Source organism: Mytilus galloprovincialis, chromosome 3 (genome assembly GCF_965363235.1).
Source record: "Mytilus galloprovincialis chromosome 3, xbMytGall1.hap1.1, whole genome shotgun sequence".
In the NCBI taxonomy this organism is placed as follows: Eukaryota; Metazoa; Mollusca; class Bivalvia; order Mytilida; family Mytilidae; genus Mytilus; species Mytilus galloprovincialis.
This window is the reverse complement of record NC_134840.1, coordinates 5,895,817-6,172,249: the sequence shown is the minus strand read 5'-3', so window position 1 is coordinate 6,172,249 and position 276,433 is coordinate 5,895,817. Positions and strand designations below refer to the sequence as shown.

The window sequence follows — 276,433 nt, the reverse complement described above, 5'->3', positions numbered from 1 at the left end:
ATTTTCAGTGTTTCATTTCGAAAAATGTTAACTTTTAGTTGAAATAGAAAAAGCTGTTATATATATATTTATTAACCAACTAAGTACATTATTGCCAAAAATGCAGGGCCGTAACTACATTGAGGCAAATGAGGCAAATGCCTCATGTAAAAAATTTCAAAAAAAAAATGAAACAAAAGGTTGTTTTCATACTCAAATTGTTTTCACGGAAAGTGTCTTGCAAGAAGCAAATTCTCTTCACTCCCTGGTGTATCCTCTGGATGTTTTTCGTTATCCATGTTTCTATTTTCCTTTTAGTTTTCAGAGTTGATGGTCTATTGTTTGTACTTCTGTGTTCCGGGTTTGTCTTTTGTTCATTTATTTTCCTCCTTTAAAATATGACTATAGTCTGAGCGATGATATTCATTTGTAAACGTGGTTTTGCAATGTTACATGTCCACCGATGTCCAGAATTGTTCGATAAATATATTTTAAGAACATGCGATGCTACTCAGTGGACACAAAAAAAATGTCCTTTCTGCATGAATAATTGAAATTGATATCAAAGAATACAAAACAGTTTGTTTTATTGTAAAAAAAAAAAAATAGATAGCTGACATGGTTTGAATTAAAGTAAGGTCACATATTTCCCGGTATCAAATAATAATTGAAGAAAAAAAACAAGGTATTGCCATATATGACCTTTTGCATTGAAAGTTTAAACTTGCATTAAGTCGTGATGAGACCCTTTAACAGATAATAAAGGAGTATGGGGACATAATCGCACATAAAGTCAATGCATAGAAAAAATACAAATGCTCAATGGTCAAAGTTTGTGTTCCTGCTCTTCATCTTGATAGTTGCCGGATGGTCTTCAACAATACTTTTATAGAATCATTAATACCGTAAAAGATCGTAAAACAAGGTGAAGATGGTCCCTAGTGTGGACTTGAGCAGTACTAGTACTTAAAGTATAATACTGCAATGTCACTATATTCAAATCTAGTCATAGAAAAAATCACCAAAGTCTAATCACAATACAAGACAAGAACAGACAGACAGATACGGTATTAATAATTATGAGAATTACAATTTTCGCTTTATCCTACATATTAGTCTTTTATAATGTTGTCTCTAATACCTAAAAGTCTTAAATTACAACAAATGGAAGTTCTAAAATTACAATTAATATTTGTTTTTGCTTTGGGACCTGATTGTCGAAAAAAATATCTAAAAACTAATTAAGCCGTTTCAGTGCAAGAAAAAGTCTGAGAAACGCTCAGAATTCACGATTTTGCGTTATTTTTCTCAGAGCTAATCGGGGCCTTGAGTGGCCCCCAGACCGTCCCTCGCCCAAATTTTTTCGTCATTTTTTTTCTCTCTGTCTGTTAGGATTTTAAAAATGTGGCTGCTCATTAAATGCCGTGTTTTAAAGCCGAAGTTTACCGATTGTCATCTTATAGTAAACACATAACAAAAAGCATGGATATTGAGCGCGTGTTTTACCTGTACAATCAGATAATTGTTTATTTTAATGACAGACCCATACGTATTGCGATCACCGGATTTTTACGAGGAGAGTTACGCTCAGGTCACTATGCATACGGAAAATATGTTGGCGAATTGCTTCCTGGAAGCAAGCAATTAATAAAAGTAAACTTATTTATTAAATGATTTTTTTTTAATTTGAGGTTTCTTGTGACTTTAAGTTGACCGTAATGGAATATCAATCAGTTTCACAGATGAAAGCGGAAAGGTACTCATGTCGTAACTATTTAAAACCAGTCCCCTTTTCTCGAATGTAATCTACCGAATTAGACTTATTACGGGGTTTGTACTAACATGACGGGTGCCACATGTGGTTTGCTTACCTTCAGTAGCATCTGAGATCACCCCAGATTTTGTTGGGGCCGGTCCATGTTGCTTAGTCTTGAAATATAAAAAATATTGTTCAAACAATATAAAATGGGAGGGAGGATGGGATTTTTTTTCTCGATCTGATTACGCTAAAGAATTCAAATGTAATGACTAGGAAAAGGAATACACTTCAAAACTAAAAGAGGGACGAAAGATACGAAAGGGACAGTCAAACTCATAAATCTAAAACAAACTGACAACGCCATGGCTAAAAATGAAAAAGACAAACAAACAACAGCACACACGACACAACATAGAAAACTAAAGAATAAACAACACGAACCCCACCAAAAAACAAGGGGTGATCTCAGGTGCTCCGGAAGGTGGAGTGAACACAAATCAAAATCAGAGAATATCCAAACGATCGGCCAAAGGGGAGTAACTAGAACATATTTCGCATCGTAATTACTATTTTTTTTAGAAAAAACAACCGAAAAGAACATATCGCCATGTTCTTCAATTTCTGAAAATTTCAGATGGTAATTAAGCTGTTGTTAATTCAGAAATAAATGCCTCCGCTCGCAAAATTTTAAACTGCATTATCTCTAAAACGACAATAGATATCTCACATCTGTTAAATGATGGTCTGCAGGTAACGAATAACATTGTAAAACAAGAGGCTCTCAAAATGGTTCTTCGATTCTGTCATATCTTCTTCAAAAGCAAAAACAAGTGTGGACACACTGAAATGTCTCGTTTTTCTCGTGTTCATAATATAATTTATGATGAAAGTATAAAAAAAAACAGTGTATACCCCAAGCATTACATTATTGCTGTTTACAGTTTATCTACATGCATCTATAATAATATTCAAGATAATAACCAAAAACAGCAAAATTTCCTTAAAATTACCAATTCAGGGACGGCAACCCAACAATGGGTTGTCCGATTCATCTGAAAATTTCAGGGTAGATAGATCTTCATCTGATAAACAATTTACTCCGTGTCAGATTTGCTCTAAATGCTTTTGTTTTTGAGTTATAAGCTAAAAACTGCATTTTACCCCATTTGTTCTATTTTTAGATATGGCGGCCATCTTGGTTGGTTAGCCGGGTCACCAGACACAATTTTTAAACTAGATACCCTAATAATGATTTTGACCATGTTTGGTTAAATTTGGCCCAGTAGTTTTAGAGGAGAAGATTCTTGTAAAAGATAACTAAGATTTACGGAAAATGGTTAAAAAAATGACTATAAAGGGCCTTAACTCCTAAAGGGGTCAACTGACCATTTCGGTCATGTTGACTTATTTGTAAATCTTACTTTGCTGAACATTTTTGCTGTTTACATTTTATCTCTATCTATAATAATATTCATGATAATAACCAAAAACTGCAAAATTTCCTTAAAATAACCAATTCAGAGGCAGCAACCTAACAATCGGTTGTCTGATTCATCTGAAAATTTCGGGGCAGATAGATCATGACCTGATAAACCAATTAACCTCATGTCAGATTTGCTCTAAATGCTTTGGTTTTTGAGTTATAAGCCAAAAACTGATTTTACCCCTATGTTCTATTTTTAGCCATGGTGGCCATCTTGGTTGATTGGCCGGGTCACCGGACATAATTTTTAAACTAGTTATCCCAAAGATGATGATTGTTGCTAAGTTTGGTTCAATTTGGCCCAGTAGTTTCAGAGGAGAAGATTTTTGTAAAAGATAACTAAGGGCCATAACTCCTAAAGGGGTCAACTGACCATTTCGGTCATGTTTACTTATTTGTAAATCTTACTTTGCTGAACATTTTTTGCTGTTTACAGTTTATCTCTTTCTATAATAATATTCATGATAATAACCAAAAACAGCAAAATTTCCTTAAAATTACCAATTCAGGGGGAGTAACCTAACAACGGGTTGTCCGATTCATCTGAAAATTTCCGGGCAGATAGATCTTGACCTGATAAACAATTTTACCCCATGTCAGATTTGCTCTAAATGTTTTGGTTTTTGAGTTATAAGCTAAAAACTGCATTTTACTCCTATGTTCTATTTTTAGCCATGGCGGCCATGTTTTTTGATGAAATGGGAATTAAAACACAAACTTTATTCTAAATACCCTAGGAATCAATCAGATGAAGTTTGGTTTGAATTGGTTCAGAGGAGAAGATCTTTGAAATAGTTTACGACGGACGGACGACGACGACGGACGGACGACGACGGACGCCAAGTGATGGCAAAAGCTCACATTTCCTTTTGGAAAGGTGAGCTTAAAAGATTTGGGACAATACTCTAGTTCAGGGAAAGCTTGTTCGCGACCTAGAATTCTGAGTGGGTCAAGTGTTAAATTAAAATTCATGCGAGAATTAATATGCGAGATTTGGATGGACTTAGGGCAAAGTCATATATGGTACACGTTTACATGTAATAGGCGTTTATTACGACGCCTGCCGCTTTCCCGTTTACCTGTGAAGTCGTTGAGTGTCATCTGTTTTTTGTTTGTTTATGTTTATGTGTAATAAAGTAAAATAAATAATATTTTGAAAAATTTCGGGACATAGTGTTTAAAAATTACGGGAGAAAATTGGAAAAGAAGTTTGAAATTACTGCTTGCAAAAAGCCAAAACGAAATGTTTGATAAAGAAGGAACGAGGTCCTTCAAGTCCCTGGAAGCTGTTAAGAACTTTGAAGAAGTTTATGTGCAGAAATATAATTTTTTGTCGTTTGAGAATAATTTTTGAAATAAAAAATAAACATCATGGCTTCATAAATGTTATGTTTTCAATATTGTATACAAATAATCTGACCGTTAAACCTTGGTACAGTATATATACGTTCCTTGTTCAAACAATAATAAAATAAGTTCCCATAAAATCAAACAGCTACAGATCGTCATATGGAATTAAAATCTTAGCAAAAAAGCCGCACTTACTTATAAGATATATACAATGTCTTTAATCTGACTGTTGCATTTTGAACAAACGAGTGAAAGTCCAGCGCAATGTAGAACAAAATAGTTTCAACATTCATATATCAGTATTATGATCTTAACCTGCATGGATATGCATTTATACTGCAATCAGCTATTTTACTATACAGATAAAGCTATACGTATAAACGTTAGCTTTATACGTCAATGACCTCAACTCACCTATAAGCCCCGCCTACTTATCAACGTCACGTCACAACCATGACAACGTGTAGTAACAATGGTCAAACTTTTATGAATTTAAACCTGTTATGTCTTCAAATTGGTAATTTATATACCATGTTTATCAAATGCTATTAATTAAATTCATTTTCCCTTTCTAATTCCTTAAATTGTCAATGCTTACCGCCTAGACTACGCTCATAGGGAAATACCCCAAAATGGTACCCCAAGGGGAAATTCCAAACACTTTTTTTTTAATAATATTTGTTTCATATTTTTATTATTTTTTTATTATTTTATCGATTTCAGTATAAAAACAATATACGTATAGTGTCTTGAAATATGAAATTTATTTGTGTTCGGCACGAAACGGGAAAATGCTCGGTAGAACCTCGCATTTTCCCGTTTCTAAGCCTCATACAAATAAATTTCATATTTCAAGACACTATACGTATATTGTCTAATTAACTTGCAACTGGACGATTAAACAAAACGGTTATTGATGACTGCACGAAAATCTTTAACCTCAGACAAAACATGAAATTAACTGTTCAGGAAAAACGAAGTCCGTCTAGTAGTAAAATACGGAAAAATGAAAATAAATATTTGCAAAATGTTGCCCTGGATACTGTATTTTGGACATAAAGAACTCCCAATTTCCCGAAATTCCATTATGTTTGAAAACTTTAACCACAGACTGAACCTATAAATGCTGAATTAGTCGGCGTGAATGCTGACGACGGAACCTAGCATCGCTAAGTATCGCTTTCGCGAATCTTGTCAAAAAGAAGGATGTATGTCAAAAGATCCAAGTAGGCAGCTATTTCACTCATAAATCTTAAAGACCTCCTTGCTTTCGACAAGACGACAATAATTGTTTTCTTTTTGTCAGGGGGGGGGGGGGGTCTTTTATCTATAGTAATTGTAGTATAACAAAAAAAAAACAAATGCCAAACTATATATATATATATCAATTGTTTTATTTATATACAAGTCACATTACCTGAAGATCTGCGGAAGCAGTGAAAGTACTAGTAAAAAAAGTGATGCATTGAAACCGTTATTATCTTTTAATAATTTTCTTATATATATATATGTGTGTGTGTGTGTGTGTGTGTGTGTGTGTGAAAATTTACTTTCTGAAGATACAACAAAAAAATATAAAGAATTTTTTTTCTGTTTAAGATCTTAATAAATCTCATTGAAATTAACTAGATATGCTGTATACAATATTATGTATGCTTCACACTATATCAAAATAAAATGCTAAACGACCTAGATCCCCCTCCTTTCAAAAATTGTCAATATTATATCCGATGCATTTGAATTAAGCACAAAAAAAATATGTAAATACACGCATGCAATCAGGGCTAGCATTTTGAACATATATTTTAATGGTACCTAACTGTCAAAACATGATTACGATTATTAAGGGTATATGAATTGTCTCTAACTGTCGCCTGGTGAGATTAATATATATAGTTTAAGGTAAAACTTTATGATAACATATGGCCTAGGTGTTGATTGACTTTTATTTTTATGACCTAAGATCAGTTCCTCAGATATGGTAATGAAATAGCACCCGTACCTTCTTGAATATACAGACGATCTGCTAAGTGAACATCACAGCATGAATCTGTCCATTTTTGCGTGAAGGTAACACTCAAAGTCAGGTGACATATATCAAACCGTTCCTTTTGTAATTAAGATTACTTAACATAACGGTCAAAATAGTCTGTTATAATATGTCAGTGGAATCTTCCGCTTTAGAAGATTGTAACAAACTTTGTATTTGTAAACGATATAAATTAGTATTTGGTTTTGAAAGATACTTAGATAAATTGTCATTGTAATGTATCTATATTAACAAAATTGCGTAGCGGCACACTTGGTCGTTATCTGAATACTCAAAGAGAACAAAGAATTTGTATATGTTAATTGCAATATGAATGTTTTGGAAGACGAATATCATTTTGTTTTATCATGTCCAACGTATAGATCTGTGTGTATAGAATTTTTTATTTATTCTACTATTCTTGGCCAAATCGGCACACACAGTTATAAAGTTCACTACAGTATTTTGTAATAAGCTCCAATCAATAATAGATTTTGGAAAAACAAAATGTTTATAAATGTAAGTATTTGCCGATAAAAGTTTAAGTTGTTTTCCTTTTAAATTTCTCGATTATCTTGTATTAAATTCGATGTGGTGTTCAGAGGGTATGTCTACCAGGTCTTTCACTATTTTGTACAGTCTTCTCTCCACAAGAGGTTTCAATCTAAGATCCTTCATCATGGAGGTGACGCTACTTATATATTCGCCAGCCTATATAGTCTTTAAAAACGAATCTAGCTGCTCTTCGTTGTATGCTCTCTATGCGGTCAAAGTCTTTCTGTAGATATGGGTCCCATGACTCCCATACATGTGTAGTGCCTGAGTAATCTAAGTCAGAACGAACAAGAGAGTAGATATGGGTCCCATACATGTGTAGTGCCTGAGTAATCTAAGACAGAACGAACAAGAGAGTAGATATGGGTCCCATACATGTGTAGTGCCTGAGTAATCCAAGACAGAACTAACAAGAGAGTAGATATGGGTCCCATACATGTGTAGTGCCTGAGTAATCCAAGACGGAACGAACAAGAGAGTAGATATGGGTCCCATACATGTGTAGTGCCTGAGTTATCCAAGACAGAACGAACAAGAGAGTAGATATGGGTCCCATACATGTGTAGTGCCTGAGTAATCCAAGACAGAACGAACAAGAGAGTAGATATGGGTCCCATACATGTGTAGTGCCTGAGTAATCCAAGACAGAACGAACAAGAGGCGGTTTCCTTAAAATGTTTGTTGCAGTGTTAATGTGCAGTCAATTTCAGTACTATAGAGCACATAAAATGCGTAAGGGTTCCGAGTGTCTCGCCTACTTTTGCTGCACAGTGTCTGTTTTTCAATGTAATAACGTTGGTTCATCGACGACGACAGAACTTAGGATTACGATATGTCTCGCTTTTGCGACAAAATAGACCCTAAACTTAGGCCGCATTTCTTTCTAACCCAAATTTTGTAAACGTTGTGTTGCGTTTGTTGTTGTTTTATAAACGCTTCAAGAGAAGAAACAAATACATCGTTTAATAAGTCTTTACTGACCCTCTAAGAACTTTTAATAATGCAGGCACATGTTCTTGGTAAACAGACTTTTTACAAACGTAGAAACAAGTACTTCGTTTAATCAGGTTGAAGTAAGAAACAAATGTAGCGTTTGTACTAACAAACGACAGACGACAAACTGCAGACGCATTTTCATCGTTTGCATAGTTTGTCAAAGTTTATGCAATCTTTGCAAACGTATGTTTGAAAGAAATGATCAAAACATGTGCGCGCATAGCCGTTTGCATCGTTTGTGTTAGAAAGAAATGCACTCTTAACTTAAGTAATTGCAACAGAAGTTTTAATCTTTAGCATTATATTCCAAATTTACACAGAAAAAAATCTCATAAAATCTAACTTGAAGAAAACTAAAAAATCATGATTTAAAATTGCTATGGAAATTTGCATTGATAACGGGAGAAAACTCTGCAAAAAAGGCAGAAATATCAATGAAAATTGATACAAAATATAACTTTACCGCTGCTATTCAACAGAATGTATTGATTCTTGATATTTTATTCCTTTAAAGAGTATAACAAACAACTCTAAAGGTGTGTTCATATCTTTTATCAAGGCTAAAATCTATATTTCATAATTCATCAGTTGACCATAATGCATTTATTAGATTTTTAAGCATGTCAAGGTAAAGAATCTCAAATTGAATAAAACTAAAACAAGGTTAATGCTGAACAAATATAATTCACAGATATAAACAATACCAAATAATCACATTATTTTTTTCAAAATGGTCACAAAGCCATAAACTGATTTGCAATTTCTTTAATGAAAAATGTGCAAAAAAAAATAAAAAACCCATATTTAAGGGACGACATCATAATTTCAATGTAGGATACAAAACTTAATTCACATAGTTTTTGCACTGACCCCCCCCCCCTAACTTAATTTGGTGAAAATTGATTTACCAATAGGGATATATGTAAAAATCGATTTTAGATATACAAAACTTGCAGAATTTTAACGCCCACCCCCAAACTAATTTAGTTAAGATGTTTATCCTACATCGATCTTTTGATGTCGTCCCTAACACTTCGGTTTTTAAAATTTCACGAGCAGAAGAGTATACAACATAGTCAAATTCACACTTTATTCCCATCAAAGTATCATATTTTACATGAGTTTTAAAAAATCAACAAAAAACTGACCAAAAAAAAAATCCCCTCATTTCTTGCGGAGTTATCTCCCTTTTCAATATTAATTTCCATAAGAAATTGAAAAATTAAAAAATGTGAGTTTTCCTTCGGTAAGATTTGATGGGATTTTTTTCTGTGTATATTTGGGGATTTATGCTATAGATAAGAACTAAAACATTTTCTGTTGCAATTAGTTTGAGGTTCAAACTTTATAGTTTGGCTGGACTAAAAAGTCACAGTAAATATAACGGGAAAACAGGAAATAAATGCTTACAACATTTTCTTCTAGATACCAGCTTTTAATCAGTGGTCATAAAAAGCTTCTGTCCAAGTTTGGTACAAATCCAAGACAGTTTTTAAGAAAGTTATTATAATTTAAAAAAATTTAAGTCCATCATTATAAGTAAAATACAGATACACAGCATTTTTTATTACAAAATTTAGGTCTGAATATTATTTTATAACGGCTTAAAGCTTCTGTCCAAGTTTGGTAGAACTGAATCCAGGATAGTTTAAGCAGGGTGGTAAAGGGTTATTTTCGTGCAACGTGATCGCCGTTTTTTTATTTCACGACGCGTTCAACGTGTTTTTACTTTTTATTTGACGTTCAGTCGTGCAAGACGGGTGCCTCGTTCAACGTGTACGTTCTGCTTATTTAATTTTACGTGCATCATCGTGATTTTCAAAGTCTTATTTTGTGTGCTCGGTATTTTTCAAATAAAATTCAAACACTTGGCAGGGATCTTCAAGAAATACTTTTTTAAACGCCGTAAACCAATTATAACATTAATGTGTATACTAAATCGGGAAAATCAAGAGTAATACAAAGAGTTAATATATACAAGAAGACAGTGATTCAGTCATAAAAGGTTCACATAAAAGTATTTATTTTTCGTGCAACGTTCATTACAGAAATTATTTCACGTTCAACGTGAAATTATGTCTTATTTCACGTTTTTTCGTGCAAGCAAACCCCCTTTACCACCCTCTTTAAGAATTATAGAAAATTTAAAAAAACTGTAACCACAGAGTGAATATTTGTAGACGCTGTCGACGACGGAATGAAGGATCGCTATCAAAATCGCAGGCTCGACAAAAAACAATCTTTCAACAGAATACAATATAAAATCTTATAAAAACGGCAAGCTTTTCTAAAAGCTATTACTTCGCGTTCTTCTCGACGACGAGCCGACAGAGGGCGCGTAAAGGAATATTTCGCAATGAATAAGTTTACGTCAAATGTCACGTGGGTAATGTACAAATGTTACATCCGGGGCTTCAGTAGTATTTTGGCATCTTGAGCAGCAAGGACACCATGGCGGATAAAGGAAAAGAGTCTATTGGCGACAAAGCCAGGGCCTGTGGAAAGTTCTTTTGTAACACAGAAGATGGAACTGTCATGGGTCGCGGTGCAAAAAGCTGGGGTATGTTGTCTGATTATTGGATTACCTTGCAGATCTATGCGAAACCTCTTGGCACCTTTCGGCTTTCGGCATTTTGCATTGAAAATGCCGGTTTCGTTGTTTTTCTTAAACATTCAATAATGTTACGTCTTCTCATGTAAAAATTATAAATATTTAAACCCCTGAATGATAAAATTTTAATATTTACTACAACCAAAATATAACTTTGGTTCTGACCTTTATAAAATCGTCCTTGCTTTGGGGCACAATTGGGGTAAAAACAAAATGATTGATTATCATATGCATGCCCATGCATTTCTTTGATGAACTCAAAAAAATATCAGTTTAAATATATGTTCATATCACAGATATTTTTTTGTGATCATACAGACAATTGTTAATTATGCCCTTATTGGACAAAATGTTTGATAGGACATCTTCAAATAGGTCACCTTGAACAGTTAATTTTACCTAGAGTGAACCACAAAAGGTCAAAGAAAGGTAAAAATTGTATGTCAAAAGAAACTTTCATGTGATTAATACATGAGATGTGTACACAATATCAATGAACATAAAAGTTGATACATTTCGAAATACATGTTTAGTTGTTCATGACATTTTGTAAATTTGTTATTCACAATATCACTAATGAGGAATTCTTTCAGTTTTATGCAACATGTATTTGTCCCCTTCATTGTTTTCTTATTCGTATAAAACAACATGTACATGTTTGAAACAAATTTTGTGGAGTTCGTTTGCGATTGGCTTTAATTGTCTTAGGCACAAACAATTTTGAAGCTTAATTAATTGTCACTAATGTCTAGCTAATTTTCGTATTTTCTTGCAAATTTGAAAGCATTCTGCTATTCTGATGAAAAAGAACAAAAATTTTAATCTACATATTTCAATCCAATTTATTTAAATAATGAATACAAACAATTATTTGTTATTTAACCTATATGGGGTTTGTTAAACTGAAACCTGAAATTTTAATACATACCAATTTTCTTTTTTAAATGTTTTAATATGAAATATGTACATAGCAGATAATGAATGTTACAAAAATTTGAAATGCATATTATAAAACATGATGCTTCAAAAATTATGAATCTTAATTTATTAAATACGAAAATTGCTTGGATGTACATGTATAAGGTCCAAATAATTTCCTTAAATCTACAGTTTTGTCTTTTTTGTATATCAGCTTAGGACTTCAAACTTTTGGTGCATGTTCTCTGAACATTTGCCATTTACCAAAAACAAGGTAAACTCTGAAAATGTCACTTCATCTCTTTTATGGAACTATCCCCCATTTGATGGGTTGACATACTTAACCTGACAAGTTGATCAGCAGTGAGGTTATAATATTGTAAAAAAAGTGTTGTCCACCAGTGCATGACTAGTTAAGTTTGTGAGGCAATTTTTTTTTATAGGAATTGAAACAATTTTGTAGGTAATAAGACATCTATTGACAACTTCCAGAACAGATAAATTTAAATTACAAGTACCAGAAGCTTTTGTTAGCAATCAAGAAAGCCAATATACTTATTTGGCTGGTTATGCTTGTGGAGTTGATTTAATATCCAACATAATTTGAGTAGTAATTTGAAATTTAAAATATATATACTTCAACTACATGAACTAGAACTAGAAATAATCCATCAAGCCTCAACACTATTTGAATGAAGAAAAATACTGTTCAGATGGAGTAGGTTTAGTTTCCAAAATATCTGTATGGCTCTTTTTATTCAAACATATATAGTAGTTATTAATTATTATTTTGAGTAGAAAAAACTCAAGTTCCTCAACATTTAATACATGATATGGGTGCTGCCTTTATGAGAGTACATGTATGATACTTGTGCATGTTATAAAATGTTATCAGTTTGTTTCTAATCTTTGAACAATCATAGTCGTAACTTTCTGGCCAAGTTTTAATGACTTCTTGTATTTTTATTTAAAAATAAAAAAAATATATTGTAAGATCACAATGACATAACAATAGTATATTGAAATGGACCATGCAAGGCCCCCATACCATGATGGGTAGTCAGTGTGGTTCGTCACCCGTTAGATTATTTAACTTCAATTTTGACATCAAAGTGCTAAAATAACTATTCAAAGTGAAAAATTCCAAAATATTTCACAGAAAAATCATTATATTTGTAGTTAAAATTTTAGACTGATGCAAAGACTAATTGGATATAATAAGTAAAAAAAAATGGATTTTTTTTTTATCATATTGCAGATGATATTTCACAAAATAAAAATTGGTGAAAAATCATCTGATTTTATTTAAAGAGCTTAAAAACATGATGTAACATTATCAAATTTTGATATTTTATCACATTATTACATAGATATGGTAATAATAAATTGTTTGTGTGAGAACAAAAGGTTTGAATGTTGGCATTTGAGATAAATTTTAGGTTTGAACTGCAGGGCATGTGATGTAATTGTTGTACTGACCAGGTAATTCATTATCTCAGTGTTAATGTAAAGTTACATAACTTCATTGTACAGAATTGACAGGAGGGGCTAATATACTGTATAAATTATAATGTATGTCTAGGAGGAATTAATTGCATTGTTTGAAAAATGTAATGTTTATTTACTGAACTGTTTATTACACTGGAGCTTGCTTGTTAGTAGTATTAAATTGTATCCTAGTAAAATAAATGTCAATTTGTTTGGCTGTCATATAAACAAATTGTTTGTTTTTTTTTATTCATTTTTCAACTTTCTCTATATATATTTTATACGTGGATAGTAATTGATATTTGAAGAAAAAACTGGTTTATAAAGTTATCACGAAAATCTAGGATTTTTGATGAAGGAATGCTCATTACCTCAAAAAATAGATCAGGATTGAATTTTGGTGGTGTTACATTAAAAGTTGTACGATTATGCCCCTTTACAAATATAAAAATTGCGGAATATTTTGTTTCTGATTTTATCTGTAGTTTGCCTCAACCAAATATTATAAAACTTAAACACAATGCTTATTACCACTAAATACAGATCAAGTTTGACTTTTGGTGATGTTGCTTTAAGCAGTGCTAGTGTTGTGCGCTTTAACAAATGAAAAAATGTTGAATTTTCCTGTTTTTGTTTTCTAACTTACTTTGCCTAAACCAAATGTTATGTAACTTTAATATACACAATACTTATTTATAACCACAAAACTCTGAGCACATACAAATTTTGGTAGTGTCACTTTTGCCGTTCCTAACTGTATATGATTTTCAAGCAGGGGCACCATCTCTGTTCCATTGACACTCTCCCTATTTATTTCTTGAAATTATTCCCACCTAATTCTGATTTTTATATGACTGCAAAAAAAAATTTGCGAAAATTTGCGTCATATAATGCTATCATGTCGTCCGAAGACACATTTAGTTTAGTTGGCTCAAAATGTTTTGGAATTAAGGGGAAAAATAGTTTTACCTGATCAATGGACAATTTAAAAGCAGTGTAAGGGAGGTAACTCAAAAAGATTTAACATACAATGTTGGGTATGTTTGGGTTAACATCTCTTGCACTACTTGTTAATTATGTATAAAGAAATGTCTGGTTTTGGACTAATTGCAAAAAAAGGGGGGTAGTAGTAGTTTTCATTTCTTTCTCAAAATTTCTCAAATTCCAAATTTTTGAAAAGTTTGAAGAAAAAATCTTTAATTTCACAATAGATTTGTAAGACATCTTGACATCTGTTTTGTGTCAGAAACCTATGTTATGTCAAAAATTTGATCACAATCCAAATTCTGAGCTGTATCAAGCTTGAATGTTGTGTCATTACTTGCCCCAATTGTTCAGGGTTCGACCTCTGCTTGAATGTTGTGTCATTACTTGCCTCAATTGTTCAGGGTTCGACCTCTGCGGTAGTATAAAGCTGAGCCCTGTGGAGCACCTGGTTAGTTATGGTTGTTTCTATCTATATTAGTGTTTTTTTTTCCAATTTACAAACTGAAACCATTAAATTAACATGATAATAGATATTTAAGTACAAAAATGTAGATATAAGAAGATGTGGTATGAGTGCTAATGAGACATCTGTTTCCATCCAAGTCATACTTGGTTATAAGTAAACCATTATAAGGTTAAAGTATGACCTTCAACACAGAGCCTTGGCTCACACCAAACAGCAAACTACACAGCCCCCCCCCCTTTCCCACAAAAAATACTTGGAAGTAAAATAATTGACAATATTGTGTAGTTCACACTAAAATTGTAAAAGTTAGAAAATATGACTGAGGCATGCTGTTTTCCAAGTCTTGTTACAGCATTTAATGTTATACAACAATACCATGTAACTATATTACTGAGTTTAGGCAAATCTGAACTGTTAGATTGATTTTATGATATAGTGGAGCCAACTTCTACTTTCTTATACAAGTAAGACAAATTAAACAATCCTGAGTTATGAATTAGGGTCCCACATGGAAGACAACATATACATTACCATAAGGTTGATTATTTCATTATAGATAGAACAATATCAAATAATAGAAAAAAACAAACTAATATTTCAACTTGGAATTATTTTTAATTTATATGGAATTTGCATAATTTCTTGTACTTGAAATTTCTGATAAATTCTATGTTTCTTCTGTATCACAATGTTTTAGCTGTGCACAACACTTTCCATACAATGTTTTTTGTATAGATAGTGTTGTGTGCAACACAGTACATTCTATTGAAAATGGGCTACTTTCTTTGTAATAGAAGGTGTTGTGCATAGCACAGAACATTAAAATACAGAATAAACATGGAAATGTAATGTTAGCCATGTAGATGTGAGGAAATATAAATAACTGGAGAAGGCCAATGGCCGAAACATCTCAAAAACTTGTTTTTTGATACAAGTATATAAAGTATGTTCCCTATTGGAATTTTGAAAACAAGGAAAAATTTCAAGCTCAAGAAATTATGCATATTCCATAATTAAAAAAAATCGTAAGTTTAAATAATAGCCTGTTAGATTATGAATGTGTCTGGAATATTGTATTTTAGCAAATCAAATGGAAAAAGATGTTGACCATTTGAATAACCACTTTTAAATGAATATATTGATTGTCAGTTTTAAATTCTCTTTTCAGCTGGAATTGGAATCTTTTATGTTATCTACTACATATGTCTTTCTGGTTTCTTTGCTGCTGCATTGGCTATCTTCTACCAACTGGTTGATGATAAAGAACCACGACTAACAGGAGCAGACAGTCTTCTTAAAGCTAATCCAGGTAAACAATAATGATTTAAAGTTAATGTATTACAGAGTCCAATCTTTAAAATTTTCATTATTAAATAGAAAGTCGCACATAAAAGACATTTTCATTATTAAATAGAAAGTCGCACATAAGACAAACAACAAACTGCTAAAAAATAGTACCAGTGATAAATGCATTTTAAGTAGCTGGTTACCACAAACTTGTTTTTTCATTACAACTATTCATACACAGGTTTAATTTGTCTTTTGTAAGAACATGATATGGCATTTAGTTTGATGCATTTCTTAAAATAATACATATATACGACTACAGTGTGTGTCCATCATTTAAAGACAACTTATAAATAAAAAAATTATAAATTATGATATTAGTAGAGCATGAAATAAACAAAGCAAAATTCAAAGCAAAAAATGTAAATTATTTCATAATTCTGTTAAATAGTATCACTTGAGAATGTATCTAGAATGTTCCTTACAACAATTTCAAATAAAAGATAAAAACATGTGTATTTGTCACTTGTACTTGGCAAGTTTTGTATTAACACAAGTTTAAATTCATTTTAGCTTTGGGTTATAGACCAATGCCAGGGTTAAAAACAACATTAGTAAGATTTACTGATGACCCTAAGTCATACCAGGAATACATTGACCATTTGGATACCTTTTTCAAACGTAAGTACATATGTGAACATATATTTGTTCCGCATAATACTTGTTCCCCCTGAAACAAACTATGGATAACAAAAGTTCTTTGGAACAAAAATTACATAATATCAATTCCACCTTAATAAGATATTTTCTATGAACTATTGTCTCATAATATTTGTTATAATAATATAATATAAAAGAAAGAGTGTCATTTGATTTTTTTACACCTGATTACATCTTAATTAATGTTCACCTCACATGACATTTATCTGTACATGTGGTACATACAAAGAATGGAGTCTGAGGAATACATTTTTTTTTACATATTTAAACGATGGCTCTTATTCTAGACAAGGTATGAAAATGCCTGTACTTGATTATTGGAATTTGTCTTCCATACATTTGTAGCTAGAAATAATTTTGGATATTGTAGTATATATTCCTAGAACTTTGATCATATAATAAATATTTCTAGAACTTTCATTATCTAATAACCATGATAACTATTCCTAGAACATTTATAATATAGCCAATATTCCAATATGCCTGGAACTTTTTTAATATAAGAAATATTCCTAGAACTTTTTTAATATAACAAATATTCCTAGAACTTTTTTAATATAACAAATATTCCTAGAACTTTTATAATACATATATATATAACAAATATTCCTAGAACTTTTATAATACATATATATATAACAAATATTCCTAGAACTTTTATAATACATATATATATAACAAATATTCCTAGAACTTTTATAATACATATATATATAACAAATATTCCTAGAACTTTTATAATACATATATATATAACAAATATTCCTAGAACTTTTATAATACATATATATATAACAAATATTCCTAGAACTTTTATAATACATATATATATAACAAATATTCCTAGAACTTTTATAATACATATATATAGCAAACATTCCTGGTACTTTTATAATATAAAACGTCCATACTAATCATGCTAATATTCCAAAGAACTTTAAACATATGAATAAAGTTCCATTGGGAACTTTCCTTATGTAATATTTTATCCTTTGAGAAGGAAATTTTCTTATAGCAATGGATAAAATATTATATCAGGAAAGTTCCAAATGGAACTTTTGTTATATGCTAAAAGTTCTTTAGAACAAATATTATGGGGGAACTTATATTCTGTCACACATAAAGTCAGCATTGTGGCATACTTGCCCATTCATATTTAAAGATTTTTTTGTGTTAGATTTTAGAGGAGTATGTACTAGAACCACCAAATCATTATTAACTACTTTTTTTGCAATATTAGATGGCATGTTTTCATACACTGGTGCATAAGTATAATAACTGGTACCTCATCCCTGTATTGGAGTGTTTTAACCAAGTTATTTTACAACATACTCAGATATAAAGACACTATAGAATCCTTTCCGTAAACTTGAATTAATATGAGAAAGCTACTACAAAATGTACATATGATGGTAATATGAGAAAGCTACTACAATCGACATAGATGACTTTTCTACAAGTTTGATACGGTTATGTTAAATTATGTGATTGTGTTCTACACTGGAATATTCTCAAATTAGTTAGTGAAGTAGACATCAAAACAATGTCAGGGTTTCCCCTGGGTCAATTATTTTTTTCGCCACCTCTTTCGCCAAAACAATATATTTTTCGTCACTTTGTTAATTTTTTTCGCCAAGTTACATTTTTCGTTTAATCCCCCCCCTAAATAAGATGAGTTTGTCCTATCGTTGTCTATGATTATTCTCTCAAACTTATCTTAGAGTCTACATTGTTACAGGTAAATTGTAATGAAAAAACTTTTAACATTTACTATTAAAAAAACGGAACTTTTTTTAAAAGGGTGAAATTTCTTTTTATATGTATTTTGAACAACATTTCTAATAGAGGGGGCCACTTACTTTTGATAATAATGAAGATATCAGTCCCATAATATAACAAAATTCTTGGACATGTTTTGACCATAAAATACAAGAAAGATGTACAGTTCTAAAGGTGTGTGTATACATTGAAGGTGACTCCCTTTCAAGGGGTTGTTCCCAATCTTTTGCAAAGATATCTTCATAACGACAGTTTTCTTTCAGTCTAGACCATCGTAAATGAAAAAGTTGAGACGTAAAACTATGCTTGAAACATGTCGTAACGCACAAACGACTTTAAAGTACTCTTTAAAATCAATTATCGATATCAAAGTCAAAGGATAAAGTTTTAAATCGGAGATATTTCTTGATTTTAATAAATTTTCGTCATAACAACAGTTTTCTTTTCTGGACTATAAGAGGAGACGTCAAAACTTTACTTCGAACACGTGCGTCGCAAAGTAGTTAATAAAAGATCCTTTTGTGAAAAATGACGGACGCCATTTAACCATATCATAATGTCAACAATACAATTAACACCTTTATTAATTAGTCCTTTGATGTCGATATCACACAATGCAATCAGTTGATTATTGATTTCCTGTCAAAATCTAAACGAGTTCAAGGTGAATTCCGAGTATATCGTCTGATCAGGTAAAATCTGAGAAACCCGAAAAAATGTAAATAAACAAGATGGCTGAAAATAAATCGTATATATATTTCTTTCGCCAATGACGAATTTTAATCGCCACAATTATTATTTTTTCGCAAATTGCGAAAATGGCGACCGCCAGCGGAAACCCTGAATGTAGAGTAAGATAATATTTTTGATGAGATATTTTCTTTAATGATTGCATTCGACCATTTGTTTGACTTAATTATAGCATACACTGGAACCCAGGAAGGTGCCATTGATTGCCCAGGTGATAATTCTCCAAGAAATCCTTCAGCACATGATAAGGCTTGTAAAGTCAATTGGAGTGACTTGAAAGATTGTGCACCCACAAGTGGAACAAAGTATGGATATGATGAAGGAAGACCATGTATGCTTATCAAACTGAACAAGGTAAGATTTCAAAAAGATTGAAAATTGTATAGAATTCAATTATCAAATAAATTTATAATATATTTGTCTTAGAAAAAATCTAAACCCCCAAATATAATCATTCGAGAGGTTCATAACTAGAGATAGGCACATGCTCTTGTGGCAGAGTTATGTTATCATCACTCGAGAGGGTTATTAAATAGTGATAGGCACATGTACTTGTGGCAGTGTTATGTTATCATCACTCAGGAGGTTTCTAACTAGTGATAGGCACATGTACTTGTGGCAGAGTTATGTTATCATCACTCGGGAGGTTTCTAACTAGTGATAGGCACATGTACTTGTGGCAGTGTTATGTTATCATCACTCGGGAGGTTTCTAACTAGTGATAGGCACATGTACTTGTGGCAGTGTTATGTTATCATCACTCGAGAGGCTTCTTACTAGTGATGGGCACATGTACTTGTGGCAGTGTTATGTTATCATCACTTGAGAGGCTTCTAACTAGTGATGGGCACATGTACTTGTGGCAGTGTTATGTTATCATCACTCGAGAGGCTTCTAACTAGTGATAGGCACATGTACTTGTGGCAGTGTTATGTTATCATCACTCGGGAGGTTTCTAACTAGTGATAGGCACATGTACTTGTGGCAGTGTTATGTTATCATCACTCGGGAGGTTTCTAACTAGTGATAGGCACATGTACTTGTGGCAGTGTTATGTTATCATCACTCGAGAGGCTTCTTACTAGTAATGGGCACATGTACTTGTGGCAGTGTTATGTTATCATCACTTGAGAGGCTTCTAACTAGTGATGGGCACATGTACTTGTGGCAGTGTTATGTTATCATCACTCGAGAGGCTTCTAACTAGTGATGGGCACATGTACTTGTGGCAGAGTTATGTTATCATCACTGGAGATTTTTATGAACTAGTGATACACATGTGTACTTGTGGCAGAGTTGTTATCATCACTCGGGAGGTTTCTAACTGGTGATAGGCACATGTACTTGTGGCAGAGTTATGTTATCATCACTCGGGAGGTTTTTTACTAGAGAAAGGCACATGTACTTGTGGCAGAGTTATGTTATCATCACTCGGGAGGTTTCTTACTAGTGATAGCTAGGCACATGTACTTGAGGCAGTTATGTTATCATCACTCGTGAGGTTTCTTACTAGTGATAGGCACATGTACTTGTGGCAGAGTTATGTTATAATCACTGGAGATTTTTCTAACTAGTGATAGGCATGTGTACTTGTGGCAGAGTTATGTTATCATCACTCGAGAGGCTTCTAACTAGTGATGGGCACATGTACTTGAGGCAGTTATGTTATCATCACTCATGAGGTTTCTTACTAGAGAAAGGCACATGTACTTGTGGCAGAGTTATGTTATCATCACTGGGGAGGTTTCTAACTAGTGATAGGCACATGTACTTGTGGCAGATTTGTGTTATCACTTTATTTGAAAAAATGTCCAAATATAATGTACATGTTGAATTTCATAATACAAAAACAGTATAACTAGAACCTTAGTCAAAAAGTCTAACAACCCAAACACAAATTTATAAAAACATTTGTAAACATGTTTTCTTTATTAAAAAATTTATAAAGCATGCTGTGGAGAATGTCCACAGATCAACTTGGTTGTACAAGTGTTCAACATGAAATGAGCTGTTCAATATATATATGCCAAATGAGGGCTTTGAATCAGCTTAGACTAAAATATATTATAAAAAGGATGCTACATGTGTTATTGCTATGTTTTCAACAAGTGAGGCATTTGAGTTTATGGAATCACTCTATTCTTAAGTTTCTTGTATTGTTTTGCCTAAACTGAAATCTTTTTATACCCCCACATTAAAAAAGGGGGGGTATACTGTTTTACCTCTGTCTGTCCGTCCGTCAGTCCGTCTGTCAGTCAGTCCGTCCCATGAAACTTTCGTCACATTTTTCTCAGGAACTACACATCCACCCTTTCTGTAATTTGGTATCAACATTTATATATGTCAGCCATACCGTGTGATGCGTTTTCAGATTCATCACTTGACAACTTCCTGTTTACCGAACACTTGTCTGATTTTACACATGATAGCCAAGTTGAAAATTTTCGTCACATTTTTCTCAGGAACTACAATACAAGGATTTCTGAAATTTGGTTTCAGGATTTATATAAGTCAGCTATACCGTGTGATGCGTTTTCAGATTCATCACTCGACAACTTCCTGTTTACCGAACACTTGTATGATTTTACACATGATAACCAAGTTAAAAATTTTCGTCACATTTTTCTCAGGAACTACAATACAAGGATTTCTGAAATTTGGTTTCAGGATTTATATAAGTCAGCTATACCGTGTGATGCGTTTTCAGATTCATCACTCGACAACTTCCTGTTTACCGAACACTTGCATATTTTTACACTATTAATATTATCCACTTGCGGGGGGGGGTATCATCAGTGAGCAGTAGCTTGCAGTTTCACTTGTTAACATTAATTTGAAATATTATTCTTTTTTCTGAAGGTTTACGGATGGCAGCCTGAGGCCTACTCTGACAAACTGAATGATACTGCTGCCCTTCCAGAAGCAATTAAAGGCTTGTACAAAGATTATATGGTCACAGTAAAATGTGCAGGACAGGTTGGTCAAGTTAGATATTCATAGTGTGGAAATAATCAGTTTGCTCTCTGTCTTTAATTTACATAAATTAAGTATCTTTTTTGTCTGAATTATAGAGATAGATATACAGGTTCATTACACTATGACTTATTTTGATCATTAAACAACTTAAATGTTTTAGATAGTAATTGTTGTAAACAAATAATTCACTGATTGACCCAAAAATGCACATCATGTAGAAAATTGTCATTTTGATCTACTTGGTGGAAAAACTTTTAAAAAAAATTACCATTATATGTATTTAAAACAAGGTAATAAATAGTCTGTTGCTTTTAAAAAAAATCTAATATTAAACAGTAGCATATTTGGTATCAAAGTTAACAAACATCAATGCTAGTGTGCTTGCTACTGAAGTAAAAAAGTCTTCTGCATCAGTTACCAACGATGAACAAGGAAACCTTTGGTGCAATATTTAATGTCTCAATTTTATTAAAACTATGTATGAATTAACTTCATATCAAGCATATTAAATATGATAAAGGACAGAAAAGATAGTGATTATATGTTTCAAACTTGAAATTTTCAACTATCATGAAGGCACAGGCCTTTTAAATTAGTCATCAACCTTTTCAGTGATGGTAAGCCCTATCTGCAGAATAGAAAGAAGTGGGGTCATATTGTGTTCCTATTTGTTATCTGACTTTATTTTTTGTTTTACAGAATCCAGCTGATGTTGATAACATTGGACCAGTCCAGTATTTTCCAGACGGTGGACTAGCATACAAGTATTTTCCATACCTTAACCAGGATGGATATCTCGCTCCAGTAGTCATGGTTAAATTTAAGGCACCTAAAGTCCAGACTCTACTTATGATTGAATGTAGAGCATATGCCAGAAATATTAAATATGACAAGTTGGAATTAGATGGGGCTGTTCACTTTGAAATGATGGTAGATATTGGAGCAAGGAATGTGACTGGCAGTGCAGGAAAATAATTATAAACAATCTTAGGTACAAATTGGGGGAGTCATTATTATCAAATTTAAGTCATTTATATCGAAGATATTTTAAAGAACTAATTTATACAAACAATAGTTGTAGACTTTTAAAACAAAAACAAAAAGTAAAGGCTTTTACATTACGAGCAATATAACAATATAATATAAAAAGTAATAAAAACAAATTAAAACTAGCCTTAACATAAGCTTTGAATGATTTGAACGGGAGAAACAGTTGTTTTCTCACCATTGTGTTGGTCTTTCTTGTTACATATTTAATCAGAACCTTAAATCATTAGAGTATTTGTAAACTTTATAAGATGAAATATGAAGCAATGAATTGTAAGAACCTTGAATGCAGTTTTTGTTTTTGTATATTTTGGTATCTAATGGGTGCAGTAGTAAATCATTAAAACATATATATTGTTTTCTCTGGTGTTAATGAGTAACTAAGTTTATTTTGTTTTACTTCAGACAGTCATGCAATCGAGAGTTTACAAGCAAATGAAATAAACAAGTTAATATGAAATCTTAGAAAAATAAAAAAATCTCCATGCAAATGTCCATTATCTGCATTTAGAATTTGTTGTAGTTATATTTTATAATGGGAAGTATTTATTTAAACTACTGTAATTGATGCTCAGCAATGTAATATTCACACACACACATATATGTACATGTTATGATAATGATTCTATACATTCCATGCGAGTGGAATAGTTTTTGTATGCAATAGAAATGTTGTATGTGTTTTGTAGAATCTAGATAGTGTGAGGATTGAATCTAAACCAGACTTACAGGTGTTTTCCTAAGCATAATCCATTTGAAAAATGAAAGAGCACTGATATTTTTAGCAATTTAAAAGCATTTAATACTCAATATGAAAAATGTATTAAATGATAGGTTTAAGTCAGAATCTCAATTAGATTTCAGAATTCTGTATATTTCATAGGATGCAAGAGATTGTGTTATACAAATAAATATGTTAACAGTACATTAACTGGTAAATTTTTTGATATGAAGTGAAACCCTGACCACTCAGGAAATAAGCTTTGAACAAAACCAATTCCATAAGTGGAGAAGCTTACAAGTTTAATCAGTGCATTGAATGAGACAACGATTAAAATGTATTTATAGTAAACTGTTAAGTAATTTTTAAACCGAAGATTTGGCAGTAACAGCTGGTTTATAATGTGTAGGAAATGAGATGTTTTTATAATATTGTTAACTGTTTTATTTTTTTATTTTTTTTGCCTTCGATATAGTTTTTATTATAAATGTAAATAGTTAGCATGTACAGAAAGAGGTTTGGATTCAGATTATTGTGTTAAACTGGTTTCAGCATGTTTAGCACAATACATCTGATTTTAAAACCTTTTGTGTCAATTAGATTTTTATATAGTCGGCCTCCTAACAGATTTCAGAATTTTGTTTAGAGTGGAATTTTTTATGTTTATGAAGTATCTAGTCCTGTTATTTATTAATGGTTTTAAGAAATGATTATTTTTATGTATAGTTCATGAGATTTGCATAATTTTGTGTTTGAATGTGTGAAGATGTATGTCTGTAATGTGAAACAGTCAATGAAGTACCCCCCCCCCCCCAAAAAAAAAAGTTTTAAAAAAATAAAAAAAAGGTTATTCAAAAAAAAGAAGACAATGGTCAAAATAGCTACATGTAATGAATATGTAAATATATAATATATCAAAGATTACCAACTCCTTTGAAAAAGTAACACCATAAATATAAAAATAAAATATGTTAAGCACTTGGTTCCTGACATATTCATTACCTTCTATCTAATTTGACTGTTGTTTGAAAAAAAATATGTCCATAATAATCTAAATTAAAATTTTCATGAACTATACATTTACTTAAATATCAAACTCTGTTGACCAGTTTATGTTATTTATATTTCTTGAAATCATTAATGTAATAATAGGACTTGAGTGCAATAGTACAAAGTTCGTCCAATTTTAAAAAGGACTTATTTTTCATATCATTTATGAATTGAATGTTGATCTGAATATAGCACTTACGTTGATGATCATCTGTCATGATTCATTCAGTTCACCATTGTTTTTACTAAACTTCACTCAATTGTCATTGGTTGTGTTAGAAAGGAATAAATTTTAATGTTTAATTAGCACATTTTTTTTATTTGTCAAATCTCATTTTTAAAAAATTCCAAATTAATGTGTTTCTAGTCTTATTTTAATTTTTGAAAAGTAGGATTCAAGTTGTATTTTCTCAGGTGTTCACACAAATGAGGCCAACATTTTTTTATTAATGGGTTAAAACAAAGAAGTTGGAGGATTTTAATGAAATCTCTCTCATATAAGTTTTTCAAATATATTTTCAATTCTTATTTTCCTGTTCAGACGAAACAAAATTACATACATTGTATAAAGCCTATTATTCCTTCCAGAATATTTTTATTTGATAATTTATTAAAAGATTAATATATATATACTTGCAAATTATTTTTAAGGATTGTTTATTACATATCTAAAAATGAAAGAATGTTGGCCTAAATTATAGTATCATACCTGTTAACCTTCCAATACCTGATAGATCATTCCAATTCAAGCTCTTCTTTAGCGTAGAATGTGCATTTTTCATGACAGCTTCTTTTACACAAAAGAATTGTATTTCTTAAGTTAAATAAATAGAAAATAGATTTCAACTGATAAGAGCCATAGATTTTCATGTATTAAAGAGAATTTGAATTTAGAAAGCACATTTAACAATTATTTCATGGTTGAAAAGAAACACATTTCTGGTCACAATATTATCAAATACCTTACATTATGTTATTTCTTTCACCTGTTAAGAATGAAAGGTCATATAGAAGAAATTGCTTAAAATTATCAAAGAACCTTTTAGAGAGTTAAAGGAAAGAGAATGGTTTTTGTGAGGGAGATACATCATTCAATGAGATAAGGTTCCAGTTTGAAGTCTCCTTCAACATTTGGGATGGATAACAGGTATGCAGTATGTCTGCTACACAAAATGCTTGTGAATATATATTGTCAGATGTGGTATGTTTAAATCACTTTTTTATTACATGAAGTTTATCAAATTAGAAATACAATAAAAACATTAAAAATGAACTTATTTGTGTATATTAAGAGTTTATAGTGTCCAAGTTTTTTTAATTTTCCTTGTTGGTACTGATAACCCTCTCAGCACTGTAAATTGATAATTACTTACCTGGACATATGTTTTTATGCACCTGCTTTAGCAGAGGGGGCATAAATGTTTATCCTTGTACTTCTGTGTGTCCATTCACAAGTCCATACGTCCTAAAGTTTGTTTCTGTTCTCTAACTTAAGTTTGCTTCCTCAAAATGGTTTGAAACTTCTACAAAACACTGGGTTTGAATTTTGGTGGTGTCACTTAAACTGTTTTAGAGTTATGCCCCTTTAAAAGGGTTAAATTGCTATGAAATGAGTTCTAGGTTAAATAACTCAAAGTCTGCTTTAAAAAGCCAAAATGTCAAATGTTAATGATTCAAATGATAAATGTACAGAAAAATCAACTAAAAACAAAAATGAAACTCAGCAACAAATGATAATCACTTAATTACAGGCACCTGACTTTGGGACAGGCTAATACATACAGAATATGGAGGGGTTAAACATGTTTGTGGGATTCCAATCCTCACCCTAACCTTGGTCTGATGTAACGGTATAAGATGGGTACTTGTACACCTGACAACATAAAGACACAGATCTGAGAGTGCTCGCTGTTATTGACAGCATGTTTAAAGCCAATAACATCTTATAATAAAAATCCTGCATCGAACAGCAAGCTTTATAAAAAAGCCCAAAAAAAGACAAATTTAAAACCATTCATACAGGAAAATTAACGGTCTAATCTATATAAAAAAACGAGATCCTAGAAACATTTATGAAACGCATCAACAAACAACAACCACTGAACATCAGGAGTTTGTTAAACAAAAAATCTTACGATTTAGATTGCTCATCAGTCATGAACAATTCAGTATACTATTAATAAATCTTGGTTGTAAGTTTTTTTGTGAAACAGATTCCAGGTTTCTAAGTTTATTTAAAGGATCGATAAATTGACAAGGATTGTTGGATATTGAAAGAGTTGTGATATATAAATACCTAAATATGGTGCTCAAGGAACATTGTGAAAGAAAGGAAAATTTCCTGTGTAAAACTGATATATCTCTGGTAATTGACTTTATCTTACCCTAAGGATGAAATTTGACAAGAAGGCAGGATGATCAACTCAGCAAAATAAAAAGTTTAGATCAACTAAAAAATGGGCAAGAGTGAAAAATAAACAGACAAGATAACAACTAAAAAAGATATAGGACAAAATTCTTCATCCTATACTGTTATTTTAAATTTTAGTACATACAAAAACATCTAAATTGTCCAGTTATTATTTTGGTCAATTATTAATATATACGATAAAAAATCAATATTACACAAATCCTGCTGAATTGAATTCTAACATGGAAATTTGGTGCACATAAGAATAAACTACTAAAGTCAGTTGACTCAACAGAGCAATACACAGTGGAGACGCTTAAATACTGATTACTGAAGACTAGTTCTATGCATTGTTTCAATTAAAACACGATCCATGTCCTCAATAATAAAAAAAAGTATAAATTGTAAGATTCCATTACCTCTTATATCGTAACATACATCAACATGGACATATCAAGCAAATGTGATTAGCAAATATGCTCGATGATTAACCCTTGTTTATACCATGGAAGACACAACTTTTAGGAAGATACTTCAATGACAACTGTAATTGAACTGGTTTATTTTTGCCCAGTGGTCTAGTTTTAGTATGGTTTGGGTAACTATATAAATTATTATAACTGAAGAATTTAGATTCCAAAGTTTTAAACTACATATGTACAGTTATGCAACAAATCTGCAAGTGTGTAAGTGTATGGATCTCTCTGACATTGTACTACAAGGTTCCATACTACAAATGAAAGACTGGTAGTGAGTGTTGGGATTATTGCTCCAAGGGGGGTTTCAGAGGGTTCCTATTTAATTATGGGGTTCCAATTTTTCTTCTTCAAATTTTCTAAAAGTTTCAAGAAGAAATCTTTAATTGCACAGTTTTGCACAATAGATTTGTAAGATCTGGACATTTGTTTTTGTCAGAAACCTATACTATGTCAAAAATTTTATCACAATCCATTTTTTTTCTCATTTCAGATTTCAGAAATTAAACAGAAAATTTCTTCAATTTTTTTTTAATTAATTGCAAAAAACACAACAGCATAGTGTATTGCACAAAAGCAGAAAAAATGAATATAAATTAAAATCTAAGTTCTTTGACTAATTATTCTGTGTCAGAAACCTATTATGTGTCAAAAATTTAATTACGATACAAATTAAAATGTGTGAATATTGTGTCCAATTTTGCCCTAACTGTTCAGAGTTGGACCTCTGTGTTAGTTTCCAGCTGCCCACAGCGAAGTAATTTATTTGTAAATTTTAGTAATCTTTTACAAAAATTTTCTCTGAACTACTGAGACAAATTTAAGCAAACTTGGTCATAATAATTATTATGGTATCTAGTATAAAACTAGAGACTCTCAAGAGCCTGTGTCGCTCACCTGTATTTACTGTTGTTTTTAAATTCATGTAAAATATTTTTAAAATCACAATTAATAGTATAAGATTACCCTTATAATGATTTCCTTAAATTTACATATTCAGCGGCAGCAACCCAATAATGGGTTGTTTGATAAGCCTGAAATTTCAGGGCAGATAGTATAAATAAGCCTGATGAATAATTTTTATCTCATGTCAGATTTGCTCTAAATGCTTTAGTTTCAAAAATGTAAGCCAAAAACTGCATTTTACCACTATGTTTTTTATTTAGCCATGTTGGGCATCTTAGTTGGGATCATCAGACATATTTTTGTCGAGCCTGTGACTTTTGTTGCAGAAAGCTCAGCAAAGGGATAGTCATCCTGTGACACCAGCAGTGTTAGCTTACTTCTTAAATCTTTATATTTTAGAGGGTGGAAGACCTGGATGCTTCATACTTTGTAAATTTTTAAAAGTTTCTGTCTGTCACATGTCCATTGTACTTGACCGCATTTTCATTGTATGGTGACTTATTGATTTTTTAATTTTATTTTGTAATGTTGATTTCTCTCTTATTATGAGTAATAGGATAACTATATTTGTTATGTGCTTACCTTGCAAGGTCCTCATACCCATTATACAGTTTTCACTTAACCTAGAACTCATTTCATAGATCAGTGAACAAGATCAAGTTTTGGTGGTTAAGTTCATATCTCAGATACTATAAGCAATAGGTCTAGTATATTTGGTGTATGGAAGGATTGTAAGTTGTACATGTCCAACTGGCAGGTGTCATCTGACCTTGATCTCATTTTCATGGTTCAGTGGTCAAAGTTAAGTTTTTGAGTTATGGTCTCTTTTTTCTAATACTAGGTAAAGTATATTTAGTGTATAGCAATATTTAATGATGTACATGTCAGTCTTGCAGGTTTTATTTGACCTTGATCTCATTTTCACGGTTCATTGCTTAGTATTAAGTTTATGTGTTTTGGTCTGTTTTTCTTAAACTATAAGCAATAGGTTAACTATATTTGTTGTATGGAAGGATTGTAAGCTGTACATGTCTGCCTGGCATGGTTCATCTGACCTTGACTTCATTTTTATGCAGTTAAGCTGCATTATGCGAGCACCCTAGATTTGTGTTCTACCCAATAAATCCTGAAATACTTGCCATTGTTATTATCTAGCTTGCTACTATGTTATATATAACTAATTGAACACTTTTTTAATACTTTTTATTCTGGATTACAAAAAAAATGACCAGAAAAACCTTAAATGATCGTCGATTTATCCAAAAGTTTTAAAGTTACACATAGGAAGTAGTGCTTATTAAGAATCCTTGTGTAGTTCATTATGACTTGTGCTTTTAGCTAAGATGTCAAAGAACAATTGTATGAAATATTTAATCGCCGAAAATCTCTTAAGACAAGTAGTTTAGATTTCCCAAATGACAAAAGTCGTAGGAATATTGTTTGTCATCAATACGTAGTACAACTACGTCAGTAGTCTATTATATAATAATTTCAACTGTTCATGCTGTTGGCGGCAATTTCAAATTAATAGAAAAAGAAATTTTCGTAGCTTTTCAATTTGGAGGCAGGTGTGCAAATTAGCGGTGGTCCGAGGTCCGCGACCTTCCACTTTTGCAAGCGGAATTTGGACTAGGATAGTTGGTTTCTAGCTACGCCCGACGTTGTCACCTTACATTTGAAAGAAAATAAGAAATTACTTTGCAAACCTTTTCACCATGTTCACCAAAGTCTCCAATTAAACGAGCTAAAAACTTATTTTTATCATTACTATTCATGACGGCGATGTTCATTTTGTTCAACCGCTAGCTTTATACAGAAAATCGCCGACAAATATTGTATAAATTCGAGTAAAATCGTATCTGATTGACAAAAACAACATTGTAAACACATAACAATGGCGGCCGTGAAGACAAAATTTTACAAAATCGGATCCGATTCCGGAAGCGGATAAGGGTAATTCCGGGTTTGGCGATCATTTACAAAATAAATCCAAGCATGTGAAAAAATACATCTATGCATGGTAAATGAATATAAACACTAGTATTGTAAACCAAAAGATATATGTAAAAGAAAGAAAAAGCAGAAAAATATTTTATTCAGAAACTCAGAATTACTTTTTGACAAATTTTAATTTAAAAATCCAATACAACGTGACAGCTGGGAACAGTATATCTAACAATATACATGTTCATGGTCACAGTCTAAATTTTCCTTATAAATGATAAATGATGATAATGCATGTGAGATGCTTTTAAAGTGTAAAGTTTACTGCAATTTCGAGGGGTTATTTGTTCTTTCTCAATTTTGAAGGGTCAATTAAAGTAGCTGAAAGTTTCATTCTTTATTTTCACTAATAATGCAACTATATTATATATACCTTAATGTAAGTAAATCATATGATATATAGGTGGCATACTTTGGGCCACTCTACCCCCTCCTGTTTGGTAACTTAGAAACGGTCGAGCTCCCCACCCCTAAACCATATGAGGGGGCAGATCCAGGATTTTAGGTTAGGAGGGGCGCAAACTTAAATTTTCGCTGAGCAGAGCGAGGCTAAAAAAAAATTGAGGTAAAATTCTCGGAATATTCTTTATTAAGCTGAGAACAACCCATGCTTTGCAAATTTAAGGGGGGTGCAAGCCCGCAACCCTCCCCCGTCTGAATCCGCCCCTGCATATATTCAAGTATAGGACAATATAATAAATAAAAAATGAAATATAGGGGGAGTCCCTGGAGTTACCCCACCCCCTCCTGTTTGAGAACTTGGAAACGGTCGAGATCCACACCCCTTAACCATATATATTCATGTTTGTGACAATATGAAAAATCAAATGAAATATAGGAAGAGTTGCTAGGGGTCACCCCACCCCTCCTGTTTTAGAATTTAAAAATGGTCGAGATCCCCATCCCTAAACCATATATATTCATGTATGGGACAATATAACAAATCAGATGAAAGATAGGGGAGTCCCTGAGGTCACTGTTCACCCTCCTGTTTGAGAACTTGGAAATGGTCAAGATCCTTACCCCTAAACCATATATACTCATGTATGGGACAATATAACAAATCAAATGAAATATAGGGGAAGTCCCTGTGGTCATCCCAACCCTCCTGTTTGAGAACTTGGAAACGGTCGAGATCCCCACACCAAAACAATATATATTCATGTATGGATCAATATAACTAATTAGATGAAATATAGGGGGAGTCCCTTGGGTCACCCTACCCCTTCTGTTTGAGAACTTGGAAACCAATGAGATCCCCACCCCTAAACCATATATATTCATGTATGGGACAATATAACAAATAAAATGAAATGTAGGGGAAGTCCCTAGGGTCACCCTACCCCCAGTGGCGGATCCAGAAATTTTTATAAGTGGGGCCCACTAACTGACCTAAGAGGGGCCCGCTCCAGTCACGCTTCAGTGATTCCCTATATAAGCAACCAAATTTTGTCCAAAAAAGGGGGGGCTGGCCCCCTGCCCCCCTAAATCCTCTGCCTACCCCTACCTGTTTGAGAACTTGAAAACCGTTGAGATCCCCCACCCCTAAATTATATATATTCATATGTATGGGACAAAATAACAAATCATTTACATTTACTATGGGCAGGTCAGTCAGACCTCACCTTTGATCCCTGTTGTAGTGAACATTTGTCTGATTCGTGTCTCATAACTTTTGTACTATAGAACACAAACTCAGTTTTCTTTCCAGGGAAACCAGTCCATTCATACTATTACATGTTCATACTAAGTCAAATTGAACTTCTAGCAGTCAAATAAAACCAAGGTTAACTACCAAGTAGAACAACTGCAATCATTGGGAACTTGTACCACTGCAGACTCACCATAAAAAATATACATTGATACCGTATATGCATTGCTTTTGAAACCTTGATAACATATAAATTATTTGCCTTAATAAATAAATCATTAGATAAACATGAATGTACTATATATGAATGTTTACTGTTGAGGCAACATTGCCACAGTTTTCATAATTACGGTTGCCTTGGTTTTTGGTTAACTGCCTTCAGCGCTTACAGCGCTTTGATTATGGTTCATTGGTCAATGTCTATTTTTCTTTGTTAAGTCTGTTTCTTATGAACTAAAAGCAATAGGTCAACTATATTTAGTGTATTGAATGATTGGAAGATGTACACATATTTCTCGTTTAGTTGTTATGACCTCATTTTCTTGGATCATGTTAAGTTGTAGTAAAGCATTCTATTGAGTACTATCAACACAATATCACTGGTTAATAAGGTTAATAAAAAAGGCAAGACATTTCAGCATGAGCACTTTGGTTTAAACTAAGATACATTCAAGATGATTGTGGCCAAGTTTTGTAGGCCCAGTAGTTTAAGAGAAGATTGTTTTCTTAAAGACCAGGTGAGCTAAAAATGTGTCTGATGACCCCTCCTTCTAAACAACAAGGCAGACAAGGATAAATATAGAACATTGGGGTAAAATGCCAATTTTGTCTAAATATTTTTGAACCATAATAAATAGAGAAAATCTGAAAACAACAAAAATGTTAAGAATAGTGAGCTCTATAAATTGTCCATATTCATCAAAACTGTTAATAGACAAACTCTTATAGGAGTTATTGCTGATAAATGATAAATTTGGTATTATGCTACCGTTCTACAGCAATTTTTTGGAGAGTTGTTGAAATATTTTGTCCACATCACATTCAGGAAAGATTTATGTCAGAGCACACATTTGTTATCAATTTTGCCATGGTATTATAATACCTTTCTACAGCAATTTTTTTGGGGTTGTTAAAATATTTTGGCCACATCACATACCGGAAAGATTTAATGGAAGTGACTTAAAGTTTTTGTCATAAATTCTTGGAACTACTAAATGTGAAAGATCACACTTCTGCTGTTATAAATATGTTGCCACTGTACTGTGCTACACAGCGATATAAATAATTTAGATGTGGCTCAAATATTTTGTTTAAAGAGTCTGTCAGTCTAAGGTTTGCTGCTTATATGAACTTTGCTGTTATTAATTTGTTGCCAATGTACCATGCTAACGTTCTACAGCAATTTATTGGGGGTTGGTTTAATGTCTTGTCCACATCATTATTTTCGGTTTATTGGAAGTGACCAAAAGTTTTTGTCATAGATTCTTGAGACTGCTAGATGTGAAAGTTGTTACGGCAGAGCACACTAATCTACTGTTATAAATATGTTGCCATGGTATTGAGCTACACAGTGATATCAATTTTTAAGCGGTGGCTCAAATATTTTGGTCACAGAGTCCGTCAATCTAATGTATGCCATTTATATGAAGACGTTTTTGTAGTACCTGAGAATAATGCCACGAAAATTTTCAACTAGACTATTCATGTTAGAAAGGATTTAAGTGTTTGGTAAACAGGAAATTGCTGAGTGATGCATCACACAGTATAAGTGACTGATATAAACACTGAAACCAAATTTCAGAAATCCTTGTACTGTAGTTCCCGAGAAAGATGCAACAAAAAATATTCATAAAAATGGATCAACAGACAGATGGACTGATGGATGAGGGACAGACTGAGGGATGGACAGACATACAGACAGAGGTAAAACATTATACCCCCACTTTTTTAAAGCAAGGGGTATAATTATCAAGTGAATACTGAAAACCAACTTATTTATGCATTCTTTTTATTTGTGTTTAGCACTTTCTATCAGATTAACTTTGGCAAAATTTTTATTTAATAGTTGTAAATAAAATCAAGGTTTGTGATCTAATTGCAAATGTTTCCAAATAATCTGCTTGGTTTTACAGATTTACAGAAATAAAATATTACGGCAGGTTTGACAACAAACTCTTCAAACTCTCAGATGCTTTAATAGATTTTATGTAAATAATAACAAGATAGTTAGCCAGTAAAAAATAAATTAATAAAATATATTCTGTGCATTTCAAAATTTCTATGTATACTGTAGTTGAAATGAGATAATTCTCTAGTACAGATAGCCCGCCTACACACAATTTGATTGTCATTGAAGCGTTTTATAAGTGCACCGTAATCATTTTGCAGGAACAAATTATAAAACTTTCATCTTCCTTTCTTAAATTCATTTCCATTTTAGTTCCGTCATTTTCACCTAAAACAAAAAGATATTTTGTTCCAGAAGTTGCCAGCATAACAAAGGTGCAATATAAAACATTATTTGGAAAAATATAAAACATCAAATGGAAAATATAACAGTTATACACATTCACTGTTAAACTGTTCAGACAATTAAATATAGCTGAAACAGACATATGTATTATAATAACCTAGTGCAAGTTTTTAACCCTTAATTTGAGCAAAAAGGTTTTTTTCAATAACAAATGTAAAATATCATATATATATTTATCTCAAATATTCAAAAAAAAAGTGATCAAAAACATACATAAACCTCGCTGACAATTATTGGGAAAGTTTAATCAAAGCTCTTTTTTTTTCAAAACACTTTAAAATCATTCCATTTCTGATCATTTCTTAAAAATCTGTATATACCTTTAAATCTAATCTCTTATTTGCTGGAAAAATACAAAGCACTTATGTTATATACAAAAAGAAATATTGAAAGCAAATAAAAAATTCATTTAAACTCTCCAAAACAACAACTTATTCCTTAATCTAAATTTGTGTTTTATATACAAATAGCATTAAGACAACATTGGCACACTTTGATATTATCTTAGAACAAATCTGAACAAAAAGTTATATTTCTCACAATGTAAATAAGGAACAATAATTGTGATTTGTTCACTAGAGGTTTATGAATGAAGTTTTTATAGGTGGCTGGGTATAGAACATGATATAGAAGGTAAAGAGTTATAAAGGCAGAGGCGAGTCTACAAGTGTCAAAACACAAGTTTTCTTCTGGAAAAACCCCAAACCAGATACACTGTTTTCAAGATTGAAGAATTAACTATTCTATAGTTTACCAAAGCCTTCAAAATCCATATAGAAGACATATCAATACCTCATTTAGAAATACAGAAACAAGTAAATTAAAAAGATTACTATTTAACAAGATAAAAATGTAATGGTTGTTTTATATAAATTGCATGTAAGGGAGACAATTTAAAAAGTATAAAGATAAGTGAAGTATTTTCGTTGCCTAAATAGTTGATTTATAATCCTAATCCATTGAAAAGTGTTTAACTGCACATCTTTTCTGTATCTGTTTTAGTATAATTATAATTTTATAAATTAATTATTAGTTTATAAGCTTTTCTTCAAACAAAGTCATACTCTTTTATTAATGAATTGCCCCATATTCTACTAGTTGCACAACTGTAAAAATTTCTACTTACATTACATAATAAAGAAAAGACTTCTGATTTAAAGTAGGTTCTGCTTATAGTCTATTTCCCAAAATATGTGTCGGGGAAAACATATTTAAGAAAAAGATTGTTTGTGAAGAGAACCTGGTCATTAGGTATTATAGATTGTTAACTGAACCAATAATTATTCAAAAGAATAATACAAAGAAAGATATAACTATAGAATACTAATACATATTGATGAAAAATCTCTCAAATAAATTCTACATAATACATCAAGGTGGACGGAAAGACGTGTAAAAATAAAAACACAATTAAATATCACAGATTAAAATGTAAAAATAAAACTAATTTTTTAAACAATAAGTTATATCACACAATTAACACTTGAAAGATAAAATCATAAATTAAACAAGCACATTTACATTGGACAGAAATGAGTCAATTAAACTGTTGTATCAAGAAAGCTATCATATCCAATAGAATTCATTTAAACACATACATTCTACATCACTATAACAAAGAAAGGTTAGTCCGAATAATTCTAAACAATACCACTAAAAATATCAAAAATTTAACCAGATACAAAAGAATACTGTTTCAAGGAAAAGAGTCCTGCAAATGTTCATATTTAACAATCTTGTCAAAAAATTAAATACTAGTAAGCATGGTGATATCTTATAAATAAAATAATGAAACTGGTATCTTGTCATGATCTTTACACTGGTATTATGTAGTGTAAATCCAACTAGAAAAGTTACACAGTTACAAAAATATTTAAAAAACTAAAGGGTAAAAAGCTATTTAAAATACATAAATATCATCTTGTACAAAATTTAATGTAAAAATAAAGAATTATAACTACAGTTCAAAGGTAAAAAATCATTCTTCTAGACAATGAATAGTAACTGATACATTATCTTTGTAATATATTTTTTTCAGTATTTTATGGAAAGCCTGAATTTTGAATAGTGTTGATGAGTTTATATTCACTTTCTACGATGTATGTTCCTGTCTGATTTTTAGATAAATACAACTACCAAAAAAAAAGATCAAAATATATAAAACAAAATCAGTGTTTTTTTTCCAATACATATATCAAATCGATAATTCATTTTCAATGATTGATGACAAATATTTGTTAATAAATTGTAATGAGGATTATAAAAGGTGGATTGGTGCTCCAATGAGAAAAGTTAACACTTATCAATGTAACACACTCAAATACAAGCAGAGGAAATTAAATACATCTAGGCTTTGTGAAAATTTCTTTGTATTTGACTAAAAAGGTATATTAAAACCATGATAAATTTTATCGGATTTTGTAACATTTCTTTGTATTTGACTAAAAAGGTATATTAAAACCATGATAAATTTTATCGGATTTTGTAACACAAAAAAAGAAATACATTTCAACATTTCAGAGTTTAAAATCTCATTTCAAATAGTTCATTGAGATAAATACTCATATCAATGGATTTATAGTTAAGTTATTGTTTATTTTGCCTTCCGATGTTGAATTTCCCATTCTAACTGTTTCTGTCTTTCCCTGTCTCTTTCTTTAGATGCTTCCTATAATACAAGAAAAAGAAAACTTTAGTTTTACACAAATCTATTTAAAAATATTTTAAACTTATTAAATGTTTCTGTTGGCAAGAAACTTGATTCAACAATTTCTTTCTATTTGTAAAGGGACACAAATCTAGATCGGTTAAAGTGACCCCACCAAAATTCAAAATTGATCTGTGTTTTGTGGTAATTAGCATTTAGTTTAAGCTATGGTCGGGGCATGAAAATAAAAAAATGTCATAAAAATCATATCTTACATCTTTGAACAGAAGTTTGCAGTATTTACAATTTTTCACTATAATTTTTGATAAACAATTATTGATTCAACAATCATATTTAAATTTGAAATATGGCAATTAATTGCATATTCTATTCTCTTATATTAAAAGAATCAATGTGGTTGTGACCACTGATGGTTGTCTGATTGTTTGTTGCTTAAAGTTCAGTGGCAAATGTTTCAAGTATGTTCAGGACAAGACCAAATTGATAATAAATACAATAGGTATGTCTTGTAAAAGAGGCCATCCTAAATGGACAGGTTCTAAAGCATGTTCACCTACACAATCGTATGTACTGCGAAGATGCCGTCTGTAATAGTGTTTAATATAACTGTTAAGACAGTGAACATAAGATTTTGATTGCAAACTTAACTGCCAAACAAAATTGTACTGTACCTCTTCTTTCATTTTATTGACCATATAATCAACGTTTTTCCCCAGTTCCTGTAGTTTGACTTCTTGTGAATCCTCCTCGTTCAGCAAACTTAAAGCTTGGTTTAGTGGGAAGAAGTCAAAATTAGCTTCTTGAAGCTGAAAATAGGAGAAAGATTTTTAGTAACTTATTTAAAAAAAAAACATGAATTTTGGAGAGAGAAAATATTATATTGTTGTTGGTCAAATTCTACACATGCACAAGTAAGTCTTGCTTTATAAGTAAATAATTTAAATCAGTAGTTCTCTGGCAATGATCATTTTATATTTTTCAAGTGGTGGAAATTCTGACAGAAAATATGCAATCTACTTTTGTCTTTCATTCAATACTTTGTCTTACATTGAAATGAAGGCAGAATAGAAATGTAAATTTATTCTAAAGTTCATTCAATTTATTGTCTACTTACTAATTTATACACATATAATTCTAAGGCTGAGTAGTCGTTGACTCTGGTATTGTCTACTTACTAATTTATACACATATAATTCTAAGGATGAGTAGTCATTGACTCTGGTATTGTCTACTTACTAATTTATACACATATAATTCTAAGGCTGAGTAGTCGTTGACTCTGGTATTGTCTACTTACTAATTTATACACATATAATTCTAAGGCTGAGTAATTATTGACTCTGGTATTGTCTACTTACTAATTTATACACATATAATTCTAAGGCTGAGTAGTCGTTGACTCTGGTATTGTCTACTTACTAATTTATACACATATAATTCTAAGGCTGAGTAGTCGTTGACTCTGGTATTGTCTATTTACTAATTTATACACATATAATTCTAAGGCTGAGTAGTCGTTGACTCTGGTATTGTCTACTTACTAATTTATACACATATAATTCTAAGGATGAGTAGTCATTAACTCTGGTATTGTCTACTAATTTATACACATATAATTCTAAGGCTGAGTAGTCGTTGACTCTGGTATTGTCTACTTACTAATTTATACACATATAATTCTAAGGCTGAGTAATCATTGACTCTGGTATTGTCTACTTACTAATTTATACACATATAATTCTAAGGCTGAGTAATCGTTGACTCTGGTTTTGTCTACTTACTAATTTATACACATATAATTCTAAGGCTGAGTAATCATTGACTCTGGTATTGTCTACTTACTAATTTATACACATATAATTCTAAGGATGAGTAGTCGTTGACTCTGGTATTGTCTACTTACTAATTTATACACATATAATTCTAAGGCTGAGTAATCATTGACTCTGGTATTGTCTACTTACTAATTTATACACATATAATTCTAAGGCTGAGTAATCGTTCACTCTGGTATTGTCTACTTACTAATTTATACACATATAATTCTAAGGCTGAGTAATCGTTGACTCTGGTTTTGTCTACTTACTAATTTATACACATATAATTCTAAGGCTGAGTAATCATTGACTCTGGTATTGTCTACTTACTAATTTATACACATATAATTCTAAGGATGAGTAGTCGTTGACTCTGGTATTGTCTACTTACTAATTTATACACATATAATTCTAAGGCTGAGTAATCATTGACTCTGGTATTGTCTACTTACTAATTTATACACATATAATTCTAAGGCTGAGTAATCGTCGACTCTGGTATTGTCTACTTACTAATTTATACACATATAATTCTAAGGCTGAGTAATCATTGACTCTGGTATATGTCTACTTACTAATTTATACACATATAATTCTAAGGCTGAGTAGTCGTTGACTCTGGTATTGTCTACTTACTAATTTATACACATATAATTCTAAGGCTGAGTAGTCGTTGACTCTGGTATTGTGTACTTACTAATTTATACACATATAATTCTAAGGATGAGTAGTCATTGACTCTGGTATTGTGTACTTACTAATTTATACACATATAATTCTAAGGCTGAGTAATCGTTGACTCTGGTATTGTCTACTTACTAATTTATACACATATAATTCTAAGGCTGAGTAGTCGTTGACTCTGGTATTGTCTACTTACTAATTTATACACATATAATTCATTGACTCTGGTATTGTCTACTTACTAATTTATACACATATAATTCATTGACTCTGGTATTGTCTACTTACTAATTTATACACATATAATTCTAAGGCTGAGTAGTCATTGACTCTGGTATTGTCCAAATGAAGGAAGAAAAAGAGATAGGCCCACTGATTATGTTCTTCTTTCACATGTTTCTCAAAACCCTGGAATTGTATACACTTTACAATATTAATTCTGAAAATATTCTTTAGAATATGCTCGTATAACAAGAGGCTCACAGAAACCTGAATAGCTCATCTGTCAAGTAAAATTGTGACATTGTTTGATATGGATAATGAGGCCTTATTTTCCAAAAAATAATATTTCCAAGGGTCATAACTCTTTAAAAAAAGTTGATTGACCACCATTATAGAACTTGTCTGAGTTATGCCTAATATTAAGCTATAGTATAAGTTTTATAAAAATCTAGCAAGAATTGTACCGTGAGAGCGGTAACAAGACCAAATGGACACACAGACAGACACCTGCCCATTATTTCCATATTACACGGGGGATAAAAATAGATTTTATTTTGGTTTTTTTGGTTATTTGTTTGCTGTCATGTTGACCTATACCCCATATTCTCCTTTTATTCAGTGGAATCCTCTAGCTATCAACATTATATTTAAAATACTTGCCCCACTGAGTTGTCTCTCAAAATCATAACTCTCTCTACTACAGATAAAACAGTTGTTCATCATATCTTTGTCAATTTCCCACTGTAAAACAACAGACATAATGCATCAAATTAAATTTGTATAAATAGATATGCAGTACTAATATTTTCATAAGTAACATTACTATTTCATTATCTATGAAATTAATATTATAAAGTACAAAGTCTGTATGTTTCCTCAAACATACTAACCATTCATTTAAAGTCAAATTCTTATCTTAGAAAACACTACTTATGATTAAAAAAAAAGCTTTATTTTGGTTATTCAAGGATTTAACAAAACATTTAATCTTAAATAATTTTATGAGTCAAAAATTGATATATTTGACACTCTTGTACAGTATGCAATTTGAATTTCTTTGGCAAAATTAGGCAAAACAGATAGAAAACACAGTGGCTTACATAAGGTTTGAAAGATTTATTTTCATAACTTGGAATCTCTGAGCTGGGAGAAAGTATTAACAATGATACCAAAGATCAGGTTTGAAACCCAGATCTATTTTCGTACCTTGGAATCTCTGAGCTGGGAGAAAGTATCAACAATGATACCAAAGATGATGTTCAATCCAATGGTGGTCACTATGATGAAGAATGAAAGATCCACTGCCATCAATATCAGATGTTCCTTAAAGTTAGTGTTCCAATCACCCATGTTACCTTCAAATGACTGAAAAATAAATCAGTATGAATCAATTGATATCAGACGTTTTTGAAAGTTTGTGATCCAAGTTTCCAACCCTCCATAATACCTTAAAAAATATAACAAAAACTAAATGATAGCAATAACTGTTTAATTGGCCCAATGTTTTTATTACTGCAATAAATGAAAGCCAGTGCATCTTCATGTGGTAGTATTCAAAACTTATATTCTTTGTAATCATGCTTGTTCCAATGAAAATTTGTATATTAACTTACAGTTGAGTTGAGCATTTCAATTGATATTTTACTGTTATGTCTTTCTATGTTGTGATGTTACACTATTGTTTCAGATAAGGGTGAAGGTTGGTACCTACTAAAACGTTTCAACCTGCTGCATTTGTTTGCACCTGTCCTGAGTAAGGAATCTGATGTTCAGTAGTTGTTGTTTGTTGATGTGGTTCATAAGTGTTTCTCGTTTCTTGTTTTTTGTATAGATTAGACAGCTGCATTTGAATGGTTTGACACTAGTAATTTTTGGGGCCATTTATAGCTTGCTGTTCGGTGTTAGCCAAGGCTCCGCATTGAAGACTGTAATTTGACCTCAAACAATTTTCTTTTACAAATTGTGACTGGGATGGAGAGTTGTCTGATTGGCACTCATACCACATCTTCTTATATCTATTTACAGTGTACAGTGAGTTATTAAATTTGTTTATTTACTTACAGTGTACAGTGAGTCGACAAAACCATGATGTAACACAGTAATAAAACATTCATACACAGTGGTACAATCTCTGCCTTTAGAGGCCTCTAGGAACCTTTCTCTCAGCACAGCAAATGACAGCAGGGCATAAATAAAGATTATCACCATTCCAAGCATACCCACCAACAATAACGATGTACCTATTTAAAATACCATCAAATAACATATTCATTGTAGATTGTTCTGTTTAACATTTTTACTAAAAAATAAATCCTTGTTTCAATACTTCCAATAGGGAACATATTATACATTATTGTAGTAATAAACCAATTTTTCAAGAGGTTTCAGCTGAAATGTCTTGAAAAATTGGTTTATTACTACACTGATAAAAATTAAATGATAGGTATAAAATGTCATAGAAATCTAACCAAAGCCTACCAAAAAAAAAAAAAAAAAAAAAAATCCAAGTCTTTCATTTACAATAAAAGTCCATCCTATTTTTCTGCATTTGTTTATCATGCTTTAGAGTTAAACATATTACAGTGTACAGTGAGTCAACAAAGCCATGATTTAACACAATAATTCATCTACCTGTCTCAAGTAAGGAAACAAGTTAAATATTAATTATTTTCAAGTTTTTTGTCCTTTAGAAAATATTATGTTGATGGAAGATACATACCATTTGTTGTAACTGCTTGAATGACTCGTTTCAGCAGCTGATTTAATACAGCTATGTGCAACAGATGGAAAGCAAAGAAATAGCCATAAAATGCAGTTCCTAAAACTGAGAATGCTAGAAATACCTACAATATAATAAATCATAACATTGGTTACAATGAAATACTGTGATCTGCATCTCAAACAAGAATTACTGAGTTATGTTGCTAACCACCCCCCCCCCCCCCCATTTGTTTTTCATAACTTTGTTAAAACATGTAGTAGATGTTTGACATGTCAGAACAGCACTCATACGTTACAACACATCATTATCCCGCTGCTGAACAGATATGAAGGCAATCTTTAAACCAATACTAGACCCAATGGTGGCCTTTGACTGTTATCTGCTCTTTGGTCAGGTTGTTGTCTCTTTCACATGTTTCCCATTTCCATTCTCAATTTTATAAAGTACATGTTACATATATACACATGAAATTGTCATTGCTTTGTTAATAAGGCCAAGGTCAGAAGAACTCTTTTGACAGACCTGCTCACCTTGATATCTTTCCATACATCATATATAGTCAGCAGTATACAGTTGTCCTATTGCTTGTAGCATCTGAGAACCATGCAAACAAAAATGTCGTCACATTAACCCCAACAGAAAAATATGTGCACCTAACCAACAAGTATTGCTTAAAGCATCTGAGGAACTGACAAAACCATGAAAACTGAACCAACTCATATCCCTTATGTATAATCAATTTATAGCATACAATTTTTTATTTCAGTATTATAAAAACTTACGACATAGTAGATAGAATTGACACCATAGGCTTTGACCTCCAAGTAAGTGTAATCTTTTTTCTTTTCTAACCATGACATATCATCAGTATCATCATCGTCATCATACTTTATTATCAATCTGATAGAGAAAATGAAGATTTGTACATATAATATCTTATGGAATAAATAACAAACATTTCATCTTTAAAGACCAAGTAATAACAAGAGTGAACACACTGAAATGTCTCGCCTTCTTTACTAATCATTGATAGTATGTTGATACTCCTAAATATAAAGCTTTATAAGGACTGTCACATAAACTTAACATTAACCAAAAAAACTAAACATTGATCAATGAACCATGAAAATGAGGTCAAGGTCAGATGAACCATGCCAGGCAGACATGTACAGCTAACAATGCTTCCATACAACAAATATAGTTGACCTATTGCTTATAGTTTAAGAAAATAGACCAAAACACAAAAACTTAACACTCAGCAATGAACCGTGAAAACGAGGTCAAAGTCAAATATAACCTGCACGACTTACATATAGATCATAAAATATTTCCATACACCAAATATAGTTGACCTATGGCATATAGTATTAGATAAAACCAGATGCTCCGCAGGGCGTAGCTTTATACGACCGCAGAGGTTGAACCCTGAACGGTTAGGGCAAGTATGGACACAACATTCAAGCTGGATTCAGCTCTAAATTTGGATTGTGATTAAATAGTTGACACAGCATAGGTTTCTGACACAGAATGAATGTGTTCTAATGAACTTAAAATTTTTGTTTCTCTTAGAGCAATTCACTATGCTGTTGAATATTAATCCTCTCAAAAAAATGTTTGAAGAAATTTTCTTTTTTATTTATGAAATTTCAAATGAGAAAAATTGAACCCAATTTTTTTAATCACATCCCCCTTTCCCTTATTCCAAAACTAATCTCAATTAAAATTTCTAATGGAGTTTGCAACAATAACTACTCATTTAAATACATCATAAAATATTAAGATGTAAAAAAACTGCTTGTTATCACTGAATGGTAAAGTTTATTTTAATTTATCAGTTGGTAGTAAAAAGTGAATATACATTGTATATTGTATATAACAAAGATTTAAGTTGATTCTGGACAAAGAAAGATAACTCCAATTAAAAAAAAATCTTGCTATTGCACAATATTTTGCAATTAGATATTTCTTGCTTACTATTCTGGACAAAGAAAGATAACTCTAATTAAAAAAAAATTTGATATTTCACAATATTGTGCAATTAGATATTTCTTGCCATTGCGCAATACTGTGCAATTGAAAAGACTTGCTATTGCACAATACTTAATATAATAATTTTAGATCCTGATTTGGACCAACTTGAAAACTGGGCCCATAATAAAAAATCTAAGTACATTTTTGGATTCAGCATATCAAAGAACTTCAAGATTTCAATTTTTGTTAAAATCAGACTAAGTTTAATTTTGGACCCTTTGGACTTTAGTGTAGACCAATTTGAAAACAGGACCAAAAATGAAGAATCTACATACACAGTTAGATTTGGTATATCAAAGAACCCCATTTATTCAATTTTTGATGAAATCAAACAAAGTTTAATTTTGGACCCCGATTTGGACCAACTTAAAAATTGGGCCAATAATCAAGAATCTAAGTACATTTTTTGATTCAGCATATCAAAGAACCTAACTGATTCATTTTTTGTCAAAATCAAACTGAGTTTAATTTTGGACCCTTTGGACCTTAATGTAGACCAATTTGAAAACGGGACCAAAAGTTAAGAATCTACATACACAGTCATGACAGTTAGATTCAGCATATCAAAGAACCCCAATTATTCAATTTTGATGAAATCAAACAAAAGTTTAATTTTGGACCCTTTGGGCCCCTTATTATGTTGGGACCAAAACTCCCAAAATCAAACCCAACCTTTCTTTTATGGTCATAAACCTTGTGTTTAAATTTCATAGATTTCTATTTACTTATACTAACGTTATGGTGCGAAAACCAAGAAAAATGCTTATTTGGGTCCCTTTTTGGCCCCTAATTCCTAAACTGTTGGGACCTAAACTCCCAAAATCAATACCAACCTTCCTTTTGTAGTCATTAACATTGTGTTTAAATTTCATTGATTTCTATTTACTTAAACTAATGTTATTGTGCGAAAACCAAGAAAATGCTTATTTGGGCCCTTTTTGGCCCCTAATTCCTAAAATGTTGGGACCAAAACTCCCAAAATCAATACCAACCTTCCTTTTGTGGTCATAAACCTTGTGTTAAAATTTCATAGATTTCCATTCACTTTTACTAAAGTTAGAGTGCGAAAACTAAAAGTATTCGGACGACGGACGACGACGACTACGCAGACGCCAACGTGATAGCAATATACGACGAAAATTTTTTCAAAATTTGCGGTCGTATAAAAACCAAAACTCAAAAACTGAACTTTGACCACTGAACCATGAAAATGAGTTCAAGGTCAGATGACATCTGCCCGCTAGACATGTACACCTTACAATCATTCCATACAACAAATATAGTAGATCTATTACATAAAGTATGAGAAAAACAGACCAAAACACAAAAACTTAACTATAACCATTGAACCATGAAAATGAGGTCAAGGTCAGATGACACCTGCCATATGAACATGTACACTTTACAGTCCTTCCATACAACGAATGTACTAGACCTATTGCTTATAGTATCTGAGATAAGGACTTGACCACCAAAACTTAATCTTGTTCACTGATCAATGAAATGAGGGAGAGGTCAAGTGAAAACTGTCTGACGGGCATGAGGACATTGCAGGGTACGCACATACCATATATAGTTATCCTATTACTTATGGTAAGAGAGAATTCAACATTACAAAAAATCTGAACTTTGTTTTCAAGTGGTCACTGAACCATGAAAATGAGGTCAAGGACATTGGACATGTGACTGACGGACACTTTGTAACATGAGGCATCTATATACAAAGTATGAAGCATCCAAGTCTTCCACCTTCTAAAATAGAAAGCTTTTTAAGAAGTTAGCTAACACCGAAGCCGCCGCCGGATCACTATCCCTATGTCGAGCTTTCTGCAACAAAAGTTGCAGGTTTGACAAAAATCAAATCTATGTGTGTAAGCAAGAAGAATAATGTTTTTGAAGATACAAAATTACAGCAAATTTTCTTCCCTTATAATTTGCTTTTGGATCGTCATTTTTTGTCTTTAGCTGTACCCTTCACGGATGGCTCTAGTATATAACATCCAAACAAATATGTATTAATCATGTGATAAAATATGTCTAATACTGGTCTTTGAAATGATGTGTTTAGTATAACTGCATTTAACCAATGGTGAACTGTTTAGACTATTTATCCAATGAGTGCTTGATGGTGATAAGAATAACTCATAAGTGCTGGATGGTTCATTTGACTGGACTAAAAAACCAGATGCTGCAAGTCACTGCAAATATGCATTGAGACTTACCCTTTAATAGCTTTTATCACAGGGAACGTCGGATGATTAGAAAGATAAAATGTTATTAATATACATAAACTTAAGAAGTTATGTATTCCTCCTAATACATATATAACAATCCTCACTTCGTCATTGGTGTATCTTGGAATAGCACTGAAATTGAAAATATACTTATGTCAACCAAAGCTTATTTCTAATAAAAGGATTTAAGTTTTAACCCTATATTTGATTACATATTGCTATTCATTTAAATTCGTTAAATACTATTAATCAAAATTACTTTTCAATGTTAGAGGTTCAGCACCACTTTTATAAAGTTGAACATTGAAGTCTAATTCATTTTATTGTATAATAAAGTTGCTGTCTTATTGACATATACTACAAATCTATCATCTATATACATGTATTCATTTACATATTCTATTCAAGGCAATCCAATCAAATGGTGAAAACTAAACCACTATAACCACCATATTGAGTGTACCCAGTTCTTTTTTTTTACTAGTGTACTAGGAGAAACTTTAACATGTAAAAGAGAGGTGAAAGTCTGTTCATCTATACATTCAATGTCAATCTGCAATCTTAAGCATTTGGCAACCAAAGTAACATCTGTTAAACATGTATTATCATCATTGTATGTTATCACTATCCTCTGGACAATGATCTTATATTGAGAGGTGAACTTAAAGTAAGATCTTTTTAAGGTCCATATTGTTTCTGTTTACAGGGTTCTTGGGTTGATCTTTTTAAGGTCCATATTGATTCTGTTTACAGGGTTCTTGGGTTGATCTTTTTAAGGTCCATATTGTTTCTGTTTACAGGGTTCTTGGGTTGATGTTGATGAGTATTTTCTTACTTTTAAATAGCTTTTAATGACCTTAGAAGGTGATTTGTGTATGGTCTAGTTTCCTCTTTAGCTTTTAATCCACTTACAGCAAAAAACCATTTATCTGTAGGTCAACTTTATTGAAAGTGTTCAATAGTATTTAAATACTTCAAGTAAAGAAAAATGCTAAGAGATCTGGTTAATATAAAGTAAAGTCACTTGTATCAGGCTGTGTCAATATCCCATTTTAATTTCCAACTGTGACAGCAAACTATTTTTTTTAAGAGCCTGTTTCTCTTTTACTCACATTGGAGATGTACACTTTTAAAATAATATGAATCTGACAGTCCAGCTGTAGTGAGAGGGTCTCTCCAATAACTTACCTATATGAATCTGAAAGTCCAGCTGTAGTGAGAGGGTCTCTCCAATAACTTACCTATATGAATCTGAAAGTCCAGCTGTAGTGAGAGGGTCTCTCCAAAAAATCATCACCAATACTGCTATTACAAAACTGAGAAACACTGTCATGTAGTTCATAGGTATCCTACAATAAACATGAGAAACACTGTCATGTAGTTCATAGGTACCCTACAATAAACGTGTCATACTGAGAAACACTGTCATGTAGTTCACAGGTACCCTACAATAAACATGTCATACTGAGAAACACTGTCATGTAGTTCATAGGTACCCTACAATAAACATGTCATACTGAGAAACACTGTCATGTAGTTCATAGGTTCCCTACAATAAACATGTCATACTTCAGTACCAAAGGTATAAGCTTTAATTTTGTTTTACTAAAAGTTGTCAAATAACCCTGTAAGAAAAGGGTTGAATGAGCATACCTACAACACTCTATCTACTTATTATTTGAAAAGCTGTAAAAAAACCTTTTTCATAAAAATAAGTTCAAAATGGTAAACTTATTGTGTAAACTTACAGTATTTCTAAAAACAATAATGATAAACTGACTTCAAAACAGTTGGTATAAAATATTTGTGTTTATTCCTGTTTTTCTTATTTCAAAAGGACAACAAGACTTTAACTCTGAGTGAAAGCTCACACCTTATAATTAGTTCAAGATGGATTAAGTTTAAGCAAAAGACATTAATGCTACCTCTGTTAATTTTGACTACTTGAACCAATACATTGATTGACTGTCGGTTGCTTAACATCCAGTGGCAAATATTTCATGCATGTTCAGGACAAAGCAAATATGATAAAAATGATATTGAAAATTGTTATAGAATAGCAGCATAATAAGCCTGTTAAGGGCATACAATACAGTTAAAGGGAAGGTAATGACGTTGCTAACGTAAAATGTTATTTTCGCGACGTCAAACTATGACATATCGGGAAAAGATGCATTTTTCGACTGATTTTTATCATTCAAACTGATTTAATTTGAAAACGAATGCATGGACCACTATTTTTTAAAACAGCATTTTGTTTCATTGTGCAAGGAGATTATGTGACCCAAATTTTATAAAACTGTAAATAGCGCAATTTTTTTAATTTTGATAAACATGCAGCAAAAAAATGACGTTTTTTCCTCTATTCATGAACATTTGATAAATATAGAGTTATTTCGGATAAAAATTGAATACTTTTTAATGATACTTATAAAATACAGAAAATACCGATTATTTAACAAAAAACAATTTGTGTTTATCTTTTAAATCAAAAAAGTTATGTCTTTCTTTCGAAAAAGAAAATACGGACACAAATTTGAATTTTGAGCAAATATACAAAATTTCGACCTCATTTTACTCAAAAAGTAGCACATGAAGGTTTATTTTTTATTACATATTTGATTTGATCAGGTAAAAAATAGCCTATATGCAAATTTTCATCAACTTGTAAATACAGGTTCAAAACTGTATTGTATGCCCTTAAAAGAACAAAATGTTGAAAGAAATTAATCATATTCTATCTCAACTTCATTTTCATTTTATACATGAAAAAGCAAAAAAAAATTTGATCATAAATATGACAATTTGTTTTACCATAATTTGATCAGGAGTCTGGCCAATGGATAAGAATGAATTTTCCTTTGATATTGAATGTCATGAATAATATCACTAGCCCAGTCCATAAAATCTCGAATCTTATTACTTGGTGAAGATCGATCAACTTCATACTTAAACTTGTCTTTTATTTCATCTCTCAGCACATTCTGAAATATACAATTAATTATTGAAAATACTGTTAAAGCACAGTAACACACAACTCTTGAACAACTTTACTGAAAATTGTCAAAATCAATAGGGAGCTCATTTGTATATGTTGTTTTGTTAAAGATTAGCAAATTCAAATGAAGGTCTTTTGAATAAAAGAAGAGAGTGAAGCAAAGCAGTTACAAGACCTACTTCACTGTCGATGATGCAGGTTACAACTGTATTATACAAATAACAAATAATTCAATTGATAAAAAACAAGAAATTTGGTATGATTGCTAATGAGACAACTAATCAGAAACCATAGGACGATGCAAACTTTAAACAAATTATTTATCCATTTAAATCTCTGTAAGAAAATGCAAGAAAAATATATAATTTATATCTACATCAAAATGATTAATCCAGGACACATTATAATTGTTGTATTACCTTATCCTGAACTGGGAAATAAATTTTCTGTAGTACATCATCTTTGAGTATTTCTATTGAGAGAGTATTTTCACTGAAACTTTCCCATGCCATATCTTGTTCTGTGTCAGGTTTAATTAAAGCTGAAAATACAAAATTGGAAAATTAGAAATTTATAGTTATTAATAGACAGGACTTTGATTTTTGAAAGCTTTAACTTGCTTAAATCTATAGCAATGATTAACTGTTACACAAAATAGTTTAAAGTAATAAAGTATTTCCATGAAATAAATCATTCAATGTTTGTAAGATACATAAACTTACAATCAAAATAAATTAGCAAAAAATGTATAGAAAAATATTGTCCTATTTCCTAAACATTGATCTTACTGTCTTTGTTGACTGCATCATCCAAATCACTCATCCGACTCAGAATATGGTAGTACGCAAATCCAACTTCACTTATCAGCTCTTTTAATTCCTCAAAATCACAATCACCTTTCTACAAAATATTTTATGTAGAGATGAGAATATGCTATGATAATGTAAGAACTGTTCTAAGACTTGAATGAAAATGTCAAATTATATCAATATAAGTAAGCATATCACATAAATCAGCATCATGTTCATTAAGGATTAATATTAAAACCTTGACAAATGTTGTTATCAAAAGAAAATGTTCTGAAAAATGAAATGATAAAAGAACACATGAAAAGTTAGTTAGATGTTTTTTATTAGATAGAAAATCAGTTAGCAGCTTTTGTCACATTTTCACCTATATTGAATGTTTTAATCACAATTATTGTTATTGATAATATTTCATGTACAACAAGAATTACCACTTTACAAGACCCACAGCTTTAAAATGATAATAAATATGTCCATGGACAGGGATATCCACCAAAAAGTAGGTTAACTTGATGCAGTTTAAAGAGCCATTTGTAAAATATGGAATAATCATAACGTGACGGTACCCAAATTGCACCTATTTTGACAGTTTTTTCAACTACGTTTTTTTATGATCAAGACAAAAATTCCCATTTTGTGTTTATTTTGTAGCCGTATCCTTCTTTATTATATAGGTACACCAATTTGATTTTCAATTCATATGGAATCATAGAAAAAATTGGTCTGAACTAACCTCCAAACCATCAATGATTCTGTAATGAGGAGTACCTAAATTGCATCCATGCTTAAATTTGCATCGTCAAAAGTCGAATAACAGAGCTTTTGTTTATTTTTTTCAAATATTTTGAACAATTGGATATTTGTCCATGCTTACTCTTCTTTTTTTAAGAAATGGATACTTGAAACATATTGTATTTGCTAATTTTAAAAAGATGACGTTTTGGTGACGTCGCATGGGGACGTTTCAGTACATTTTGTTTTTTCAGTAAACACTTCATCTGTTGATAAATACTGTTAACGTTTTGTGTATATCTAAATATATTTACCTATGTTGAAAGACGTGCATACTATCGGATCATAAAATTACAACGTGTTTAGTCTCTAGGAAATCTTGTAAGATTTCCACTGCTATTTTTGCTAAATAGGTGCAATTTGGGTACTCGTTGCAATTTGGGTACTGTTACGTTAGACATAACTCAGGCATCTGTCATGTTCATCATGTGTTTATAGTCACTAATATAATGTTGAAAATACTTGGCATTACCATAGTCAACATTCAATTGAAACCCTAAATTCAGCCTTTTTAAATTATAGTAGTATACCTCAAAAGTTGCTCACATAAAAAGCAAATTACAGAAAAAACATTCTTTTGAGTAAAATTCAAAATGGAAAATTTGTAGTCAATGGCAAAATCAAAAGCTCAAAAACATCATACGAATGGATAACAACTGTGACATATTCCTGACTAGGTACAGACATATTCTTACGTAGAAAACTGTGGATTAAACCTGGTTTTATAGCTAGCTTAACCTCTCACTTGTATGACAGTAGCAAAAAGTTGAATATATATTGACAACAATGTGTGAATTAACAAAAATGCCAAAAGTGGACACAAGTCACATGACCATAACAGGATTTTTTTTTAAATAGGTTGTAGTGACTCCATTATACTTAGCAAAAATAGATTAATTGGATGGTTAATGCATTTGTAAAGGTCAATCAGATATAAAATATATCTGCTTTTGTAGTCAAAGAATCAGTAAGAATCAAGCAGTTAATAGTTAATATCCCCCCCTTTTTTGCATACAATAGAAAGAAAGAAGAAACAAAGTACTGTTACAAGGCAAACTTTAGAGCTAGAAAGGACTGACTTAATGTAGTTCAGTAAAATTTTAAGCTATTTCTATTCACTATATTTAGTGATTACAGTCTATTAAATTGTAAATGCAATAAACTGTACTGCATCACCTTTTGTTGGTGGTCACATTGTAATCAATCAAATTGTACAATGTTTTATATTAATAAAATAAGCCTTTCAGTAGTTTACCGTAATTACATGAGACAAGCATCTTCAATAAGACAACAAAAACCATATTTTGCATATCTCAAGAGTTGGAAAAATGCATCTTCTTAATTCTTATAAATGTATTCAAAATGTTTAGTTGAACTACTTGTTTAAAATCACATCTAATATTGAAAATTATTCCCCCTATAAAATACTAAATTCACTCAGAAAGAACATTGCTTTAGGTTAGTTTGTCATTAGTAGAGTTGTTATCTAGAATTCTGGGAAAATTATAGCCACATTCCAATCATCTCAAAGATAATATTACTCCTAACAAACAACCTTCTTAACTATCAATACAATTCACACTAAAAGATTCCCGCAAAGTGGAAAGGGATTAATATAAGTTGCAAAACTTGTTTCCCAATCCACTATAAATAAATATGTTTAAACTAATACAATTCACACTAAAATGTGATTGAAATAGGAAATTTATGTGAAAATTATAAGTTTTTTCATCATTTTGACATAAAAATATCTGTAAGAAAGTTGTTTGTTACTCAACTGTCTATAAAACATGAGAACATGAGAAATCAATTCAGTTTTGTACAAAAAGTTCTGGTCCATTAAAACAAGCTGTTTTTAAGTAATATAGAAAGAAAAAAATTCTGAATGAAAATGCCTTTTTGTACAAATATTTTTTTCTTTTGTTCACTGATTTGTAAAACAGTTGTTGAGAGACCATTACCTGAAGGATAGGATCATCGTCCACACGCTAAAGTGAAGATTAAAGTAACCCAAAATCAGCATGATTAACAAAGATCACAGACACCATCAAATACAAAGTGACAAATAATGAATGCATACAAATTATGAAATAATAATCAATATAAATACAGGCTTTCATAAGAGAATAAAATCATTCAGGAGCATCAGATCTTGCAAACCAAACAATAGCCATATATAAATTATGCCAAAAAAAAACTGCTTAAGAGGTATATCAGGTATGCAAAATAAATTTGCAAACACACACATTTTTCTGTATATATTGAAAAAACCATTAAAATGGCCTAAAACTTTCAACCGACAGGCTGAAGAAATTTATTTCCTTTTTTTCTGTTGCCATAAATCTTTTATGTCATTTATAGGGGAAGCATGTAATATATATACTAGCAGTTTCACACATTAGATGAATGCTAATACATATATACATGTAGATGAAGCTTTAATTGTCAAATATTTTCATGAATGATAGGATCATCTGTGAGAGCAGTTTATACATAAGTGTACACAAGATTATTGTGTTTTTATGCTTATATAGGTAAAGCCAAAAAAAGTAAATATCAGTTCAGTGCAAACATTGCCACTTTTACAGTATTCTGTCAGATAACATCATGATAGTAAACAGTAATTGACAATAAGTGAAAAATCATTAGAACCTGTAATAATAAATTATTCCTTTGTATTTCAAAGCTTGAATGTTTATTTATTTGTACTAGTTCAATGGGAAAACTGATGAAGTGAGAATAATAGAAAAGTCACTCTTCTTATGAAAAAGGATATTTAAAAGTTATTTCTAAACCAAAAAATTATACATTTTAAAGAAATTATTTGTTAAACTGTTATACATGCAATGTTTTATGTTCATTAACTGGAATTTAAAAAAATGTTAATTTTGCTGCTTCATGATAAAAAAAAATCATGTACATACAAAACTAGAGATCTTCCAGGTCACAAGGTTTGAAAGTGTTCCACATTATCAGATTATGACTTTTTTTTTTAACAATTTTAAGGAAAGGTCGTCTCAATTTCTGTGCATATAATTGTGCTTTTCTCCATCTATTCACATTAAATGTTTACATCAGGATAGGTCTGTTTGAATTTGCTTAGTAACTTAATTTCAAAAGTATTTATCTTTGCTGCATATTAATTGATCCATTCTTTGGGATTTTTTCCCAGAACTTCTCTGCTGCATACAAAAAGCTGCCATAGACTGATGTACTTGCTATTTTAGAACTGAAATTTCACTTTGATATAATGCATTTACCAGAAGCATAAACTGAGTGTCGTAAAATACAAACTTTGTGTATTATACAATATATGCTGAAGCAAAGAATCTCCCAACAGAGACATATCCTGTATACTGTATACAGAACTCAATCATCAAGTGCCAACGAAATATCAATTTTTTTTGATCAATTATTTAAATATGAATTGTTAGAATAAAAACAAAATTTTGAAGAAGATCTGAACCAAAATGCACCTTTCACATCTGTAAGACTTTTAATTTCTGAATTTGATTCACTTTAGTAGCTTTTATTACTGTATCTCAGAATTTTTCTAACTCTCATCCCTGCTTCATCATATTTTGATTAAAAAGGTGAGGTAAATTAAAATAACAAAACAACAATTTTAATATCAATAAACTCACCCCTTTCAATTTCATTTCTATTTGCTATTTAATATAGTATGTGGAATGGAATATACTGACAAAAATCATTATTGCTTATGTATGTATTGACTAATTGTGCTTGAATATGTTAAGATATATAAAAGGAAAACCTTTATAAAGAGAGATTTATCTGACGGTTTTTACGTATTGGTAAATGATATGTACTTCTTCATAAATATAGTTTACTAATAAAAGAATTACAATTTATTCTATAACTTGACAAGATCAAAACATAATCAAATAAAAATAAAGCATTCTAACTATAAGTCCTAACTATACAGATATAGTATCATTTGTTTAATTGAATAAAAATATACCTGCATATCTTGGTAAGCTTCTGTCATGGTACTGATAAAAAGTGGAGTATCTAGGTATTCCATCACTTCCTAAATACAAAACACAAATTACTCAATAGGCAAAACATATCAAAGTTTAACAATATGGTACATATCAAATATAAAAAAAAAATTGAAAACAAATACATTTTTTTTTATTTTTCAGTTGTTGTGATAAATATATAATTGTCTTACAAAACACTGATGCTATTTAAACCACTTTTTTGGTTAATATATAGAATTTTCAGGGGAAAATAAAGACATGCCCAGAAACAGCTAAGGATGGAAATGTTCATGGAATTTCTTTATATAACTTTCAATATCCATTTAACAAGGAAAAAATGTCCTTAAAACCCTCAGTATAAACATTTTACACATTATTCTAAAAGAGTCTAGAGACCAGCTTTCATTATCTAAGTTGATTTTTTTTTGTGTGTTTTGCTTACTGTTTTTCTTACAAAGAATGGAGCTTTCTATCCTAGGAGAAACTTAGTGAGTTATAGTGGTCTTCAAAAAAATGAAATCTCTTCATTCATATAAAAAGTTTATATCAATAAGTTTTGCGTAACTAAAGTTTATATCAATAAGTTTTGAAACAGTTAACATTTTTATCTTATGGAGAAAAAGAGTTTTATTAATAAATCATCCATAATATTATTAATCAAGGATTGACTTATAATTACATGTTGGTAATATATAAAACTATGTTAGAGAATATGTGATTATAAAATATTATAAATTATGAATTTAAATCAAAAATTTTTTTTCTAATAAAATTGAGAAAGGAAATGGGGAATGTGTCAAAGCGAGAACAACCCGACTATAGAGCAGACAACAGCCGAAGGCCACCAATGGGTCTTCAATGTAACGAGAAACTCCCGCACCCGTAGGTGTCCTTCAGCTGGCCCCTTAAAAAATATGTATACTAGTACAGTGATAATGGACATCATACTAAACTCTGAATTATGCACAAGAAACTAAAATTAAAAATCATACAAGACTAACAAAGGCCAGAGGCTCCTGACTTGCGAAAGGCGCAAAATTGCGGCTGGGTAAAACATGTTTATGAGATCTCAACCCTCCCACTATACCTCTAGCCAATGTAGAAAAGTAAACGCATAACAGTATGTTATCATTTTCATGAAAATGTTTGTAGTTTATAATATAATAAGATGTTGATAAGTCATGAATATGTTGAAGCATGACATTATTGGATCAGTGTTAAGGGTATAGTTACATATCAGTTCACCTACAAGCTGTTTTACTATATGAGAAGGCAAGCTATAATTTGCTCTGCAAGGTATATGATACAGCCTAGAGAATTACAAGCCAAAGTAGTAGTTTCTTCCACTAAAAGATGAATATACTTATTTCTTGTAAAAAAACCCAATATATTTCAAATATTTACCATTCTACATGCATGTCTATTAGTAATTACATATATTTTCAATATAATTTTTGTTAGTTATTTTTAGGACTAAGAGATGAGTGGTCCCAAATTGAACTGTTCATTCCAAATCTTTCAGATTAAATAATGAAGTGCTTACTTAGCTAACTGATGCTTTTCAGTATTCAATTTTAACATTAACCCCTTAAGTTTAGCTGATATGATAGATAATTGATAACCTCTTTAGCTATCTTCATGATAAATACCTTCAATGCTTATACTCTAAGCTAGCTCACGTGATTAAAAACTTGCTAATCCCCTAAGCTAGCTCACATGACCAAAAAAACTTGATAATCCCTTACGCTAGCTCACATGATAAATGACTTGGTAATCCATTAAGCTAGTTCACAGATAAATAACTTGCTTATCCCCAATGCTAGCTGATGTGATTTATAACTTAATATGCAGTTGGCAATCATTGGAAATTATATCACATCATCTTATCTTTATATAAAATGCAAGTTCTGTCATAGGTAAGTATACAATTTTTTATTTTTGGTTTCACCACTGTGGTGCCTTTATAAAATTATACTAAAACTGTTCACAAACTGTAATATGAACATTTAATGGGTTTCCTAGATCATTTGTAAATCTTATTCAAAAGTATAAAGCTTTTGTTCCCTTAACATAACTATCAAGCAAAAGTAAAGATAAGCAGTGCAGTAGATAAAGTGAGTGAAATAATTGACATTCTTGGGATGCTTAAAGAGCACTTGCAGCTTGTCATGTATGTTAATACAAATATGATTTCTTAATTTCTTTCAAATTTCAAAAGCCATCGATTAATCTTGTAGTGGACTACAATATTGCTTATAAAAGAAATGACCCCAGTTGAAGGAGTCACTCCATATAGAATTTCTCATCAATTGTTTTAATTGTAATGACAAACCCACTAGTTTTAAGGACTTTTTAATATGAAATTCAGTGAAAAATATAAGTCACCAACACATATGATATGAACATTAAATTTGTTTTACAAGAAAGTCTAGAAAAAAAATTCAAGTTGCATCACGTCAATTGTAGGAACATCTTAAATAAATAAATTATTTCTGAAAAAAGCTGCAAATCCTCTTCTGAGATGTTAATGTTAACAGGAAGTAGTAGAAGGGGATTAACTTACCTTTTTGGACCTAACTTTTATTTGACCATGCTATACAACAATTAACAAAACTTACAATACATATGAACATAAATCAAACATTCTACATTAAAACATAGTAATAGAAAACAATACATAAAAAAACAAACACAAATAAAAATTGTTTGCAACAGATAAATGCTGTGTTTTTAGAAGAAAAAAACATGCAACAACTTTGTGACATTGAAGAGGTAATTAATACTCATAAAATAGATTTACAACGATGATACTTAAAGAATTAACAAACCGCTGATCCTCGTTTTAGAAACTAGAAAATTATACATGTAAATTTTTATACATGTCTATATGTCTATACAGTATTAAATGAAAGACAGCACAAATGTTTTGTCATTAAACAATCCATACAAACAAAATATGATTCCCTAAATGACAATAACATAAATGTGTGCTGTAAGACAGTTTGAACAAATTTTGAGACCAAAACAAATGGAAGTTTTTAACGACCTTCACTGGCTATACAGCCCTCGCACAGTCGGTATTTTTTTTTTTTTTTTTGAGACCATATTAATTTCCTATATTTTTCAATGGCTAGGCCAATATTAACAAGAGTGCACACGCTGAAATGTCTCGCCTTCTATACTAATCATTGATATCATATTGATAGTCCTAAGTATAAAGCTAAGCTTTAATACAACTGTCACATAAACTTAACATTAACCAAGATAACTTAACAAAGACCAAGGAACCTTGAAAATGAGGTCAAGGTCAGATGAACCATGCCAGGCAGACATGTACAGCTAACAATGCTTCTATACAACATATATAGTTGACTTATTACTTATAGTTTAAGAAAAATAGACCAAAACACAAAAACTTAACACTGTGCAATGAACCGTGAAAATGAGGTCACGGTCAAATAAAACTTGCGTGACTGACCTAAAGATCATAAAATATTTCCATACACCAAATATAGATGACCTATGGCATATAGTATTAGATAAAAAGACCAAAACTCAAAAACTTAACTTTGACCACTGAACCATGAAAATGAGGTCAAGGTCACATGACATCTGCCCGCTAGATAGGTACACCTTACAATCATTCCATACAACAAATATAGTAGACCTATTGCATATAGTATGAGAAAAACAGACCAAAACACAAAAATTTAACTATAACCACTGAACCATAAAAATGAGGTCAAGGTCAGATGACACTTGCCAGTTGGACATGTACACCTTACAGTCCCTCCATACACCGAATATACTAGCCCTATTGCTTGTAGTATCTGAGATATGGACTTGACCACCAAAACTTAACCTTGTTCACTGATCCATGAAATGAGGTCGAGGTAAAGTGAAAACTGTCTGACAGACATGAGGACCTTTCAAGGTACGCACATATCAAATATAGTTATCCTATTACTTATAATAAGAGAGAATTCAACATTACAAAAAATCTGAACTTTTTTTTCAAGTGGTCACTGAACCATGAAAATGAGGTCAAGGACATTGGACATGTGACTGACGGAAACTTCGTAACATGAGGCATCTATATACAAAGTATGAAGCATCCAGGTCTTCCACCTTCTAAAATATAAAGCTTTTAAGAAGTTAGCTAACACCGCCGCCGCCGCCGCCGCCGGATCACTATCCCTATGTCGAGCTTTCTGCAACAAAAGTTGCAGGCTCGACAAAAAATACAAAATTATTTTCCCCATCCTGTATTATTTTAATGTTTGGTCTGAAATAAAGATTCTTAAATTGTTAGCTTTGAGGATGTGCACAAATCCAGTGTAAGAGTGTACAATCATGTGCTGAATGATTTTCGTCCAGACACTCATATTTTACCATAGCTGTTGTTTCTTTCAATTTCCTCCAAGCATAATCTATGTCATGTACATTCACCTAATAATAGTGTAAACCAATCATCATGTGCTCTTAAACATCAATCTGACAAACAATCCTGACCCATTTTCAGACTATTACCAATGCTCGCCTAGCCATGGTGTAAATCAACAATCATACCCTAGTCTAGCCACATTGAAAATCAACCAAATTTATCAGCCCTAGCCTAGCCATGGTGTATATAAACAATCATAGGTGCATTTAGAAAAATATTTTTTTTACCCAAGCTGTAGTCTCTCGTACTTTTTTCCAGAGATATTCATCAACTCCTCCCTAATAATACATCATTCTCAAACAATAAAACTATATTTGTTTTGAGCTGTTACCATAATGGAAAGATGATGTTGCTTTATCTTACAAATTACTTGGAAACTCAAAACATTCTAATATTTTGGGACATACATATTCATAAAATGCTTCATAAGAAATCAGAAATCTCAATAAATAACAAAATGAAAAGAAGACCACATTAGAACTATTTCAAGTGTACCATTAGACACAGATCACTGGAGAACTTTTTCTTTCATACAAAATAACCATGAAATCAGAAGCTTTTGCTACCATAGATCAGACAAAAATACAGAAATTCAAAAAAGGTAAACAAAACAAAACTCTAGTTTAAATGCTTGAAATACCAACCATGTAGCATTATTCACCATAATTAAAACATCACATTACTTGAGGTCTTTATAGCCTATTTTGGTACAACAGCATTTAATACATCATTTGGTTTATTGATAACATCCACAGACATGCAACTTTTGATTCTTGATGCATGAAAATAATACATGAAAATAATACATGAAAATAATACATGAAAATAATACATGCAAAAACTTATATTAAGAAAAGTTTAATTCAAAGATTTACCTTAGACAAAGTTGCAATTTGTACCCCCTGTGCAGGAGCATTGTCCTCATCTGAATCTTTAGGATTCTCCTCTGTTAAAGATCTAACAAGAGTAGCTATTGATTTCTTTAAAACATATACCTGGAAGAATAAAACAGGTGGATATCTAGTGGAAATTAATTCAACAAAAGTGATGAAAATTTCTGTAATAGAAGGTAAACAAAAATGTGTTCCTAGTACACTGATGCCCCATTCGCATCTTCATTTTCTATGTTCAGTGGACGCTGAAAATGGGGTAAAAACTTTAATTTTGCATTAAAATTAGAAAGATCATATCATAATCACTGTGCTTAAACGGCTGTGGGTAACTTAAGTTACCCACAGCCCAAGATGGAGCCGCCGTGCGTCGGTTAGGGACTTCTCTCCTATAGAATAACAATACCACGGATGCATCAATTAAACCACTGAATTAAAAAGTTGTATTAATAGTTTAGGGAGACCCCTAAACTTAACAGGTGATTAAATTCTACAAAATAAACGATCACTGCACGATTTGAAAAAATTCTTAGGCTGTCCGTAACTTTAAACGGAGGGTGGTTTCCTACCATTGCAGATAATCTGTTGAAACATCATTGTTGATTTTTATTTTTGAACAAGTACACTTAACACAAGTATTTTTTCACACATGCATGTAGTATTTTTTCACACATGCATGTGGCATGTATGCACTAACTGATTTTCTACCAGCAATGACAAGAATAGATCATGCGTAAATCCGTGATTTTTTTTTTTGGGGGCGGGGAACAGGGGAATAATGGCAATTATCAAAGGTTCAGCCAAAAACGATTATTATCAAAAGACATTCATTTCCATTGATTTAAAAAAAAAAACTCACTTAATTTTAAGTCTAATGACAATTACGATTCGATGAGAATTTATAGTGGCCTGTTGCATTCGATGCTAGAACTTTATAGATTTGCAGTAAATGAGAAAACTTGAAGAAAGGACATTTTTTAAAAATGTATAAAACCTAGTTTTACAGCTGCATATTTCACTTGTATGCAAGTTGCATTAAAATCATTAAATTGAACTAAACTGAAAGACACAATAGTTAAAATTCAGTGACATAAAAGGAATAGAGCAATTAACATAGTGTAACAATTAGAAAAAGTATATGAAAATATAAATAACTAAGACAACAGGGTAATTTAATAGTTGAACAATCCTTGATAACATACAAAGAGAAATAAAAAAAAAAAAACATACACGGAAACGTATTCAAGAAAACATAACACTATAACTGACTGGTGGGATGTATAAATACCGAGCCGCATCAAAGAGTATTCATCAAAATACACATAAAAAGAAACAGAGATGAAAATAAACCACAAACAGATAATTAAACTAAAAAAATTAAAGAGTATGACGAAGCCATGGTGCGAATCGAAAACGTTGATAAGACGCACATCTAACCAGGATCGAGTAACAAACCCCACATAAAACCTCTGTGGTGTAAGTATGACGCGTTAATAAAATCACATTTGGTGTTGAATGAGTAGTATAAACGGCTGTGAAGGTTACAAATATGTTGTTAATTGTCTTCTAATTGTTGAAATTTTAAATCAAAAGTTACCCACATCTGAAAATAAAGTTACAGACAGTCTGCTTAGTTTCAATTAAAAAGTTATGGACGTCTAGTGCATTTTTTAAAGTTGGCCTTGCGCTTTACTGAACTCTATATTAACAAATTTAAGCACAGTGATAATGAACATGTGTACTAAGTTTCAAGTTGATTGGACTTCAACTTCATAAAAAAACTACCTCGACCTAAAACCTGAAACGGGACAGACGAACAAAAAGACCAATGAAAAGACAAATGAACGGACTGACGAATGAACAAACGAACAGACAAACGGACGCACAGACCAGAAAACATAATGCCCAAAAATGGGGCATTATAACAACCAAAATGGAATGTGGATTCATTTATTATTTGTTGGATACCAATTATCTTGGGTTTTGTGGGTACAGGTTAACCACGAATTTAAACAAAATAAAAATTTCTATAATCAGAACCATGAAATCCTATATCCATGAAAATGCAATCCACAAAAATTGGTTCCCAGGAATATAAATGAATCGTTTATGTCTATTTCTTAAGCCGTTAAAAGTATTTTGAAGCTTACAAAATTTAAGATTTATCTATAACTATCTTTTTTATTATTAAAAAAAAACTGCTTAAAGGCAGACAATTTGTGCAAGGTACAAATTTGCCTAAAAAAAATTCAGAACTTTGACCTGACATCAGATATTTTAAACTACACAGGTTGGCATTGATCATAATATCTAACAAAAATGTGTCCATAGTTCCAGATGCCCCACTGCACTAAAATTTTCTATGTTTAGTGGACTGTGAAATTGGGTAAAAATTCTGATTTGGCATTAAATTAGAGAGATGATACCATAGGGAACATGTTTACTAAGTTTCTGATGCACAGACTGAAAAAAAATAATGCCCCTAGGTGGCGCATAAAAATTCTAATGTGGATACTTCTCGTTATTTTTACTTGACATGAGTCAAGATGAACTGATGTGACATGTATATCTGGGCAAATGAAGTGTGTGTTTTTTCTGTTTGTCTTTTTTTATTTTCATATAAATCATCATTACATATATACATATATCTTAAGCTATTTATATGCTGCTATGATTTATCATTACCTCTTTCTTTCCACAACCTTTGAACTGACCAACACGAAGAATGTGGTTGATATAGTCACAAATCTTATGGTCAAATATCACAGCCTGATTCTGTTGATTTCCCTGAAAAATCAAAATAAATTTACTGCAAATTCTTTTTCCTTCATTTAAATACAAGGCCTATGGCTACACACCCTCTTTCAAGATCTATAATACATATTCAGACAATTGCATGTTTTCATAAGCCATATTTTGTTAGGATGTACATATTTTTCTTAAAATTTAATAATTACTAAAACATATGACCCCCAATTAATAAGACGTAACAAGTATTTACATATAGAGAAAATTGTTATTTTTTTATTAGCTATATATAATTTACTGTGTGTGATGAAAAAAATACTAGCACAAGTCCCATGGGTACACATATAATATGTAAATATTTATTTTTGCAGTAGATATAAAAAAGATGTTGTATGGTTGCCAATGAGACAACTGTCCACAAGAGACCAAAATGACACAGACATTAACAACTATAGGTCACCGCACGGCCTTCAACAATGAACAAAGCCCATACCGCATAGTCAGCTATAAAAGGCCCCGATAAGACAATGTAAAACAATTCAAACGAGAAAACTAATGGCCTTATCTATATAAAAAAGTAGAGTTATTTTCACTATAAAAGTTCATTGAAATCATTTTCTTGTAACAATAAACCAGTTTTGAGACGCTTCGGCCATTGGCCTTCTTCAGTTCTTTATTACATTTGTATTTTCTTTTTAATCAGTTAACAGATATCATTTTGAAAATACCAACAGGCTTTATAGCCAGTCCACGTTGTTTAACACACTTATCGTCATTACAAAATAAAATTTTATGAGCAAACAGCTGGTGAAAAATGAAAAAAAAACTCAACCCCTTCCCTATATAATACTGAACAAACCCTGTTTGGAATGAAATCTGTAACCATGAAAATAAAACAACAATGACATTCTGTATGCTGATTAAAGTTTTAACTTACTGATGTAAATTCCACTAAAGTATCAAACAGCTGAACCACCAGAGGGAGTGATTTGTCATTGATGTTAGAGTAAACAATCTGTAGAAACTTGGTCGTTTCTGCCACAAGGTTAACTGACTTTATATTGTCTGGTTGTTCTCTTAAATAGTTCTACAAATAGCAATGCAAAGCTTTTAAGAATAGAACAGTCTTTGCAAATATTATATTCCATAAATATTAACACAAAACAATAATATCAAAGATATAAGATATTTAATATTGTATCTCTAATTTTGACTATGGTTATATTAGGGAAAATTGTACCATGTTACAAACATTATATTTCTAACTAAGTTCTTTGGTTATGTTTGGGAACACTATGCTCCACTTACATTTCTGCAATGAGTTTTGCATTGGTCATGCTCAAGTCTAACATATAATATTGAGTCCTTTAAAAAAAACATTGGTAACATCAGTACCCAACAACCAATGATTCTTTTCTACCTCCGTCTCGGCAGACTATTCTTAGGGAGATTTCAAAGTGAAAAACATATAGGAGGCTGCATGTAATTTATATCTGATGTGTTGAAATTCATAGAGTCATCTCATAAATTTCACTATAGCAAATATTTAATAAATAGAATACGAAATAATTCAAACCTGTATGTACTCATTAGAAAATTTTACAAAGTGTTGACAAAATAATCATAAAAAAAAGTTTTAAAAAAATACCTGTAAATCATGATGTTTTTCATAGTACATGTATTGTCAAAATAATCATACAAGAATTCAAAATATTACCTGTAAATCATTATGCTGATTATCACACATCAATCCCAAAATTCTTAGAACCAATTCTATATACCCGTCATCTCTGAAATCAAACTCTGACGACATCTCCAAAGCATGCTGCATTAGCTCCTGTAACTCTTCCTCGTCTATATTCTACACAACAAATATAAGTAATGTATGCATTAAATGGTCTATACAACAAATATAAGTATTGTATGTATTTAAGACAAGCTTGTTACGGTCAGCCATCCAACAATTATATATAATAAGTTAAATTGTCTGAGCATCTTATATCTATAAATTTACTTTAATGTTTACCAGTACCTAATTCAATCTACTGTGCCATATTTATTGCTGTCATATAAAAATGTGCCCATTGATATCTTCCCCATTTCAATTGAATGTACTACCAAGTTTCATACCTCTATTTGGACCTCAAGTACATCAGTAACAGGGGCTACTTGATTGAATGTACTACCAAGTTTCATACCTCTATTTGGACCTCTGGTACATCAGTAACAGGGGCTACTTGATTGAATGTACTACCAAGTTTCATACCTCTATTTGGACCTCTGGTACATCAGTAACAGGGGCTACTTGATTGAATGTACTACCAAGTTTCATACCTCTATTTGGACCTCTGGTACATCAGTAACAGGGGCTACTTGATTGAATGTACTACCCAGTTTCATACCTCTATTTGGACCTCTGGTACATCAGTAACAGGGGCTACTTGATTGAATGTACTACCAAGTTTCATACCTCTATTTGGACCTCTGGTACATCAGTAACAGGGGCTACTTGATTGACTGTACTGCCAAGTTTTTTCCCTGCTTGTCCATTCTGTGAAAGTTTTGAAGGTTTCAAAAGACGACTGCTACCGAAATTCTGTTTCTTTCCCATACTAGTTTTTGATCCTCCTATTCCTAATCTTGAAGCTGGTCTCTACAAACATTCATTTTAGGAATATTAAAAAAATTGAGAAAATGCATAGCATAAATCAGTAAGGATTTATGAAGGCTTAAAAAACATTTTTTACAATATATACATTTTGTATTCTAATTATTTAACACACAATTAAGACAGTCTTCCATATCAAGTGAGAAAAGCACCTGCTTTCGGTCTATACTCATAGACAGAACATACATGCGAATTATTCAAACATTATAATACAAAGGCATTTTGGTATGTACTATCGACCTGTAACAAAGCAGGACCATTACATCTGAAGCAGATCATTCAAGTTATAACTAATACATGTATGCATAATCCAAAAAGAAAGTTTTCTTATACTTTGCCAGAATGTAGTTTTTCTTGCATTTTTCAAAACTAATAATTAAATGTATGTGTCAACATGCTTCATTTCAAGCTTCAAGTCATGCAAAATTGCCCACATTTGCATAGATTATTCTTGAATAAACACTTTTTTTGTGTTAATAAAAAGAAATTTATGAAATAGATTTTTGAAATAAAATATGAGAAGATAAGCTGTAAAATATGCTTTGAAAAAATAAAAACAAAAATTGGAGTCACCAACCATGTTTTCTTCCTACAAGTAAAAATTGATAATTTCTCTATCATGCCTTTATAATAATTTTACTATTGAGCTATCTCTTCTAAATGACCAAGTTGACAATTTGGATCAAGCAAACACAAACATTTGGTATTAAATAAATCAGTTTAAATAATGCAATAAATCACTATTTTTTTTCTTAATTTCAATAAACAGTCTAACCCATTTTTTGTCTATCTGTCTCATAATTTGCAGATTTAAGTAAAGAACTAGACCTATTATGAACTGGAATTTTACTATTCCAGATTGCAGTATACAGTTAATACTCTGTAATTTAAAAATTCAAATAAAAGTTGGTAAAAAAGAAAGACTGTAATACTTACCAAGAAACCTGATTGTCTAAGATTAGCCATCGATTTCTTTGCCATAGATAACATAGAACCAATTTTGTTAGCCTTCATAATTTCCTGCATGCAAAGAAATATTATGACATTGTTTTTACAGATAAAATGCAAAGAATAAAATGTAAATCATGCTTTAAAATGTGTAATGACATAAAACAGTAGCAAAAACAGGATTGTTTAAAAAATAATGAAATAAATGAATGACCTTTCATATACTGTGAATTCATTTATTTTCATGGGTATCAATTTTCGTGGATTGAGGAAAGCTTGCATTTTGTGGATATTTGATTTGGTAGTTTTGCCAATCTCTGAACATTTGAATTCCAGGTTCAACTGTGTCCACGAAAAAAACATGAAAATTGGTATCCAAAGAATAATAATTAATACACAGTAAGTAGTTCATGTACGTTATACAACAAGTTCAACTATTTCTTATTCTTCTTACTAAGATAGATATTTTATAACAGTATGAATAAAACATTACAATTTACACAACCATGTGCAATTTATAATGCCCTACCAGGGTATGATTAACAATTGCTTCCCCATTCAAAAAAAAATACAAAAATAAGGAAAAGCAACATGCATCTATAAATTACCATGATCAACAAAATTTTTAAATTAGATCACTTATGGTAAAAATAAAATATAGGTGAAATGAAGAACAGCTTTGGATACGTTTCTGGCTTGTGTGCAGCTACAGAAGCATTTCAAGACAAGACATATGTCATATAAAAGTGTCATTCAAGGTTTTCATTTCATTTAAAGAGTAAAATATGACAAAATAACAACCAGATATAAACTAGGCAAAAAACCACGAACAAAATATATTTATTCAAAGAAAAATAAACAACAAAAGCTTAAACACATTTTTAAGCAAGTAATTTTAAATGACAACACTGAACATTTTTGCCAAATCTTACCCATTCAGGCTAGCATAAAATGAAAACATAAATATTACACAATACACAAGAAACTTGAAAAACCTAAAACAACCTGGAATTGGTCAAAAGAATTTAAAAAGTTGAAGACAATGATTTTGAGTTAAAAAAAAATTGTTTATACCTCATAATTTGTTTATTTAAACAAGAATGTGTCCATAGTACATGGATGTCCAATAGGTCCTTCAAGATAACAAGAAAATTCAGCCCTTGAGGCAGGCTTCACTTAGAGAAGTTTATTTATCAACGCAATAGTGACAAGAATACAAGAACTGGGATAACAATAGACATATAGTATTGCCTCAACAGTGTTTGTGAGATAACATTCCTTAAGCTTCTGACATTCCATACAGAAACAAATCCTGCTAGTATTAACATTCCTTCAGCAGAAATAAATCATAGTACTAACATTCCTTTAGATTCTGACATTCCATACAGAAATAAATCATACTAGTACTAACATTCCTTTAGATTCTGACATTCCATACAGAAATAAATCATGCTAGTACTAACATTCCTTTAGATTCTGACATTCCATACAGAAAAAAATCATACTAGTACTAACATTCCTTTAGCTTCTGACATTCCATACAGAAATAAATCATGCTAGTACTTACTGCTCTACGATTTCTTCTCTGAGAAAACATTTTAAAAAAAATATTGAAAAAAAAAATTGCTGGTTTCTTCAGCCATTTAATCAAAGAACCCCAAAAGAAAAAAAAACTCTTCTCAAACATTATGATTCCTTTTATGAAAGAGTAAACTCAAGATTAACATTTGATATATACAAGTTAAAATAAGAGTTCATTGTTTAGTTTGGTACTTACAATTGTAGCCATCTGTCCTGTCTGCATGGCTTTCTGCAATGCTTTGGCTTGTTGCATAGCTTCCTCCATCTTAGCTTGGTGCATGGCATGCAGCAGACGTCTGAAAACACCAAAAACAATTAAGATTCCAATGTATAGAGTATTTGGTCTGTACAAAATTACTTCTATTGTCATAAGGACATCATGTTTCCAATGTTAAAATAACTCCATGAAGTATGTGAAATGCGAACCTCTAAAATTAAACGATTGATTGATGGTGTTTAATCTACAATAAGCACTCTTGATAATATTGTTGCAGCTGGGTTTTATGGAGGAAGCCATAGTGCTTGGAGAAATTCTAAACTTTTGGCATGAAAAACCAAGTTAATCAAGATGGGCATCGAACCAGCCATAATCAAGGATGGAACTCACAACCTTGTGTTGACAGGCTAGTGATTGCTGTAGATGAACTTCTAAGACCACTCTGCCACCTAAAATAATGGGCAAAGGGTTTACTAAATAATTACCCTTCACAATGACTTACTTTTCTCTGGTTGCTATGGCTGACAATTGCATCCTGCTTTTGATGGAAAAGAAGAATGTTTCCTCTCGGGTACCAGTAAAATAACTAATAAGATTATCCTACAATTACAATTAAATCATGCCATATTAAGAAATAAAAGTGGTCAACTTAAAAAAAATCCTTTATATATAAAGTGGCACTGATGTTAAGAGACCAATAAATTATAAGAGGAATTAGTATCCCACAACATTATTTGGGAAGAACAACTATGCCACAGCAACAAAACAAATTAATTACTTTGACCTTACAGTCACATGAAGGCTAATACTAACAAATTATATACTTTGACCTTACAGTCACATGAAGGCTAATACTACTTTAGAGTTTATAGTCTTAAACAGTAGTCAACTCTTTGAAGAATTTCTATTTGCCACTTTCTGATGAGTTAAGCCTTTTTAACTGATTTTATAGTTCATTCTTATGTTGTACTGTAACACCACTGTCCTGGGTTAGGGGGAGGATTGGGATCCTGCTAACATGTTTAACCCCGCAACATTCTGTATATATGTCCCTGTCCCAAATCAGGAGCCTGTAATTCAGTAGTTGTTGTTTGTTGATGTATTTGTTTTTCTTTCATTTTTTGTGCATAAATAAGGCCGTTTGTTTTCTTTCTTGTTTTACATTTGTCATTTGGGCCTTTAATAGCTGACAATGCGGTATGGGCTTTGCTCATTGTTGAAGGCAATACAGTGACCTATAGTTGTTAATTTCTGTGTCATTTGGTCTCTTGTGGATAATTGTTTCATTGGCAATCATACCACATCTTCTTTTTTATAATTAATACTTATGGCATTCATTGATTGTTAAGTGTCTAGACAATATGTCAAGCTCATATTCACCATGTCTAAAAACTTTTGTTGCAGGGAATTATATTGGATTGAATCTAAGTGTTGAACCTTAACAACAAATATTACTTAAAGTACATAGGTTCTTTACATGAAAAGACTTTATAATTGATTTCTATTTATGTCCAATCAGTCATCACTTACCTGAACACAATCATTACCATTGAAGAGAAGTGTAGCCATGAAGGCCAGAACCTCTCTCACCACATTGTCCTGAGGTCTGGAAAGATGGTCTAGGACACTGGTCACAACGTCATAAGAATTCAATGCATCCTGGACATCACTTATAGCATGAAGTTGTCTGTAAATATAAAAAGATAATTCTATAATATATATCTATAATGTGCAAATACTCCATGATTATTCTGTTTGCCTTAATTTACAAAAAAGTATATAGCTGTTACTTGTCTTAGAACAGTTTGAGGACTTTTAAATTTTAGTATGAAATCACGAGCAGCGTCATATTTCCAATCCTCAGGTAACTTGACAATCTCATTATATATTAAACCTCTCAGTAACTGTACTTACAAGTTACAATCTATGTCTATCAGCGTCAGATTCCCAATCCTTGGGTAACTTGACAATCTCATTATGTATTAAATCTCTCAGTAACTGTACTTACAACCTATGTCTAGCAGCGTCAGATTCCTAATCCTTGGGTAACTTGACAATCTCATTATATATTAAACCTCTCAGTAACTGTACTTACAATCTATGTCTAGCAGCCTCAGATTCCCAATCCTCAGGTAATTTGACAATCTCATTATATATTAAAGCTCTCAGTAACTGCAAACATTTTACATCCAATTCTATCTGATCCAGTTTTTCCTTCTCATTTAGATGTGTCCTCTTAGCAGAAATTCTATCAGAAAAAGAAAATGTTAGCATTAAGTAAATATATATCTATGTATTGTGCTTCTTTAGCTCGTGTAGTTTATATGTATCACCAAAACAAACTCAATAATAATGTAGTAAAACATTTTATCTCTGGTTTACTTGAAATGTGACTTACAAACATTAGCCTCTAGATAGTCTTAGTTCTTCATCTAAACATAATTTGCGTACACAAATTTCAATTTATTGATTTTCAAAAAAAATTGCTTTTAGTAAAAAGTATACAGCATTACAGGTGTTCCCATTGACCAATCAAATTCTGTTGTTTATTTATCAATGTGTTCCTGGACCACAATGTGTTCATTTATAAGTAGGACAAAGCATGCAATGTATCATAAGAATCCTTCAATGCATTCATTTATTTATTAGTTTTGATGACATGTTTAAAATTAATCTGAACCATGCAAAATAAATAAAAATATAAATAACAGGTTTCAAACTTCATAGGAGTAACAAGTACTGATTTATTTTTTACATTTTTTATGATATGATATTGATGTTACAAGAAAATATTAACCAATGTCAATCGAGGATGTTTTATAGTAAAGACTAAAGTAGGTTGGATTCTTGCAATGTCTTGCTACATTGATGTAAAAATATCTTCCAGTTTCCAATCCTTCTTGCTAATTAAATCCTTGGTCAAATACTGACAACTAATTTATATTTGTTTACGATTTATTAGCAAGTGATGTTATCAGTATCAGAAAATTTTCAATAACACTTTAATTTTAAAGTTATATTCATTATAAGATTATTATAACATGCAGAATTCTCACTTCTAAGAAAAGAATAATCATATACAATATTTTGGATAGAACTCTTCAAAGGTGAAAAGCATGCCCATTTAAAACAAAAATTTGTAGACATTCAAAATGTATGTAGCATTCAAAATTCTGTGAAATGATCAAGTCTATATAAATGTGATCATGAAAATCACAACATTTACAAACTGGGGGAACTTGCAACTGTTTACCTTACAGAATAGCTGAAAATGAAGAAAGAAAGGAAAATATAAAATCTCTGTATTCAATGGCAATTCATTAATGTATCACTTAAGTACAACATACATTTAAAAAGAAAAAAATTTGAGCAGAGAACACGAAATCATTTCTTGTAACATTTTCCCCCACCCTCCTTAATATCCAATTTTCAGACTTGGAAATATATATGGTTTGCTACAGAAAACCCACAAAAATCAACGGCCAGGCTTTTAAAAATGCTTTGGAAGGGCCATGGAAACATGCAAGACATAATAAAAATAAATAATGAAGTAAAAGACAGGTTTTTCTATAATCCTTGATAAGAGAAAAACCTGTCATAAAAATAGTTTCAGCTACAAAAGTGCTACAACACAACAATAAACGACAAAAAGAATAAATCTTTTATATTCAAACTGTGTCACATCTAGCTAAACATGCTGAGGGAATGCAAATGGAAGTTCTAAGCATTTTACAAAAAAAGATTTATCAATATATATTTGTTGTTAATTTTATATTCTATTGCAAGACAATAAAACACTGTCACTACATTGTACTGTTATTAATTGAAAAAAAAATGTCAAATTAAACTACTGGGTAAATTTACTTTTGATGCCCGCTTCTCTTTTTTCCAGAACTACAAAAACATTAGAGACTTTAAAGGTATACATTCCTACAACCTTAGAAAGTTACAGCTAATACACATCTTATACACAGTTCAAGTTTAAGAAAACTATGGGTTGGCAATGAACACTTAGAGCAAAGATCAAAGAAAAAATACATTTAAATAGAAGTGTAACAGTAATTTTCCAAAGAATTTTCTTAAACTTGAAAAGTCAGTTTCAAATTTCAAGTGTAATAATTTTACACTATGAACCTCACCTATCTATATTGTGAAAACTATTACAGAAAAGTAAAAAACAGTAAGACAAATGTTCAATCTATCAACATGAAAAATCTGTAATTTAAAGAGCAATATATCTCAACTTTTGTTTATTCTGTATTGACAGGGAATCTTATTTTACATTGAGACAATAGAAAACTCAGTTTTCAAAGAATCTCACTTACTTTGTTCATAAAATATAATGTTGCCAAATTAGATCTATTGTGTGTTCACTGCATATCAAATATACTGTGAAGCCAATTCCTTGTTATCAATTTTAGTGAGTACTGCCCTTACTTTTATTTATTTATTCTTGCAGTCACAAAGAACGTACTTAGGTGAGGTTTTGGAATTTGTGTCAAATGTTCGGACTCCTTTGAGTTTTTCCATACAATACAATGTAATATATTTTGCCCCATAACACCCATTTATTTTTTCATATAAGATTTAATTAGTCATGAAAAGTCATTTACCAAAATTTTTACAAGATTCTTGATTTTCTTTCTTTTGTTTTGAGACCCAAATAATACCAATGCAAGTATAAGGTAAAAGTCAGAGTCAGCCTTTTCCCGCCATATTTTAAATCTCAAATATCTTGAAAAGGAGGTCCATGACCTATCAATATTTTTAGCTTATCTTTATCCTTAATTGATGCTCTACCAGCTAAAAGTATCAATTTTAATCACTTAATTTCTTAAATTTTACCTTACATCACCTAAGTACATCCTTAATCAAATACTGAATTTGTTGTTTCAAACACAAATTTTGTAATGTGATTATCAACTTTTTGTCATTTTAAGAATCATATGACACACTTTATTTTGTTGTTTGTAAACATCAAAAGTGACTTCAGTGATGTTATATTTATCAAAATGAAAGTTGAAAGATACATGTAATCAATATACATCTTAGTTTGATTTGCCAAGATGTGTTGTCATGCTCGTCATACATGAAAAAATGTACCAAAATTACATAACAAAAACAGAAATGAACAGATCTATCATAATTCACATTTCTCTATTTAAAATTAAATGCTACTTTCAATAGGTTTTAATATTGTTGAACAATGGTTTTCTCAAAACTTGTATCAAACACACTCGAAAAGCCCAGTAAATCATCAATTAGGGAACTGTTAAATGTTCATGGTTCTTTTTTATTACTAAAACTTGAGTGTTGCGATTATTCTTTGTTGAATTCTTGAAATTGTGTGTTGCCGCGACCCACCAAAAATGTTCAAACTTGACTATATATACACTTTAACAAAAAAATTATCCATTGGATTTTATACCTGTAAAAATCGGTTATTTCTGAAAATCATTATATTTATTGACATGATGCTTCAAAAGCTTTGGCTACTGATCAAACCAATATAAATTCAATCAATCAGTCAATGATGCATTTCTTTCCAAAGATTTGATAAGCCAGATTAATTTACTATCGACCATATCAGTAAAAACTACTTACGATAACTGTTTGACTAATTTTTCTGCTTGAGCATATCTACTTCTTGCATCTTTATGTCCAGTGTCAATAAAAAATGTGATGTGATCTTGGAACTCTTGTCCTAATGGTAATTCTTCATCTCCATCAATCTCAGAATAATCTGTAATGTAACAACCAAACATGCTTATAATCTCAGGAGATGGACGAAAGCTTAATATTCTTATATGTATCAATTAATCTGATTGGGTACCCAGTAATGACAATGTAAAATTCTTAAATTTGCCTTACTCTAACCTAGAGGTGATCCTATATGGAATTCCAAAAAATTTTAATGCACAATTTCTTAAACAACAGACTTAAAAGATCCATTTTTTCTCATTTAAACTTTCTCTAAGTATAATTGTATTGCATTGTTTAAAATCTGCCTTTTTTATGCGTACATCTTACAGACTAACCTGCATCTGAATTATACCCAATCTGAGCATGAACTGTATTTAAACCTCCATAAGCTGTTTTCATATTGACTGCAAAAACATTCAGTTGTCTGTTTATTTCCTCTTCATATTGATAATATTCTTCATAGGACTAAAATAAAACAACTTCAAATTCGTAAACATGGCAGATAATATAAGGTTTATGTATAGGTAGATATGCACAGGAAGCGATATGAAATTCTTCAAACTTACTTTATACTTAACCTTGAGCATGAAATACTACTATACTCATACCCGTAGCCAGGGGGGTTTGGGGGGTTCGGACGAACCCCCCCTTGAAAACAAATAATGACTGTTAAAGTCAACGTTCTGTTCGAGTTGTGACTGTTAAAGTCGAGTTTTTGAGGCCAACGAACCCCCCTTTGGAAATTCCTGGCTACGGGCCTGATACTGTCATATAACTATAAATTGTAAAAAGAAATTAAAAAAAATCCTACACTGTCTCTTAATAAATTTGTTTAGATTTGACAAAGTTCTATTAATAAATTATTAAAATTTATAAATAAATCAAACAAGCTAAGCACAATACCATTAATTACTGAAGTTTCTGTCAATCCATTGATTGATTGTTGCTCGTTAAACATTCAGAGAAAAATTTCAATGAAAAGAAATCCACTGAGAGATATAATTTTAGATCTGACATATCACATCATTTTACACATGCAACTTTCCATTTTAATTTCTTCTTTTGTCAATCGATCATGTAACCGTGCAAGACTCTCATGGGTAGTCAAGGTTGTTAAAAACACCCCAACTGTCTAATATATGAATAAATTCTGGCAACCAATATCAAAGTTAATATAAGTTGTCTCTGATTGCAGAAAATTATGTATAATCCAGTTACATACCCTTCTAGCATCACTCTTCACTTCCTGTCCTTGGACACCTTTAGCATATTTATCTTCAAATTCTCTCATTTCCTGTCAATAAAATAGTTAAAAGAATGTAGATGTTGTTTTATATGGAGTTATAGTTCAGTCATAATGAAGTAATTCAAATATTAAGAAATCCTCATTGTAGAAAGTATTACGAAGGGACAGAGTGATGGACAACACTATACCATAATATGTTCTGTAAATTGGTGTTTAAAAATCCAAGATGAGTGTCACTGTGGAACAGTTTGATATATGGCTCTATGAGAGAAACATAGAAATAGATCAGAAAAATTCTGTCAAAAATACAAACAATAAAGCAATTACTACCCACACTGATCTGTGTCCACACTTCTAGGTTTTAAAAAATATCTTTGTATGAATTTTTCTTGCAAATTGTTTCAAATATTAATCTTTGTCTGAAGTGAAAGATTTATAAGTAAGTATACTCACATTAACTGGTAATGTAGAGGCTGACAACAGACTCATTGTACAGGCTACAATAGACTTCATCTGTCTCTCTATACTGACTAATGGAGCTATTTCTTCCATAAAATCCTGTAAAAAAATTAACTCAAATGCTACTAAGATTATTATGTACCACATATCTTTAGCAAAGGCCACACAATAAATTGATATAGATCCTTTGATGATCTGATACCAAATTACTTTGGGTATGAAGCAACTCCCCCCAACTTTTCCAAATCCAGCTATTTCAATAAAAATCAACAAAAGTAAAGATTGAAGTCCTCAAAGGGAAATTATATATGGTCTTTTCCTATTTTAATAAAACTGTTAATTCAAATCTTAGAGAATTATTTCACATTTGTATTTCAATTATCCTATCCTATAATAATAACTTATGGTAAACTTTTCTATAATTTGATTTTTCCTTGTCGATGAACAAATTACCTTGAAATTCCTAGTAAGGTCATCAAGATGCTGTGGTTCATCTGGGAATACTGAAGGGTCTGGCTGATAGTAGTTTCGACAAAATATCTGTGAAACAAATTTATAAAGAAAAATAAATTAAACCTCAATGGAAAATCCAAAATGTCAATAAGAGAATAGAATATTGTACTAAATAAAAATAATGGATAAATATAACAGCATTAATGAGGCTTCACATACTTTCTAATAAACTGTTGACACATAACTTTGTCTTGCTTATATGTAATATAATGCAAATGTTGAAAATAATATGGCATAACTTCAACTTTAAAGCTGTGCCTACAATTCAGTCAAAAAATCATGACTGATTATGTGCAGGGGAAAATAATCACCATGGAAATGAGAAAGGCCAACACTCAATTCAACTGCATTGACTTATCATAAGTTTATCCCCATAAACTTACCTAAACACAAACTTGAACAAGTTTTACTCTCCATATGTTTCAAAGTCAATGCACCATGACTGAGGGATGGGCAATTAAAATTTCTATGGAAAAGAGACGTGCAAATGATAAAACAAACACATATCAAATATCACTGGCCAACCATTAGTGGTTCATTGTTAATTCACATAATCCCAAACTTCTTTCAAAGTTTCAAAGCCATGACTGAGGGTGAGGTGCTAAATAATCTCCATGAAAATGAGAAGTGCCAATACAACGAATCCTAATATCCTTGACCTACCACTAGTGTTTTCTGCCACCATCTGCAACAGCAAGCTTAAAAGTCTTGCCTAAGGGATGTTACTGAGCCAGGACAAAATGAGTCAGAGGTGGAACAGACGGGCATGGTCTCATATTTTGCTTGAAGTGTTTTTGCAGTACTGGTTGTTATTGTATATTCTTTAATGTAACTTTTAAATAATCTAATGATTAAAAATAACAGGGGGAGACTATAGATAAAAAAACGCCAACAGTTTAATCCCACCACATGTAATTTAAATATTGCCTGTTTTTATGTTTTACCTGTAAGAATGGCATGACACTGTCAAACAGATAATGGATGGATCCATTGATAGCTTCATTGCCACTTGTTCCTGTGTCACTATAAAAGAATATAAGTTATTCATTTGGTGCAGTAATCAACTTTAGATTATAGTTATAGGTTGGAAAATATCACCAAGTCCGGATTTTTCTTTTCACCAAAAACTTACGATTAAAATTGATAAGTTATACTGAAATGTGTATGACTTGCATGTTTTTTTTCACTCTTATGATTATTTACTGTGAAAAGAGCCACAGTGAATCACTATATATACCAGGTGCTCCGCAGGGCGCAGCTTTATACGACCGCAGAGGTCAAACCCTGAACAGTTGGGGCAAGTATGGACAAAACATTCAAGCGTGATACAGCTCTGAATTTGGATTGTGATCAAATTTTTGACATTACATGGGTTTTTTTACACAAAACAAATGTCAAGATTTTACAAATCAATTAAAGATTTCTTCTTATTTAAATCTAAAATTAAATAGTTGACACAGCATAGGTTTCTGACACAGAATGAATGTGGTCTAATGAACTTAAAAGTTTTTTTTTGCCTTTGAGCAATTCACTATGCTGTTGAATATTAATCCTCTCAAAAAAATGTTTGAAGAAATTTTCTTTTTATTTATGAAATCTGAAATGAGAAAAATTTAACCCCCCCCCCTTTTTTCACATCCCCGTTTCCCTTTTTCCAAAACTGATATCAATTCAAATTTCTAATGGAGTTTGCAACAATAACTACTCTTTTAAATACATCATAAAATATTAAAATGTAAAATAAAGTGCTTGTTATCACTGAATGGTAAAGATTGGTTGGTAGTAAAAGTGAATATACATTGTTTATTGTATAAAACAATAAAAAAAACTTCATCAGCAACATTTTATATAGGCAAATTTCCAATGAAGTTATTTACATAAAGTTATTGGCAAATAAAAATAGAAAATGACATCATAGTCATGTCTGGCAAATTTCCAACATACATTATCTAAAACATTTTAGATAAGATAAGGAAAAAAAGCTTCATCAGCAACATTTTATATTGGCAAATTTCCAATGAAGTTATTTACATAAAGTTATTGGCAAATAAAAATAGAAAATGACATCATAGTCATGTCTGGCAAATTTCCAACATATATTATCAACTACTATTCTATACAAAGAAAGATAACTCCAATTGAAAATTAATTGCTATTGCACAATATTGTGCAATTAGATATTTCTTGCTATTGTGCAATACTGTGCAATTGAAAATTTCTTGCTATTGCACAATACTTGATATGGAATCCTGATTTGGACCAACTTGAAAACTGGGCCCATAATCAAAAATCAAAGTACATATTTAGATAAAGCATATCAAATAAGCCCAAGAATTTAATTTTTGTTAAAATCAAACTTAGTTTAATTTTGGACCCTTTGGACCTTAATGTAGACCAATTTGAAAACTGGACCAAAAATTAAGAATCTACATACACAGTTAGATTTGGCATATCAAAGAACCCATTTATTCAATTTTTGAAGAAATCAAACAAAGTTTAATTTTGGATCCCCATTTGGACCAACTTGAAAACTAGGCCAATAATTAAAAATCTAAGTACATTTTTAAATTCAGCATATCAAAGAACCCCAAGGATTCAATTTTTGTTAAAATCAAACTAAGTTTAATTTTGGACCCTTTGGACCTTAATGTAGACCAATTTGAAAACGGGACCAAAAATTAAGAATCTACATACATAGTTAGATTCGGCATATCAAAGAACCCCAATTATTCAATTTTTGATGAAATCACACAAAGTTCAATTTTGGACCCTTTGGGCCCCTTATTCCTAAACTGTTAGGACCAAAACTCCCAAAATCAAACCCAACCTTCCTTTTATGGTCATAAACCTTGTGTTTAAATTTCATAGATTTCTATATACTTATACTAAAGTTATGGTGCAAAAACCAAAAATAATGCTTAATAGGGCCCCTTTTTGGCCCCTAATTCATAAACTGTTGTGACCTCAACTCCAAAAATCAATCCCAACCTTCCTTTTGTGGTCATAAACCTTGTGCTAAAATTTCATTGATTTCTATTTACTTATACTAAAGTTATTGTGCGAAAACCAAGAATAACGCTTATTTGGGCCCTTTTTTGGCCCTTAATTCCTAAACTGTTGGAACCAAAACCCCCAAAATCAATCCCAACCTTCCTTTTGTGGTCATAAACCTTGTGTCAAAATTTCATAGATTTCTATTCACTTAAACTAAAGTTATAGTGCGAAAACCAAGAAAATGCTTATTTGGGCCCTTTTTGGCCCCTTATTCCTAAAATGTTGGGACCAAAACTCCCAAAATCAGTACCAACCTTCCTTTTGTGGTCATAAACCTTGTGTTAAAATTTCATAGATTTCCATTCACTTTTATTAAAGTTAGAGTGCGAAAACTAAAAGTATTCGGACGCCGGACGAAGACGACGACGACGACGACGACGCCGACGCCAACGTGATAGCAATATACGACGAAAAATTTTTCAAATTTTGCGGTCGTATAAAAATCTTAATTGAGATTGATTTTATATTACTGCTGAGGTAAATGTTATAATGGATCATTTATATATGTAGGTAGGGTAGAATGATACACACAACAATACACAATTATGTTTAAAAAGTATCAAGGAAGCTCAAGGGTGTTTAGATCTAGTTTGACTTTAAATATTTGTATAAGGGTTGGTACAAATGTACTGGAATTGATATAAATTAATGTAAAGATCTCTGCAATATTTTTACAAAATCTTTCCATAAAGTTTATTTTATTTTTAAATCTCTTATGTTTTAGTTTATTTTAAATAAAAATACTCGAATATTATGTTTAATAAAACAATTATATTATCTTAATACAATATCTGAGTCAAAAATACATGTCTGCAGATATATTGCATAATTTAATCTTTTCAATAATACTGTAACCTTTAATAAACTATCACAAAAAAATTCTATAAGACAGATTAGATTCTATACAAAAGCTTGTCATGTTTGCATATATATATATAAATATCATACTAGTCTATAACAAATTAATTTCTACCCAGTTTAATAGCAATGTTTTATGTTGTATTTTTTTCAGACAAAATAATAATCAGATATCAGGTTTTACAACAACCAGGGAATTTTCAATAATGGTGAACTGATCGGGATTACCAAACAATTTAAATAAGATTTCTCCATGTTATAAAGCATCCAGTATTCACTTACACTCAGACAAGGAATAATCATGCAAGGTTCATTTTGGATGAATAAAGGAAGATTCAAGTTCAAAAGTCTTTCAAAGATGACATCAACAAACTTCATAGAATATGCATTACATATCTGTTGCACCAAAAAAACAATTCTATTACAACAAAACTTGTAAAGATTATCCATTTTTCTCTTCCATCTCCATACATTGAAAATCAATATTCTACCCATTGCACCCATTCCATTTATTTCTTGGGTAGCATATAAGTTTCAACAAATTAAAGCAAAGTGGAAAATACTGAATTTTTCTGATAATTTTGTGAAAATGAGTTTTTCGGCAATAAATGTGTGGCTTTTCCTTTCATCAGACATATTCTATAAACCAAAAGTTCAAACTTTAGAAACCAACTGTTCCATTGTATATCTACTATAGCCTATGTGACAAAAACTGGAGACCTTAAGGGCCAGCTCGGTTCTTAAGCATTTTACAGCAATTATGCTAGATTGTGTTGCCTCAGCCTAAAGCATAAGCCATTATATTGGGCAATTCTGAAAACTGTTCTCCAATTATATTTTCATACACTCAAGTAGGTACATTCTTTAGTATTTCCATTCAATGTGTCTCAGTGAATATTGAGTTCTGTTAGTGTAAGCAAGCAAATTCTTGTATCTGTATTTATATTTTACCATTTAGATACTTTTTCCCTATCACTGTAACAAAATAAAGTATATTTCAAGCATACTAAATCCCTGATTTTTCTCGAATTAAAAAACCTGAATCAGTGAAGAAATTTAAATCACAATTAGATGATTTCTGTAAGTCAAGAACCTTCCATAAACCCCGAAACATGAATGACATGAACACATACCAAGAAAAATTGGTGAATTAACGTGAGTTTACAATAAATTAAAACCACTGTGACACCATCACCATTAAACATAAGCCTAAAAGCAATCATATCTAAGTCTTTATGTTCTCTTTAATTATTCCTATCTGTCAGTTTTATTAGAAAGAACTTAATTTAGTTTTTGCATAATTTTACAAGATAAAAAATTACAGCACTTGGGGAAGTTCAAAAGGGACTTGTAGCTTGATTTTGTATTTGATGGTAAACTATGTCACATATCATTTGATCCAAATATTTAAGAGGGTACACTATGTTAACATATAATCTGACCAAGGCATTTACTAGTATGACTAATAAGCCATATATAATATTCTATTCATTTCTTTATAAATAGTTATTCATAAGTTGAGAAAATTTCAAGTTTTTTTTTACAGATTCTGCAAACATTAAATGACCAATTAGGAAACATATGACACACATGTGTGTGTACAGAACTATACTACATGCAGCCAAGTATATAGCAAAGCAATCTACAAACCTGATATCTCTGTAAAATAAAAGTCAATTATTATATAGATGGGGAAGCAGTCAAATCTAATCGGGGAATAAAAGTCAATCATTATATAGATGGGGAAGCAGACAATTCTAATCGGGGAATAAAAGTCAATCATTATATAGATGGGGAAGCAGACAAATCTAATCGGGGAATAAAAGTCAATCATTATATAGATGGGGAAGCAGACAATTCTAATCGGGGAATAAAAGTCAATCATTATATAGATGGGGAAGCAGACAATTCTAATTGGGGAATAAAAGTCAATCATTATATAGATGGGGAAGCAGACAATTCTAATTGGGGAATAAAAGTCAATCATTATATAGATGGGGAAGCAGACAAATCTAATCGGGAAATAAAAGTCAATCATTATGTAGATGGGGAAGCAGACAAATCTAATTGGGGAAAGCAGCTTTAAATACACTACACATTTCAAACATGCAATATTCAAGGTCATCAGTATATCAATATTATCTTTAAAATCTTATGAAGAAGATTTAAGGTTGCATAAGAAATAAACTTAAGTTCTAATTTTTTTTTTTAAATATTTTGAAAATGTCTTGTAAAATTAGTCTTTATCTGATTCATTAACATTGATAACTCCTGACTACTTTTGTTCTCCCTTTAGACGATTGTCTTACTTTAAATTATTTCTAAAAGTTAAAAACAGATGATACTTTATTCTTAAGGACATAACAAAGTTACTTTTATGACTGGATACTAAACAAGACATTAAATTAAACCACTTTAACAAACAAGTATAAAGTTGGTAATTTAAAAAAACAATGTTCATTTTAAATAGATTTATAATATATTCTGACACATAAAAATAAATTATTTTACATTTTGTTATTCCAAAGATTTAACCTTTGCTGAAGGTTAACAATAAATATCAGCACTGAAAAATAAGAAACTTATTTGGAAAAAACACAGCTACGACTATCTATTAAATTGTAAAAAATTACAATGGAAAAGAGGTTAAAGAAGTTAAAAAAAAAGCCTTAGACATTAATCTCATCATCTATTCAATACTAAAATGTGATATATAATTTGTTAATCTTATCTATAAAATTCTTGGTTTCTTAAAACAAGTATCATAATTATAAAAAATTACTATGATATTTTCTTTCAGCTAATTTACGTTATTTTTTCTTTCTCAAAGACACAATATCTAAGACTTCCTTCTTGAAAGCAATGTGCAATTTAATGAATTATGTCCCCTTGGACCCATAATCATTATACATACCCTTTAGCAGGCGGCCTTTTCAAGAATGTTTTTGTAGTCTTTGGATCCTTCCTAGCAAAATCAGCAATCTCTTTAAGCAATGGATTCATTCCATTTATGTACACCCACATAGATCTGTAAACAAATAAATGTTCCTTTTAGGATAGGATGTTGACAAATAATTGTAATGCAAATTTTATATAGCCATTTTTCATTTTATTGGCTCCGCTACATGTTGCCACTATAACTGCATTTGTGACCGGCAAATCCCCAATTGACAGCATTAACTCTTTAACTTCAGTGTTTTTTCTTACTCAAGTGTTAGAAATGATGGAATGTAAACATTTAAATGTTACCTTCATGATGGAAGTATTACATGTATCATTTCTTACCAAAAAGCTTTATTGTTGACAGGAATAAGCAACAGAATACATAAGTAATCTACTATTCAGAAGGTTTTGCCTCCAAAACCCTTGCAATTTGTATTTAACTATAAATGTATGTTTATAACTTGCAGCCTGGCTTTAAGAAAGAAAAATTTATCAATATAATCCTTTTAATTTAAACCATTATACTCTATTTCCTATTATAATGTTTTTCAATAGAACCCAGCTTACTTTTCATGTGGAAGATCACCAGCACCACTTTCTATCATCCCACCAGCTGTATTCAGGTACACCCAAAGGAAAAATCTCAGGAATGGCTTCTTCAAGTTGTTATTTATAGATGGAGAACTTAAAATTTTCAGAAGTTCTGGTATTTTGAAAATTGTTTGACATATAGATTCTATAAATCTGTTTTCTCCCTGTAATTGAAAAAAACCACCATACAAATATTTTCAATAAAAAATGGTACTGCTATTTAAAATTACTGACATGCATAGCATAAATTTACAACTAAAGACAATAACTTTTATCATAAAAAAACAATTTTAACAAAAACAATTTGTAAGGGTTCAGCAGAACCCAGTGTCTCGCCTACTTTTGCTGAAAATCACAGGCTCAAAATAAATGAGGAAAAAAATCAATAAAAATATTCCTCTTGATAATATCTTTTGATTGTAAGAAGCTTCTGTCCAAGTTTAGTAAAAATCCAGGATAGTTTATGAATCTAATAAATGTTTAAAAACTTTAACTGCAGACTGTATGTAATGTTAACTGGAAGAAAAACTAAGTCCATTTATAAGTAAAATACAGATACACAGGTACAAAATATTAACAAAATTTCCTTCTAAATACTAGCTTTTGATCATAAACAAGCTTCTGTCTAAGTTTGGTACAAATTAAAAGTAGTATAAGAAAGTTATTAAATTTAAAAAAATTTAACCACAGAGTGAATGTGTTGTTTTGTGGCAAAAAATCTAAGTCCATTTAAAAGTAAAATACGGAAAAAATGGATTTATTTTTTTACAAAATTTACTTCTGTATATTATCTTTTGATCATAAACAAGCTTCTGTCCATGTTTGGTACAAACCCAGGATAGATTAAGAAAGTTATCAAAATTTTAAAAACTTTAACCACAGAGTGAATGTAATGTTTCCCTGCAGAAAAAGTCCATTTATAAGTAAAATATGGAAAAATGGAATTTTATTTTTACAAAATTTACTTCTGGATACTATCTTATGATCATAAACAAGCTTCTGTCCAAGTTTGGAAGTAATCCAGTATAGTTTAAGAAAGTTATTAAAATTTCAAAAACTTTTAACCACAGAGTCAATATTTGTGGACGCCGCCGCCGATGGATTGTAGGATCGCTTAGTCTCGCTTTTTCGACAAAAACCACAAAATTCTTTTTTAAAGAAGTTATAATTTCTTACTTCAGCACAAGTGGCCAGCATATCTACCATAGCTATCAGATATTGTAAATGTTTGTGACGTGGATCTGTCAGGATCTGAAACCTACAAAATAATGAAACTTATTAATAAACTATCATATAGAATCATTAAAAGTTACCAATTGCCTCCCAAATTTGTAGTGTATTGTTTATTATACACATTTTCATATTTAAAACTACTATGTGTCCATAGGACACCATGCCTCACTCCCAAAAAGACTTTCTGGTATTGATAGAAAACTTCATCAACCAAATAATTGATGCAGTCAATTCCATTATATCCTATTTTAACCTAGCTTGCAGCTTCATCCTGGTCAATAACAAAAGCTACTTCAGCTCAATTATATCCTATTTTAACCTACCTTGCAGCTTCATCCTGGTCAATAACAAAAGCTACTTCAGCTCAATTATATCCTATTTTAACCTACCTTGCAGCTTCATCCTGGTCAATAACAAAAGCTACTTCAGCTCAATTATATCCTATTTTAACCTACCTTGCAGCTTCATCCTGGTCAATAACAAAAGCTACTTCAGCTCAATTATATCCTATTTTAACCTACCTTGCAGCTTCATCCTGGTCAATAACAAAAGCTACTTCAGCTCAATTATATCCTATTTTAACCTACCTTGCAGCTTCATCCTGGTCAATAACAAAAGCTACTTCAGCTCAATTATATCCTATTTTAACCTACCTTGCAGCTTCATCCTGGTCAATAACAAAAGCTACTTCAGCTCAATTATATCCTATTTTAACCTACCTTGCAGCTTCATCCTGGTCAATAACAAAAGCTACTTAAGCTCAATTATATCCTATTTTAACCTACCTTGCAGCTTCATCCTGGTCAATTACAAAAGCTACTTCAGCTCTATACTGCATAAAATAGTTCATCACAAAACCTTGATTTCTTTTCAGTGGTAAGTCTAACTCTTCCACTTTCACTATGGCATTTAATAAGTCCAAAAACTGTGGCACTGATTCACGATTTTTAGAAACAAGTTCCATAATTTTCTGAATCTGGTTACCAGTCACTTTCATACATGTATTTGAATTTCCTGTAAAAACCTAAAAAAAAAAAATAAACCAAAATTAATTAAAATCAAATTTAAACTTACATGAGGGAAATTATCAAGAGTTTCATTTACAGAAATATACATTATGTGATCAGTGGAGGAGAGAGCCATCAACCTTTGACAGGAAAACTGGCAATCCTTTGCAATTCAGTTTGGAGTAGAACACACCTACCAAATGCTGGGTTTGAACTCATAACCGCAAGTGTTTACAGGTACTTGAAAAAGTTGACAAAAAATATGGAAGAACAAAGGATAAATTCCTGTTCATACAAAGAAGTTTGGAAGAATTGACTAAAGGTTCTACTATTAAGTTGTTTGGTGTTACATAATTATGTCCTCACTACATATATATAGGAACTTTCCATTGATTTAGAATACCTGTTATAAAATATTTTGATTATCATTTTTTTCTCCCCTTTTGATGTTGATAGTTGTAGTCTCAAAGGCAATCAGAATACATACTATACCAATTGTGACTTGGATGAGTGAGTTTTCTTGTTGGCAATCATACCACATCTTCTTATATCTATATACACACATACAAAATTATTCCTCTAAAGAATATTTTAGGCTCACTGTTATGATTAGCAATCTCATCTTAAATTATAAAAAGGTGCACCTTTTTACACAAATATAATCAATAGTTACCTCTGTCAAACACTCTGCTAACTCTGTCCCAGCCCCTTCTTTAGACAATAACATGTCTAAACGGTCAAACAAACGACCTTGAACTGTTTTGTTTTGTCTAGCCATCATCTTTAATAAGGTGAAGGTCAATTGATATACCCTTCGTTGACCTGTATATTGGTCCTGAAAAATAAATATACACTATTGCATAGAAAACCTGTAATTTAGCAGTAAGATTTAAACTATTAATTTCACATGTAAAATAAATCCAATAATTTTACTCCTCTGACATCCCAAAATATAGTAGATAATTGTGAAGAACATTTCACCATAATTATGCTATAGTTGTTAAAGAATATTTGTCTTATCTTAATCTATGCTGTACCATTTATTGTCAATCATTAGACAAAACTGTGCTTTAGTTGAATTCTGTCTAGCCACAAGTTCAGCATTAACAATCTATGACAGGTACAACAAAGATGACAAGACATAAGAAGAGTCTTATTTATCTCAATAACCGTGTTCTTATTCTGCAGTTTGAAAGTTATGCAAACATTGATCATATATAGCTGCCAACCTCTGAAACCTTTGAAGAGAGAGATCTCCCCCTCAGCTATGACAGCTGAGAGGGAGATTTTGCGTGAACGACATTTTCAAGTGAAATATATGACCTGTTTATTTATTCATCTACAAAACACATATAAGAGTTAATAGATATACTTTATTTCTTTAAAGCCGATTTCAATGAGTATGTAGCTAAAGGTAATATCTTTGGTAAGCTTTTTTGCTAGCTGAACTGTGAAGTCATTGTTAGGTAAGGTATACTACCCTCCTTTCGAAGTAGCCTTGTCCTACAGACAGATAGATTTGAGTGGGAGATCCCCCGCTCAAAACGGGAGGGTTGGCAGGTATGATTGATTTTCATTTTTTTTTATGAAATCCACATTATTTTAAACTCAGACCACGGAGAGAACCCCAAACTTTGACATATAAAACTAGAGGCTCTCAAGAGCCTTGTCGCTCACCTGTTACTGTTTTTACTGATGTCGGCCATCTTGGTTGGTAGGCGGGATCATTAGATACTTTTTTTTAAAAAAGGTACCCTAGTAATGATTGTGGTCAAGTTTGGTTAAATTTGGCCCATAGTTTTAGAAAAGAAGATTTTTGTACAAGTTACAAAAATGACGAAAAGTTGTTCAATATTGACTATAAAGGACAATAACTCCTTAAGGGGTTCTCTGACAATTTTGGTCATGTTGACTTATTTGTAGATCTTACTTTGCTGAACATTATTGCTGTTTACAGTTTATCTCTATCTATAAGTATTCAAGATAATAACCAAAAACTGCAAAATTTCCTTAAAATTACCAATTTTAGGACAGTAACCCAACAACAGGTTGTAGGATTAATCTGCAAATTTGTGAGGGGATAGATATTATTCTGATGGACATTTAAATCTTGAAAGATTTGTCCTAAATGTCTTAGTTTCAAAGATATAAAGCAAAAACTGCATTTTACCACTATGTTCTAATTTTAGCCATGTCGGCCATTTTGTTTGGTAGGTGGGGTCATCGGACACAACTATATACCACAATTATGATTGTGGCCAAGTTAGTTTAAATATGGCCAAGTAGTTTCAGAGAAAAGATTTTTGTACAAGTTACAAAAAATGACGAAAAAATTGTTAAAATTGACTATAAAGGGCAATAACTCCTTAAGGGGTTGACTGACAATTTTGGTCATGTTGACTTATTTGTAGGTCTTATTTTGCTGAACATTATTGCTGTTTACAGTTTATCTCTATCTATAATAGTATTCAAGATAATAACCAACAAGAATGTGTCCCCAGTACACGAATGCCCCACTCGCACTATCATTTTCCATGTTCAGTGGACCGTGACATTGGGGTAAAAACTCTAATTTGGCATTAAAATTAGAAAGATCATATCATAGGGAGCATGTGTACCAAGTTTGAAGTCGATTGGACTTCAACTTCATCAAAAACTACCTTGACCAAAAACTTTAACCTGAAGCGGGACAGACGGACGGACGGACGAACGGACAAACGGACGCACAGACCAGAAAACATAATGCCCCCCTACTACCGTAGGTGGGGCATAAAAACTACAAAATTTCCTTAAAATTACCAACTCAGGGGCAGCAACCCAACAACAGGTTGTCCGATTCGTCTGACAATTTCAGGGCAGATAGATCTTGACCTGATCAACAATTTTACCCCATGTCAGATTTGCTCTAAATGCTTTGGTTTTTACATTTTACCCCTGTGTTATATTTTTAGCCATGGCGGCCATCTTGGTTTGATGGCCAGGTCATCGGACACATTTTTTAAACTAGATACCCCAAGGATGATTGTGGCCAAGTTTGGTTAAATTCGGCCCAGTAGTTTCAGAGGAGAAGATTTTTGTAAAAGTTTACTGACGACGGACGCCAAGTGATGAGAAAAGCTCACTTGACCATTCAGGTCAGGTGAGCTAATAATTTGAATGAATCGGTTCACAATAGCAGGATACCAGGAGAATATATTAGTATACTATATGTTTATCTCTAGGTTTTTTTGAATGCATAGTAAAATTGTTGATTGCAGAAAAATTTAATTCTTGTTGTGTGTGTAAAATCATCAAAATGTGTTAATATTACTAACATTCTTGAAATGAAATAAGAGGTGATAATTCACACACTTTCCCAACAGATGTGCTATCTATAAATAGATGTGCATAATGCAGAAAAAATCTAAAAAACATTTTTTTTTAAATTATTTTGACGTTCAAACAATTGATGGATGTTGCTACTGTGTGTTAACAAATATCACACAGTGCTCAAATCTTTCAATTATACTTACTTGTGACTAACAGCAGTAAAATAAATTAAGTCACAGATATAAACACGAAATAATGCATTTTGGTTTTATGTAAATTGGAATACAGAATTTTGATTATATTAAGCATAAATGCAAACTTTCAATTTCAATGGCAAGACTTTCACAAACAAAAATATGCTTACAGCTTTTCTATAAAAGCATGCAAAATAAAACTTTGCATACATAGAGACATATCAGCTATCAGAATTTTACTCATTTTCTCCAGAATTTTTTTTATACTTTTGAAATTTGGATAGTGAGCTAAATTATGTAAGGAGTTATTGCAAAGGAAATAAAACCTTTCCCTAGAATTAGCACTTGTTTACTCGTCTAAATTTTTGCAGCTTGAATTGTCATTGAATAAATACAATAGATATTGTTCTCTGAATAAATACAATAGCTACTTTTCTCTCAAGAAATACAATAGCTACTTTTCTCTCAATAAATACAATAGTAATTGTTCTCTTAATAAATACAATATCTTAGATATTGTTCTCTGAATAAATACAATGGCAATTGTTCTCTGAAAAAAATACAATAGCTATAGTTTTCTGAATAAATACAATACACTATTGTTTTTAGTGAGGTAAATTCAATGGGAAATTTAAATTTCTACTTGAAAAACTATTATTATCTCTTCCTCTTACAATGTGTGTCATTTTCAGTATTGTTACATGTATTTTCATTACTTATCATTTTTTAGTGCAGCCAAATTATCCAAATAAACAATCATATTTTTCATGGAAAAAGGACAAGGTACAATAAGGCCCGTTTTCGGCCCCCCTATTTTCTCATTTTCTAAATTTTGCTTTGGAAAACTGATTATCATGTTAAAATATTACCATAGGTTTGAAGTTTGTTTTGATGAACTTCAATACTATTAATTATAGAAAATGGGTGAGGTTAGCGGGTAAAAGGGCATCAAAAACGCCCAATGAAGTTAAAAAAACGTTTTTTGGTCATTGTTTCGTAAAAATTTAATAGCGTGCGCCTACGTGACCCGGAAAAAATTAGACAGCAAAAACAGTTCTCATGACATTGGAATAAAAAAAATCCTGGGTCACGTTGGCGCAGGCACTAAAAAAATAACAATTTGTTGTAAAATCACCTGCAAAATGAATAATAATTACAATTTTTCACATTTTATTTCTTTAAAGTTCTAGTTTTAGTTTTGGTATTAGACATTATTGACAATATTTGCGATTGAAAACCTCAATTATTCAAGAGGAGTACAATATAAATAATTTCTTCATTGTTTCATAACACATGCTCCTTTGCAGAATTTCCTAGTTCTTACTTTTTTGTTTATTTTTTATCCAGTTCTAGTAGAAATGCTTTATGGGGAATTAGTTATATTATAAAAATTTACATTTTTGCATCATTTGTAAAGTTGGGTGGCAAATGTAATTATTCACAGTTTTCAAATTATCATGTTTTAAGTATAATTACACCTTATGTAAGAATCCTGGGTTTTGATCGGTTGATAGCCAGTGTCTTTTTCACCAATTTACTGTTATCAAATGAATATCAATAATTTTTTAACCCAGCCGGGGTATATGCAAAAAGGATATGCCTTTTTACCTTCTCTGCCATGGTATTTTCCAAAAAATACTCTATCCGACTGGACGCTTGTAATGTCACGATCATCAATGTGTTTTGTACGTTAACATTCAGTGTAATTAAACAGATATAGAATGTTCTTGAGGGGTATGTGCGAAAAATACCAGTCTTGAGAATTTAACATTCTCTCGATTGGTATTTTTCGCAAATACCCCTCCTTAACATGATATATCTGTTTAAAACTCTCAACAATAAAATTGCCCAGTTCATTTCCATGTTGTTGAAGTTCATTGTAAAAATATTGAAAAACTATGGATGAGGGTAACCAATAGAAGTTGGTTTAATAAGTTGATATACTTCAATCTTTAGATTTACCCAGTGAAAATAAAACCTAATGAAATCAGATGTCTCTGAAATCTCCCATTAGTGGACAGAAATGTACAGTAAAACCCAGTTCACCATAGTTATTGTCAACATACTGGACATGAGTACCTACCAGAAGTTTAACATCTATCTCCTGTGACAGAATAGTGAAGCAATCCTCCAGTATACCATGGTTATATAAGATACTCTGGTTCATTCCATGCTGTTCTTCAATCTCACCTTCCAAATGACACATCCTGTAATACAATATAATAAAACACATTATAGAGAGTTCTATTGTCGTGTAAAATCTCATTTAATCTTTGAAATTCTTTTATTTATTTGCTGTTTTCTACAAACATTGATGGTAAATATTGGTTAGAGGTTTCTTGAAAAAAAACAAGAATGTGTCCAAAGTACACGGATGCCCCACTTGCACTATCCTTTTCCATGTTCCATGGACTGTAAAAATTGGGTAATAATCTAATTTGGCATTAAAATTAGAAAGATTATACTATAGGGAACATCTGTACTAAGTTTCAAGTTGATTGGACTTCAATTTCATCAAAAACTACCTTGACCAAAAACTTTAACCTGAAACTCCCACTTTCATTTTCTATGTTTAGTGAACCGTGAAATTTGGGGCAAAAGTGTAATTTGGCTTTAAAATTAGAAAGATCATATCATAAGCAACAAGTGTACTAAGTTTCAAGTTGATTGGACTTCAGCTTCATCAAAAACTACCTTGACCAAAAACTTTAACCTGAAACTCCCCCTTTCATTTTCTATGTTAAGTGAACCGTGAAATTGGGGTCAAAAGTCTAATTTGGCTTTAAAATTAGAAAGATCATATCATAAGCAACAAGTGTACTAAGTTTCAAGTTGATTGGACTTCAGCTTCATCAAAAACTACCTTGACCAAAAACTTTAACCTGAAACTCCCCCTTTCATTTTCTATGTTCAGTGGACCGTGAAATTGGGGTCAAAAGTCTAATTTGGCTTTAAAATTAGAAAGATCATATCATAAGCAACAAGTGTACTAAGTTTCAAGTTGATTGGACTTCAGCTTCATCAAAAACTACCTTGACCAAAAACTTTAACCTGAAACTCCCACTTTCATTTTCTATGTTCAGTGGACCGTGAAATTGGGGTCAAAAGTCTAATTTGGCTTTAAAATTAGAAAGATCATATCATAAGCAACAAGTGTACTAAGTTTCAAGTTGATTGGACTTCAGCTTCATCAAAAACTACCTTGACCAAAAACTTTAACCTGAAACTCCCACTTTCATTTTCTATGTTCAGTGGACGGTGAAATTGGGGTCAAAAGTCTAATTTGGCTTTAAAATTAGAAAGATCATATCATAAGCAACAAGTGTACTAAGTTTCAAGTTGATTGGACTTCAGCTTCATCAAAAACTACCTTGACCAAAAACTTTAACCTGAAACTCCCACTTTCATTTTCTATGTTCAGTGGACGGTGAAATTGGGGTCAAAAGTCTAATTTGGCTTTAAAATTAGAAAGATCATATCATAAGCAACAAGTGTACTAAGTTTCAAGTTGATTGGACTTCAGCTTCATCAAAAACTACCTTGACCAAAAACTTTAACCTGAAACTCCCACTTTCATTTTCTATGTTCAGTGGACGGTGAAATTGGGGTCAAAAGTCTAATTTGGCTTTAAAATTAGAAAGATCATATCATAAGCAACAAGTGTACTAAGTTTCAAGTTGATTGGACTTCAGCTTCATCAAAAACTACCTTGACCAAAAACTTTAACCTGAAACTCCCACTTTCATTTTCTATGTTCAGTGGACGGTGAAATTGGGGTCAAAAGTCTAATTTGGCTTTAAAATTAGAAAGATCATATCATAAGCAACAAGTGTACTAAGTTTCAAGTTGATTGGACTTCAGATTCATCAAAAACTACCTTGACCAAAAACTTTAACCTGAACGGACGAACGGATGCACGGACGCATGGACGCACGGACGGACGGAGGCACAGACCAGAAAACATAATGCCCCTCTACTATAGTAGGTGGGCATAAAAAAGAAGCCCTCCACGAAGAAACAATTACACTACTGGAATTACTTGCAACTTATCATATAGAAGGAAACCTCATTATGCAAATCATATGAAGTAATATACAACAAAATTTACTCCAACATTGTGGTTATTGGTTGTTTATCTGAATAATCATTATGTAACTGTTAAATGACATTTTTCAGTTATTTGCTCTATGCATAACAATTCAGGTATATATTGTTGTAAGTTTTTTTTTTTAAAGTGTATAATTTTACGAGATTATTTATAGTTTCATGTTTTATACATTGATATCATTACACCACTTCTTCCAAGATATAATATGTATTGTTTATTGTGGCTGTTGACACAATATGTAGTGAGTATAAAAATGTTTGAAGCTACATTGCTTACTCAATCAATTTAGTCAGTATATCACATAATTCTTTTGTTTGTGTCTCATTTAGTTTAGCAGTGGCAAATCTTCTTAGTTTTGGTAATATCTTCTCTAGAGTTTCAAACACTTCTGTGGATTTGTCTGTGATTAAAACCTGAAATATAAGTATTGACATAGTAAGTATTGACTTAAAAACAGTGATGAATGACAGAATAAACTGGGACTATTGTGGTATTATTGTGGTATTTACACAACCTATGTCAAAAAATGTAAATCAAAGCGCTGTAAGCGCTGAAGGCAGTTAATCAAAGACCAGGCAAACGTTATTATGTGCAGTTGCGGATCCAGAAATTTTCATAAGTGGGGGCCCACTGCCTGCCTAACAGGGGACCTGCTCCAGTCATGCTTCAGTGATTCCCTTTATAATCAACCAATTTTTTTTTCTCAAAAAAGGAAGGGGGGGGCACTGAAAATTCCTCTAAATCTGCCATTGATGTAGCATTAAACATTCATATATTGTACATTTATGTTTATCTAATGAATTAATTATTAAGGCAAATAATTTATATGTTATCAAGGTTTCAATAGCAATGAATATATAAATGTATATTTTTATGGTGAGTCTGCAGTGTTACAAGTTTGCAATGATTGTAGTTGTTCTAGTTGGTAGTTAACGTTGGTTTTAGTTGACTGTTAGTAGTACGTGTTGACTTAGTACGAACATGTAATAGTATGAATGGACTAGTTTCCCTGTAAAGAAAACTGAGTATGTGTTCTATAGTACAATAGTTATGCGACACAAATCAGACAAATGTTCACTACTACAAGGATCAAAGGTGAGGTCTGACTGACCTGCCCATAGTAAATGTAAATGCTTTGTTATATTGTCCCATACATGAATATATATGGTTTAGGGGTGGGGATCTCAAGGGTTTTCAAGTTCTCAAACAGGAAGGGATAGGATGACCCCAGGGACTTCCCCTATATTTCATTTGATTTGTTATATTGTCCCATACATGAATATATATGGTTTAGGGGTGGGGATCTCATCGGTTTCCAAGTTCTCAAACAGAAGGGGGTAGGGGGACTCCCCTATATTTCATTTAATTAGTTATATTGACCCATACATGAATATTTATTGTTTAGGGGTGGGGATCTCGACCGTTTCGTAAAATCCCAAACAGGAGGGGGTGGGTCACCCATGGACTCCCCTTATATTTCATTTGATTAGTTATATATATAGTCCCATACATGAATGTATATGGTTGAGAGGTGAGGATCTCATCCGTTTCAAAGTTATCAAACAGGAGGGGGTAGAATGGCCCAAAGGACGCCACCTATATATCATATGATTTGCCTACATTCAGGTAGTTATTTGTGAAAATAAAGTAAGAATCTTTCAGCTACTTTAACTGACCCTTCAAAATTGAGAAAAAAAAATACCCCTTCAAAATTGCAGTAATATGTTTACACTTTAAAAGCCTCTTACATGCATTATCAACATTTATCACTGATAAAGAAAATGTATACTGTGACCAGAAACATATATATTGTTAGATATACTGTTCCCAGCTGTCACATTGTATTGGATTTTGACATTAAAATTTGTCAAAAGTAATTTTGAGTTTCTGTTTAAAATATTTTCTGCTTTTTCTTTCTTTTACATATATCTTTTGGTTTTCAATTCTAGTGTTTATATTCATTTACCATGCATAGATGTATTTTGTCACCTGCCTGGATTCGCCAAAAACACGGAATTACCCTTATCCGCTTCTGGAATCGGATCCGAAATTGTAATTGTCTTTTCACGGCAGCCATTGTCATTGTGTTCCAATGTTGTTTTTGTCAGTCAGATACGATTTTACTCGTCTTTACACAATTTTTGTCGGCGATTTTCTGTATATAGCTAGCGATTGAACAAAATTGACATCGTTGTCATGAATAATAATGATTAAAATAAGTTTTGAGATCGTTTATTTGGAGACTTTGGCGAAAAGGTTTGCAAAGCTATTTTTTTATTTTCTTTCAAGTGGAACTGTACTATAACTGTGATATAGTTGTCTCAGAGTGGAAGGCCCGTCGGGCGTGGTTAGTAACCAAGTCGAAAGTGGAAGGTCGCGGACCTCGGACCACCGCTAATTTTAACCCCTGCCTCCAAATTGAAAAGATACGAATTTCGACTTCTAATTTGAAATTGCCGCCAACAGCATGAACAGTTGAACTTATTATATAATAGACTACTGACGTAGTTGTACTACGTATTGACGACAAACAATATTCCTACGACTTTTGCCATTTAAGAAATCTAAACTACTTGTCTTAAAAAATTTTCGGCGATTAAATATTTCGTACAATTGTTTTTTGACATCTTAGCCAAAAGCACAGGCGATAATAAACTACATAAGAATTCCTAATGAGCACTACTTCCTATGTGCAACTTCAAAAGTTTTGGGTGATTCGACGATCATTTAAGGTTTTTCTAGTTATATTTTTTGTAATCCAGAATTAAAAGTATTAAAAAAGTGTTCAATTAGTTATATATAACATAGTAGCCTGCTAGATAATAACAATGGCAAGTATTTCAGCATTTATTGGGTAGACCACAAAACTAGGGTGCTCGCATAATGCAGATTAACTGCATAAAAATAATCAAAGCACCAAAGGCGCTGTAGGCAGTTAAGTAAAAAAAAAGCAGAGGCAAACTTGGCAGAAGTTTATATAATAAAACAAATATTGTTGCTTCAATTTGTTTTTTAAAGATTTTTTAGAAAGAACAAACATTAAAGAATCATATATTGTACATTTATGTTCCTTTAATGAATTAATCATTGAGGCAAATAATACATATTTTGTCAAAGTTTTTAAAAGCAACACATATATCAAGTATATTTTTTCATGGTCATGAGTCTGCAGTGGTACAAGTTTGCAATGATTGCAGTTCGTTAACGTTAGTATTGGTTGACTGTTAAAAGTTCAAATTGACTTTAGTACGAGCTTGTAAAAGTATGAATAGACTTGCTTCCCTGGAAAGAAATCTGAGTTTGTGTTCAACAGTACACTAAGTTATCAAACAGGAGTGGGTATGGTGACCCTAAGGACTCTCCCTATATTTCATTTGATCAGTTCTCATACATGATTATATATGGTTTAATTTAAAGGTGGGGTGACTGCAGGGACTCTCCCTATATTTCATTTTATATAGAGGTGGGGATCCCAACTGTTTCCAAGTTCTTAAACAGGAGGGGTATGGTGACCACAGGGACTCTCCCTATATTTCATGTTATTTAGAGGTGGGGATCCCAACTGTTTCCAAGTTCTTAAACAGGAGGGGTATGGTGACCACATGGACTTCCCCTATATTTCATTTGATTTGTTATATAGTCCCATACATGAGTATATATGATTAAGGGGTGAGGATCTCGAATTTTTCCAAGTTCTCAAACAGGAGGGTGTACAGTGACCATAGGGACCCCCTTGTAATTTATTTGATTTGTAATATTATCCCATACATAAATATATATGGTTTAAGATTGTGGATTTCAACCATTATAAATTCTCAAACAGGAAGGGGTAGAGTGGCCCCACAAACTCCATCTATATTTCATATGATTTGTTATATTGTCCCATACATGAATATATATGGTTTAGGGGTGGGGATTTTGACAGTTATCCAAGTTCTCAAACATGAGGGGTGGGGTGACCCCCAGGGAACCCCCTATATATTTTATTTGAATAGTTATATTGTCCCATACATGAATAAATATGGTTTAGGGTTGAGGATCTCGAATGTTTCCAAGTTCTCAAACAGGAGGATGAACAGTGACCCTAGGGACCCCCACATTATTCCTTTGATTTGTAATATTGTCCCATACAAGAATATATATGGTTTAAGATTGGTGATCTCAACTGTTTCCAAATTCTCTAACCGGAAGGGGGAGAGTGGCCCCACGAACTCCAACTATATTTCATATGAGTTGTTATATTGTCCCATACATAAATATATATGGTTTAGGGGTGAGGATCTCGACCGTTTCCAAGTTCTCAAATAGGAGGGGTGGGGTGATCCCCAAGGGACTCCCTCTACATATTTCATTTGATTTGTTATATTGTCCCATACATAAATATATATATGGTTTAGGGGTGGGGATCTCGACCGTTTCCAAGTTCTCAAATAGGAGGGGTGGGGTGATCCCCAGGGACTCCCTCTACATATTTCATTTGATTTGTTATATTGTCCCATACATAAATATATATGGTTTAGGGGTGGGGATCTCAACCGTTTCCAAGTTCTCAAATAGGAGGGGTGGGGTGATCCCCAGGGACTCCCTCTACATATTTCATTTGATTTGTTATATTGTCCCATACATAAATATATATGGTTTAGGGGTGGGGATCTCGACCGTTTCCAAGTTCTCAAATAGGAGGGGTGGGGTGATCCCCAGGGACTCCCTCTACATATTTCATTTGATTTGTTATATTGTCCCATACATAAATATATATGGTTTAGGGGTGGGGATCTCGACCGTTTCCAAGTTCTCAAATAGGAGGGGTGGGATGATCCCCAGGGACTCCCTCTACATATTTCATTTGATTTGTTATATTGTCCCATACATAAATATATATGGTTTAGGGGTGGGGATCTCGACCGTTTCCAAGTTCTCAAATAGGAGGGGTGGGGTGATCCCCAGGGACTCCCTCTACATATTTCATTTGATTTGTTATATGTCCCATACATAAATATATATGGTTTAGGGGTGGGGATCTCGACCGTTTCCAAGTTCTCAAATAGGAGGGGTGGGGTGATCCCCAGGGACTCCCTCTACATATTTCATTTGATTTGTTATATTGTCCACTACATGAAGATATATGGTTTAGGGATAGGGATCTCGACAGTTACCAAGTTATCAAACAGGAGGGATGGGGTGATCCCCAGGGACTCCCCCTATATTTCATTTGATTAATTATATGTTGTCCCATACATGAATAAATATGGTTTAGGGGTAGGGATCTCGACTGTTTCCAAGTTCTAAAACATGAGGGGGTGGGATGACCCTGGGGACTTCCATTATATTTCATTTGATTATTGATTTAGTCTCATACATGAATGTATACGGTCCAGGGGTGTGGATCTCATCCGTTTCAAAGTTATCAAACAGGAGGAGGTAGAGTGGCCCAATGGACTCCACCTATATATAATAAGATTTGCTTACATTCAGTTATCATATATATAGTTGCACTATTTGTGCCTGTCCCAAGTCAGGAGCCTGTAATTCAGTGGTTGTCGTTTGTTTATGTGTAACATATTTGTTTCATAGTTATTTTTTTTATATAAATAAGGCTATTAGTTTTCTTGTTTGAATTGTTTCACATTGTCTTATTGGGGCCTTTTATAGCTGACTATGTGGTAATGGTATGGGCTTTGCTCATTGTTGAAGGCAGTACAATGACCTATAGTTGTTAATGTCTGTGTCATTTTGGTCTTTTGTGGACAGTTGTCTCATTGGCAATCACATCACATCTTTTTTTTTATATAAGAAACTTCCAGCTATTTAACTGACCCATCAAAATTGAGAAGAAGAAAATACCCCTTGAAATTGCAGATCATTGCAGTAATATGTTTAACTTTAAAAGCATCTAACATGCATTACCAACATTTATCACTGATAAAGAAAATTTATACTGTTACCAGAAACATATATATATATTGTTAGATAAACTGTTCCCAGCTGTCACATTGTATTGGATTTTGACATTAAAATTTGTGTACAAAATGTTTTCTGCTTTTTCTTTCTTTTACATATATCTTTTGGTTTTCAATTCTAGTGTTTATATTTATTTACCATGCATAGATGTATTTTGTCACCTGTCTGGATTTTTTTTAAATGATAGCCAAACCCGGGATTACCATTATCCGCTTCCGGAATCGGATCCGATATTGTAATTGTCTTCCCCGGCAGCCATTTTATTTTCAATGTTGTTTTTGACAGATGAAGTGAGATACGATTTTACTCGGATTTACATATTATTTGTCGGCGATTTTCTGTATAAATCTAGCGGTTGAACAAATTGAACATCGCTGTCATGGATAGTAATGATGAAAATAAGTTTGAGATCGTTTATTAGAAAACTTTGGTAAAAATGTTTGGAAAGTTATTTTTTTATTTTCTTTCAAGGTCCGTCGGCGTAGATATATATATAGCTAGTAACCAAGTAGAAAGTCCGACTGCGAAAATGGAAGGTCGCAGACCTCGGACCACCGCTAATTTGAACCCCTGCGTCCAAATTGAAAAGATACGAAATTTCGTATTCTAATTCAAAATTGCCGCCAACAGCGTGACCAGTCGAACTTATTTTAATAGACTACTGACGTAGTTGACTACGTATTGATGACAAACAATATTCCTACGACTTTTGCAATTTGGGAAATCTAAACTACTTGTCTTTAGAGATTTTCGGCGATTAAATATTTCATACATTTGTTCTTTGACATCTTAGCCAAAAGCTCAGGGGATAATAAAATACATAAGGATTCCTAATGTGCTCTACTTCCAATGTGCAACTTCAAAACTTTTGGGAAAATCGACGATCATTTAAGGTTTTTTTGGTCATATTTTTTGTAATCCAGAATGAAAAGTATGAAAAAAATGTCCAATAAGTTATAAATAACATAATATCCAGCTAGATAATAACAATGGCACGTATTTCAGCATTTATTGGGTAGCACACAAATCCAGGGTGCTCGCATAAGGCAGCTTAACTGCCTAAAAATCATATGAACAAAGGGCACATAACAATAAAGGAGATAGTTTATCTTTCTATTGTGCACTGTTGTATGCTTCAGATGTCATTATTACATACATATATCCTGCAGCTTCACGTGTAATAATAATATTCAAATATTCTGTTTTGCATGTTATAACTAAATACTCATATCTTACTCCACATGTAATAATTACATTTGATTTTGATTATTTTTGTGTTTTTTATTTAAAAGGATACTCTTAAGCACTTTTTGGCTATTTCTTGGCAGCCAGTGTTTATTGGTGGAGGAAGCTGGAGTGCCCAGAGAAAACCACAGACCTTTGATAGGAAAACTGATAATCCTAGTCAATTGAGATTAGAGTCAAGTTCACCCTCACGAGCAGGGTTCAAACTCACAACCTCAGTGTTGACGGCTAGTGATTACAGTAGTAACTACTTAGACCACTAGGCCACCGAGGCCCCTTTGTAATAATTACATACACATACTCTGCTTCACATGTAATATTTACCTGTGCTTGTACTGCTCTAGTAAACAGATGGTTGTAGGATGAGTAATATCTGTTTAATAATGCCATAGACATTCTTACCATCTCATCATACTGGTAAAATGACAAATCCTGTAAAACAAACAATACTCTATATATATACTCAATGTTTTGGAGTATTTGAAGAACAATTCATCTTGCTGTTTCTTTATAACAAAATATAATTTCTAAAGCTTTTACAACATTAAAATTAAACCATATACTAGTATAGCAACTAAAATCAATTAAACATATTGTTTGCATGATAAAAAAATATAAAACACCACTGTTTTGAAAATTTATATTTCCAAAACTGTTCTCATGGGTTAATCATATAAAATGTCCAAAAGATGTAAGCAAAGTATACTCTTGGTACAGTAAGAAAAAGAAATTATTTCACTATCATACAACTAGTGTTTCATTATATATATTTACCCTCAATATTGACACCAGATCATAAGTTTTGATGTAATCTGTCTGATAAAATATGTCTTTTGTTTTCTTTACTGCAGCTTTGGACACTCTGCAAAATATAGACAGTTTTTAGATACTATGACCCCATACACACTACAATCCCCATTCTATATCAGTCTGAGTTTGTGCCAAGCAATTTCATATGGATTAGTAAACTATAAGTTGGGCAGTCAGACCGATAAAACTTTAACCAGATTGCTGTCTTCCATCTAAACTGACCCTCGGCAATGAATATTTGCTATAAAGACTGCAGCAGGTCAACAATTTAAGTAAGCAAGAGTAAAATGAATAAACCAGAATCTGCAGACATTGTAGGCATTATCAGGCTTAGCGTACCCAAGAATCAGAATTCAATGGGCATCTCAAGATTGATTGGTGTTTAATGCCACTTTCAAAACTATTGTGCTATTTTGTGGCGGTCATTTTCTATTGGTGGAGAAAGTCGTAGTGCCTAGAGAAAACCATGACTTTCAGTAGGAAAACTGACAATCCTAGTCAATCAATTTACAGGTATCATTATTACTTTAAACCAAATTATTTTCGTGGCAAGTCCTTTCTTTCCTATTTAGCAGTTTTTTAATTTAGCAATTTTCAGAAATATTTGAAGCAGTTGAAAAGAACGATCTAAGTTTTACATAATGGTGGCGATTTATATTCACTATATTTTCATACTCATGAAAGTTGTGAAAATAAATTGCTCGCAAAAATAAGTTGGCTTTAAGTAGTTCATTGATTCAATACATTGTGAATACCTGCAAATGTTTCAAAATATCTATGGGGGATTTTAAGTGCAAGAGGACCTAATTCTCCTCTTATGACAATATAAGTGTGTTTGTTCTATTCTATATTGTTTGAATAAGTGTGTATATACTTAAATAATCTTTTATAACATTTGAATGTATGTTTCGAGGTGTTCAGTTTATATAATAAAAATTTTAAAATTCAGATCAACATCTCTCATGAGGAAATCCCCCAAAAATCAGGATAGTTGGTGATTAAGAAGCAAAATGTGCAGTTGGTTCACAGCTCAAGCAAAAATGATGTATCAAGAAAAAAAAAATTCTTCCATTCAAATGAACAGTTTCAATCATTTATTAATCAAATTCTGATAGAACAACAAATGAGTATAAAATGTTTGCACCAACATTAAATTACAAAATTTACTAAATTCTTTACGACTGATCAATAACAATTCCAGATCAGCATTTTTTCTTATAAATATAATTAAAGAATGATCATCGCTTTAAAAATCATCAAAATAAAAGCAAATTAGTGGCAATACATATAAAAATGCATAAAAAGTGTGAACATCTAAGAAAAAGTTCAACAAATCACTGAATTTTGTATTCTTGTCTCATACAATCTAACATTTATTGATGAAATGTTGTTAAACGTTTCTGGTGCTGTCTCTTACCTCTTTTTTATTTCCAAATTCAGTCTAAATTAAAGTAATGAGTTAGTGATGCTTGTTTGACTTACAGCAATCACTGGGACACATATATATATATAATATCAGTAGCAAAAAGTTTAAACATATTCAGGGAAAAAACCCAACTTTAAGATCAAATAATTAAGTTCTTCAAAGTAGGTAGACAATAAAGTGTTAGAAATTTTGAATGACCTACAAAAAAATTAGGTTATCTTGGATAAGGGTTAGACAGGAAGATTTAATTTCCACACATCTTGCATAGTCAAAGATACCATCCAAGATAAGTCTTACTTCTAGATCAGAACAGAATAGTATACCACTGACATTCTGTATATGACATACATATTTCTCCATATGGTGATATGCTTTGCAAATGGATTATTTATGTTCAATTTAAAAAGATATAAAAGAATTTCCACAATTATTAAATCTCCAAAATTGTATGTTAGTTATTAAGATTGTCTACCTAGAATTAAGCAGATTTATCTCTTTAAAGACAAAGTTTAAAAGATTTGATAATCTTTGCACTATTTCACGAACACAAATTCACGACTGTCGGATTATACAAGTGACATGAAAAGACATAAAGGTAAAAGCCAAAAATAAGACATCCTGTTATCAATGCAGTTACTAACATTGGTTAATTGGGTGGCAATCAAGAGATTCATATTCCTAACATATGCAAAAGCTTTGGACATAAAAAGTCAAATAAATTACTGTACATAATTATCCTTAATTTTTCTAAGGTTTTAATTTTAGGAAGTGTCATTATCTAGCATCTCCTCACCAAAGTCCTTGCACTTGATTGTATCCCTTGGAATTTACCTCTTTTGGCATGAATGACTACAGCATAAGATACAGAAGATGGAAAAAACAAGATCGGAAAAAAAACCTGGTTGGCACAACTTTTTTGGGGAATCCTAAACTGTCATTGCAAAAAATACATCTAACACATCTAGCATAAACCTAGCATAGGGGTTAAATTTAGAATATAAATGATTTTTTTTTACATGAAAGTTTAATTTGAAGAGCAGTTAATTTAGATGAAATCTGCCATACACGTCCATTGAAGTACATGTATTAATGATATACTAATATGCGATAATCACAATGAAACAAGATCTTTAAATATTATACAGTGTTCTTTAATGTATTAAAAATCTAGAAAGAATAAAAAGCATTTGTAAGCAGCAGAAATATTGTTATAATTGTATACCTTTCCACCACATCATGCACAGGTCTAAAATTAGTAAAAGCCTGAATATGTTAATTAAAAGCATTATGTGAAGTTTGATTAATTTTGTCCAAATCTTTAGTAAAATCATTAGACAATTATCTGTTTAAAAAACAGATGGTTATTTGACAAAAATAAAATATAAAGCAAGGTCACTCTCTACTTTTCTAATCAAAGAGCTGAAAGCTCTGAAGAAAAATGACGCCACTGTCTCTAATATTGGGATAGTTTTTATGCAAGTCTTGATTTTCACATACCGTAATTAGTTTAACAATGCAACATGTCTCGTAAGCAAATAATTGATATTCGTATATGTGTGTGTGTGAAGTGAAGGTGACAACTGGCTGTTTTTTTTAAGACAAATGAATAGGTCAAGACTACCTGAATTGTACAAATGAATACCGTAGAAAGGCTTGTATATTTCTCAATGGTACATAGTCTGAATCCGGGTCCGTTCGCGCCCAACTCAAGTTCGCCCTCTTTCACTTTCACACCCTACATGTTCGCACCCAATCTTAATTGGTTTTGTGTTTAATAACTCTGTATTATAAAGCAAGTGTTTTCTTATAAGTATAATTGTTGTCATTGTCTTAAAATAAAGTGAGACAGCATTTTTGTTTGTGTTGATTGATTGATTGATTGTTGGTTGCTTAACGTCCAGTGGCAAATATTTCATGCATATTCAGGATGAGAACAAGTTCACAATAAATACAATAGGTAGGTTGATACAATAGAGGCCATCTGGGATGATGGTCGGAGAAATTTGGACTGCCACCGGAAAAAGAGGGTATATTGGATAGGAACAGAAATTTGGCCTTGCAACAGGCCACCTACGGACCCCTTACAGAGTTGTTGCAAGGGTTCTTAACGTGCAAAGAGCGTGGCACTCTCTTTACACGAGGCATCAGATTTAACGTCCCCCTTCTGACCGTACGTGACTGCGAACTTGATACATCCCGCACAGCCAAACGGACGCCCCACTTCAGCAAGCGTTTTACTGCCGGTCGGGAGAAGACCAAGTGACCATATTTCTATTCCCCAATCACCCTTGGGGAGTGTTTGTGTTGAATTAATCTTAATCATGTTTTGGATAGCGTATTGTTATTGCAATTTAAAACAACAATCATGATTTTCCAATTATTCAACTTGAATTTGAATTAAAATTGGGCGCGAATGAGTAGAGTGCGAACGGACCTTGGGTGTGAACGTGCGAGGTGCGAAGGTGTAGGGTGTGAAAATGTATTGGGCGCGAACAGACCTGATACCACATAGTCTGAACCCCCTTCTCCCACAAAATATTAAGTAAATAATCTTTGTGTTACTGTTATCAAAGGTCTAATGAAACTCAGGTAATTTCAAACATTTGTCAAAGAATTCTAGTCAACCGGCACCTGGTTAAATTGGCACCTGGACAAATAAGCACCTGGTTAAATCGACACTGGATATAGTCAATTCGTCACCCATGTTAAATATATATTTTAACAGTATTTTAAGCAAAAAGAGTAAAAATAAGAAAGGGGTTGCCAGAATTTTTTTCAGTATTTAAGCAAAAAGAGTTTAATACTAACTATCACATTTTTGGGTGTTCATGTACATTTTGTATATAGATATAGGAAGATGTGGTGTGAGTGCCAATGAGACAACTCTCCATACAAATAACAATTTAAAAAGTAAACCATTATACATGTAGGTTAAAGTACGGCCTTCAACACAGAGCCTTGGCTCACACCGAACAACAAGCTATAAAGGGCCCCAAAATTACTAGTGTAAAACCATTCAAACGGATATATTTATTTTTCACAACTAAATGACTTTTTTGGCTTATTTTTAATGATATATATATGAGTAACCGTTACGGTAGTCCAAATAATTATTACGTCTGGCAAGGCTTTTTAAATTTTATTCTGGGACACCTTCTTATGACCGCAAGGCTATGTTAATTTTTTTCTGGGACGCCTTCTTACGAAGCCTTCCTACGAACGTCTAAGGAAGGCGTCCCAGAAAAAAAATAAAATAGCCTTGCCAGACGTCATTATTATTTGGACTAATACATGAGATATTGGATATTTTTATGCATTATTTTAACCAGTTGAGCATTTTACAGGATTGTTTGTTTAATGCTGTTTAAACTTTACTGAAAAAAAAACACCTAAAATTTGCTAATTATTTGGCATGAAAGTTTGATTTATTGAAAGGGACTCATAGTTTTCCATTTTATTTTAATTATTGTCCAATTGTTAAAACAATAGCTTGGGTAAAGGCTTCGTTGTTTACTGTACCCTTATACACAACAACATATTCACTTTGGTTTCGTTGTTTACCTAAATACACAACAACATATTCAGTGAGTGACGGTGGATTTCACAGTGAAATTCACTATGTACTTGGTACCTGTTATTAATTAATTGAATAGAAAATATTATAACAAATATTATTGGATGCCGAATTGAAGTCAAATAGGTGCCGATTTGACTAGATGCCAATTTATTCAGGTGCCGACTTGACTTGTACGTTTCAATTCCTCTGCGATCGTTTGCGGTATTTTCTTGAGAAAACATATTTTCCATCATCAAAGAGAAAAAGAAACTGCTTGAAAATGATTCTGGAACGCTTCATGATTGTTTCAATAAGTTTAATTCACTCAAAAAACAATTTTAAAACTTGCGATGTTTAAACAGGAAGTTTCAAAAGCACGTGTAAAAGAAGAAATTAACCGGTGAGAGTGGAAATCCGTACATAACAGATATCACTATAGTACGACTTTGAAAGCAAAACAGTTCCATCCTTTTGTAAAACAGTCTTTAATATACATCTCACATTAATGTTTGAAGGAGCTTAAGCTTATTCAAACCATATAAGTCGGTATGAAACACCAAAACGGAATGATCAATAACCGATTACGTTTTGTAGTTTACAAATTCTAAACTGGTTCCTGTCAAACTACAACACTTTGTTCGAGTGTAGTGAAATACAAGCAGAAACCAGTTAGTTTGTAAACTGGTTCCTGGCTGATTACTACACAATGATCATGCATAATGATAACACAAGCAGATTCCAGTTTGTATGAAAAATAGTAAATACGAAACCAAGCGCGGTAGGCAGAGAAATGTAATGAAGTTCAGGTCGCCAGTAATGGAACAATGACTGCGTCATTTTCCAATAAAAACAACTTTTTATATTGCTAACCATTAGACAACTTTCGAGTTTGATGCATTTCTGTCTAAAAGTTTGGTTTTAGTGAACATCATTTGTGCATTTAGGGGCGTTGTCACTTCAATTCCAAAGTTGGGCAAGTGGTTGGAAACTCTGATGCTATATTGCACGACTTATTTTTGGCAAATTGAATTCTCAAAATTGACAATCAGTACTGCTGTCATTAGTGAATTGTGATTAAATACATATGGAACAAACATTATTTCTAGTTTACCCTGCACAATGACAATCACTAAGATGCTTGATGAACTCTAATAGTGCAGGGATACAGGCGATCCCCTCTATCTGGTAAATGAGGTCATAAATGCATGCATAATTGACGATTTTTTTTCCGGTAGAGGACAAACTAGAAAGTGGTCTATTGAAACTCTTTTAATCATATTGTCAAAACATATTGTTACTACCATAATGACTAGCTCTACCACAGTCATTACACCTAGTAAAGACATTGTCAACCAGTCATAAAAGATGTTAATGACAAAACAACAGTGAGTCACATTTTTGACATTGTCAATAAATCATTGCTAATTTAAGGCAAATTTAAGGGCATCATAGAATTCTAAAATTGTCTTTTTCAACTACACCCTATTTTTCTTCCTTACCCATGCTGGTTTGACAGATCGTATGTTTCATAAAGCATCGGTGCTAATTCTGGATGGGGAAGATTTGGCCGGTTGGCTGCTGTATGTGTCAACTTGAAAGTATTCATGAATTTCTGTAAAAAAATACATATTGGTAGAGCTATCTGCCACAAAAATTTTAAGCAAATGAATATAGAAAGTTAATGTTGATCTGGTAGCTATAACAATTAATTAAATTTGAGATTAATCAATTTCTGTTTTGTATGATATTCTGAAATAAATTAACTTATAAACAGATATAAGCAATGAATAATTCAAATTTAATCTCAATAACAACAGAATAATTCACAATTGAGGAGTATAAAAAAGTGTTGGTTTATTTTGGTGTAAACAGAACTGTTTCTTAAATTATTTATTTGCTACTGCAATTGTGTATGTTTTATGGCACAAGAAACTATAAAAACTTACCTCTAATCTGACATTGAAGATGAAATTGAAGAAAAGGTCCAGTACTTCGAGAGCCCTGAAAATATAATTTATAAATAAGTAAAAACTATTTTTCACAATCATGTAACAAACACTGCAGTATAATTCATGTAAATGCACTAACCTTTGTTGTTAAAATTTTTAGAATTATAGATTTACTGGCAAACATGACTTACAAAAATTCAGAAACTTGTTCCCACACCGAACCATTACTTTGTACTTACTGGCATTTAGCATCAACAACAGCCTGTGTTTCTTGACTTGGATGGTATCTCTCATTAAGTCTGAAGTTTTTCAACACCTCTTCTCCTTCTTTGCCTGAATAAAAAAGAGAAGCTCATATTTTTATTTATCCTCCTTTGATTATCTTAACTATAAAATACATTATGATTCTATATGTATTTGGAGGTTTGTTGTAACCCCATCCTTAGTTCCTCACTTTAAGCTTTGATCTGAAGGTGTTGCTGACAGGTTTTTTGTTACCCTATTGTCAGTTCCTCGCTTTAAGTTTTGACCTGAAGGTATTACTGACAGGTTGGAAGTTAACCTATTGTCTATTCCTCACTTAAAGTTTGAACAAGGAGGTTTAACAGATAGATATGATATTACCCTATCGTCTTGCCTTGCTTTAAGTGTTTACCTGGAGGTATAACTGGATATGGTTTGTCATTTCTGCCATCTATCAAACCCATCATTGGCTCTAACAAGGTCATTATATCTTCTGTAGACTGGTAGAATCCAAAAGCCACAAGAAAGTGTACCAGTCTTAATACCTGTAAAAGAAACAAATGATTAAAATGTCCTTTGTTTAATGTCATATTTTTATACCAAGTTTATATTCAAGAAAACTTTTCTTGGTCTGCTTGAAAGAACTCACATACATGTATTATATTTGTATAACTTTAGACTATATACAATATTTCTACTGGTCATAGTTTTAGTAATGCCTACCTGTTTGACAAGTTTGTTGTTACCAATCTCTGAAGCTATCAATGATTCTACTGGTCATAGTTTTAGTAATGCCTACCTGTTTAAAAGTTTGTTGTTACCAATCTCTGAAGCTATCAATATTTCTACTGGTCATAGTTTTAGTAATGCCTACCTGTTTGACAAGTTTGTTGTTACCAATCTCTGGTGCTATCAATGTTTCTATTGGTCATAGTTTTAGTAATGCCTACCTGTTTGACAAGTTTGTTGTTACCAATCTCTGAAGCTGTCAATATTTCTACTGGTCATAGTTTTAGTAATGCCTACCTGTTTGACAAGTGTGTTGTTACCAATCTCTGATGCTATCAATGTTTCTATTGGTCATAGTTTTAGTAATGCCTACCTGTTTGACAAGTTTGTTGTTACCAATCTCTGAAGCTTTCAATGTTTCTATTCGTCATAGTTTTAGTAATGCCTACCTGTTTGACAAGTTTGTTGTTACCAATCTCTGGTGCTATCAATGTTTCTATTGGTCATAGTTTTAGTAATGCCTACCTGTTTGACAAGTTTGTTGTTACCAATCTCTGAAGCTGTCAATATTTCTACTGGTCATAGTTTTAGTAATGCCTACCTGTTTGACAAGTGTGTTGTTACCAATCTCTGATGCTATCAATGTTTCTATTGGTCATAGTTTTAGTAATGCCTACCTGTTTGACAAGTTTGTTGTTACCAATCTCTGAAGCTTTCAATGTTTCTATTCGTCATAGTTTTAGTAATGCCTACCTGTTTGACAAGTTTGTTGTTACCAATCTCTGAAGCTTTCAATGATTCTATTGGTCATAGTTTTAGTAATGCCTACCTGTTTTACAAGTTTGTTGTTACCAATCTCTGAAGCTATCAATGATTCTACTGGTCATAGTTTTAGTAATGCCTACCTGTTTGACAAGTTTGTTGTTACCAATCTCTGAAGCTATCAATGATTCTATTGGTCATAGTTTTAGTAATGCCTACCTGTTTGACAAGTTTGTTGTTACCAATCTCTGAAGCTGTCATATCACTGTTCTGTCCAAGGAATTTAGCAATCCATTCACTCAATGTTGGGAAATACTTTGATGTAATGGAATGGCTCAGATCAGCCAGATCCTGTAAAGTCAGGGTAATAATATTATAGAGAATTATATTTTAATACAAATGAAGCAATCCATGTGCATAACAAAGTATTGATTAGAGTGAAAAATCTAATTGGTACAATTGTTTAAGGAAATAGTAATAATTTGTCAATTTTTACACAATCATGAAATAATTTCAGAATAATCAGAAATGTGTTAAATATGCTACAGTAAATAATTTCCTTTTGTGAGTTATACTTTGAAACATTATAGCGTTGATTAGACCATTGTTTGTCTGTGTATCCTTTTTTGTCATCGAGTTATAAGTTTGATTTTTAACTGAATTTTGCTCTCATACTTTTATATTTTTATGTTTATGCATTTTGTCAATTGTAATACTTTGACATGAGTAACATACTTAAATTCTATAACTTTTCATACATATGCATGAGTAATAAATGCTTGTTTTCATTAATTTTAATAAAATTAAATTACACACACAATACTAGTATATATTTTTAATGTCTTAATTTGACGAAAGAATATGTAAAATTAGATGGTATTATTTTTATAAACTTCTACCCAAGGAAGACAAACTATTTTTTAGTGAACTTTAACATCAGATGTAATAATGAAGGAATAGGTTCAATAAGGCCTTATTATGACCCTTATTTCTATTTCACAGCAGTATTGAAGAGGGGCAATTTCAATGTAAAATCATTTTTGTGTTGCAATAGAAATGTAGTAGATTGAGATTAATAAAAATTACAAAATAAAACACATGTTACTGTGCTTGTTTTTCCCCAAGAAAAAATGAGGTTCAAAATTGGGAGAATTTGTTGAAGTTTGCTCACATCCGTAGATTATCTTAAACTTTATTTTTTTATAATAAAATTGCCGAATTGGAGCTATGATAAATGTGTACTAGGGAAAAATTAAATTGCATGTTTAAAGCCAGAAAATTTTCCATTTTTTTTTTGTATCATTTTTGCCCTTTTTTTTCAGGTGTTAATGTCAACAGGTCATTAAAATGTTGGGGGGAAAAAACATGTTTCATTTTGAAATATTGGACTTGATATTGGGAGCCAAACACAATCCTAACTGCATCTAACTCTTTCATTTAATCTTCAGTTATACAGAAAAGTTTGAACAGTTGTAAGGAACAGAAGACCTCCTTGGGTTGATAAAGTTAATGTCTTAATGTTTAGTTATATGTTGCTAACTTGATTTTCTTTAAATGTTTAAAAGCAAGTGGAAGTTTTAGTTGCATCATCTGTCATGGTATATCTATAATTCTTGTTAGTAAAATTGAAGTGTATATATGAAATCTGTAAAATTATATAGAAACAATGACATTGCTAATTGAAAAGAAAATATTCATGCAGAAAGTTCAACCAGTATCTAATTATAACCTGAAAATGAAGCTAAATAGAATTTAGTATCTAGACATTTGTTAGTCAGGGGAAGTAATTAAGCTTTTAAGCTAAACCTTCTACCTTTCCATCCAAGGTGGTTCTTACACGTGTGAGTTGTGGTGCCTGAATAACAACACTTAATATTTTACAAAAACATTTATGTCAAAAATATTAACTATGTAAATTGCATTGTTTAATTTTTGAAACATTTATTTCAACTACTATGTGGGTCAAGTTCTTAAAATTTCAAATAAAAAGCAAAACATTTAACTAAATTTCCCTAAAACACATTATTTGTTGAACAGAAATATTCAAGTATGTTTACTGAACATAACTAAACTAAATTTGTCATAATTCTATTGACTGAAAGATTTTCTTATAAATAAAATAAAACAATGCAACTGTGTAATATTTATTTAAACCAGACTCCTCACACAATAATATATATAGATAAAAGCACTTTAAAGTTTATCAGAGTATCCGTTAAAAGTGAAATACAAAGAGAGTATAGAGATTTGGGAAATACATAAGGATAATAAAACAGTAGGACAATTCTAAAAATAAAACTCTTTTTTTTCATGGAAATACATTTATAAAAATTGTGTAGAAAATGAACATGTACACTTGTAATTATTTCAATGGGTTGATAGAGTAATTTATTTTCAAAAGGGAAAAGATGATTTAATGTGAGTGCAAATGTATATTAGAGTCATCTGTGAATTAAAGATCTCCATTTATATACAAGATAGATCTACAACAGCAGTCTTACCTGTTGTCTTGGCTTAAACTGTTAATAAAATCAACATAAAACATATTAGAGGGATTAGTAACAAACAAATCAACATAATTCATATTATAAGAATTAATCAACAAAATGTTCACCTCATGTTACCATAGAATGACCCATTTTATTTTAAAAGAGGATGTGGTATGAGTGCCAATGAGACAACTCCAAAAGAGACCAATTGAAACAGAAATTAACAACTTAAGGTCACTGTACTGCCTTCAACAATGTGAAAAAATGTTTGTTTCCTGTTTAAAGATAACATCATAATCTTCCTGGATTCATTGAGATTGTCACAAACATCACATATACAAATAAATAAATCTGAAATCCCTAAGTTTACGTCTGCAATTGATCTTCTTTCCTAGACTTTTAAATATCTTTAAATAGCTAAAATGTAACATGTTCCAAAATAAAAGTTATGACCTTTTACCTCATTTGGTCTCTAGTTGGAGAGTAGTCTTATTGGCTATCAAACACCAGTACTAATAGAACTTCAAACTGCAAAATTTTGTTAAGCAAGCATGTCAAGATTTTTAATGTATAATTTGACACGGTTTTCTATCAGTTTCAGTTTAGAAAGAAGACTACAGTACAGTATTGTAAGCTTCGATGGAATCAATTGGTGATTTGATGGTCGCAAATACCCCTTTATGGCTCCACTACATCGTCAGTAAACTTAATTTGCAACCATCAAATCACCAATTGATGCTGTCTGAGCTTTAAACACAGTACAGTTATCACCTAAATGTAGGTCATTCAATAATATCATGAAGCATTCATGTTAAAACAAACAGCTTAAAACCAAATCTCATCATTTTATAAATATAATTAAAACCTGGTTTCAATGATTCTAGAAACAAGAACAATGGGTTATCAAACTGGAAAAATAACATGCAACTGTCAAAAGATATAAAAATAAAATGCTTAGTAAATTTGTGGAGAAGTTGTGGATTATTTTCAAACTATGTGCCAATCATGACAAGGAATATCACCTTTCTTGTACGTGACTGACATCTAGACATTTCATTATTTGAAAGTCTAGAAACTCTACAAGATGCAGAGCTTTCTTGCATAAAAGTATCAGGTGTGTTGTTTCCATTTAACATTCTTTCAAAAGCTTCTGGATTTTTCTCTGGATATTCATCAAACACAACTTTCACTATTGGCAAAGACTTGCGATCAATCTGTTTACCCTGAAATTCAGGATACTCATTTTCATAATATTGTTTTAATCCTCATTAATAACATGACTTCCTGTTTTATGTTGCTCCAATTCCAGATTACACAAATGAAAACTTGTAGAAAATAATTTTTATTCACAAAGCATCGTATAAATCATAACAATTTAGTGACACAAATTAGTATCAAGGAACATGGAGGAGCACCAATAACTGGAATGTGAAGCCAAACAAGTTATGTACTATGTGAAGACAAATGAAATTCCAATACACATCAGTGTTTACTTTAATGTGAAGCCAAACAAGTTATGCACTATGTGAAGACAAATAAAATCCCAAAACATATCAGTGTTTACTTTAATGTGAAGCCAAACAAGTTATGTACCATGTGAAGACAAATAAAATCCCAATACACATCAGTGTTTACTTTAATGTGAAGCCAAACAAGTTATGTACTATGTGAAGACAAATAAAATCCCAATACACATCAGTGTTTACTTTACTGTGAAGCCAAACAAGTTATGTACTATGTGAAGACAAATAAAATCCCAATACACATCAGTGTTTACTGTAATGTGAAGCAAAACAAGTTATGTACCATGTGAAGACAAATAAAATCCCAATACACATCAGTGTTTACTGTAATGTGAAGCCAAACAAGTTATGTACTATGTGAAGACAAATAAAATCCCAATACACATCAGTGTTTACTTTACTGTGAAGCCAAACAAGTTATGTACCATGTGAAGACAAATAAAATCCCAATACACATCAGTGTTTACTTTAATGTGAAGCCAAACAAGTTATGTACTATGTGAAGACAAATAAAATCCCAATATACATCAGTGTTTACTTTAATGTGAAGCCAAACAAGTTATGCACTATGTGAAGACAAATAAAATCCCAATACACATCAGTGTTTACTTTACTGTGAAGCCAAACAAGTTATATTCTTTGTGAAAACAAATAAAGTCCCAATACACATCATCAGTGTTTACTGTAATGTGAAGCCATACAAGTTATGTACCATGTGAAGACAAATAATATCCCAATACACATCAGTGTTTACTGTAATGTGAAGCCAAACAAGTTATGTACTATGTGAAGACAAATAAAATCCCAATATACATCAGTGTTTACTTTACTGTGAAGCCAAACAAGTTATTTTCTTTGTGAAAACAAATAAAGTCCCAATACACATCATCAGTGTTTACTGTAATGTGAAGCCATACAAGTTATTGTACTATGTGAAGACAAATAAAATCCCAATAAACATCAGTGTTTACTTTACTGTGAAGCCAAACAAGTTATATTCTTTGTGAAAACAAATAAAATACCAATACACATCATCAGAGTTTACTGTAATGTGAAGCCAAACAAGTTATGTACTATGTGAAGACAAATAAAATCCCAATACACATCAGTGTTTACTTTAATGTGAAGCCAAACAAGTTATGTACCATGTGAAGACAAATAAAATCCCAAAACATATCAGTGTTTACTTTAATGTGAAGCCAAACAAGTTATGTACCATGTGAAGACAAATAAAATCCTAATACACATCAGTGTTTACTTTAATGTGAAGCCAAACAAGTTATGTACTATGTGAAGACAAATAAAATCCCAATACACATCAGTGTTTACTTTACTGTGAAGCCAAACAAGTTATGTACTATGTGAAGACAAATAAAATCCCAATACACATCAGTGTTTACTGTAATGTGAAGCCAAACAAGTTATGTACCATGTGAAGACAAATAAAATCCCAATACACATCAGTGTTTACTGTAATGTGAAGCCAAACAAGTTATGTACCATGTGAAGACAAATAAAATCCCAATACACATCAGTGTTTACTTTACTGTGAAGCCAAACAAGTTATGTACTATGTGAAGACAAATAAAATCCCAATATACATCAGTGTTTACTTTAATGTGAAGCCAAACAAGTTATGCACTATGTGAAGACAAATAAAATCCCAATACACATCAGTGTTTACTTTACTGTGAAGCCAAACAAGTTATATTCTTTGTGAAAACAAATAAAGTCCCAATACACATCATCAGTGTTTACTGTAATGTGAAGCCATACAAGTTATGTACCATGTGAAGACAAATAATATCCCAATACACATCAGTGTTTACTGTAATGTGAAGCCAAACAAGTTATGTACTATGTGAAGACAAATAAAATCCCAATATACATCAGTGTTTACTTTACTGTGAAGCCAAACAAGTTATATTCTTTGTGAAAACAAATAAAATACCAATACACATCATCAGAGTTTACTGTAATGTGAAGCCAAACAAGTTATGTACTATGTGAAGACAAATAAAATCCCAATACACATCAGTGTTTACTGTAATGTGAAGCCAAACAAGTTATGCACTATGTGAAGACAAATAAAATCCCAAAACACATCAGTGTTTACTTTACTGTGAAGCTAAACAAGTTATGTACCATGTGAAGACAAATAAAATCCCAATATACATCAATGTTTACTGTAATGTGAAGCCAAACAAGTTATGCACTATGTGAAGACAAATAAAATCCCAAAACACATCAGTGTTTACTTTACTGTGAAGCTAAACAAGTTATGTACCATGTGAAGACAAATAAAATCCCAATACACATCATCAGTGTTTACTGTAATGTGAAGGCATACAAGTTATGCACTATGTAAAGACAAATAAAATCCCAAAACACATCAGTGTTTACTGTAATGTGAAGCCATACAAGTTATACTATGTAAAGACAAATAAAATCCCAAAACACATCATCAGTGTTTCTCCAAACTATTTGTGCAATGTGAAGACAAAAGAAATTCAAATATTGCTTACTGGAGTGTGTTGTTTATCAAGTATTACAATGTGAAGCCAAACAAATAATACAATGTGAAAACAAATTAAATCCCAGTACATGTTTAATACAAATCATTGTTTACTGGAATGTACAAATAAGCATCATAAACTATGTGGAGCCCAACCAAAGAATATTGCCAAACAGCATCAAAAAACAAAATGAAAGTCAAAACAAGAAACCAGATTAACAATCAACATCATGTGAGGAATGTGAAGCCAAAAACAATCAATAAAAGGGACAACATTTATCATAAACAAGAATGTATGCAATGTCTTGCTAAGCATATCTTCACGTGCAGTTCAAAGTATCGGATAACAGGATGTAAGTGTCTAATGTATCCAGAAAATGCTTATACAATACTAGTCATCCCTCAGAGGCTGATAAATATAAAGACCTACTGTTATGTAGTACTAGAGAAAAATGTGACGAAAAGTTTCAAGTACATTCAACATATCACAAAATTCAAAGTATCTCAAACAAGAAATGTAAGGGAATTTCACATATAATAACTCATTCACTATCAAGCTGCTAAAGACTTTATGTTCAGTAGTATTTGAGAAAAGAGTGATGAAAAATTTAAGTTCATTTAACATATTCAAAAGTATCTGCAAACAGGTAGTAGTTGTACAACAGTGCACTCACATTACAACTCACCACTGACTAGCCAAATATAAAGTCATTTGGTTTAGTAATTCCAAGATAAAAGTGACAATACGGACAAAGTGATTGCAATATAGCATATAATTACTAGATAGTACAAAGACCATATCCACCATCAATACTAAAGTCCTCCATAAAAAACTGGTACTCAGCCAATGACTTTTAACAAAGAACAACACATGGTTAAATGTCGTAGGATTAAACAAGTTTTAAATGCCCACAAAACTCAAGTTAATCTTTCCAATCATTAAGCAAATAAAAACATAGCAATAAAATCCCAATTGTTTGGAGAAATAATCAGCATCAATGCAAAAGCTTACCTCTATGTCGTCAATTTCATCGTAATTGTACGTCAATTTCACCCTGTCTATCACAGAGTGATTGTCACCAACATTAACAAACATAGCTGAAAGTAAAAGCAAATTGTATGGTTCACTTTTATTATCTAACTTGAAAACTGTTAGATTTTTGTATTATTATCTACAAAGACTTATTTTTGAATAACTTCCCTTGTTTAATAGGAATTGGGATTATAATCCTGAATCTATATTTTTTCTGAACACTGTTTTTCAAGATCTCTTTCTTTTAGGTTTGTAAATACTGGTTGCTAACTTGATATCTAATGTTTCTTTTATTTTCTATCAATATATCATATCTTTAATACATTCAATCACCATAGCAGTCAAACTTAAATTGGGACATTGACTTTTGAAGTCCCTGTACTTACAGGTTAAGGTTTATTTATTGGTAGAGTTTTATGTGGGTCAGGGTTCATTGTTGCTAAGTGATAGGATGTGCTCTGTATAGGTTAAAGTAAGAAGTTATAAAATCAGGAAGTCGATCTATATAGGTTGAATGGGTTAGAAGTTATAAATGACTTACTGATAATAAGATCACAATACTGAGCCCTCAGTTCATCAGGAAGGCGATCTACATAGGTTGAATGGGTTAGAAGTTATAAATGACTTACTGATAATAAGATCACAATACTGAGCCCTCAGTTCATCAGGAAGGCGATCTATATAGGTTGAATGGGTTAGAAGTTATAAATGACTTACTGATAATAAGATCACAATACTGAGCCCTCAGTTCATCAGGAAGGCGATCTATATAGGTTGAATGGGTTAGAAGTTATAAATGACTTACTGATAATAAGATCACAATACTGAGCCCTCAGTTCATCAGGAAGGCGATCTACATAGGTTGAATGGGTTAGAAGTTATAAATGACTTACTGATAATAAGATCACAATACTGAGCCCTCAGTTCATCAGGAAGGCGATCTATATAGGTTGAATGGGTTAGAAGTTATAAATGACTTACTGATAATAAGATCACAATACTGAGCCCTCAGTTCATCAGGAAGGCGATCTATATAGGTTGAATGGGTTAGAAGTTATAAATGACTTACTGATAATAAGATCACAATACTGAGCCCTCAGTTCATCAGGAAGGCGATCTATATAGGTTGAATGGGTTAGAAGTTATAAATGACTTACTGATAATAAGATCACAATACTGAGCCCTCAGTTCATCAGGAAGGCGATCATCACTAACACATGTAAAGGCTTCATCCCATGTCAAATAGTTCAGCTCTTGTGTTATAACTTTGATGGAAAAGTCATTCTGGCCCTAAAGTCAGAAACAAATACATGTTAACAATGTAATAATTTTCTTATTAGCATTATTTCATTAATCACTTAAGTTCATACAATGACTTGATTGATTGATGCATGTTTAACACATTTAGGCTTGAGATGCGTCTGTTATTTGTAGTATTGCCACCAAGCTTTTACATAATCAGAGAACCTTACTATGTATTGTTCTTACATTGTGACTTCTAACTAAATTGTTGACACAGACATATTCTAGGTCTGAATATAATTTTGATAGTATAATTAAAACGTTAAAATTTTTAAAAATGGCAATACTGTAAAAAAAAATTAAAATTATGAAAATCATTGAAAAGGTGCAGGGACAAATAGTTTCCATGGAAATGAGAAATGCCTATGCTTTTACAAATGCATACCCAATACCATTGACTTATCATAAGTGATTCTTATTAAACTGATCAACGTACAAGCATTAACATGTGATCTTTGCAAAATTTTAATCAAAATAAGCCACCACAACTGATTGGGGGCAAATAATCTTCATGGATATGAGATGTGCAAATTCTAATACAACTGAATGACTTGTTCCCCTCAAACTAACCTAATCACAAACTTCAACATGTAAACCAATCATATACCCTATCACTATTTGTGTTCAATTACTGGCCCTCAAAGATGTTCCTGTAAAATTCAACGTCATAAGAGAAAATGTCTTACCTAGAAATGCAAAAGAGATTGTTGTATGAAGTAACTTAATATTTGGTCAAGTGTTTGATACCAAAATAGTGATAAGGTCTATTGATGATGCATATAGTCATCGCCTTCCTGACTTGGCCGACACAAGAATGTCAAGTGTCTGATACCAAAATAGTGATAAGGTTTATTGATGATGCTGCATATTGCCTTCCTGACTGACACAAGAACAAAGGCAATAAAGCCAATCACACTTTTCAATACTTTCTGTGCAGATCAAGTGGTTTTGTCCTATCTTTTTTCATGAAACTTCCAAGTGCCAACTTATTCTAAGCTTTAGTATGTGTTTGTCAGTTAATGTGATATGTTTTTCAAGTTTTTACATAATATATTTCATTGTAGCATGGACCAACAGAATACATACATTGCAAAGATATCCAAACAGTTCCAACTGGTGTTCTAAAAATAGATACAACTCATCATCGTTACTTGACTTCTGAAAATAAAAAAGTTAAAACATTACTTTCTAGAAAAACATAAAAAGCAAACAAAGACACATATAGGGTAAGAAAGAAAATTTTACTGCTTTATAAATTTTAAACAAATTGTGAAAGATATAAACAACTACATAAGATTTTTCATGTGTTTAATTTCATTGAAATTGATGGCAATAATTGAAATCATTCTTCGGTCAAAGTAATGAACAACGTACCTGTGCAAATTTAGATAGCTCCATCCAGGTACGTCCAGTAGTAGTAGACACATATACAACTCCTTTCTCTTTACCAATTTTCTGTCCTAAATCTGTGTAAAACACACAGTTCTACAAACAAAACAATTTTAAAAATCAAAAATATTTTTCATGGAATATCTTGCAGGTAATTACCAATTTTGGTTCATTGTTGCAAACTCAGTTTTCAAATATCGACAAAATAAAATAAATATAAGTTACATGCTATTGAAGAAATGTAATGTTTAAATTTTCAATTAACACAAGATGTATCATAAAATTGAGAATGGAAATTGGGAATGTTTCAAAGAGACAACAATCTGACCAAAGAGTAAAAACAGCCGAAGGCCACAAAAACAAACAAAGTTTTTCTTCTTACCCTATTGCCTTTCATCAGCCAAACTTCTGTGATGTATTTTTGATTATCTGCTATAGAAACACCATCACAAACACATAAAACCTTCAGTAAATCTAAATATCTGTAATTCTGAAAAAGAAATCAAACAACTCATGAAAATGTAAAGGAGTAGGTTCAGTAAGACCTCTTTTTGGCCCCAAAATATAGCAGTTTTACAAAAGTATGAAAATGTAATCTTTTAGCTATTTACTGGAAAGTAGAATACTTCTGCTACATAAATATGGGCTGTTTTTGACAAAACAATGCACATATATGGGGTACTAGCATCATTAAGTCATGCTAAATTACCGAAATCTTCACAATTTGAGCATTTTAGTTAAATTTTAAACAATTTCCGTCTAAAATGAAAGTGGCCGCATTCGTGTTCATTCATAATATTGAAATGTAAGTTGTATTTGATGATAATAAATAACATATATAAAGGTTGAGGATGAACACGGATGCGGCCACTTTCATTTTTGACAAAAACCATCTGAAAAGTGACATATTTTGGCATATTTGAAAGATTTTTCATATTTAAGCTTGAATCGAGCGTTTTTAATTACTAAATCAGTTAAAATTCTTTACAGAAACTAATTGAATCAATTTAAATAGACACTTAAGTGTATAAAAAGTGTCCAAAATCTTTCGTTCGATGAACATGAAATTTGAGGCCAAAACGGCCCTAACCGGACCTACTCCTTTCAGTGTTTTCCAAAAAATAGGTGTAAAATGCTTTCATCCTTCAGATTCTACAATGAAAAACTGATTGCAATGTGTACAAAGATGATATAAAACAAGACATCTCTTTATATGTAAAAACAGAGATGTGGGATATTATTTTTAAATTTACATTTACTTAACATTCAATCATTAATATGTTGAACAAAAAAAAGTATAAAAAGTTTGGTGAAATTCACAAATACTTGAAATAAATATCAGTTAATTTGAAATCAAATCATTTATAACATGGCATACATAAAATTTCTTTGATTGCATGGCAATTCATCGTAAACTATGTTAAATACCTTGTCTCTCCGTAACAGTTCCACAAACTTGTCAATATGTTCTGTTGTGATTCTGTCAACAATTTTTCTGTTGTCTTTAATTAACTCCATCACCATGTGTGCAGAGTTTAATCCAATCATTCCCTACAAAAAATATTTATTCAATATAACATAAGGTCTTGTCTGAAAGTTATTCACAGCCTCAACATTTCTTATAAAGTCAATTGTTGTATTGTTACTAAACATTCCCCTGGCTTTTCTTTTATAGCCTTTTTAAAATTACTACAGTGAGAGTAAGATTATTGTGACCTGCAGATCATTTAAGATTGATGTTTGGGGGGTCAGATAACTGTTATTTGATATTTCATTCATGTCTTTTTATTGAAAAGCATGAGGAAATGTTTTAAATGGCATGTTGAGTAGAATCTTAACATGAAAATAAACTCAGATATCCATGTTAACTAGTACTAGAGAAAAAGATTGCAACCTCAGTCAAAGCTGATATTGCAGAGGTTCTGCTGTACAGCTTATATTAATAAGAAGATGTGGCATGAGTACCAATGAGACAACTGTCCATCCAAGTAACAATGTGTAAAAAGTTAACAATTATATGTAAAATACCAGCTGCCTTCAACACAGAGTCTTGGCTCACACAGAACCGCAAGCTATAAAGGGCCCCCAACATCACTGGTGTAAATCATTAGATCCTTTTTGTTTTAATGCTCTCAAATATTTTTTTTGCATTCTAAACTTATATCTATAGTATACCTATTGTTGGTTTTTCTAAGAAACATGGGAACAAGGAAATCAGCATTTTTTTTTTAACATTACTCAATGCATTTTCACAAGAAGGTGTGACTGAACAGCATGTACAAGATATCACACATAAAGCTTACCTCTTTGTACTCAAACTGTGATAGGAAGAAGTCAATGTACTTGGCAATATACAGTTCATTCTTTCTACTATCTCCCTTCAAGTAGGTATACAATACATCATATGCCTCCACAAATATCCTTGTTAAATGACTGAAATGATAAAATAGATCAACATTACATCATATGCTTCCACAAATATCCTTGTTAAATGACTGAAACGATAAAATAGATCAACATTGATCATAAACGTATAGAAATATCCTTATTTATTATCCAAAAATAGCTCTATATGGTCCTTCAAATTCAACTTGTCCATTAAACCATATGTATGCCCTACTTGCACTGTTATATTTCCATGTTCAGTGAATCAAGAAATCTAGGTCAAAATCCCAACTTTGCATATGTTTTTAAAAGTTAACATTCTAATGTACAGGATTTTCAAGTTAATGAGACCTAAACTTTACGGTAACTATAATAAATAGAAACTTTCATACAGGACAGACACAAAAAGACCAAATAAATAAATGTCCCCTTCTACTAGTCTTGATATTAATGATTTTTACTGGGCCTATAAATTCTAGTTTTTCCTTCTTTTAAACCATCTTCATTGAAGTTAAACATGAGGTCAATGTCCCTTTAAGTTTATGAAAAATTCAACCTTGAAAAATATAGTCAAGACAAAGTGACCTTTGCCAGACTCAAAGAATTACAAACATTTTATAAAAACTTACTGTTGATCTGCAGTTCCTCTGAATGGGATCTGTAACAGGTAGACTAGTAACTCCACTATCTGTGAATCACAAAACAAAGTAAGAGATAACTGAACTGTGTTTAAACCTTGACCTACGTGAAACTTGAGTTTTACTGTCGCAAATTGAGTTAACCAATCAACATGTAGCAATGTCAATGCATTAAACTTGTCAGCTTCAATGAGAGACAGACAGGTAGAAAGGGATGCTGTTGTATTGTAATCCCAGTCAGCAATACAAAATAATTGTATCTTACAAGCTGACATTCAGTAAAGTGAAATAACTGCATTTTTCTTTTGTATCTGTCATTGAAAAACTAGTGCAAAATATCTCCATTTTATAGTATTTTGTATCGAAAATTCATATTTATGTCTTCACATCTTTGTGTTCTTCTGCCTTTTCTTTTTTTAGCAGGGATATCATTTCACAAATATTAAAGTTCCATTACAGCATCTTGTAAATGATATCTGTACCTACCCTGAGATTTCTCATTAGTTTCTGTCGGTTTTTGTTGGGTAAACTATCAACAATCATAAAGTCTTTCAGTTCTGACAATGCCTGAAAAATAATTCATTACTTACATTGTAATAAATATCAACAAGAATGTGTCGATGGCACTATCATTTTCTATGTTCAGTGGACCCTGAAATTGGGGTTAAAATTTGAATTTTGCATTAAAATAAGAAAGACCATATCATAAAAGGAACATGTGTACTAAATTTCAAGTTGATAGTACTTCAACTTCATCAAAAACTACCTCAACCAAAAACTTTAACCTGAAGCAGTGATGAACTAACGGATGCACAGACCAGAAAACATTATGCCCCTTTACTATCGTAGGTGGGGCATACAAATATATTTCATTTTTTAATATTAAATCGAAATCTGCCTCATGTTTAATGATATTAATTTGATCCAGTATACTTCTAGAAAACACATGAAGTGTAACCACAATGTCTCATGTCCTCAAATTACTCATGTTACTGGGAATGAATAAACCCGAAAAAATGAGGTCAAGGACATTATATCTTCATCAGAAAGATATCTAAACATCTAATATTTCTACAGACCAAATATATTTGACATATACACAGGACAATGTTTTTTGCTTTCTGGATAAAAAAAAAAGAGTTATATTTTAGACATCATATATATACACATTCTATTTTGCCTAGAATTGAATACAGTTATATAAATTTAATCTCCCAAAGCCAAATCACATATTTATTCTGATGTTATTCTGAAGTATAGCAGATTTCTAAGCATGAATCTTCTGCGTGTTCTGATATTTGAAAAATTAAAAACATATGACAAAGACTAACACAATTAGGAGATAACTGTTCTGTATTGTACACTTAGCCGTTATTCCAATTCTGATGTAAAATTAGCAAAACATGCCATTTTCAAGTCAAAAAACAGACATAAATTGAAAATTTAAGGAAAAGTTGTGTTAGTCTTTTGTATATTAGTTTATTTAGATGCAGCATCTTATGCATACAAATTTCTAAAAAATCTAAAACACTGTGCAACTTTATTAACTTTGCCTTATTACAGACAAGAGTGCACACACTGAAATGTCTCGCCTTCTTTACTAATCATTGATATTATGTTGATAGTCCTAAGTATAAAGCTTTATTACAACTGTCACATAAACTTAACATTAACCAAGTAGCTAAACAAAGACCAATGAACCATGAAAATGAGGTCAAGGTCAGATGAACCATGCCAGGCAGACATGTACAGCTAACAAAGCTTCCATACAACAAATATAGTTGACCTATTACTTATTATAGTTTAAGAAAAATAGACCAAAACACAAAAACTTAACACTGTGCAATGAACCGTGCAATTGAGGTCATGGTCAAATAAATCTGCGGGACTGACATATAGATCATAATATATTTCCATACACCTAATATAGCTGACCTTTGGCATATAAAATTACATAAAAAGACCAAAACTTAAAAACTTAACTTTGACCACTGAACCATGAAAATGAGGTCAAGGTCAGATGACATCTGCCCGCTAGACATGTACACCTTACAATCATTCCATACAACAAATATAGTAGACCTATTGCATAAAGTATGAGAAAAACAGACCAAAACACAAAAACTTAACTATAACCACTGAACCATGAAAATGAGGTCAAGGTCAGATGACACCTGCCAGTTGGACATGTACACCTTCCAGTCCTTCCATACACCAAATATACTAGCCCTATTGCTTATAGTATCTGAGATATGGACTTGACCACCAAAACTTAACCTTGTTCACTGATCCATGAAATGAGGTCGAGGTCAAGTGAAAACTGTCTGACGGGCATGAGGACCTTGCAAGGTACGCACATACCAAATATAGTTATCCTATTACTTATAATAAGAGAGAATTCAACATTACAAAAATTCTGAACTTTTTTTTCAAGTGGTCACTGAACCATGAAAATGAGGTCAAGGACATTGGACATGTGACTGACGGAAACTTCGTAACATGAGGCATCTATATACAAAGTATGAAGCATCCAGGTCTTTCACCTTCTAAAATATAAACCTTTTAAGAAGTTAGCTAACGCCGCCGCCGTAGCCGCCGCCGCCGGATCACTATCCCTATGTCGAGCTTTCTGCAACAAAAGTTGCAGGCTCGACAAAAAGACCATTAATGTGTAAAGAATATTCATGCATAGCTTTTAAAAGTTGTATTACTGTTACTAACCACAACAGCATCATGGGTCATTTTAGCATTCAGCTGGACACCATCTTTTTTCTGAAACAAAAAATAATAGTAGGATGTGAGTACATAGAAGTGATAAGAATTTAATTATGTAAAATTATGAAATCTAAAGAAGATAATTGAACATCACAAAAAATAACCCAACATTAGTGTTGACTGGTTATTGATCAGAAGAGATAAACTACTTGGAAGACTACTTTGACACAAAGACCCCCTGTAAACAAAAATGACACAAAGACCCCTTGTAAATAAAGATGACACGAAGATCCCCTGTAAACAAAGATGACACAAAGATCCACTGTAAACAAAAAAGACATAAAGGTCCCCTGTAAACAAAGATGACAATGGCCCCCTTTAAACAAAGATGACATAAAGGCTCCCTGTAAAGAAAGATGACACAAAGACCCCCTGTAAACAAAGATGACACGAAGACCCCCTGTAAACAAAGATGACATAAAGACCCCCTCTAAAAAAAAGATGACATAAAAGCCTTTCTGTAAACAAAGATGACACTAAAGCCCCCTGTAAACAAAGATGACATGAAGATCCCCTATAAACAAAGATGACACAAAGACCCCCTGTAAACAGAGATGACACTAAAGCCCCCCTCTAAGAAAATATGACACAAAGACCCCCTGTAAAAAAAGATGACACTAAAGCCCCCTGTAAACAAAGATGACACAAAGACCCCCTGTAAACAAAGATGACACAAAAAAAACCTGTAAACAAATATGACACAAAGACCCCCTGTAAACAAATAAGACATAAAGCCCCCCTGTAAACAGAGATGACACTAAAGCCCACTGTAAACAAAGATGACATAAAGTCCCCCTGTAAACTAAGACAAAATACATAACACATATAATTGTTTCTATGTTCTGACAACATAACACATATTACTGTCAACTCATATTTGCCAAATTGCTATATATTTAATTTATATTTCTGAGGGGAAACATTTTACTATACCTTATTACGTGAGCAATTCTCTTTTAAACAAACTGATAAGTTTTTCAAAAGCTTTAGAAAAAGAAAAAAAATAGAATTCAGTGCTTGCGAGAAAACTAGAACAAATGAAAATGGCTTTTAAAAAAACCCAAGTTTTAACAAGATGAAATATGTGATAAAATATTGTCATTTGCCTGCCACTTACATCTCCTATAAGCTTTTGTATGAATGGTACCATGCCTGCCATGTAATCAAATATTTCTACTAGATACTTACATCTCCTATAAGCTTTTGAATGAATGGTACAATGCCTGCCATGTAGTCAAATATTTCTACTAGAAACTTACATCTCCTATAAGTTTTTGTATGAATGGTACCATGCCTGCCATGTAGTCAAATATTTCTACTAGAAACTTAAAAATCCTATAAGCTTTCGTATGAATGGTACCATGCCTGCCATGTAGTCAAATATTTCTAACAGATACTTACATCTCCTATAAGCTTTTGTATGAACGGTACCATGCCTGCCATGTAGTCAAATATTTCTACGAGATCTGAGGACACTCCTTGGATAGTAAAGGCATCATCATACTGTTTCTCTTCTATTGTACTTATCTACAAATTATCAAAACACAAATGAACATTTTGAATATGGTAAGTTAAGACTGCAGTGTTTTTTTAACATTACTTTGTTTTATATTGCTAAGCCTTATTAAATTTGATTTCTTTCAAATTTGACAAATGCGCCTTTTCAACATTGAAAACAAGAATATAAATAACATGTCTTTTTTGTTTATCTATTCTTGCTGATCAATTTTGCTTTTTGTAAGTCTTCTTTATCTACTAAATTTCTTGTCAAAAAGGCAAAGAAAATGTTAACAAGAGTGCACACGCTGAAATGTCTCGCCTTCTTTACTAATCATTGATATTATGTTGATAGTCCTAAATATAAAGCTTTATTACAACTGTCACATAAACTCATCATTAACCAAGAAAACTAACATTGATAAATAAATTAGGAAAAACAGACCAAAACACAAATACTCAACACTTTGCAATGAACCGTGAAAATAAGGTCAAGGTCAAATAAAACCTGTGCGACTGACATATAGATCATAAAATATTTTCATGCACCAAATATAGTTGACCTATTGCATATAGTATTAGAAAAAAGACCAAAACTCAAAAACTTAACTTTGACTACTAAACCATGAAAATGAGGTCAAGGTCAGATGACAGCTGTCAGCTAGACATGTACACCTTACAATCATTCCATACACCAAATATAGTAGACCTATTGCATATAGTTTTAGAAAAACAGACCAAAACACAAAAAATTAACTATAACCACTGAACCATGAAAATGAGGTCAAGGTCAGATGACACCTGTCAGTTGGACATGTACACCTTACAGTCCTTCCACACACCAAATATATTAGACCTACTGCTTATAGTATCTGAGATATGGACTTGACAACCAAAAATTAACCTTGTTCACTGATCCATGAAATGAGGTCGAGGTCAAGGGAAAACTGTCTAACGGGCATGAGGACCTTGCAAGGTACGTACATACCAAATATAGTTATCCTATTACTTATAATAAGAGAGAATTTAACATTACAAAAAATATTGACTTTTTTTTCAAGTAGTCACTGAACCATGAAAATGAGGTCAAGGACATTAGACATTTGACTGACAGAAAGTTCGTAACATGAGGCATCTATATACAAAGTATGAAGCTTCCAGGTCTTCCACCTTCTAAATTATGAAGCTTTTAAGAAGTTAGCTAACGCTGCCACCGCCACCAGATCACTATCCCTATGTCGAGCTTTCTGCAACAAAAGTTGCAGGCTCGACAAAAATCATGGTTACTGGTCAATAAATCCTATATAGTCATCTGATGATTTCATCTTTCTGACAAATTCATAGATCTTGTTCTGCTGATAATTTTCCTTTTTCAGTGGCTGTATATCTATTATGATTTTGAGGATCATCATAATGAGCAAAACACAATAAATGGTAATATTCCTAATTTGGGGCAATTACTCACTGAAGAACTCAATCAACACCTTTAACTATCTTGTCTTGCTGATTATATTTTCTATCTAAAGTTTTTAATTGTTTTCAAGATAACAGTAACCGATCTATTTTCAGCCAGATCTGCCATGTTGGTTGGTGGCTGGGATCATCAGTCACATTTGATTTTGGTCAAGTTTGGTTAAATTTGGCCAAGCAGTTTCAGAGGATAAGATTTTTATAAAAGTTCATGGACAAGTGGTGAGAATAGCTTATTTCGCTTTTCAGGCCAGGTGAGCTTAAAATTGAGTTGCTTTAATTCAAAGTGTAATGAATTAAAAAAATCAAATAAAACAAGCTGCAATGTTTTTTTTTAATTCAAACCAACTAAATAATTGTAAAAACCAACAAAATGATAGTTTCACTCTCTATCTACAAAGACATATAAGATTTTAGATCTGAAATGAAAATGAAGCTCAATAAATTGTTTTATATAATGCATATCTATCATAATGATGAAAAAGGCAAATAAAATATTTCAGTGTACAGAAAAAAAAACACTCATGCAAATGAGTAAAAATAAAACGAAGATATCATGCATATAGAGAAAAAAAAGAATACTTCCTGACAGATAAATTACAAGACACATAGACTTACAAATCCACTGTAGGCTTTAGCATGCTTGTAGGAAACAAGATCATATTACAATATCTGATGACTTCCTGTTCATATCATATCTAGAGAGCAGCTTTTATGCTTAATTTTAATCATTACTTCATTTTTCAAATAAAATGCTTTGCTGAGTGCAGCCTGATATGACTGCAGATATTTTAATCATTACTTCATTTTTCAAAAAACTAAATAAACTTTCAAATTAAATGTCATTTACTCCTTTTCATCTTTTATTGGAATTCTTAAATATGACATAAACAGAGTTGATGGTGGTGTATGAACAACTGATTCTTATATTTACACATTGTATTTGTTTGTTCTCTTTCTGTTGCACATTGTGTTTTCTTTTAATTTAATTAACACATTGTTTTTTGTATCCTCTCTATTTACACATTGTGTTTTTTTTCTTTCCTAGGAACCTTCCCCTCTCCCAAAAAAATGTTTACTCAACAACTGTCCATACAACAGGTTTTGGTTTACAATATGGATTGAAGAAAGGGGTCCTTCAGGATGTGAGAATTATGGTAAAATGTAAGTGTGTGGATTACATTAGATTTATTTATATAATGAACATTAGGATCACAAAAGAAATTAAATATATATATAAAATGTTACTGTTAGTAACCTATTACTCCTGATTTAGTCAAACACAAGCAAATTTTGACAAACTTTCTCCAAAAGACAGAGTACAAAAGTACTGTTTAATCAATATTCTATTAATTTGATAATGTTAACAGTAATATTTAAGGTTCCCTACTTACATACATACCTGTTGTAATCCCTACAGAAATTTACATTTATACAGCATATATCTTATACCTAGGATATAAAACAATACCATGGCAGGCCAGGCATAGGTCATAACCCATACAGATATTTACATTTATACAGCATATATCTTATACCTACCCTACAGATATTTACATTTATACACCATAAATCTTATACCTACCCTACAGAAATTTACATTTATACACCATATATCTTATACCTACCCTACAGAAATTTACATTTATACACCATATATCTTATACCTACCCTACAGAAATTTACATTTATACACCATATATCTTATACCTACCCTACAGAAATTTACATTTATACACCATATATCTTATACCTACCCTACAGAAATTTACATTTATACACCATATATCTTATACCTACCCTACAGAAATTTACATTTATACACCATTTATCTTATACCTACCCTACAGAAATTTACATTTATACACCATATATCTTATACCTAACCTACAGAAATTTACATTTATACAGCATATATCTTATACCTAGGATCGAAAACAATGCCATGGCAGGCCAGGCATAGGACATAACCCCTACAGAAATTTACATTTATACACCATAAATCTTATACCTAGGATATAAAAAAATCCAGGCCATGCATAGGACTGTACGGTTTTCTTGCACAGTAGCATTACATGAACCACTTATCTTTGAAATTTATCGAAAAACAAAATATTTACAAGATTTTTAAGTTAATGCAAACTATTTTGTTTCCTAATTGTTAAATTAACTTTTCATATGTCCTGTACACTTTAAATGGTCCACTTCTTAGAATATTGTGGACAGTAAAATGTGTTTGTTCATTCATTCCAGGATAAACAAGTTAATTTCAAAGAAATGAAAAAAAGGTAAATGTGCCTATAGTAAGACATCTGACTTTATGCTTGAAAGGAAGCTTAAAAAGAATATTTTGAATTATCTGTCTATACATAGAAAGAATGTTAATATTAGAATGATTCTATAAACTAGATTTGTATTGCATTATATTGTTTTGGTATTTGTTTTACAGTTAATCATACTATGAGTATGATCTCCAATCTGACAGAAAAATGTAAGTTTACCAGTTATTAATATTTATAACAACTTAGGCTTACAACTAGAGTAAGTTTTCAGTTGTTGCTTCTCAATAAAGCTGTTGTACCTCTTCTTGACCCTCTTGAAACATGGTAAAAATGTCAGCTTTTGACTTTTCTCTAAAAGAGCAGAGTTTTCTGTCTCTACTTAGAGTTAGCATTAACAGAAATGAAAGATACAATTTCAATTATAAATTTAACACACATTTGGTCAAGTAATAGAATTCAGTTAACACTGGCCAATCTAAAATATTAATTTCTGATGATTAATGTATATTAAAACAACAGACAGATAAACTCACTTGTTTTAAAGTAGCAGTGCTCCATTTCAATGATCCCATTGAGCTATCCTCTTCTTGCTGTGCACATTTTCTAACATAATCAACTGTAAAAATAACAATTGACGTTCATCATTTCTTTTTCTTAAAATAATTTCATCTATTCCAAAGGCACATATAATTTCAGATCAAGATATCAGTGGAGAATAGATTTTAACCTAGCCCTATAGGTGGCTGTCCCAAGTTAGGATCTTCGTCAGGAGTTGATGTTGTATGTTAGGGTTTTTGTCCACTTCAGTCTTGTGTTTTAATGTTGGATAACCTGTCTTCTGTGCTAGAGGCAAGATATATTGACCTTTCAAAAGTATATGATATTACTACCAGTTTTTATTGGAGAAGGAATGACCCAAAGTATTAGTATAGTGTTAGATTATAGTCTACGTTTTTCTTGTTATCTTTACACCCAATTCTTTGCCTTTTTAAGTTCTCTATTTAAAACACTGAGCTCTAGAATTTCCAAAAATATGTGAGTCTGTTTTTCCAATAAAAAAACATAATGTTACCAGTGAGCCAATATCTTCAATGCAGTAAGATGAAACTGTAAAAGTTGAACCAAGGACATGATATACAAGTATATGCATACATATCAACAAATTTGTCCAGAAGTCAATTGAAATTATTGTTTTGTTCAGCTTTTACATGTTTAAGTACCAGTCTTTGTAAGAATCAGGCAATTTATGTAAAAATAAAAACATGATCAGAAAGAACCCACCGAGCTAATCATGCTATTTATTACTTACCATCATCCTGAGTTAAAAATTATTATTCTTTTGTTTGTGTGTGTCTGGTAATATCAAATAACTTGGTTAGAAAATTGGTTAGAATGATAGCAAATTACAGAGTTATCTCCCCTTTTTCGTTAATTCCTAGAGCATTTCAACCAAATTGTATCTTCTATTACCAGAAAAAAACGGAAATGAATGTTATTTTTGTGCATAACTACATATTATGAACTGAAATCATTGTCAAATTGGGTGGGTTTTTTTTTGTCATGTTTTCACCACTGCCTGATTCTTAGGCAGACTGGCACTTAATATCTAATAGAACAACTTGTGAGAGGTGTATTTATACATGTTTATCTCTGTATTACCTGTTAAAGCATGAAGCCATCTCTTTGATACTACATGTTCTATTCTACAATAACTATCCAAAGGTACTTCATCATACTCCTGCAATTAAATAAATATCTCCCTTAAATAATTACTACAAACTGACCAGTTGTGTTGATATTTTTTTACTGTTATGAAAAATTGAAAGTTAATATTGATTCTTAAACTAAGCAACAGTAATTTCATTTCGTTGTCAATATAATGGCATTTTTTGGGAATGTAATACAAGTAAGAGGTTTAGCTAGCTATAAAACCAGGTTGCTCCACTATTTTATACCTAAGAAATTGTCTGTACTAAGTCAGGAATATGACAGTTGTTATTCATTTGTTTCTTGTGTTTGAGCTTTTAATTTGCCAATTGATTTTGGACTTTTTTTTATTTTTCCTCAGAGTTCAGTATTTTTGTGATTTTACTTTTTACTAGATTTGTGTTTTGATATGATACAAATAATCATAACTTGATAAGCTCTCTCTTCATATAAAATATGACAACTTAAAAAAGTCCAAAACATAATTTTCTGCATGTAAATAAAACCAATATTACCCTGATAACTGGATGAATCCTGAATACTGTATTTGGGTCCATATGGTCACCTGTTAAGGTCACCTTCTGTAATGCTTTGTCTACTGTTAGATACTTCCGTGAACACATGTGTATAATTCTGCATTGCTGTTCCCACTTGAGTACCCCACCATCGATGGGACCAGTCTGAAGCTCTATCTGCCAGTAAGTTACAGCTGATGTACTCGGGAATAATGTCTTCGGATTATTCTGATCCATTGGTCTCATTCTCAGATGTACTGTAAGTAAATTCAAATTATTGCTTTTTTTGTAAAAATTTAAAACAAAAATTCAATGTCAACATTGTTGTTTTACACCACCAAAAATTCCTTTGTTTTTTTTTCCATAGTTTACCTAATTTAAGAGTAATTTTATTTTATTTTATATTGCTATTATTGAATTTAATGTCAAACACATTAGATATTTTTTGTGATGTTTTTATTATTGCAAAATTTTGACTGGCTTAGTATTTTATTAGTTTGAATTCCTAATGTAAATTCTTATCACATTTTACGCATGCATTTCTGATTACAATAATTAATCTCATATCTATGTTTGTTGATAATAGCACACAAAGTATTATAGAATTGAGAAAGAAATTTGCGTCAAGGAGACAACAACCCCACAAAAGAGCAGTAAACGGGCCAAAGCAACCAATGGGTCTTCAATGTTGTATGAAAGTCCTGCACCCAGAAGCAGGCTTGAGCTGGCCCCTGAACAATAAGATATGGTTCAGCAGAAGGATGCCATACTATACTTTAGTATCATGCCATCATAAACAGGAAGAACATAACAATATCATGACAAAATGACTACAGTTGATATCATTTCCAAATGTAGGTCTAAAGTTGTGAGTATCACAAAGCTTCTGAGAAACGTTATTCATGCAAAACACATTCCTCAGTTAACAATAATATTGCAAACTCTCTTTTTTGTTATCTGATGGAGAAATTCGGAATACTAGCACCAGATGCAGAAATAAGAAAGTGCCATGCCTTTTGCCATCCCACATTATGATGTTTTAGAACATAATTTATGGGACTTTTCATTGAGTCAAAGTTAAACCAAACTTCTAGATCAGCCTTTCAGAGTTTTGTAACATTCATTAAATATGAGCAGTATATAGTGCTCCCTGTTTACCTACCATTACAGGTGACCATTTTATTTTTTACATTGATCCACTCTGTAAGAATAGTCAAAAGGCATGATACGATCAAAAAGTTATAGATGGTATACCCTACTATTACTTGGTGGCAATAACCACTTCCTATATCATGCAGGGTATTAATAAATCTCAACTTTTTGTTTCAAGGAACAGATGGCCCATTACTTCAAATGTGTTTAAACAACATGTTATCAACAGCCATTTTCTCACCTTTCATTGATCTAATACTGCAGTTTGTACTTTTTTGACACATCCTGTTGGTTGTTTTTGATGCAGATAGTTCACTTGCAGAAATGAGGATGATTATCTGAACTGCTCATTAACTGATGCTATTGAGATCAGTTTAATACATGATCAATTTGTGTTTAAACTAAGAACATCTAAGACTTTTGGAGTAGGAGCATAAATAAAATGATATATATGGACCAGTTGGCACTAAGTATAAGTACCCGGTACTTGAAGTATCTCTTAGAAATGATAAATAAAATGATATATATGGACCAGTTGGCACTAAGTATAAGTACCCGGTACTTGAAGTATCTCTTAGAAATGATAAATAAAATGATATATTTGGACCAGTTGGTACTAAGTATAAGTACCTGGTACTTGAAGTATCTCTTAGAAATGATAAATAAAATGATATATTTGGACCAGTTGGTACTAAGTATAAGTACCTGGTACTTGAAGTATCACTTAGAAATGATAAATAAAATGATATATTTGGACCAGTTGGTACTAAGTATAAGTACCTGGTACTTGAAGTATCACTTAGAAATGATAAATAAAATGATATATTTGGACCAGTTGGTACTAAGTATAAGTACCTGGTACTTGAAGTATCTCTTAGAAATGATAAATAAAATGATATATTTGGACCAGTTGGTACTAAGTATAAGTACCTGGTACTTGAAGTATCTCTTAGAAATGATAAATAAAATGATATATTTGGACCAGTTGGTACTAAGTATAAGTACCTGGTACTTGAAGTATCTCTTAGAAATGATAAATAAAATGATATATTTGGACCAGTTGGTACTAAGTATAAGTACCTGGTACTTGAAGTATCACTTAGAAATGATAAATAAAATGATATATTTGGACCAGTTGGTACTAAGTATAAGTACCTGGTACTTGAAGTATCTCTTAGAAATGGGAGCCTTACACATTTTCCTTTATTCTTTTTACAGTGATTTTGAAACAAGGCCATTTTCTACAGAAACTTTCATTTAATAACTACTAAAAAGACAGCTTCTAATCTGTCTTGTTTATAGCCAAAGTAAGTTGTGTGGTCACTCATAAAGAATTGGTGCCACTACTTCAGCTGCACTTGGAGTTTAAAATAATAGGATGCAATTACTTGGTCAATAGTCCTGCAGGGATCTCCACAGCCTTATGAATTAACTTTTTCGTACATGAACAGAGATTTTACTACTTGTTTTGAGAATTTTTATTTTACTCATATTTTATAGTTTTAAAAGTTATATATTAAGTTAAATTTTCTTTTAAATGAATGAGTAGCCCCAAGAAATCCATTAATGAATTATATTTTTAGTCATCCATTGTAGTAAGATAAATTTTTATGTATTTTTATGAAACATTTAGAATTTTGATACAAGTCTATGATTTAGTATGATTAATAATAAGAGTATTTCTTTCATATGTGTTGTGTATAAATAGTTAAATAATTTGCATCTCTTTATCTCTTTGTAGTTATAAATTAAAATTAATCTAACCATCCTCCAAGAGTTCATCATCGAAAAGTCCTTCAGCCACGAGGTAGGCCTCCATTTCTTTATGGTAAAATCTTATGATATCACCAACCTTTAAAATACGAAATAAAAACTGTTAAATTTCATCCAAAGTCTACAATAAGGGAATAAATACTTTGCATATAGATGAAATTGTTAGACATTCAGAACTTAATTCAGAAATAGCTGTGTCTACAAATTTATAGGGATGTAAAAAGAGATGTAAATAAGTATACTTTGTATGTAGTTGAAAAACGCTTCATAATTAAAACTTAAACTGTCAAACACAATTTTATAAAACTACAAAAAATTATTCAAATAGTTATCAATACATTTTAATGAGAAGGTGTAAGACTTAAGTATTGAAAACTATCAGTAACAAACCAAAAATTATGAACTAATGTGGATAGTAAGTAATGGGGATAGTAACTAATGGGGATAGTAACTAATGTGGATAGTAAGTTTTATTTATGTTTGCTTACCCTGACTTTGTTGTCATCTTCTATATGGGGATAGTAAGTTTTATTTATGTTTGCTTACCCTGACTTTGTTGTCATCTTCTATATGGGGTTTGTACTTCCTATACACTGTAAATCCTGTCTGCTGCACTGATAAATTCAACTCAAAACTGAAACAGAAAAAAAACTCTTCTGACAGTTTTGCTTTTTCTCAGCTAAAATCCAACCAAACTTAATTCCTCAAATAGTTATATAAGCAAAAGACAGTTTTGAAAAGTTAATTTTCATTCATTATCTAATGATTCATAAAAACTGTCAATATAAATATACAATTTTATCTGATTTTTTTTTAGATTTACAACTTTGTAACAAAAGAACTTTAAATTTCAACCAACATTATCTTTGAAAATTTTGTAATACTCAAAACCATGTATCATGAAATTTATTTTTTCCATATAACTAAAAATGCTCTTATTAAATTTTTTCCATAATACATTTTATGCAATTAAAAGCTTCTTCAATCATGTTGGAGTTTGATTTATCAAAACCCTTTTCTTTAAATATAATTTTACATGTTCCTTTACATTCCTAACTTACCTTTTAGAGTACACAGACATCGGTCCTAGGAATGCTTTACTGACATGAAGGAATGACCCAGGAGATTTCATACTCTCCAACACGATCTGATCATCCACTTGTACCTACAAATATTGCATCAAAATTACTTACATCTATATGCATTGTCGTTAGATACATTTCAGTACCAAATCTATATTTTTCAGTAGAAAGGATTAATTAGAGTTCATCTTTTTTATCAAAATATACATAAGAAAATCTTTCTCAGATCTGCATATATAGCATCAAGACTGCTGCTGCTGGAAAGATCACTATTTCGAGGAGTCATGTTAAAATTTCAGCAGTCCTTTTCAGTAGGCAATAATTCATTGTTAGATACCAAACTGAACGGTAAAAATATCCATTTTTGTAGAACATGTGTTGTTGTATTGCTCTATATCATTTATCTTAATGTTATCTTTCCTTTAGTCAGGTACGATACTAGTAAATTTTTTTTTGTTAAATGATATTTTTTTGTATGTTGAGTATACATGTTCCTGAATGGTATTATTTCTATCTTTTGAAACATTGAAAACAAGCAGAACATCTATATTTGACTATAGTATTCAAATTGCACGAGATGACAAATTATAGTTAACAATACATGTACCTACCACATCTCCTTCTGCTTTGACCTTGTACCTGGGCATGATCTTAAACTGGCAATGTTTGGCATTACTTTCCAACAACTCAACCTAATTAAAAGAAAATATTTGGCATTACTTTCTATATACTTAACCAAAATGTTTTGTACTTTATTCCACTAACCCAACCTAATAAATCTCTCTCACCTTAAAGACACCCTTGTAGATTTCGAAAAAGAGCAGGCTAATGCCACTACAAGGCAGCACTCATACCCACATGGAAAGGGGTTAATATAAGTTGCAAAACTTGTTTCCCAATGCACTGTAAATAAATATGTTTAAACTAATAAATAGAAAATAGCTCTTTCTAGTAAAAAACCTTGCCACCTTTAGATCTTTAAAGTTTTGAATGGTTAGGGTATAATTGAAGTCAATCATAAACCACTTCTATTATTTTATCTATCAAACTTCCACCTGAAAAATCTAAGGAACGTGAAATGTTGCTGCAGGTGCTATCTTTTTTTGAAAAAAGTTGTTGTCCAAAATTCAATAAAATTCCTTGAAGATTTAACAAAGTTATTGATGTTTGAAATTCTTTAATCTCAGAGAGCTTCAATGTTGACAAAGCAGACAATGGAATAAAGGATGGATATGACTATGTCTCAACTTCATAACAAACTTTTGTGGCAGGTGAGAAAGAAAAAAAAGAGAACAATTAAAATTCTGTATATGCAATAATCATTACATATCTTACAGTTAGTTTTATTCTTTAGTATTTCTTAATCAGCCTTACAAACCTTTTGATTTTTTTTTATACATGAAAAATTTCTTGTAAATCATCATTTCAATAGAAACGGCTATTCACGGTAGCAGTTAAGATCAGCAAATAAAACGTATTTAGCAGAAAACAACTTCTTCCTGAAAACCCGTACAATACAATTAACCTTTTTTTTTTATCAAACATAAATATCTGTACATAATTTAATTTTGGATGTAACATGTCTTCTGATTGGGTGACGTTATTTTGTTATCAGGCCATAGACATAATTTAGTCATGTGACCATGACGTCATCAACGTTTTTTGGTGGTTTTCTATGGTTTAAAATGGAATTTAGAATAAAATTATAAGAAATGACTGTAATATTTTTTTCTGTCTACTTATTCGAAATAACATAAAAAAATGTGGTACACACTGTTAAATAACCTGCTACGCGCGTTATTCAGTGTGCACCATATTTTTTATGTTATTTCTTCTAGACAGAAAAAATATTACAGTCATTCCTTAAATAAGCTTGTGGGATGTTAGCATATTATGTATAGCGTCTTGACTTTAAGGTTCTTCATCCTGTTATTTCAAAATGAACCTTTAAAGTCAAGACATATACATAACATGCTAACATGCCATAAACTCCTTATTATGTATCATATATATGACACTTTTTGTTATGACTGCAGTCAGATGTAACATGTAAATACAGATGTAAACCTAATAGAATGAAATATGATACGTAGGATAATCTATATCTCTTTTCCTGTTACCAGTCTTATAAATCAATATCTAAGTGAATAGATTCATTGTTCAAATTATTTCATCTGTTATATTCTATAAGTCTTCTTGTTAAAAGCTAATTATAACAATGAAGTGGTGATGGCTATCAAAATTAGGTTGATCCTATAACATTTCATTATTTTTCACTCACTTTTTTTAAATCTAAAACAATTAAAATTGAAGCATATTATTTTCCAGGATGTCAGATAATCTATAGATTGGCACATACTGTGGATTCATATTATTCATGGGATACCAATTTTCGTGGTTTTAGAGGGAACAGGTGAACCACGCATTTAAATGTTCAACGAAGTACAAATTTTCTATCAGGCCGTATGTAGACTTTGGCAAAACCACGAAGTAACATATCCATGAAAATGCAAATTTTCCGAAAATCCACATAAGTACAGTCCCTGGTGTATTGTTCACAGTCTTAGATATTCGTTCTTTTTTGCTGTATATTAACATATGGTAACATCTTTTATGTATTGTGTTGCGTTTCTAAATAATTTTCCTGAGGTATGGGGATCACAATTTTCTAGTTTCAACTGGTATGGGAATCACAATTTCCAGTGATATATAAGATGTAACTCATAAAGTTAAAGCTAAAGAGAAAATATATTGCAGTTGTTTTAATTACATTATTTAAATTTCAAACTTCTGGTTAGCTAAAACAACTTATAAAACAATTTGTATGTAAATATTCATTGAGTCTATGACTAGTTTATTTATTCATGCCATACAAGTTTATATGAAATATTTATTTCATTGTCTCTATAAACTAGTTATTTCATCCCTTTACCAACTTAAACTTGATTTAGTTTTACAATGAGTCGATTATGTCTACTTAATTTTTGATGAGGATTGTGTAAGGCCATCTGATGATCTATACAAGGTAGATCACTGCTAGGGTAGACTGACACTAACTATTTAATTTTGTCACCTTTTACTTCTATCCCTTGATTGTGAGAACCTAGATGGCAAACATCCTAACTGATTATTTAAATACCTCTAACAGCACTATTATCTTAACTCATCCATATATAGCTAATGGCATTTCTCTTATCTAAATCCTTTTAGAATAAATATATCTAAATCTATAATATAACTTATCTGATATTATCATTTGGTGTGTAAGCCAAACTGTTTTTTGGCATACAATATTTAGGTGGTCTCATTTTATTACTTGCCAAAATATGCATCTGTCTTTTCAAAAGTCGGCCAATGCCGTTTGTCATAACATATGTGATTGCAAGCAAATTTTTTTCGATTCTTTTACATACATATAAAAGTGTTTGGCTACGAGTCTTCCTGATGAAGAGTTAGACAGTATAAATTACAGAAAAGCGCATTGGATGCATAAGATTTACAAAGTATTATTTTCATTTTAACTTTTTGTCCATCATAACATTTATGTTTCAAGCATTTTATAGGCAGTCAACACATGCTTTAGGTCACTGTGCAAGTATACCAGTACTAGGATTCCATATAAAATTATTTGTTTTTAAATTCAAACATTCATAAAGTAAGCCAAAACTTTATCTGTAATTACCTATTACATTATTTAACATCAATTCCATGTTTAGGTAATAAACAGACAGATAGAAGACAGAGCGATAGGGCCATATATATTATTCAACCATAATCAAACTTTAAAACCAAATAAATTTCTATGTTTAAATTTATGAAGTAAAAATTAAAGGTGAAATTATTCAAAACAACCTCATTCTCAATCTTGACCTTTTTAAGGTCAACAACTCTGAACTCAATATATTTTACAGTAACTTTGATAATGGAAGACACTTTAATGATTTGAATTATTGATTCAGGTTCAATATAAACAAAGCTGATAGCACAGTGAAGTCTTTCATGTAGAAAACCATTATAATTGATGCTCATGGTATCAAAATACAAATTACAAAAAAAATCAAGACCCACATTTTAATATAAGCTAATGATACATAATATACTCTAAAATATTACCAATGCTTGAATAATCTAAATTATTGAACACAATCATCATTATTATGAATATCAAAACTTTCATTTGTTCACATTATGGTTTACAGAGTATCTTGATATCAGACAAAATATTGATGTATTTTATGTTTTACATTTTAATACTCATTAAAAAAAAATTCTTACCGGGTATTATGGGTATCACATTAAAAGTTTTTTTTAAAAATGCTATTTTTACAATTCTTTGTTCATAAATGTGCTAAAAAAATGATTCAAACATAATGTTTAGAGTATATTGATTCTGATTGTGATAGTATAAACATATTGAAATGATAATTATTTTTATGCCTTTCAACCACTTGTTAACAATAAATAAAAGTTACAACTTGTACACCAACAGTTATATTTTGAAAGTTAAAGTTATAAAGTTGAAGTTAACAATTGATGCTTCATCAGTATAGATTGGATAGATTTTTTGTTTGATAGAAATAAAATTAAGTTATGAGTAAAATTACTGGTAAGCTGAGGCTTCATCTTTCGATAATGCTGATATAAAAAATAAAGACAACTCTCCACCAGAGACAAGACAAATGTGAACTATTTTAGTTTCATCAATGTTCAGATAAAGACATTATTCTCATGCATACTAGTAGACTTCAACCAACTTAGTTGAATACTTACAGCCATGTTGTTACTTTCTGTCGACGATGTTTTCGTGGTACTAACATGGATATATTTCTGTGTGAATGAATGTTGTAACTGTAAAATAAATCATACAAATCTTTACTATTAAAATAAAAGTTAAAATAAAAGTATATCATTAAAAATAATTTGATAAAAATAAAATCATTATTTTAAAATATATACACATATACCTTCATAGTAATTATTAGTTCATTAATTGATGAACATTTTACAAAAAGAACTCTGCCTTTCTCAGTGTTTCTATCATGTTGATCACTGACAGGCTATATCTTCTAATTGAGCAGAATAAGACTTGTTCAATTGTTAGGTTGTTGTTTTCTTATTATAAGAAAATATCGTAAGAAAACAGCAACTTGACAATTAAACAAATCTTACTCTACTCAATTACTTTGGAAATTATAGAATGAATTGGGTTATTTTTTTAATAACAAAAACATATGTTGGGCAATCATGACATCCCAACATTTATCTCTAATTTGGCATTAAACTTAGAAAGACCATATCATAGAAAAACATGTGTAGTAAATTTCAAGTTGATTGGACTTCAACTTCCATCAAAAACTACCGTGACCAAAAACTTTAACCTGAAGTAGGACAAAAAGATAAATAGATGGACAGATGAACTGGCAGACGGACGAATGAACAAACAGACACACAGACCAGAAAACATAATGCCCATAAATGAGCCATTAAAATAAATTATAATAGTTGAACTTGAAAAAATGAAGTTAAAACCAAAGCGGTTACTTATTTACTGCAAGTTGTCAAATCTATTCATATTTTGAAGAGATCTGAATTAACCAAAATTTCATTTGTTTTTAAATAAAACTTATAAATCTTTTCAAGTCAACATTTCAACTGAGTAACATTAATATCAAAATTTCTTTTTTAACATGAACAGTTGCAAAAATTGGGTCTGGTTATAATTCAAAGATTTTCTGTCATGATAAATTTAAAGTGAGACGAATGAGTTATAATTTTTACTCTTCAATGTAATTAATAACTGAATAAACAGTTACATTTTTACAGTGATACATGTATTTGAAGATTGCAAATACCCATATACATACAGGAGACACTTACAGGAAACAGTGGAAGCCAACAAAAAAATATTTTAGAAAAGATTTTTGACATGAATAAAAAATTGTATATTTTCTACATGTAGTTTGAGAGTCAGCTGATTATCAGGACACAGGTAACTAGATATCTCCAAAACAAACATTTAAACCCTCAATTCCATTACAGTCACGATTCTTATTGTTGAAATTAATTGTCTGTTAAATGTATTGATATATTATGACCTTTCCACAAGTTGAATTAATTGATTTTGCATTTGAGGTTGAATATTTATATGAGAAGAAAAAGGCTATATGTTGGCAGTTATTCATTTATATAAAGAGCATAGTATGCTGCCATTCTAATGTTCATTTAACATAATATTTATATTTAGACATAACTTGTTTACCTCTACATTCAAAAAGTTATTGACTCTTTTAATCTCCATAAATCATTTCTAATGCTTTTGTAAACTTTTAGTATATATCTTATCTGATTTTACAAAGATTTCACAATTAGTTGTAAAAAGTAAAAGAATCAGTAATAATTAGGTCACATAGTTTTCAGTTAGATATCACATGAATTTGTGTTCTGCAAGACAAATATGTTCATTTCAAAGAAACAATGTGACCTTTAAAAGGTAGTTTATGCATTACTAAAAATACAAATTTGTGTGAAAAAAGGATATTTGTAAAAGAAAACAGTATAAAATAGAGATCATATATTGTTTACATAAAACTTATTATATAAAACAAGAATATTTGTCTTGATTGGAAACTTGGGGCCACAGTATACTATTTCTGATTATTTTTGCTGGACCAAGTTTCTATTTAGCAAGGAAACTAAAAAAAAAATAGTCGTCACGAACTCCTGTGAAAATGTCAAGGTGACCTAAACATGACTGTTACTTTCTTATTTTGTAGTGTAAGCAATATTGTACAATAAATTATGTAATAAAAAATATTTTATGGTTGAAAATAAGTTTAGAACAATCTTAAATATCTATCACATGCATAAGTTATCAATATCCTGTTTCCATTTCATTAAATGTGAGTAAAGGATGGGTCTTAAGAGTACATTTACATTAACACAAGTATTGACATATGCTATGATCCCATGTAATATTATTTTACCATACCTGTATAACTTGTCCGTAAACCACCTTTTTGCCTTGCTGTCTTTTTTGTTCAAGATTATTGTCATCATTTTCAGAGTCTGCAGCAAGCTGTGAATATAAATGAAGAAATTATTGAGCTATAAACCATAACATTACATAAACTAGAGGCTCTAAAGAGCCTGTGTCGCTCACCTTGGTCTATGTGACTATTAAACAAAGGAAGCAGATGGATTCATGACAAAATTGTATTTTGGTGATGGTGATGTGTTTGTACATCTTACTTTACTGAACATCCTTGCTGCTTACAATTATCTCTATCTATAATGAACTTGGCCCAGTAGTTTCAGTGGAAAATGTTAGTAAAAATTTACAAATTTTATAAAAATTGTTGAAAATTGACTATAAAGGACAATAACTCCTTAGGGGGTCAACTGACCATTTCGTTCATGTTGACTTATTTGTAAATCTTACTTTGCTGAACATTATTGCTGTTTACAGTTTATCTCTATCTATAATAATATTCAAGACAATAACCAAAAACAGCAAAATTTCCTTAAAATTACCAATTCAGGGGCAGCAACCCAACAACGGGTTGTTCGATTCATCTGAAAATTTCGGGGCAGATAGATCTTGACCTGATAAATAGTTTAACCCCATGTCAGATTTGCTCTTAATGCTTTGGTTTTTGAGTTATAAGCCAAAAACTGCATTTTACCCCTATGTTCTATTTTTAGCCATGGTGGCCATCTTGGTTGAATGGCCAGGTCATCGGACACATTTTTTAAACTAGATACCCCAAAGATGATTGTGGATAAGTTTGGATTAATTTGGCCCAGTAGTTTCAGAGGAGAAGATTTTTGTAAAAGATTACTAAGATTTACGAAAAATGGTTAAAAATTGACTATAAAGGGCAATAACTCCTAAAGGGGTCAACTGACCATTTTGGTCATGTTGACTTATTTGTAAATCTTACTTTGCTGAACATAATGGCTGTTTACAGTTTATCTCTATCTATAATAATATACAAGATAATAACCAAAAACAGAAAAATTTCCTTAAAATTACCAATTCAGGGGCAGCAACCCAACAACAGGTTGTCAGATTCATCTGAAAATTTCAGGGTAGATAGATCTTGACCTGATAAACAATTTTACCAATGTCAGATTTGCTCTAAATGCTTTGGTTTTTGAGTTATAAGCCAAAAACTGCATTTTACCCCTATGTTCTATTTTTAGCCGTGGCGGCCATCTTGGTTGGTTGGCCGGGTCACCGGACACATTTTTTAAACAAAATACCCCAAAGATAATTGTGGCCAAGTTTGGATAAATTTGGCCCAGTAGTTTCAGAGGAGAAGATTTTTGTAAAAGATTACTAAGATTTACGAAAAATGGTTAAAAATTGACTATAAAGGGCAATAACTCCTAAAGTGGTCAATTGACCATTTCGGTCATGTTGACTTATTTGTAAATCTTACTTTGATGAACATTATTGCTGTTTACAGTTTATCTCTATCTATAATAATATTCAAGATAATAAGCAAAAACTGCAAAATTTCCATAAAATAACTAATTCAGGGGCAGCAACCCAACAACGGGTTGTCCGATTTGTCTGAAAATTTCAGGGCAGATAGATCTTGACCTGATAAACAGTTTTACCCCATGTCAGATTTGCTCTAGATGCTTTGGTTTTTGAGTTATAAGCCAAAAACTGCATTTTACCCCTATGTTCTATTTTTAGCCATGGCGGCCATCTTGGTTGGTTGGCCGGGTCACCGGACACAATTTTTAAACTAAATACCCCAATGATGATTGTAACCAAGTTTGGTTGAAATTAGCCCAGTAGTTTCAGAGGAGAAGATTTTTGTAAAAGTTAACGACGGACGACGACGACGGACGACGGACGCCGGACGCCGGACGCCGGACGCCAAGTGATGAGAAAAGCTCACTTGGCCCTTCGGGCCAGGTGAGCTAATAAATGAAGAAACTATTGACCAATAAACCATAACATTACATAAAATTGAAATTAAGAAGGCTATCAATTAGATTATAAGTGACATATGAAATACTTATAAAACAATGATGTAATTAGCATTGAATTGGGGTGCATGTCACATGTTCACATTCCTTTTTGTCTGAAGACATGTCTGAGGTTGTCTTTTTCAACAAAATCTATTTCAACCTCATTTTGATGTTAACTCTATAGTCTCTGTAAAATTTATTCACAGCTTTTTCAAACAGGGAAGGTCACACTATTAAACAGATAAGTAATTGTATGGTTACACTGTCAGACAGATAAGTAAGTGTATGGTCATACTATCAAAAAGATAAGTAATTGTATGGCCACACTGTTAGACATATAAGTAATTGTGTGGTTACACTGTCGGACAAATAAGTAATTGTATTATCACACTGTCACACAGATAAGTAATTGTATGATTACACTGTCAGATAGATAAGTAATTGTATGATTACACTGTCAGACAGATACGTAATTGTATTATCACACTGTCAGACAGACAATGAATTGTATGATTACACTGTCAGGCCGATAAGTAATTGTATTGTCACACTGTCAGACAGACAAGTAATTGCATGGTTACACTGTCAGACAGGTAAGTAATTGTATGATTACATTGTCAGGCAAACAAGTAATTGTATTATCACACTGTCAGACAGACAAGTAATTGTATTATCACACTGTCAGACAGACGAGTAATTGTATTACCACACTGTCAGGTATGTACCTTTTCAGAACACCTGCCTATTTCATGCTTGCATTTTTGTAACAATTATTTCTATTAACAGAAGCTGTTTCAAATTGTTAAACCAGATCTCAAAAAAATAAATTTTAATTGAATGATGTTATGTGGTAATTATAAATCCAATATCTTGCATAACAAAATCACATCACCAAACCATCATCTTCACAAAAGTTACCACTAAATGCAGGGTTTTAAGTATTATATCAATATTTTAAAACCTCCTTTGTTCGATGAAGAATCTTATTAAAATACTTATTGAACTTCTGTATTTAAACCTATTTTCTCTTCTTGACAAAAAACTAAGTTATTGAATTTCTGTACTTAAACCTATTTTTTTCTTTTTGACAAAAAGGTGAAGACACAGATGAAATAACAATCGCTCAGTCATAACTTTTTCATTAACAACAGGTGCCCTAGTCCTTTACATTCATGTAAATGCAATTCTACAAATATTAACATGAATATACTTATTGTGTCAATATATCAAACTTTATATAGTCATCAAAATAGAATAGAATTATTGATTTTGTCTCTAATAGTTGGGAAATCTGCGATTTAAATTTTCTTTGAATTCTTAAGTAAATATGGAGTAGATCAAATCCTCTGTTTGGTTGGGAAAGGATCAATTTAATACAGATATAATAAAGCTTCTTAATAAATGATTACAATTTATCTGGATAAACTCTAACGATTTTATGTTACTCTTGTAATACTTAATTAATATTAATATCTATTTTTGTTAATTGTTGAAGACCTGGTATTATTATTGCTAAGTCAGTTATACAAAACTAGCTGTCTAAAAAAAAGCTGGTGTTGGTATCAAGAGGGGGATTTAGAGGGAAGGGTGCCAGGTCCTCATCCCTACTGTTTTGTTTGGGAAAAATTGGTTGAAACTGAGGCAAGACTGGAGCAAGTCCCCTCTTAGGCAGTTAGAGTTCCCCCTCCCCCTTTTAGGAAAATTTATGGATCCAAAAATGGTACCTGTGAAATTCACTTCAGTCTGTTGTCCAACGGGGTGTGCTGTTTCTCAGAACATTTTTAACTAACATTCATGAAAGTAGTTGTGAGTCTATAAAGTATTATTTTACATTAAATTACATTATTTTTCCAAAGTTATTTTCGTTTATTATGGTGACTTGGTGGTATGTAACTATTTACATGACTGTATTAAATAAAAATTAAATGTCAATTCCATAGATCAATATAAAACAATTTTAAGTTTAAAAAAGGATAAATTATTCACAATGTTATTTTTAAACTGATTTCTATATACATCGTTTTCAAAAGGATGCATCATAGAAACACAAAGGCATTTCAAAAATCAATTTCACTTCTTCTGGAAAGTTGAAGTTGTAGAATTATTAAGCTAACTACAGCAAATTCAGAAATTATTGCGAAAAATGAGACAGTTGTAAACGCAATAATTTAAACATGCATTTTGAAATATTTTATATGAATTAAACACGATTTTTCTTAAAATCGTAAACTTTAAAATCGCATTCAAGTCTAAAATGACAAAATTGCGATAATAAATGCACGCAATAATTTCTGAATTAACAGTAATATCTTCCATGTATTTCAGATAACAGGGAAGTTGTAGGAGACCAGTGGCTAGGAACTTTTTTTACTACAATGATGTATCTAGCTGAATGTTATGGAATTCTATATATATAGCCCACATCATTATGGTAGTCTATATATATAGTCCATTGTCAGACAGTATATCAAATGTTTTTTTATGGTTTTTCATGGTTTACATCAACAGTTTTACTTAGAATGAAGTGGTAGATTATACAGTCCATTTCATGATCTGTTCATGGCTTAACATACAGCCAAGTTTTTTTTTTTGTTTTTTTTTGGCAATGTAAAGGAAGTCTTAATTGTCTATTTGCAGACAGTATATTAAATGAACTTCTCTGGCTTTACAAGATATCAAATTATGGCCAATTTTTGTCACGATATGCTCTTAAATGAACTGAAGAAGTATCACATATACACCTACAACTGAATAGCCGCAGTGACCTCTTCAAATAATTGACTCAAATGTAAATTTTATTAATCTGAATAATCTAACCCTGTAAGACCTTTAATCTGATTTATTAAATATGAACTTAATATTGTGTTAAACATTAACTGAATTATAAAGATTGCACAATTTAAGCCACACTATAGGTAGGAGACAATAGTAAACTTCGTGTAAAACAGTAATATTAAGTATATATAATAAAAGTTTATTTAATAGGACAGTTCTTTAGTAAACTGAAGCATATGGCCACAGGTAATTAACCACATATATGATGATCTATCCGACAAATTTAAAACAACGGATTATAACACTTGTGAAATAACCTAAAAGAAATAATCAGACAAGGGTTATCATAATTATGGTATATATTGTCTGTAAAAATCACAGATAGAAGTTCATGATGTCAAAATTTAAATGTCTAGCGCTGCACCATGAAATTCCTAGACAGAATAGTGCTAGTTAGATGATTCCACCTTCTAACAAGGTGTCAGCTGATTAATGATGGCCTAAAAATCAGATCCATTTAACTTTGGTAAACTAATGCATTTGATATAATTTTAAACTCTGATAATGATCTCCAAGGGTGACTGGGGAAACGAAATATGGTCAATTGGTCTTCTCCCGACTGGCAGTGAAACCCTTGCCAAAGTGGGCCGTCCATTTGGCTGTGCGGGATGTATCAAGTTCGCAGTCACGTCCGGTCAGAATGGGGACGTTAAATCTGATGCCTCGTGTAAAGAGAGGTCCACGCTCTTTGCACGTCAAGAACCCTTGCAACAACTCTTTGAGGGGTCAGAAGGTGGCCTGTTGCAAGGCAAAATTTCTGTCCCTACTCAATATACCCTCATTTTCCAGTGGCAGTCCAAATTTCCCCGACCATCATCCCCAATAGCCTCTATTATGACAGACCTACCTATTGTATTTATTGTTAACTTGTTCTCGTCCTGAACATGCATGAAATATTTGCCACTTGATGTTAAGCAACCAACAATCAATCTGATAATGATGCCCTTCTTTGTGTTTTGCAAAAAATGTGTAGTTTTTGGAAAATAACAGCACATGCAAGCACTAACTAAAATAATGCTGCCCATCTTTTTTTTCCATTTTGGTAGAAAAATTAAAGTTTAACTGCAAAATCTCTTAATATTCATCATATCTGAAAAATCTTCCTGACATCATATTTCCCACATACTTTATTTATCTTTATGCAAAAAAAATCCTGCTTTTGTAATATATTAAATTTTCAGTTAAATCCCCTGTGTTGTTGGTAAATCATTGGTGTTTTAAAGACATTATAATTTTCAAAATAAAAAATTTCTAATGTATATTTAGGTTTTTTTTAATAATTGAATGGTTGCCAACTTTTTGATAAGTGTTTTTCTCTGGCAAGAGAGATAACTAAAATTTCACACTGGTACTAGACACTATATCAATTGAAATTAAAATTAATATTTCTATAGTTGATCTAAGCTGAGGTGTGTTTTTTTTTTTTTAAATTACTTTCTTTACAGTACCTTCTGAATTTTTTTATTAATTATAAAAATGATTCAATGATCTTGTCTTCTGGGAGAAGAAGAAAAATGTGACAAATTATCTGATACTTATGGCAATATAGCAAACATTGTTTACACATAATAACAGTTACCCAATTTAAAAAACAACCTTGGTATATATATGTAGATATGTGTTTTATCCTAACAGTTAAAACCCAACAATGGTAACTTAACCTAAATATATATTAATGATCCAATAATCTATGCATTATGAATAGCATTTAAATCTTGTAAAGGACCTTGAAATTTTTTAAAAGTATTTATACAATACACACAAAAACAAAAAATTAATGTCAACAAGTGTGGACACATATCAGTGTGGATAGTATGTTTGAATGTTTCACAAGACTTAGTGTGGACACATATCAGTGTGGATAGTATGTTTGAATGTATGACAATGTTTTCTGAAAAATAAATGTTTTTTCTTATGTTTTTCCCCATAGTGTTCAAAGTTAATCTGTGTTCCACAGAGACTTTCATCCAAAATATCAGACCAGTACAATACACTAAAACGGGGGTCCTTTACTCAATATTTGGCTTTTAAGTTTGGGACTGTCATTGAGAAAACACTATTTGTTAGATGTTTTATAGATTACCAAACAATTGTGTTAACTTATGTTCATCTGCTCTGCTTCTGGATATTTAAGACTAGATTTCAAAACTAATAGAAGAACATATTAGGTTTAATTTCTGCATGATGTGATTTTTATCTGCAAGGATCATCCCAGTATCATACTGCTGACTAAAAGAAATATAAACAATGATTCTCTGATACTCGAAATGATAAAGGTATTGTAGAATTGTTTAAGTTATGTGGATAAAATATAAATAAAACCTGAAGGAGGGTTTTTTTTGTGGTATAAATTTGAGTGCTTTAATCTGGTTTAAAATGCAAAGTATGTAGCAATAAAAATAACAAAAATTTGAAATCTTAATTTTTGTACTACAACTATGTGAAGTGCAATGTATGGCCTGGTAAAGGTGGGAAATTACACAATTAGACAAATTTAATCAACTTATCAAACTGGTAATAACTGGTATCATTCTGATATTGAGAATAGGAAATACAAGATATTAAATCTTATTTGACTTGTCAAGATAGAGATTTGTCTTGCCTGCTTGAACAACTTACTAAAAGAAAAAAAGGCTTATATATATATGCAATAAATGATTGTATCTTGAAGCATGTCTTGTATTATGATTTATAATACCTTCAATTCTTGACGTAATATTAATTAATCTAGGTCAATTGCTCCTTTGTGTTTTAATTCTGAATGTTTTGATTCAAAACCTTTTCACTAATTGAACTTTCCTAATGAAAGGTGGGTTTTTTTTGGTTTTTTTATTGTTATTATAATATATATATATATATATAATATATACTTTATTAATAAACCTTAGACACATAGGTGTACAAGAGGACATCATATATACATGTATACACATTTTTATGCTCAATACATTCACACTAAACACAATAATGCTACATACATGGTAAAATATCGCAAAATGTCAAATTACAAACTACCATAACATTCAAATCAAAAAAGACTAACGGAAATCACAAGTATCGTGGAAGATTTTTTAAAGTTTTTGTAAAGTACTACATGACAACATGTTAAAAGCTGTTTCAAATTGTACTCCGTTGGATTTGCAGTATAATGTTGTGGTATATCTGTAGGACTTTAAAGTGCGATGGGGACGCTAAAGTATGATGGTCACGCTAAAGTGCGATGGTGTACGCTAAAGTCTGATGGTGTACGCTAAAGTCCGATGCCTCCATACGCTAAAGTGTGATGATCCGCCAAAGTATAGACGTACAAAACATAGTTGGATTATGACGTTAACAGTCGTTTATACAAACCAAAAATGAACATACCGGAATATGAAATAAATAATTGAAGCGAACAGATGCAAATTTATGTTTACGTTTACATTAAAATATTGATTTTATTGAAGAGTATAAACATCGGTAAAATAAAGGTTCACGTTTTCAAGCGTCAATCAGAAATTGTCCATTAAAACATCAGTGTGTACATTTTGGTTAAATATAACATGTATTATTACTCGTTACGAAAAAGGGGGAAAATAAATTTTATTTATTCTGTCCAGTGGCAAATAGTTCAAGCATGTTCAGGACGAGGGGCGTATTGGATGTAGCTTGTCGTTTACACAGACTATTAATGTAAACACATCCCCTTGTCAGTTGCAAATACAAAATTCGTCTTTTTAATTTAGAAACAGTCACATAATATAAACAAGAGGCTCTCAAGAGCCTGAATCGCTCACCTGGTAAACAATGCCTTATTAACTAAATTAATAAATTAATGTTTGTTGTAAATTAAACAGAGTAACAAAGGCCATGTACTATCCTGGAAATACCTTTTAAAGCCTCTTAGGAACCTCTGGAAAGAAATGGGCATGAGTTCGCCCTACACTTGATTAAGATACAGTCTAGGTCAATCTGATGATTCACAATACAATTGCTATTAACAGTTTATCTGTATCTATAATAATATTCAAGATAATAACCAAACACTGCAAAATTTCTTTAAAATCATCAATTCAGGGGCATTATACCTGAAAAACCAGTTACCCAATTCGGCTGAAAATTTCAGGACAGGTAGACCTTGACCTAATAAATACTTTAACTTCTTGTCTTATTTGCTCTAAATGCTGGAGTTATAAGATATAAGCCAAAAACTGCATTTTACCCTGTGTTCTATTTTTAGCCATGATGGCCATGTTTTTTGACGAAATAGAAAATAAAACACAAACTTTATTTTATACACCCTACTGATCATTCAGTTGAAGTTTGGTTGAATTTGGTTGAGTAGTTTTAGAGGAGAAGATTTTTTAAAGTTAGCAAATATGATGAACAAATTGTGAAAAATTGTCATTAAAGGACAATAACCCCTTAAGGGGTCAATTGACAATTTTGGTCATAATAACTTATTTGTAGATCTTACTTTGCTGATCATTTTTGCTGTTTACAGTTTATCTTTATCTATAATGACCAAAAACTGCAAAATTTCCTTAAAACTACCAATTAAGTGGCAGCAACCCAACAATGGGTTGTTTGATTCATCTGAAAATTTCAGGGCTGATAGATCTTGACCTAATGAACATTTTTACCCATGTCAGATTTGCTCTAAATGCTTTCGTTTTTGAGATATAAGCCAAAAACTGCATTTGACCCCTATGTTCTATTTTTAGCAATGGCGACCATGTTTGTTGATAGATCAAAACTTTGGATACAATTTATAAACTAGATACCCTAAGGAACATTCAGTTAAAGTTTGGAAGTATTTGGCCTAGTAGTTTCAGAGGAGAAGATTCTTGAAATAGTTTACGACGACAGACGACGACAGAAAGGACAATAACCCCTTAAGGGGTCAATTGACAATTTTGGTCATATTAACTTATTTGTAGATCTTACTTTGCTGATCATTTTTGCTGTTTACTGTTTATCTTTATCTATAATAATATTCAAGGTAATGACCAAAAACTGCAAAATTTCCTTAAAATTACCAATTAAGTGGCAGCAACCCAACAATGGGTTGTTTGATTCATCTGAAAATTTCAGGGCTGATAGATCTTGACCTAATAAACATTTTTACCCATGTCAGATTTGCTCTAAATGCTTTCTTTTTGAGATATAAGCCAAAAACTGCATTTGACCACTATGTTCTATTTTTAGCAATGGCGACCATGTTTGTTGATAGATCAAAACTTCGGATACAATTTATAAACTAGATACCCTAAGGAACATTCAGTTAAAGTTTGGAAGTATTTGGCCTAGTAGTTTCAGAGGAGAAGATTCTTGAAATAGTTTACGACAACAGACGACGACAGACGACGGAGGACGACGGACGCCAAGTGATGGCATAAGCTCACTTTGGCCCTTCGGGCCACGTGAGCTAAAAAGAAGATGTGGTATGATTGCCAATGAGACAACTATCCACAAAAGACCAAAATGAGACATAAGACTACCGGTAAAGTAAAAGCCTATCGCATTATATGTTATATCATAGCAGACTAGATTTTGCAAAAAGACTTGTTTTTAACATTAGTTCCCTTGAACTTTTCTCTTTTGTTCCATAGCACTTTAGCGTGCTATACCGTCGCATTTTAGCAAACAAACAACCATCGTACTTTAGCGTAGACCATCGTACTTTAGCGTTACCATCGCACTTTAGAGTCCTACATATATTTATTTCTAAGCAGTTTTATTTCCTGTTTTTGACATTTGAATAAATAATGAAATTTATCTCCTATTCCAATGCCACAGAGATGACAAATTTGCCATATAAATCCTGTCACACAGCTTCAACTTTATCAAATAGTTTCCAAACGAAATTCCTCTATATAAAATGAATAAAATGCACCTCTTGAAGAGTTATTCATTTGGGAAAACCAATGTTGGATGAATTGGTCATTCAGTTTTTGTGAAATAATGTTCTGTAACCCCAGTTTATCCAATGGAAGTTGATTTTGCCAAATAAAACTAATTCCATTTTAGTCAAATATAGATTTAACGTAGGTAATCCATTTAAATTTTGTGGGGTTTTGAAAATGTAATTTGAGCATTAATTCATACATAATGGAAGATAACTTGTTATTTTCCAATAATAAATTATTCCAAAACAACACCATTTTACATTTAACAATGGTTTCCAAAGGGAATCTTCCGAGTTCCCCATACACCATATAATTTGGTGTACTGCTTCTTAATTTAAAAATGTTTTTGCAAAATTGAAGTTGTATTTTCTCAATGCTATCTTTATTTTCAAATCCCCATACGTCTGAAGCATATAAACAGGACTAACCAATGAGTCAAAAAATTAGCTGCAAATTGACGGGAATACATATATTTTTTATTTTTCGGTGTTGAAAGATGCACTATAGAAAGGAATATGGCTCTTCCAATTAAATGGAGGTGATGGAAAGTTAAGGTTTTGTTTTATATCTGACATGTTAAGTAATAGTGCCATTAAATCAATAGGAACTGTAACAGAAAATAAATAAAAAAATAAAAAAATAATTTTCCCTTAAATGAGGAGTTTTGAAAATACTTAATATTTAATAAACAATACTTCATGTCCAGCTACACAACAAATTAACTGTTCAATCTAAAATTAAATTATCTCCTGAATTATCTCCCCTAATTAATCAAATTCTCTGAATAATTCAAAAAACATTTTTTTCTGTATTTACCAACTAACTTACAACAATTAGTGGCTTATCCAGGGGGTATGGGTCCAGGGGTAGGAACTCCACCTTTTGTTTGAAGATCAATGCTTTTAAAAAAATGGTTTGATTAACCCCGGGGCCATTCAAGGCTAAACAAAATTAATGTCACTATTAAATGAAAATAAATGCAAATATAATAAAATACATCTTAATATGAGAGTTCACTAGTTTTATCAAAATATTTATCAGTCATTTGAGATCATTTATGACCATAACAATTTTTAAACTCACTTTCCATTACCATTTGATTTTTTTTTAATGGACATAACTAAAACCATAGATAGCATACTACATCAGGTGCCTATTACATGTTCAAACATGCTGCTGTAATAGCCACAGTTTATCTTGTTTATAAAAACAGAGAGTTGTTTATAATGATTTAATGCCATGGCTAATTAATCATCATTCTATTTTGTTGACCATTTATTGTCCATCAAAATCCATTGTGCTTCAATCACAATAGTAGTAAACTGATTATCTAAATATTGAATGAGCAATTTAACTATTGAACTATAGATCTGAAAGCTCTAACAAAAATAAATAGTTTATTGATCAATTATTAATGTCTTTATATCATGAAAAATGAGGAGAACAATAAAAGAGTTGGTAGTTCTGATAAGTGACCTAACAAGAAAAAAGGAAGAACAGATCAGATTGAAATACTTTTTGAAAGAAAGGGTAGAAGTTTGGTCTTAGAACATATTACTTAAAGATTAAGCTGCTCTTATAATTTACCAAGCAAAATAGTTGTTCTGCCTACATAAGCGTTTGTATAATGTTGAACCAGACTGGAATTGACATATAATTTGTACTTTAAAAATAGTTTTCCTAATTCCCCAACTGAGCAATAGCAGTCTTCAACAATACACAGGTGTCTATACAATGTCATACAATGTCTTCAAAAGTTATAAAACTTTAATAGAAACTATCAACATTTAGCCATCAACACGAAATTCTCAAATGAAACAATCAAAGAGCTGATAGCTCTGAGGTGGAAGAAGGTAAATAAAAGGTAACTTGAATTACCATAAAAGCAGCCCCACTTACCCAGCCTGCTTTGTTCCATTATCGTTATGACATATTTTTTACTTCAAACAAGAATGTGTCATAAGTACATGCATTCTGTACAATCATTTTCTATGTTCAGTGGATTGTGGAAATTAGGTAAAATCTTTAATTTGACAGCAAAAGTAGAGAGATCATATCATAAGGAACACATGTGTACTAAGTTTCAAGTTGATTGGATTTCAACTTCATCAAAAACTACCTTGACAATAAACTTTAATCTGAAGCAGGACAGACGGACAGACCAGAAAACATAATGCCCATAAATGGGCCATAAAAATAGTAAGACTTGTTACATACCTGCCAACTTTTGAAAGTTCCCATGGGGGTTTTTAGTGCGCGACAACAATTTAAAAGGTTACAATTTTTAGCTAGGTGCACGATCTGGATTGTCTAGAAAAAGTGTCATATTTGTATGATGAACTTACATGCCATTTTCTTAAGTCTGTTTGCGTGATTCTAGTTATTAAATCAGTAGAAAAGATGAACATGTAGCTAGCAGACCAGGGTTTATTTTCTTGTGTAAGAATATTAGATGCTTGTTGTAATTTCCAATGTTGAATTATGCACAAAGATGGACCTTTAACAGGTTGGGAACAACACTCCAAATGAGGGGTAACCCTCATTGGAAGTACATTACAACCCATTGTAAAAAATGAGCACCTTTATATTCATATTATTTGATGAAACTTTTCCCGAAGAACTATGCATCTATCAAGTATTAAATGGTCAAAACATGTCAAAAGAATTTTATGATGTTTCTAAACTTATATCTTCTTTATTAATTTGAACCCTCATTTAGAAAAGTTGTTCCAAATATAATGAATTTTCCCACTTTTTAGTTTAAATTCTTAAAAATGTTCTTTCTTATTTTTTTCAACAGTAAAATGACACCTTGTTTTAGGGAAAGTCCCTCATTTAAAGAACACCACTCATAATGGGGGGGGGGGGGGGTCCCAACCTGTTTGTTTGTCTTCGTGAAAAAAGAATAGTACATTGTCCTTTAAATGATTTAATTGAATACAAAAAATAAAAAATGTTACATTGATTGGCTGAACACGATTGTCTTACAAGGAACACGTTTTTTTTTTTAGAGTTTTTTAACGATACCCTTAATATATTAATATTTTTTAATAAATGCAACGAATATATAAAACGTCCTTGAGAAGAGTAAAGAGAATGAACACAGGGAAATACGGGCGAAAGAACTAAGGACGAACAGACCAAGGGCGAACATGTAAACAGGGCGAGTTGTCCCGATACCCAATTCTCACATGCGTACTACAAATATCTACAGTAAAAACATCCGGTTACAAGTAAAAAAAATGACGTTCATGTAGATGAGATGAAATCTAATAATTAACATAAATAAAAGGGTACATATTTCAATAGTGATTGTCTTTCAATCCTAATTTACAAATTAAATGATGCAGATGCTTATTTTATCAAAATCGGTGTCGGGAATCGAAAGTTGTTATGAAATTGTAATACACAGAAACGAATGCGGCATACAGAGAATTAATGATTTTAAAGTCGGCACCATTGGCCTTCAGAAGACTTGAAGTCTTCTTCCACCAAAAAACAGTTGAAAGTAATTGCATAAGAAGAACAATGAAACAGTTGCCACTGGACACTAAGCAAACAAAAGTTACCATAAGAAAAACACTGAAAACTTTCCTGATTTTGGACAGAAGTCATTCATAAATAATCCTCTTAAGAAATAATACTATAAAGTAAAACATGTACTTTCAAAGTGAAAAATCAGGACGATTTATATCAGTAAGAACTTTAGTACTGCAAATGATATTTAAAACATTTAACAAACTGTTAGACTATAGCTAATTACTTTTACAATAAAAGGAATTCTTGATTCTCTAGCAATTTTGGTTTCTATATTTGTTGACTAAATTTAAATTAATTGCTTAATTAAGAACTGTAAACATCAATCATTTTCAAAATATGGACAAATCTGTATTGATAAAATGTAATTTATCATGTTTATTACATAATAGTGAGAGAAAACAATGAAGATTCTTCAGCATTCATGTAAATATTGTACAATTGGTCATAAGCAAAATAAATTGAAATGCAAAAGTTGATATTTTATTGAAAGTTCACACAAACAGGATATGAAAAATACTGATATTTCATTGTCAAGGTGAACATTTAAAATTTTAATGTATTGGTATTTGCAAGGAATGAAAATATTAAAGAGAACATCATAAAAAAACCATTAATATGAAAGCCATATCTTTTGATAGCTGTGTTGATTCAAATTGAGAAAATTATTATATAATATAAACAAGAATTTATATGATCCGATTGATTCAACATACAAATGTGTACTTTAATTTTGTTATAATGATAATTATCCCTTGAATGGTGTAAAAATAAATATTATCTACTAAAAAAGACCTATTAATTATTATGGATTTGATTTTAATATAATAACATTGGAAAACTATTTAAACAACCTTGTTTTATATATATATATATATATATATATATATATATATATATATATATATATATATATATAGAGTTGACTAAATGGTTTTTCCTGAAAAGTAAAACATACTTATACCGGTACCTGTTTAAGGTCCCCTGGTTTGCAATAAGTTTACTTTTAGGGGTTCAAACAAGAGGAAGCCAGAAATCCCATGGAGAACCACAAAGCTATGGCAGAAAACTAATAATTCTAGTCAATTAAGATTGGAGTAAAACACATAGAGAATTCAAACCCAATTTTCAATATTATTTTTCTACAACAACATGCACAGAGATGAGATAATCAGTCTTTTATTCTACTTGATATCAAAGGTTACCCACTAATATATGTTGATGGTATGAAAACAGTTTTTAAATTTTGATACTTTAAAAGCTTCATTTCACTTCTTTTATTTGCCCTTCCTTGACCCAAGTACCAGAATGTCCTACTATAGAGTAGGAAACCTGTCAAAACCGCCAACATTTCTTCTTGGGATTCCAAAAATTGTGGTTCTAAATAAGCTGACTTAAATTTACCTTAGCATGTGCCACTTGTGTACGTAATAAAATATTTTCCGGTTCTGCTTCCAACTTCGTCTGCTGTTTATTGAACTTCTTGTTTAATTTGTATCGATTTGCTACACGTAGTGTGAATGATATAACTGAAATAAAAAAAGAAAATTTAGTAATGAAACTTATCCACCTTCATAAAGATATTAATGTATGCTTACAAAAACTATGCATAAGTTAACATTTAATTTATATAACAATAACATTCCATGAAAGTTTTTCGCATCCAGGGATGATGAATTAAAATATTTATTAAATCTGTGCATTAATATAAAGGTTTTCAAGATAAAATTTTAAAAATCAAAAATTAAACCTGGTTTTATAGCGCTAACCCTCTACCTTTGATGACAGTCTCATCAAATTCCAAGTACCATATAATGGGATATTTCAGCTTTAGTCCTAATTTGGTTTATTTGGTCATCAATGGTGCCTAAGATGAAATTGTTAAAATTTAGTCCACCAAAATAAAACGCTGACCATAAAGATAAATAAAACATTTTCTAAATGATGTATACGATTTCTTCTTATCTTCTTTCTTTTTTAAGGTAAGTTGTCTTGATCAATGTAATAAAGTTACAATTTATGACTGGTAATGAGGGATAAAACACGTTTGTTGTCCCTAATCTGCTTTACTTCAAACAATAGTTGGGATCTCATGGACAATAATTGGGATCTCATGGACAATAGTTGGGATCTCATGGACAATAAAGTGGCTATTACCCTTATTTCCTGTCAACAAGTGTGTAACATTTCATAACATTTAATTTGATAAGAAAATGAAATAATTGCATTGATTAAATAATAGATCAAATTATCTAAGTCAGAAGTAGCTTTAGTAAATGACTCCTCCTTCATTCTCAGATCAATATAACAATATAACAATATAACAACACTTCAATTATCACAAAAATACTCATACTTTCATTAATACCGGCGTCACACATCAGCCTATAGCAAAACGAGCTTTAAGCGTGTATTGGGCGTACAAAAAACATATGGTTGCATATACCTGGCATTTGTCTTACGTAGATGGAATGCATGCTACGATGGAAAAATGTTTCTTGAACGTATACAATGTGCCGTAAACGTGTCTCAAACTTATCTGTAGCCCAATACACGGTGCCCAATACACGCTTGTAGCATATGTATAATGTGCATGTAGTGTACAGGTATACCATAGACACATGCTTGAGCTGGATGAAATTTTTTATGCTGCATAAAAATTTCCTCGAGTTGTAGCGTTCACCAAGCATATACCTTTGTATTTCGACGTACTTCAAACTTATGCAACACAGGTTTAAGGATTGTTTAGTGTTCCTCTGGCGTGCAACTAACGTATACCGACTTTGTCAATTTTCTCTGTACGTTTTGTGCACGCCGGTCTATACCCCAATGTGTGACGCCGGCATTAGTAAAAACTGCCAAAATACCTCTGTTTATATAATAACAGTATTTAACAGAAAGTTGAATTCAAAGCCTAAATGAAACCTGTGGGATTCAACCCTTTCATTGCATGTTTAACATTCATCTGAGCCAAACTAAAATGGACAGCATAAACAAGACATCATTGAAATGGTAGCCACCCTCTGTGGGCCCTGCTAATAATAACATCTGGTAAATAATTGTACCTTTACCATGTATGCTCTGTTGTTGGTTAATATACACGTCAAGTATAAAATATGAAATTGTAATGGTTCTCTAGAGCCGATGGAAGGACAGACAGACTAATTAAATCAATGAGGTATTTTAAATGTTGGTCCATGTCATCAACATTGTACTGCATTCATGCACCATTGTCCAATGTTAAACTTAATATAATGTAATCAAGTGAAATATATAATGTAAGAAACCTTGTCAGTGCTTGTTTTATGGTATATCTAAAATATTGTTTTTAAAAGCATTTGGTTTTAATGTCTAATTTTTATAAACTCTGTTTAATGTATTCCCTTATAATATTGACCCTTTCCATGCTGAATTGTTTTCAGAAAATGTCTAATTTACATTTGTTTGCAAAAATATACAAATAATATACCCCAAAGTTGGTTATCAGGAGCAAAAAGTGCAATTTTGAGGATTTTTCATCCCCTTTCTTGACCTTGAAGACCAAGCGATGCTGAATGATGTATCCATCAGTTGTCTTTATGTAGAGTGCACACCAGTGAACACATTTACCACAACAGTTCTTAGGTCAGAGTGAATCTGATCTTGGTACAGAAGTGTAAAGAAGGTCATTTTGACCTTAGATTTGAAATATCTTGTTTTTTTCCGATTTTTGACTTCAACTGGACCTGCAACCAGAAGTAGTCATTTCCTGGGCGTAGTTCAATAATAAACAAGATCAGCAGTTATATGCCCGCCGGTTTACACTATTTGTGGAAATTTAAGGGTTTGTTGCAAAGGTTATGCACTTTCAAATTTTTTTTTTTTTTTTTAAAACAAGTGCTAGCCACTGCTAGCTGATGATACCCCAGCCCACCCAGGAAGTTGTGGAGTGATGAATCTGAAAACACATCAAACAATAGCTGACCCTGAAACCAAATTACAGAAACCCTAATATGATGTAGTTCCTGAGAAAGATGCAACAAAAATATTCATGGGACAGACAGATGTACTGACGGACAGACAGAGGTAAACAGTATATTCCCACTAAAACCGGGGATAAAAAAACCAATGAGAATACTAAGAAACCACTTTTCCTTTTCTTTAATTTTCTTTCAATCCCTATTAAGTCCTACAAATAAATATTTTTCAATTTGATGCCTTGAATTTCACCTGTTTATGTATGTTTACCCATGGTATTTGTCCTTCATTTTCTGGTTGCCATTGAAAACATTGACCTGTTTTTATTCCAGTATAGAGTAAATGCCCTTTTAAACCGCTTCTATTAAAATATTAAGTCAATGTTTTTTCAAGTACGGAATTTAAAATCTATTTGGTTAATTATGTTAACAAATAATAATGGAAATCTTTTCTATTATCAACAACAGATCAGTTCTTGAAATACATTGTACAATTATTCAACAAGAATCAACAATGCTATTTGATAATGGAAAACAAATTATGTTAAACCAAAATTGAATATATTGTTATGGCAAATCATGGAAAGTAGTAGTGAACCAAATGTTTGAGGAATGGGGATTCTAACCTTTAAGCTTTTATCAAATGGGTTACATAACATTACAGGAAGTTCAAAGTGGGTGTGACAAACATCATTAATTTCAATGACTAGATACTTAGCAGTTTTAAAAAAAAAATTATTTGTATTTTATTTTTCTTCAAATGTGCATGCATCGTTGCATCATATAGACATAGGTCCACTCAGCTCACCCAAAAAGTTATGTATCAATATTTTTAGCAAACATTCAGACTACAAAAGGACAAATTCAACTAGACAAAAATTATTAGAGTTTCTGTAGTTGTCATAAGCTTTTTAATATGCATATTTGTTATTTTTTATTAGCTATATCTAATGCAATATGCACATTTTGAGACAGAGATACAATTCATTTGTTTTACTATATATTATAGAACATATATGATGTAAACCATATATCACACTATGTTTTACCCAATATGTGTGTACTTTAGTGATGTAGAATAACATACTGTGTTGGTCTTTTATATCTGGTTTGACTCTGTCCTGTCTACACCCAACAGCAACTTCATTGTGTACAGAGCTGAAACAGACAATAAAAAAAATATTAAATGCTTACAATCAGATGGAATAAAACAAAAACAAAACAATGTTGTGAGCCAGCCTATCTAATCTAATCCTGCCACATTACAAGAAATGTATTTATGTGCCTGTCCCAAGTCAGGAGCCTGTAGTTCAGTGGTTGTTGTTGATTCATTTTTGTCATATTTCTTTTTTGTAACTTGATTTTTTTTTACATTAGGCTGTTTATATTTATATTACCTGTAGTTTTCTCAATTAAATTGTTTTATATTTCACATGTCAGGGCCTTTTAAGAGGGTGGTAAAGGATTATTTTCATGTAACATGTTTTGCCATTTTTATTTCATGTGCAGTCTAAAAAAGGTTCATTATTTACTGTGTTTTGTGAAATTGGTAAAAAGATCAATGTGCAAGACATTTTTAATTGTTCGTTCATCGTGAAATGGCAATTTTGATTTGCGATCTTCCGCGCAGATACCCCCCTTTTTAAAGCTGACCATACCGTTTGGATTTTTCACATTGTTGAAGGCTGTACAGTTGCCTATAATTGCTTACATATACTTCATTTGAACCTAGGTATACAGTTGTCTCATTGGCAAGCAAACCACTTCTCCTTATTTTTTCTTATTTAATATCTAATGTTTTACACGAAAATCAGCATATTCATTCATAACAAACTCTTTTCAAATGTTTTATTCCAAATAGTTTTTGGAAGCTCCCTTTCCAGTATTGAAAGGAATATATATATATATAATATATACATGTGAACAATGGTGAAGGGTCAAAAAGAATCTCTTTGTTACTTTACTGTTATTTCTAAAGTAAAGTTATAAGCGTTCTAGCTAAGTTTTGAAAAGAACAGGGTGCTTGATTGAAAATAGGGTAATTTACCAAATAAACCATTAATAAACATGATATAAAATGGCATTTCAAGTTCATGTCACAGTAACATACCGGATATATTATAACATGGAATTCTTCATTTAACACCTAAATGATATCTACATGAACAAAAGTTGGTAAAAACTTAATGATATCGGCATGCTAAAACACATCACTCAGTAATTCAATTCTAAAAAGACTATCTTCTGGATATATACTGAATGGAAAATCTTGTGTAAGATTTCATGGTAAGAAAACTGATGATGCGTAAGCAATTAAAAAGTATCTCTACTTCACTAAAGAGAAAGTTGACAATATCAATAGTCGACTTGTGTGCCCCCTAGAAGCATTGGCTGATCAAGGGGGGGTCCGGGGGTTGGAACCACCCCCTATTTTTTGGGCGATCACTGCATTTGAATGGGAGCATGTAGTTGCAACCCCCTTATCTCTGGGTTGGGACCCCCCTTTTTAAAATGGCTGGATCTGCCCCTGTAGATGATGCCCCAGTTATATACTGATCTATCATGATTAAATTCTATTTTTTAACCACAACTGTATGTTTTAAAATAACATATTTGAAACTGTATTGTAAAAAGATAATTTAATGTATTGGAAAGAAAAAGAAAAATACATTTAACATCTTATTTTCATAAATGTACATGTCATGTATGTGTGGGTTTGTTTTTTTTTCCATAAACAATTATCACGTTTCCCGTCGATTGTTCCCAAGTTCATTGATCAAATCGGAAACTCGTCGTTTCATACTTCATAAATCTATCATTGTTACATTGGTTAAATAGAATGTAAATCTTGGCTGCTGTAACCAAGGATTTGCTGTAACTCACTAAATCTTGATCAGTTTTGCCCATTCAGAAACATATGCAACCGGAAATCTCGATAATAACACACTGAAGTAAGTTCCGTCCGATCACTAAGTTTCCGTGCCAAAAAAAGGCCCATAAAAGTGCACCGATCTCTTCAGATATCCTTCTGGGCCAATGATTGTGATAATTTTCATGAATTTTATTTTAAAACGCCTAAAAGCTGTGACAAACACATGGTTTATATATTGTTCCGAGTTTGAGGTTACTATACTCTTCTTTTTTTTAAAGTGAAAATCTAATAATTAACCACTGAGTCGATTTTTTTCAAAAAAGGAGACCGAGGTCATATGACTATATATGTTATGATGGTATGATACTAAACCCCTAACGGGAAGGATTGTGCCTGATGTTCATATGATGAAATCATAATCTTTCAGTCAGTTTAATTGAAGTCTGGAGCTGGCATGTCAGTTAACTGCTAGTAGTCTGTTGTTATTTATGTATTATTGTCATTTTGTTTATTTTCTTTGGTTACATCTTCTGACATCAGACTCGGAATTCTCTTGAACTGAATTTTAATGTACGTATTGTTATGCGTTTACTTTTCTACATTGGCTAGAGGTATAGGGGGAGGGTTGAGATCTCACAAACATGTTTAACCCCGCCGCATTTTTGCGCCTGTCCCCAAGTCAGGAGCCTCTGGCCTTTGTTAGTCTTGTATTTTTAATTTTAGTTTCTTGTGTACAATTTGGAAATTAGTATGGCGTTCATTATCACTGAACTAGCATATATTTGTTTAGGGGCCAGTTGAAGGACGCCTCCGGGTGCGGGAATTTCTCGCTACATTGAAGACCTGTTGGTGACCTTCTGCTGTTGTTTTTTTCTATGGTCGGGTTGTTGTCTCTTTGGCACATTCCCCATTTCCATTATCAATTTTATTTTATACATGACTATTTTCCCAAAATGTACATATTGGTGAAGCAGCCAGCAAAAACAATATTCAGGCTCGTTTTGTATTATATTTTTCTTTTTGTTTTAAGTATTAAAACTTGAAATCAGAATTTTTAAATAATCATCAGTTCGTCATATCAAAGCAGACAGTTTGGCCAAAATTTGTGAAAATAAGCTGGAAAATATCGCAGATGTATTGTTGATTTGCAAGTCAATAATCTAACATCATTGTAATCCCTTAGCTAGAGATGGATTACGCATGTTCTATTCTCGGTAGATGGCGAATATACTAAAATACATATGGAATGCTGATACATGTTATCATCGACGGCATATATTGATCATTCCTTATTCTAGACTTTTTTTTATTTGGATACACGTTTAAGTATGTTATAAATCAAATTTGAGAATCTGAGTCAAAACGGTAAATATAAATTTGACAGCTAATGCCCCTAGAGCTAGTGAATACGGAGGGTCTAGGTCAGGTGATAAAAATTAGCCATCAAATGAATTTTCATCACAACCAACATAAAACTTATTAATTTAGAATGGTTCTGCAAACATGGAATATCGACTGAGGGGTGTGAGATCATTTACTGCTACTGAAAAGGGGAGGTTTGTAAGAAAGAACGAGGAAGTTCCGAACGCCAATAAATTTTGGTTTGCTACGGTTTATACGGAACCTCGTGTATTCATACACTTTTTTAAAAAGGGCATACGATACAGTTACAGGGGAGGTAATGACCTTGTTAACGGAAAATGTTATTTTCGCGACGTCAAACTGTGACATATCGGGAAAAGATGCATTTTTCGACTGATTTTTATCATTCAAACTGATTTAATTTGAAAACGAGTGCATGGACCCCTATTTTTTTAAACGACATATTGTTTCATTTTCCAGGGAGATTATGTGGACCAATTTTTATAAAACTGTAAATAGTGCAATTTTTTTAATCTTGATAAATATACAGCACAAAATGACGTTTTTTTCTCAATTCAAGACCATTTGATAAATATGAGTTATTTCTGAATAAAAAATGCATAAATCTTTAGGACATTTATAAAATACAGAAATTACAAATTATACTCTGATATATATATATAGCATGGATCTCACCCAAAACGAATTGACACAAAATTGCGACCACGAGTCGCTACGATGTATGTAATTATCCTGCATTGACCCTACCCTTTTTCAGAACGAGGAGGAGTAGGAGGACCTAGGAGGCTGATGAACTGATATTAAATGGAATTTTAAAATCAAGTGGCAAATTAAATGCCGATTAGGACGAGAGCATGTTAATGAGATGTGAATATCAACCTTGCTCTTTCCTCAACATGCCCGCGTTAGTTTACAAGATATAAAAACGGTTAGAAAAAAGACATGTCACCCTACCGAACATATAATTCTGACTTCTAGTCGACCAGTCTTTGCTTTTACTCCTAAATGCTGAATTCTATATATAGCTGATAACGGATTTGTAAGTCTTTGGATTGACCCAAGACCTCATGCCCTCGATAAGAGCACTACTACGAGATAACAAGGGCAGGAGAAGTCCAAGTGGCAATATTTCTATACTTCAGTCAAGCCTTGGAGCCAAAAAAAAATAAAAGGTAACTCTCATTTTCTGGTTTAATTACTTCATTGTGAATCAACGTATCGAACATCAATTCACACTTTTAGAAGAACAGACATTAATATAACGAGTCAATGGTTCATCGAACTAGCCACCAGAACTTGCTTATAATGTATGAATTTTCTTAATACCCCATTTAAACAATCAATAAAGACTTAAAATCATATTGACAGATAGATTAGAATACCTTTGAAATGAATGTTCGGTTAAAGAAGAGTTTGTTTCTTTAGCTATAGGCATATGAAAATGTAAAATTTGATGAATAACACATGACATAGTTATGATTGGTGGCTTAAAGTTATGGTGCATTAATTGCCAAGCAAACTGACGGTAAAAAAAACTGACTTCTTTAATTTCAGTTTTGTTTTCGACTCCGAAATCGCCTAGGTAAATCATCGGCGCCCTTCACCAACATTTTAAACCGATGGCTGGTGGCTTTAAGTCTAGTCAATTTATGCAGAAAAGGCTTAAACATTACCAAAATAAAAACAACACTTTATGAATTCCATGAATTCGAAGCACTTTTCTGGACTCACTGAAAGCCGAATGTTTGAAAGCCAAGATAGTTCCGAAACACTGAGTTGAAGGGCTATATGACCAGAAAGGACCTAAAAGAATAACCACATTCATTTGAAGGTCAACTGCAACAAAGCGTTTGTGTGTCCAGGTTGTCATCACATTTGATATACTAAAAGTCTACCCAGATAATAGTGGGGGAAATAGGTTACAATAAAGAAGTTGTAGTGTGATTGCCTTTGGACAGACACAAACATACAGAATAGTTTGGTTTTAAAACAATTGTATCTAAGTTACTGATGAGGCAACATCTTTTATTACCATTATATAACTCTATTGGGAACATTACAAACAGAAATTAGTATTTAAGGCAAGAACTAAGATTTTTATTTTAAATTCGCCGAAAATTAGAGACCGGAAATTTTGTCAAATGTAAATCTACTGTATCTTAACCTTAATAATCGCGAACTTTAACGGAAATAGACACAATTTCATAGCTAGAAGATACTATTTTTGGGTCATAAACTAAGATTTTTATCAAGAAATTTCGGAAAACAGCCAGGAAACTGAAAACTTTGTCAAATGTAATACAAATTAAGAAATTCAGTCATTTTTTTTACAAAATAGATATTGAATTCAAGATACACTAAATGTATTTAACCCATAGCTTAATATATCTGAGAACCACACAATCTAAAAATTGTCCAAAGAACCATGAAATTGAGGGCAAGGTCAAATGAAACCTACTAAATGGACATGCACATGCACCTGACAACCATTTCATTTTAACATTGCTCATTGGACCATGGAATGAGCTCAAGGTCGGGTGAACCCTATCTGACAGACATGTAGACGTTCAATTAAGCAAGGAACCATGCATATACCAAATACAGTTATTTTATAGTCGGCGATTTATTTCATATCCTATATAGTTTGCATAAGTTCATGTCTCTGATTTGTTTTTACCAAAAAGCGTGATAGATAGCTGTAAAAGAGATGCGTTGGAAATGTCGGAAATCCATATTCGATATTCACTAAACACAGGAGCAAATCATCGATTTACGTCAACATGACCGACTTATTTACCTTTCAGTTAATACAATAGAATATAGGTAAACTGCATGTATCAGATCAATAGTCATTACATCGCAAAATAGTACTTTATAGAATCTAATAATCTATCATTAAGATACAATGGTAAGTAAGAGGATATTGAACATTCAACGATGTCATGCCAGTGGGATATAAAAGGAGATAAGCCCAATGACTTCTATTTTTTTACAATGATTTGAAATAACTTTATGAAAGCAATTATGGGTATTGATGCAATATTTTGTTTGTTCCCTATGCTCCAGTCGTTTACCAAATAAAGACACACTAGTACCATATCTAGAAATCTACTGCATTTGAATCTTCATTGTACTTTTAAAAAGGTGAAGGTCGTTATTTGTCCCCCCCCCATACTTATAAATGAAACTGTAGCACGTCCCCCCCCCAATACTTATAAATGAAACTGTAGCACGTCCCCCCCCCCCCCAATACTTATAAATGAAACTGTAGCACAAACTGCGACACCACTTGCCAAATTTGGTGTCAGATTCATTAAAAGCAATGGGGTATATGATTGCTAGTCTACCTGCAATGTATGTGGGTATATAGATTTTACCCATGTAAATAAATTCTACCATAATTTGGTCTATTTACGTGAATGACTAAGATATAAGAAAAAAACGGCGCGTTCTATCCTGTTATCGTTCAAGTAACTTTCTAGTAAGAACAACAATTCATATAGGCGTTTTCATAATTTATAATGTCTAAGTCTTGTATAAATTGCATGTTCCCTACTTGTTGGAGTTCGCCACAAATTTGATAACTGAACTTTATTTATCTTCAACTGTTTTTTTTATAAAATGATCAATAAATGAATTCTTTTGAAAAAAGGATTCTTATTTTGTTTTTGCTGTTGCCTTCATTCCTTGTAGTAAATGGCTATACACACGCACTTGATGGTTACCCCAGAAAGGTTTTCCAGTACTGTAGTAAATTCACAACAATTTGGTTTGTGGCTATTCCAAACAGCAGATTCGAGTCAATTGATTTGTTACAATTCTTTATTTGAAATTAAAAACTATTTCGAAAATTCTCGTGCAGTTTGTTAGACGATTATACAAAAAAAAAAGGAAGATTCTTAGCTGACAGTGAAACGAAATAGATGACAACAATCCCTATACCAGCTCTAATGTGTATAGTTGTTGATGTATTATTTCAAACGCTCAATTACCACCAAAAAGGGGAAGTTTGTAATACTTTCTTTCCTTTATTTAATCACTCGTTCGTTATACAATTCTTCGTCGTACATATCCATAAGTTATAGATAGTTAGATATAGACAGTTAGAAACTTTCATTTTCAAAATCAAGACAGTGATACTAAGATATAAGATCGATTTGAACCTTTTAAAACACCCACCTTGATTGTGTGGACATAACAAATCCATAGCTCTCTGTGGCATAAAGACAAACAGAATCGCCAACACATAATGTGTCTTCTGACATGTTTTACACTTAAAAATATCTCCTATTTATGAAACCTTCATATCATCACACTGTTACGTAAATTCCTGTCACAATATATTTTTGTATTTTACTTTAAGTACTCTATTCCTTTTGGCACGAACCGATAAATGTGTTCAACGTTCTAATTTTGCTCTAACGGAAATAACCGAAGTAGATCGATTTGTCGGGTAGATCTATATCGAGTGAACCATATTATCTTTAAATCATGCTTGATTTGGTAACAAAAGGACTCGTTTCACAATTCGGGTACGTAAATTTGTTTACCTGTCGCCAGGTAACGTGTTCCGACACTTATGCTTATGCCTGAAGTTATTATCTGAGGGATTTAAATTTGAAATTCAATTTAATTCCTTGTGCAATTAGTTGTATTTTAATAACGAATTATAATAAAGCATTATGTCATGTATATATTTAAACTTTTAAACTAAATAAATTCGCGAATTGTGGTGAGTTTAACAGCTATGATTATTCACGAGAAGACAAGTTGACGGAAAAGTAAATTCAATCACTTAACCATCCTCATTATCTCTGTCTTTCGCAATTGGATGAATAATATAATTCATTCCACACCGTCCGTTGTTTATCCTTTGGAGATAGTTATATTTTCAATCTTAAAAAAAATGCAAGGTTTACTATGACCGAGCATTATAAAATCTAAGAATTTGTATAGTAAGTCTTCCAATACAAATCCTTGAAAATCTGAACATTTAACATATAGAGAGTGACAATTCTTTAGTAGTCAACGGGATGATATTTGTAGATTCTATAGTTCTCTAACGATTTAAAGGCTTGAAACTATTTGTTGTTAATACAAGTTGAAAAGGACGAAATATTACATAAAACCGTTATTTATCAAAGGTTATAAGAAGAATGATATACATATATATAGAATTTTAAAAAAATTATCTCCATACTATTAATTGTCATCGATTTATTAGTACAATTGTTTGATTTTTATTCGACATGTTTAATGTAATTTGCATTTCATTTGAACAATATTAGTGACAATGTTTCAGGCAAACAAGTAGTACCAGGGGATATCCTCCAATGAATCATACACAAACTCTTTAAACTGTATCATATGTTATTAAACGGCTTTACTAAATTTCCATGACTTAGAAATTGGAGTGGCATGAGGTTAACTTGGCCTGTGTGATTAAAGGAAATTATTTAAAACTACAGTATAGTGGAGATAGGGTCATTGTTCGTGCTCCGCGCCTATGATATTTCATAATCGAACATGAGCGCGAAACATATCGGTAGCCAAACCGTAAACCACCCAGTAGTAGTAAATTTTTCATACAGCAAACACGAAAACGGGAAACGGCTAAATCACGAAAACGTGAAAATGCGTAAAGACGAAATCATGAAGATTTAAAAAAAAATACATAAACTGACAAAAAAATGATATAACCACGAAATCGTACAAACCTTTTTAAACCTTAAGGGCATACGATACAGTTTTGAACCTGTATTTACAAGTTGATGAGAATTTGCATATAGGCTATTTTTTACCTGATTAAATCAAATATGTAATAAAAAATATACCTTCATGTGCTACTTTTTGAGTAAAATGAGGTCGAAATTTTGTATATTTGCTCAAAATTCAGATTTGTGTCGTATTTTCTTTTTCGAAAGAAAGACATAACTTTTTTGTTTTAAAAGATAAACACAAATGTTTTTTTGTTAAATAATCGGTAATTTCTGTATTTTATAAGTATCATTAAAAAATATGCAATTTTTATTCAGAAATAACTCATATTTATCAAATATTCATGAATAGAGGAACAAACGTCATTTTTTGCTGCATGTTTATCAAAATTAAAAAAATTCCTCTATTTACAGTTTTATAAAATTTGGGTCACATAATCTCCTTGCAAAATGAAACAAATTGCCGTTTTAAAAAATAGGGGTCCATGCACTCGTTTTCAAATTAAATCAGTTTGAATGATAAAATTCAGTCGAAAAATGCATCTTTTCCCGATATGTCATAGTTTGACGTCGCGAAAATAACATTTTACGTTAGCAACGTCATTACCTCCCCTGTAACTGTATCGTATGCCCTTAATATGTAAAACCTTGACTGGCAATAATCGGCCACAATTCTGCAGACTAATTTGAAACTATTCATTTTTGTGGAAAATATCTAATGAGATCTACTACAAAGAACTAATTCGCTCAAAGAGAGACAATTCAAATTTCAAATATAAACATCCACAATAAGGATCATAAACTGATTTAAAGTAAATGAAGTCGTAAATTAACAAATGTCTTTTCAGCAATAAAACCAAAATCATTGACCGGTTTAATGTGTCAACAAACAACAATCCAATCAAGCAATATCATATTTTATTTATACGACTTTTTTACATATCACTGATGCTAGCTAGTTTTATAATTTTAGTCAAAGGAATACGCATAAATTTGTATTACGCAAAAAGCGTTACATGCACTTTAGTAAATATATTTGAAATACTTTGCCTTTATCTCCTTTCCAATATAATGTAAGTTAAGTTCTACGTGGTCACCTCTATCAACAACTTATAACAAGAGGCTGTGAGTATACATCAATTAGACAACAACCCAACAACACGCGGTTAAACCAGAGAGGTATACTACTTCTCTGGTTAAACTAGCATAGACATCGTTGTCTAATATCTGTATTCAATCCCTGTATCTATGATGAGTTTATTTATTTACATCGACCCGACACAGATATGAAATGTAAATGTCCTTTTACAAGACAGATTCCTAAACACGATTTTACAAACAAACTAAACAACAACACATAAGAGACGAAAATACAAAGATGGACAAAAACCTACACCAAAGGTCATTCTAAATCACACCAAAGGTCAATCACGCCAACAAGTTATAGGAACAAATAAAACAGACAAACATGAAAGCGAAATTACCAAATCGACAAAACAGTCAGACAACGACAATCACAATCAACATTCTTGCCTTGTGACATTCACATAAACATGTGAGCTTATCAGACGCGGATCCAATATTTTGAAAAGAGTGGGACCTTGGGTCTCCAAGCTAGACAACTGTGTGGAGTGGAACAAGTAAAAAAACTCTAAATTAACCATAAATAGCTCCATACAGGGGTGCGCACCCTTGCTCATCTCTAAATTTGCCTGCTTTTGTATACTTACTGCCATTTCTAGAAAACCTGTTCACCAATTCTTTTTTTTAAACATATCGAGACATATTGAATTGATCTCAACTGGATAATAATGAATACGAATACCCCATATACATTTTTTATTATTTCACTTTAGAACAAAGAACAAAATCGAGAACATTTTTTTTTTAAATCAAAATTGAAAAGAGTCATGTTTTTATCGCCGCTTTTCCGTAAATTCACCTCATGGAATCTATGCATGTATCGTATGGAGATAACAAAATTAGAGAACTATACTTTAATTATATTGGTCTGCTATAGTATCTACATAAAGTCAAGAAGCCCTTTGCAAAAATCAACTTGAGACTACATGGACTCGGCTACCGGATATATAACCTACTATAAAAAAAAATCAACATTGTAATTTTCATTTTGACATTAACTGTGAATGAGTTATAGTACTACTGAATATTCGGTAAAACATCGATATTGTGAATGAGCTATAGTACTACTGAATATTCGGTAAAACCTCGATATTCTAAACTCCTGAACATATAAAGTTCACCAAGCACAGGGACTCGGTTAGCCAATATCATCGTCTATTGTTTTTCCACCCAGTATATGGACATGGGAAGTATATAGTGCGCATAACTGGTAGACATACAAACCTTGTTATCGACATTGGTAATCTAATACATAAAAAAACAGGAAATATGAACCTTAACCAAAACAAAACAAATTGTTGCTTTGTGTGAACCCGTCACAAATGTGTTCCAAATTATCAGGCATTTTGCCATGAAGGAAATTCGGTTTACTTTTCTGCATTGGCTAGAGGTATAGGGGGAGGGTTGAGATCTCATAGACATGTTTAACACCGCCGCATTTTTGCGCCTGTCCCAAGTCAGGAGCCTCTGGCCTTTGTTAGTCTTGTATTATTTTTAATTTTAGTTTCTTGTGTACAATTTGGAGTTTAGTATGGCGTTCATTATCTCTGAACTAGTATATATATTTGTTTAGGATTCAGCTGAAGGACGCCTCCGGGTGTGGGAATTTCTCGCTGCATTGAAGACCTGTTGGTGACCTTCTGCTGTTGTCTTCTCTATGGTTGGCTTGTTGTCTCTTTGACACATTCCCCATTTCCATTCTCATCTCAATTTTATTTAGGTCACTAACTCTTCCACATGGATCTCACTTTTTTTCTCAATCTGATCAAATCTATTTATCACGAAACGCATATGGAAAAAAATGCCTAAAAATAAGGAGACGATGTATAATTGCCAATGAGACAAGCAATTATAGCCAACCATACGGTCTCCAACAATGAGAAAAACCAATACGATATAGTCGGCCATAAAAGGCCCCGACATGAAAAATAATAAACAATCCGATTGAAAAAATTGACATCCTAATTTATAACAAAACAAATTCAATTGTCAATCCGCCTTTTTACGTTACAAAAAAAAAAATGTTTAATTGTACATTACTTATAGTCATGAACACGGTTCTAAATTTAATCGTTTTACAGTTTGATATATATATATGTTTGGATATAAGAATAAAGAGGTGTGGTATGATTTGCTAATGAGACAATTATTAACCAAATGTCTACTGACGAGAATGAAAATCACTATATGTTAAAGAGGGACAAACGATACCAGAGGGACAGTCAAACTCATAAATCGAAAATAAACTGACAACGCCATGGCTAAAAATGAAAAAGACAAGCAGACAAACAATAGTACATATGACACAACATAGAAACCTAAAGAATAAGCAACACAAACCCCACCAAAAACTAGGGGTGATCTCAGGTTACGAAAAAAAGACGGGTTTTAACATGAGCAAAACCAATATTATGTCATAAGCAATTAAATGTCCCGTGAATGATACAAAAGTAAAAAGTGATGCTAACAACAATAAACGAAATAAAAAATGGAAGACAGTAATCAACGACATGCACTGAATTACAGGCTCTTGCGTTGTTACAGGAACACATGAATAGAAAACGACAGGATCCTATGTTGGTACACATGCATAGAAAGCGACAGGCTCCTGCGTTGTTACAGGTACACATGCATAAAAATAGCAGGCTCCGTTGTTGGTACACATGCATAGAAAACGACAGGCTCCTGCGTTGTTACAGGTACACATGCATAGAACACGAAAGGCTCCTGCGTTGTTACAGGTACACATGCATAGAACACGAAAGGCTCCTGCGTTGTTACAGGTACACATGAATAGAACACGAAAGGCTCCTGTGTTGTTACAGGTACACATGCATAGAACACGAAAGGCTCCTGCGTTGTTACAGGTACACATGCATAGAACACGAAAGGCTCCTGCCTTGTTACAGGTACACATGCATATAACACGAAAGGCTCCTGCGTTGTTACAGGTACACATGCATAGAAAACGTTTGGCAGTGAAAGTCAATGGTCATTATGTCATCTGACCTTTTGACATTAAAATGGATATGTGGAGCCGATAATATGGAACGCCACAGTTGTCTTATGTGTAACTCTGATATTACTGTCATTACTCATAATGGTTTTGACATTACTCGATGTGGTTTCAACATTATTTAATATGGTTGTGTCATTTGTCAATGTGGTTATAACATAACTTGATGTGTCTGTGACTTAACATAATGTAGTTGTTTCATTACATGATGTGTTTGTTTCATTCTTTGATGTGGTCCTGTCATTCTTTGATGTGGTTATCCCATTACTTGATGAGGCAAAACCACGTGACAAATTCGGAAAAACCTGTTCTATTTTTAGATAGATTTCCATGTTAAATGTGCCTTTAATGCGAGCCCTTGAATGCGTGTGGCCATACATCCAATTAGTATTCAAATTAAAGTTCGGGTTACTGTTTGAGTTAAACTTTGAGTTAGTTTTCGAATTCAAGTCATGCTTAGAATTAAAGTTCTAGTTAACATTGAGTTTCGAGTTGGACTTCGAGTTTGAGTCACATTTAAAGGCAGAATTAAAGTTACAACTGTGAATTTGAGTCCATTCTTGATGTAGAGTTTGAGTAAGATTCGAATTTAAGTCTCATTTAGATTAATTAAGATTTCGAGATGAAATTCGAGCTATTTTATATGTCTTTTTGAGTACGTAAACAAATTTTCTATCGCGGAACAAGGGCTTTTGCTCGGGCTTCCGAAAAGAGGGCTCCGGAATATGCGTACTAAATAAACAATGTTGCAGTATACAAAACGCAACATAGGAGTTGAAATAAAGTAAGATGTGGTGTGATTGCCAATGATACAACTATCCACCAGAGTTTAAATGCAGTGGGTGTAAGAAATCGTATATAGGCAACCGTACAGCCTTCAACACTCCGTAAAGTCAGCTACAAAAGGCCACCATGCACTATGTGCAAAAAAAATTAAACGAAAAAACTAACGGTCTATTGTACAAAAAAAAAATGACACATATGTATACAACGACAACAACTGAACTTCATGCTTCTGACTTGGGGCAGGTACATAAAGAAAGTGCATGTGTCGCTGTTTAACATGTATGTGAGCGAACATCGGACTGTAACAGTAGTGTAACAGCACAACACGAGAAAAAAATGTAAACTGGACAAAGTGATGCATCCGCACTCCACTCATTAAACCGCTTATACCACAAAAAGGACAAAGTTCAGTTTTTCTCCCAAAAGAGGAAAAATAATAAAAGTAAAAATCCCTGACCACATGGACACCTTCAATACATGTACAAACAGCTAGCAGAGTGATAAATTCCTAGCATTCAAACTGTAGGAGGAGTTATTTGGAAACGCCAGGTACTTATGCAAGTAAATTTCCCAAAAATGACAAAGTTTAACTTTCTCAGAAAAGATCATATATTAATAAAAATTAAACCCTGACCACATGCAACACACCTTCAATATATGTACCAACAGAGAGTAAAGAGAAAACTTCCTAGGATTCAAACTGTTGGAGGAAGTTATGCGGAATAACTATATACCCATAATGGGACAGAAAGACGGACGGACGGAAAGAGGTTAAACACTATGCCCCCAACTTTAAGTTGCGGTAAAGTTGCGGTGGCTTGAAAAACAGTTTCAATTGGCTGACTCAATAGATCGGTATGAATGGGTAATTTAAATCCATCGGGGCTAATCTCTGCTCAACGTGTGGCACCCGTCGTGTTATTCGCGAAATTACAAACCGAGTGATTTGGTTTTATTTGGAAACTCACATTCGAGTAAAAGTTGAAGGTATTATGGTTACGACAACTGGAACATGCTCGTTGTCACATGTGAAACAGATACTCCCAAAAGTTTTCAATTAGTGCGAGGTAGATCAGAGAATTCAATTGATTAAAAGTAAAAGATTGATATTCGTATATATGTTCAAATGATCATTAACGCTAAAAAAAAAATCGGAGAATTCTTATTTTATAGAATTGATGCTTTGTCGCTTAGTCCGATCCCCCTCCCCTCCCCCGGTTTTCCTGTGACTTAAGTGTGAGTTGCATGATTAGAAGTGTCTCATTTCTTAACAAAAAAGTATTAGTCTTTTGATTTGTGTCGAGCCTGTGACATCAATGTAGCGGCAGTGAGACACAACAACGTCGTCGAATGGGGTATGGGTATGGGTTTTGCTCATTAATTGTTGAAAACCATACAGTTTTGTTTTAGTTAAATAAAACCGATTTAAACTGTTTTGACATGATAAATTTATTACCTCCATGTTTAAACTTTGTATAGGAGTTTTCCTCAATATCAAGAAAAAACATTTACAGAAAAACATTTTTTTTATTTTTTTGACCGATGAATGAACAGCCTATCAACATTACGCTTCAACACTGAAAGCAGCAATATCAGGCGAGACACAGCGTTCCATGGACTATTTTACAAATTTATTATAATACTGCTTCTATTTCAGATCAAATAACATGACCAAGTGGTTTGGGGATATCCCAAATTCCCAATTGTGTCCGAAATACTGTAAAATTTTTAGGATTTTGTTTTTTTTTTGTTATTGTCTGCCGTTCCTCTTTTTCATACCAAATAACTCTGAACAACCACTCGAACTTTAATTTGATCTTTAACTTTGGTGATTACCATCCAAGCACATTAAACAAACGACCTATTGAAATCTGTTAAAAAATAATTTTTTTTGCTCATAGTGCATGGTGGCCTTTTGTAGCTGACTTTACGGAGTGTTGAAGGCTGTACGGTTGCCTATATACGATTTCTTACACCCACTGCATTTAAACTCTGGTGGATAGTTGTATCATTGGCAATCACACCACATCTTACTTTATTTCAACTCCTATGTTGCGTTTTGTATACTGCAACATTGTTTATTTAGTACGCATATCCCGGAGCCCTCTTTTCGGAAGCCCGAGCAAAAGCCCTTGTTCGGCGATTAAAAAAATTAACTACGTACTCAAAAAGACATATAAAATAGCTCGAATTTCATCTCGAAACCTTAATTAATCTTAATGAGACTTAAATTCGAATCTTACTTAAACTCTACATCAAGAAGTGACTCAAATTCAAAGTTGTAACTATAATTCTGCCTTTAAATGTGACTCAAATTCGAAGTCCAACTCGAAACTCAATGTTAACTAGAACTTTAATTTTAAGCATGACTTGAATTCGAAAACTAACTCAAAGTTTAACTCAAACAGTAACCCGAACTTTAATTTGAATACTAATTGGATGTATGGCCACACGCATTCAACAGTTGGAAGGCAAACGCCTGAATCTGACAGATAGAGGTCAATTTGTCGACAAAAAAAGAACCCGTATGTAAAATGTTTACGCCCACAAACAGCGCCACCTATAATTTTTTCTACGGCATCTTTGAGAACGATGTCCCATTCTGTAGTAAATTAAAACATTAAATTAACTAAAACATAGAAAAGTAAGTGTAAAACACAAATTGAAAGATATATTTGCAGATGACTGTTTATGCATGATACGCTGGCAATGTGGGCAATGTCCTTTAATCCAAGACTGAAAATTAGTTTGTTTCCTACGTCAAGATGGCGGATTTCAATGTTTACATTTTTTCACCTATTTATAATCTGACACAAATTCGTATCCAATCATTTATTAGGAATTTTATTATTGATCTTTGAAGATCATCCAATCACATTTGCCGTTAGAAAGTGGCTACACGTTACCAGCCGTCGTTACAAAGTAGCCATGTGTTTTGTGGGGATACCTTGGGAATGTTGTGTATTCAAAAGTTACGGTAAAAATCAATGTTATCTTCCTTATATTTCCATGCATACACAATTTATAACAGCAAATCCATTCTTAACAGACCCCATAAGGTAAACGGACATATTTAACTGTCTGCTTGAGCAAAAATTCGTGTAAATAAGCCTGATGGGTCGTTTTGAATTCAAGCACAGCAGACAAACACGTGGTAGATTGTTTATGTTTGACAGTCTGTTTACCTGAATTGCACGTTGATGTTACTATATACTTACCAATAACCTTTATCGTGTTATACTTTCAAGAGTTATATAATACATCTTACCCAGGAAATACGTCTAGGTAGGTGCAGGGACTTCCTTTACTTGGTCCTTAACTGGTGAGGGCCGGTGTAATGATACATTACAGCATTTTTTGCATTTGATATATTTCATGTACATGTACATTTTATGTACACAAAGAAAAATAAAGTAAATGAACGTACATGGGTTTAATTCCCACCCTAGGTATACATTTTGACTCTCATAACAGGTTGGAACAAATAGAGCAGATAGCAATTGACAATAATGTAATGCTAAAATGATTATTGATAGGGTTAAATCATCAACATCATTTTTTCTAGTATACAGCAGCTCCTCTAAGGATTGGTAAGGGCATACTTTACTAAAAGTCCAGTGGCTAAGTCCTGTCTTTTTTGCCTCTGATATTTACTTATTTATATTATAATTTCTAATATTCTCTTGTGCATGTAGTAAGGCAAAGGCTATTAATTGTTACTCTTACATGTATTTTCCTCATTTGCCTTAAAACAATGGAATGTATTGATTGTTGATGTATGTAAAGTGACTTGTAATTTAACTGTCACTGCTAACAGAGACTTGGACTCTGGTGATAAGTTTCCAGAATGTTATCTCATTGGCAACTATACCATAAATGTCAGTTTCCCCTTTATAAGTTTTATGAAAAGAATTTAATGATAATATAATAATAAGGTGTAAAAAAATTGAAAAGTTAAGCACAAGTGCCAAATCTAATAGGCTTTTCATTCAAGAAAACCTAGAGGCATTGAAAAGTGTTGAAAAATAAATGTTTTGAACTCAGAAAACTATCAATATATAGAGTACAGATATTGTTTTAATTGGGCCTTTGGGAATATTTGGCTGTTAATTGAAGATATAATTGTTATATGCCTTTTCAAATATATGTGTGGCTCTGATCTGGCTGTGGTTTAAAATCTAAGAATGGAGTTGGTTATCTCCATATTTATTTGATTAATATCAACATCATTGTTCCATTATATATACATATATGTAAATCATTGTAATACATGTACATTACTTTGCTCTTCATATGCCCTTTAATTGGAATAAAATATCTTGTCTTATACCACATTTCTTTATTTTAGTACTGACAGGTTAACTTTTAAAAGCATTTAAAGTAAGTGAGTGGATGACAAGCTTAGTCAATGATTGTAAATCCAGATAATATCATGATTTTTTTTATCTAGTAAATAATGTTATTAAACTAGTTATCTCAATTAAAAGAACTGACATTCCGCTTTGAATTTATTTCTGATATCAGAATAATAAATTTCTTTTTGTTGTCCTTTTTCAAAAAAATTCTGAACATACTGTATTTAAATCAGTTTTGTTTTTGTCTGAGACTACTATAACTTGGGAGGTGACCACAATCTCTATGTTATACATTGAAGTAGTCTCAGATTTTTGTAGTCCAATTGACTATGCATTTTAGAGCAGGTAAATGTGAATTTGGATTAAATTTGAAGTTGATTCAGTATATCTAATGACATAATACCACTATTTTATTTCAACAAAGCATTTTCAAATTTTATTTACTGGTCAGCTTGATTATTATCCAATCAATGATTTAATTGAAAGGACTTAACAGTTGGTTGCAGGACCTTTGAATTCAAATATAAGAAAGAAGAAAAAATATAAAGCAAAACTTGAAATATTACATATAATAGGATTTATGATAACTGCAGGATATCAGATTGCAATACAGCTTTTGTTCAGTTATCTTTGTGTTGATTATTATGTTTTAAATCCCTTTCTGGTTCTTTGGATGTTCAGATTTTTTTTCTCTTGATTAAGACAAGCAACAGAACTTGTACAACTTATGTAGTTTCTTATCTCAGGGTGAATCCAGAAAATTTTAAACATAAGTGGTGGTATTCTCAACCAAGGATAAAAAGGATGGTTCCAATTATATGCATGATCCCATTCAAATGCATTAATCTTCCATAAAAAGAGGAGGTTCCAATCACCAGACTCCCTGAGATCTGCAATTGTATCTTAAAGCAGCTATAATAAAACAAAAATTGTACATGTACTTCTGGCTACTGCAGATTGATTTTATTTTCAATCTATGGTAATTATATATGGTCACAATTTTGAAGACTATATTTCCTTTTTTTCCATATTTTTGTTTAAATGTAATCTTCTGCTTCTGCTTCTATTGTAACACAGGTTCTTTTGACAAATGACTGATAAACCCATCTTGTATCCTTCTATCTACCAAAAAGGTGTTTGAGAATATATATATACAATAAGTTCAAGTTTCAGAGAAAAAGTCAGTCTGTTATAAAATGTTGGTAATTGTCTTCTTTGGAAGTGTTCAACAACCTGTAAGAACTTAAAAAAATGTCATATTCAACCTTTCCATGACTATTTTAATGTTACAACAGTAGAGGAACATGAAATATAGAAAGGTATTCAAGAACTCTTCGAAATAGATCTGCAATCATTAATTTTACTAAAATTTACTGTTGTGAACTTGCAATATCCTACGATGCGAGTACCGAGTTATCTCCCTTTAAACTCCGCTTCGCCACGAATAAACTGACACAATTGCGTATCCGGGGTTTTTGTGATCTGATATTGTTATGTAAGAAGGAAAAAACGGTTTTACTTCATATTTTATACCCCTCAACACGTTACCAAACCTATTTAAGGATTTATTAATGATTTTCCGTGGACCTACGCAAATTTTCAGAAAAAAAGTTTCACTTCACTCGTGAATTTATAACATTTTAACAATACTTTTTTATTATAATTATATAAAATAAGAAAGCTTATTCAATCTAGAATTGAACACTTTGGTTTTTATTAATGTACGAGTACAAATAAGACGATACGAGTCCAAAAACCACGAGGCATGTACGTTTACCAAAAAATCGTAAACTCTGACCTTTTATCACGTGACCAATGTCTTGAACTTAGAAGCCATTAAATCGTTTGCCGTTCAACTGTCAAGGGCTCGCATTAAAGGCACATTTAACATGGAAATCTATCTAAAAATAGAACAGGTTTTTCCGAATTGGTCACGTGGTTTTACCTCATCAAGTAATGGGATAACCAAATCAAAGAATGACAGGACCACATCAAAGAATGACAAGACCACATCAAATAATGAAACAAACACATCAATTAGTGTAAAATCGTCAAATTTTGAAACATCATTACGTAATGTGAAAACCATATAAAGAATAGACAAATCATCATTACGAAATAACAAAACCACATCATGCAATGAAACAACTACATTATGTTAAGTCACAGACACATCAAGTTATGTTATAACCACATATACAAATGACACAACCATATTAAATAATGTTGAAACCACATCGAGTAATGTCAAAACCATATTGAGTAATGACAAACCTATATCAAGTCAATACGAAACCATATCGTGTAATATAGAAATATCATTAAGTAATGACTTCCATATTGAGTTATATTAAAACATCATTACGTAATGTCAAAACCATATTAAGTTAAGGCAAAACAACATAAAGTAATATCAGAGTTACACATAAGACAGCTGTGGCGTTCCATACGATTAGCAAAAACAGTCATTTATAACGCACCTTTATATGTAGTTATTTATTTTATTAGCGCTTAACAAGGCTAGTTCAGTTTCTCTTATAATGTATATCTGCTGGTTCAGTAAGTAAACCGATGAATCGGGGACGTGTAACTCTTTTTATTTGATAAAGGTAACAGATCAATAGTTTGCTTACGTCGGTAGCCAAACTTATCAAGTTATTTCGAAACCTCTAAAGTAGTACCTGTTAATCTATCAAGTAATTTCAAATATACACGAACACGCATAATTATCTTGTGTTTATTTTTATCAGTTATTTGGATAATTACATTAGAAGCGTGTTCTACTGATATTAAAAGATGCAAACCTTTGCTGCATATATTTGGAAAAAATCATGTACATACGATAACTAAAACTCTTTTCATACACCAATTACATGTGGGTTCTAAAATGACCTTATATTTTTCATGGTACAATTGATTGTTTACATCTTTTCTACCATAAAAGTATGCGAGCACGGACTGCATTATCAAATATTGATATTGTGTGAACATAATGATTCAAAAGTTATTCCTGCTCTATTAAAACAAAATTGAAATAATAAAGGTAATATATATATTTAAAAAATTTTTTTTTTAGAGCAGGTCGTCTCAATTTTTTGGAAAACAAATTGAGTAAAATAAGCGAGAAATTTATTCCCATAGCAATATTTCAAATCCCTTTTACACCAAACTTTCATAGCTTCTGCTGTCATTATCAATTACTTTTTAAGGTGAAATTGTTAACTCTATATGGTAATTTGTTTGTTTTTTCACTATTACTTTTTACCTGAACGTTTCTTGTGAATGTTTACCAGACTTAGATGAACTCATTTGAGACCTAACTAGCTTACCTTGATTGAAAAGAATGAAGAAAACCGGAGCAATGTTCAGCATATAAGAATATTTTGTCTCCAACGGTCAAAAGATTTTCATCTGCCATTTTATATCGTCATATTTCACAATTATATTAAACACAATTTCCCTAGTTTACACTTCAGCGGCCGTAACTAAAATACGCTCCAATGGCACTAGTACATTAACTTAACAAGTTACTTAGCTCGTTTGAAAACATTTGTATACTGTATATAGATATGTATTCACTAATATTGGCATATATGCCTGACTGAACGACTAAAGTTTTTAGAATTTAATGAAAGTTTGTATACCGTGAGATATAAAAACTCTGGTTCTGGCTCAGGGGTCAATAATCATAGTTTTTTTTAGTGTAATTGAAGATTCTTAAATGTCTTATATAATACAAACTTATTACGGTATTAAAACTTTTTGTTTCATGACGTAAAAGTGCCCCACTAAGCCTAATATCTATTGAAAATGATAGTTCCCCATTTGCATCGGGTGAATTGAGGGAACATCGTATATCAAATTTATTAAATTAGATAAAGTCAATATTGGTAAATATTAGAAAGTATAACCATTTAATATCATATTCTTCTATTGTATATTTAACATAAATTGAATTTCGTCAAATTAAAGATACTAATATTTTGATAATAGCCTTTGAGACATACATGTTTGTAGCATTTTAAACGTTTAACAGGCATCGGGGTGACGTTCGTGCAAATATACGGAAGTAGGGAAGAAATGACAGTTTTGTCCAGCTTAAGAATTTGGGAACATTCGAGAAAAACCAGACGGTCTTTGGTGGTGATATTTAGAAAACTTAAAACTGAACATGCTCGTTGAGTCGGATTGGGGATTAGGTTAAGGGTTTGAGAATAAAACACGTACATAAGTATAATGAACATGAAAAAACGTACATAAGAGGAAAAGCGTGAGATGATGAGAAGAAGAAAAGACCTACATTAAAATGGAAAGAGCAGTTGGTTTGAAGGAAAGACAAGATCGAGACAATGCAGGTGATTTATGAGACGTTTGAGCAAACGTTTGTTCTTAGAAAGAGGACGAAAAACAACAAAGGTTTGGGCATGTAGACGGTTTTGTACTAGAGATCGAGTGAGTGGAGAACATAATCTACATTTTCAGTTTAATTGACTATCCCTCTGGTATCTTTCGTCCCTCTTTTAATGTTGCCAGCTATGTAACGTAGTATTCAATGAAAGAGACATATATGTAATGCCGTTTTCAATGAAAGAAGTTGAAAATGAGCAGTGTCTTAAAGTTTTGATGGGCATGTACCATTAAACGTTTAATCCCGCTGCAAATGTTTGCACCTGTCCGAATTCAGGAATCTGATGTACAGTAGTTGTCGTTTGTTTATGTAATTTATACGTGTTTCTCGTTTTTCGTTTTTTTATATAGATTAGACCGTTAGTTTTCCCGTTTGAATGGTCTTACACTAGTAATTTTGGGGCCCTTTATAGCTTTTTGTTCGGTGTGAGCCAAGGCTCCGTGTTGAAGGCCGTACATTGACCTATAATGGTTTACTTTTATATATTGTTATTTGGATGGAGAGTTGTCTCATTGGCACTCACACCACATCTTCCTATATCTATACATTATCAAAGTCCTGAGAGCAGTCTCGAAAGCATCTCCAGGTTCAAGAAAAATCAATTGTGGAGATAATTGAAACAACAAATGATCGCAGGTTTGCGTGCGTTGAAAAACAACAAACAAGGAAGGATATATAATGGCCAAGTCGAAACACCAGGGTCTGAAAGGAGTCAGCAAGTTGTCCGAATATCTAATCTCTGAAAAAAAGTTATCGAGAAGATCAGGGAAGACAAGAGTCGGCCAGAGACATGATGAAGGTACAGCCACCGTTAAAAGCCTTGAAGTGGATTTTTATTACCTGGAAGATATCATTTGTTAACCAAATGATATTCAAACTTTCCTTAAGACTGCAGAGGAAAAAGATTATTGAAGAATTGGGATTAAAGTGATCAAAGTTCATTTCAAATCACTGGGTGAGCGAGACGTGTGATGAAAATAAGCGGCACTTATACATTATGCGGATCATATCATCACCGAGGCCACCGACTTAATTCAGATACTTAGTACTCGAGGAGATGGATCATAAGATTGGGAACAGGAAAGCCCAATAGAAAAATAAAGGGACGTTTGTACTCTTTGAAATTGTTCGCATATGAACATTCTCAAAATTTACACAACCTGGTGTACTGCTGTATTCGTAGTTTGCTGTTTAAAGGTGAAATGCAAAGGTTTTTAAAAACTTTTTTTGTTTTATATTTTAATAAATTGGTTAAAATAAATACTAAAAAAAATATTGGTAGTCGTTTGTGTGTCCTCGTTATTTCTATAAAACAGGTAACTTCATGGTTCATCGGGGAAAGTGCAACATGATTATCTCCCTTTGTTCCGGAATGCTGGTGACGTCATATGTGTCCTCTCATTATGTAAACAAACAAGCATGGCCGCGAATATGTGAACGACAATACAACGATACAACTATGGACTATCGATTCACAGACGATGAACGTGAACAGATAGACATTCCCAAGGTTAAACTAACTATGTCTTTCCAATCATACATGTATGAATCAATCACTATGAACCTGTAAGTCAGTGGATTGCCGCCACAGACACTTGTTCCTCTGAACAAGTGCCTGTGATTGCCGGTGCCGAATCGGTAACTGGATAAAGAAGCCAACATTTTCTACATCCGATGGTGAAGATGGAAACGAAATAGATCTTCAACAGCCTGCCGGCTTGAAAATATCTCATGGTGCGTAAATTAGATAGTAAAATAATGTATTTAGGCATACTTTTTGTTATTCCGAGATGACTCTGACATCCAACGGCTGTTTTGTCAGACACGCTTGGGCCCTCGGCACGACACCGGTTTGTCTGGCAAAACAGCCGTTGGACGTCAGAGTCATCTCGAACAAAATTTTTGTAATCATATAATAATGATATAAGTAGGTTGATATACACAGTACATGTACATTGTGACCTTTAGCTGTTGAGGGAGGGGTTGGGAGGGAACATGAGAAATTGAGGGGGAGTAGGGAGATGGAATTGGATGGGTTAGGGAAGAGGAAAATTATCAGAGACTCCTGCCCACCCCTCTTTAGTTTAAGTTTAGATAAAAAGGAAAAAAAAAGGGTGGTGTTTGATTTGATTGAAAAAGAAGGCCTGAAATGGAAATGTCTTCAAATGATACTATCAATTCTTCCCTCTCTGTATGATATACATCACATTACATGTACAATGTATGCATTACAATATAGTGGGTAATATAAACAAAAGCAATTGTGTGTGGTAATGTACAGTGAATCTACATGTGTGCACTATACATGTATATTACATAAGTAGAAAATTTTTGTCATGAGTTATTGAACACCTCTGAATAAATTATATTTATAGTCACTAGTCGGTCCTAATTTTGAACAAATTTGCAAATTTACAGTACTTCTAATACATGAGTTGGAGAAATATCTTCATACATGTACATTTGTGTATGTCTCTGGTGTGATGTACTTGTATATATATCAAAATATGGGGAGGGTGGGTGCAAGTTTGATCATGTTGATTCGTTTAAATAAATTTTAACTGTTTAAGTTGTACTTGTGAATGGAATAAATTAAGAAAATATATTTCTCTCTTTTTTTAAATTCAATACATGATGATTGATCAACATATGGCAAACTTGCTACAGTAAGAGACTGTTGCATTTATGCTTATTAATTTGCTTGAACAGAGCGATTCTCTCTATAAACTCCATCTCATAAATATCAAAGTATTTAGAAAACTTGTTAAGGAAAGTCATGGCTGTGTTTGTAATCAATTGCACTTTGTAATAGTATTACATTTGTAATACACATGACACATGTACATTGTACATGATAAACATGAAAAAGCCCAAATTAATTGGGTTTAGCTCTTGCAGAGTTGATATACTTATATCCCTTTTGATTGATTGATTTTGTCCAACCCAAACCATACCTTCTTGTGCATGTTGTATTATGAATACATGGGTGAATACCTTCAAGAAAATAATCCATTTGATCCAAATCATATGATTCATGAGTAAGTATACTGTCACATTGCTTAATTATGCCAGTATCAAGTAACCCCTCAGTATACACTAACTTGTACTACTTAAATGACTATATTCTTTTATTTTGCCAACACAAACCTGTCAATTACCCTGTATGGAATCTTGTTTTCTGGAAAGTTCACATTTCTTGGTCTCCTAATGACAAACTGTTGTATTGTTAATATTTAAAAAGAAGAAGTTAATTAATTTTCTGTGATTAGGTTTTTAACATACAAATTCAATTACAAACAATGAATATCACTTGCATTTATTTGTGACTGGCACAGAGACTGATGCATACAAAGCAATTCATGTTCAGTTTTCATAGATTTTTATACCAGCAGCTATTTCAGAAGCACCAGTAAATGAAAATTTTGTATATAATTTCTGTGCCATTTGGCCTCTTGTGTATTGTTGTCTCATTGACACCCATTCACTAACCTTCCCTACTCAGCTATAATAAGATTACAGTTGATAATAAAAGTAAGATTTTGTACTTGATTTTTAAATCCTTATCAAGTTTCAAAAGAGTAAGTAAACAACCATATGATTTTTACCACTAAATATGTATGAATAAAGAAGATGTGGGATATACATATATTGGACAGCAACCAAACAAAAATAACTAAGACACTTTGTAAAATTTCATTTTTAAAATAAGTTCTCACTGAATACTTTTTTGTTTTCAGAAATAACAGATATTTTTCACAAAGAAGATTTACCATGTACTAGGAGAACCATAAGAGTTGTGTTGCCATCAGGTGTTGTTTGCAAAATAAGGAAACAGTTCCCAGCTGAACAATTAACAGACTTTAAATAGCCCTAATGACCACACAAAGAGTCAAATTATATTAACGTTACTGTATTGATAATAAAATTTTATCACATCCATTCATTGTTTAATTTATTTATAAGTGGTCTCCTTTTCTTGTCTGTTTGCTTGATCTGCTAGTAGAGGTGGCTCAGCCAGTCTTTTATCAACTGCTGCTACAAATGTATATCTAAGTCACTTTGGTATGAAGGATACTTCCATAAGTTCATGCACATTACCTTTAAAAATAAATAAAAAGAGAATTAGTCTTGTTCAATTGAAAAAAAACAATTTGATTTGCATAGGAACAACATATATGTAGCTTGAATCTTTCAGCATGGTTAATAATTATGGACAACTTTCATTGGATGACAGACTCCTAATGGATTTTTTTAAATGATAACACCATAATTAATATGTACTTTCTGCATCATTTAGTCTCTGGTGGAGAGATGTCTCATTGGAAATTATATCTCATCTTCTTATTTCTATATGTGTTAATTAATCAGTTTCAAATTAATGTGACTGACTAGAAAACATAATGCCCATCTACTACTGTCATAGCGCTATATATACATGTGAACAAAAACAAGAGAAGCTATGAATAAAGCAGGAATGAATATAAAAAAAAGAAGATCTGGTATGATTTCCAATTAGACAACTCTCCAGAAAAGACAAAATATCATAGAAATTATAAACAACTATAGGTCATCGTACAGCCTTCAACAATGAGCAAAGCCCATACCGTATAGTAAGCTATAGAAGGTCCTATTGACAAATGTAAAACAGTTCAAAAGAGAAAACTGCTGGCTAATTTATGTACAAAACATGAACGAAAAACAAATATGTAACAAATTAACAAACAACATCCACTGAATTTCAGGCTCCTGACATAGAGAGGATGTAGCCGGGTACTTGTATATCCCAACCACAACAAGACTAATTACTGATCTGAATGTACTGGCAAATAATGACAACTAATAAAAAAGTCTTTCATATCTCCTAATCGAATTATCTTTTCTTTTTCTTTCTTAATTCTTTTTATGAAGAGAGGGGGGCATTGTTTAATGATTGCCATCCAGAGTTGGCTTTGGCTCATTTTTAAAATCTGTAAATTGACTTGATAGTTGTATACAATATAAAAAAGATGTGATGACATACACAAACGACAACCACTGAATTTCAGGCTCCTGACTTGGGACAGGCACATACATAAATAATGTGGCGGGGTTAAACATGTTAGCTTCAATATTATAATATTTTTAGGGTTATTAGTGCCTTACCAAAGACTCTCCATTAAAAATCCCCTAACCTGGGACAGTGGTATGACAGTACAACATAAGAATGAACTATAAAAATCAGTTGAAAAAGGCTTAACCCATCAGATGGACAAAAATACAAGTGGACGTAGCCAACCCTCCCCTAACCTGGGACAGTGGTATAACAGTACAACATAAGAATGAACTACAAAAATCAGTTGAAAAAGGCTTAACCCCTCAGATGGACAAATACAAGTGGACATAGCCGGGTACTAATACATCCTGACACAAAAAGACACAATGAACAGATCTGAGAGTACTCACAGTTATCTGACAGCTAGTTCAAAGCCACTAACAACTAATAAAAAAATCATGCATCTAAAACTAAACTATCAGCCTTGTTGTTTTGTTTCTGTTAAGGTTTATCTAATGGAAGGTTTTATACTGACATGTACATGTACACTGTAGGTGAAGTACATAGTATATCATTTTTATCGAGCCTTCGACTTTTGTTGAAAAATCGAGACATAGCGATCCTACATTCTGTCGGCGACATTGTCGTCGTCCACAAATATTCACTCTGTGCTTAAAGTTTTTAAAACATGTAAAATATTAATAACTTTCTTAATTTGGCCTGGATTTCTACCAAACTTGGACAGAAGCATCAAGATACAGCAGCTCATGATCATAAGATAGTACATAGAATATAGAAGTAAATTTTGTTTTAAAAAAATCCATTTTTTTCCGTATTTTACTTATAAATAGACTTAGTGTTTCTGTCAGTTAATATTACAACCACGTTACGCACGGTGTTCGGTTTAGTAATGGTAACGTTAGTTGACGTCGTTTTTATAATTATTTCATCCTACTTCTGTACCAAACGTCAAAGCTTTGCAGCTTTTTATAAAACGGCTGCCATTTTGAGGTTTAACTATTTATTTTAAAAAAAAACATGTTAACATGACTGATTACTAGTATATATTTTTGACATCATATTCTTAACAAAATGAAAGTGTATATTTCAAATATTTGTCACTGCCCAAGCATGTCAATTGTTGCTCTATGATTTTCAGAATTTCGTAATCACAAATATCTAGGACTAGGCATTTATATCGATTGGAAACAGCCAGTACCAAAGCTTTTTGTGCTTCAAGAGTATAAGTGTTATTTACCCACCTTAAACTAGTTTTCTAACTACAGTTCGCGAATATAAATTCAGAATCTTTTTATTCGTATTATCAACATCTTATATATGTGTCTTTCAAGAAGATTATAATGGAAAATAATCCTTGTTCAGGTCAATCGCAGCAACAGCTACTATTTATCATCTGTTTGCTTTATCTATAATTCTAGTTTCATCCTTCAAAATGAAAACGGCAGTTTAGAATTGTTGATTTTATTTAAAATTAAAATGTCATCTACAGTCCTTGAAATATAATGAGTAATTTCAAATGCGTCTGTTTGTCGGATGCGTGGAAATTACTTTTAGTGTATACAACATATACACAATCGTACTAGCAGACGCATCTATGTTACTAGAATCCAAAAACGAAAGCTTCGGCATGTTTAAAGCTTGTGCTACATATATATTCATCCGAAAATTTAGAGTAATATTTTGATAAATTTACATGTAAATTAACACATGAAAATCGCAGTATCATATCAAGAAAAACATGATTGAATCATGCTTTTAGAGCGAAGCTCCTGCTAGAGGAGGAAGATAAAGACTAGGTAACAGGTAACATAGCTGTCTATGCGGTATGGGCTTTGCTCATTGTTGAAGGCCGTACGGTGACCTACAGTTGTTAATTTCTGTGTCACTTGGTTTAAAATGCAATTCTTTTGCATTAAAAATACCTAATCTTTTGCATGATACTTTTATTTATCCGACGCTTTTACGATCAGCAAATGGCTTAACAATTTTGATGGAAGTCAAATTTTCTTGTTGATTTAAATAATTATTCAAAAAAAATATCTCCCAAAATAATATCATCACACATAACGTGTCAAATGCTAAAGACACAATATGCTACACTTTCAGTAAATGGGAAATACAATTATATATTATAACGTTACATGTACATTCACGTTCCATGCAAAATTCGTTCAATTTGGACGTGGTAACATTTACGGGAGACACGGACAACTTGATGGAAATTGATGAAAAATTTGGCGTGTCCTTAGCCTTGAAGGCTTAACCAAATCTTTAAAATATCACATTTCAGTAATAACATTTGTTTGCATAGTTTATCTATCTGTCTGTCACAAATCTAAAATACCCTAAATTATCATCGTACTCAAAAATCTTGAACAATGGCTCTATGGTAACATTTACGGGAGACACGGAAAATACTCAAAACAAATAAAATGGGAGAAGCTATGTTAGAAATAAAAATAGTTTTGTAAAATTCAATAAAATCACATTTTTATTTAGAGGTGGCGAACCTTTCCTATTATTTATATCGAGAATAATACATAGCAAAATCCGTATCATATGTCGGATCATCCCGAGTCACCAATATCAGCCCAAGTCTGCAGTTCAAGTTTTTAAATATTTATTAGATTCATTAACTATCCTGGGTTTTTACCAAACTTGGACAGAAGCTGCTCACAATATAAAGATAGAATCAAGTGGATTTTGTAATTATTTTTCCCCCTCATTTTTGTTGAGCCTGCAATTAACAGCAAAAGTAGGCGAGACACTGTGTTCCGCCGAACCCTTACATATTTTATACAATACTATATATATACATAAATGAGACAGCAACCTATAAACAAAATTTTTTTTAATACTATATATACATAAATCAGACAGCAATCTATCAGCAAATTATTTTTTGAAGGTTTTATGTTTTCCTGGTATATGTAAGCTCCCCGCCACCTTTTACAGAAAAAGATCAGTGATTGACTTTCAAACCTACCACTATTTTGTTATCAGTCTTAGAAAACATTTCAAATGTCTGTATTTGGTCTGTCGTACATGTAACTACAAGTGACACACTTTTGTTCATTCATTTTATGCAGGTCTACTATGACTTCTAAACATTTTACAGCCTCGAAGTTAAAATATAGTTTAAACCAGTCTATGTAGATCGAGCTCCAATAAAAAAAATCCTAACCAAATTATAAACACAAATGACGTCTACCCTGCCTTAATTTAAGAACAAAATATGCCTTACGAATAATGAAATATAACTTTTTAATTTTATATACCTCTATTAAATCTCCGTCATTTTCCTATGGCTATGTTCTAGATGCATACTTTGGCTGGCTCCCTGCAGGAATGACAGAAGTCTGTTCCTGCCGTCTTGTCATAATTAAATAAAGTCATAACATTTGCTTTCAGTCTTATTATGATTTGGTGTGAATGTCATGAACGAGGCAATCCTTGCATCAATAACAAATTGATAAAAATCAAAGTGTTTGGGGTCATAATCTGGAATGCTCCGTTGGCGTTGAACGAAATTTAGTTTTGCTTCTTCACCTTTCGTGTCCAAATCTTTCGTCTTTGTTGGTCTTTCGGAAATGTAAACAAACATAATCCCTGACCTGATCCAGTATTACAGTTGTATGCAACACAAAACACCATAGCCGGTTAACGTTGTTTACAATTTTACGTTCTAACACATGTATTCGATACCAATGTAACAAAGGACTCATATGACGTCACAGCGAGAAGGAAATAAAGGGAGATAAACAAGGTTGGTATTTCCCGTATTTTTCGACACCAATATTTACCTGTTATTTTTAGTACAAACGAGGTTTGGAATTATTGTATAAATATAAATTTCAACATTTTAAACATAAATTCTTGCTATTTACACCTTTTCCTCAATTTTTTTTTCTACCTTTGCATTTCACCTTTAACGAAGGAAATAACAACATTATATATGAAAATTTTGTTTTTATTTCAAATCATTTTTACTGTTACTATTTACCAGAACGTTTTTTTGTGAATTTGTTATTGATTGCGCCTCTGTTAAAAGGAAACAAACATTGATTTATCAGTTTTCCTTGTTTACAGGAGAAGTAATATTTTAACACTAGTTCCCCACTGTCAGCATGAACAAACCAGACGCAGGCAGGGTTGCAATGCATAGCCCTGTTGAAGTGGATAACAAAAAAGAATGCAGCGATTATCGTGAAGAATGCTAATGCCACGTGATTTAAGTGGAGCACACTTTCGAACGTGATTCACGAGCAGGTAGGCTAAAAGCACAAATATATATGACGCAACACAAGTACTGATGGAAAGAGGAACTGAAACGAATTATAAAGACATCGAGAAGTTCATGATCAATCACGAGGCTGGTGGTCAATGTGACTGGAATATATATGGATGAGGTATACCCGCTTCGCATTTTCAGACATGGCAGAGGAAATGGAAAGAGACAATAACTTGTTTATTGAACTCAGGAAAAGAAAGCACTACTATGTTGCAATTGAACCACGACAGTAAGACCCATTTGTGCACCAGGCATTTGAATCAAATTCACAGCAAAAACGGACATGACAACCACTAGTAGTATTGCGTCACCTACAAAGCCGCCAAGGACAAGATGCTCGGCGAAAAAACCCACCTGAACACCAATAAGTTGATGATATTCTTCTCAGTGGTCTACGCGTACATCTATGGCAAGCCGTTCTCGTCAAAACTATGTTTAAACCCTTTTTTCGAAAAAAATACACACTGAGATTTAAAAACCTAAAATAACACACTGAGAAATCGAAATTACACACTGAGATTTAAAAAAATAAAAAACACACACTGAGAATTCAAAATTACACACTGAGATTTTAAAAAGACACGATGGGATGAAATAAATTGAAAAACACGCACTGAGAAATGTTAATTACACACTGAGATTTCAAAAATACACACTAAGATTAACATGCAAATTACTAATGAATATTCATGAGATGAATAATTCAACAGATTAATATCTTGATCTCCAGAACTCTTGTCATTATAATGAAATGCGATTCCTTCAACCAACATTCGTAATAAATTTCAAGACTTAACATCGCTCATATTCATAAGTTTGTTGCCTATAATTCAGATCATTACTACCAGTAATTAAACATGTGTCCCTTTTCAAACGTCTTCCAACTGTTTCCCTGATTTCGCTAGTTAATCTTTTATATTTTTGTTACGTTTATATCAAGGACGTATATTATGTTAGTTATACGTCCTTGGTTTATATGCTATAAAACTTGAGTAAAAATTTCACTGCATTCTTTTGCAGATTGTTCCAATGTTTTCTTATAATTTTAATAAAGTTTTTCACCATTTGGTTATATTTTGTAATAAGAGTAAGTGTTTTTTTTTCTTGTTCTTGTATTTCTAAAGTTTTATTTCGGTGTGTAATTTTAAATTCTCAGTGTGTAATTTCAAATTCTCAGTGTGTTTTCAATTTATTTATTCTCAGTGTGTCTTTTTTAAATCTCAGTGTGTAATTTTCAATTCTCAGTGTGTAATTTTCAATTCTCAGTGTGCGTTTTTCATTTTTGTAATCTCAGTGCGTCTTTATGAAATCTCAGTGTGTAATTTTTTAATTTTCAGTGTGTAATTTTCAATTCTCAGTGTGCGTTTTGAAGTTTTTAAATCTCAGTGTGCTTTGTTGTAATTCTCAGTGTGTAAATTTTTCGAAAAATGGTTTAAACATAGTTTTGACGAGAACGGCTTGCCATAAACATCCTCATTAAAACTGCAGGAGGCTTTTGCAAATTAGGTGTTAAAGCCAGTAAAAGGGAAATTGAAAGACTTCTCACAAAGAGTCGACAAAGAGCGCGATATCATGGAAAATTTTGAACTGTGATGACTCAAAACTGCACACCACACCTTTCATAAGCACACACTGAAAGGTTTTAGTTGCTACATCAAGTGGTTTGCATGCACAGCAGGAGGCGGGTGTTGATGCACCCAGTCTCGTTCCTTTTTGAGTTTCGTTCGTTACCTACATAAAAAGAAAGAAATACTGAAATGGACACCACATACTCACCAATAATGGTTAACCGATACGATGTGTCTGTGTCTCAAATCACAAGTGTTATGTATTTTCGTTCTTTTTCGACCATTACAGATAGAGCAACAGTAGTATACCACTGTTAAAAAGTCGTAAATCTTAAATCAAATTCGGGTTACAAACTATAACCGAGGGAAACTCATCAACTATAAGAGGAAAACAAACCAGAAGTCAGGTTATGGGGAAGGTTGAGCACTCATAAACCTGTTTTACCTCGCCACATTATTTTTGTGCCTGTCCCAAGTCAGGAGCCTGTAATTCAGTGTTTGTAGTTGTTTCATGTCTGTTAAAATTGTTATCGTAAATTGTATTGGATAGATTAGGCCCTTTGGTTTTTTTTCGTTTGAATTGAATCACATTTTTTAAGTTGGGGCTTTTTACAACTGACTATACAGTATTACTTTTTAGCTCACCTGGCCCACAGGGCCAAGTGAGCTTTTCTCATCACTTGGCGTCCGTCGTCCGTCGTCCGTCGTCCGTCGTCGTTAACTTTTACAAAAATCTTCTCCTCTGAAACTACTGGGCCAAATTTAATCAAACTTGGCCACAATCATCATTGGGGTATCTAGTTTTAAAAATGTGTCCGGTGACTCGGCCAACCAACCAAGATGGCCTCCATGGCGCTAAAATAGAACATAGGGGTAAAATGCAGTTTTTGGCTTGTAACTCAAAAACCAAAGCATTTAGAGCAAATATGACATGGAGTAAAATTACCAAGTCAAGATCTATGTGCCCTGAAATTTTCAGATAAATCGGACAACCCGTTGGTAGGTTGCTGCCCTTGAATTGGTAATTTTAAGGAAATTTTGCTGTTTTTGGTTATCTTGAATATTATTATAGATAGAGATAAACTGTAAACAGCAATAATGTTCAGAAAAGTAAGATTTACAAATAAGTCAAAATGACCAAAATGGTCAATTAATCCCTTTAGGAGTTATTACCCTTTATAGTCAATTTTTAACCATTTTTTTGTATATTTTAGTAATCTTTTAGAAAAATCTTCTCCTCTACCACTACTGGGCCAAATTAAACCAAACTTGGCCACAATCATCATTGGGGTATCTAGTTTAAAAAATGTGTCCGGTGACTCGGCCAACCAACCAAGATAGCCGCCATGGCTAAAAATAGAACATAGGGGGTAAAATGCAGTTTTTGACTTCTAACTCAAAAACCAAAGCATTTCGAGCAAATCTGACAAAGTAAAATTGTTTATCAGGTCAATTTCTATCTGCCCTGGAATTTTCAGATGAATCGGATAACCGGTTGTTAGGTTGCTGCCCCTGAATTGGTAATTTTAAGGATAATATTTGAGACAGGAAAACAGGATATTCCTGTATAATTCATTATTCTTGAATTTAAAGTGACATTTTAGCAGACCGTCGAAATTTGACCCAAATTAGACGGAACTGTGACAAACTTCAGAGAAATTCTGGGAACGTAATTGTGAATGAATATAATAACTGGTTCATACTCAAACAGTGCATATACTTATTTTGTTTCATAATTGGCGAAATCGTCGCCCTGGAATGTTTTAATCTCCGATGACACTTTTGTGAAAAGTGCTTTCTTTCACGTCCGCATTTCTACCAAGTATGGCATGCCAAGTTAACATTTTAGACAATCATTTAATATAAATACAGATGGCGATGGCGAAATAAACTACAGAACTGTGAATAATAACATACATTGTAATTTATATGACATAAGAAGACACCATGTGACAATTTTAATTAGTTAATTGTGTAAGTATAACAATAATCAAGATTAAACAAAACTATCCAACACTTTTATGATCTAAATTATGTATCTTGAGTTATGTTTTGGTCATGGTGTTGAATTTATTGGACTTATTATTTGTAATTGTCACCCGCCTTCCCGTTGTTCTATCTTGACGACAACGCATGCTACTTCGTATTTCTTGTTTGCAAATCATTCTCTACATAACTTTTCATTAAAATTTGCATGCATAAAGTATTTGTCAATGGACGGTCAGGAAACAACATTCAATCAATCATATGTCTTCTTAAATAACAGCACTACATGTAGAATGAATTTAAACATATTCAAAAGAATAAAAATAAGTATTGAATATGAAAGGAATAAAACGCATCATAATTAAAGACATCTTGATTGTAAGACGTGTGTTTTGCATACAAAAGACTCATCAGTGACGGTCGAATAAAAAAATGTCAAAAGACGATAAAAGGCTCAATATTCCGATTTTTTTTTGCGATATACAGCTAATAAAGGTTATTTATTCCTGAATATATTATCCGTAGTTTTTGCAAACAATATAAAGTTTTGTAAACAGTTAATTCATATAATTGACTATTTTAATAATAATTCATGTTTACACAAAGTGCTAACTTTTGGACATCGTGTTGCTGCATGGGTTGTTTGTTTCATTAATTTTTATTGTGCTATAGCTACAAAGGTTACAGTCCACAGGAAGACATATTACCCTAACTTGACACTCCGATCCAACTAGTCTTTGTTCTTACCCCTTAATGCCAATTGATTAACGGAAATCAGCAAATACCAATTTTTGAGTCTTAGGTTTGACCAGGCCGGTGTCAGAACCCACGATATCAGGCGTTTTAATTCATTTATTATATTTATTTAATTGTACAATGAATTAATAAAAGGGTGCATACTGTAAGAATCCATCTTATATGAATCCACGCTTAAACATACACATCCACCCAAAAGAAATAACTTTTCCAACATATATAGAAATAAGAAGATGTGGTATGAGTGCCAATGATACTACTCTCCTTCCAGGACACAACATGTAAAAAGTAAACAATTATAGGTCAAAGTACGACCTTTAACACAGAGCTTTGGCTTACACCGACCAGCAAGCTATCAAGGACACACAAGTGACTAATGTAGCAATTCAAACAGGAAAACATGCATGGATTAGTTTTTATCCATGTTTCTTTAACTTTAAAAATTGAAAGAATATCTCATATTCCAATTTGATATTATTGAGGAATGGTAGAACCTTTAACACAGGATTTCGTCTTTACTTATTCGGGACTACGGAATTTCGTTTCTTTATATTTGGGGTTTTGGAATCGGACACCCCCAACCCCTAAATTTATAGATTCTGGAACTAAAAAATACCACCAACTATTTCCAGAAATAATTGGAAATTTCGGACCTACATGTAAACGTCAAAAACTCCATTCCAATTTCCCCTGTACCCATATCAGATATACTTACTCTATAGATAGAATCATATACCTGTATCTTATCTCATTCTATCTCTAGTTTGTCTACTCTTTGTCAGCATAAAAGCGAGTTTAATATTTTGTAACTGCGACTGTATGATGGTGCTTACAGGAAAGCTTAATTCTTTTTTGCAAACAAAACTGTTACTACCGATGCTGCTAACGAATTACTGATGGAGAAGGAATTGGAAGAAGACATTGATCGTTGTGTTGATGATAATGTGCTACCTTTAGAAACACAGACTGCCCTAAAACGACTGAAAACTTGGAAAAGAGCATGCATGAGTGGCGAGAGATTGTGTGGTCTTGCCATGCTCCATGTTCATCGCGATAAGGATATCAGCAGACCAAATTATGATTCTGAAACGATTTGACTGAACCGGCAATAGAAAAATTTGGCAAACTCTATTGAATCGATGTTTGTTCTATGTTCTGGCAGCAGACTCAAATCAGTGATATTTGGATGATTATCTAACATATAAGTTTAAATAAAGTTGTTAAAAATTTGGTGTTAGTAAAAGTCTTAAAATATGAAAAATTTATATAAAAAGTGTCCAAATTCAAAACATTATCAAACTCTCTAAAAATGCCTAGAATGCAGGATTTTGCACCATTCATTTCATACCCTCCAAAAAAAAATTTTCGCCTCGCTTCGCTCGGCTCAATTATTTAGCCCTACTGAATTAAGATGCTTAGCTACGGCCTTGAATGTCTGTATGTGGTACAAGTCACGTCTCTTTGATTCCATTAACTGTTAAGTATCTTTGAAAGCTGTTCAAACTCATCTCAAATTATTAAATCCTATATATTCTTGTTTTCATGAAAAAACTTTCACATTGAAAGTCAAACAAAGGTGTTGTAGTGGTCTACAATTTAAAAAAAAAGTTTGCTGTTGCTAAGCAAGATGTGGGATTCTATACTCGATATAGAATTCGTCCAAAAAATAATGATAATCTAGATGTTTATATTATAGTGTAACACCGTATTAGGAAGTATATTCCTAAAAAATAACTAAGTTCATACTTCAAAAAATATAAAGAACCTATTATTGCATGGTTGATATGCACTTGTTATGTATCTTAGTTGTTGATCAGCGTGTAGTGACCTACAATTGAACTAAGTGTTCATTTCTAACTAAACATGTTCACAAACAGACAATCTGCATTGCATTCAATTTAATTTGTTCAATATAATGACTAATTGATTTGTAGTTGGCTTTAATTCAAACATGTTTTGCTGTTGCTAAGCAACACTTGTGTTGCTATGCTCAATACGAAATTTGTAAAGAATAAAAAAAGATGTATATGAAAAATTATTGGAATGAAACTCCAAATGGAAAGAAAAATCTTCAAACAACTGCTTAATTCATACTTAAGAGTGGCAAGCACCAATTTTTTAAACGTTGCTAGGCAACATTTCTGTTGCCAAGGTTGTTTTAAACATATAATAAACAAATTCAAAGGGTATTTTCATTTGTGACTTCAAGTTCTTCTTGGACAAACAATATTATTTGCAAATATTTAAATTTTTACTGATAAAGCAATTATTATGTGATAATTTTCATTCTTAATAAAACCGTTGCTAGGCAACCTTCCTTTCACCGGAACACAATAAAATCATTATTTTTTCAAGTGTCTACACTAAGACCATCATTGATATCAATATAATAAAATTGAGAAAGGAAATGGTGAATATGTCAAAGCGACAACCACCCGACCATAGAGCAAACAACAGCCGAAGGCAACCAATGGGTCTTCAATGTAGCGAGAATTCCCGCACCCGTAGGTGTCCTTCAGCTGGCCCCTAAAATATGCATAATAGTACAGTGATAATGGACGTCATATTAAACTCCGAATTATACACAAGAAACTAAAATTTAAAATCATACAAGACTAACAAAGGCCAGAGGCTCCTGACTTGGGACAGGCGCAAAATTGCGGCGGGGTTAAACATGTTTATGAGATCTCAACCCTCCCCCTATACCTCTAGCCAATGTAGAAAAGTAAAAGAATAACAATACGCACATTAAAATTCAGTTCAAGAGAAGTCCGAGTCTGATGTCAAAAGATGTAACAAAAGAAAATAAATAAAATGACAATAATACATAAATAACAACAGACTACTAGCAGTTAACTGACATGCCAGCTCCAGACCTCAATTAAACTGATTGAAAGATTATGTCTTCATCATATGAATATCAGGTACAATCCCTCCCGTTAGGGGTTTAGTATCATACTATCATAAAATATATGAGAAGAACATAACCCGTGTCATGCCAACAATTGTTTTTTTTAGAAATAAATGTGTTTAGTTCCGATGCAAAGACCCTATCAGTGAATCAATGTTAAAGCCAAAATATGCAATCTTTAATGACCTGACAACAGTATCGTAACTATATCCCCTTTTAATAAGTCTATTTAAAGGTTTTGTTAGTTTCTGAGGAGAATACTGACATTTTTGTGCTTTATAAAGAATATTTCCATAAAATTTTGGATGTGAAATACCTGAACGTATAAGATGTCTGCATGTTGAGTTATATTTACGAATTATTTCCTTATACCGGTGATAAAATTTAGTAAATGTTTTGACCAGTTTGTGATATCGAAAACCCTGGTGTAATAATTTTTCAGTAATACATAAATTTCTCTCGCTAAAATCTAATACATTGTTACATACACGAGCGAATCGTACAAGTTGAGATATATAAACACCATAAGATGGTGACAAGGGAACATAAACTTATTTGGAGAGGGGGCCAAAAATAGCCCTTATCATACCTTGTCCTTTTGCCGTTTTTTAGCTCATCTGGCCTAAAAGGCCAAGTGAGCTTTTCTCATCACTTGGCGTCCGGCGTCCGTCGTCGTCCGTCGTCGTCCGTCGTCCGTCGTCCGTCGTCGTCGTTAACTTTTACAAAAATCTTCTCCTCTGAAACTACTGGGCCAAATTTAACCAAACTTGGCCACAATCATCATTGGGGTATGTAGTTTAAAAAATATGTCCGGTGACCCGGCCAACCATCCAAGATGGCCGCCATGGCTAAAAATAGAACATAGGGGTAAAATGCAGTTTTTGGCTTATAACTCAAAAACCAAAGCATTTAGAGCAAATCTGATATGGGGTAAAATTGTTCATCAGGTCAAGATCTATCTGCCCTGAAAGGAGTAGGTTCAGTAAGACCCCTTTTTGGCCCCAAAATATAAAAATGTAGCAGTTTTACAAAATTGTTAAAATGTAAACCTTTAGTTATTTATTGGATAGTAGAATGCTTCTGCTACATAAATATGGGCTGTTTTTGACAATACAATGCACATATATCCGGTACTAGCACCATTAAGTCATGCTAAATTACTGAAATCCTCATAATTCTAGCATTTTAGTTAAATTTTAGACGGTTTTCGTGTAAAACGAAAGTGGCCGCATTCAACCTTAATATTGAAATGTAAGTTGTATTTTATGATAATACATAACATATATAAAGGTTGAGGATGAACACGGATGCGGCCACTTTCATTTTTACCAAAAACCACCTGAAAAGTGACATTTTTCGGCATATTAGGTAGATTTTTCATATTTGAGCTTGAATCGGATCGTTTTTAATGACTAAATCTGCTAAAATCTTTCACATAAACTAATTAATTCAAATAAAATAGACACTTAAGTGTTTAAAAAGTGGTCAAAATCTTTCGTCAGATGAACCTGAAATTTGAGGCCAAAATCGGTCCTTACCGGACCCACTCCTTTTCAGATGAATCGGATAACCAATCTCCGGCGCAGAGTTCATATCCGTTCCATACATGCTCCACAATACTGCACTTAATATGAGTTGCTGCCCCTGAATTAGTAATTTTAAGGAAATTTTGCTGTTTTCGGTTATTATCTTGAATATTATTATAGATAGAGATAAACTGTAAACAGCAATAATGTTCAACAAAGTAAGATTTACAAATAAGTCAACATGACCAAAATGGTCAAATGACCCCTTTAGGAGTTATTGCCCTTTATAGTTAATTTTTAACCATTTTTCGTATATCTTAGTAATCTTTTAGAAAAATCTTCTCCTCTGAAACTACTGGGCCAAATTAATCCAAAACTTGACCACAATCATCTTATGGGTACGTAGTTTAAAAAATGTGTCCGGTGACCCCGCCATCCAACCAAGATGGCCTCCATGGATAAAAATAGAACATAGGGGTAAAATGCAGTTTTTGGCTTATAACTCAAAAACCAAAGCATTTAGAGCAAATCTGACATGGGGTAAAATTATTTATCAGGTCAACATTTATCTGCCCTGAAATTTTTAGATGAATCGGACAACCCGTTGTTGGGTTACTGACCCTGAATTGTTAGTTTTAAGGAAATTTTGCTGTTTTTGGTCATTATCTTGAATATTATTATTGATAGAGATAAACTGTAAACAACAATAATGTTCAGCAAAGTAAGATTTACAAATAAGTCAACATGACCGAAATGGTCAATTGACCCCCTAAGGAGTTATTGTTCTTTATAGTCAATTTTTAACAATTTTCATAAAATTTGTAAATTTTTACTAACATTTTCCACTGAAACTAATGGGCCAAGTTCATTATAGGTAGAGATAATTTTAAGCAGCAAGAATGTTCAGTAAAGTAAGATTTACAAACACATCACCATCACCAAAACACAATTTTGTCATGAATCCATCTGCTTCCTTTAATATTCACATAGACCAAGGTGAGCGACACAGGCTCTTTAGAGCCTCTAGTTTGTTATTATCTTGAGTATTATTATAGATAGAGATAAACTGTAAACAGCAATAATGTTCAGAAAAGTAAGATTTACAAATAAGTCAACATGACCAAAATGGTCAAATGACCCCTTTAGGAGTTATTGCCCTTTATAGTTAATTTTTAACCATTTTTCGTATATCTTAGTAATCTTTTAGAAAAATCTTCTCCTCTGAAACTACTGGGCCAAATTAATCCAAAACTTGACCACAATCATCTTATGGGTACGTAGTTTAAAAAATGTGTCCGGTGACCCCGCCATCCAACCAAGATGGCCTCCATGGCTAAAAATAGAACATAGGGGTAAAATGCAGTTTTTGGCTTATAACTCAAAAACCAAAGCATTTAGAGCAAATCTGACATGGGGTAAAATTGTTTATCAGGTCAATTTCTATCTGCTCTGGAATTTTCAGTTGAATCAGATAACCGGTTATTAGGTTGCTGCCCCTGAATTGGTAATTTTAAGGAAATTTTGCCGTTTTTTGTTATTATGTTGAATATTATTATAGATAGAGATAAACTGTAAACAGCAATAATGTTCAGAAAAGTAAGATTTACAAATAAGTTGACCCCTTTAGGAGTTATTGCCCTTTATAGTTAATTTTTAACCATTTTTCGTATATCTTAGTAATCTTTTACAAAAATCTTCTCCTCTGAAACTACTGGGCCAAATTGAACGAAACTTAGCCACAATCATCATTGGGGTATGTAGTTTAAAAATTGTGTCCGGTGACTCGGCCAACCAACCAAGATGGCCGCCATGGCAAAAACTAGAACATAGGGGTAAAATGCAGTTTTTGGCTTATAACTAAAAAACCAAAGCATTTAGAGCAAATCTGACAAAGTAAAATTGTTTATCTTGTCAAATTCTATCTGCCCTGGAATTTTTAGTTGAATCGGATAACCGGTTGTTAGGTTGCTGCCCCTGAATTGGTAATTTTAAGGAAATTTTGCCGTTTTTTGTTATTATCTTGAATATTATTATAGATAGAGATAAACTGTAAACAACAATAATGTTCAGCAAAGTAAGACCTAAAAATAAGTCACATGACCAAAATGGTCAATTGACCCCCTAAGGAGTTATTGCCCTTTATAGTCAATTTATAACAATTTTCATAAAATTTGTAAATTTCCACTAACATTTTCCACTGAAACTACTGGGCCAAGTTCATTATAGATAGAGATAATTGTAAGCAGCAAGAATGTTTAGTAAAATAAGATTTACAAACACATCATCATCACCAAAACTTGATTTTGTCATGAATCCATCCGTGTCCTTTGTTTAATATTCACATAGACCAAGGTTAGCGACATAGGCGCTTTAGAGCCTCTAGTTCTATTTGTTGACAGTTGAACTGTGACCAGTACTTGCTTTTATTTGTTCAGTCGTCTAGTTTGTGACTTAAATGTTTGTGTGTTCTATTTCCAATTGTGACTTTTTGACTGAATGTAGATTCGCATTACGGTTGATGCATGCATGCATGCAAGGAGATATCTAACCTACCACCCGGATCTCGGTTCGTTTGGATTTCGAATCCCCCATGTTCTTTTAATCTTAAAATTGAGAATGAATTTGGGGAATATGTCACAGAGACAACAACCCGACCAAACAGCCGAAAGCCGCCAATAGGTCTTCAACGCAGCAAGAAAATCCCGCACCCGGAGGCGGGCCTCAGCTGTCCCCTAAGTTAAAGCCTTTTTGTGTTTTACAACTGGGTTTACATGCTCTTGTTCTGTTGACTTTTAGCTTACAAGGAACCTTTTGGTCATAACGATTCTAAAGTATGCATGTATATATGGCTTTCAGATTTTGAAACGATGAACAGAATAAGTTATGACATCTCATCGTAATTTATAATCGTTGAGGAAAATCAAATATGTAGGTTTAGTAAGACCCCTTTTTGGCCCCAAAATGTAGCAGTTTTACAAAATTGTTAAAATGTAATCTTTTAGCTATTTATTGGAAAGTAGAATACACAAATATGGGCCGTTTTCGACGATACAATGCACATGTATCGGGTACTAGCATTATTCAGTCATGCCAAATTACTGAAATCTTCACAATTTTAGCATTTCAGTTAATTTTTTAAAGGTTTTTTTGTCTTAAATAGATGTGGCCACATTTGTGTTCATTCTTAATATTTAAATGTAAGTTGTATTTAATGATAATACATAACATATATAAAGGTTGAGGATAAACAAAGATGTGGCCACTTTGATCTTTAACAAAAACCATCTGAAAAGTAACATATTGTGCCATATTTGATAGATTTTTAATATTAAAGCTTGAATTTGAGCGCCTTTAATGATTTAATCAGTTCAAATTTTCACATAAACTAATGGAATCTACTAAAGTGCTTAAAAAGGGTCCAAAATCTTTCATCAGATGATTGAGGGGCTAAAGATACCAGAGAAACAGTCAAACTACTAAATCGAAAATAAACCGTGACAACGCCATGACTAAAATTGAAAAAGACAAACAGAAAATAATAGTACAAAAGAAACAACATAGAACACTAAAGACTGAGCAACACGAACCCCATCAAAAACTGGAGGTGATCTCGGGTGCTCCCGAAAGATAAGCAGATCCTGCTCCACTTGTGACACCAGTCGTGTTGCTCATATTATTAAAAACCCGGTAAATAGTCTAATTCGGTGGGTCACATTCATAACCAGATGGTCCGCAGGGCACAACTATATACGACCGCAGAGGTTGAACCCTGAATAGTTGGGCAAGTATGGACACAACATTTAAGCTGGATTCAGCTCTAAATTTGGATTGTGATTAAATAGTTGACACAGCATAGGTTTCTGACACAGAATGAATGTGGTCTAATGAACTTAAAATATTTTTTTTTGCCTTTGAGCAATTCACTATGCTGTTGAATATTAATCCTCTCAAAAAAATGTTTGAAGAAATTTTCTTTTTATTTATGAAATCTGAAATGAGAAAAATTTAAAACCCCCCCCCCCCCATTTTTTTTCACAAAACTGATCTCAATTCAAATTCATAATGGTGTTTGCAACAATAACTACTCATTTAAATACATCATAAAATATTAAAATGTAAAATAAAGTGCTTGTTATCACTGAATGGTAAAGATTGTTTTTATTTATCAGTTGGTAGTAAAAGTGAATATACATTGTATGTTGTATAAAACAATGATTTAAGTTGATTCAACTACTATTCTGGACAAAGAAAGATAACTCCAATTGAAAATTTCTTGCTATTGCACAATATTGTGCAATTAGATATTTCTTGCTATTGCACAATACTGTGCAATTGAAAATATTTGCTATTGCACAATACTGTGCAATTGAACATTTCTTGCTATTGCGCAATACTGTGCAATTGAAAATTGCTTGCTATTGCACAATACTGTGCAATTGAAGATTTCTTGCTATTGCACAATACTTAATATAATAATTTTGGATCCTGACTTGAACCAACTTGAAAACTGGGCCCATAATCAAAAATCTAAGTATATGTGTATATGTTTAGATTCAGCATATCAAAAAAGCCCAAGAATTCAATTTTTGTTAAAATCAAACTTAGTTTAATTTTGGACCCTTTGGACTTTAATGTAGACCAATTTGAAAACGGGACCAAAAATTAAGAATCTACATACACAGTTAGATTTGGCATATCAAAGAGCCCCAATTATTCAATTTTTGATGAAATCAAACAAAGTTTAATTTTTGACCCCGATTTGGACCAACTTGAAAACTGGGCCAATAATAAAAAATCTAAGTACATTTTTAGATTCAGCATATCAAAGAACCCCAAGGATTCAATTTTTGTTAAAATCAAACTAAGTTTAATTTTGGACCCTTTGGACCTTAATGTAGACCAATTTGAAAACGGGACCTAAAATTAAGAATCTACATACACAGTTAGATTCGGCATATCAAAGAACCCCAATTATTCAATTTTTGATGAAATCAAACAAAGTTCAATTTTGGCCCCTTTTGGCCCCTTATTCCTAAACTGTTGGGACCAAACCTCCCAAAATCAAACCCAACCTTCCTTTTATGGTCATAAACCTTGTATTTAAATTTCATAGATTTCTATTTACCAATACTAAAGTTATGGTGCGAAAACCAAGAATAATGCATATTTGGGCCCCTTTTTGGCCCCTAATTCCTAAACTGTTGGGACCAAAACTCCCAAAATCAATCCCAACCTTTCTTTTGTGTTCATAAACCTTGTGTTTAAATTTCATTGATTTCTATTTACTTATACTAAAGTTATTGTACGAAAACCAAGAATAATGCTTATTTGGGCCCTTTTTTGGCCCCTAATTCCTAAACTGTTGGAACCAAAACTCCCAAAATCAATCCCAACCTTCCTTTTGTGGTCATAAACCTTGTGTCAAAATTTCATAGATTTCAATTTACTTAAAGTGCGAAAACCAAGAAAATGCTTATTTGGGCCCTTTTTGTCCCCTAATTCCTAAAATGTTGTTACCAAAACTCCCAAAATCAATCCCAACCTTCCTTTTGTGGTCATAAACCTTGTGTTAAAATTTCATAGATTTCTATTCACTTTTACTAATGTTAGAGTGCGAAAACTAAAAGTATTCGGACGACGACGACGCAAGACGACGACGACGCTAACGTGATAGCAATATACGACGAAAAATTAAAATTTTTGCGGTCGTATAAAAAGGGAAGGGGATTGTAGTTAAAACTTAAGAAAAGAGGAGCGAAAGATACCAGAGGGACAGTCAAACTCATAAATTGACAACACCATGGCTAAAAATAAAAAGACAAACAGACAAATAATAGTACAGAAGACACACCATAGAAAACTAAAGTTTAAGCAACACTAACCCCACCAAAAACTGGGGGTGATCTCATATCCGATATCATCTGTGAAACGGTTATTCCATAACGGTCAACCAACTCGTGATGGCGTGATTTCAACTTCAACATTTGGAACTCTTGGTTTAAAAACTTTCTTGTGAGAAACAACCCTCTATCAAGGAAATCATGATAGGAAATACAAGCGCTGGAATATCGTATCAATTGGGAGATATTTTCTCCGTATGCAGGCGCTGCTGAAATGTTGCTACATAGAAATGGGAAGCTTAAATTAACTGTATCTGTTGTATCCTTTATCTCCAGTTCGATGGGATAGATGCGTTCAATAGTTATCAAAGGTACCAGGATTATAATTTAGTACGCCAGACGCGTAACATCACCACCAAATTTTGAATTATTTAGTGAGAGAACATCATCTATTCAGTGGAAAGGAAAGTTTAAGGATATTGCTAACATCCTAAGAGGTTCCTGTACGAAGTCAGCATCATAATATTAAAGAAACAAGTCGGCAAGAAGAAGAGCACAATTGGGTTACAATTGGGTTCCCATTGGAATGCCGACAGTCTATTGAAAAACACGTCCTTCAAACGTAACAAATATGTTGTCAATCAAGAAATCAAGCATCTAGGTAATGTCAGTTTCAAAGATTATTTTGTTTGAATCATTGTGATCCTTTACAAATTAGGATTTATCCCTCCCTAACACAATGTACTTGAAACTTCGTTGGCCATTCTTTTTGATGAAACAAAGCAATACCAACCCTTTCAATTTGTCTTTTAGTTTGGAAAGTGGAATACTTGTGTAAAAAAGGGACGAAAGATACCATAACTCATAAATCAAAAATAAACTGACAACGCCTGGCTAAAAATAAATGAAGACAAACAGACAAACAATAGAACACATGACACAACATTGCAAACTAAAGAATAAGCAACACGAACCTCTACCAAAAACTAGGGTGATCTCATGTGCTCCGGAAGGGTAAGCAGAAACTGCTCCACATGTTGCACCCGTCGTGTTGTTTATGTTATAACAAATCTGGGTAAATAGTCCAATTCGGTAGGTCACATTCATGAAAGGGAAGGGGATTGTAGTTACGACGTAAGGAACATATCCGATATCATTTGTGAAACGGTTATTCCATGACGGTCAACCAACTCGTGATGGCGTAGAGTGTAGATGTGTCAAGTGTAGGACAGTCAAATGTATTACTACTATTGCTAGATGAAAGAGTCTTAGTTTGTGTGTACTCTAAAAGATCTTTGAATTTTTGTAGTATCCACATCTGATTCACGCCACCTCTAGAATATGCAGTTTCACAAAAACTTTGAAGCCCGGCTTTGATCGCTGATAAAATACATGTTAATAATTTAGAAAGATGTTTCGTGGAGCACTTGGATGACCCAGCAATATAGCGTTGTTTGTAAGGACACTTATGTAGTTTACGTATCCAATACAGTGATGGATATCCAGTTCTTCCTCTTTGGTTAAAACTCCATAGGAACATAAAACAGACCTATGATTATCCAGGATTTCCTCTTTTGTAAGTGTCGTGAGGGTATATGTTGAGTTTCCAAGTGAATTGTCAATACCTAATCCATTTATGTAATGAATTTTACACATAAAAACGATGTTGTTTGGGGCTTCATCTACGAGGGCAACAACATATTTGTCATGGAGGTAGGACAAGTGTTTTGCAACACTTGGGTCTTTAAAGATTGACATAGCATGGGTATTGATAGGCCCAATCAGTTTCTTAATTCTGATTTGAATCAACGACCTCACAGCCTTAATCCATTCTGAAAGAGTATCTACGTCTTCCTTTTCGCGCCTGGGATAATCCTCGACTGAATCAATCAGTATTTTGAAATTGTATTTCCAATTGATGGATTAAGGCTCACGATTATTCGAACCTTTGGATAACACATTTCGCAGAGAAGTGTTATTGACAATGTTGAGCTCACCGGTAATAACGTGGCCAGCCAGATTACTTAGTATATGTGAATTGGAAACTAGCACAAGTGTAATCCGGAGGTTTAGACTTGAAGTCGTCAATATTGAGATCCTGCAAAACGTGCTTGTAATTGAAATTTGTGTTGCAATTGGTATGGTATAGGTATAAGAAATGATTGGTACAGACTGATCTTTGAAATAAGGAGGTATATTCGACTGAACTAATTTATGATGAAGGATATTGACTAAGTTGACGCAATCGAGACCTTTGTTGGCAAAGGAAAGTTTAAGAGATGAAATTTTCTCTTTTTCATCTTTTCCAACGCGAACTGGTTTGAAAAGTCTGTGACTAGCATTTTCCGAAATGATAGCTGTAAGTTTGTATTGGTTTGAATGAGGGTTTCCAAACATAAATTGAACAGAGAATGACGTTTTGAAAGTGGTAATGAATACACTTTCGTAAAAATGTGATGAAACATTACAGCTTTTGTACAAATGACAGCAAGTCATTAATAGAAACATCATGCAGAGTAGGTAATGTATTATGACTGCGTCTACGTCGCGGAGTAAGAGTTGAAAATATTCATCACATTCACCGAGCTACACGACGAACTAGATATGAACCTGAGCCAAAATCGGCCCTTACCGAACCTACTCCTTTGATAAATATTAGAAATAAATATAAACATAGTGATTTGTCACCTAATATATAGTAGCATCATTGATTAAGTGTCCATCGGTACAATCAGACAACAAAACAAAACAAAAATATAAAGGTGTGATTTTAACTTACCATGAAACTCATGGTTTGGTGATCTGCTTTATTGCGGTACTATCGGATGAGTCAAATGTTTCTGATGATCATGGAACAATAAACAGACCACGGAAGTCCTGGAATTACCCTATTCCATGTTTTGACTTTTCCATATCCTAAATTGTTCTTGTAGGGCTATGTTTTCAGTATTCAAATGTTCTTCGCTGAATACATTGTGAAGTCCTTTTGAATTTTTGAAAAAAACTAAGGCTTTTCTACCTCAGGAATAGATTACCTAAGCTGTATTTGGCAAAACTTTTAGGAATTTTTGGTCCACAATGCTCTTTAACTTCGAACTTATTTGGCCTTTTATAACATTTTTGATTCGAGCGTCACTGATGAGTCTTTTGTAGACGAAACGTGCGTCTGGCGTAAATATTAAATTTTATTCCTGGTACTAGTATTTATGTTGAGTTTATTTGCAACCACTGGGTCGATGCCACTGCTGGAGGAGATTTATTTCCCCGAGGGTATCACCAGCCCAGTAGTCAGCACTTCTGTGTTGACTTGAGTTATCATTGATATGTTCATAATTATAAATTAATTGTTAACAAAACTTTGAATTTTTGAAAAACTAAGGCTTTTCTACCTCAGGAATAGATTACCTTAGCTGTATTTGGCAAAACTTTTAGGAATTTTTGGTCCTCAATGCTCTTCAACTTCGTACTTTGTTTCGCCTTTTATAAAATTTTTGATTCGAGCGTCACTGATGAGTCTTTTGTAGACGAAACGCGCGTTTGGCGTAGATATTAAATTTTATTCCTGGTATCTATGATGAGTTTATTTTTATTCACTTGTAAATTTTATAACTTATTCTCTAGAATTAAAATAGTTATCAAAGGTACTAGGCTTATAATTTAATACGCCAGGCGCGCGTTTCGTCTACATATATATGTAATTAAGACTCATCAGTGACGCTCAGATCAAAATAGTTGTAAAACCATACAAATGCAAAATTGAAGAGCATTGAGGACCCAATTTTCTAAAAAGTTGTTTTAAATACGGTTAAGATCATCTGTGCCTGGGATACAAAATTCCTTGGTATTTCGAAAAATTCATACTTTTGTAAGCAGGAAATTAATAGAATTACCATATAATTGATATTCATGTTAACACTGAAGTGCTGACTTCTGGGCTCGTGTTACCATCGGGGACAAAACGTCCACTGGCAGTGGCATAGATCCAGTGGAGTCAATAGTTATCAAAGGTTAAAAAAAATTACAGTGCTGTAATAAAAAAAACTAAACAAAATCAGCTCCCTTTTTCATCTGCCTTCATAATGATAAATGTCACTTATTTGGAATAGTTAATAATCAAAGGTACCATGCTTATAATTTAATACGCCAGACACGCGTTTCGTCTACATAAGACTCATCAGTGACGCTCAGATCAAAATAATTATAAAGCCAAACATTTACAACGTTGAAGAGCATTAATGACCTAAATAAATGTCTTACTAGCTTTCCTTTTAATAACATTCAACATTAGAAATTACAAGTGGTGTCAATTTAACAATTGTATATATTTCTATAGAATATGAAAATTGCAATGCACGGCGACCTTTAGTTGCGAACATCTAATAGAACACCAATTGGTCTCGGATGAATTGTTGTCTGATTGGCAATCACTCGTCTCCCAATTTTATAGTAATCCATTTGTCGACAAAGAAGATAGTTAGTCTTTAATATTAACAGTGCATTTCTTTTGCACCAGATGCACATTTTAAAAACTATAATGTCTCTATGGTGTTTTCCAAAGGCACTCTTCAAAAACCATTTGATAAACATTACAATGATTATAACGATATACCATAATTGGTTTCTCTGTCTTGGGCCTTTGTGCTGTATTTCTGTCACGTAGTGTTGTCATTTCAGCGACCTTTTTAACATTGTTTTAAAGCGAGATGTTTGGTTAGCCATTAACCTAGGTTCAACCTACCATTTGTTTTCTTATAATATCCTGTCCCAAGTCAGGAATATGGCAGTTGTTATCAAATAGTTCGTTTCTATGTATGTTGGAGTTTGGTTTTGTTGCATTTCAGTGTTCGTGTTGTTTATTTATTTTCCTCTTAAAGTTGATGTGTTTCCCTAGGTTTAAGTTTATAACATGAATTCGTTTTCTCTCAATCGATTAATGACATTTGAACACTGGTACACTCTGTTAGCTTTCCTTACATACATTACTTAGATGTGGACTGAGGAAGAGAATGTTTCACACTACATTTGACGTACTTCTAAAGTTCTTGTGCAGGACATAATTTGAAAATCTATATATAGTCACTCTTTTAGAGTACATGCAATCTAAGACTCTTATCTTGCAATAGCATTAAAACATTTGACGTTTCTACACTTTACACAAGTCATTCCAAACTAAAAGACAAATTGAAAGAGTTGGTATTGCATTGTTTCATAAAAAAAAAAATAGCCAACGTAGAAACAAGTATCTTATCTTGGGAGGGATAAATCCTACTTTGTAAAGAATCACTGATTCAAACTAAAAATTCTCTGAAACTGACATTATCAAGATGCTTGATTTCTAGATTGACAACATATTTTTTTACGTTTGGAGGACGTGTTTTCAACAGATTGTCGGCATTCCAATAGGAACCAATTGTGCCCCCATCTTCTTGCCGACATATTCCTTTATTATTATTAGGATGACTTCATACAGGAACGTTTTATGAAGAAAGATAAGAAGTTAGCAAATCCTTAAACTTTACTTTCCGCTTAATAGATAATGTTCTCTCACTAAATAATTCAAAATTTAGTGACGATGTTGAACGTATCTATCCCATCGAACTAGAGATAAAAGATACAACAGATACAGTTAAGTCTGCCGATATCTTGACTTACACCTAGAAATTGATAATGAGGGTCGGTTGAAAACAAAACTTTATGACAAAAGAGATGATTTCAGCTTCCCAATTGTAAACTTTCAATTTCTATTTAGCAACATTCCAGAAGGCTTGCATACGGAGAATATATCTCCAAATTACTACGATATTCCAGGGCTTGTATTTCCTATCATGATTTCTTTGATAGAGGTTTGCTGCTAGCAAGGAAGTTATTAAACCATGTGTTCAAAATGTTGAGATCATACTTTTATAAACTTTACACTCTATCACGAGTTGGTTGACCGTTATTTCACAAACGATATCGGATGTTCCGCATGTTGTAACTACAATTACCCTCCCCTACGACGGGTGCCACATGTGGAGCAGGATCTGTTTACCCGTCCAGAGCACCTGAATTCACTCCCAGTTTTTATTTTGGTTCGTGTTGCTTAGTCTTTAGTTTTCTATGTTGTGTCTTGTGCACTATTATTTGTTTGTTTGTCTCTTTTCTTTTTAGCCATGGCGTTGTCAGTTTATTTTTTATCTATGATTTGACTTTCCCTCTAGTATCTTTCGCTCCTCTTTCACTGCACTTGCTTACTTGACTTAATCCACTTCGTCCCATGGGGGACATAGGGCGACCACAGTAGCTTTCCATCTTTTCCTGTCCTTTGCTAGTTTCTTTGCTTCACCCCATGTTTTCCCAATTTTCTGGAGATCAGATGTTAAATCTCTGCGCCAGGTGGATTTTGGTCGCCCTCTTTTACGATGGCCCTGAGAATTCCAATCTAGTGCCTGTCTTGTTACATTTGTGTCGCTTTTACGAAGAGTGTGTCCAATCCATTTCCATCTTCGTGTTGTTATCGTTCTTTCTATTGGCTCTTGTCTTGTCCTTTTCCATAACTCTTTGTTGCTGATTGTGTTCGGCCACTTGATTCCAAGGATGTTTCTTAGGTACCTGTTCATGAAAAGTTGTAATGTTTTTGTGGATGCAGCTGTCAGTCTCCAAGTTTCTGACCCATAAAGAAAAATAGATTTTACATTTGAATTGAAGATCCTGATTTTGGTGTTTGTTCTGAGCGCTTTGCTCCTCCAGACTGGTTTTAGGATAGCAAAGGCTTGTTGAGCTTTTCTTTTTCTTGATTGGATCTCTTCATCTGTCCCTCCTGATGTACTTATGACACTTCCAAAATATGTAAACTCATTGACATCTTCAACTTCAGCATCTCTCACTTCGGTTTTGTTAAGTTGGTTTTTATTTACCCTCATTGATTTTGTCTTTTTTGCATTTATGTATAGTCCTACTTGTTTTGCAGTTGTTTCAAGGTTGGTTGCTTGATTTTGTGAGTCTTCATGGCGATGGGAAAGCTGGCAGATATCGTCTGCAAAGTCCGGGTCTTCAAGGCATGACTGTAATGTCCATTTAATACCCAAAGAAGTATTGTACGATTTCCGACTCACCCAATCTATCACTATTAGAAAAAGGAGAGGGGAAAGTAAACATCCTTGTCTGACACCGGTTGATACAGGAAATGGATCTGTCAGAGTCTCTGCATGGCTCACTTGACATGTAAAACCGTCATAGAGCTGTTGGATGACGGTTATGATTTTTTCGGGTATTCCATAATGTCTAAGGATGTTCCATAGTACTTGATGGTCTATACTATCAAAGGCCCTCTCGAAATCTACAAATGTTAAGTATAGGGATGTCTGCCATTCAATGGTTTGCTCGATGATGATTTTTAATGTGGCAATTTGGTCAATGCATGATCTCTTTTGTCTGAAACCGGCCTGTTCGTCTCTTAGTAACTTATCAACTTCTTTCTTTAACCTTTGTAGGATGATGTGACATAGGACTTTGCTAAGAATGGAAAGCAAAATAATTCCTCTTCAGTTGCTACAGATTGATTTGTCGCCTTTTTTTGGGTACTTTAATGAGGATTCCATTACGCCAGTCATCAGGTATATGTTCGCCATTCCATATTTTGTTAAGCAGTTGGTGAAGTTTATCAATACAGATGTTATCCATTGCCTTTATAGCTTCAGGGGGTATGTTGTCGATCCCTCCTGCTTTCCCATTCTTTAGTTTTTCTATTGCAGTGTTTACCTCTGTTTTAGTTATATCTCCTGTCTTGATATTCAGGACCTGTCTCTCTTCGATGTTAGGTGGGTCTGTTGGAGGGGGTCTGTTTAGCACTTCTTCAAAATGATCTTTCCATCGTTTTAATTGCTCTTCAATTTTTGTTATCACATTGCCATTTTTATCTTTAACTGTAGCATTTGAGTTCGATCTTCTTCCACTTAGTTGTTTAGTTGTGTTGTAGAGAGATTTTATGTCTCCTTTGCTACATGCAATTTCTGCTTCTTGTGCTAGTTGTTCAACATAGTTTCTTTTATCCTGTTTACAGTTTTTCTTCACTTCTTTGTCTTTCTCTCTACTGCACTTGCAATGGGCAAAAAATTTCCACTAGTTGATTCAAAAACTGGAACTTCGGAAAACATTGTGCCAACATGGTTTTGTGACAAGACAGTCTTCTGAACTTACACATGAGGAATTTATAAGTAAAAGCAATCCAATACAGAACCCATTACATCAGAAAATAAATCACTCAATATATTAAAAAAAATACAATGAAAACTCATGAAGTTTGTTTCATAAACTTGGCAGCTATACATAATATCAACAATTAAGGAACAAATTTTCTGCACAAGATGCACATTCTGTTTACAAATATGTTCCATGTTTATATCACAAAGTCTATCATGAGTACAGACAAACAAGTGCATGTAGAAATGTTTAAAGGCATGGCTTGATCTACATGTAGATATATGAAGTCATATGCATTTTATTATTCGGAATGTTGAAAATCTTACCTGGCCTTGATGTGAATGTCTGCAGAAGGCAAAATATACAAACACCTGGGTATCACTTGATAGTCCACTCAGTTACAGTTTAAATCGCCTATTGTCCACTATTATACATCTACAGCTAATTACATTTAACTGATGATTCTTGATGACAAAACATGTCTTGCATGCAAATTAGAAGCCTCTGAGTTTTCTGGCATGGATAATTTTTCATATTTTTCTTTAGAAAAAACAGTGATAACTCAAATTCATTTGGTGAATCAGAATATTTTTTTATGGAAATATGACTTCTAACACTTGGTGGTCACAAACCGTGGGATTTTTACCATATCTGTTCCCAATGATACAAATCAAGTGAGTATGTAGACTTGATTTAGAAACTTCTTTGACAGCAAAAAAAGTTGAAATACTTGACATGAATCTAAGACTAAGAAAAGGAAAAGTCACTAATAAAATTGAGAAACTTTTTTTACATTTAAAAAAAGTTTATATTTGTTTTCTTGTGTCCAACTAATATTGAAATGTAAGCAATCGAACTATTTCATGTTTTTGTTATTGGGAAGGATCAGATGTAGCAAGGGGATGAAAACAAACGTACTGGAAAAAGAGTTATTATAAAATCTGACTCCTTCAGCTATTTTGCTTTAAATAATTCTCATGAAAAAACTGCTATAGGTTTGTATACATTTATTTAACAATAAAAGCACTCACATCTGTGGAACTTGAACAACTTTACATACATACAGAATACACTTAAATTGTATCAATTATCACAGCCTGGTTTTTACAAAATTGAACATGCACAACAATACAAAATGTCACAATTTTTATCTTATGCAAAATATGAACATTATAATCTGGCAATATACAGAGTAAACATTAGAAATCTCTTCTGGGTGAAAAAGTAGAAATTGTAATATTAAATTTAAATATGAATAAAGCAATTCATTTTTGAGCATATCTCTTACTACTTATTGGTTTTCCTTTTTATACAAAGCATGTTTAAGATCAGTGCCCCACAAAAGCTTTACATTCTGTAGTATTACTAAATTTTCTTGGAATTTTAACATCCAAGAATTAAATGAATCTAAACTGTAAGTATTTATTAAATTATAGAAGCAAACACAACATTTCAGCTGATTAATCTTTTTTTTAAATATCAACTGTTTGACTTTAGTGGTATCATTTTTTTTTTCATTGAAAAAAGACTACAGGTAAGCACTCCTTGACATGATTTCTTTAACTAAGAATCCTTGAAAATCATTTATTTCTAGACCAAAATAAAAGCAATGCAGCTAATCAGTTTCTAGAATTAAACACTGGCAATATCATATGATAGTTGAATAAGGGACATCAAATGTTGACACAGGAAAGTTGAAAGAAGGAGAAGGCTTAATATTTCAAAATATACTTCTTTCCATTGAAATCTTATGCAAGCTATAGTCTTGTATCGTGTAAAGCTAATGTCTTTATCTATTTTTACAATGATACTGATGTCCTTTCTCACAGTTTACAAGAGTTAAACAATATCAACTTAAATGTACTATGTTGCTTTTAATATCTCTGCTTTCTTAGATAAATCATAAGCTGTTCCTGTCATGACCTTTTTGACCTCTCTGGCTTCCTTCATTGAATTAACCCTCACTGTATTGTATCTTTTCTGAATCTGAAAGTATCAAGACATTCATACTTCTTTCAGTAATTAAAAACATTTATACTGTTATTTGTATGGCCTAAATGTTGTATAAAAACCAACACGATGACAAATAGAAATTGTAGAATCTGGAAAAAAGAATTCTATTTGATTTGTTACAAACAATTCAAACATTGCTTTTACCAGACACATATATACAGTGGAAAATTGAAAAAAAAGTGATGATTTATAATATATCCATAGATCTTATGTTGTTCTGTTCAGAAACTTTAACAAATAAAAAATGTGACTGTATACAAGTCACCTTGTCATGCAACTAAATTCTTGTGAAAAAGGGTTTCAATTGATACAATAACTAGAACAATATGAACTCAGCCTTCAAAAATATAAATTTCTGAAGTAATCCTCCAAAAAACACCTTAAAACCTGTAAATCTACAAACTGTTACCTTAACTAAAGACACAGGGCTAGAAGATTCTCAAGTTGCCACATTTGACATACTATTTTCGAGAACTGCTGCATATTTCATTTCATGTCTCAAGAGAAAAAAATAATATAACTGGTATTATATGCAGTCTTCCCGATGAACTTTAAAATCTACAGGCCCGGAGCTCAATTTTTGAAAATTTTAAGTTAGATTCTGTTGGCCTGTAGATATAATTTTTACAGGCCCGAGAGCAATTTTACAAGCCTGGGCTGACAGGGCTGCCACTCAGCGTGAAGACTGTTATATGAATAGAAAAAGTAGACAGAAACGCAATTCGTGTTATTTCTTTTGAGAGATTATATTATAAGTAGAACTAGATGGGTATAAAACTGCTACAAACCTCAGCCAGCAGAGTCTGTGCCTCTGGGAACTGTTTTCTCTTAGAACGAGTATCCTTCAATACATTGCTAAGGTTGGCTTCATCTACAGTTTCACGGTGTTTAAGATTGGTAAGCACAGAATCCACTCTCTCTCCCCTAGTCTTCCTCTGTACCTTTGGTGGCATCTCCCACTATAAAATAATTAAATTCATCATCATTACAGTTTAAGTAAGGCACACTTTATATGATTTCTCACAGTCATATATGATGGTTATTTATATCCTGTATCCTTACCAAAGTTTATCCAGCTGGTTTTAGTCTTGATTTAAAAGTTTTATATCTTCTGAGTAGACTGGCATCAATTTCCAACGATTAAAAAATATTCAAATATATATTCAAGTATGTCCTGATGTATACCAGTTTCTTATTTAGTCAGTGTTCAGTTTTTATAGTTTTCATTGTATAGATTAAAAATAATCTGAATAACTAACGGTTTCATTTTCATTTTGTTGACTGGTTTACAGAAAAAATAAAATTGATACTTAGTACTAATACAAAATGACTACATTAGACACAACAAATGTATTGTAGCATATGAAAAAAAAAGCAGCATATAAAATCTTTTAACTGAAAACGTACATACACAACAACAACAGTCAAGCAACAACATAATTCACTACCCAAGTGATGGCTAAAAATAACAATTTCAAATAATATTTTCTTACCTTTTTATAGGGTTCTACTGATTTTTCTATGCGATCCAATCTGGCTGCTGCATCCCTATATACAAGTTCATGTCCTAGTGCAAACTTTAAAGCCTTAACATTGCCTTGCATATCTGATGAAATAAAGAAAAACAACCTATGATGACTTTATGGTGACATGCAATTGTTCACCTAATTGGTCTTGATGGATAGTCCACTTATAGCAAATCTTACTCACATTTCGTTATCTTTATATCATACGATGATTTTTAATACAATATTTTTACCAAACAAGATCATGGAAATAAAACACATATATGTTTTGCACAAGATGTAAGTTTGTACAAATTATAATTTGTACAGGGTTTTTGTAAAAATTATAAGTTTTTTTGCACATACCTCCTTGCACCAGGTGATATAAGTTTATCTTCTAAAATGTACCAGTTTAATGTCTTAAATTCAAATATACATATATTAACCTAACATTTAGTGCTATTCTCTTTGTCCTCAAGCTGGAAATGAGAAAACCTGAAGGGTTTAAATTTAAAGTTTATTTTTCACCGTATACCAAAATGTTATCCATAAAATCTTATAATGTGTGTGCATCAATGCTCAGTATTAGACTGTATCTTGTAGTTGTGAAAATTTGACAGAAATATGCAAAACAAAAGACTGTGTGCTTGCATCATCCATTTGTCTTAAGCTGTTCACAAAACACTAATAACTTATACAAAACATCTGTACAAATTATAATTTGTACAACATTACAAATTGTCCACAAGATATGTATGCAATTGTGAAAAAAAAGAATACCAACTATAATTTGTAAGACATAATGACATGTCTACTTGTAGAATAATGACAATATTCACATTTCAAAAAAGCAAATACAACAGGATTCAAAACATTTTATCTTGACACTTTTGATGTGTAAACTGGGCTGATGCACTTACAAACTGAAACAATGTCAGTCGGACTAATATGTAGTGTTTGTATGATCAATGGCCCACTTTACACATCATTAACAATGATAACATTGTCTTTCCAAGGGTATTTTAAGGACAGAAATTGTAATAGACCAATCACATTCAAGTATTGTAGATAAGGAAATCGTGTTGGAATAATACCACTTTAGGTCCAAGTATTTAAATTTAAAATGGTATCAGTTGGTTGATGCAGATTTTTAATTGTTGCTCATTTCTAGTGCTCAGAATTATAAATTAAAAAATCAATTATTCCCTAATTTCAGGAGAAAGTAAATGCTTACACAATGCAAGACTTTTATCTAAGCTTATTGTTCTTATGTGATATGAAGAAAAAATGTTGATTGTGTTGTTTTTATTTTGTAGAATATTCAATATAATGATTTTTCTCTGCATTGTGATAGAAACTTGTTACCTTTTGGATCCATAAAATGAGGATCCTCTTCAAAATCAAGAAGAATTTCATAGCCTTTATATTTATCATCCAGCTTTGGTTTGGATTTGCCTTGTTTGTTTTTTTCTTTTTTTGGTTTTGATTTTGTAGTCTTTGCTTCCTCCGTGTCATCAACCTACAATCAAATGCATTTGAACATATAATTTTATAAAATTTGTTTCTTATGTTACATAACTGCCTTCAATCAATTCAATTAATTCTATAACAAATGTACCATCTAATCATTAGCAACTACTTATATTTTAGCATTAATTAAATTCAAGAATCCTTTGAGAACACCCTTACATACCCCCTCCCCCCAATACAAAAACAAATCTCAACAGATTTCTAAGTTTAAAGACTAAAAACTCATACAATAGTCAACTGATACTGTAAACCAACTTATTTTCGCAGATACTTTATTTCGCGTTTTACCAATTCTAGTCCATTTAGCGCCTTTTAAAATTTGCGATTTTCTTATTTACTTGATGTAGATTAATAATGATTTACTTATTCGCGACGATTTATATTCGCGTTATTTTTCTCCTCGCGAAAGTCGCAAAAAATAAATCGCTCGCGAAAATAAGTTGGTTTACAGAAACTTTTTTGTGTGGACATGCACATGTACATAGAAGGTCCTTATTATCTACAAAGTTTCATGATATTCTGTTCTTTGGTTTCAGAGGAGTTGCGATGACAAACTGTTATTCTAAGTTCTAAATTCAAAGGGGCATAACTCCTAAAAAAAGAATTGTACCATAATTTCCTGCACTATCATTTCATTATCATCTACAAAGATTTATGAAATTCCGTTGTGTGGTTTCAGAGGAGTTGAGATTACAAGAACAGGACTGACAGACAGACTGTTCAAAAACATTATACCCTACATTCAATATTATAAAATTTATTTATTAACAATATTTTGTGACCCTGATTAAGTTTATAATTGCAACTAAAATCTAAATATTTTTTTCTTTCTAAATTGTAATGAAAATAAATTCATGGATTTCTAGATCTTGCACTAAGAAGTCAACATAAAATTTATAATATGAAGAGAAAACTTTCAAAAGTAACTGGGCTTTACCTGAGTCATAAAGAAAGCTTGATCAGGCTGTGCTTCTGACCATGCTGACTTTGATTCTGGTTTATCATCAGGTTCCTTCTGTTGTGGCATTGCTCCTGCTGAGTGTGGTCGTTTATTATCAGATGTTTGCTCTTGAGGTGAAAATTGTCTTTTGTAATCGGACTCTCCAGGAATATTTTGAGGGGTTACAGAATGAGCTCTCCTGTAATTAGAAGATTCAGGAATTCCTCCCGATTCCTCAGACACTCTTCTCTTGTAATCACTTTCTCCTGGTATTGATTCAGGTGTTTGTGAGTGAACTCGTCTATATGCAGCAGAATCAGGAACTCCTCCAGATTCCTCAGAAAATTGTCTTTTATACACAGGTGAACTAGGAACTTCCTCAGATTGTTCTGAAAATGCACGCTGATAGACAGGACTAGATGGTATATTATTTTCTCCTGAATGGTGACCATTTTTATTATTAGCTGGCGGTATTGGTGGAAGGGCTTTCATATGTGATGGTTTAGGAACTGATGGTGGTCTAGGTGGAGCTTCAAGCATGAGCCTCTCTTCTACTGATACTCTAGGAATCTTTGGAACTCTACTTGAAACCTGTAAATTACAACATTAAGCTAAATTATTTTAAAAAAAAATTGAATTAGTACACCAGTTTGCATAGACATGAGTAAAATCTCAAAAAGTCAATTAAAAACTGATTATGCATATTTTTTAAAGATCTAATTGTACAACATAATGGCAAGCCTATAACTTTTTGTTAAGAATAAGAAATTTCTTTAGTGAAACCATGCATACAATGATTTTCAAATGATGAGAGGTTTTTACAGTACTCCATTGACCTTAAATAACTTCCTTGTATTTAATGTTTTGGGACCTAAAAACTTATCTCTCTTTTTCTTTCTCAACATAAGTTTATAAGAATGTCCAAATAGAAAGGATATTACAACCCAATATAAACCAGGCTTTTCAAAATTAGAAAACCAGATATTTTCCATTTTATTTCTCATCCTATTTTTCATATGTAACTAAAGGCAGCCAACTCAATCAAGCTACAAACAAGATATCAGCAGTAAAATTTCTTTATTATTCTCTATGAAATGTGGAAGGTCTGCAGACAAAAGTTTGAGCTATACTTATTATCTTAAGGGTTATTATAAACTTGTGAAAAATAGAACTTCAAAGAGGATTATTCAGAAGTGTGTGTGCTCAGAGTGAACATATAGAATAGGATCAGAATATAAACAACAGTAATGTTATGTATAAAATCCCAATAAAATTATTCCCCTGACCACTAGAGAGGTGCTTTTTTAACTATAGGTTCTGTTTTATCTAATTTCTTACTTTTCTTGACTTTCTGGCAGGGACTTCAATAGTTGGCTTTCCTGTTTCTGTCTCCTTTTTCCTGACAAGTTGTATTCCCAGTCTATCTTGTAAGAATCGTTTGAGTAAAGGAGGGTCACCACTTTTCTCTGTTGTCAGAGGATTATTTGCTATCAGCAGTTCTGACAACATCGGCCAAGCTGCTATAGATAATAATGCCTCTTCCTCTGCAATCTAAAACATAAACAGACAATATATCTTCTAATACCTTGACTTAAGGTAATTATCAACTTGTTACATGGAAAAAGATGAAGATTCTAACGCTGAAGAGAGCCAGAGATAAAATCCTGCATACGTTGCAATTAAATTCTATTAGTATTGCCTTAAAAAGAAAAAAAGAAACCAAATGACACATGCATATCTTTTCTTGACTTCTTAAAACTACAACTTTATACTACTTTATTGTATGTGTGTATAATTCTAAATAAATAATAGATTACCAAATTATAAGACAAATTAAGATATCTAAGTTCTGGGAAGGGAGGTAATGGTGGTCCTTTAGGGTCCTGCCCAAACTTGTCCACAATAGGATTTTTGGATCCATCAGCTGAAAATTCAGTCTCAAGTTCTGTTGGCAAGTCTGTATCTATATCTAAGTCTGCCAAGGTTTTAGAGAAGTCTTCAAACTCTTCATTTAAATCTATTGCTGGCTCTTCTGGAAAAAGTTTAAATAAAGTTACTACCAATATTCATTCATGCCATAGTTTAAAAGTGTTGAAATTTCGATCTAAATATCATTAGAACACATGTAATATGCAGCTAAAAAAGTTTTTTTCACTATAAATTGCTATTTCTCAAAATTTTGACCACAAGATTTTGTTTAAACAATTATATGTTATTGCTGGGATCATTTCCATTGTTATATGAAAATATATAAGGCAGTCAACATTTCAGTTTGAGCGATGTTTGTAAGAAAAACATGAACAATTCTGTTTTTGCAGAGTTTGGTTGTTAAGAAGTTTTAATTATTTTGACACTTTTATACTTTGAAACTATATATCTAGACTTTTTGGATTCTACTGAAAAAAATGAATTATGTATTAACTTCATATCATTTTATTACATAATTTGTGGATAGAAAATCAGAAAGTCTGAACCCCCAATCTAAATAGTTTTATGATTTATACAGAAACTAAAATATAAAAGAATAGTAAAGGTAAAGTGAACATCAAACAGTATTACACATACTCTAAGAATTACCTTTTTTAACTTCTTTCACATCAATGTCAGCCTTAACCTCTGTATCTGGGTTGTCATTGGAATTTGAGACAACCTCTGAATTAGCGGGAACAGGAATTGAAGCCTCTGTATTCACTGGAACGCCAGGTTCTGATAGAACAGTAGGTAAAGTTTCTGATGTGTGGTCCGACTTTCTACGATTGTGTCGACTAGATCTCGGTGTTCTTGATGTTTTCTTGCCAGATTTTTTTCGCTTTTCACCTGAATCATCTTCACTCACAACCATACTTCCCTCTACTGATTTCAGTTGGGGAACATAAAATATTTCATTTTTCTCTAAATTAAGATGTCTAAGTCTAAAAGTACAAAAAAATATATAAATTGTTGTTGTTACATTGCCAAAGTATAATAAACTAGAGGCTCTAAAGAGCCTATGTCGCTCACCTTGGTCTTTGTGAATATTAAACAAAGGAAGCAGATGGATTCATGAAAAAATTGTGTTTTGGTGATAATGATGTGTTTAATTTGTACATCTTACTTTACTAAACAGTTTTGCTGCTTACAATTATCTCTATCTATAATGAACTTGGTCCAGTAGTTTCAGTGGAAAATGTTAATAAAAATTTACAAATTATATGAAAATTGTTAAAAATTGACTATAAAGGACAATAACTCCTTAGAGGGTCAATTGACCATTTCGGTCATGTTTGACTTATTTGTAAATCTTACTTTGCTGAACATTATTGCTGTTTACAGTTTATCTCTATCTATAATAATATTCAAGATAATAACCAAAAACAGCAAAATTTCCTTTAAATTACCGATTCAGGGGCAGCAACCCAACAACAGGTTGTCCGATTCATCTGAAAATTTCAGGACAGATAGATCTTGACCTGATGAATAATTTTACCTCAGTTAGATTTGCTCTAAATGCTTTGGTTTTTGAGTTATAAGCCAAAAACTGCATTTTACCCCTATGTTCTATTTTTAGCCGTGGCGGCCATCTTCATTTGATGGCCGGGTCATCGGACACATCTTTTAAACTAGATACCCCAAAGATGATTGTGGCCAAGTTTGGATTAATTTGGCCCAGTAGTTTTAGAGGAGAAGATTTTTGTAAAAGATAACTAAGATTTACGAAAAAATGGTTAAAAATTGACTATAAAGGGCAATAACTCCTAAAGGGGTCAACTGATCATTTCGGTAACGTGACTTATTTGTAAATCTTACTTTGGTGAACATCATTGATGTTTACAGTTTATCTCTATCTATAATAATATTCAAGATAATAACCAAAAACAGTAAAATTTCCTTAAAATTACCAATTCAGGGGCAGCAACCCAACAACAGGTTGTCCGATTCATCTGAAAATTTAAGAGCAGATAGATCTTGACCTGATAAACAATTTTACCTCAGTTAGATTTGCTCTAAATGCTTTGGTTTTTGAGTTATAAGCCAAAAACTGCATTTTACCCCTATGTTCTATTTTTAGCCATGGCGGCCATCTTGGGTTGGTTGACTGGGTCACCGGACACATTTTTTTAAACTAGACACCCTAATGATGATTGTGGCCAAGTTTGGATTTATTTGGCCCAGTAGTTTAAGAGGAGAAGATTTTTGTAAAAGATTACTAAGATTTACGAAAAATGGTTAAAAATTGACTATAAAGGGCAATAACTCCTAAAGGGGTCAACTGACCATTTCAGTCATGTTGACTTATTTGTAAATCTTACTTTGCTGAACATTATTGATGTTTACAATTTATCTCTATCTATAATAATATTCAAGATAATAAACAAAAACAGTAAAATTTCCATAAAATTACCAATTCAGGGGCAGTAACCCAACAATGGGTTGTCCGATTCATCTGAAAATTTCAGGGCAGATAGATCTTGACCTGATGAACAATTTAACCCCGTAAGATTTGCTCTTCAGTTTTTGAGTTATAAGCCAAAAACTGCATTTTACTCCTATGTTCTATTTTTAGCCATGACGGCCATCTTGGTTGGTTGACCGGGTCACCAGACACATTTTTCAAACTAGATACCCCAATGATGATTGTGGCCAAGTTTGGTTAAATTTGGCCCAGTAGTTTCAGAGGAGAAGATTTTTGTAAAAGTTAATGCCGGACGACAGACGATGGACGACGACAGACGACGGACGCCAAGTGATGGGAAAAGCTCACGTGGCCCTTCGGGCCAGGTGAGCTAAAAAGGTATAATAACAACAAAAAAAAACAAACTCCAAGGAAAATTCAAAATGGCCATCACTTAGTTAAAAGCTGACTTACTGAAAACACATCAATTAATATTAAGCAATTTCAATTTTCAGATCAACAGTAAACATCACTCTCAGAATGTTACTCAGTTCCAACCTTTTGCCCTATAGACATTTAAAATCTATAACTTAAATACATGAATTAAGTTTGGTGTTAAAAATGCTCTTAAAAAAAGGAGTACAATACAGTGAACTGAAAAGCCCTCAATTTCCTGAATAATGAAACAACTTACCTTCTAAGACCAGCTAGAGCAGCAAATAAGGCAACATAACACAGTTTGTTATCATCCAGCATCAGTATCTCTAAGTTACGGAAACGTGGAATCTTTCTTTTACTATGAAATTAGAAAATTGTGACAAATAATAAATCTGTTTACTTGGAATCTCCTTCAAGTCTTGACACATCCATATATCTTGCCTCAAAAACAATTTCTCATTAACTTCCAAATATTTTCATGGGTATGAGAGTGTATACACCTTTTACACTCTCATGTTGTTTAAAGATAAAAGGTTTGCAGTAGTCGGAAGTCAAAATACTGTCTAATACATTTTCATTAATCGTAGGAAAAAAAAGAATCACATCCTCCATTTTATTTTTTGACTGAAATGCAGCTTTTCTGTCAAAAATATAATTTCTGTGTTTTGTCAAAATGCACCTTATAAAGAACTGAAGAGTCGTCTCATTGTATAACTGAAATCTACTTCGCTCTCACCCCATATGGAATTAACTGACCCCATATATATTGTATAAGGTCACTAGCACACTGTAACTAATAATATCTAGAATTTTTGGTTACATTTTATAACAAAGGTGTTAAAAAACACACAGTTTTACATTTACATACCTTGTACTGTCCTGGAAAGGTAATGCCATATCTGGTGGTAAGGATCGGAAATTATTACCCGTCAGATGTAAGACTTTAAGGTTAGGTAATGTACCCAGTGACAGTATATCTTCATGGGAAAGGTTGTTATAAGAGATATCTACAATCTGTAACAAAAAGAAGCAAAATCAAATCAGAACATGTAGTCTTCAATACCTACTACACTGTCAATGTTTATAAATATACATTTCTTTCCTTAATGCAACAAGGTACATTTTGCTCGAGATAAAATATGGAGTGACAGGACGAGGGTTGAGATCTCATAAGAAAATGAGTTCACATGCTTATAAAAGTCAGAACCTTGTCATGGTAACACACGGCCAGCGAAAGCTTTATTTTTGAAGCCCAGGTGGTCGTGTGGTCTAGCGGGACGGCTACAGTGCAGGTGATTTGGGGTCACAATATCTCAGTAGCATGGGTTCAAATCCTGGCGAGGGAAGAACAAAAAATTTGCGAAAGCAAATTTACAGATCTAGCATTGTTGGGTTGATGTTTAGACGAGTTGTATATACATAATGTACACAGCCATGTATCACCATCATTGCTGGTGATCCCATGGATAAATCTGTTGTAGAGTTGTCACTGACTCAGAAGTACTTATAAATATAATTATTTTCTGTGACTGTATCTTGCATTAATTTGTAGGATCCTTTACTATAGATAATGGAGCTGATCTGTAACAATAACATCTGTTATATATCATGTACTGTAGTACGAAGCTAGATTAAAACTGACGAGGAAAGGTGACACACGGCCACCGAAAGCTTTATTTTTGAATCCCAGGTGGTAGTGTGGTCTAGCGGGACGGCTACAGTGCAGGCGATTTGGTGTCACGATATCTCAGTAGCATGGGTTTGAATCCCGATTGATTGATGTTGCATAAAATATGTTTGTAGCTACAACTACATACATATTTTATGCAACATCAATCAATATGTTACACTTTTCCTCAACTCTTGTATAGATTAAGCTACAAAAATATTTTTTTGTCATGCATCCGATTTCACCTAGAGAGATGCACACGCCTGATGAAGCTAATTTGTTTAGCAAAATATTGCGTATTTCTATTTAACATCTAATAGAACTTTTTAATGTATTAATTAGTGTGTTTAAGTTATATTCTTAGACATTTATATAATTTTAATTCAGTAACTGTATCAGTTTATTTTCACAAACTGATCCACGCTTAAATAGATTGAATGTTGATTGTTGCTATTTTTAGACATTATATATGTATGTATATATATACAACTCGTCTATATAAGTACGTCTGAGCCAGTGACAACTCTACAACAGATTTATCCATCGGATCACCAGCAGTGATGGTGATACATGGCTGTGTACATTATGTATATACAACTTGTCTAAACATCAACCCAACAATGTTAGATCTGTAAATTTGCTTATATATAATATATATAAGTGATATATGTCATATATTTTTTTTAATTTTTTATCGTTGATTTGGTTTTCTTTTTAGAATCGAGTGTTGATGGCAGATCTTTGTCTCTAATTAAATTATTATTTGAATATTGCCTTTTATCGTCTATATCTGTGAATCTTTAATCTTATATTCCTATGACTTTATAGTTTACACTGAATAAAGTTTTTACCTCTAAGGTAGGATAATCCCCTGGAGATAATCTTATACTCCTAAGGCCATTTAGTGGAATCTCTAGTTCTCTGATTATTGGAAAACCTCTAAACGCCTCTGAAAGTATACAGTCAAATTTAAGTACAAGTAACAGAATGTGAAAATACTGACAAATGATCATTAAAATTATAAAATTAGGAACTCAAGAATCATTGATTTCACAAAAGAAAATTTTTATGATTTGTGTTATTGTACAAATTTAATATTTGAATAATCTTTAAAATAGAAATTAAACATCAGTCATCTATTTCTACCAACCTGAAGATTTGTTGAAAATTTCATAAAGATAAGTGACAGAAAACTAGTTGTCAAATGCTTAATCATTAATGTTCAATAATTCTAACACAAGAAATCTCATTGTTTTCAAAATCAGAAGCTTATCCTTATGGGCCCAATAATTGTGTAAACTATTTTTGTTCCAATTGTGGGAACATTCAACATTGAAGTCCTATTACAATAAAAACTTTCTGTAATAGTTTTGTCAGCATTGAGATATTAAAGGATGTGCTAAGACATACACACAAATGACCAAAAGTTTATTGTTGTGAAGGGCATATAATGATGAAAGTAATTCACATTCATTGGATTAATATCTTAAAAAAATAATTACCAAAAGGGAGATAATTTTCAGAAGCATTCACATATGCAACATTATCGAAAAGTGCAAAATCTTCCTCTTTGAATTCTGACAATTCTTTTCCAGCTATGTTGACAGAACATAAATCTGAAGGGTCTTCCACACAACAATGTCTCATCTAAAAGATACAGAATTATTTGATAGCATATCAACATTTATAGCAAGTACTGACACATTGGTTTATCAAAGTAGGTTTACAATGTACACATATATCTATATAATTTGGCTGTTTCTCTCTTGTGGAATCTTTATCTAATTCTGCTGTTATTTTTTCCAATTGAATTGCTTGACATTTTTCATGTTGGAGCCTTTAATAGCCAACTCTACAGTATGAGTTTTTCTTATTATTGAAGGCCATAGGGTTGTCTATAATTGCTTATACATCCACTTTAATTGAATTCTGGTAAATATCAATCATATCACGTCTCTTTATCAGTTGTGTTTTGTTATGCATTTTCCAAACCAATCATACTTTACAAGTAAGTAATACAAGGAGTATCCTAAAAAATTAATATGTAAACAATAAAATACTTTGAACATGCATTATTACACAATCAAAAAAATGATATTCAATTGATAATAATAATCAACGATTTAAACAAGAAAACTTGAACAGGTAACCAAAACACTGATAATAATTTTAATTTGATTCTTTAATGATTATATATTATTGTGACAATAAAATGTGAAATGTATACCAAGAAGAAACCATCCAATGCTGGTGCCTCCGGCTGTTCTTCTTCATCCTCATCCAAGTTTGGAATTTCAGCAGGATTAAAGGATGTGCCTTCTCGGTCTGATCGTTTTCTTTCTTCTTTTATCTGTGCATATGTTTTTGGCTTTGTACATAGCACAGCCTTAAATCTTCTTCTTTGCTCTGCTTTTTGTTCAAACAGCCATGCACCACTGACTATAAATAAATATAATAATATATATATAGTTCATCAAATATTGGGCCTTTTCCTTAGGTGGTTTTATTCAGATGGAGATCTAGAACGAACAATCAAATCAAGCCTCATTGATATGACTACTGTTTTGTTATATTCTTCTCAATGAAGCTTTAGCAATGACAAAATTTATAGGCATGCAGTTATGACCAGTAAAAATTGGTTTGATCCAGTTAAGAGATTCATGCATTGCTGGACCAAAGCTCTGAGACCACAATTGTTGTCCCTTGATTTTCGTTGTCCATGAATGTAGTCCCTAGTGTGGACAGTGTGTTACTTGCCAATTTTTTGTATACCCCTTCCAAATGTATTTCTTTATGTTTTATGCCTCAAATAGCAAGTCAAGGGATAAAATAAGAATGTCAAATAATTTGGGTCATGAATTTTAAAGTAAAGTAGTGATTTGGTCAAGTTGAAAAAGGTTAAAAATTAGCACTTCGGAAGCTGTCAAAATATTTCAAGTTGAATACCCCCTTAACATAAAATTGTCCATATTTTGAGTTAGAGCCGATGAAGTTTTCTATAATTTTGATATAATTTGTCCCAAAAGTAGTACAACACACTGTAAAAATTTTATTGAGAAAGCGCAGGCGGGATTTTTTTTAATTTGCATTGATTGTCTATTTAAAGAAATGCACTACGAAATAATTGTGGTGGTCTCTGATCAAATGACCGGTATTTACTTTCTTTACTTTGTCCAAATCATGTGTAAATGTTTTGTAAAAAAAAACATTCTGGTCCAGTTAAGAATAATGCATAGTGTATTTGAACAAATGTCTAGTTGACTTTGCAAAGCCTTGGGAACCACTAGGTATGATATTAATTATCATATCCTCAATAAAAATTCAGCTTCATATAAAATTTCAAAAATGTTCATTTCTCAATATTTTGCAAATTTTTGAAACACCAATTTTATATGTTTCCAATTTAGATAATTAAATAATTGGCTTATGCATTTAGAATGTTGCATGTATTTATATGATTCTTCTATTGTAACCATGTTAGGTCATTCTAAACATACCCACACTATTAACTATTAATAGACTATTTTTAAATTACCGACTTTTGACTCCGGTTTATATTATTTATCCTGGTACTCGGTCAATTATGAGCAAAGTAAAGAAGTAACATCAAACATTTAATCGGTGCACGTGTGATTTGAGGGGAAATTTCCTATTTTCCAATGAGTTTGTTGATTAAAGAAAATATGAAGCAGTATATTTTCCCTAAGAATTGTAACGATTAAATGTTTGATGTTACTTCTTTATGTTGCTCTTAGTTGACAGAGTACCAAGATGTTGTAGGTAACCAATCGAAAAATAATAAAAACCAGAGTCAAAAGTCGGTAATATAAAAATAGTCTATTCAAAATACATAGCTAGATCTATGGAGCAATCCTGAATAGTTGTGCACCTACAAATGTAAGACTTTTGGCTACACTTGGTAGTCCTATAAAACCATAATTAGATTATATTTGGTATAATCACAAAACCAATAATTGATTAACATATTATTGAAAAATTCATGACACTACATGACTACTAACATGGTTTATAATGGTCTTGTCATAAAAAAAAATCGCCATCATTCAGTCTCTTGAAATGCATTTAAGACTCATCTCATTCTGACATAATCCTTGTCAATGGGTTTAAAGTCTGTGCACAAATTTTATTTCGGAGTCAATAAATTGTATATATTTTATTTTTTTCTTTTGAATTAAAAAAAAAATCACCATGATACAAAAAGCTTGTGTCAAACTTTAAAAATATAGTATATATACCAATACACATAATTAACAGCACCTGGTGGTGTTTCATAGCCTGACCAGTTTTGGTCCAAAAAGAACCTTCATCAGAGGCAGAATGGTGGATCAATGTTTGCACCCTATTTATATAGATATGGTAACCGGCGGTTCAGATTTAACCAGCGGTTGAGTAAACCAGCGGTTCAGATTTAACCGGCGGTTCCGAGTTTACTGGCAGATCAAAGTTATCCAGTGGATAAATATGTATCTGGTTGATATCTTTTACATTTTTCTCACTGATACACATAGTTAATATGGCTTCTACTAACGAAAGCTCCATTTGGAGTTAATGTGTTTAGAGACCACTTATGTCAGTACACCTTTCCTATATTGCCGCTTGTGTCAAACTTTACCATATATGCATATACATTGTAGGTATTTATAAAGGATAATTTTAGGAGAAAAAAAAATGTTTGGCTTTCCATAGTTTTTTAAATTGTATTGTCTACCTTTGATTTCAGACTGTGACATAAACAAATGGTTTTCTTTAAAAGGTAAAAGAATATAGCAGACTAAATATTTTCAGAAGAGACGCACAAGGATCGAAGTAAATGGTTGGAGTAATGAGACAGGTGGAGTTACTGAATGGGTGGAATTTCCAGACAAGATAAAATTGAGAAAGGAAATGGGGAATGTATCAAAGCGACAACAACCCGACCATAGAGCAGACAACAGTCGAAGGCCACCAATGGGTCTTCAATGTAGCGAGAATTTCCACACCCGTTGGTGTCCTTCAGCTGGCCCCTAAAAATATGTATACTAGTACAGTGATAGTGGACGTCATACTAAACTCCGAATTATACACAAGAAACTAATATTAAAAATCATACAAGACTAACAAAGGCCAGAGGCTCCTGACTTGGGACAGGCGCAAAATTGCGGCGAGGTTAAACATGTTTATGAGATCTCAACCCTCCCCCTATACCTCTAGCCAATGTAGAAAAGTAAACGCATAACAATACGTACATTAAAATTCAGTTCAAGAGAAGTCTGAGTCCGATGTCAAAAGATGTAACAAAAGAAAATAAATACAAGAGGCTGTCACAACGACAGCAAACCGGATTTATTAACATTTATTTGTGTCCTGGCAATATCACAAGAACCATAACTGATGAACGGTGAAAGTGAAAATTGTCAATATTAAATTTGACCTCCATTTTGTCATCAGTATCAACATATTAAAATTTGAAAGAGCTTAGGTTGAATGGTTCATGAGTAAATGAAACAACATGAATGGAAACACCATTTTTTTATCTTTCAAGAACCATAACTCCTGAACAGTAAAAGTCAAAATCGACATTATTGAACTTGACCTCCATTTTGTCATCAGTAACAACTTATTAAAATTTGAAACGCTTTGGTTGAACAGTTCATGAGTAAATGCACGGACACGACTGGAAAAGCCATTTTTCAATCTTTCAAGAACCATAACTCCTGAACGGTAAAAGTCAAAATCGTCATTCTTGAACTTGACCTCCATTTTGTCATCAGTAACAACATATTAAAATTTGGGAAGCTTTGGTTTAACAGTTCATGCCTAAATGCACGGACGTGACTGGAAACGCCATTTTTCAATCTTTCTAGAACCATAACTCCTGAACGGTAAAAGTCAAAATCGTCATTCTTGAACTTGACCTCCATTATGTCATCAATAACAACATATTAAAATTTGAAAAGCTTTGGTTGAACAGTTCATGCGTAAATGCACGGACACGACTGGAAACACCATTTTTTCAATCTTTCAAGAACCTTAACTCCTGAACGGTAAAAGTCAAAATCGTCATTCTTGAACTTGATCTTCATTTTGTTGTCAGTAACAACATATTAAAATTTTACAAGTTTTGGATGATCGGTTCATGAGTAAATGCACGGACAACATTTGGTTGCCGCCCGCCCGACTGACCGCCCACCGTACATCCCCAAATCAATAACCGACATTTTTGTCACAAAAATCCGGTTAAAAATGACAATAATACATAAATAACAACAGACTTCTAGCAGTTAACTGACATGCCAGCTCCAGACCTCAATTAAACTGATTGAAAGATTATGTCTTCATCATATGAATATCAGGCACAATCCCTACCGTTAGGGGTTTAGTATCATACTATCATAAAATATATGAGAAGAACATAACCCGTGTCATGCCAATAACTGTTTTTAAAAAAATAAATGTGTTTAGTTCCGATGCAAAGACCTTATAAGTGAACTATATATAATTTAAAGTTATATTTCACATGGCCATAAAAGAGGGAGGTTTGGCATGCCACAAAACCAGGTTCAATCCACCATTTTTTCCTTTAAAAATGTCCTGTACCAAGTCAGGAATATGGCCGTTGTTATATTATAGTTCGTTCCTGTTTGTGTTACATTTTAACGTTGTGTTTCCGTTGTGTCAGTTGTTTTCTCTTATTTTTGAGTGTGAATTCACATTATTATAATACGTGTAACGGTACTTATCTATCCCAAATTCATGTATTTGGTTTTGACGTTATATTTGTTATTCTCATAGGATTTTGTCTAATGCTTAGTCCGTTTCTGTGTGTGTGTGTGTGTGTGTTACATTTTAATGTTGTGTCGTTGTTCTCCTCTTATATTTAATGCGTTTCCCTCAGTTTTAGTTTGTTACCCCGATTTTGTTTTTTGTCCATGGATTTATGAGTTTTGAACAGCGGTATACTACTGTTGCCTTTATTTCCATTGGAACTTCTGTTAGATGGAACAAATATACATTGACAACCACATATATATTTTTATTTGGCTTAATTATGAACTCAAAATCTTTAACTTTTTTATTTCCCCGCATTTGCACAGACATCTCTTTCTTTCTTCCTGTCTCCTTTGTTACAAGACTTGTAAAATACTGAAAGGAACATCATATTGTTTCCTGTAAATTTGTTGTTTTTGATGAATCTTTGTTTACATTAAAAATGACATCACTATTACGTCACAACTAACAACAGGAACAACGTCGTAAATGTTTCGGTATTTCCGTTTCATTTTTTAACAGATTTTAAATTTAAAAGTTGATTATTAAAAAATAATTTATACAGACTTTGTCCCCTTTCTCAGGTAATACACTTTATTGCTATTTGTCCGCCATTGCTGGATATCACACAGGTTCCCGTAAAATTGTGACGTCATAAAACAAAATGTCTGACGCCACAATGAAAAAGTGATTGTTTTATGCGTCAAAAGTTCAAGCGACCGGGTCACCTGGGATTAGCGATAAGGTGTATGTGTAAGACATAATAGTGTCCTATGAAAAAGTGTCCACATGGACACTTTTTCATTGAAATTTGGTATTTAATAATGTCCATTGCCATGGAATAGTGACCCTCAAAAGAACAGATTTTTACTGCTAACAATATGAAATAGTGTCCACTCACATGACAAATTTTCATAGTAGTTGCTATTTAATTGTGTCCTCCAAGGTAAGTAATACAACGGTCATTACAAAGTTTTATTATACTTGAATTTTAATTAAAATATGAAGGATTGATGAGAAATTGATCAATATACAAATGTAAACAAATAAATAATGGATGGAAGTGAATATAGAGAAATTTAAGTTCTAAGAAATTCCCGGCAAATGGTAATGACAATGAAAGAATAACAATAAGAAGGAAGTGTAAAATCAAATATGAAGAACTTTATTATATTTATTATGTCAGAGAAGAAGGCAATAGAAAACAAATAATGTCCATTGCCATGAAATATTGTCTCCTAAGTGGACAGCATTTTACAGCAAGTTATGAAATATGGTCCATCTGCAGAACAAATTTTCGTAGTGAATGTTATTAAATTGTGTCCTCAAAGGAAAATAAAATGGAACAGCATCTAACATGTAATAATTATATTAAACAATATAGATATGAAGATAAGGATGGTATGAGTGCCAATGAGACAATTTTTACGGTCTCACTAATTAGCGACAACAAGAATTTTAGCGACAACAAGAGTCAACAAGCGACAAGAAGCGACAACAAGAATTATTTTAGCGACAACAAGCGACAAGAAACTATTTAGCGACAAGAAAACATTTTTTTTTAATTAAAATTAATTATTGCAATAAATATTAAAAGAATATGCAAAAGAATATAATTTTAGCGACAAGAAAGTTAAAATTGATAGAAAAAAATGAAACATTAATATTTACATAATATTTTGTCATCTATTATGAATAACAGCCAGTATTACGTTTAATTATTGTATTATGAGATTACTTTTCCTTGTGTTTTAGAACATATTATTAATCTTATAATTTGTTTTTTAAAACTCTTTTCGTGCAATATATATTAAGCTCGCAAAATGAATTATTTGTGCATCATTGTCCTGAAAATATTGACACAAAATGTGAAATACAAAGAACTGAAATCAAACAGGAGGAAAAGAAAATTGAAATGTGAATGTTTTCATATTGATTGAAGATGAAAGGAAATTAATGACAATCTTGAGTTTTCAACAGGTGTTCACTATTTTTTACAATGATTGTATATTCTGGCGAGTGTAATTGTATAGTCTGACGCGTGTACAAAGTTGAAGGTGTTAATTGGATGTTATTGTAGCAATAAAACAGGGGACACGCAACTCGTTAATCCCATTTGATGTTCCACATGTTTGCTTATCAAAATGGGACCACTATGTACAAAATGTATAAATATTAGGTTAGATAGGAATATATAATGACTAAAAATAATTAAAAAAAAAAAAAAAAAAAAAAAATATATGGACCCCAAGGTAGAACCACGTCCTCGTCGTGGGGTCTGGAAACACGCTTAAATAATAAAGATGACAAAGCGTGGCTGAGAGTTCTATAAATAAAGCATCGAATTAACATAACAAGAGTACACTTAGAGCATAGTATTAAGCAAATGAATCAAAATATTATATTCCATTATGCCCGCTCCATATATATCTCCATAGTCCATTCGTTTATTCATACTTTGACTTTGATGAAAACAGATACATACATTATCTTATACATATTCTTCATATTTAAAAATTAAAAATAAGAAGCTCAATCTCTTAATTTCTTCTTCACAAATGTTAAATTTCTTCATCTACCAATATACTAATATAAACTTCACAATCTCTTTCTTCCTCACAAATGTTTCATTTCTTTGTCTATCTATATAATAAAACATTTTAATTAGACATAGAGTGGGGTGATCATTTTCGCCATATCTTTCCATGTTTTCTTCAGTTTATGTTTAGGTCTTTATGTTTTTGAAGTATACAGATATTTCTATATGAAGATAACTTCAAATGCAAAATATTCTTAGCTTGAAAACGTGTTTGTTTTGAGTAAAATCATCTGAAAAGTTGGATTAAAGGGTGTATGAAATATCCTATTTTTTTGTCAACGGGGGACACATATTCGCCGTTTTTACATATCTATTTAAAACCAAAGAACTGCAGTATCAAATAAATTTCATTATAAACGAATAGCAGACATTTGAAAGGTGTAAAAAACTGAAATTTAGGGCAATCAGTCAAAGAATTACTATGGAATGCTTCTTTGAAATCGTTTTTTTCATTCACGAAATTGGCTGAAAATCGTTGTCCATTTTTCGGTCCTTTGCCGTAAGTGCCGAAATTTAGTCTCATTTTCAAAAATAATCATATTTGTTATAAAAATATAATTTAACGGCATATTTCTTCCATTTCAACCATCCTTTGAAGTTTTTACACATCAAAATCATAAAACGGCGAAATTGTGTCCACGGCGAATATGAGCGCCCCACTCTATCTGCTCGTATATTTTAAAAAAAAACATTAAATACAAATTTCTTTATATCTAATAAAAAAAAAAAATGTTTTCTTGTTGCTAAATAGTCTACTTGTTGCTTGTTGTCGCTAAAATAATTCTTGTTGTCGCTTCTTGTCGCTTGTTGACGCTTGTTGTCCCATCTTGACGCTTGTTGTCGCTAATTAGTGAGACCCAATTTTTATGTCAAAGTAACGATTAATTCAAGTTCGTAATTAAAGTTAAAATGCGTCCAGTAATAACAAGGCAATGGATATCATTTAATACTTTAATCTTATCAAAAAATGCCCTGGCGGACACAATGTCCTGTGAAGACAATATTATGGTAGTGAATAATGTCCATGTTCATGGACACTTTTTCATACCTGAGGACATGTTTTCATAGGAAAATGTGTCCAGGACTGTGGCTTCTTCAATCTATTATTTATGGAAACACGAGATTCGTGTGTATGGTGACTGGTCTATGGTCTATGCCCGGTATTAGTCTATGGAGTAAAACTAAACAGAGACTGAACACTGGCACTGCTGAAAGGATTTGATAGACTTAGAGCATATTTCAATCTATTATTTGTGGACATTACTCGTAGTAAGGGAATAAATTGTATTCATAAAATGAATATTTCTTGTTTACCATCATCTGGATGTCCGACAAGACTTCGAACAGGGAAACAATTGGCTGAAAACCCATCTGAAGTCCCATCATCATATTTTACCCAAGGGGCCGACGCCATTTTGAAACGTCTCTACGGAAACGACAAGTCTCGTTTAGACGGTTTTTATCAAAACATTTTTTTATTTATTTTCACGAAGATCATCTAAACATAATATTATTTAAGATAGTTTAATTTTAATAAAAAAAGGAATCAAATTTATTGTAAACTTTAATTTCATATCCAAACATTTTTACGACACTAATCGTCTACGTTGCACAGACGTTTTAGCTGAAAATGTAAACAGAACGAAAAGTTTGGAACATCGTGATTTTCAGGTATACATGTAAGAATAAGAATACTTTATTTCTTCTCGAAATATTTACATTCAAATACAGGTTCAACACTTATTTATATGCTTTTTTTGATTGATTAACTGTTTATTGGGTGTTTTCAAAGCCATGGGCATGGGGTATCAAGATACACCTAACCCGAATAATTCAGTCCTCCCCGTAAATCAATCTCTCCTACTTGCGAGGGGCTGAATTCCTTACACGATAAAAACTCTTCACGAATCCTGGATTTTAATTGGTGCCCTGTAGAAGAGGTGACCAATCAGCCATTAGCTCAATTTTATCGAGATAGGTAAATTCCGAGCTTATTCCGAATGGTTGATTGAAGATTTTTCATTGTCTATGCATTTAGGCGTTAATGTAGTAAGCGGAATATAACGACTGAATTATTTGGGTTTAGATTCACCTTATTTGCTATTCCCGGCTCAGTCTGCACGGTTAGCCACTAGTCCGATGCCCCAGACTTGTAAAATTTCTTTCAGACTAGTAAGTTTTTGCAAAACTTTGTTTGAACCAATAAGAAAAATGTCAGAATATTGGTCTTCGGACTAGAAGTTAAAAAAGTTTTTGGTGCAGACTGCCGGCTGACCCGGCCGCTTGAACTTTTGACGTCAACAACAATCACTTTTCCATTGTGGCGTCAGATATTTTGTTTTATACTGCAATCAGCTATTTTACTATACAGATAAAGCTATACGTATAAACGTTAGCTTTATACGTCAATGACCTCAACTCACCTATAAGCCCCGCCTACTTACAACGTCACGTCACAACCATGACAACATGTAGTAACAATGGTCAAACTTTTATGAATTTAAACCTGTTATGTCTTCAAATTGGTAATTTATATACCATGTTTATCAAATGTTCTTAATCAAATTCATTTTCCCTTTCTAATTCCTTAAATTGTCAATGCTTACCGCCTAGACTACGCTCATAGGGAAATACCCCAATATGGTACCCTAAGGGGGAAATTCCTAACACTTTTTTTTAATAATATTTGTTTCATATTTTTATGCAGTTAAGCTGCATTATGCGAGCACTCTAGATTTGTGTTCTACCCAATAAATCCTGAAATACTTGCCATTGTTATTATCTAGCTTGTTACTATGTTATATATAACTAATTGAACACTTTTTCAATACTTTTTATTCTGGATTACAAAAAAAATGACCAGAAAAACCTTAAATGATCGTCGATTTATCCAAAAGTTTTAAAGTTACACATAGGAAGTAGTGCTTATTAAAAATCCTTGTGTAGTTCATTATGACTTGTGCTTTTAGCTAAGATGTCAAAGAACAATTGTATGAAATATTTAATCGCCGAAAATCTCTGAAGACAAGCAGTTTAGATTTCCCAAATGACAAAAGTCGTAGGAATATTGTTTGTCATCAATACGTAGTACAACTACGTCAGTAGTCTTATATAATTCAACTGTTCATGCTGTTGGCGGCAATTTCAAATTATAAAAAGAAATTTTCGTAGCTTTTCAATTTGGCGGCAGGTGTACAAATTAGCGGTGGTCCGAGACCTTCCACTTTTGCAAGCGGAATTTCGACTAGGATAGTTGGTTTCTAGCTACGCCCGACGTAGTCGCCTTACATTTGAAAGAAAATAAGAAATTACTTTGCAAACCTTTTCACCATGTTCACCAAAGTCTCCAATTAAACGAGCTAAAAACTTATTTTTATCATTATTATTCATGATGGCGATGTTCATTTTGTTCAACCGCTAGCTTTATACAGAAAATCGCCGACAAATATTGTATAAAATCGAGTAAAATCGTATCTGATTGACAAAAACAACATTGTAAACACATAACAATGGCGGCCGTGAAGACAAAATTTTACTAAATCGGATCTGATTCCGGAAGCGGATAAGGGTAATTCCGGGTTTGACGATCATTTACAAAATAAATCCAAGCAGGTGAAAAAATACATCTATGCATGGTAAATGAATATAAACACTAGTATTGTAAACCAAAAGATATATGTAAAAAAAAGAAAAAGCAGAAAAAATATTTTATTCAGAAACTAAAAATTACTTTTTGATAAATTTTAATTTAAAAATCCAATACAACGTGACAGCTGGGAACAGTATATCTAACAATATACATGTTCATGGTCACAGTCTAAATTTTCTTTATAAATGATAAATGATGATAATGCATGTGAGATGCTTTTAAAGTGTAAATATATTACTGCAATTTCGAGGGGTTATTTGTTTTTTCTCAATTTTGAAGGGTCAATTAAAGTAGCTGAAAGTTTCATTCTTTATTTTCACAAATAATGCAACTATATTATATATACCTTAATGTAAGTAAATCATATGATATATAGGTGGCATTCTTTGGGCCACTCTACCCCCTCCTGTTTGATAACTTGGAAACGGTCGAGCTCCCCACCCCTAAACCATATGAGGGGCAGATCCAGGATTTTAGGTTAGGAGGGGCGCACACTTAAATTTTCGCCGAGCAGAGCGAGGCTAAAAAAAAATTGAGGTAAAATTATGGGAATTTTCTTTATAAGCTGAGAACAACCCATGCTTTGCAAATTTAAGGGGGTGCAAGCCCGCAACCCTCCCCCGTCTGAATCCGCCCCTGCATATATTCAAGTATAGGACAATATAATAAATAAAAAATGAAATATAGAGGAGTCCCTGGAGTTACCCCACCCCTTCCTGTTTGAGAACTTGGAAACGGTCGAGATCCACACCCCTTAACCATATATATTCATGTTTGTGACAATATGAAAAATCAAATGAAATATAGGAAGAGTCGCTAGGGGTCACCCCACCCCTCCTGTTTTAGAATTTAAAAATGGTTGAGATCCCCATCCCTAAACCATATATATTCATGTATGGGACAATATAACAAATCAGATGAAAGATAGGGGAGTCCCTGAGGTCACTGTTCACCCTCCTGTTTGAGAACTTGGAAATGGTCAAGATCCTTACCCCTAAACCATATATACTCGTGTATGGGACAATATAACAAATCAAATGAAATATAAGGGAAGTCCCTGTGGTCATCCCAACCCTCCTGTTTGAGAACTTGGAAACGGTCGAGATCCCCACACCAAAACAATATATATTCATGTATGGATCAATATAACTAATTAAATGAAATATAGGGGGAGTCCCTTGGGTCACCCTACCCTTCCTGTTTGAGAACTTGGAAACCAATGAGATCCCCCACCCTAAACCATATATATTCATGTATGGGACAATATAACTAATAAAATGAAATGTAGGGGAAGTCCCTAGGGTCACCTTACCCCCAGTGGCGGATCCAGAAATTTTCATAAGTGGGGCCCACTGACTGACCTAAGAGGGGCCCGCTCCAGTGATTCCCTATATAAGCAACCAAATTTTTTCTCAAAAAGGGGGGGCCGGGCCCCCTGCCCTCTAAATCCTCTGCCTACCCCTACCTGTTTGAGAACTTGAAAACCGTTGAGATCCCCACCCCTAAATTATATATATTCATATGTATGGGACAAAATAACAAATCATTTACATTTACTATGGGCAAGTCAGTCAGACCTCATCTTTGATCCCTGTTGTAGTGAACATTTGTCTGATTCGTGTCTCATAACTTTTGTACTATAGAACACAAACTCAGTTTTCTTTCCAGGAAAACCAGTCCATTCATACTATAACATATTCATACTACGTCAAATTGAACTTCTAGCAGTCAAATAAAACCAAGGTTAACTACCAAGTAGAACAACTGCAATCATTGGGAACTTGTACCACTGCAGACTCACCATAAAAAATATATATTGATATATGCATTGCTTTTGAAACCTTGATAACATATAAATTATTTGCCTTAATAAATAAATCATTAGATAAACATGAATGTACTATATATGAATGTTTAATGTTGATGCAACATTGCCACAGTTTTCATAATTACGGTTGCCTTGGTTTTTGGTTAACTGCCTTCAGCGCTTACAGCGCTTTGATTATTATTTTTTTTTTGTTTTTTTATCGATTTCAGTATAAAAACAATATACGTATAGTGTCTTGCAATATGAAATTTATTTGTATTCGGCACGAAACGGGAAAATGCTCGGTAGAACCTCGCATTTTCCCGTTTCTAAGCCTCATACAAATAAATTTCATATTTCAAGACACTATACGTATATTGTCTAATTATGACGTCAAAATTTTACGGGAACCTGTATGATATCCAGTAATGGCGGACAAATAGCGATAAGGTGGATTGACTTCATAAGTTGAAAACGAAATTTTAATTTTTTGCGATATTCACAACAATCCTGTTTAATTCATACAAATAATTTCAAAATGCAAGTTAAAATTAATGCCAGTGTAACCCTTTCGCAATAATAAAAACATCGCCATAATTTCTGAATTTACAGTATATTAATAAGCTCTTTACTTTATTATTTCATAAGCCTGTTTTAAATTAGATGCATCAACAGGAATTTTGAAAACACTAATTTCTTATACATATATTACTTTAATTGTAAGGACAATATCTCCTAAACCTTTTTTATAACAATTCTCAGTCTAATGCGAAAGAAATATTTTCTGTTTAGATCTGAATGCAAGTACAGTTATGGTTCATAGTAGATCCTCCAGTCCAGACAATGATAAAAGACATGGAAGACATTCCCATCATGAAAGGGGCAGCAAATACTCTCAAAGGGATGAGGAACGGTATCATAATCGCAAGAAATCCAGGTCTAGATCACCTCTGAGACAGTATGCTAGATCTAAAAGCCCATCTCCAAAACATCACATGTCAAAATACGGATCACATGAACATTCAAGAGAGAATATGTCAAAATATGTATCACATGATCATTCAAGAGAGAATATGTCAAAATATGGATCACATGAACATTCAAGAGCAAATGGTACATCATTTCACCACAATAACAAAAGTTACAATCAGCATGGACACAGTAGTAATCAACTTCCTGATTTCTTTGACAGGTATTGATGAATTCAAGTCTTGTTTTTGTATCACCTGATACTAAATTAGTAATACTTTTTTGTTTTAATTCTTATACATGTTAATGTAAATCCATTAAATTTATTGGCTGCTATAGTTTACCTTTAACACATCTTATAAGTACTTGTTTGACATGTGAGAGTTGCTATTTAACAGTGTTAATTATGCTACCCTAACCAGGATTCTTTACTGTTTTGTGTAAGAGTGATTTCTTCATTATATCCTTTACTTATTAAGATTTTTAGTAATTCTTTAAATTAAATTTCAAAAGGGGGATGAAGGCAAATGCCTTTGTTAGTATTTGGTAATATCGCGCTATGTTTCATATATTCCGTTGTTATACCCCCGCTTTAAAAAAGGGGGGGTATACTGTTTTACCTCTGTCTGTCAGTCCGTCCGTCCATCAGTCCGTCCGTCCATCAGTCCGTCCGTCCGTCAGTCAGTCAGTCCGTCCAATGAAACTTTCGTCACATTTTTCTCAGGAACTACACATCCACCCTTTCTGTAATTTGGTATCAACATTTATATATGTCAGCCACACCATGTGATGCGTTTTCAGATTCATCACTTGACAACTTCCTGTTTACCGAACACTTGTCTGATTTTACACATGATAGCCAAGTTGAAAATTTTCGTCACATTTTTCTCAGGAACTACAATACAAGGATTTCTGAAATTTGGTTTCAGGATTTATATAAGTCAGCTATACCGTGTGATGCGTTTTCAGATTCATCACTCGACAACTTCCTGTTTACCGAACACTTGTATGATTTTACACATGATAGCCAAGTTGAAAATTTTCGTCACATTTTTCTCAGGAACTACAATACAAGGATTTCTGAAATTTGGTTTCAGGATTTATATAAGTCAGCTTTACCGTGTGATGCGTTTTCAGATTCATCACTCGACTACTTCCTGTTTACCGAACACTTGTATGATTTTACACATGATAACCAAGTTAAAAATTTTCGTCACATTTTTCTCAGGAACTACAATACAAGGATTTCTGAAATTTGGTTTCAGGATTTTTATAAGTCAGCTATACCGTGTGATGCGTTTTCAGATTCATCACTCGACAACTTCCTGTTTACCGAACACTTGCATATTTTTACACTATTAATATTATCCACTTGCGGCGGGGATATCATCAGTGAGCAGTAGCTCGCAGTTTCACTTGTTATTTAAAAAAAGCAATACATTTTGATCATAATTGTGTTACCATTAATGATTTTAGGAGACGATATGAAAGAGAGAAGATTGGAGCTGGAGGTGCTCCTGAATGTTGGGGAAACTCACCAGAACATGCATTACATTCTGAGTAAGTGTAAATAGGAGATAACAAATTTCTGTATGTGAAAACCTATTTTGTGTTTATATGATAAACAGTGTCTTTTGTAGATTTTTTGACACATATTTAGATGTATAAATAATATGTTTATGAAATCTTTATTTATAAGCACTCATTAAAATGTGATGTCATTAATCATTTAAGGTTAAATTGTAACAATCGATAAGGATAGTCTTAAAAAAAAAGTAAATAACTGATTACTTTATATTTAATAGGTCAGAGTCGTCTGGAGATGGAGAAGCATCATCTGGATCAGAGTCATCGTCTTCAGGTAATCATTATGTCGTGTTTAGATTATTTTTTCAAACATGCAACAGACAAAAGTAATTAATTTCAAGAATCATATATATCAGGGTATAGTATGAGGAGTGGATGAACGGGTTCTGTGGTGGGAAATGATGACCTGTTTTGTGTAATCAACTCATTCAGTCTTCAACCCAGATCTTTGAAACTTATCATGTTTGATAACACTTTATTTCTTAATACTGTAAAGAGTTCTTTTGCATATACATGTATATGTTGAAAGGGAAAACAGATTTTCATCCTGTAAAACTTTATAATATGATTTGATTTCACTATAAAGAATTATAATGTAAACAAAATACTGTTTGTCTGCATGATCTCATATTTAACTGCTTTATATTTTCAGGAGATAATAGAAAGAAACACAAAAAGTCAAAGAAAAAGAAAAGTAAACACAAAAAGCATAAGAAAAAGAGTTCAAGGTATGTTTTATTTTATTAATAATTATGTAGATATGCATTAAAGGGGCATTATACGTCATATTCATGAGCACTGATTTGACTTAATTCTCATGTTTGGTAAATAACATTCTAAACATATATACAAATTTCAAAAAGTCCAAAGGTTACAATACCAGTGAATGGATTATTTACAGTATATCAGCATTTGATGCATATTTCAGTCTTGACACCATCTAATTAAGCATCAATTGACCTCGGCCTATTTAATTCTCTATAAAGACTACCCCAGGAACAAATGTAAAGGAATGTTGAACACCACATTGTTTTCACAGGTTGGTGATAACACATCCATATTACATCACACCTGTATTTTTGGAAGCACTACTGGTGATAACACATCCATATTGCATCACAGGTTGGTGATAACACATCCATATTGATCACAGATGTATAATGGAAGCATAACTGTAGATTTATTTATTTATGTTGGTACCAATTTTCGGGGATCAAGGAAACTTTACATAATCGTGAATATTTAATCTCGAGCTTTTGCAAAAGTCTGCATACAAGCCTTTAGAAAATTTGTCATCATCATGATCATTGTACATTTAACTCATGGTTCACCTGTACCAATTAATTCCACAAAAATTAGATCTAACAAAGAATAATGAATCCCCAATATAAGTATATGGTGTACTGACACTGTTCAGTCTCATTAAATGATACCCTCCCTCACAAAGAATAATGAATCCCCAATATAAGTATATGGTGTACTGACACTGTAATATAAGTATATGGTGTACTGACACTGTAATATAAGTATATGGTGTACTGACACTGTTCAGTCTCATTAACTCATACCCTCCCTCACAAATCTTTACTTACTTGGTAGTTATAAATTGGAATAACCTGACCAAAAAGAGGAAAAAAAGAATCTGTTTCTCTATAAATGATCATAAACAAAAAAAGTGAGAAAAAAAAAAACAATATAAAAAGAATGCTTCTAATCAAGGACATTTAATGAACTACATAATTATAAGCAATATTAAACAACTTGAGCAATAATTTCTGCAGGTAGAACTATTTCCCCATAATAAAAGTTTTGATAAAGTTGTTAAATTCTCTAATAGGTGTTCAGTGTTTCTGTTGTTCTATTGTTTTCCTCTTTCGTGTATTTGGTTGGTTTACCTTGGTTTTGATTTGTTTCAGTTAAATTATTTTATGGTTTTTGAACAGCGGTATACTACAGTTGCTTTATTTAGCAATTCTATTCATCCTTTGAGCTGATTGATAAAAAAGTCATATACTGTGATCATCAACAACCACACATTGATCAAAGGATTTTAGACAATTGGTAAAGAAGGGTTAAATTGCCATAGAATAAGAGAAATAGATTTTACAGTAACCAAAAGTATTATTAAGCTGCATTCCAAAGTTGACACATTATTCTAGGGTTGAGAATGCACCATTATTAGGATTTGACACATAATTCTAGGGTTGAGAATGCACCATTATTAGGATTTGACACATTATTTTAGGGTTGAGAATGCACCATTATTAGGATTTGACACATAATTCTAGGGTTGAGAATGCACCATTATTAGGATTTGACACATAATTCTAGGGTTGAGAATGCACCATTATTAGGATTTGACACATAATTCTAGGGTTGAGAATGCACCATAATTAGGATTTGACACATAATTCTAGGGTTGAGAATGCACCATTATTAGGATTTGACACATAATTCTAGGGTTGAGAATGCACCATTATTAGGATTTGACACATAATTCTAGGGTTGAGAATGCACCATTATTAGGATTTGACACATACTTCTAGGGTTGAGAATGCACCATAATTAGGATTTGACACATAATTCTAGGGTTGAGAATGCACCATTATTAGGATTTGAAACATAATTCTAGGGTTGAGAATGCACCATTATTAGGATTTGACACATAATTCTAGGGTTGAGAATGCACCATTATTAGGATTTGACACATAATTCTAGGGTTGAGAATGCACCATTATTAGGATTTGACACATTATTTTAGGGTTGAGAATGCACCATTATTAGGATTTGACACATACTTCTAGGGTTGAGAATGCACCATAATTAGGATTTGACACATAATTCTAGGGTTGAGAATGCACCATTATTAGGATTTGAAACATAATTCTAGGGTTGAGAATGCACCATTATTAGGATTTGACACATAATTCTAGGGTTGAGAATGCACCATTATTAGGATTTGACACATAATTAATTCTAGGGTTGAGAATGTACCATTATTAGGATTTGACACATAATTAATTCTAGGGTTGAGAATGCACCAAAATTAAGATTTCTATTTAGATAAAGAAGAATAATATTGTAATTTTTTTTTATGAATAATAAAAGGTCAAAGAAATCTAAGAAGAAAAGTAAAAAGAAGAAAAAGAAAAAGGATGTAACAGACAGTTCTGAATCAGAGAGTAGTGGAGAGGAAGAAGAAGATGGACAGGTCTTGTGGGTGGAAAAAAGTAAGTTTGTAGTCATTAGGGATAAGATGGACAGGTCTTCCGATGTGGATCAAAATTATATATACATGTAACTGTTATTTACAAATATTAATTAAATATATAACAACAAACTAGAGTTTAATGATTTGTATCACTACAATATAATAGTTATTAGGGTAAGGTTGAATTCCCATGTCATTTATCTATCATCAACACACAAACTTGTCTCAGAATAAAATGTATCTCTATAATTAACCTCACTTTCAGGTTTAGAGATGTGATTTTTTTTTTCTGAGACAAGTGCTTGTGACCAACCACAAGAACTTGCAGTCATCTGATGTTCAGTACTTCAGTACTTTAATTTTGTTTTTTCCCGTAATTTGGCAGTTTCAATACAAGTTATGAATGTTGATTGTTACATCAGTATCTTTTTTAATTAGACTAATAGGTTATTTTTCCTAAGGTTATAAATATGAAAACAGAGAAGTGGAATATACATAAATAAGACTGCACCCCATTGTTTGTTTTTCTTTTGAAATACATGTACAAGTGAATTTGTCTTATTTTTTGCTAAATTGAAAATATTCATAGATTTTTGTGGGTTAAAAAGTAATGAATGTATGAAGAAAACAACTTTTTACTTGCTTATGTCAAGTTAAGATCAACATTTTCAGGAAAACATTGTATACATGTTTTTTTCATGTGACTGATTTTAATTTATTGAAAGTGAAACAAATAAAACAGTAATAAATGTTATTTTTTTTTTTGTGAACAGAATCGACAGATGTTAATGATGAGGATTCAATAGGCCCACAACCACAGACAGACAAAGGAGGACTACAAACTAAAGTAGAGTAAGTATTGCTTAGTAACAAATATTAAATACTATATATTCATTATTATTCGTTGAATACCAATTTTTCGTGGATTTCGTGTGTACAGGTAAATCACAAATTTCCATAGGATGTTTGTTTGTTATTCTGTCACTTTAATGTGTAATGTGTTTTTGAATACTTAAAGCAAGGGTATCATTTGTGAGCAATAGCTTACAAATTCAGCTTGTTGAAATACTTGATTCCTTTAAACACTCAGTACCAACCTGTTAAGTTCTCAATATAAAAATAGAGACAACTATCCACCAAAGTTCAATTGGAGTGGATGTGCCATTGTGGTTAAACCATTTACATTTTCAATTGAAACCACCAGGCATATTCCAATCAAAAATTTATTGAAATAATATATTGATGGTCCTCTATAGACTTGTCCCTTTCTTGTTACCATAAGATTATAAAAGAATAAAAGGAAATATGTACAATTATTGTTGATGGCACATCTATTGTAGGTTATGCTGAATTTACTCACAACTGTAGTTACACACTCAAAAAGTAATTCAGTTAAAAATCATTCTTGCTTGTATTAAGTACATACTATAATACAGTATGACGACTAGTAATTTAGAGTAATACAAGTGGTAACACTCTTCTCTAACTATATAAAGTAGACAAAGGTTCTGGGTCAGATATACAGGATATTCTAAGTGTATATTCCTTTTCTTAATAGTTATGGTAAAGCTTTGTTACCAGGAGAGGGAGCTGCAATGGCTGCCTACATAGCAGAAGGAAAGAGGATTCCTAGGAGAGGAGAAATTGGTCTTACCAGTGATGAAATTAAAATATTTGAAGAAACTGGATATGTGATGAGTGGAAGCAGGTAAATTATTCTGTTATGTGTAATTTTGCTTGTTTTTTTTATACAACCGCAAAAAAAAAATTGGGATCGTATAATGGTATGATGTTGTCTGCGTCATCCGAAGACACATTTGGTTTTCCGAACAATAACTTTAATTTCTGTGAATAGATCTCTTTGAAATTTAATAAGAAGGTTCAATATCACATACGGAAGGTTGGGATTGATTTTGGGATGATGGTTCCACCAAAAAGGCCTTAAAACAAGCATTTTTCTACTGTCAGGATAACAACTTGTGTATAAGTATTTCAATTGCTCTAAAATTGTACCACAATGATTAATACCACAAGTAAAAGGTTTGAATTCATTTTGGGGTCTTTGGTGTCAACAGTTTAGAAATTAAGGGCACAAAAGGGGCCAAAACAAGCATTTTGGTAGTTTCTGGACAACAACTTGTGTGTTGTGTAAGTGTATGGATCTCTCTGACATTTTACCACAAAGTTCCATATCACAAAAGGAAGGCTGGGATTGAGTTTTAGGGTTTTTGCCCCATTCATGCAGGAATTAGGGGCCAAAAACAAGCATTTTTCTAAATTCCAGACAATAACTTATGTTTAAGTGTATGGATCTCTCTGAAATTGTACTACAAGGTTTCATACTACAAAGGAAAGGCTGGGATCAAGTGTTAGGGTAAATTCACCAAGGGGGGTGGGGGGTTCAAAAAGTTTGGGGAGTTCCAATTTTTTTAAGGGGTTTAATTTTTTTTTCAAAGTTTTTCAAATTTCAAGAAGAAACTTTAATTGCACAGTATTGCCCAATAGACAATAACAATCAAAACCAAGGAGTAAACAAAGACTCATAAAACCTAAAGACATTTGCATCAACTGTTACAAATAATAAATAAGAAACAACACTAACTCCACTAAAAACTGGGAGTGAAATCAGGTGCTCCAGAAGGGTTAGCATTTCCTGCACCATATTTGTAAGACCTTTGACATTTGTTTTGTGTCAGAAACCTATATTATGTCAAAAATTGATCACAATCCAAATTCTGACAGTATCAAGCTTGAATATTGTGTCCAAATTTGCCCCAACTGTTCAGGGTTCAACCTCTGCGGTGGTATGAGGCTGCGCTCAGCATAGCATTTTATTTTAGCAGTGTGAGTTGTTGCAGAATCATTATCTGTACATTGAATTTCACACTTTAATCTCTCTGAAACTTCTTAGTCAATTTGACCTAAAATTTGGAAGATTCATGTATAAAGACCTATGTTCAAATTTGATAGCCAACAGAGACAATATTTTTTCTACTTTGAAACAACATTGGCAAATCTCTTAAATGTTTTAGAGACCATTTACATTGATTTCTGAAAGCATGCAGATTGTATGGCTTGCTCTTTGACATCATAAAAGTGTAGGTGTGTTGTCTTCGAATGCTTATTTAGAACCTTGCCTTGAAGGCATAAAACTTTGCTCAGTGCTCGGAGCACAAAAATCATGCTCGAATCATGAAATCCAGCAGTTTGATTGGTTGATTTTCGAGTCTGAGTACAAAAGTCATGCTCGAAAGTTTTATGACCGTGAGGCCTGTACAATGATTTATCATTTAAAGTGGTTTCTTAAGTAGTGAGATTCTGTTTACTAGACATTTAAAATTAAAGAACACGAATGTTATTTATAGTCATCTTTATTTATCTGATTTGTTTATTTCCAGACATCGGAGAATGGAAGCTGTTCGTTTACGTAAAGAAAACCAGATTTACAGTGCTGACGAGAAGAGAGCTTTAGCTACATTTAATCATGAAGAAAGGTCAAAGAGAGAGATAAAGATTCTATCCCAATTTAAAGAAATGGTTCATAAAAGGACAAAGAAAGATTAATGCAAATATTGATGATATTGTACATATTAAAATTACATTAAATTAAATATGATTTATTACATGTATTCTTGTTTCTTCAGCTTTTAATCTTAGCATTGTTGCTGATTGATATTTTTTTTAACATCCAGTGGCAAATAGTTCATGCATATTAAATCCTAGGAAAGTCATTCAGTGTGCATATCTTACAATCAGCATTATTGGACAGTATCCCTAAATTCAATGTGGAAAGGAACTGTACTACATATGATGATTAGGGTCAAAAGTTACATAAATATGTCACTGGCTTGCTATCTTTATCTTGGGCCTTGGCATTCTCATCTGGACAGAACAACGTAGTACAGAGAGATGAACAATTTTTAGATCATTTTCATATCTCTGTCAACTGGATTTCTTGTCAAGATAACAATTTTATTAAAAAGAAACATCAGTTGGTGCATTTACAAATAAGATAAACTAGTGAACTACAATTATGGTCAAAGGATGGTAACTCCAATTCATAATATTTGTCCTTTATTTTCAAGGTTCTGCAACTGCTTAAAATCAAAGTGCTTGTGAACATTGTAGGTTAAAGATTGCATTCACTAAAAGCAACACATTGTAATATGCATGCAAATCAAAGCATGTTTGTAATTGAAAAGATCTACCTTTGTTCACATGGTTAAAAGTAGGTTCATTCAACTATTGTGAACAAAGAAAGATAACTCCAATTTTAAAAAAAGTACTTGTAATGGTTTTTCAGAACAGATAGATTCACTTTAGTAAATTTTATTAGATGTGGAATGATTTTCAATGACATAACTATCTACCAAAGTTCAAATGAAGTGAATGTAAACAATTATAGGCAACTGTAAGGCCTTGAACAATGAGAAAACCCATACCTTATAGTCAACTATAGAAGGCATGGACTTAATAAAATATGAAACATTTTTAATTGATAAAACTGATTGCCCTATTTATCACAATTTATGAAAAAGAATATGACATATGAACCGTAGACAACCACTGAACTACAGGCTCCTGGCTTGGGTTAGGTACATTACAGGACCTAAGACCTAAATAGTAATGATCAAGCAGAAAGTTCTAAATGAGGTTAGGGGACAACAATATGAATTTCTTGGGTATTGTAGAATTCACAATGATACTGAATTACTGTAGTGTAAAACCAATTGTCAATAGTGTTCTGAATTTTATCAATATAGTGATGAAAAATAGTAATCATAAAAATATATTGACTTGACCAGCAGGAGCACTGCTAGAGTTCTTTTCAGTTATACCATATAGGTTTCCTATAGTTCAGTTCCGACCACAAATATAGATTATCTACTAGTATTCTTATTTTATTGGTTTAAACATTTGACCTTCTGCACTTTTATGAAGTCTCTAATTTTTATTGTGGTATTTTTTTTAATTTGGGAACTGTGCCCAAAATACAGCTGCATTAATATCTAATAGTTGTTTTGGTGATTTCTCAAACAGAAGCATTTGCAGTCATTTCCCCATGATTTATTATTATTTTGTTGCATACATTAATGATGTCACAGAGGAAATATTGGTGCTTAAAGTTTTGAAAAAACCGGGAACTTTTAAAATTAGTGAACACACTTCGGCATATAGAAATTGTCAGACATGTTTAGTGAGGTAGAAATCAGATATTTTGAGGGAGAAAAAGTTGGACATATTTGGAGGATATTTAAATTCATGGACATGTTTTGACAAAGCTGACACATTTGGAAGTGTTACTTAAATTTCATAGATAAATTGCCTGAAATGTTCAATTAAATGCACTGATCTCTCAAAAAAGTGGAAAATTAAGTTAGTTCTAAAAAGCTTTTGATTGCATTAATGCAATCTTTAAGCCACAAACTGTATAAAATCTGTCAAGTGAATTTCTTAATCACTTAGCAGGAGTAATAGAATCATTTAATTTGGTACATTGGATCATTGCAAGTTCTACAGGTCTGCCAGACAGGGTTCATCACCTCGGCCAATTTCAAGGAGCAATGATCAATATTAAATGCTAGTTTTACTGTAAGTAATAGACCTACAAACAAATTTTGATCTTCATATATATATCCATTTTTATACGACCGCAAAATTTTTTGCGGTCGTATATTGGTATCATGTCGTCGTCGTCCGAAGACGGATTGTTTCCGGATAATAACGTTAGTATAAGTCAATAGAAATCAATAAAATTTTAACACAATGTTTATAACCACAAAAGAAAGCTTGGGATTGATTTTGGGGGTTATGGTCCCTAAGGTTTAGGAATTAGGGCCCAAAACAAGCATTTATCTAGTGTCAGGACAATAAGTTGTGTATAAGTATTTCAATTGTTCTGAAATTGTACCACAATGTTTAATACCATAAGTAGAAGGTTGGGATATATTTTAAGGGTTATGGAGCAAACAGTCTAGGAATAAAGGGCAAAAGAGGGGCCAAAAACAAGCATTTTTGTAGTTTCAAGACAATAAATTGGAGTTATCTTTCTTTGTCCAGAATGGTTGTTGAATCACCTAAAACCAATACTTTATGAAATCTTCTTTGAAAATTGGAGTTATCTTTCTTTGTCCAGAATAGTAGTTGAATCAACTTAAGTCAATGCTATATACAATATAAAATGCAATATTCACTTCTACCAACTGATAAATTAAAGCAATCTTTACCATTCAGTGATTACAAGCATTTTGATTACCATTCTAGGGTTATGCCCCTTTACAAGTGGAAAAATTGAAGAATTTTTTAGTTTTTGTTCTCTTAACTTAAGTTTGTCTTAAATAAATTTAATGAAATGTGTATATAATGCTTATTACCTCTAAACTCAGTTTAACTTCAATTTTTGGCAGCTTCACTTTTACAGTTCTAAAGTTATGTCCCTTTATTACGTTATATGCTAGCGGGGGCATCGCCTGTGTCCCTTTGGACACATTCCATTTATTTTTTTAAGTTACTATTAATTAATATTAATTTTTTAACTATGACTGTATGACATTTTATATTTTAATATTTTATGATGTATTTAAATGAGTAGTTATTGTTGCAAACTCCATTAGTACTTGAATTGAGATCATTTTTGGAATAAAGGAAAGGGGGAGGTGAAGAAAAAAATGGGGGGGGGGGGGATAATTTTTTCTCATTTCAGATTTCAGAAATTAAAAAGAAAATTTCTTCAAATATTTTTTTTTTTTGAGAGGATTAATATTCAACAGCATAGTGAATTGCTCTAAAGCAGATTTTTTTTAAAGTTCATTAGACCACATTTATTCTGTGTCAGAAACCTATGCTGTGTCAACTATTTAATCACAATCCAAATTCAGAGCTGTATCCAGCTTGAATGTTGTGTCCATACTTGCCCCAGCCGTTTAGGGTTCGACCTCTGTGGTCGTATAAAGCTGCGCCCTGTGGAGCATCTGGTTTTAAAGTGAAGACATCCTTCTCACAGTGGTCATCTGACCTCTATCTCATCTTAATAGCTAAATATATATATACCATTAGCTTCCACACTTTGGTCAGATTATCAAATACTGTGTATACTGTCAACTATATTTATTGATTTTGAGGTGTACTTAACTCTTTTTCTAATTTATCAATATTTCAGTTATTTATTTTTTTTATAAAATCCTTTTCAGGTGTAATACATGTCCTAAAAATTTTCCCTTATATACTTTTCTTTACCTCATTTCCATGGTTTATTGATCAATTTAAGTTTTGCTGATTCAGTTATTTTAAAAGTAAAAGGTCAGAATTATTGTAAGGTGTTCTGTCTGTTTGACCGTGTCATCTGGCCTTAATTTCATGATTCATAGGTCATTGTGAAATGATCCTCATTATATCAGTTTCACTGTAACTTTAAGTAGTAAGTTTACAATCACTGTTACTGTTTGAAGATTACACCTTGCTAGGACTTTATTTTCTTGAATACTGTTAACAGTTACTGAAACCAAGAAGAATGTGTTTATCTGACAAGATTTACTGGATCTTGACCTCAATTTCACAGTTCACTGATCAAAGACTTTTCACATTCATTCATAATCAATAAAGCAGGTTAGACATTTTTAAGTTTGGATACTTCGGTACTTATACCTGTACTGTACTAATAAAAAGGTTGAAATCTTTTTTGTCAACTTTCAATGTAGTTCAACATAAATGGTAGTAATAAACCCTATGTGAAGGTTGGTACCTATTTAAACTTTTAAACCCGCTGCATTTGTTTGCACCGGTCTTAAGTCAGGAATCTGATGTTCAGTAGTTGTCGTCTGTTGATGTGGTTCATAAGTGTTTCTTGTTTTTTATATAGATTAGACTGTTGGTTTTCCCTCTTGAATGGTCTTACACTAATAATTTTTGGGGCCCTTTATAGCTTGCTGTTCAGTGTAAGACAAGGCTCTGTGTTGAAGACCATACTTTGACCTATATTGGTTGTCTTTTACAAATTGTGACTTGGATGGAGAGTTGTCTCATTGGCACTCATACCACATCTTTTTATACTATTATAACAACTATATTTTTTTACAACCTTGACTAACCATGAGGGTCTTGCACAGTGGGAAAGACCTTTTTCAATATATTACTAAAATCATAACCAAAACATCAGTGTTTTCTGTCAAAATCTAAGGTCATACTTACAGTTTACAATTAAACAAAAACAATTTACAAAAAACTATTTTATTTACATACATGTATATTTACATCAGTATTCACAAACAGAAATACATATATTTTATTATGAAGTTTTGTAAATGAAACTTATTGATACATTAATGATATGGTGATTTAAATTTAAAACAGGAAAAAAAGACAATGTTTTCTTTTATGAACAATAAAGTGTATACATCTAAAGATTTCCTAACAAGATATATTTAAAAAAAAAAAAGAAATGAAAAACAATCAAATTTAAATACTATTAATTTATTCCCTTGGACAAATTTGAATGACCGACAATGGTATGAGAAATAAATGGAGACAAATCTTTTAAGATTTTAAGACAATAAAATTTTCCCATTAATGTAAACAAGTTAAAATATCATTTGTAAGTGGTATCTATAGATTTCTGTATCATCCAATTTGTAACTGATTAAAAAAAAGCAGCCCTTCCTACCAATCAACTGGAAAAATAGAGGTTTAGATTAGACAACCTATTTTAAGGATGGTCTTCCTTTATTATTCTCTGTAAGACCTCACACATATTAAAGTGTACATCTGCACAATAAAATATAAAATTTAACACTTGTACTATTTTATATATTTCTCCATGAACTTTTTATGAAATTCAGATCTAAGTGTATCGTTTATGAATGCTGACTTCTTCTCCTCTCCTTTTGCACAGTTCTTGAACACAACATCATCATCCCATCTACAAACAATACACATGTTATCAATGTTGGTAGTTTCATATCAATTTAAAGTTTAAATGTAGTAACACCAGATGAACTGGTAAATTAAATTGAAAGAAAACTTAGTATTTTGTATTTTGAAGGTAACCATTGTTGAAATTAATAGGTCAGCTAGTATAAATGAAGTTGATGTGTTTTTGATGTATCAAATAAAGAGTCACATTAACAAACTTTACCTTCTTTTAAACACGGTAATTTTTGTAATGATGTCTAAATTTCGATTTGATTTTCTGTGATTTGATGCCACTTTTAAGCACCACTTTTGGGCTATTTCTTGGCGGTCAGTTTTTATTGCTGGAGGAAGCTGGAGTGACTGAAGTAAACCCCCCCACCTTCAAAAGGAAAACTAACAATCCTAGTCAATTAAGATTGGAATCGATTGTACTAGCAGAGCTCATACTCACAAGCTAAGTGTTGACTTGCTAGTGATTACAGTGTAGAAACTAGTGGGACCACTCAGCCCCTCTGTATTGATGTCTATGTTATCAGAACTATGCATTATATGTGTCAATAGTGATTGGTATGTGAATTCAGTAAAAAAAGTATATATAATTTTACTCTGTTTTTTTTTTAGTCCAATTACTATTGTATACAGATGTTGCTGTCAGCATACAGAACAACTTTATATGAATTATAGTGACTGTAGCTATATACAATTTCAGAATGATAATCTTACCTCCTTTTAACATTAAAGTTTCCACCTTTGTCTTTATCTTTATTAAGGAGAGGATTTCCTTTTAAGATATTCTCTGTTCTGATTCTCTCTTCCTCAGCTTTTCTCTCCACGTCCAGTCGAACCTTTTCGTTTGCTCTTTCTTTTTTAATCTTTTGTAATTCAGCCATTAATTCAGCAGCATCATCTTCATCATCAGACGAATCATCGTCATCCTATTATAAAATATCAAAATATAAATTAAAATATTTGTTGCATTTTCTTTAAATGAAGTGAATGTAAGCAACCATAGAAATCTGTACCTTCAACATTGAGAAAAGCCAATAACTTTAAAAGGCTCCAACATGAAGAAAACTGACAGCCTAGGTTGTAACAAAACAATTTGTAAAAAACAAATATGACAGACATGAACTTAGATAACCACTGAAGTTGACTGAACTTCAGGCTACTGACTTGGGACAGGCACATACAGAATGTGTTGGAGTTTAACTAGTTTGAAGGCACCAATCCTCTCAAAACATAGGACAGTGGTGTAAAAGGTATATATTTATAAGTCTCAAAATTTACACTAGATCCTATTGCCTCACTGTAAAGCTTCTTAAATATTATCATATTTACAAGAAGAGTTTGTATCAGAGTGTAAACTAGTACTTAGACCACAATGACTTTGAGACATAGATGAACTATGTCCACTGATTTTGTGATATCAAAATGCACATTTCTATGGCAGTATCTGTTCTGTTACACAATTTTTAAGCACAACCAACCATAACATGTGACTTCAAACTATCAAGACAAAATTGCTGATTGGATTTCAATGGCATCAAATAGAGTAAGAGAAGCAGGAAAAACTATTTCATGCAAATTGACATAACATTCTCCCCTTCAAAATGAATACAAAAAAAATATTAAAAGTCCAGTTTTGAAGCACTCATTGCTATACATGTATTATAACATGTAGTTGTCTTAGTTTCAACTTGTAAATCCTGTAATCTACACCTACATCATCATCTATGGGGTCATCTGCATCCAGATTAGAGGCTGGTATCTGTTCTAATCGTTGTCTCTTACTACTACTACTGCCAGATTCTACAACAAAAGTAAATTGAAAATCATGATGGATCCAAAAAAGGAATTTATATTTGTAAAAGGCTTCTTTTTAAAACAAATTCATCTTTAAGTTTTTTATTGGACAGAAATGATTTGTATTGGGAGATATTTTTTACACACACATTTTTTATTGGTAAACGTGTCTTAATACAGTACCGTTCAAAAGGACCAACTCTCCCACACCCTACACCAAGGAAAATGTCGGAGTCACTCCGAAAAACTCCGATATTCCTTCCAAAATGTTGGGAGGAATTTGGGAGTAATCTCTCCCAAAATCAGGTAAATGTTTATTGTGATAGCGAGCTCACTCTCTACACCGAGGAATTAATTGCCCTTATCCTCCTTTGATCTCTACCGGCACACGACTGATAGGGTAATTGGATTACCTGACAGGTAAAGGTTGAAGTAATAAAGAATTATATTTCCGGTCTACTGTATCAGTTTAAGTGTCAAACAGGTATATAATTTTAAATGTCTTTTAATACTAATTAAGTTTAATTTGTGGTAATAATAAGTCAAAATATTTTCGCATTTTTTGTTTGCTTATCTAAAAATATCTTAACCTTAATGTACTTGCTTTTAAAAAAAAAAGGATTATAAAATATAGTGGAATATGTGAAAAATCCAATATTCTACTTCAAAGTTAAAGTCTTTATTTGAAAATTATGTGTCTAAAAGTTTTGTATATGCAAGTAAAACGGAAAATTTATTCACCATTCATTAGGCATAATAATGGCCCCGTAATAATTGTGTAAGTCTACGGCATTTTCTTTTTACGATTATCTAATTGCTGGAATGAATAAAATATTTAAAGCAAAATGTTGTTGTTAATTCTTTCAATTGTATTTAAGTTTTATAGAAAATATAAACTACTTAATTTTGACCTCGATGTCTTTACCAGTAAATTAATATTTTATTTACGAAATGGACATACTTGTGTAAAAAGAACCGGAACTTCCGCTAAATTAATGAGAGCAGTTTAAAGAAAATCATAAAAATTACATGTCTCAAAGTTTTGTATATGCAAGTAAAAGGGAAAATATTATTCACCATTCGTTATGCTTAATAATTACGGCATTTTCGTTTTACGATTTGTTGGCAGTACTGTAGGATAATAATACATTTCGGTTACAACAGGAATACTTCCACAGCTGCATTAATTTCGTCTTTGTATAATACTTATGTTCGCACAGTGAATGTAAATTTATGTATTTTGAACAGTGATCTTAAAAGATTTTAAAAACAATTATTTGCCATGCGAAGACAATTCCACGATACACATCTCAGTTATCAGTAGTTTGGGTTGAACTTGAACTTGACTTACTTAACAACGTTAAATGCTAAAAATAGTTAACATTAATTTTATCCACAGCACGAGTTTTTAAAAGGGCGGGAAATAATATCGCGTACCAGTACACTCAGGTGACCTTTCTAGATGACCGTGGGAAAAATTCATTCAAGGTGAACGACATTTTTGTGCGATCGTATTGAGGCTCCCGAAGGTCCTTTTACAATTGATTAATCGGAATCTAAAATATAATTCTTTTCCGAATAAATGAGAACACATCTTTGACTATTTGAATTTTAATGTTTTTATCTTTCAAAAAAGGATGTAGACCTGAACATTAGTTATACGTCCATGGTCAATAATATAAATTTATGGATGATGAAATATTGAAGTTATGATGGAAATTGTCCCGGGTGATCAATTGTGTTCAAATGACAACAATAGTTAAAGAACTGCCAATTGTAGGCGGTTGGGAAATTTTGAAAATAAAATGATGACTGATTTAACTGGAATAGAATATTATGATGGGCAATAGTGAGGTTTGATAATAATTAAAGGATTAGTGACCTATCGGATAGCCATAAGCGGATTACTTATCATCACAACTTTTAACATCTTTTGTAAACGTAAAATGATTGAGCGTCATACACTTGTCAAAAACATGAAGACAGGTAGAATTATAGTAATTTAAATTTTTACACTTTCCAAATTTAAATGACGAAATTAATACAAATACTTTCGTCAATTTGAAAACCGTTTCGTAAAAAGCAAAATGACGAGCGCTAACAATATCACTTTAAGTTATTTCCTTTGTCCAACAGAGTTGTCACTTTACAGTTTCTTTTCGTAATTTAAATTATTCAAGTATGTATAAATGTACCGAGGTGGTGAAACATAATATTTTACATTGCTCAATAAATTAAGTTTAATTACTTGTTGATCCGATGAATCGTGTTACCGTAAAAACAACATGATTTTATTAGCCAGTTGATTTTTAAATAATGAACAATTAATGCACCGATATTGCTGATTGAGTAAGTCATAAATTCTAATTGTGTCAGAATCGTCTTTGTTGAAAGAACACAATGTATGACCTTACCGGACTGTAATAGAAACACAAAATAACAAGTTTTTTCTTCATACTTTTTCGTATGTATGTTTTATTTCAAAGATAATGGCATAGGACAAAAACATAAGATAATAATTATCTTCTTCTAAATGATAATGTCACATCTTTATCTGTCAAAGAAAGGAAAACATTTGTTCAATTTTTAATACAGTGATTTTAAAGCACACCTGTGCAATCAAGATCGATTAAATGTACATAGGTAAATTATCTGGGTAATCCGATTATGTTATCACGCGTCGTTAATTTTTAGTACATCCGATGGGCAATAAACCAATTAACAGCCACGCGGTGTTGGGAGAGAATCTTTGGAGGACTTTGGGAGTGAAATCCGCGGTACTCAGTGTGATTCCAAGAAACACGGAAATCGGAAAAAAACAATATCGAATCGATCCGTTTGAATGGTACTGTATAGTGATTGTATTGGTAGATATTTTTAGTGCGGTGACTGAAGGCAGATTTTTTGGAATTTAATCTCCCCACCGAACACACACCTACATAATATATCATTGGAAAGAGGAAATCGTGTACTATAATAATATGCCTGTCGTCAGGACTTGATATGGTCACATTTTTTTAAAATTGAGGTCAAAGGTCATATGTAAAAATCTGTGAAAGTTTGGGAGGGTTTCAATTTTGACATTTTTTTCTATTTCTAAACTCTATCTATATACAAATGATACTGTTTTGGCTTTAGTAATGTTTGTTTTTATACATAAACCTTAATCATTGAGATTTTTTTATCAAAAAAAATCCTAAAACGACGTTTTATAAACAAAACTTCAAAAATCAAGTTTTCAACCTATAAGATGTTTAGAGCACCTTAACCTTATGAAAGATATCAATTTCAGGTAAAAATCAAGTGTCATGCAGGACAATACTTTAAAATTATTTTTTAAACTATCATAGTGGGTGAGTCATCAAACCAAAGCCATAGAACACTACAGTCAAATATGACCTCAAATTGAATTTGCGGATACTTCAGTTTTTTATATAGACTACTTGTTGCTTTTGGGTTTTTTTTCACAATTATTACTGCTACCATAGTATTATCTTTTGTTGTGTATTTAACTCTGGTTAATATCTATTACATTATAGGTTTTGTAACTATATCCCCCCTTTTATCCCTTGCAACGTACCCCAAACTTCAAAAGTATTCCATATAAAAAAAGAAAATGTGATATGATTGCAAATGAGACAACTCTCCAAATGAGACCAAATGAGACATAAAACAATTATAGGTCCCGTACGGGCTTCAACAATGAGTAAAATTCATACTGCATAGTCTTCAATTCCCGAAATGAATAATGTAAAACAAACAAAAAATTTAACAACCTGATTAATGTACAAAATAAATAAGAAAGAAACAAATATAGTATATAGAAACAAACGACAAACACTGCATTACCGTCTCGTGACTTGAAACAGACAAATACAGATATTGGCGGGGTTTAAATTTTTTAAGGGCACGCCAACACTCCCCTAACCTCGGGATTGGAACCGTGTGTACCAGTGCAACAAGCTTTATACCAAATCAACCGTTATCTCCATCACCTTCATTTTCATCAACCGTCACAAAACATGTTTTAATATTTCTACATTTCACTCGTGGCCACAGGTCTGCACATGAAAGGTTCTGCTCAAAGCAAACACGTTATTTTGAGTTTTTCTTTACAAGTACAGACAAGGTATTGTAGGAAGTCCGAAGAAATTTGTTCCTAAAAAAATACCAGCTTCAAACCATCCCTATCAATTCATCCAAGATTTTAAAAGAGATCTAAAAGGGGGTTTAGGAAGGTGTGATGACATCTATATGCTTGTCTGCAAAGATGCTGGGGAAACATTATACACACTATCTTGAATTCGCTCATTTCATGGCTGGCAACACATTAGATAGCGTCGCACTTTATTTTAAGAAGCATAAAATCTATTGGCATTCAATGTTTCAACAAGGTGTTTTGAACCAAACTCATGGTACATTTGTAAAGCCAATCCTAAATGAAAAGGAGTTAAACAAAAACGATTGTCTCAACAATTGCTTAGCATTTCCACAATTTCTCTGATGCCATTTCCTGAGAATAGTCTTGGCTGTATGCATTTTCATTGAGTAAACATAGAATGAATTGCAATAAATACGAAGGCATTGGCTGAATTAAGAAGGAAGAGACAATTCATCCGAAGTTGGGTAGTCTTCTTTAGAGTTTCGATGTCTTTTCTAAGTAAACTTGCAGCGGAATGAAATATCTGTCCGTTATTTGTGTCTATTACAGTTGACATTGAGATTTTGAGGTCAGTTTTCAATTGACTGAAAGCTTTTATGGCATCTTAAATAGTTATTTTGCTACTAAATATTATGTTATATTTGCCTTGAACTTGCTGAAGTTGTTTGACAACTGAATTTCTAAAGAAATAAATTAGTTTAGACTGCATTTTACATGTAGAATATTTTAAATTAGAATCAGCCGGAAGAAATGATCTTTATTTATCGAGTAATGGTGTCATGAGGAATGACCATTAAACCATTGTCAATAGCCAAAATAAAATTACTAAAAGCAGTATCGTGTTTTGAGATATCTGTTTCCACGGGTTTGAATTTTTTTTTTTACTTTTTTAGCAAATAATTTGTAATGCAACCAAAATGACAGAGTGATTGAAGTTTAAAAGATGGACGGGAAACTATTTCAACTTTAACTTTATCTGACACGGATAAAACATTTTTAATACGCTCATCGGATTCAAACTTGAGTAATTTTTTATCTTTCTAAAATGTTTTGTTGCAACAAAATATACAAACGCTCCAGTTTAACGACTGCATTCTAGAACGTTTACAAATACCCGAAACTGAGGGACAACAGTCAGGTAATTGTATGTCGTCATTAAATATTAGACTAGAAGCTTCCTCACTCTAAAAGAGGGAAGAAATATGTTTACTTGTGTAAGTTTTGTAGCATGAACGATGATAAACTGCCTGCACGAAGTTCTTCAAATTAACAGCTATTGCATGAAACAGCTTGATGTTCACCTCATCCAATCTTCTATGCAATGCAGATACAAAAATTGACTTCCCTAAACTGGTAAATTGACTCAAAATTTCAATCGAGGTTTTTTTTTTTGCATATTATGCACTGCATAAAATGTAACGACTTTTGTCTTTTCTTTGAACTTAATAAAGGACTTGACATATCACGGAATATTTACTGAAACTATCCGTTAATTATTTTGATTTTACAATAAGACTTTTCTGACAAAGTATATTTGATGTTTTATAACGAAAAAACATAGAATATAAACATATACAAACAAAGTATGTGGCATATATCAGTGCACTTTAATTGAAAATATGTGTATATAATAGCGAAAAAGGTGTAATTTCATATATCATTTGAGAGCAAATTATTGACTAATACACAAAATGTGACGGAAGGCAAGTGATTGAGTTCCGTGTTGAAATTGAAGATATTTACTCCATTCCTTTTCCATTGATTTCTTAAGGTTTTTTCATATTTTGGCTCCGAAATTTTTATCACTAATTAGTTTTATTAAATATTATATGCTTAAAATATTATGGGATAATTTTTATTACTACTATGAAGAGAAAACTAAAGTTTGAGTCTGAATTTGCAATTAAAATTACCTCAATTTTAAATAGTCTAAACTTCACAAATTTTATAGATCAGAAGAAAATAAAATACTGAATGGAATATTTTGACATATAAAAATAACTTCAGGAAAAACTATTTCAATTAAATGTAAGCAAACATACACATTTTTTCATTTTGGAAAAGGGGGGTTGAAACTCTCCAATATACTACCAGTCATTAAAACGACTTTTTAGAAAAAAGTGACCGTACGAAATTCTGACGACAGGGCAAAAACTAAAGAAGACATATTTGTCTTTAAGTTAAGACCATTTTTAGCCGTGTGTTATTTGGGGAGATTAAACTCGCGATCTAGACGACTTTTTACACTTCTGTCACCGCACTATTTGTAGAATTATTTGTATTGGTAGTTGTTTTTTTACTGATTTTACTGTTTTACAAATTGTTTTTTTGACAGTGATGATTAGTATTAGAAGATTATACAAAAGTTATTTGTACTGGTAGATCAGAAATCAACAATCAATTTTGGTCATTTATATTTCTACCCCATAAAATGTAATTACCATCTGGGAGAAAAACTTCAATGATATTAATAGAAATTCACCTCTATTTCTGTCCCTTTTTTCTCTGACATTCTTTTCTCTATCGTCAAGATCACGTCTGAAGTCACGGCTTCTCAATTCTTCACTGGTACCCTGACCTTCTTGTCTAAAAAACAAGGATAACTTAGTTATCATGATTGATGTATTGGTGTATATCATGACCTGGATTTTGTGTAATATATAATTAAGAAAAAAAAAGGATTCTCAAAATAATTAAAGCAAGCTACAAGATTGTTAGGATAAATTGAAGTTAAGGAATAAATGAAGTAATAATATGCCAGAAATATCTTTTTTTAAGTTAATATTGTTTTATAGTCATTAAATTGTTAAACATATTAGAGAGTCCCAAAACTTCTGTTAAAGTAAATTTATTTAGTTTTCTTGGTTATTTGTTGCCCCTTACCAGGATACCTACTTTTGAAGATTTGTAAAAGTATTTTCTACTTAGAAATTGGATCAATAGCTCAAATGGTTGGGTTGTACTAATTGTTTCTTTAACAATTAAAAATGGTATATAATGAAGATTCAAATATATGGAAATATATGAAACAAAATTGGTGAAAATCTTCAAACAGCTGAGCTCATAATGAAAGGTGAACATGACAACATCAATGGGTTTGCAAACTATCACTGCTTTGAATGAAGTTCCAAAGTCTGGGAAAATGAGAAGAAATTACATGGATTTAAATGATTTCCTAATAACAAGTCTGGAAAAATGAGGAAAAGTGCTCTATCAATTATTGAATTCCATCATAGCAGGTGCACAACTTCAACATATTTGCAAAAATTTTGAAGAAAAGTGCTGAAACTGCAAGATGAATTTATAAAAAAAAATTGGTACTGTTGTTTTTAAGTTTTGCCTCTCTCTATTTCTGAAAGTATTACAAATAAACATACATGTACTTTTACATTTGTACCATTTATTGTTTTTTATAATTACAATTTTTATTGATTTTTACAAATATATATACCTGTATTTTAGTTTTGTGTGTGATGGTAAATCTCTGCTGGAGTACTGCTTTGACAGTGCACTAAGGTCACCTTCATTTTTACCTCTACCACCCCTAGCTGGTTCAAAAGTAGGCCTTGCTGCTGTAGTCATTGCAAATTATCTGGCAAAATTTAAACAACTGAATTAATTCCAGATGTTGAAGAGTGAATCTTCGAGACTAAAATGTATGACCATATGATTTCCTAACATTCAGGTTAAGCATTACATGTACAAATGTATGGTTTGCTTCTCAGTATATTCTATGACATCATTGTTTCCTTGCACTTGTGTTTTTTCCTCTTTCTATTACATGTACCGGAATACTAGCCAGCTGAACCCACATTATTAACATTACTTATTTGATTTAATAGAATATAAACTTTCTTGTCACTAAATTTGTCTACTTGTCATTTAAATGTATCAGTGTTTGTAGCGCTGTATATACGACTTTTGAATTTCGGCACAGCAAACTTCAGTGGCGGATCAAGAGGGGGGCGAAGAAGGCTTGCACTTTTTTTTTGGTGAAAAATGACTGTTAATCAAACTAGACTTCGTGTTCTTTTCAATTTTCCGTGTATTTAATTTTTATGCGACAATTCTTTACATATTCAGATATTTTTCGCTCGTAATTACTGTAATATATTATTGATAATGTCAATTCCCTATGGTGGAGTTGACCAGTGCATAGAAAAAATGTCATCCAGTCATTTTGAAATTCAAATCACAGTAACACATTGCTTAGGCTGACACCTTCAAAGTGACAAAATATTAAGCAAGAACAGATATGGACGTCTATTTCAAAATTCCACCAAACAGAAAGTAAATACCCTATTACACTCTAATAAGGGAAAAAAAAGTATACAGCAATATTATTTACCTACGGAAGCATATATAACCCCACACGCCCAAGCCTTTTAATAACATAGCTGAATAATGATCCCCAGACAGTGAGCTTTAGATAGACTTAAAAGTCTATGGTACAGAACATTTGATTTGAGGAACTTTAGATACTTTGCCACCCCTTTCAATAATCCTGGATCTGCCCCTGAACTTAAGTCACAATGTTTAAGTTATTACTTCACAGAAAGAATCAAATGTTCAATGGCAGTGCTTATGTCAACTGCCCTTGGGTAACAGGAGAAACTCATTCATTAAAAACAACTAGATTGGTGAATACCCCTTATCGTTACTTGGAAATCTTAGCCAGTTGACGCTAGAATATGTGCCGCTTGACCTTTTGATGTCATACAACAATCACTTTACCATTATGACATCAGATATTTTATGGGAACCTTTGAAATGTCCAGTAATGGCGGAAAAATAGCGACTAGGTGTACATGTAGTCCAAATAATTATGGCATCTAGAAAGGCTATTTTTGATTTTGAATATATCAAAAAGCCCTACAAGAGGGCATACTTATTTGGACTAGATCTTATGGTCCTTTTGATATTTTTTTACAATTTGCAGACAATAGGAAGGAATTTGACTAATCTTTCAAAGAAACAACAACCCTAACATCCTAGGTAATAGCTTCTGTTATACATATAATTTTTTTTGTCATTATTGATAGAAACAAGTGCCTGTAGCTGTGCCTGGTTGTGGTTTATAAATTATCTATTATAGGAAGATGCCACATATACTACAGACTAATTTTGGTCTTTCTTTTTATAACAAACCTTGATAGATTTTGTATAACAGATAACTTCGACGAGCTCACATCAAAACATTATGACCAAATGAAGGGAGATTACTGAGAATTTACTGAAACAATAGAAAACCTAAAATTAGTATTGGTATCCGGGCACGCCTCATTATATTCGTAAAACGTCTGTTTCAAATCTTTATCATTTATTTGTTTGTTTGTTACACAAAATTTCAATTTTAATTTTTATCAATTTATATAGAAGTTCTCAATATTATTCCGTCTCCAAAAAATTGTTGATGAAAATGATAGAAAATGTTGAAGTACATTATGTTTCATATTTTCCCTGACATGAGATCATATTCGTAATTTTATTCATATACCAATGAGAAATAATATTGTATATTTATGAAGGATTTTAGTACTTAGCATTTATTGTATGAATTGTACATATTGAAATATTTTCATTGTGAGAAACACTGACAATCTCAAGTCTTTATAAGGCAGCAACCATTTGATTTTCTGGGGGGGGGGGGGGGGGGGGGGCTATGGTTTTTTTTTGGAAAAAAAAGTTTGTTTCCAGTTTTTGGAGAAAAAAATAATTTGTTTTTGATTCTGAGAAAAAAAATTGTTTGGTTCACCCTCAGCTGTCACTATATGTAATGCTAAAATTGAAAGAAAAAAAATGTTTTCGACTTGTTGCGAAAAAAATAGATTGTTTTTCGCCGCAGGCGAAAAAAAAAGTTTGTACAGAAAAAAAAACCATAGCTCCCCCCCAGAAAATCAAATGGTTGCTGCCTAAAAGATAGATGCTTTTAAATTTAATAACAAGAATTAACTTAGGAGACTGCTTAGTCCAAATAATTATTTGACCTAGAGACTGCTCTGCTCACGTGGAATCAACGCATAACTATGCCCTAATATGTCAATAAATAATGAAAGACCATGTTCTCTATAGTGATAGCTGGGAACTTAAATTGAACTTGAATACCCGGCACTGAAATCAGACACACGTGAGATGCTTTAAGTTGGGATAAAATCGACAGAGTTTTTAAACATAACAAAAATGTGTACATTTTTTTGTACCAGCCAAGTATGTCCTTATCCTAAAAGAGGACGACTAGAAGGACAATATTTTTTTTGAAATTATGAAACATATATGCTCTGTATATATGAGGAAGTCTTAGACATCGTGACAGTTTCCTCATATATACACACTCTTAGAAAGAAAAAAAACAGAAGAAGATACCAAAAGGTCACAAAAAACATAGTCTTTAGTGGCCACACTGAATTCCCCAATCCTAATCTACAGGGGCCACCTTGAAATGCTATCTCATAGTCTATAGTGGTCACATTGAAATGCTCAATCAAAGTCTATAGTGGCCACATTGAAACGCTCAATCATAGTCTATAGTGGTCACATTGAAATGCTCAATCAGTCTATAGTGGTCACATTGAAACGCTCAATCAGTCTATAGTGGTCACATTGAAATGCTCAATCAGTCTATAGTGGTCACATTCAAATGCTCAATCATAATCTATAGTGGTCTCATTAAAATGCTCAATCAGTCTATAGTGGTCACATTAAAATGCTCAATCATAGTTTATAGTGGTCACATTGAAATGCTCAATCATAGGTTATAGTTAGCACAGTGAAATGCACAATCATAGTCTATAGTGGTCACATTGAAATGTTCAATTCCTCTTTATTGGCCACATTGAAACGCTCAATCATAGTCTATAGTGAGCACAGTGAAATGCTCAATTATAGTTTATAGTGGTCACATTGAAACGCTCAATCACAGTCTATAGTGGCCACATTGAAATGCTCAAACAGTCTATAGTGGTCACAGTGAAATGCTCAATCATAGTTTATAGTAGTCACATTGAAATGCTCAATCATAGTTTATAGTGGTCACATTGAAATGCATAAACAGTCTATAGTGGCCACATTGAAATGCTCAAACAGTCTGTAGTGGTCACAGTGAAATGCTCAATCATAGTTTATAGTAGTCACATTGAAATGCTCAATCATAGTTTATAGTGGTCACATTGAAACGCTCAATCATAGTCTATAGTGGCCACATTAAAATGCTTAATCAGTCTATAGAGGTCACAGTGAAATGCTCAATCATAGTCTTTAGTGGTCACATTGAAATGCTCAAACAGTCTATAGTGGTCACAGTGAAATGCTCAATCATAGTCTATAGTGGCCACATTAAAATGCTCAATCAGTCTATAGTGGTTACATTGAAATGCTCAATCATAGTTTATAGTGGTCACATTGAAATGCTCAATCATAGTCTATAGTGGTCACATTGAAATGTTCAATCATAGTCTATAGTGGTCACATTGCAATGTTCAATCATAGTCTATTGTGGTCTCATTAAAATGTTCAATCATAGTTTATAGTGGTCACATTAAAATGTTCAATTACTCTTTATTGGCCACATTGAAACGCTCAATCATAGTCTATAGTGGTCACATTGTAATGCTCAATCATAGTTTATAGTGGACACATTGAAATGTTCAATCATAGTTATAGTGGTCACATTGAAATGCTCAACTACTCTTTATTAGCCACATTGAAACGCTCAATCATATTCTATAGTGGCCACATTGAAATGCTTAAACAGTCTATAGTGGTCACAGTGAAATGCTCAATCATAGTTTATAGTTGTCACATTGAAATGCTTAATCATAGTTTATAGTGGTCACATAGAAACGCTCAATCATAGTTATAGTGGCCACATTAAAATGCTCAATCAGTCTATAGTGGTCACGTTGAAATGCTTATTCATAGTTTATAGTGGTCACATTGAAATGCTCAATCATAGTTTATAGTTGTCACATTGAAATGCTCAATCATAGTTTATAGTTGTCACATTGTGACGCTCAATCATAGTTATAGTGGCCACATTAAAATGACCAATCAGTCTATAGTGGTCACATTGAAATGCTCATTCATAGTTTATAGTGGTCACATTGAAATGCTCAATCATAGTCTATAGTGGTCACATTGAAATGCTCAATCATAGTTTAGAGTTGCCACATCGAATGCTCAAACAGTCTATAGTGGTCATATGCTCAATCATAGTTTATAGTGGTCACATTGAAATGCTCAATCATAGTTTATAGTTGTCACATTGAAATGCTCAATCATAGTTTATAGTTGTCACATTGTGATGCTCAATCATAGTTATAGTGGCCACATTAAAATGCTCAATCAGTCTATAGTGGTCACATTGAAGTGCTCATTCATAGTTTATAGTGGCCACATCGAATGCTCAAACAGTCTATAGTGGTCAAATGCTCAATCATAGTTTATAGTGGTCACATTGAAATGCTCAATTATAGTTTATAGTGGACACATTGAAATGCTCAATCATAGTTTATAGTTGTCACATTGAAATGTTCAATCATAGTTATAGTGGACACATTGAAATATTAATCATAGTCTATAGTGGTCACATTGAAATGTTCAATCATAGTCTAATATGGTCACATTGAAATGATCAATCATAGTTTATAGAGGTCACATTGAAACGCTCAATCATAGTCCACTG

General features: G+C 32.1%; 5 protein-coding genes and 1 long non-coding RNA gene across 29 annotated transcripts; 2 read left to right on the top strand and 4 right to left on the bottom strand.

Moving 5' to 3' along the window:
- The first annotated feature begins 10,517 nt into the window (after positions 1-10,517).
- LOC143067040 (putative sodium/potassium-transporting ATPase subunit beta-3) lies at positions 10,518-23,539 on the top strand. The gene is made up of 6 exons (XM_076240005.1): positions 10,518-10,711; positions 15,790-15,930; positions 16,482-16,589; positions 19,330-19,511; positions 22,017-22,133; positions 22,833-23,539. Exons 1-6 carry the CDS (start codon positions 10,603-10,605, stop codon positions 23,106-23,108), a joined length of 933 nt encoding a protein of 310 aa, XP_076096120.1. The 5' UTR covers positions 10,518-10,602; the 3' UTR covers positions 23,109-23,539.
- An 11,038-nt stretch (positions 23,540-34,577) lies between these two features.
- On the bottom strand, positions 34,578-186,771 carry LOC143067039 (inositol 1,4,5-trisphosphate-gated calcium channel ITPR3-like). Of its 23 annotated transcripts, none has more exons than XM_076239978.1 (73): positions 186,634-186,771; positions 165,120-165,190; positions 161,481-161,605; positions 145,820-145,906; positions 143,602-143,679; positions 139,443-139,523; positions 138,811-138,914; positions 138,296-138,383; positions 137,741-137,828; positions 134,825-135,081; positions 134,262-134,340; positions 133,136-133,218; positions 128,755-128,880; positions 127,300-127,350; positions 125,065-125,145; positions 124,570-124,628; positions 123,859-123,988; positions 122,984-123,106; positions 121,938-122,045; positions 121,541-121,651; positions 121,253-121,324; positions 120,022-120,154; positions 118,844-118,929; positions 114,816-115,016; positions 113,806-113,823; positions 113,118-113,159; positions 111,524-111,655; positions 110,226-110,358; positions 109,810-109,903; positions 109,568-109,622; positions 109,121-109,233; positions 102,604-102,691; positions 102,154-102,261; positions 94,900-95,036; positions 92,599-92,722; positions 87,686-87,847; positions 86,791-87,029; positions 85,949-86,030; positions 84,749-84,936; positions 84,153-84,266; positions 78,271-78,349; positions 77,267-77,353; positions 76,808-76,912; positions 76,331-76,402; positions 75,444-75,573; positions 75,010-75,148; positions 71,501-71,653; positions 70,936-71,092; positions 69,908-70,005; positions 69,385-69,484; positions 67,596-67,679; positions 66,462-66,644; positions 65,709-65,852; positions 64,929-65,078; positions 63,929-64,030; positions 61,229-61,348; positions 60,302-60,358; positions 55,888-55,956; positions 55,550-55,573; positions 53,867-53,893; positions 51,096-51,207; positions 50,727-50,848; positions 50,124-50,293; positions 48,551-48,658; positions 47,298-47,441; positions 43,827-43,944; positions 43,042-43,165; positions 42,384-42,562; positions 41,529-41,687; positions 40,983-41,063; positions 40,389-40,508; positions 38,271-38,405; positions 34,578-37,599 (listed from the first exon to the last, which is right to left on the bottom strand). In XM_076239978.1, exons 1-73 carry the CDS (start codon positions 186,720-186,722, stop codon positions 37,525-37,527), a joined length of 8,067 nt encoding a protein of 2,688 aa, XP_076096093.1. In that variant the 5' UTR covers positions 186,723-186,771; the 3' UTR covers positions 34,578-37,524. The 23 variants fall into 23 exon arrangements, with proteins under 23 accessions (XP_076096093.1, XP_076096102.1, XP_076096096.1 ...); XM_076239987.1 differs by lacking the exon at positions 60,302-60,358 and adding an exon at positions 58,738-58,758; XM_076239981.1 differs by lacking the exon at positions 60,302-60,358 and adding an exon at positions 58,473-58,502.
- Positions 186,772-191,393: 4,622 nt separating this feature from the next.
- Positions 191,394-196,666, bottom strand: LOC143066299 (uncharacterized). The gene is made up of 2 exons (XR_012975535.1): positions 196,315-196,666; positions 191,394-191,810 (listed from the first exon to the last, which is right to left on the bottom strand). It is a non-coding gene; the product is annotated as an uncharacterized LOC143066299 (long non-coding RNA).
- A 24,274-nt stretch (positions 196,667-220,940) lies between these two features.
- Positions 220,941-243,099, bottom strand: LOC143067037 (X-ray radiation resistance-associated protein 1-like). Its single transcript, XM_076239975.1, has 14 exons — positions 242,973-243,099; positions 234,519-234,730; positions 233,794-233,938; positions 233,143-233,240; positions 231,491-231,636; positions 230,879-230,980; positions 228,390-228,724; positions 227,630-227,844; positions 227,151-227,363; positions 225,810-226,403; positions 224,708-224,861; positions 223,331-223,443; positions 222,626-222,796; positions 220,941-221,810 (listed from the first exon to the last, which is right to left on the bottom strand). Exons 1-14 carry the CDS (start codon positions 243,070-243,072, stop codon positions 221,688-221,690), a joined length of 2,721 nt encoding a protein of 906 aa, XP_076096090.1. The 5' UTR covers positions 243,073-243,099; the 3' UTR covers positions 220,941-221,687.
- Positions 243,100-243,240: 141 nt separating this feature from the next.
- On the top strand, positions 243,241-256,504 carry LOC143067038 (uncharacterized). Of its 2 annotated transcripts, none has more exons than XM_076239976.1 (9): positions 243,241-243,329; positions 247,907-248,306; positions 249,560-249,643; positions 249,889-249,944; positions 250,323-250,398; positions 252,779-252,900; positions 253,655-253,733; positions 254,440-254,589; positions 256,280-256,504. In XM_076239976.1, exons 2-9 carry the CDS (start codon positions 247,927-247,929, stop codon positions 256,443-256,445), a joined length of 1,113 nt encoding a protein of 370 aa, XP_076096091.1. In that variant the 5' UTR covers positions 243,241-243,329; positions 247,907-247,926; the 3' UTR covers positions 256,446-256,504. The 2 variants fall into 2 exon arrangements, with proteins under 2 accessions (XP_076096091.1, XP_076096092.1); XM_076239977.1 differs by having other exon boundaries at positions 243,256-243,337.
- A 4,587-nt stretch (positions 256,505-261,091) lies between these two features.
- Positions 261,092-272,987, bottom strand: LOC143067036 (protein CWC15 homolog A-like). Its single transcript, XM_076239974.1, has 6 exons — positions 272,902-272,987; positions 271,205-271,345; positions 270,236-270,339; positions 263,512-263,597; positions 262,512-262,723; positions 261,092-261,795 (listed from the first exon to the last, which is right to left on the bottom strand). Exons 2-6 carry the CDS (start codon positions 271,333-271,335, stop codon positions 261,675-261,677), a joined length of 654 nt encoding a protein of 217 aa, XP_076096089.1. The 5' UTR covers positions 271,336-271,345; positions 272,902-272,987; the 3' UTR covers positions 261,092-261,674.
- Between the last annotated feature and the right edge of the window lie 3,446 nt (positions 272,988-276,433).

What these genes read in the sequence shown, in the direction of transcription:
- LOC143067039 (XM_076239978.1), bottom strand. Translation starts at nt 186,722, where the DNA reads ATGGCAGATGAAAATCTTTTGACCGTTGGAGACAAAATATTCTTATAT. An exon ending in GCACTGCTACTTTAAAACAA is followed by an intron (nt 128,881 to 133,135) that starts GTGAGTTTATCT and finishes GATAATTTGTAG; the next exon opens with ATAAGTACAATAGAAGAGAA. An exon ending in TCAATTCTATCTACTATGTC is followed by an intron (nt 43,166 to 43,826) that starts GTAAGTTTTTAT and finishes ATTATATTGTAG; the next exon opens with GTATTTCTAGCATTCTCAGT.
- LOC143067037 (XM_076239975.1), bottom strand. Translation starts at nt 243,072, where the DNA reads ATGGCGTCGGCCCCTTGGGTAAAATATGATGATGGGACTTCAGATGGG. An exon ending in TTAATTTGTCTTATAATTTG is followed by an intron (nt 227,364 to 227,629) that starts GTAATCTATTAT and finishes TTTATGTTTTAG; the next exon opens with ATTGCAGAGGAAGAGGCATT. An exon ending in CTGCCAGAAAGTCAAGAAAA is followed by an intron (nt 226,404 to 227,150) that starts GTAAGAAATTAG and finishes TGTAATTTACAG; the next exon opens with GTTTCAAGTAGAGTTCCAAA.
- LOC143067038 (XM_076239976.1), top strand. Translation starts at nt 247,927, where the DNA reads ATGGTTCATAGTAGATCCTCCAGTCCAGACAATGATAAAAGACATGGA. An exon ending in CTTCCTGATTTCTTTGACAG is followed by an intron (nt 248,307 to 249,559) that starts GTATTGATGAAT and finishes TAATGATTTTAG; the next exon opens with GAGACGATATGAAAGAGAGA. An exon ending in GAACATGCATTACATTCTGA is followed by an intron (nt 249,644 to 249,888) that starts GTAAGTGTAAAT and finishes TATATTTAATAG; the next exon opens with GTCAGAGTCGTCTGGAGATG.
- LOC143067036 (XM_076239974.1), bottom strand. Translation starts at nt 271,335, where the DNA reads ATGACTACAGCAGCAAGGCCTACTTTTGAACCAGCTAGGGGTGGTAGA. An exon ending in CACACAAAACTAAAATACAG is followed by an intron (nt 270,340 to 271,204) that starts GTATATATATTT and finishes CTTGTTTTTTAG; the next exon opens with ACAAGAAGGTCAGGGTACCA. An exon ending in AAAAAGGGACAGAAATAGAG is followed by an intron (nt 263,598 to 270,235) that starts GTGAATTTCTAT and finishes CTTTTGTTGTAG; the next exon opens with AATCTGGCAGTAGTAGTAGT.
- LOC143067040 (XM_076240005.1), top strand. Translation starts at nt 10,603, where the DNA reads ATGGCGGATAAAGGAAAAGAGTCTATTGGCGACAAAGCCAGGGCCTGT. An exon ending in TCTTCTTAAAGCTAATCCAG is followed by an intron (nt 15,931 to 16,481) that starts GTAAACAATAAT and finishes AATTCATTTTAG; the next exon opens with CTTTGGGTTATAGACCAATG. An exon ending in TGCTTATCAAACTGAACAAG is followed by an intron (nt 19,512 to 22,016) that starts GTAAGATTTCAA and finishes TTTTTTCTGAAG; the next exon opens with GTTTACGGATGGCAGCCTGA.